The following is a 206857-nucleotide window of genomic DNA, read 5'->3' as shown; positions in this document are numbered from 1 at the left end:
CTGGATTTTCTTTCCTGTTTTTTATTCCCTCTTTGATGTCTTTCCTGGATTTCTGGAGCTGTGAATGAAACACTGAAGGTTCTGCTGTTAATTCCAAGAGGAGAAATTTTCCCTGCTCTCTTGCATCCCATTGCCATGGGATGACACCATGATGGCATCAGTGGCACATTCCTGACAGGGATCATCCCCATTGTTTTGCCATCATCCTGTCCCTCATTCAGCATCCCAAAATTTTGGAGAATTAGCTGGGAAGATCTTTCATTCAGGGGGAAATCTTCCTTTAGGTCTCTCTGTAGAAGCCTTGAAATTATAAATATTAAAATTACCAAGATCATGGAAACTTGTCCTGGGTCCAGCTTTCCAAGTGTTTTCCAGTGGATTTTCACACATCTTCTTCTTGGGCAGTTCCTGATGTCCCTGTAAGGTCATTCCCACCAATCCTTTCCCATCCAGGGATGGGCACTCCAAACCCTCCTGGGCAGCCCCTGCCATGGCCTGAGCCCCCTTTCCATGGGGACATTCCTGCTGGTGTCCAACCTGAACCTCCCTCAGATGTGCTGGAACTGGGAGTGAATTGCTTCCCAAAAATCCTGAGGAGTTTGGGGTTAAACCCCTGGAAAATCTTCTTCTGGAGTTCCTCAATTCACCTGGAGAGCTTTGGCAGGGATGAGGGAGGGGCTGGAGGGTGTGGAGGAGGAACGGAGCTGGGAAAAGCAGCTTTTGCATCCAGAGAATCCTAAAATCACTGAGGCTGGGGAAGATCTCTGGGATCATCGAGTCCAAGCTGTGCCTGATCCCACCAGAGCCCCGAGTGCCGCATCCAGGAATTCCTGGGACACCTCCAGGGGTGGGCACTCCAAACCCTCCTGGGTGGTTTCAATGTCTCACCATGCTTTCCATGGGGAAATGATCCCAAATATCCAATTTAACCCTTCCCTGGAACAACCTCAGGCTGTTCCCTCTCCTCCTGTCCCTGTTCCCTGGCAGCAGATCCCAATTCCCTCTGGCTGCCCGCTCCTGTCCCAGGAGGTCCCCCTGGAGCTCCTTTTCTCCAGGATGAACATTCCCAGCTGAGCTCCAAACTCCTCACAACCTAACACAATCGGAATATCCAGGAGCTGGAATGAGAAGATCCCTTCCAACCCGAACCATGGTGGGATTCTGGGATTCCATGGTGTCCAGATTTACCAGGAAACACCTGGATGTTCCCCTCTGCATGGAGCTCATTCCATGTCCCCCTGGCTATCAGATCCAAGCAGTGGATCCGAGATTCTGGAATTTTTCTGTGTTCCTTGAGGTCCCAATTGCCCTCAGCCCAATCTGAGTGATGGTGTCCAAAGAGTGACGGTGGAAAAGTTGGATAAATTCCAAGCAGAACCCAACGGGATCAGGAAATGGTGTTCATTAATCCATGGGAACAATTAGGAATTAACCTGGGGGTTGTTCTGAGGACTCTGAATGCAGCGGAGTCCCCCAAGCAGAATTCCTGTCTGGAATTCCACCAGCAGCCCATGCCTGGATTCTCCTGTTGCATCTGATCCCATGGAATATTTTTAGCCTTTTCCCAATGTCCCCAAGCCCCCGCTGACAATCTGCACTGCCACCTTGTGTGATTCCGGATTTCACTCCTGCTTCCTTCGGGATCTTCCCTCTCCATTTCTGCTGGATACCCCTCCCTCCTTCCCTCCCAGTCCCAGAATTTTCATTTTTCACCTGATCCCAAAATATTTTCATTATTCCCTAAAAACCCTCCTGCTATTCCCGCTTGTCTCAGCCTCCAGTCAGGGTCTGATCTTATCCCTGCTCCTGCTGGTGGAAAATCCCTTGGAAGTGTGTGGAATGGTTCGGATTTTCAATCCCTTGGAATGGTTCAGATTCCCAAACGTGGATTTTTCCAGGACTGATATTCCAGCTCCTCACTCTCCTGCCACTCTTTTCCCTGGCTCAGGAACCTGGGGAGGATCAGACCCAGCAGGAAAAAGACTGGGAATTTAGGATTCATCCCTGAGCTTCCATTTCCCACTTGCCTGTGGCTGTGCCTGTTCCATCCCCAAATCCAGGTCAGGGAGTTCACCCATGAGTGGTGTGCAAAGAACAGGATCAGATCGTACAGGATGCAGAAACATCCAGAAAAATCCCATCCCGTGGGATTTTCCCTCAAATCACTGCTGCTTTAGGGTGATAAGAGGGTGTGGAAAACCCAAACCCGATCCTGGTTTCTCCTCCCTCCTCCAAGTTAAAAATCTATGCTTTTATTAGCATTTTCCTTTAGTGACATTTGGGACTGGTTTTGGTATCGAAGATTAAGGGGGGAAGGAGAAAAAACAGGGAATTTTGCGTGTCCTGAGGAGCAAATTGTGAGGTTGGAAATTTATTCCCAGGTATCCCAATCGTTCCCCAGAGTGTTCTGACCCTTTCCACAGCTCCTGCCACATCCAGCATCTGGATCCAGGTTGGAGATGACAGGAAAAGGAGACACTTGGACTTTCTCTTTCCTCTTGTCCCCCTGCTATCCACATTTTATCCTTCTTTTCCCACACTAAATCCAACTTTAAACTCCTTGTTACGGCCCAAATCCCTCCCCTGTGAACCCAAAAATCCTCTCCGTGTCCCAAATCTGTACATCTGCCCTCGGGAACTCTGCGATCTTTGATTTTAAATTTAAGTTTTTAAATTTATCCATCCTGCCCCATGGAGCTGCTCGAGGCCCAGATGGGAATTCTGGGATGTTCATGGAACAGTACATTGAAATTATTCTCAAGCAGGGCGTAATTAAGCTCGGACTAACTAAACCTGGCTCACAGTGCTCAGGTTGGACACAATGAAGTCCCACCACAAGAACTGAGTTCAGGTGATCCCAGCAGTGCTGTCAGTGGTCAGAAACACATAATCACAGAATGATTCTGTGCAGGTGCTTTTATTGAAGAGCTCTGGGTGTCAGGGGTACAAACCCAAATCTGACCCTGGCATGGGTTCGGGATGAACATGTTTTTATATTCTATCGTTATATAACTTTCATGTCAATTATTAAACTTATATTGTTCTATTGTGTACATGGATTTCATCCAGGCACGGGCTCCTCGTGGCTCCCCTCAAACTTCTAACACGGTTTCTCACGATTCTTCTTACGATTAAACAATAATTACATTTCATTACTAGACAATCATCACATCTAACAATTGTATCATTTATCATATACGGCTTTAGCTGGTGCAATTTCACATGATCTGGCAAACACAAAGCCCAGCATTTTCAGAGTCTATTTTTAACATTTTTCTAGGGCCCTACCAAGTCTTGCTTCTTTCTAATTCCTCAAATTTTATGATTTTAAAACCTTTTACCGTCAGTGCTTCCCAGTGGGATTTTAGGCAGAGCTGTGTTTGCATCCAATGGGAACTGGTGGATCTGGTGCCATTCCCAGCTGCTCCCCGTCCCCTTTCTGCTGGGATCCAGTGAAGGATCCCAGTTTAGGAAGGACATGGCAACGTTGGGGCCAGCCCAGAGGAGGCCATGGAGCTGATAAAGGGACTGGAGCATCTTCCCTATGGAGCTGGGAGAGCTGGGAATGCTCATCCTGGAGAAGACGAGGATCTGGGGAGAGCTCAGAGCAACTTCCAGCGCTTGAAGGGGCTCCAGGGAAGGTGGAGAGGGAATTTTCCTCAGGAGCTGGAGGAACAGGGCACAGGGACGGGCTCAGGCTGACAGAGAGGGATTTTGGGAAGGAATTCCTCCCTGGGAGGGGCTGGGATGGAATTCCCAGAGAAGCTGAGGCTGCCCCTGGATCCCAAGGCCAGGCTGGATCACCCTGGGACAGTGGGAGGTGTCCCTGCCCATGGCATGGGTGGCACTGGATGGGCTTTAAGATCTTTTCCAACACAAACCATTCTATGATTCTTTTGCAATTCTCTCCTTTAAAGTGTCTTGCTGGGACAAATGAACGCATTTATATTAACAAGACATTTATTTCTTTCAGATTTTTGAATATATGGAAGTAAAAAAAAAAAAAAAAAGTTGTTTTGGTGTGAAGTTGGGGGTATTTTAAAATTTATTGTCCTCTTTTTACCCTCTTGTAATTAAAGAGGGAGGAAATGAAATTAAAAAATGAAAAAGTTAAATCTGTTTTTATAAAGGGTTTAAAAGCAATTTTTAAAAGGGTGCCCGGAGAAGCTGAGGCTGTCCCTGGGTCCCTGGAAGTGCCCAAGGCCAGGCTGGACAGGGCTTAGGGAAATCTGGATAGTGGGAGGTGTCCCTGCCCATCCAGGGGTGGCACTGGATCATCCTTAGAGTCCCATCCAACCCAAACCATTCCATGACTCTGGGATCCGCTTGGATCACCAACTCCTTTCACATCCTGATTTTTGCCTTTGCATCAGGCTCCTGAGAAATCTCTACATTTCCCTTGCAGAGGAGACCAAGAGATGGAAAAATTCCTTCTCCAAACTCTGAGTTCCACTTCCAGACGCAGAACAACCAAGGGGTGTTTTAGGCGCGGTTTATTCCTGATTTTCCTCCTTCAATATTCCTTCATGTTTTATCAAATCCTGACCCTGGGACTGACATCTGGGAACCCTGTCCTGCTGTGTCCCTGCTGTGTCCCAGCCTCTGGAAGTCCATTTTCCCTGCTTTACTCATTAACTCCGTGCCAGCTCTGCCTGATTAAAAATTCCTGCCCCAAGCAGAAAAGTGTGGGACAAAGGGATTGTTTAACCATCCCAAAGGGGGATTGCATGGATGGAACAACAAAAACCTCATCATTTATGCAGGACTGGACTTCCTCTGCAATATCCCCCTGGTTTTCCATTTATTCCGAGCTCTGATCCCGTGGAGCTGGAGAACATCGACCTCTGGCAATGTTAAACTCCAGCACCGGGCTGGAGTTCACAGTGGAATTTTTAGGGAGCATTTTCCTGTCCCTAAGGAATCATTAACGAAGTTCCATGGATAAGAAAAGTCCTGCCACACCAAATCTGTGTGCTGGGTTGTTCCCATGATATCCATGTAATCCTAGACCGGCTTGGGATGGAAGAGAGTTTAACGCCCCCTAATTCCAGCCCTCGTGATCATTTTAGGTTTTGCATTTTGGGGTTGCTGTGCTGGGAGGAAGCCAGGTCTGTGATGATCCATCAAACCCATGCATGCAGGGCAATGAGGATCCCAGAACTCCAGGATGATTTGGGTTGGAAGGGACTTTAAGGATCATCCCATTCCACCCCCTGGATGGGCATGGACACCTGCCACCATCCAAGGGTGCTCCGAGCTCTATCCAAGCTGATCTTGGACAATTCCAGGTCAGACTGGAGGAAAACCCTCCTGGATTTCTCCTTTCAATGTCCCTTAAGGGCTTCTTTAATCCCAAACTCTCCGGTGCAGCTGGGAAGGGATGGAAAGGGGATCCTGGCATTCCTCGTTCCAAGAGGAGACACTGAACCAAGGAAGTGACACTGGCCAGACCTTTCCTGCCTCTTCTGCTCCCCTTCCCCAGACTTTGGCCAAGAGGAATCCATGGAGATTTCCCAGTCATTCCTGGGGATGAGGATGAGGATGAGGATGAGGATGAGGATGAGGATGAGGATGAGGATGAGGATGAGGATGAAGCCTCAGGGCAACAAGGTCGCTGTGACCCCACCCAGCCACTCAACTGTCCCCCCATTCCAGCAGCTCCCTGGGCTGAATCCAGGGAATGCCAAGGGTTTAATGAGGCACAGGAAAAGCCAAAGGTGTTTTCAGAGACCTCCCGTCACCTCTCCATAAATATTTAAATGTTGGAACGCAGTGCCAGCTTTCCCTGGAATTCCTGTCACTGCCGGGACAACAAAACCTCCTCTCAAGCCCATTCCCATCCTGAATCCCCTTTGGAAAATGGAATTATTCCCGAGATGTTTGGTCTGGAAGCAAAGTTCAGGCAAATCTTCATTTCCTCTGTTAATCACAACCAAGCACAGGGAGAACCCAGAAAATTCCCTGCATTTCCACAGAGATCCCAGAAAATTCCCTGCATTTCCACAACTCCCATGTGCAACAAACGGAGTCCCAGCTTGGATTCGAGGATCTCAGAGGTCTTTTCCAACAGAATTGGTTCTGTGGCCCTCTGAAATGCTGGATTTTCTCCGTGGATGAAGCCCCACAGCAGGGGAGGGAGGTTCAGGAGAGTTTGGAATTTGGGCTGGACAATCCCAAAGGATATGAAGGGTGGGCAGGGTCCATCCAGTGGCTCCAAGCTCCCTGCAGGTTCCTCAGGAATCAGCTGCTGGCTCCAAATGCTCATCCTATCTGACTGTGCTTCCATCAGAGAATCCCAGCCCAAACTGAGAATATTCCCACTACATCTCATGGAAAGTTTGGGAAAAGTTCTGTGGAGTCACAAAAAACTTTGGTTTCCATAAGTAAGGGTCATTAAAAAATAACAAAAAAAAATTTATGGGGGAAACCTCAACCTCCTCTGGGGCTCCCAACACAGGAAAGACCTGGAACTGCTGGAAGTTCCTGCCCTGGAATCCAGGGGAGGCCCCGGAGCTGCTTCAGGGCTGGAGCCAGGCTGGAGAGCTGGGAATGTTCATCTGGAGAGGAGAAGCTCCAGGGAGAGCTCAGAGCCCCTGGCAGGGCCTGGAGGGGCTCCAGGAGAGCTGGAGAGGGACTGGGGACAAGGATGGAGGGACAGGACACAGGGAATGGCTCCCAGTGCCAGAGGGCAGGGATGGGTGGGAGATTGGGAATTGGGAATTCCTGGCTGGGATGGAATTCCCAGAGCAGCTGTGGCTGCCCCTGGATCCCTGGAATGTCCAAGACCAGGCTGGAGCACCCTGGGACAGTGGGAGGTGCCCCTGCCCATGGAATGGGATGGGATTGGGATGATCCTTAAGGTCCCTTCCCACCCAAACCATTCTGGGATCCTACGACAGGAATGATGAACTGTGATCATCCCAAATTCCATTTCATTCCCAATCCAAGCTCTCCTTTACATTACAGCAGTGGAATGAAACTCCTGAACTAAACCACCTCTGATGGAGAAGCTGGACACAAAAAACTTAATTTTCTTTTTTAATTCTCAAGGAACAATATCCAACAAACACCCATGGACTCCATAGATCAATAAAGGATATTGGAATGAGCATTCAGGTGGGGGTTTTTTTATAAAAAGCAGGATTTGGGATTTTTAAAGCCGCGTCCCCAAGCGCTCACCAAGGGCAAATCCTGAAGCTGCAGCCATGAGGAAAACAAGGAGAATTCTCCCTGGTTTATTTCCCAACCACAGCAACAGCAGGAGTCGGATTTCACGAGGCTGCGATGACTCTGCAGAGTAAACTTTGGGAAACTTTGGAAAACAACTCCATTGTCGGGAACCACAGGCTGCTGATTGACAGCCAGAGAACAATGGCTTCACACACATCCCCAAAGCCAGCCTTTATTCCCTCTTTTTGACTTCTGGGATTGGCAACACTTGAAAGGCTTGGAATTTTCAACAGCCAGATTTTCAGATCTTTCTCCCTGAAAATCTCATTCTACACCTTTAAGTGATATTTTAATAATATTCCTATAAGTTTAATAATCATATTTCTATAACTTTAATCATATTTGTATAAATTTAATCATCTTTCTATAAATTTAATAATTTCTATAAGTCTAATAATCATATTTCTAAAGGTCTAATTAATAATTATGAATTAGATAATTTAATGTGATTTTTAGGGGTTAAAAATTCCAGTTGGGAAGGGAATAAAATCTGTGTTAGCCATGCTGAAATCACAGCTGATCCACAATAATGACAGCAATTAATTCTCTATTAATTAACGCTAATAATCCAAATATTTACTCAGGAGCAGGACTGGGAGCATCAGGAGTTCCTTGGAACAAATCCTCCCGCTCCCTGTGTCAGCCAAGATTGGCAATGTGGGGTCTGACCCTCTCCACCCAGGGAATTTTATGGATTTGTCCGTTCCCTGCAGATCCCAGATGATGTTTGTGCCACCATTTATCGGTGCCGGGGGGGAACGCCGCGTTCCCGCAGCCTCCTGGCGCAAATATTCCTCTTTTGTCAGCAAGAAAAGGCCGGGATGCCGATGGCTGAGATAAGGACCCGTGCCAGGGATTCTGACGGATCCCGGCTGCGCTCAGCTCCAGGAAAGGAGAAAGATGGGAGGGAAGAGGCTCCTCCAAGTTCAAGTTGCTCTTCGGAGTCGTTATTCCCGCCTGGATTTTGGCCAGGAGCCTCTTATGAGCAGTAAATAAAGAATAAAGCAGCGGCCTCTCCTTAAAAAGGCCGGAGAGCTCAGCTGAGTGTTGGGAGCCTTCTCTGCATCCCGGGATTGTGGTGGTGCTCACAGGGGTCCCAGGATGAGGGAAGAGACAACGAGAATCTTGACTCCATGTTTCAGAAGGCTGATTTATTATTTTATTATATTTATTATATTAAAAGAAAATTATATGTTAAAACTACACTAAAGAAAGAGAAAGGATTTCATCAGAAGGCTTGCAAAGAATGAAAATAAAATCTTGTGACTCTCAGACAGTCCGAGCCAGCTGACTGTGATTGGCCATTAATTAGAAACAACCACATGAGACCAATCCCAGACCCACCTGTTGCATTCCACAGCAGCAGATAATCAATGTTTGCATTTTGTTCCTGAGGCCTCCCAGCTTCTCAGGAGAAAAATCCTGGCAAAAGGATTTATCATAAAATGTGTCCATAACACCGGGATGGAGCAGCTGGATCTGGAATTGTTCAGGAGAGGGGACAATTCCCACCTTCCATAAGATGCTCCTTCCACCCTTTGGATGCCCTGTTTGGGTGTCCTTATCCAGCTTTAATTCCAGGCTCACTGTCCCATCCCAGAGTTTCATCCAGCTGCACTTTGGAGCTTCACCTGTATGGATAAAATGGAAAAGGGGCTGGGCATTGCAGTCCTGCAGGTCCACAAAGACAGGGATATCCACATCCCAAAAAATCCCGGTGCCAACACGGCCATAAAGATTCCCATGCACAGCAGGGATTTAAGGATAAAGGATGGACAAAATCCAGGCAAGGAAATATTTGTATGGAAATTTGTGGTGATGGAATCTCAGCAGAGAGAATCCCAGGATTGCTGAGGCTGGGAAAGATCTCTGGGATCAACGAGTCCAAGCTGTGCCCGATTCCCAACACATCCAGGAATTCCTTGGACACGTCCAGGGATGGGCGCTCCAAACCCTCCTGTGAAATTCCAAGGCCTGAGCACCTTTTCCATGAGAAATCATCCCAAATATCCAATTTAACCCTTCCTTGGAGCAACCTGGGGCCGTTCCCTCTCATCTCATCCCTTGTTCCCTGCGAGCACATTCCAACCCCTCAGCTGCCATGGAATTCTGCGGAGCCAGAAGATCCCTCTGGAGCCCCTTTCCCAGCTCCCTCAGCTGGGAATTTCTCCCAGATCAATCCTGGAGCATCTCCAGGCATCCCTCAGGGTGCTCCTGGTAGAATTGGAGTGCCTGAAATCCAGGGAAAATCACCCCAAAGCCAGACTGGAAATGGAGCTCAGCTCTTATCCTGGAGGAACTGATGGACATCAAATCCCAAAATGGAAAAAGGCTTGGGATCAGCCCATGTGTTTTATTTTTCCTGGATATTTTGCATCTCCTCAGTTAAATCCTTCCTATGGTTTTCCAAGGAAATCATCAGCGCCCATCAGAAGCTCACAATGGATTTGGGATGGAGATTCTCTTCTCCTGTCCCAAAACTTTTTCCCTATCTTCTACAGACAACCAAAATTCCCTTCACATTCATAATTTGAGCAGCCAGGACCGTTCTTTACATTTTTAAAGGAATCTTTGTTTTTCATTTCAATTTCATTCTAATTTTCAGTTTCATTTTTAAAGGAATCATCACAACAGGCATCTCTAAAAGAAGGGGGAAAAAATCATCCGTAAAATAATTAGGAATGACATGGGCAGCTCCTCAGGCTTTACCAATGTTTTTGAAAAGAAAATTAATTTATCCATATATATATGGAAAAACCAATATTTAAAAAATATCCAAATATATTATTTATACTCCTAACTGTTTTTAGGAGTTTTCTTGCCTTTAACAAAAATAAAATGTGAATTTTTGCTCCACAGAATTGAAATTTATTTCAAAAAATGTTCAGGACGAGCACCAAAATATCTTTATAGAGAAAAATGGATGGAATCACTTCCAGCACTGGAAAATTCCCAAAGTTAACTACATTTCCCAGGATTCTGTGGGTTTTGTTTACCTATTAAGCTGTGGGGAATGATGGGAAATTCCATCAATCCCATGGAGAAAAATGGGAACATCTGAATTTTGGAGTCCCTCAGGCTCCACAGCCACGCTGGGATTCTCCATGGGATCCAAACATGATTCCCAATCCCATTTTCCTGAGGAAAAGCTCATTGGTTGTTGCTCATCCTTAAGAATTCAGCAGAGAAATTTCCTTTTTCTTTTCCCTCCCTCCTATCCCAGGGAACAGGAAAATTCCTCAGCACAGGCCTCGTCTCCCTGGAATGATTAAAGGAATGATTAAAGGACAACCCTTCCCTCCCCAGCACTTCAATTTCATCCATTTCTCATCCAAAACACCAGGAATTTTCCCCTGGATCAGCTCAAATATCCCTTTCCTGTGCCACGAGGAGCTCCTGCTCTCCCAAAGAACAAAATTAGAAATCAGGGAGAAAAACCAACCGAGGCAAAGGATCCTCCAGCCCCAAATTAATCCCTGAGTTCTGCTGTTTACTCAGGGAAAGAACACAAGGAATTATTTTTTCTCTCCTCCATTTTTATCCTAGCCCTGAGGAAACCAGAGAAGGGTTTTAAAAATCCCAGACCTTCAGCATTTTCCTTAAATTACGGAGTGGGAGTTGGTGAGGGCACAGCGTGGCTCCTTTTTGTGCTGCTCCTGCATTTTTGGGTGGCTGCAGTTTCGCTGGAATGGTTCAGGCTCGGATTCTGTTTTGTTTTTCTGGTTTCCCTCCTCTTCTGGCCACGTTCCCCAGCAACTTTATCCTTGGATTTGGGGAGCTGGTGGGGACCAGGGCCAAGTTTAGTGAAGAATTCATTGTCTGGGTGATGTCAGGGTTCCAAATCCGCAGCGTGGGCAGCGCCCGCAGCGAGCTCAGGTGCCAAGGGAAGAGGGGAACACCTAAAATGGGAAGGGGATCAGGAGCAGCGCTGGAAAAAGAGGGAATTCCAGATTTTGGGAGAAATATTCTGATTGTTTCTCCAATTATCATTTTGTGGAAGTGCAGCTGCAAAGAAATCTTGGTGTTTGGGGCCTGTCCTGGTGTTGTTCCTGCAGGAACGGCTTGGGCAGGGCTGGCACGGGACATTCCCAGACTCCAGAGAGACAAGTGCCAGGAGAGAAATGGCAGCTTGGGATCTCTATGGGATCCAGGGAAGCTGGGAATGGTTTGGGAATGGCCAAACCTATCATTCCCTGCTCAGGCAGGATCACAGCACAGCTCACCTGGGCCTGGCCTGGGCACTGCACCAAATCCCAGCTTTAGCCAGGTCTGGATCCCTCTTTTCCTTCTCTGTCCAACTGCATCCAAAAATGCAGGGATGGCACCCAGAGCACCCAGAGAGCCCAGCCTGGGTCCTTCCCTGGGAGAGATGGAGAACTTCCCTATGGGAGAGCTGGGAATGTTCCCCAGGAGAGGAGAAGCTCCAGGGAGAGCTCAGAGCCCCTGGCAGGGCCTGGAGGGGCTCCAGGAGAGCTGGAGAGGGACTGGGGACAAGGATGGAGGGACAGGACACAGGGAATGGCTCCCAGTGCCAGAGGGCAGGGATGGGTGGGAGATTGGGAATTGGGAATTCCTGGCTGGGATGGAATTCCCAGAGCAGCTGTGGCTGCCCCTGGATCCCTGGCAGTGCCCAAGGCCAGGCTGGAGCACCCTGGGACAGTGGAGGTGTCCCTGCCATGGCAGGGCTGGCACTGGATGGGCTTTAGGATCTTTCCCAGCCCAAACCATTCCATGATTCCTTGGCAATTCCATCCTTTAAGGTGCCTCCCTGAGCCACATCCCCAAACCAGGAAGGAGAAGCTCTGAAATTCCAGAGTTCCATGGAAATGTCTGTAAGAACCAAAGCCTGGGGAGCTGCTGGGGCTTTTCTGGGAAGATTCTCCCGATTTGTCATATCCAGACAAGGAATTCCTGGCTGGGAGGGTAGGATGGAATTCCCAGAGAAGTTGTGGCTGCCCTTGGATCCATGAGGGTGTGTGAGGCCAGGCTGGAGCAGCCTGGGACAGTGGGAGGTCCCTGCCCATGGCAGGGGTGGGAATGGGATGATCCTTAAGGTCCTTTCCAAACCATTCCAGGATTCCCTGATTCTTCTTTCCCAACAGTTCTCTATTTCCTCTGGGAACACAATCCTGCCTTCCTTGGAGCAGGATGATCCTGAAATCCCAAACTTTCTTTGGGAAAAAAACCCAAACTAAACAATACAAATATTTGCTGAAGCCCCTTCCTTGATGAAGGGAAGGGAAGGGAAGGGAAGGGAAGGGAAGGGAAGGGAAGGGAAGGGAAGGGAAGGGAAGGGAAGGGAAGGGAAGGGAAGGGAAGGGAAGGGAAGGGAAGGGAAGGGAAGGGAAGGGAAGGGAAGGGAAGGGAAGGGAAGGGAAGGGAAGGGAAGGGAAGGGAAGGGAAGGGAAGGGAAGGGAAGGGAAGGGAAGGGAAGGGAAGGGAAGGGAAGGGAAGGGAAGGGAAGGGAAGGGAAGGGAAGGGAAGGGAAGGGAAGGGAAGGGAAGGATCAAGGTTTCTCACACAGAGAAACTCAGAGGAGATAAAGAGAAATTGGATTTCACTTCCAGCCTCCTGAATATCCCTTGGGAGAGCCTCAGATTTCAGTCTGGGACACAAGTTTGGATTTTCCAGCACATTGCCACCCAAACTGGGCTGGGATTGTGCCTCTGGCATTACAGGGATTACGCAGACCTAAAATAGAGGTGGCTTTTTTTGGCTCATTTAAACTAAACTGCTAATTTAGACTAAACTAAACTGCTAATTTAAACTAAACTGCTAATTTAAACTAAACTGTTAGCGTAACACTGAACTGTTAGCTTAACACTAAACTGCTGTCTAGTTTAAACTGAACTGCTAATTTAAACTGAACTGCTAATTCAAACTAAACTGCTAATTCAAACCGCTGCCTAATTTAAACTGAACTGTTAGTTTAAACTAAACTGCTCTCTAATTTAAACTAACCTGCTAATTTAAACTGAACTGCTCATTTAAACTAATTCCATGTCAGAAAAACCCTCATTTGGGGGGGAGATTCCTCAAATTCCCAGCTCCAAACCCCGAATCCCAATGTCCCACACAGATCCCTCCAGCTTCTAATTATGGAAATTATGGAAATTACAGAAATTATGGGCTGTGCAAATGCAGAGTAAGGGAAAAAAGGGGAATGAGGGCTGTGGTTCATCCCAAAGGTGGGGTAAATCCCGGGAAACTCAACCAGCAGTCCTGTCCTTAAACTTCTTCCCACAGCACAGGGTGGATTCCAGATGTTGGGAGAAGATATTCCAGGATTTTTAATTCTGCCTGCTCTGAGAGTCTGGAAATGCTGATTTCAAGGGAATGCTGATTTAATGGGAATGCTGATTTAATGGGAATGCTGATTTTAAGGGAATCCTGATTTAAGGGAATGCTGATTTAATGGGAATGCTGATTTTAAGGGAATCCTGATTTTAAGGGAATGCTGGTTTAATGGGAATGCTGATTTAAAGGGAATGCTGATTTAAAGGGAAATGCCAAATCAAAGGGAATTCCATGGAGAGCAAAGGCCCATCTGCAAAGAGGCAGATGAGCAGGACTGGGCTCTCCACTGAGGTTCCAGCCTGGATTATAAATCCAGGTCTAGAAAAGATGGATCATTTTACTTGGAGGTCACTAAACCACTCAGAATTTAGTTTGAATTTGGGACTGTAACAGAATTCTGATATTATGGACACAAAATCCATAATCCCAGCACCCTGCAGGAGGTTGTGGCACTCACCCCTTGCTCCTGAGAAAAACTGGGAGGAGAATTCCAACTTTATAAGGATCGGCGAGATGTCATGGAGGAAGAATTATGGAGACTCCAACTAAATTGTCCTCTTTGGGTGGGAGAATCCATTCCCAGCTCCAGAGGAATCTGGAGAAGGTGGAGGCTCCCACTGGTGACCCAAATCACCCAGACATGAAGCTGGTTTGAACTGGACATAAAAATGGATTTATTTTGTATTTGTGGGGTAATTTTAGGTAATTTTGGGGTTTTCCAGGTGTTTTCCCAAAGCCACCACAACTCAGTTCCAGGTGTTTTCTTAAATCCTTCAAGGTGAAAGATCTTTTTAGCTAAAAATGGCTGAACTTTAATTAAAGCAAACAGAAAGGGAAGGATAAAGTGGAGATGGACTCACTTAATTCCAGGGCCCAGGAAAATAGGAATCATCCGTTCAATCTTTGGGAATTCCATAATTTGCTGCCTTGGAATAAAATTCACTGAAATCACTGTTGAGTTTGACCTTTTTCTGGCCAAAATTAATTTCTGTGGGGTAGGATCAGCACTCTGTGGGATCACCATCCCAGAAAACATTGAAAGATTACCAAGGGGCAAGAAATTCCATTAAAATAAAAATATTTCCCGGGATATGAGCCAGCTGTAAAAGGGAGCAGCGAAGAGTTAACCTTTGGAGATGTCAAATCCTTGATTCCCAGAAAGGAAACTTCCTGTTCCCAATGACAAAAACCTTTTGCTCCCAGATGAGATCATTGCTGGGAGTTGTAGGGATTGCAGGATAAGGGTTCGTAAGGATTGACATTTATCATTTAAAGTTCTGGGCTGTCACGGACACTTGGGGGCTGGGATAAAAGCTGGGATCTGACTGAGAGGAGCAACACTGAATTACTCACGAGGGCTTCTCCCAGGGCGGGAATTGTCTGTTCCTCCCTGGAATTCGCTGCCCTCTCCTTGATGTGGTTGGAGGGGAGGATTATCCGTAGGAATATTACAAATCCTTGCTGGCTTTAAGGAAAGGAAACATTTACATTGGCCCCATGTCTGGGATAATAAATCCCAAATTCAGCAATCCATTAAAACAATGGCCAGAGGAGCTGGAGGCGGATTTTGGGACGCAATTCCGAGCTCCTGTTGGAGGGAAATGATGGAATAGGAGGGTGGGGAATTCGGGATACTCCTGGTGTTTTTTAAAAGTCATTTTTGGATGGACACAAAGGATTTTCCCTCCCTGTGGGTGGGTGTGGAGTGGTTTCATCAATTCCGTCACCTGCTGAGTCCTAATCCCACAAAACCACAGGGATGAGACCTCCCAAATGGCAGAGCCTCCTTTCCCCTCTTCCACGCTCTTCCCACTGCAGCAGAATAGAATCCCGGAAAAGCCAGAAGAACTGGGAATTCTGATCCCGTGGGATTATGGAATCATGTCCACCAGAATCACTGAGATGAGATCCCAGAATGGCAGAGTTTCCTTCACGCTTTTCCATGTTCTCCCTGCTGCAGCTGGATCCAGGAAAAGCCGGGAACACAGGGAATTCTGATCCTGTGGGATCATGGAATGGTGTCCACCAAAACCACAGGGATGAGACCCCAGAATGGCAGAGCCTCCTTTCCCTCTTCCACAACCTTCCCACAGGAGCTGGATCCAGGAAAAGCCAGGAACACAGGGAATTCTGATCCTGTGGGATCATGGAATGGTGTCCACCAAAACCACAGGGATGGGACCCCAAAATGGCAGAGCCTTCTTTAAGCTTTTCCATGTTCTTCTCACTGCAGCAGGATCCAGGAAAAGCCAGGAGAACAGGGAATGCTGATCCTGTGGGATTATGGAATGGTATCCACCAAAACCACAGGGATGGGACCCCAAAATGACAGAGCCTCTTGTCCCCTCTTCCACGTTCTTCCCACTGCAGCCGGATCCAGGAACACAGGGAATTCCAATCCCGCAGGATCATGGAATGGTGCCCACCCAGCCCAAAGGATTCAAGGAATACACCAGGGAGATTTTGGGCCAGCAGGGAGATCTCCCAAAAATTATGAGGGAAATGGACCTGAGATGGAGGGAGAGGAATCCCAGATTCCCAGCGGGTGATCGGATAAAATCCAGCATGTGCCAAAATTCCCGGCCAAGGGAATCAGGAATTCCAGAGGGGATCCCTTCCCTCCCATCCAGCTGTGGAGAGACAGAAGATGAACCAAGAAATATCCAAACGCTCAAACCGCCCTCAAAACCATCTGAGAGGGGACAGTGGCACTGAAGACTTTTTCCATTGGAATCCTGGCCTTAGGAATGATTTGGGATGAGGCAGGATCGGTTTTCCACCTCCAGCCAGGATTTCAGGCTCCAGTTCGGCCGTGACGGATCTGCTAGATCTTCTCCTGGTCCTTATTTTTAGATCAGCTTGTGCAGTCCTTCCCTCAGGATGAGTCACTTGGAATCAGCTGCTCCAGGAGTTACACAAAAGTTTTATTTTCTCCCAAAATTCTGGCAAGGGACGGAGCTGAGCACTGTCAGCATTCCTGGCTGGAAGTGATAACTCAGCTCCGGCTGCCAGGAGGAAAACTCATCCTGAAAATGCTCCCGGGGGAAGAAAAGAGCTTTAAAAACTCGTGAAGGCTGGAAATAAATGGGGGTTTTCAGCTGATCTGGGGCTCCAGAGATTCCAAAAAATTTCAGCTGATCAGGAGCTCCAGGGACTTCCAAAATTTCAACTAATTAGGCTGAAAGGAGCTCCAGAGATTCCTGAAATTTCAGCTGATCAGGAACTCCAGAGATCCCCAGAATTCCAGATGATCAGAAGCTCCAGAGATTTCCAAAATTTCAGCTAATTAGGCTGACAGGTTCTCCAGAGATTCCCAAAAATTTTAGCTGATCAGGAGCTCCAGGGACTCCCAAAAATTCAGCTAATTGGGCTGACAGGAGCTCCAGAGATTCCAAAAATTTTCAGCTGATCAGGAGCTCCAGGGATTCCCAAACTTCCAGATGATCAGAATCTCCAGGGACTCCCAAAATTTCAGCTAATTGGGCTGACAGGAGCTCGAGAGATTCCCAAAATTTCAGCTAATGTGGCTTACAGGAGCTCCAAGGATTCCCAAAATTTCAGCTGATCAGGAGCTCCAGGGATTCCCAGAATTGATGGTCCTGGGGAAAGAAACCCAAAGCCAGGTTCAGGATAAAATTCTACTTCCAAGTTAAAATCCGTAAGAGATCCAGGAAGGAAACGCTTCCATTCATTATAAAGTGGATAACGGGACTGATAAGGGGCCAGCTCTTATCCCCCCCCGGGAGGGGCCTTATCGAAACAGACCCAAGCCATTGAGGAAAAATTTGGGGAATGTTTTAAATGAGGATTGAGGTTTTCCCAACTCCCTATGGAATGTTGCTGGGATGCTTTGTGAAAGGTTCCTGTCGCACTGCCCTTCTTAAATCGGGCACAGGGACAAAGTCCATGGAATTCAGCAGGATCATGGATTGAAATTGCTGGAATATCAGCCTTTGGATTGGTTCTGCAGCTCTCAGATAGATTTTATGGAGAATTTTTTAATATTATTTTGTATTTATTTTCCTGCTTCCGTAGGAAACCTGCCCTGATTTTGGCATCTTGGAGAGAAAAGAATTCAGGGAATAGAGGGGAAAAAAAGGAAAAAAGGGGGAAAGCCCCCCAGTTCTGTATCCCATTGGAATTTGGCTTTCCAGCTGCTAATTGGATGTGTGAAATTCCTTCTGGAGATAAAAACATCTGCATCTGAGGCATCTCTGTCTCATCTGAGGCTGGGCCTCATTTCCAGCTTCCCAAGAATATCCCTATGGAATTCTTCTCCTGTTTGCAGGTGACGATGCTAAAGAAATGAAGGAATAAATCAGTCCCTGGGATCAGTCGCTTGGATCAGGGATTCCAGGATCCTGCTTCAGCTGGATCAAGTATTTTATCCAAATATCTATATTTATCCAAATATTCCCTTTAAACCAATATCCAGCTGAAAATCCAGATGTTTTGTTCCCTTGATCCCAAGATCCAGCTGGAAATTGGGATGTTTTATTCCCTTGATCCCAATATCCAGCTGGAAATTGGGATGGTTTACTCCTTTTATCCCAATATCCAGCTGGAAACTGGGACATTTTATTCCCTTTATCCCAGTATCCATCCAGAATTTAGCATATTTTATTCCCTTGATCCCAATATCCATCGGAAAATCTGAGGGTTTTATTCCCTTTATCCCAAAATCCAGCTGGAAATTGGGATGGTTTAATCCTTTTATCCCAAGATCCAGCTGGAAACTGGGACATTTTATTCCCTTTATCCCAGTATCCATCTGGAATTTAGCATGTTTTATTCCCCTGATCCCAATATCCATCTGAAAATCCAAGTGTTTTATTCCCTTGATTCCAATTTGAGGCTGGAAATTGGGATGGTTTATTCCCTTTATCCCAACATCCAGCTACAAATCTGAATGTTTTATTCCCTTGATCCCAATATGAGGCTGGAAATTCGGATGGTTTACTCCCCTTATCCCAATATCCAGCTGAAAATCTGAATGTTTTATTCTCTTTATCCCAATATCCAGCTGGAATTTGGGATGTTTTATTCCCTTTAAACCAATATCCAGCTTGACATTGGGGTGGTTTATTCCCTTGATCCCAATACCCAGCTGGAAACTGGGACATTTTATTCCCTTTATCCCAATATCCAGCTGAAATTCCGTATGTTTTATTCCCTTGATCCCAATATCCATCTGAAAATCCAAGTGTTTTATTCCCTTTATCCCAATATGCAGCTGGAAACTGAGATGTTTTATTCCCTTTATGCCAATATCCACCTGGAAATCCCGATGTCCATCAGAAAATGAAAGCAATAAAGAAGGAAGCATCCCATGGGATTTTTCCCTGTTCCCTGTGCAATCCAGGGCCTCCAGGATCCCATTGGGAATCACATCTGGAATTCTCTTTATCACGGGATCATGGAATGGTTTGGATTGGGGGGAATTTTTAAAAATTTTAAGTTCAACCCTTTCCCATGGCAGGGACACCTTCCACTATCCCAGAGTGCTCCAAGCTCCATCCAAGCTGGCCTTGGACAATTCCAGGGATGGGAATTAAGGCTGGAAAAGACTTTTAGGATCACTGAGTCCAACTGCAAATATCCTTGAGAGGCGCCTTGGCCCCACAGGGACTTTTAAGGAATTTTTCTCTGTTTGGATGTGGATGAACAACTCGGACGCTCCCAGGCGCGAACCTCCTGCCCTCTGTGCCTTCTCAATTTCCATGGAAAGAGATAAAAATAACTCCATGGAAAAGCTCCGTGGGCAGGGATGGCCTCGTTTGTCAGGGGTGATTAACGCCATGAATAAATTATCTCCAAGTGCATTAATTAACGTCCTGTTCTTTCCATTCCGAGGGGCATGGATTGAACCTTGGGATTGAGCTCCCAGCCAAAAAAATGGTTAATCCCAAAAAATGGGCACGAGCAGGAGCCAAGGACACAACCTTTGTTTTGCCAACAGATCCAGCAAAACAAGTGTGGGGCAGGAAGAGAAATCCATGGAAGAATTCCCAGCGGGAAAGGAGTTACTCATTTATCCTGAAGGTCGTTTTTGGCACTGGAAGAGGAGTTAAAGATTGACCCAGCCCGAGCTGAGGTTGGAAAACAGGAGGGGAATCCGGGATTGGAGCCTGATCCCAGGCTAAGTGATCCCAAGGCACAGGAACAACTTCCTACATTTTCTACAGGACACTGGGAACACTTGGATAACACCTGGAGCATTCCCAGAGATCTGGAGAGCAGCAGCCTGCCTGCAGCTCCCTGGTGACTCTGGAATCCCAGAATCCCAGAATCCCAATATCTCAGAGTCACAGACCCACAGATTCCAGGAATCTCTGAATCCTAATTCACAGGGTTCCAAAATACCAATATCCCAGAATCCCAATATCCCAGAATCACAGAACCACAGACCCCAGGAATCTCAGAATCCTGGAATCCCAGAATCCACTATCCCAGAATCACAGAATTCCAGTCTCAGAATTCCAGGGTCTCAGAATCTCAGAATCCTGATATCCCAGAATCCTGATATTCCCAGGATCCCAATATCCCAGAATCACAGAACGACAGACTCCAGGAATCTCAGAATCCCAAAATCCCAGAATCCAAATATCCCAGAATCACAGAACAACAAACTCCAGGAATCTCAGAATCCCAGAATCACAGAATTCCAGAGCTCCAGAATCCCAGGATTTCACAATCCCACAATCCAGGAACCACAGAATCCACCATGGGAACAGCTGGAAGGAAGCACAGTAGAACCCAGACTCTGATCCGAGCTCCCTGTTCCAGCAGGACCAGATTTTTCCAGTCCCTCCCGACTTTTCCAGCTGCAATTCCTCACATCTCACTTCCAGAGGATCAGCTCCAGAACCATGTCCCATATTCAGGGCTCTCTGTCCCATATTTCACTGGCAGGGGTAGGAATTGTCCCAAAAATATTTTAAAAAATGGTCCCAAAAATATCAAAATATGGTGAACCTGGAAGTGCTGGTTTATGGCTGGACCCAGTTCTAGAGGTCTTTTCCTCAATAATTTCCTTAATAATTCCCTAATTCCACATTTTTTAATCTAATTTATGGGATAGAAGATACAGAAACCACTTCAAACCCTCGCAGGACTCATGTGGGGATGGCGGCATTCCCAGAAAAGAGCTGAGAAATTGGGAATGTTCTGCTTGGAAAATTCTTTCCTCAGTAATCCATTCCAAAATTATGGAATTTTGAAGTGTGAGGATGAGGAATTGGACAAAGGGCAGAACTTGAATCCCCACAGGAATTTGGGGTGTATTTCATATTCCTGCTGGGAATGGGCTGGATTGGGATCCTGTGGCTGCTCCCGTAGGAATTCCTGCTGGGATATCTCTCTCCTGGATATCCCTTAAAAAACCATTTACAGTTCAATTAAAAAAATTGAAATTTCAGCTGCTTCCCACTCCCCCAAATCCTTTCCAACAAGATTTTTATTTTGAAAGCTGCAAGAAGAGTTAAACTTGAGCCGGGCAAGAGAGCTGAGCCCAGCTCAGCTGTGAAAAGCCAGGCCTAAAATTAAACTCAGGCAATAAATTCCTTTTTAAAGCTGGACTTTGAGCTGAGGCGAGGTAATTCCTAGAGAGGGGCTTTTATTTGGAACTCCATGGGTGGCTTAGAGGGTTTTGATCCATTTTTCTTCTGCTTTATGTTGGAATTCCCTGATTTTGGAAAAGAGCTTTTTCCTGAGGTTTCTGAATACTCAGCAGCGGGAACTGGAATTCTGTCCAAGGATTGAGGGCACGGATCACACCCAGAATCCCCTGGATGTGAGCCCCAGCACCTCCACAGCCTCCCTGCCCTTTCCTGACGGTGCAAACACTCCCATTCCAACAAATATTTCCAGGGATTCGAGTACAGGGATCCTCAAGCACTTCCCAGAATGCCAGGATGAGGACACGGCTGCAGGATTGCAAATTCCCTTGAAGCCAGGCCCAGCCACACCTGGTGTTGGGAAAGCTGCAGCAGGAAAAGTTGCTGGTGTTGACCTGGAAAATCCTGATTTATCTCCTTGTCCAGAGGGGATAGAGGTGGGACTTGTTGGACCTTCCTGTCCGAACGGAATGTTCCGCATCCCGTTATCCGCGAACTTTGCGCTCATCTCAGTCCCACCAAACTTTTCCGAGTGCTGGGAAACTGAAATTTCCTCATTGACTAAAAAACTTGGTAATCTCTGTTCCAGCAGAAGCACACCTGGGATTTTCCGTGGGTTTTATTTTGTTTTGAAATGGGAATATCCAGGTCCGAGCTGCTCCAGGGACGATATTCGCTGATATTCCCTCTGTTTCCCAGCCCTTGCTGAACTGTGAATTCCCAGATTTGTAGCTCCTGGGTGGAAATCTTCACCCAAGAAGGTTTTCCTGGAGCTTTTCCTTTCCAAAATTCAATTTCAGTCCAATCCAGGATCATTGAAATGGAAATTCCCCCATTTCGCTCGTTCATTTTCCTCATTCCTGTAAAAGCTTGAACGCCTCCAAGTGCTTGGAGTGCTTCTTTATTCCCATTTTTTGCAAATCAAAAGGCAAATCCAACATTCCAGGATGTACTTAAATGTTTTCAATTCTTATTTATTCCCATTTTTTGCAAATCAAAATGCAAATCCAATGTGGCAAGCTGAATATAAATGTTTGGAATTCTTCTTTATTCCCATTTCCTACAAATCAAAAGTTCCCATTTCCTACAAATCAAAAGGCAAACCCAATGTTCCAGGATGTATTTAAGTGTTTTCAATTCTTTTTTTCACATTTTTGCAAATCAAAAGGCAAACCCAATGTTCCAGGATGTACTTAAATGTTTTCGATTTTTCTTTATTCCCATTTTTTGCAAATCAAAAGGCAAATCCAAGGCTGCAGGAGGAATGTTTGGAACTCTTCTTTATTCCCATTTTTTGCAAATCAAAAGGCAAACCCAATATTCAAGAATCTACTGATGCGTCCCCACTGCAGCTGATGGAAATTTAAGTTTTAACATTTTCAGTGACTTTCTCAGGGCACAACTTTCATCCAAGAGCTGCCAGGGATTGTGCAGGACCCTGAATTCCATGTGGATTTGCTCATCCCAGAAGGAAAACTCAGATATCACAGACAGCTGGAATTCCATCTTCAGCCTGAACACATCTGGAGACTTTTATTTTAAACACCAATTTTTAAGCTCAGTTTTATCTCTCATTATCAATTTCAGAGCTGTTTAAACCAAAACTTGATCCTTAATTTCCAATTTAATCTCCTCCGAGTGCTTTGGGTTGTCCCAGCACTTCTTGGAGCTCCCCCATCCCAAGCCCCAAATTCAAAGCTGCTGTTCCCAGCCCTAAGGAATAATTACTGGAGTCAGTTTGGGTTCCCCAGAGAGCCAAATACTCAGGGAAAAACTGGAATTTGTCAAACTTCCAACATACTGAAGGAGGAGTTGGACTTTTATTGTCCTTGTGGGTCCCTTCCAAGCCTGGATGTTCTATGGCTCTATGATTCCACATATTTGGAATCTCATTTTTCCCAAAATTCTTCACTTTTCCTGCTGCCCAACAGGTCCCAGAAGACTTTCAGGGAAAGTTTGGAATCCATGGATGCACTGAGCTGCAGATAACTGCAGGAACTCCTTTCTCCCTTCTCCATCTCTCTCCATATTCTCTGAGTAATTCCTAAAAAAATCCCAAATTTACAGGAGTTAAAATTAATTTAATTAATCCCATCCTTGCTTCCCAAGCTCAGAGCAATTCTATGAAGTTCAAGCAGCAACAATTGTCAGTGCTTCCCTCAGATTCCAATTCAAACTTCCATGAAGACAAAGAAGAGCCACATCTGGCCACGAGAAGAATAAAAGCTGTTGATGAAAAAAATCCTTGATTATCTTGGAAATCAAGGAAATCGAGGTCTAGGGATGAGGGTGAAATAAATCAATCGGCACATCCTGCCTGGAAAAAGCAAAAGCTGGGATACACAAGATCTGATCCTGAGCTGGATTCGCATTCCCTGGAAAAATGGGAAAGGAGATGAGGCTTAAATATCCTTCAATGGGGCCTCCACTGCTGACATCCCTCAGCACTCCCTGGAAAAATGGGAAAGGAGATGGAGCTTAAATATCCTTCAAATGGAACAGAGACTGGACAGAGCTAAAGAATAAAGCAGGGATTTATTCAAAGGATCTTCTCCATGGATGCACCTTGGGCAGCACCAGAGCCCAGCCAGGGCTGCACCCAAGATGAACCAAAATGGCCCCAAAATGCACGAGCGCTCCCGGGGTCTCTCCCTGGGATCAGTTCTGCTCCATTTGCACCTTGCAGTTCATTGTCCCATTCCAGCTTTAGCCCAGGCAGTCCCACCCTGCTTGTTTTTCTCTCTCCAGCCCACGGTGTTTGTGCTCTGGGGCTGAGATTTGGATCATTTGTCCTTGGTGCCCAGCTGGAGCAGGAATTGTTTTGTCTCCCTGCTCTGTGCACAGAGCTCACCATGCCTTGATGTGAAGCTCAGACCCACACACTAAAGCAGCACAGAATCTGAAAAATATTAAAAAAACAGAATAAAATATATAAAAAAATAAAAGAACAGAATCTGAAGAATATAAAAGCTAAAATATGAAAGCTAAAATCTGAGGCATCACCAATGCTGACATCCCTCAGCATTCCCTGGATCCCAACCCAGGCACTGTTTTTATTTCCTGCTTTAATTCCTGATCCCGGGATCATTCTGCTGACTCCGGTTTTGTGTGTGGCCAAGAACAGACCCAGCCTAGGGCCTTCGGAAAAAGCTTTAGAGCAGCTGGTTCTGCTTCCAAAAAAATGGGGCAATTAATCCCCAAGGAATAATTGGAATTCAGTTGTAGGCAAGACCAGTGGAGCACTTTAGCCTGGACTACTCAGGCCTGATCTGAGCTTCTCAGGCCTATTTTGGGCTTTTCAGGCCTAGTCTGGGCTTCTCAAGTTTGGTCTGGAATTCTCAGGCCTGTTTTGGGCTACTCAGGGTTGGTCTGGGCTACTCAGGCCTGGTCTGAACTTCTCAGGCCTAGTTTGGGCTACTCAGGCCTGTTTTGGGCTACTCAAGTTTGGTCTGGAATTTTTAGGTCAGGTCTGGGCTACTTAGGCTTGGTCTGATCTTCTCAGGCCTATTTTGGGCTTCTCAGGTCTAGTCTGGGCCTCTCAGGCCTGATCTGAGCTACTCAGGCCTAGTCTGGGCTTCTCAGACCTGATCTGAGCTTCTCTGGCCTATTTTGGGCTTCTCAGACCTGTTTTGGGCTACTCAGGCTTGGTCTGAGCTACTCAGGTCTAGTCTGGGCTTCTCAGACCTGATCTGAGCTTCTCTGGCCTATTTTGGGCTTCTCAGACCTGTTTTGGGCTACTCAGGCTTGGTCTGAGCTACTCAGGTCTAGTCTGGGCTTCTCAGACCTGATCTGAGCTTCTCAGGCCTATTTTGGGCTTCTCAGACCCATTTTGGGCTACTCAGGCTTGGTCTGAACTACTCAGGTCTGGTCTGGGCTACTCAGGCCTGTTTGGGGTTTCTTAGGTCTGCTCTGGGCTTCTCAGCCTGATCTGGGCTACTCAAGTCTGGCCTGAACTTCTCAGATCTGGTCTGGGCTACTTGGGAATGGTCTGGCCATTCTGGCCATCTCCGGGGCTCTGGCCATCTCTGTGCCCAGCAGGATTTTTCCTCTCTCTCCCCGTGTCCCCACACCATTCCCGGCTGTTTTGCTGAGCTTGCAGCTCACTCCGGGTCCGGCTGACCCTGGGCTGGCTCATCCCGAAGGAATTGGAAAATTCTCCCTCTCAGGTGTTCATTACCCACCCCGGGGGAGCTTTGGGTAAATCATCAATTTCCAGCTGGATTTTAACCTCAAGTTTGCTGAGGTTTGGGTCAGTGGGGGTTGATTCTTAAAGAAACCGTTCCACAGGCAGGGAAGGAGAAATCATGGAATTATGGAATGGTTTGGGATGGATGGGACCTCAAATCCCATCCCAGGGTGCTCCAAACCCCAATGTCCAACCTGGCCTTGGACACTTCCACAGATCCAGGGGCAGCCACAGCTGCTCTGGGAATTCCGTGCCAGTGACCAATCTGGAAATATTTTTTAGGGTAATCCCTCAAAAAGTGTTATTAATCAATTTCTGGAAATTAATACATAAAAATATTAATATTAAAATGATGTATAAAAATAATACTCTAAAAAGAATATATTAAATAATAATATATAAAATAATAAGTAAAATAATAAATATATAACCTAACCAATATATCAATTATTAATATAAAAATAATAAATATCTAAAATAATATATGCTATATAATAATATAATATACTAATAATATAATATATTAATAATATAGTATAATAATATATACTATATAATATGTATAGTGATAAATATATAAACTAATTAATGTAAAAATTATTAATATGCAAAATAATGAACATTAATATTAATAATCTATAACAGAATTAATAAGAATAAATAGATTAATAGATAATTTTTTGTAACATTAAAATATAAATATAGAAAAGTAGCCCTTAGCAGAACCATGACTTGGAGGGAAGGAACCCACACAATTAATTCTGGAAAAAGAAATAAACAGTAGGAGCTTTTTATATAATAAAGGGATTTTATTTGCTCTATAAATGGGAATTAAGAGCAATCAGAATTTTGGCTGTGCCGGGATCGTTGGAACAGCACAAAATCTCTGTTTATGTTTTGATAAAGCTGGAGAAACTCGGAAGGGATCAACAATAACTTCAGATTTTGAGCCACCCTTGTTTTGGCAGCCAATTCCCAAACTTGCCCTTGGCAAAGGAAAACAGGACACCAGGAGCAGCGGGACGGCTTCTAATAAAGCCTGGATTAATTAAACTCAGCCTTTGCAGAGTGTGGGCTGAGTGACCAGAGAGCAGCTGAGCCCAGACATCCTCAGCATCCAAACAGAGGCACAATCCTTGTGTTTCCATGGCCTGCTCTGCTCCTTGCCTTTGTTCTGCAGCTGATTTTATCAATTAGGCTGTAATTAATGTGACTAATTAATTAATGCAATTAATTCATGCGGTGCAGGAGGAGCTGCTGAGGTTTGCAGGAACTAAACCCTGCAAGGTGGGCTGACAACATGAGAAGTTTCCCTTCAGTGCTGGGGAAACAAGGAGCTGAACCTTTCCTTCTTCACCTTCCTGGATTTGGTACCTTCAGAACTGACAGGAAATTCCCCAAAGTTGTGCTACCCCAATTCCAATTGTTTTTTAGGATGTCAATCACAAGGATAAAGATGGATAATCCCAAAGGTGATCAGAGGTTTTCTTGTGTCTCAAACACTGAGATTGTTTTTAATCCAGCTGGAATTTTACATTAAAAAAAAACCCAAAACCCTCAAAAAATGAGGAATGTTGGTGACTCTGGCTGGGAAAACGCATCCCAGCCTGGCCCATCCCAATGACCCCGCTGCATGTGGCATGCCTGAGATCCAATCTTGTCCTGGGCTCGTCCAAAGGAATGAGGGGAGAAGGTCCAGGGAGGGAATTCTGCCCCTGTGCCCCCATGCTCAGGTGAGGCCCCACCTGCAGAGCTGCCCCAGCCCTGGATCCAGCACGGGAAGGAGCTGGAGCTGCTGCAGAGAGCCCAGAGGAGGCTCCAGGATGGTCCCAGGGATGGAGCAGCTCTGCTGGGAGAGCTGGGAATGTTCCCCTGGAGGGGAGAAGCTTTGGGGTGAGCTCAGTATGACCTTCTGAAAGATCTGCAGAAAATGTGAAGAGAGAAAATTTCCAAGGGCTGGAGGGACAGGACACAGGGAATGGCTCCCACTGCCAGAGGGCAGGGATGGATGGGAGATTGGGAATTGGGAATTCCTGGCTGGGAGGGTGGGGAGAGGCTGGGATGGAATTCCCAGGGAAGCTGTGGCTGCCCCTGCATCCCTGGGAGTGTTCAAGGCCAGGGATCCCAGAGTGTCCAAGGTGTTCCCACTTGGAGCACCCTGGGATAGTGGGAGGTGTCCCTGCCATGGAATGGGGAAGGGATGATCCCCAGTGAGGTCACCCCATAGCTTCTCTTCTCCAAGCTGAGCATTCCCAACTCTCCCAGCCTTTCAACATCCCTAAATATTACATATAAATAAACTCTCCCCTCCCAGATTTCCAGCTCATGCCAAGGAAATCTGGGATTTCATTTGAGATCCAGGACCTGTGAGCTTCCTACCCACCTGAGATGTTTTGGGCCTTTATATTGCTGAGACCTCAGCGTTTCCCAAATTACCCCAGGCTGACAAATCCTGGGAATTCTCCTGCTGGTGCTGCTGTTCCCACAGCACTCTGGCACTCCAGGACTCTGGGATCTGTTTTCACATGACCTTCCCAGTGAAGATTCCTGGAAATCCAGCTCCAGACAGGTTTGTCTGGGACCTCTGCCACCCTTGAACTCATCGAACCAAGGTGCTGGAGGAGCAGGTTCTTCTTATCACCTCCCCATGTTTGTCCTGCTTAAGTCCTGGAATTCCATCGGAATTGCAGGGGAGGCAGGAGTGGGGTGAGAAGGGCCAAGGGTTGCTGCCATAAAGTCATGTGGGAATTCTGCTCCTGCATTCCAGACAAAGAACAAAACAAATCTAAGGAAAATCACGCTGGAAGGTCTAAACCAGCCCTGTGTTAAGATATCCCAGGAATATTCCACCTTTTTTCCCTCCAGGCTCTGCTTTCCTCTCTTTTCAGCAATCATGGATGAGGTTTTTGTGTTTTTCTGGGATTTTTCCACTAGGAAAGTCACCAAACAATTCATCCCCACTGCCTCTAAGTCGGCAAAAATTCCTTACGTTGATAAAATTAAAGTCTCCGTTTACAAAAGTCAAAAAATTCCAAAGGGAAATCTTTTCCCTGGGAAGATATTTGGGACAAAGTGGTGAAATCACCATTCCTGGAATTTTTTAAAAACCAGTGGATACGGCACTTTGGGTTATGGTGTAGTGGGAATTTGGTTGAAGGTTGGAATTGATGCTCCTGGAGGCCTTCTCCAGCCTTCATGATTCCACGATTGGCCCTAAACCTAGAAAAATCCTACAGGAGAGGGAAAATTATCCAAATATTTCCTTCCAGTTAAGGAGTGTTGACTTTGCAATAATTATCTCAGGAATAATCGGATTTAGGGAATAACTCGGGAAGAAGTGGCACAGACCCAGCCCTGCAGCTCCAGGAAAAGAATGGAATGGAAGCTCTTCCTTCCTGATTCCCAGATATCCACAGGGACGAGAGTGGGATGAAGAGAGAAAATTCCCTTTTCCAGGTTTTTCTGTTTGGTCTTGGGTTAAACATTTCCACACGATCCAAATATTTGCACTTGGGTCCAACACGAGGCTGAAGCTCCTCTCCCAGCTGGATCATGGGCATGGATATTTTATTGGCATTTCTCCACAGCCTATAGAAGTGGGAATTTCCTGCTCGTTCCTGAATTCCCACAGACATTTCCCCCACACTGGCTGGGTCAAGGAATTCGTGGAGTTAAAACCAACCCCAAATCAATGGAATTTGTTTTATTCTGGATGAGTTTTCCTGCTGGTCCAGTAGGATTGTGGTGGCCCAAACATGGATTGGAGGGAGCAGGAATTCAGAATTAATAGGGAATATTCAACATATATTTCTTAATTTGATATCATTTATTTATTTAAATATGTATTTATTACTTTATGTATTTTATTTACTTAAATATGTATTTCTATATTTAATATCTCTTTATTATATGTATTTCCCATCTATATTTATTTAATATATATTTCTTCTTTTAAAATATATTTATTTAAATAATTTATATTTATTTAATTAGGGTATAGTTATATTAATTACGAGGAATCTCGTCCTGGGATATCTATTAGGAAATAAATAATTCAGCTGGGTTTAAATTGGAAATTTGGCTTTCCGTTAAATGTCCATCATGGAATTATTTATAAAAAGGGCTCGTGCTGGGGCTGGAAATCCCTTCAAGGCAAATTTCCATGTTCCTTTTCCTTTTCCCATTGTCCAAATCCTTACTTGCAGTCACGGGAGAGGGATCACTCCAAGCTGGGTATTCCCACCTGAGGATGGATGTGAAACCAAACCTCTGGAGCTCCACCTGCTCCTTGATTTGGGAAAAAGGAATCCAGGTCACGGATTTCCCCTGGACACTCCCCTTCCATCAGGAGAAAAATCATGGGCAGCTTCATTTGAAGTCACCAGGCAAGGATTTATGGGATTTGGGATCAATTCCCAGCTCCATAATTCCAGTTTTTATGATCCCATGCCATCACTCCTTTCTTGGGTGACTCTGTTCACCATCTGGGAACGAGACATTTTTCCTTGACTCATCCATGAAATTCTTGGAGTAGGAGCCATAAATCTTCCCATAAATGCAGCACTGAGTCAAACACATTGTCCTGGCTGAGGAGTGCTGGGATTCCTGCTCAGCTTTCCTGGGATTTTCTCTATCCTTTGGGAATTCTCCTTCTCCTTCTCCTTCTCCTTCTCCTTCTCCTTCTCCTTCTCCTTCTCCTTCTCCTTCTCCTTCTCCTTCTCCTTCTCCTTCTCCTTCTCCTTCTCCTTCTCCTTCTCCTTCTCCTTCTCCTTCTCCTCTCCTTCTCCTTCTCCTCCTTTTCCTTCTCATCCTCACCCTCTCTCCTTCCTCTTCTCCTTTTCTTCTTTCTCTTTTCTTTTTCTTCTTCCTTTCCCTTTCCCTTTCCCTTTCCCTTTCCCTTTCCCTTTCCCTTTCCCTTTCCCTTTCCCTTTCCCTTTCCATTTCCATTTCCCTTTCCCTTTCCCTCTTTATCCCTTGCATCTCTATCCCATAATTTTGGTGACTGATTTTCCATCGCAAGCCTCTCATTTAGGAGTTGTTTATTTTTCCCTCCTGGAATTTTCCCTCCACTCTCCCAATCGATTTTGACGGAATTTACACCAAATATTTACGGGACTTTCATCCTTCTGGGAAATTTATTTAAAATTGAGCAACGGGGTCAAAAGTTCCTGGGGCAGGGACTGGGAGGCCTGGAACGACCAGGGATAAACCACATGGAGAAAAAGAATTCAATTTCCTATTAAAAATAACGGGGATGAATTTGATGGTGTTGATGAGGGAGCTGGGAATGTTCATCCTGGAGAAAAGGAGCTCCAGGGGGACCTCCTGGGACATGAGCGGGCAGCCAGAGGGAATTGGGATCTGCTGCCAGGGAACAGGGACAGGAGGAGAGGGAACGGCCTGAGGTTGTTCCAGGGAAGGGTTAAATTGGGTATTTGGGATAATTTCCCCATGGAAAGCATGGTGAGACATTGAAACCGTCCAGGAGGGTTTGGAGTGCCCACCCCTGGAGGTGTCCCAGGAATTCCTGGATGCGGCACTCGGGGCTCTGGTGGGATCAGGCACAGCTTGGACTCGATGGTCCCAGAGATCTTTCCCAGTTTCAGTGATTTTAGGATTCTCTGGATGCAAGAGCTGCTTTTCCCAGCTCTGTTCCTCCTCCACACCCTCCAGCCCTGCCAAAACTCTCCAGGTGAATTGAGGAACTCCAGGAGAGGATTTTCCTGGGGTTTAACCCCAAACCCCTCAGGATTTTTTTTGGGAAGCAATTCACTCCCAGTTCCAGCACATGTGAGGGAGGTTCAGGTCGAACACCAGCAGGAATTTCTCCATGGAAAGGGGGCTCAGGCCTTGGCAGGGGCTGCCCAGGGAGGTTTGGGGTGCCCATCCCTGCAGGTGTCCCAGGAATTCCTGGATGTGGCACTCGGGGCACAGCTTGGACTCGGTGATCCCAGAGATCTTCCCCAGCCTCAGCAATCCTGGAATTCCATAATTCCAGCCCCACCTGCATCTCTCCTCATCCTCAACATGGAGCTTGATCCATCCATTTTAATCCATGGATTTATTATTTATCTTTTCCCAGTCCTACACATGGAGAGGGATCCCAAAGTCATCCAAAGTCATGCCTGCAAGGATGTTTTGGATGCCAAGATCCAAATTTTTCCCTAGATAAGACCTTGTTTCTGACTACCTGGATGCTGAAATAAAAATTCCTGAGTTGGGAATTTTATTATCATCCCAAATTTCCTTTGTCACCCATTCCTGCTAAAGCAGCACCATTTAAAATTAAGGATTTTACTGGACAAGCTGGAAAACGTTCCTGCAGTGAAAATTCCCGAAATCCTGGCAAAAAACAAATGTTCCAAAGGCTGGGGTGGGTTTTTTTCTTCCTTTCTCCATTTTTTAAAATTCCCATTCTGCTCCTTTATCCTTTTGCTTGGCTGAGTTGTTGGAACGTGCAGGAGCCAACTTCCAACTTTTCCTTAGGCAGCAAAAAATTTTATGGAGTGAAACCATCCCAGATCCCAGAGTATTTTCTGGATGGCCTTTCCACAGTTCATGGGAGTGTGGAAGCACAGAGATCCCTCTAAATTTCCTCTGGAATTTAAGGAAAATCCCAATTCCCAGCTGCCAGGTGTGAAAAAAATGGGAATATGAAAATATATTAAAAGGAAATATCAGAACAATTTAAATTTTTTAAAAATATTTCTATTCATTTAAAAAGAAGGAAAAAATCATTATTTTCTATTAAAGCCTATTTTCATACAAAAAAAAAAATAGGAATTGCAGCTTCTTTTTCATACAAATCCTTAAAAGAGTGGGAAATGTAAAAATAGGTATATAAGAGCAACAGGGAATGCTGAAGAATTTAATTCAATTTTATTAGAATAGAATAAAATAAATAAAATAAAATATATATTAAAATGATAAAATAAATATATAATATAAAATATTTAAATATATGTATTATTAGATATAATAAAATAATAAATCTTTTCCCCCCCAACTCTTGACTTGGAAAATTTGGAAAGTGATGGATACTTGGAACCTCTTGATGCTCCTAAATTTCCACAAATCCATTATAGGAGTTGGTTTGGAGCTTTCCTAAAAAATCTGTGGAGTTTCTTTACTAAAAATAGATTTTTAAGCAATAAATGGGAGAATTCTGTTCAAATAAAACAGTTTGGAGGAGCTGGAGGTTGGATGGAGAGGACATTTAAACTGGAATCATGGATTTTATCCCTGATAAAATGAATCGTGGGAGAATTTAATGCTGCAATTCCCAGAGCCAAGTTCAGACTGATCCCACCAAACCACTGGGAGAGAAAACAGAGGGCTGAGCCTTGATATTTTAATATTTCCAGGATATTCCACCTCTGGGAGCCCTGAATTCCCAGGAAAGCAACCAGTGGGACCCACAGGGACTGTGGATGCTCCATGGGCTTGGAAAACCAGGAGCATTCCCTGCTCACAATTCTGGAATTTCAGAGAGGAGTGAGCTTGGCCAGGGAGGAGTTTTCTACCTGCAAAATCCCTTTTTTCCTAAATTTATTTTGTTTTACCCAGAACTGCTGATCCATCTCGGATGGAAATTCCACCTTCTGGAATCTTCTGGTGATCCTGGAATCACCAGCAGCACTGGTGATGGATAACGAGGGAACAACAGGCTGGGAACTCCTGGGAGTAGAATTCCTCATGACCATGAGAACCCTGGGAACATCCGATGGTTTTCCATGAAACTCCCCAGCCTCCAACCACTCCAAACTCAGCGACCTCCCAGTGCACAGACGTTTCACCAGGTTTTAAAAGCCTGGAATGTTTTTTTTCCTTATCTTATCCCAGTTAGAATCCACACAAACAAAATCCTGCGCAAGGAGCTCCTCAGCTCCAGCACCCGCCAGGGAGGAGCCACCTCCTTCTTTGCTTTGGATTCCTGGAATTTTCAGTGCTGTGTTCCAACCCTTTACTAGGAAAAGTCCCAAATTCCCATTTCCCTGCGGCGTTTTCCATGAAAACAATTTTCCAGGAGCTTTCCCCAAACCAGGACGGAACCCAACAACCCAAAACCACCCAGGGCCGTTCATTCCTTCTCCAGGGCTGATTTTTCCAGGCTGGAGAAGTCGATCTGCCAGGATGAAGGCTGTGGATCCTCCTGGAATGTTTGGGAATGAGACAAAGGTGCCATTCCACGCCCCAGCCCCACAAAGGGACCTCACTGCCCCCAGTAGCCCCGGCAGGTTTGGGGCCATGTTGCTTTTTGATGTAAGGCGAGGTGACTTGGTTTTGAGGAAATGGCACGGCGACTTTAACTCTCCAGGGTCACTCGGGCTAAGAACACACGCGGACACCAGTATGGTGGGCGGTTTAAGACTTTTATTGTCTCGTTTCATCGGGTTTTATACTGGGAAAGTTTTTTCTCTACGTCAGGGGGTCTTACCTTACTGTAATTGGTTAGTAAGGAGTCGAAAGTTACTAATGTTAGGGGGGACTGCATTCTTGGGTGATTTTTTATCACTAGGCGTTAGGGGGAGAGGGATTTTACTGCTTTCCGTGACATCGCGAGATTTTCTGAGTGCCTGACCCTATCTACTACAGGGCCACCACATTTAAACGCTTATCAGAGCTCTGGCGGACTGTGAACTCCCGGGAAAACTGCCCTGGAAGCAGCTCGGGATGGGCCTCACGTGCTCCCCACAGGCTCAGCCCAATGGATAAGCGCGGCTTTATGAGGGCCAGGCAGTAAATCCCGGTTTATGATCCCAAGGAACAGGTTCTGAGCTCAAACGGTAAAAAATGAATCCCGCCCCTCGTCGTCCCCTTATCGGAGTCAGTGGTTGGGGTGGGGGTGATTCCAGCTGCTTCCGTCCTGTGTTTCCTCCCAGATTGGAGCATTCCCAGCTGCTGGGAGCTCATCCTTGTGTCTGGGATTAAAATAATTGGGATTGGTCATCAAAAAAATTGGGATTTGTCATGGAAAAAATGGGATTTGTCATCAAAAAATGGGGATCGCTCATCAAAAAATTGGGATTCCTCATCAAAACCTTAGGATTCATCATCAAAAACTTGGGATTCATCATCAAAAAATTGGGATGCCTCATAAAAAAATTGGGATGCCTCATCAAAAAATTGGGATGCCTCATCAGAAAATTGGGATTGCTCATCAAAAAATTGGGATGCCTCATCAAAAACTTGGGATTCATCATCAAAAAATTGGGATGCCTCATCAAAAAATTGGGATGCCTCATCAGAAAATTGGGACTGCTCATCAAAAAATTGGGATTGATGGTCAAAAAATTGGGATCGATCATCAGAAAATTGGGAATCATCATCAAAAAATTGGGATTGCTTTTGTGGGATTGCTTGTCGAAAAATTGGGATTTCTCATCAGAGAATTGGGATTGCTCATCACAAAATTTGGATTACTCATCATCAGAAAATTGGGATTCATCATCAAAAAATTGGGATCGCTCATCAGAAAATTGGGATTGTTCAGCAAAAATTGGGATTGCCTGTGAAAAAATGGGGATTTCTCACAAAGGAGCAACTGGACACAGCCAAAGTGTGCAAGGTCCCGGCAGCTCCCAGGGCTGCGTTTGGTGGTGCTGGAATGGGGAAAACCAGCCCATCCCAGAAAATCCCATTCCCAGATTCCCAGAGAAGCCTGGAGTCAGATTCCCAGCTCTCTCCAGGCTCCTCCAGCTGTTTGAGCTCCAGGATGATCCAGCTAAGGCTCTGTCCCGCTTTTTTCCATGCCTGATTCCCTGGCAGGCAGGAAAGGGCTCCTTGGCTGGGACCAACCTCGCTCCAGGGATCATCCCCAATCAGAGCTTCTCCCACTGGAAAAATGCTCCCATCCCTGCATCCCTGACTGCCACTGAGGAGTTTGCCCAAATTGTTTTGGTTCCTGACAGTTCCTGAGGGATTTTCCCACTCACCTCTGGAGTTTTTCTGTGGATTCTGGCCAGAGTTTGGGAAAGGGGAAAAAGATAATTTGAGGACAGGGACATCGAGGCAGGGGAGGGGGAAAGGGAAAATAATTTTAAAAAGAGAGAATAAAAGACTTTTTCAATCTGGAGAAAAATGTGGAGGGTCCAGGTGCTCCTTTTTTTATTAGGGTGTGGAGAAATCCCCGGAATGGAGAAACTGGGATGAGCAACAACGGGGAAAGGAAAAACCTCGCAGCTCACAGTGCTGCAAATTCCCAAGAAACTGGATAAATTATTCCAATGAATGGATAAATTCCAGCTGTTTTGGAAGATGGAGCTGGAAAATCAAAGAAGGAAGGAAGCGGGAAGGAAGGAATGATCCACTGGAAGTGCCCAAGGCCAGGTTGGACGGGGCTGGGAGCAGCCTGGGATAGTGGGAGGTGTCTCTGCCCATGGAATGGGATCATCCTTAAGGTCCTTTCTCACCCAAACCATTCCATGATTCTGGAAGATGATCCATGACCTCAAACCTCCCTCAACCCCGTGTTCCTCATGTCCTTCTTCTCCCAGTCCAGACAACAAAAATGCTGGAAAGCAAACACAGCTCTGGGAAGGGTTTTAGGAGTTTGGGTTCTCACTCCAGCTCTGGAAGTTCTCCCGGGCTGCATGAGAAACACACGGGAATTTCCCTCATCCTGTCCCACTTTTGCAGGGAATTCCTGTTCCTGGAGTGTGGAATGCTGCTGGAGAAAGCCAGAGTGAGGAGCAGCGAGGAAATTACAACTGAACCAAAAAGGGGAAATTTTTTCTTGTATTTCAGGCGATTTCCCAATGGTTGGAGCAGTGAGCCAAGGGAAGGGAGAGCAGGGAAGGAATTTTTCAACCTTGGATCTCTTCTCCACCGAGATGAGGAAGTTCTGTTTGCCATGGAATTCTGGAAAGTTTGGAATGGAAGGGAACTTAAGGATTATCCCAATCCACCCCTGCCAGGAGCATCTCCCACTATCCCAGGCTGCTCCAAGCCCCATCCAGCCTGGCCTTGGGCCCTTCCAGGGATCCAGGGGCAGCCACAGCTTCTCTGGGAATTCCATCCCAGTCCTTCTGCAGCCTCCCAGCTGAAGTTTGTCTCTAAATAATAAATTATTTGGGAATTCCTTCCCAAAATCCCATCCATCCCTGCCCTTTGTCGCTTTAGTGACCAGGAGAGGGAGGACAGAAGTTATTTTTATCCAGAATAGAAATTCCAACTCCCACAGGAGGGAAATGTTCCCCCAGCTGGAAATCAGTTTAAAAATCCAGGGAAATGAGAATTTTATCCTTAAACTGCATAAAAATTCCCTCCAATCTGGAGCTGATCCCTAAAAGTGACCATTCCTGGCCCAAACTGCAGCAGTTTAAATGGATCATCCCCCTTTTTTTTTTCTCTCAGGATGCTGATTTCCAACAGTGAAAGCATCCAAACATTTGGAAAGGTTCATTGGAAGCTGTTGCAGAAACATTCCAAGCCCTGCCATTCCCAAGGGGCTCCATAAAACAACAACGTTACAAACGCTCCTTTTATCCCACATTCCTTCCCGCTTCCTTAAATCCCTGCTCATGGATACAATCGGAAAGGGAAGCAAAACAAAAGCGTCTGAATTCCCTCTGAGAGGGATGCAAGGCTGGGACAGGGAATGGAGCTCTCCAGAGGGAAGAATTCCAAGGAAAAACCTCCCACATTTGGCTGCATCATCCCAAACAAAACCAGGATGCGCTGAAGGATTCCCCTTGCCCTCCAAAGAAAATCCCTCTTGGAAGCAGCTTTGGGATGATGGGAGAAGCCAGAATCCTTGGGGCATCCCAAATTCCAGCACCGGGGGCTGGGGCTGCTCCTGGAATAAATCTGAGTTTCCAAGGAAAAGTTTTCTGAATGGAGGGCCGGAATTTCTGCTCCTCGTGACCCTTTGATGTGGGGAAAAGCCGGAGAGGCTCTTGGGGGTCATGTGGATGGGGAGACGCTCACATGGCCCCTCTGGAGCTGGGATGGGATTCCCTGGGATTGCAGGGAAGCTCTCAGCCCTTCCCCAGCTCTTCCCAAACACAAGGAACGGGACAAGCAGGGTGGATCCATCCTCAGCATCTGAGCTCATCCCCAGCAGTGACGGAAACCCACAGGAATGATGCAGGTCTGGGAACCAAACCCTCATTCCCCAGGATCCAGGGGAACAGTGGGGATTGTTCACCCCACCTTGCTCTGAGTGTTTGGGAAAAGGATTCCCTGAGAAATCAATTTGGCAGGACTGGATTTGAAGCTCATCCCACCCAGGCCCTGCAATTCCCATTTTTTCCAGCAGGAAATGGGGGAATTCATCATTCCCTGGCTGCTGGATTGAGCAGGGGGCACTTTGGATCTAAGGAGCCTGAGGAGTGAGTTTGGATTTTTGTGGATAAAAGGGATCCAGAATTTCTCAGTCTTGGAGTCAGGGGGAGATATCCCAGGAGAGCTTTTGGTACCAGGGTGAAACTGGGAAAAATTCCCTTTTTTGCCAGGGTTAAACAGAGGAAAATCCCCTTCTTGTACAAGGATTAAATTGGGAAAATTCCGAGTTTTATGACAGGGTTAAACTGGGAAAACTCCCAGTTTTATACCAGAGTTAAGCTGGGAAAATTTCCCAGGTTTTTTGCCAGGATTAAACTGAGAAAATTTCCCTTGTTGTGGAAGAGTTAAACTGGGAAAATTCCCATGTTCGTGCCAGGATTAAACTGGGAAAATTTTCCATTTTCACCAGGGTTAAACTGGGAAAAAATTCCCCTCTTGTGCAAGCGTTAAGCTGGGGGAAAATTCCCTCCTTATGCCAGGGTTAAATAGGAAGAATTCCCAGTTTAATATTCCCTCCAGTTATGCCAGGGTTAAACTGGGGAAAATTCCCTTCTTGTAGAAGGGTTTAACTGGGAATCATTTCCATCAGTTCAGGGTTATCTCCATTTAATCCCTTGAATATGGGGTAGTAACAAAATAAATGTAAATATGGAAATAATAAAGGAAGTTTAAATAAATAAATTCAAAAGAAATAACTTGTAAAGAAATAAATTTGAAACAGATAAACCATAAATAAAAAATAAAAAATAAATGGTAAGTAAGCAAACAAATAAGCAAATAAATAAATAAATAAATAAAATGTATCTAAATAATAAAATATCTCTAAATTAGAAAATATGTAGAAAACCAAAGAGGATCAGAGGCATCCCTGGATCAAGGCCTGGACACGAGGGCCTGGACATGGACAGAACCTGGATATGGCCATTCCCAAACCATCCCAGATGCCACTTTATTCCCATCCCCTCCTGGCACTGGAATTTCTGGACAAGGCCCCTATAAAATCCTCATTTTTATTATCTGTAAACCCCAGAAATGAGATTTTCCCTCCTTCCCCCTCTCTCCAAGGAAACACCCACCATGGATGTCCTGGAATGCTGCAGGGGAATTTTCCCCTCCTTTTCCCAGGGCCTGTGGATCCCTGTGTCCCTACACCCACAGAGATCCCGGCAATCCCTGGCAGGGATTTCCCCAATGCCAGGCCTCCCTCGGTGGGAAAAGCAGCCAGATCCCACAAAAACCCCGGCAGAGGTGGGAATGGCTGCGCAGAGATTCCCAAATTGCCCTCAAACCTCCCTACTCTCCCTAATGAATAACGTTGGGATGGCTGCTGGAAAAGCAGGTTTGGGATCCAGCTGGAATGGGAATGGGGTGGGATGGGATGGGATGGGATGGGATGGGATGGGATGGGATGGGATGGGATGGGATGGGATGGGATGGGATGGGATGGGATGGGACGGGACGGGATGGGATGGGATGGGATGGGATCCATGGAATGGGATCTATGGGATGGCATGGCATGGCATGGGATGCAATGGGATGCAATGGGATGGGGTGGGATGAGATGGGATGGGATGGGATGGCATTGCATGGCATGGCATGGCATGGCATGGGATCCATGGGATGGGATCTATGGGATGCAATGGATGGGGTGCAATGGGATGGGGTGTGATGGGATGGGATCTATGGGATGCAATGGGATGGGGTGGGATGGGATCCATGGGATGGGATCTATGGGATGCATTGGGATGGGGTGGGATGCAATGGGATGGGGTGTGCTGGGATGGGATCTATGGGATGCAATGGGATGCAGTGGGATGGGATCCATGGGATGGGATCCATGGGATGGGATCTATGGGATGCATTGGGATGGGGTGGGATGGGATGGGATGGGATGGGATGGGATGGGATGGGATCCATGGGATGGGATGGGATGGGATCCATGGGATGGGATCCATGGGATGGGATCCATGGGATGGACTGCAATGGGATGGGGTGCAATGGGACAGGATCTATGGGATGGCATCTATGGGATGCAATGGGATGGGGTGGGATGCAATGGGATGGGGTGTGCTGGGATGGGATCTATGGGATGCAATGGGATGCAGTGGGATGGGATCCATGGGATGGGATCCATGGGATGGGATCCATGGGATGCAATGGGATGCCATGGGATGAATTCAGAACCCCCCCCTTCATTCCCACCCCTCCGCCCTGGATCCTCTGCAATCCCCATGGGGAACTGGGGGCTGCACCCCCGTGTGATCCCCCAGCCCGGGAGATCCTTCGGGATTGCAGGCCGGGGGAAGGCGGGGAAGGAGGCGGAGGAAGAGGAGGAGGCAGAGATCGCACCAAGAGCGGCCCTTTTTTTATCCCTTCCCCTCGCTCCCTCTCACAGGAAGCCCAACTCTACCTTCGCTTGGAAAGAGCCTTTCATAAACCCAGCTCAAGGCTCCCATTCACGGCCATGGAGCTGGGAAAAAAAAAAACGGGAATTAAAAAAAAACCCAACCCGAGCAGCAAGCGGAGAGTTTGGGGTTTCTTTTTTTTTTTTTTTTTCTTTTTTCTTTCGGTCTCTGTCGCTTTTCTTTTTTTTCTTTTTTTTTTTTTTTTTTTTCGGCTCTCCAAAAAATAACCCAGAAATGCTCGCAGCGAAAATTTTGATGTTTTTACCGTCTGCTCCCGGAGAGAGGAGAGATTGGAATTTTTTCGCTCCTCAGCTCAATATCCGCGAGAAAAGCGGGAAATAAAGGGGAGAAAAAGGGTCAAAAAAAACTACAAAAAAGATCCCTCAGAGTTTGATTTTTTAAAGTTGAGTGAGTCAGCCCCGAGCCCGGCGCCTCTCTGTGTTTGCCCGCGTGGTGCATCCCTGGCAGGGTCTGTAACCCTTTCCCAGCCTCGCTTCTCCTCCCAGCGTGGAAAAACGAGCAGGGAACGCCGGATCCCGCCGCAATTCCCAAATAATCCCCCCCGTCCACACTTGGCTCTGTGGGTTGGAATTTTTTATTTTTTTTTTTTCGCAGCGGAGTTTTATGAATGAAAGCTCCCGGCTGAGCTGGGAGTGATATCCCAGCCCTGGAAGTTGGGAATGCTGGAGAAATCCAGGTTGGGAGCAGCGGGATGGGATCGGGGGAGGCTCGGCTTGGGCCAGTCCCGGGAACTCCAAACCCTTTTCCCGGTTTTCAGGGATCCTGGGATCTCCCGGAGAACTCTGCGCCCATGTGGGTGAAAAAAAAAAAAATTCATTCCCAAAATGAAAATAACCCCAAATCCCGAGGATTTCAGGGAATTTCGGAGTGAAGGCAAAGCGCTTTATGCTCCGGGGGGATAAATTAAAAAACAACTCCAAAAGCCCTAAAATAAAGGACGGGAGAGGGGTGGAAGGAGGGGACGGGAATTTCAGCCCCACGTTTGCAATCGGCTTTTCCAAACTGCAGCTCCTTGGAGGCAGAGAGGGAGGGAGAGAGAAGCCCAAAATTCCCGATTTTCCCCCTAAAACCGGAGAATTCCGTGTCTGGCAGAACCAGCTTTGTGGGACAGCCAAGCAGAACCCCCCCCAGTGCCGCCGCTGCTGAGGGAAAACATTCCCAACTTTTGGGGCTTTTGGGGAAATTTTAGGAGGCAGAGAGGAGGAGAGGCAAAAAAAAAAAAGCGCAAAAAAGCCCCAAAAATAAAAGAGACGGAGAGAGCGTGAGCAGGGGAGAGAGTTTGGGGTTTTTTTGTCCCCTCGGCGAGCGAAAAGATAAAATTACTGCGGCTAAAAATAAAGCGGTGGTTAAAGGTTCCCCCTCCCTCTGGCATCTCCCACCCCTTCCAGCCCTCTCCCTGCTCCCTCCCTCCTTCCCTCCCTCCTTCCCTCCCCTCTCCCGCTGCCCTCTCCGTGTTTGCGTTTGACAAAGAAATGATTTGAACTTCCCGGAGCCGCAGCGAGCCGGGATCCCGGGCCCATATGGATGTGATTTCGCAGCCCCGTCCCAGATGATCCGGCGGCACCGGGAGCCGCCGAGCGCCTCCGCCGCCTCTCCCTTCCCCGTCCGCCCATGGGCTCCGCCGCGGGATTTCGGGAGCTGCCCGCCGCTCCAGCCATGAGAAAACGAGGAAAAAACCCGGCGTCTCCCGTCATGTGCCTCTCGGGCTGAAAAGCTGGGGAGCCGGAGGAGCGGAATCCCTTCGGCGGATCCGGGAGGACGGGGAGAAAGCCGCGCCGCTGGAATTCCGAGCTCGCCTCCTCCTCCCGCTTCCCTGCGCGGGGCTGGATGCTGGAAGCAGCCCCTTGGATATGGGATCATATCTGGTGTATCCCAGCCTGGGTTTGATCCTCTGCTGCTCCGTGCTCAGCTCCGTCTACGCGCTGGTGAGTCCCGCTTTTTGGTTTTTTTTTTTTAATTATTTGGTTTTCCTATATTTTTTTCTTTTCCCCGTGTTGTTTTTTTTCCCGGAGGATCCGCGCGGATCCCGCCGCCAGGAGGGATAAACGAGGGGATGAAGGATTGAAAAGCAGTTTGGGGTTGTTGGGATCCGCTGGCGCTGCAGTGAAAATGTCTGTGCTTCCCGGGACTTGGGATGGCTTGGGAAGCTCCGGGCAGGACGTGCGAGCTTTGACAGGGATCTGGGACAGCGGCTGGGGCAGAAATTCTGAATCTGCCTGTGGAGAAAGGACGACTTTGCTTCCTTTTTCATATTTTTCAATTTTTTCCCTTTTAAATTTTTTTATTCTGCTTTTATTTTTTTAATTTCTCTTTCATTTTTTCTCATTTTCTTCTCTTTTTTTCCCTATTCATTTTCCTTTCATTTTTTCCTTTTCATTTTTTCCTTTTCCTTTCCCTTCACTTTTTCTCTTCCCTTTCCCTTCCTCTTTCCCTTCCCTTTTCCCCTCTCCTCCACCTTTTGCTTCCCTTCCTCTTTTCCTTCTTCCTTTCCCTTCTTCCCTTTCCCTTCCCCTTCTCCTTCTTCCTCCTCCCTTTCCCTTCCCTTCCTCTCCACCCCCTCCAAGCCCATTTCATTCCCAATTCTCCTTTCCCTGCAAATCCCAATGAAACCGAGCCTCTCCTTTGGAATTAAATTCAGGGAAAAACAGGAAACTTGTCGGAACCCTTTGCTCCTTGGCCCTTTCCACCCCTTTCTGCACACACCAGGCTGGAAAGCCGGGATAAATCCATCCAAACTGGGAAATGGTGTGAGATTTGCATCTCCAAAAGCTCCAGGAAGCAGGGAGGGGACATTTCCTCGGGAATCAGCCCCTGGATGTGGAGCCAGTGCTGGAATTCCCTGTGACAGGAGCTCTCCTGGCTTTCCCCATCCCTGGGATTCTCCCTCCTGCTCCCATTTCCCAGCGTTTTCCAGGAAGGAGCCAGGACACCCATGGGAAGTGGGGTCTGCTCCCCAGGAGGGATGGAAATGGGATTTGGGATTGGGATTTGGGATCAGGATCATTCTGGCTCCAATCAGGTCCTTCCTGACCCTTCAGGATCCACCAGCCCAGGCCTTATCCCTGGATTTGGCAGTTTGGAATCTTGTGCAGAGCTGGGGGGGTTCCCAGCTTTTCCAGAGGGAGATTTCTCCTCTCTAAATGAGAAGGAGCAGCCCCTTGGAAAACCATCCCTGTCTGAGCCCATCCCTGCTCACTGTGTGCTGAAACCTCCCAAAATCCAAAGAAAATTGGGGAAATCAGGAGAACCTCTTGGAGATTTGATGGGATTCCGGGGATGGATGAGGCTTTTCCCAAAATCCAGGGCTGGATCAGCATCTCCTGGTCCTGCAGCACCTGCTGCCCCCTGCTCCGGAATTCCTGCAATTCTCACTGCTTTGGGACTGGGAAAATCAGGATTGGGAACCAGGCAGGCTGGAGCTGGGGAAATGTCAGGATGCAAAAAAAAACCCGAGCAAGGCTGCATCTCCCATTCCCATTATTCTCATTCCCGTTATTCCCATTCCTGTTCCCATTCCCATTACTCTTGTTCCTGGTCCCATTCCTATTCCTATTCCCATTATTCCCATTCCCATTATTCCTGTTCCAATTCCTGTTCCCATTCCCATTATTCCCAATATTCCCATTATTCCCATTATTCCCATTATTGGCATTCCCATTCCTGTTCTCATTCCCGTTCCCATTATTCCCATTATTCCCATTATTCCTATTCCCATTCCTGTTCTCATTCCTGTTCCCATTATTTCCATTATTCCCATTATTCCCATTATTCCCATTATTCCCATTATTGTCATTCCCATTATTCCCATTATTCCCATTCCTGTTCTCATTCCCATTCCCATTATTCCCATCATTCCCATCATTCCCATCATTCCCATCATTCCCATTATTCCCATTCCTGTTCCCATTCCCATTCCCATTATTCCCATTATTCCCATCATTCCCATCATTCCCATCATTCCCATTATTCCCATTATTGTCATTCCCATTATTCCCATTATTCCCATTATTCCCATTCCCATTCTTGTTCTCAGTCCCGTTCCCATTATTCCCATTATTCCCATTATTCCCATTCCTGTTCCCATTCCCATTACTCTTGTTCCTGTTCCCATTCCTATTCCTATTCCCATTATTCCCATTCCCATTATTCCTGTTCCAATTCCTGTTCCCATTCCCATTATTCCCATTATTGTCATTCCCATTATTCCCATTATTCCCATTCCCATTATTCCCATTCCCATTCCTGTTCTCATTCCCATTATTCCCATTATTCCCATTATTCCCATTATTCCCATTATTCCCATTATTCCCATTCCCATCCCCGGCTCATTCCCCTCTCCCTGTGTCAGCTGCCTGGAATTCACAGTGGGATTTCTTTGGGATCCCCCATCCCAAGAGATCCTTTCCATCCCAAGGGATGAGCTGGGAGGTGCCCCCTGTCCCCAGCACCAGCTCAGGGCCAACTGGACCTGGCAAAAATTGGGAATGAGCTTTTCCCAAATCCCAGAGTGCTGAGAAATCCATGTGATTTCCTGGAAAAGCACAGGAGATTCCCTAGAACCCCTCCTGGACCTGGATTTGCCGATCCCATGGGTCCTTCCCAACTCGGAGTTTTGCTGCTTTCAGGTCCTGCTGCTCCAAACCCTGCTGGGTTTAGTTAGGCCAGGCTCAAATTCCCGTTTTAGACCCTTCCCTTGCTTTTCCAACTGCTCTTGACAGCAGAAGGAATTCCCAGAGTGTTCCCAAATCCATCCTGACAGTCCGGGAGCTGCAGAGATCCCGAGTGTCCCCCCTCAGGCAGGACAATGCCACCCCTTGTCACCCCTGTCCAAGAATCCCCTCAAGACTGGTTTTCACTGGAGTTTTTGCTTCTTTTTCCAGCTAAATGGATTTTTAAAGGGACTTTGGAAAGAGGGAGTGGGATGCAGAGTGGTCAGCGAGGAGAGATTTTATGGATTTATTCTAAATTTTGTTATTATTATTATTATTTATTATGAAATGTGTTATTAATATTTATTATAAATGTTGTTGTTATTATTGGTTATAAAATGCATTGTTGTTGTTGTTGTTATTTATGGAAGGGTCATAAATACATTTGACATTTGGCTCTGAGGGAGCTGCTGCCGTAAATTTTCCCTTTCCTGGGAGCAACAAGGAAAAATCCAAGGATGGATGGGGACGCAGGGATTTAATTCAGGCTCTGGGCCGAGCTTAAATCGCTCCCGAGCTTTTCCCCCGGGCGCAGCAGAGCCAGGCTCAGCTTGGACCGGGAATTCCCGCAGCCAGAGGCGGCTCCGGGGCACAATTCCCGGGGACCGAGCCTTGGGAATGCGGGCCGGGACTGCGGGACCTCGGCAGCTCCGGGATGTGCCGGGGTGGGGCAGAGCCCGGAGTGTCCCAAAGCGGCGCTGCCATCCCCGGAATTCCCCTGGGAGCCGGCGGGGATCGTGCCCAAGGCGCTTTTTGAGGGAATTGTGCTGGAGCAGCGTTGGGAAATCATTTCTGGGATATCCCAGGACTGGGAATAGGATCCGTGGGATATCTCAGGATTGGGATCCGGGTCTGTCTTTGGGATATCCCAGGATTGGGATCTGGATCTCTCAGATATCCCAGGACTGGGAGCTGGATCTCTGGGATATCCCAGGATTGAGAGCTGGATATGGATCCCAGGGATATCCCAGGATTTGGAATAGGATCCGTGGGATATCTCAGGATTGGGATCCGGGTCTGTCTTTGGGATATCCCAGGATTGGGATCTGGATATGGATCCCAGGGATATCCCAGGACTGGGAATAGGATCCGTGGGATATCTCAGGATTGGGATCTGGGTCTGTCTTTGGGATATCCCAGGATTGGGATCTGGATCTCTCAGATATCCCAGGATCGGGAGCTGGAGCTGGATCTCTGGGATATCCCAGGACTGAGAGCTGGATATGGATCCCAGGGATATCCCAGGACTGGGAATAGGATCCGTGGGATATCTCAGGATTGGGATCCGGGTCTGTCTTTGGGATATCCCAGGATTGAGAGCTGGATATGGATCCCAGGGATATCCCAGGACTGGGAGTTGAATCCAAATCCTGGGATATCCCGGGTTTGGGAGCTGGATCTGATCCTTGGGATATCCCAGGATTGGGATCTGGATCCCTGGAATATCCCAAGATATCCCAAGATCTGGATCTCTGGGATATGCCAGGACTGGGATCTGGATCCAAATCCTGAGATATCCTAGGACTGGGAGCTGGGTCTGGTCCCGGGGATATCCCAGGATTAGGAGCTGGATCTGATCTCTGGGATATCCCAGGATGGGGAGCTGGATTTCATCCCTGGAATATCCCAGGATTGGGATCTGGGATATCCCAGGATTGGAATCTGGATTTCATCCCTGAAATATCCCAGGATTGGGATCTGGATTTCATCCCTGGAATATCCCAGGATTGGGATCTGGGATATCTCTGGGATATCCCAGGATTGGGATCTGGATTTCATCCCTGGAATATCCCAGGATTGGGATCTGGGATATCTCTGGGATATCCCAGGATTGGGAGCTGGATCTGGATCCCTCTGCAGCTGCCTTGGCTGTCCCTGCACTCCAAGCAGGGAGGGAAATCCAGCAGCAGGAAAAATCTCAGGGAAGGAGAGAAAAGTCTGGAAATCAGGGCCCTGTTCCCTGAGGCTCAGATCCCTGTGGGGCCAGACTTGGGCAAGGCTCAGTGACAATCCAGAGAAATATTCCCAACGTTTCCCTGGAATGGCCCAATAACACCTGCCTGGCAGCGGGTGGAATTCCGCCTGGATGGAGAGCCTGAAATCCAGCAGGGTGAGGGTGGGAATCTGGGACAATTCTGCTCTTTAGTCCCAGGATTAAGGAGTTAGGACCGGCCTAAGGCAGAGAGCTCTGCAAGGACGGGTTTGTGGCCAAAGGAGCTTTGAAAGTCGGGTCTAACACCAGCAGAGTTTGGGAGAAGGGAAAATGGGGAATGATTTTTATCTGGGAGGTGCTGGCAGAGGGAAAATCCCCCCATGTCCTAAAATGTTGGATTTTAGGATCTGAAAGATCTTTCCAACCTAATCCTGGAATTCACAGAGCCAAAATCTCCAACGTTTTGCTCTTCCAACCCTTTTTATTTTCCCTTTGTTTTCTCCTTTTGCTCAGCCCGGGAGATCCCAGCCCTGATGTCACTGGAGGAGATAATCTGATCAATCAATCCACAAATTAATTATTAATAATTATAAAACAGCAGCTTCCTGCAGGGCTTGGGACCAGAACATCCCAATTTTGGGGAAGCAGCTGCCAGGCTGCAGTGGGCTGAGCTCAGGGAAGCAGATCCATGCGGGAGAAGTGTGGGAAAAGGGACCATTCCCACTTTTCCTTGGTTGCAATCCCAGCCCTGGCTTGTGCAGGGTGTTTGGGTGATGCCAAACTTCCCTCTGCTTCTGGGATGATCCCAAAAATTCCAGTCCTGATCTTTGGGGTTTGGGAATCTTTTCTGGCACACCTGGAGAGAATTCGCCATTCCACATCCATCCCAAGATCACTGCAGGAGATATTCTGATCAATCAATCCACAAATTAATTATTAATAACTATAAAACAGCAGCTTCCTGCAGGGCTTGGGACCAGAACATCCCAATTTTGGGAAGCAGCTGCCAGGCTGCAGTGGGCTGAGCTCAGGGAAGAAAATCTATGTGGGAAAAGGGACCATTCCCAATTTTCCTTGGCTGCCCCGCCCTGCTCAGGGTGTTTGGGTGATGCTGAACTTCCCTCTGCTTTTGGGACAATCCCAAAAATTCCAGTCCTGATCGTTGGGGGATTGGGAATCTTTCCTGGCACAGCTGGAGAGAATTCCCCATTCCACACCCACCCTGATCCCTGGAAGTGCCTGGGAAAGGCTGGATGGGGCTGGGAGCAGCCTGGGATGGGGGAAGACGTCAGGGTTGGAATGGGATCATCCTTGGGATCCTTTCCAAGGAAAAGCGCTCTGGAATTCTGTGCTGTTGAGGCAGGTTTGGATTAAGGAGGTGCTGGATGGGGTTTTCCTCTTGGGCTCACTCCTTGTTGCTCGGATCAATCCCACAGATCTCCAGAAATCGGGAAAAAGGGAAAAGGGAATGGTTTGAAGTTGGGTGGAAGGAAGGAATGATAATGCTCATCATCAGAATTAAACCCATAACAAAAATGTTAAAAATTAAAATAAAATTAAAATAACCATTAAAATAATAATAAATTTTTTAAAAAAATTTTAAAATTAATAAAAATAATAAAATATAACTATATAACTAGAACTAGAACTAGAACTAGAACGTTAGGGTTAAATAAATAGCAAGAATAAAAATAAAAATAAGAAAAATAAGAAAAACAAAATAAAAATAAAAATAAAAATTACATAAATAAAAATTATATAAACTATATAAATAATAAAATAATTAATTAAATAATAGAAATTAAAATAATAAATATTTCTGTATAAAAATCCCACAAATCCCAATCAAGACAGGCCCCAAACAATGAGAAATGCCCTTTCCCAAGCACATTCCCGGGAAGGAGCCCATCCCTGCTCCCAGATTTCCAAGGGATTCTCCCACTATTATTCAGGATCAGCCAAAATCCCCGGGTCTGAACCTCTGATATCCCGGGATCTGAACCTCTGATATCCCCAGCTCTGAACCTCTGATATCTCTGGCTCTGAACCTCTGATATCCCTGGATCTGAACCTCTGATACCCCTGGGTCTGAACCTCTGATATCCCTGGCTCTGAACCTCTGATATCCCTGGGTCTGAACCTCTGATATCCCTGGATCTGAACCTCTGATATCCCTGGATCTGAACCTCTGATATCCCCAGCTCTGAACCTCTGATACCCCTGGCTCTGAACCTCTGATATCCCTGGGTCTGAAATTCCGATATCCCTGGGTCTGAACCTCTGATATCCCTGGATCTGAAACTCTGATATCCCTGGGTCTGAACCTCTGATATCCCTGGGTCTGAACCTCTGATATCCCTGGCTCTGAACCTCTGATATCCCTGGGTCTGAACCTCTGATATCTCCGAATCTGAACCTCTGATATCCCTGGCTCTGAACCTCTGATATCCCTGGCTCTGAACCTCTGATATCCCTGGCTCTGAACCTCTGATATCCCTGGCTCTGAACCTCTGATATCTCCGAATCTGAACCTCTGATATCCCTGGCTCTGAACCTCTGATATCCCTGGGTCTGAACCTCTGATATCCCTGGCTCTGAACCTCTGATATCCCTGGCTCTGAACCTCTGATATCCCTGGATCTGAACCTCTGATATCCCTGGATCTGAACCTCTGATATCCCTGGCTCTGAACCTCTGATATCCCTGGGTCTGAACCTCTGATATCCCTGGGTCTGAACCTCTGATATCTCCGAATCTGAACCTCTGATATCCCTGGGTCTGAACCTCTGATATCCCTGGGTCTGAACCTCCGATATCCCCAGCTCTGAACCTCTGATATCCCTGGGTCTGAACCTCTGATATCCCTGGGTCTGAACCTCTGATATCCCTGGGTCTGAACCTCTGATATCCCTGGATCTGAACCTCTGATATCCCTGGGTCTGAACCTCTGATATCCCTGGGTCTGAACCTCTGATATCTCCGAATCTGAACCTCTGATATCCCTGGGTCTGAACCCCTGATATCCCTGGGTCTGAACCTCTGATATCCCTGGGTCTGAACCTCTGATATCCCTGGGTCTGAACCCCTGATATCCCTGGGTCTGAACTCTCCAGCAGCAAAGGCAAAACCAACAAACCCTGAGGGGGTTAAAGCCCGGCCTGGCAGCTCGGCCCTCACCAGCCAAGAAAATTCCAACAAATCCGCGCTGGATTTGTGGGAGCTGCTGGCCCTGGGAGGAGGAGAAGCAGGAGCAGAGCTGAGAGCCCAGGGTGGCCCTGGGTGCCAGCAGTTGTTGTTTGGTTTGTGCTGTCCCAGAATAGCCCTGAGTGGTTTTTTGGGATCAGCGGGATTATCCTGGCTGGAGCGTGGCTGTGCCTGCAGGGATCCCCCAGGCAGGGACAGCTGGAGCCACCAGGGCCACCCCCTGTCCCTCCCAGAGCTCTGCCCGGGATAAGGATTCCCTCTGGAGGATTCCCATCCTTTGGAGAATTCCCTCCATCCAACCCAGCTGGAATCAGGCCCTGCTTGCAGAGGGGTTTGGGACCCAAAGGTCGCTTTGGTCACCCTGAAATCCCAGTTTTTATGGGGTTTTATTGCGTTTTGTAGGAGTTTATGTATTGTTTATTGTATGAGGCTTTATTGGCTCCTTTTATGGCTGTGGGGTAAAGGGGAAAACTGTCCTGGCACTGACATCCCATCTCATCCCCATCCCATGGATCCCATCCCATCCCATCCCATCCCCCTCCCATGAATCCCATGGATCCCATCTCATCCCATCCTATCAATTCCATGCCATGCCATGCCATGCCATGCCATGCCATCCCATCCCATCCCATCCCATCCCATCCCATCCCATCCCATCCCATCCCATCCCATCCCATCCCATCACATCCCATCCCATCCCATCACATCCCATCTAAGGGATTCCATTCCATCCCATGGATCCCATCCCACTCATCCCATCCCATCCCATCCCCATCCCATCCCATGGATCCCATCCCACCCAATCCCATCCCATCCCATGGATCCCATCCCATCCCATCCCATCCCATCCCATCCCATCCCATCCCATTTCCAAGAGCAAACCATCCCCCAAACCCCAAGGTGTTTGTATCCTTTCCACTGTAACAATCCCAAGGGTTCAAACTTCTCCCAGAAAAACTCATCCAAAGGAATCTTGGCCTCTGGGAAATGATCCCAAGATCCGTGTCTGGGGCAGGGAAGGGGTCAGGAACTGCTGACTCAGCAGCTCAGGCTCCTTATCTGGTTTTCCACTCGGCTGCCTCGGTGCCGATCCGGGCTCCCGATGTTATCTCGGCTCCCTCCCCCACTCTCTGAGAATTCCCAGGGGTTTCTCCAGCCCCAGTTGGATCTGGAAGGGCAGGATTGGATGTTTGAGTGCCCTTAGGAAACCTTCTCTTCCCTTCCCTGAATTTTGGCCGGGGACTGAAATGGGATTTGGGGTTTTGGGGGTTTTGGGGGCTTTTTAAATTTAATTTTTTACATGTTTTAACAAAATACCCAAAATTCAGCTCGAGCTTTTCATGGATTTGGGGATGAGCACTTTGTGGGGATTTCCCAGCTAGAAGAGGACAAATGATCAATGAACTGTGATTTGTGGGATTTGGGGAATCTCTGCCACTTTCAGGTGATTTTCCTGCTCATTCCAGAGGGGATGGATAAGGGGGCCTTTAAATGTCCCTTCCAACCCAGATTATTCCACAATTCCACGATTTAATCACTTTATTGCCTGGATTTATCCACCTGGCTGTGAGGATTGCAGCATTCCAGAAGATCCCTGGGCTCATTTCCTGCAGGAAACCTGGGAATGGGGCTGGGAGCAGACCTGGAGCAGGATATCACTCACCTCTGCCTGGAAAGGCTGGAATTGCTGGATCTGGGCACTCCCTTTGAGCCTGGATTTTTTCCCATTCCTTTCACCATCCCCGTGCTCCATTTCCATCGGGATCAGACCCTGCTCCAGCATTTCTGTCCCTGGCTTTGGCCCTTTTGTCGCAGTCCTGGGGACAAAGAATCAACGTTTCTGCCCTGGAAGGGCCACGGAGCTGAATCCTGCCTGATCCATGTGGGACACAAAATTTCCCAAAGGAAAAGCTGCTCCTGGCTCATCCTCAGCTTCACCCCCCACAGCCCCATTACTTCTTTTTCCAGAACCCCAAAACTTGGGAATGGTCTGGAGCACAGTTTAGGGATACAGCAGGAGCTGCATCTCCAAGGAATGCTCAGTTGTAGGAAATCATGGAGCCATTAATTAATTAATTAATTAATTGGTCTTCTGAATTAAAGCACCTTAAAAGAGCTGAGGACTAATTTGCTTTCACAGAACCCCAGAATTCCAGGATGGAGTGGCTCGGAAGGGACCTTAAAGTTCACCCCACTATTCAGTTGTCTCTTATTTTTCAAAGACACAAATCAAATTCCAAAATTCCCTGAAAGCTCTGGACTGATTTCCATGGTCTTTAATTGCCTGAAGTCACCCTGACTTCCTTCTCTGATCCCAATCCATGTCTCCTCTTGGACAAGGAGGAATCCAGGTGGCTTTGGGACTTTGAGCAAGGACGCGAGCTCCTTGTCCCGGGTTTATTCCGAGACTCGGATCAATATCCATTAGAAACAGCTTTTATTTTGTGGGTTGCAACTCGACTCCGCTCAATAAAAATACAGGAAAGTGATCCCTAAAATAAAAGCGGGAGGGAGCTGATAGAGGTGGCGCTTCCAGGGGATGATACACGGATCTATAATGGCTTTAAACCGGGAAAGGTGAGGGATGGATGGGATATTGGGAAGGAATTCCTGGCTGGGAGGGTGGGGAGGGAGTGGGATGGAATTCCCAGAGCAGCTGGGGCTGCCCCTGGATCCCGGGAAGTGCCCAAGGCCAGGCTGGACAGGGCTTGGAGCAGCCTGGGATAATGGGAGGTGTCCCTGCTCATGGAATGGGGTGGAATGGGATGATCCCATAAAATTATTCCAATTTTAGGGTCCCCTCCAGTCCAAACCATTCCAGGCTGATTTTCCTGTGTGCTGATTCCCCAGGACTGTTGATCCAAGATAGCCCTTGGATTGGGATAGGCCAGGACTGGCTTTTCCTTGGGGTGTTTTTTCCTTGGCTGTACAAACCCAGGGAATTTGGTACAAAACTGGGATGTGTTTGTGTATCCAAGAGAGTGCAAGGGTGTCCCTGCAGGGCTCGGGATGGGAAGGAGAGAGCAGGGTCAGATGGGAAGGAAAGGAATTCTGCAAACGGAGAGATCCCCGATGGATGGGAAGGGAGAGAATTCTCCCAATGGAAAGAGGGTGGTGGGAAAGGAGAGGATTGTCCCAAAGGAGAAAGGGTAGTGGGGAGAGGATTCTCCAAATGGAGAGATCTGAGTTGGATGGGAAGGGAAAAGATTCTCCTGGTGGAGAGATCCAAGCTGGACGGAAAAGGAGAGGGTGATGGGAAGAGAGAGGATTCTCCAAATGAAGATATTCCAGATGGATGGAAAGTGATTCTCCCAATGGAGAGATCCAAGCTGGATGGAAAAGGAGAGGATTCTTCCAATGGAGAGAGAGTGGTGAGGACCAGATTCTCCAAATTAAGAGATCCAAGTTGGAGTTCTCCAAATAGAAGAGAGGGTGATGGGAAGGGAAAGGATTCTCCATATGGAGAGATCCCAGTTGGATGGGAAGAGAGAGGATTCTCCAGATGGAGAGATCCCAGTTGGATGGGAAGGAAGAGCATTCTCCCAAAGGAGAGAGGGTGGCGGAGAGGGGATTTTCCAAATGGAGGTCTCCAAGTTGGAGTTCTCCAAATAGAGAGAGGGCGATGGGAAGGGAAAGGATTCTCCCAATGGAGAGACCTCAGTTGGATGAGAAGGGAGAGGATTCTCCAGATGGAGAGATCCAAGCTGGATGGAAAAGGAGAGGATTCCTCCAATGGAAAGAGGGTGGTGGGAAGGGAGAGGATTGTCCCAATGGAGAGATCCCATTTGGATGGGAAAAGAGAGGATTCTCCCAAAGATGAGAGGATGATGGGAAGGGAAAGGATTCTCCCAATGGAGAGATTCGAGTTGGATGGAAAGAGAGAGGATTCTCCAGATGGAGAGACCTGAGCTGGATGGGAATTGAGAGGATTCTCCCAATGGAGAGATCCCAGTTGGATGGGAAGGGAGAGGGTGATGGAAGGAAGAGGATTCTCTCAATGGAGACATTCGAGTTGGATGGGAAGGGAGAGGATTTTCCCAATGGACAGATCCCAGTTTTCCAGCAACATCTCCAAGCCCTGGTGATCTCCAGCAGCTCCTGTGGTGCCTCCCTGCCCTGGGCAATGAAACTTCCCTGAAATGATTCCAAGCAGAGCCATGTGGGGGCTCAGCAAGGCAGGAATGTCCCTCCTGACCCCGGGAAGGAGGATGGACACACTGGAATTGTGGATTTCCCAAACCACAGGACAGGGCTGGATCCTGTTCTGGATATGGAGCTGCCAACTCTTCTTGGAAATTTGGGCAAAGTGGGTTTCAGTATTTAAAGCCGATTGGTCGGGAAATTATTTTTTCCTGATTTTGCCTCAGTGTCAGCAAAGCCCCTGTGATCAATAAATTTAATTTTAATCTCCTTTTCATGGATTTTGGAGGTTTGGATGCAGGAAATCAGTGCCCTGTTCTGTGTATTCCCAATTTTCTGTGCCACCACCAAGCCAGAGGTGCCTCAGGCTGCGGGAAAAGCAGCAGAGTTCCCGTGTTTGGGATCCACGGAGGAGCTGGGGCTGTGCCAGGGAATAGGATCGCAGGGAGAATCTCCATGTGGGATCATGCAGGCTCCCGCCAGCTCCCCTGACTCAGCACCCTCAGGGTGATAAGGGCTCTGATAAGGGTCTGATAAGGACAACAAAGCCCCAGGGTGACCCGTCTGTCACCCCCGGATGGCTGAGGAGAGGCCACAGCAGGGACATTCCCATGTCCCTTCTTCCCAGTTTTTCCTATCCCTGCTCCCATGAGGGGAATCCCCCATTGTCCCATCCCCCTGTCACTCCAGCAGATATTGGGAATTCCCACCTAGAAGACGACAAATAATTCATTAACTGCCATTTGTAGGATTTTGGGGAATCTCTGCCACTTTTAGGTGATTTTCCTGCTCATTCCAGAGGGGATGGATAAGGGGGCCTTTAAATGTCCCTTCCAACACAGATTATTCCACAATTCCATGGTTTAATCACTTTATTGCCTGGATTTATCCACCTGGCTGTGAGGATTGCAGCATTCCAGGAGATCCCTGGGCTCATTTCCTGCAGGAAACCTGGGAATGGGGCTGGAGCAGACCTGGAGTGGGACATTCCTCACCTCTGCCTGGAAAGGCCGGGATTGCTGCATCTGGGAACTCCCTTTGAGCCTGGATTTTTTCCTTTCCCTTTTCCCTTTTTCCTTTCCTTTCCCTTTTCCCTTTCCTTTCCCATTTCCCCTTTTTCCTTTTCCCTTTTTCCTTTTCCCCTTTTCCTTTTCCCTTTTCCTTTCCTTTCCTTTCCTTTCCTTTCCTTTCCTTTCCTTTCCTTTCCTTTCCTTTCCTTTCCTTTCCTTTCCTTCCTTTCCTTTCCTTTCCTTTCCTTTCCTTTCCTTTCCTTTCCTTTCCTTTCCTTTCCTTTCTCCTTTCCCTTTCCCTTTCCCTTTCCCTTTCCCTTTCCCTTTCCCTTTTTCCCTTTCCCCTTTCCCCTTTCCCCTTCTCTGGATTTGGTTTCTTCCAATGGGTCACAGCCAAGTTTTCTCTCTTCAGGGATTTTTCCTTCTCCATCCCATAATCTCCTGTGGAAAAAACCAATCCAGCTTTTCTCCTCTCCTGTGCCTTGTCCCAGGGCTTCCCTCAGCTCCAGGAGCAGCATCTCCACTTCTTTCCCAGAAAAAAAAGAGGAGAGGAGGGAATTCCAGAGCTGCCTGGATGGAGGAGGAGATGAGGGAATGCTGGAATTGAGCAGCTGGAGTGAGGAGATGAGGGAATGTGGGGGGCTGATCAGCTGAATTTGGGGAAACACAGAGATCCTAGAGCTGGTCAGATGGATTTGGGGAACACAGGGATCCTAGAGCTGATCAGCTGGATTTGGGGAACACAGGGAGCCCAGAGCTGGTCAGCTGGATTTGGGATATGAGGGGGAGCCCAGAGCTGGTCAGCTGGATTTGGGATATGAGGGGATCCCAGAGCTGATCAGCTGGATTTGGGATATGAGGGGAGCCCAGAGCTGGTCAGATGGATTTGGGGAATATGAGGGGAAACCAGAGCTGAATCAGCTGGATTTGGGATATGAGGGGATCCCAGAGCTCATCAGCTGGATTTGGGAGATGAGGGGATGCTGGAGCTGCCTGGCTGGATTCGGGAGAAGAGGGAGATCCTGGAGGTGATTGTCTGGGGCTGGGATACGAGAAATGTCCTCGAGCTGGGATATGGCGGACACCTTGGAAGTGCCCTGTGGAGCTGGGATGTGATGGATATCCTGGAGCTGGGATGTGAGGGATGTCCTGGAGCTGGGATGTGAGGGAACCCTGGATGTCCCACTGGAGCTGGGATATGAGGGAACCCTGGAAGTGTCTCTGGAGCTGGGATCTGAGGGAACGCTGGATGTGCTCTCTGGAGCTGGGATCTGCGGGATGTCCTGGATGTGCCCCTGGATCTGGGATAAGAGGGATGTCCTGGAGGTGGCATATGAGAAATGTCCTGGAGCTGGGATATGAGGGAACCCTGGATGTGCCCTCTGAAGCTGGGGTGTGAGGGAACCCTGAATGTGCCCTCTGAAGCTGGGGTGTGAGGGATGTCCTGGAGCTGGGATAACGTGAGGGATGTCCCGGCTGTGCCTCTGCAGCAGGAGCACGTGGTGGCCGCGGTGCCCCGCACAGAGCTCTCCTTGTCCTGAACATCCCAATCCCATTCCTGCTCTGCTCCCGGGCACTGCTGGCAGGCTCCCGCCCGATTTTTTTGGGAACAGAAGGGCCCTTCCCAAGGAAAGGGAGACAGAGGGGTCTGCAGGGAGCAGAGGGAGGGGAGGGGGGTGTCCCGTCTCTGCCGGGGGGGGTTTGTGAATCGGGACATTAAGCAGCATTCCAGGGATCGGGATGGGGTTGGATACCTGTGGTTTGAGGCATTGCTGGAGCCAGAACACCAAACTCTGCTCCTGGAGTGGGAGCTGCGGCATTCCGGGAGGAATCCAGCCAGGAAAGGGTTAAAGAGGGGAAAAAACAAAACTAAGTGAGAGGGGAGGGAAAGGAAAGGAAAAGGAAAGGGGAAAGGAAAGGGAAAAGGAAGGGGGAAAAGGGAAATGGAAAGGGAAAGGGAAAAGGAAAAAGGAAAAAGGAAATTTTCCATGGATTTCCCAGCTCTTCTCCAGGATTCTGGGAGGACTCCCTGGTTTTTAACCTGCTTGTTTGAGCCTTTTTCCTTGATTTCTTTTCCTTTTTGTTCCCTTATTCTGGCACTTTTGAAAATTCATCCCCAGCTTCTTCCTGCTGCCAGGACAGGTAAATTTTAGTTGGGAATTTTTGTATCTCTCCATAAATAACTCTGGAAATCAAGGCTGCGGGAAAACCACCCCTAAAACACGGCAGAGAAAGGAATGAGAGCCCACAATCCTGACATTCCCATGTCCTTAAAGGGGAAAGGAGTAAGGAAATCCCATTATCTCCTCCCTGTGCATCCTTCAGCAATTCCCCCCTCTGGAAGCAGTTCACAAAGCAGATATCCAAAGATCTGGGGGGAATTCCTAGAATTAAAATCTCTTTTGTGGTTGTTGTTTTTAATTTCTTTCACCTTATCCCTTTGGTCACTGTGGGGTAGAGGGAAGTGCCAGGGCAAATTAGAAAGTTCAAACAAATCCACATTTTCATTCCTGTGTGCAGGAGCGGGATTCTCCTGGAATGAGTTGGGTTTGTTGGGTGTTTTTGGGGACAGTTTGGGGTTTTGTTGCATTTGTGGTGATGAGAGTGGGAAGATTTGGATGTCAGAGTTTTTGTGGGATTTTTTCCTAAAAACCCTCGGATTTGGGGAAATGCACCTTTGGAGAGAGCAGGAGCTGCAGTTTGGGTGTGAATTAAATTTCAAAAGATTCCAAAAATGGGTCCTGAAGGGGATAAAGGAGGCAGTCCCAGTCAGAACTACAGAGCTGAAAGGAATCAGAAAATCCTGGAATGGTTTGGGTTGGAAGGACCTTGACGCTCATCCCATTCCCGAGGGCAGGGACACCTCCCACTGTCCCAGGCTGCTCCAAGCCCCATTGTCCAACCTGGCCTTGGGCCACTTCCAGGGATCCAGGGAAGCCACAGCTTCTCTGGGAATTCCATCCCAGCCAGGAGTTCCTTGTCTGGATATGACAAATCGGGAGAATCTTCCCAGAAAAGCCCCAGCAGCTCCCCAGGCCTTTGGTTCACCTTTGGTCCTACAGACATTTCCATGGAACTCTGGAATTTCAGAGCTTCTCCTCCCTGGTTTGGGGATGTGGCCCAGTGAGGCACCTTAAAGGATGGAATTGCCAAGGAATCATGGAATGGTTTGGGCTGGGAAAAGATCCTAAAGCCCATCCATAGCAAAGGACATCTCCCACTGTCCCAGGGTGCTCCAGGCCTGGCCTTGGACATTCCAGGGATCCAGGGCAGCCACAGCTGCTCTGGGAATTCCATCCCAGCCCCTCCCCACCCTCCCATCCAGGAATTCCTAATTCCCAAATCCCACCTCTCCTTGTTGTCCCTCGGAGCTTTTTAGGGATTGCAGAGACCATCCTGCCCTAAATGAGCCCAGCCATTCCAAGGAGCTGTGTGAAGCATCTCCCAGCAGGACAATTAGGATAATTAGGGCAATTAGGATAATTAGGAAGCTGCTTTCTCCTCCAGGTGCTCCTGGTTCCTCCTGGCTGGAATATTTCCCAGGCAGAGATTCCTTTTGCCCTGCTCCCAGCTCACCCCATGGGAAGGAGATAGATTCCCTGGGATGTCCAGCTGTCTCCTGGGCTCCGTGGTGGGAATTTGTCCCACGGAGCTCCTGGGGAGGGATCCAGCTCTTTCCATGAAGGCACTGAAGGCTCCATTCATTCCTTGGCCTTCCCAGAGTCATCCAGGGTGCCCAAAAAAACCTTCCCAGGGAAGGCAGAGCTGGCTGGGCAACCAGAGGAAGCCGTGGAGCATCAGGCAGCACTCGACACCTCGCTCCCAGCAGCCTCTGGAAAAGCAGGAGCCGGGATTGTCCCGCCTGTGGTCGGGGAGCAGGGCAGCCCCTGGAAAGGGAGCAGCACCCTCACAAGCAGGCCTGTCTCTCTCTGTTGACTGAGCTGGGACAGCTCCGGATTTGGTGGAATTTTGCTCCAAGATTTCCAATTCCCGCTCCAAATGTGCAGTGATTCCAGTTTTATCCCAATAGAAATCCCTCTGAAACTGCAGCAAGCGTGGGAATTTTATCCTTCCTTTCTCTCCTGAATATTGGACTCCAGATTTAACGGGGTCTTACCAACCTTGGTGATTCCATGAGATCAAATGTCCAAAATGCTTTTGGTGGGGAAAAAACCCCATCCAGAATCCAGAATTTATCTGGTTGTAAATGAAATTCAAAGAGCTGAAGGAAAACACTCAATTGAGCAGAAAAAATCATGGCACATCCCTGTCGTCTCCATGCATTTTCATGGAATGCTGGAGAGTGGTTGGCCCAATCTCCAGCCTGAACTTCAGGAATATTCTCAGAAACACCCTGGAAGCACAAATGAAAATCTGCTGCCTCCCTGGGATTGAGCTCAGCTCCATTGGCCACGGGGAGATTGGAGAAAGATGGGTAAAAATTCCTAGATCCATCACTAATAGACACAGGTCATGAGACAAGGTCCACATCTCCCAAAAAAAAATTATGGATAAAGGCTGAAAGCCTCCATGATGGATACAGGCTGAAATTCCACAGTTAATCCCCAATATTCCCTTCAGACCACCAGAATCTGACACCTCCAACCTTTAGCTCCAAATCCCAGTGGTTACTCCAGTTATGGAGGGCAATTTGGGATCAGTTGTGGATCATGGCATGGGAGGCAGCAGGAGGTGACCCACAGGAGAACAGGGATAAGAATATTTCATCTCACTTGATCCAACTTTTATAAATTGTTTTTTCCTATGGTGTTCCAGAGTTCTCATCCCATGGGATTTTGTGTGTCCTGCTGCCCATTCCTGCTTTTCTCTGAGATCCATGGAAACACCCTGGGCTGGATGTTCAACCTTTGGATGGCTCCACCTCAGCCCTTCCTTCCTTCCTTCCTTCCTTCCTTCCTTCCTTCCTTCCTTCCTTCCTTCCTTCCTTCCTTCCTTCCTTCCTTCCTTCCTTCCTTCCTTCCTTCCTTCCTTCCTTCCTTCCTTCCTTCCTTCCTTCCTTCCTTCCTTCCTTCCTTCCTTCCTTCCTTCCTTCCTTCCTCCTTCCTTCCTTCCTTCCTTCCTTCCGCCACTTCCGCCACTTTCCGCCACTTCCGCCACTTCCGCCACTTCCGCCACTTCCGCCACTTCCGCCACTTCCTTCCGCCACTTCCTTCCGCCACTTCCTTCCTTCCTTCCGCCACTTCCTTCCGCCACTTCCTTCCGCCACTTCCTTCCTTCCTTCCGCCACTTCCTTCCTTCCTTCCTTCCTTCCTTCCTTCCTTCCTTCCTTCCTTCCTTCCTTCCTTCCTTCCTTCCTTCCTTCCTTCCTTCCTTCCTTCCTTCCTTCCTTCCTTCCTTCCTTCCTTCCTTCCTTCCTTCCTTCCTTCCTTCCTTCCTTCCTTCCTTCCTTCCTTCCTTCCTTCCTTCCTTCCTTCCTTCCTTCCTTCCGCCACTTCCTTCCTTCCTTCCGCCACTTCCTTCCTTCCTTCCGCCACTTCCTTCCTTCCGCCACTTCCTTCCTTCCGCCACTTCCTTCCTTCCTTCCGCCACTTCCTTCCGCCACTTCCGCCACTTCCGCCACTTCCGCCACTTCCGCCACTTCCTTCCTTCCGCCACTTCCTTCCTTCCTTTTCCTTCCTTCCTTCCCTTCCTTCCTTCCTTCCTTCCTTCCTTCCTTCCTTCCTTCCTTCCTTCCTTCCTTCCTTCCGCCACTTCCGCCACTTCCGCCACTTCCCGCCACTTCCGCCACTTCCGGCCACTTCCGCCCACTTTCCTTCCGCCACTTCCTTCCGCCACTTCCTTCCGCCCCTTCCTTCCGCCACTTCCTTCCGCCACTTCCTTCCTTCCTTCCTTCCTTCCTTCCTTCCTTCCTTCCTTCCTTCCTTCCTTCCTTCCTTCCTTCCTTCCTTCCTTCCTTCCTTCCTTCCTTCCTTCCTTCCTTCCTTCCTTCCTTCCTTCCTTCCTTCCTTCTTCCTTCCTTCCTTCCTTCCTTCCTTCCTTCCTTCCTTCCTTCCTTCCGCCACTTCCTTCCTTCCTTCCTCTTGGTTTAGGAAGCATCCAGAGATTCCCTGAAATCTGAGGGAACTCTCCCCAAAACAACTTCCCAGCCAATTGCTGGCCCCCAAGCCAGGAGCTCCTCCCAGGACAGAGATGTTTTCTGTGGATTTGTGGGAATTCAGTGGCTCAGGGCAGGAATGATTTCCAGCGGGGAAGGATCCTCTGTGGATCCAGAGGTGTGGGATTCAGGGAATGCTGAGATCCAGCTGCCAAATCCTCCTCACTTCCTACAATTCCCTAAAATCAGCTGTGATCAGGTGGGGCTTGGTCCTTTCCTCCAAAAAATCAGTGATGGAAAAAGAGGAAAAAGCCTCCAGCTGTGCCAGATCGGATATTTGTGGACCTGGAATGCCAGTCCTGGTCCGAGGCTTTGACAGCAGCAGAGACACAGCGGGAATCTGAGGGAAAAACAAGGATAGGGCTGGAATTCCCTGGGGAGAACTCCGTGTCCCTGGGCTGGATGGAGCCTGGCCAGGGAAGCTTTCTGCTCCCTGCAAACGAGCCAGGATGGGAAGGAGGGGGAGAAAGGAATCCCAGCTAATGGATTTGAGGGATCATTAGGGCAGGAACCGGGCCCGGCAGTTCCGCAGCCGCTCGAAAATTCCCATTTTCCCTTTCCCCCTGCACCAGAGTGCTCCTGGATATTGTTTCAGGCTGAGCAGGAAAAGCCGAGCTTGGGGTTGTTTTCTCTCCTGGTTCTCCTTATTTCCCATGGAAAACCCGTGGAATATTGAGGAGCCCAGGTCCCAGTTCCTTTTTGGATCCACCATCCCTCCCTCCAGCAGCCTTTGGATGGAATATCCCACCCCAAAATCCCCATTTTCCCTCTCCTCCTGCACCAGAGTGCTCCTGGATATTGCTTCAGGCTGAGCAGGGAAAGCTGGGTTTGGGGTTTGTTTTATCCCAAATTCTCTCCTGGTTCTCCTTATTTCCCATGGAAAACCTGTGAATCTGGGGAATGTTCAGAAGTGCCAAGTCCCAATTCCTTTTGGATCCACCATCCCTCCCTCCAGCAGCCTTTGGATGGAATATCCCTCCCAAATATCCCCATTTTCCCTCTCCACCTGGCCCAAACACTCTCCTGGATACTGTTCCACACTCCTGGTCAGCTGAGCAGGGAAAGCTGAGTTTGGGTTTTGTTTTACCCCAGATTCTCTCCTGGTTCTCCTTATTTCCCATGGAAAGCCTGTGAACTTGTGGAATATTTAGGAAAGGCAGCTCCCAGTTCCCTTTGGATCCAACACCCCTCCTTCCAGCAGCCTTTGGATCGAATACCCCTCCCCAAAAATCCCCATTTTCCTTCTCCTCCCGCACCAGAGTCCTCCTGGATACTGTTTCAGGCTGAGCAGGAAAAGCTGGGTTTGGGTTTTGTTTTAACCCAAATTCTCTCCTGGTTCTCCTTATTTCCCATGGAAAACCTGTGAATATTTGGGAAAACTTGGGGAATATTTGGGAGAGGCAGCTCCCGGTTCCCTTTGGGTCCAACATGCCCCCCTCAGGCCATGGCTGAAGATTCCATCCCTGTATTTCTTTCCCATGAACCCCTTCATGACCAGAGGTAGGGAAGAATTGTTGGAGAAACCCCTCCAGACCTTTAAACCTCCCAGAGAACATGGAGGCATCCAAAAATCCCAGATCCTTCGGGTTTTCCACCTTGGATTCCAAGGCGAGGCCTTGCTCCTTTCCTTCCATTCGGAGCATCAGGGGAATTTTTACTGTTGGTGCAGGCTTGGAGAATCCCGGGATTTTTTTTGGCTGCTATCAATTCCTTGTGGCCAAGGTCACCCGGCTGTGTCCTGAGGTGGCCCTGGAGCACCAGGATCTCGTGACCCATGATCCGGGAGAAAGGAGACAGGGAGATGTCTGGGCTGGAGGAGATCAAGGGGACACATGATCCCAATTCCCAACACATGAAAGGAGAGGGAAAAACCCTTCCTCAATCCCTCGGGGATTGGCTGCGATGGCCTCAGATTGCTGGGAAGGAAACTGGGTGAAAAGTCAGAAGATTCCTGGGAGGATGGTGGGGCTGGAATATTGGGAAGGGAGGGATTGGTTCTCACGGGGGGGGGGGGGGGGGGGTCTCAGCTCCAGAACCTCATCAAAGTAATTAAAGCAGAGCTGATGCTGGGTTTAATTAGGAAAACGGGCTCAGTGCTTCCCACAGATCCGCGTTTCCAACAGCTCAGCAGTGCCAGGATTATCCCAAAGGATAACCCAAAACCCTCCCAGCCCAGTTCTACCTCCTGCCCAAGGGAAGTTCCCAGAAAAGGAGGATGAAGGATGTTCCTGGAGAAAAGGAGCTTGGGAAGGACCTTCTGGATCTCCACAGCTCCCTGCCAGGAGGGGACAGCCAGGGGAAATTGGGATCTGGGAACGGGGAACAGGCACAGGAGGAGAGGGAACGGCCTCAGGGGAAGGTTCAGGTGGGATAGTGGGAAAATTCCTTCCTGGAATTGGCTGTCCAGCCCTGGCCCAGCTGTCCAGGGCAGTGCTGGAGCCCCCATTCCTGCAGGGATTTACAAGCCATGGATGTGGCACTTGGGGACAGGGTCAGGGGTGGCCTTGGCAGAGCTGGGCTCGATCCAGGGGCTTTTCCCACCTCAGTAATTCTGGGATTTGAAGGAAAAGCGAGCAGCATCTCCCAAACAATTCCTTCTGCTCTGAGGAAAGAGAGCAGGGCACAACCCTGGATGAACCACAGGGTGTTCTCCAGAGGCCGGCGATGATGAGGGTGGGATGAGCTGATGTCTCCATCCCAAAAGGACAACCCTCAAGCACAGGGAAGCGCTGGAGAAAGGATCTCCTGGAATGAGACATTTTGTGGGATTCTCTGAGTGTTCCTGGCTGGAAGGAGACCCCGGGGCTGTCAACAAATCCTCCCTTTCCCGAGCGGAACAAAAGCGCTTCCCCTGCAGCCCGGCTGCTTTTCCTTTGTTTTGTAACTCCCGGAGTTTTAACCATGGAATTGCACTCTCCAGAGCAGGGATTGCAAATTCCCAGCCCGGAGCTGCCAGGACATTCCAAGGGTGCAGAGGACACCCCTCAGTGACCCGAGGAAGGTGCAATCCCTGGAGCACATTCCCGATATTCCCAGCCCCACGTGTGAGGCTTGGCTCATCCCAGAGGGTTTTTCATGGGAATGACCGAGCTCCAGCTGCTTTCCATCACCAGAGCCCTGCAAAGCACTTAATGCAGGCCAGGCAGAGCTTTCCCTGGAAAATTCCCGGGGTTTTCCGTATTTCTGGGATTTTGAGGATGCTTAGATTTGCTTCAGCTTCTGGTTTTCCAGGTAGGAACAGCTAGGCTCTGCTCCCAAGGAATGGGGGCAGGGTAATAGGGAACATCCTCAACTTGTGCCAGGACAGGGGGAGATTGGATAACAGGGAAAAGTTTTCCCAAAAGGAATATCCAGGCCTGGCACAGGCTGTCCGTGGAAGTGGAGGAATACTGATCCCAGCAGGATTTAAAAGTGTGGATGTGGGATTTGGGGGCATGGGGTGGTGGCCTTGGCAGTGCTGGACTCCATGATCCCATGGGATCATCCAACAGAAATGATCCTGGGATTCCATAGTGTCACAGAGAGAACAAGAATGTGGGAATGTGGGAATGTGGGAATGTGGGAATGTGGGAATGTGGGAATGTGGGAGCAGGGACCTGGCTCCGCCTCTGGTGGTGATCATTTTCCATGAGGAAATCTGGGAATTCCATGAGGATATCCAGGAATTCCATGAGGAAATCTGTGTTCTCTGAGTCCAGAGCTGATTTCCAGGTGGTTGATCCGTATTTTCCAGGCATCCACATGGATGTGCAGACTGGATTCCACAATGTCCCAGCAGAGCACAGGAATACGGGAATTGGGAGCACGGACAGAGCTGGGACCTGGCTCAGCCTCTGGTTCTGCTCATTTTCCATGAGGAATTCTGGAAATTCCTTTAGCAATTCTGGAAATTTCAAGAGGAATTATGGAAATTCCAAGAGAAATTCTGGACATTTCATTAGGAATTCTGGAAATTCCAAGAGGAATTCTGGAATTTTCATTAGGAATTCTGGAAATTCCAAGAGGAATTCTGGAAATTCCAAGAGAAATCCTGGAAATTCATTAGGAGTTCTGGAAATTTCAAGAGGAATTCTGTGTCCTCTGTCTCTGGACCTGATTTCCAGGTGGTTGATCCGTATTTTCCAGACATCTCCATGGATGTGCAGGCCCTGTGAAGGTGCTGCAATTCCAGAGCCCCAAAGGCCAGGATTTCCTGACAACTCTGGGCCATTTCCACTGCGATAAATCTGGAATCTCCTGAATGGGAATCTCCAGAGGGAGAACCTAAACTGGTGCCAGTTCTGCTCCCTCAGTCACCAGCATTTTTTGGGAATATCCCCAGTTATGGATCAGGATGATCCTGTGCTCCAAAGTGAAACCAAGGGATTCTTCCAACCCAATTGAGGCTCCCACTCCTCTTTCCCTCTTTTTAATGGATATTATTTCTCCTTCCTGCCCTTCTATCCAGGAAATGTTGGGATGCTGCTTTTCCTGGAATTCCCAGGAGCCAGAGCTGATCCATTTTCAATTCCATTTCCTTCCCTTCTCCAGCAGATTTCTCTCATAGTGCAAATCACCTAAAAGAGGCAAAAGGCTGGAAAGAGGCAGGTGGGAATTCTAATTCCCAGAAATTGGGGAATAAAGGAAGGCTGAACTGTAGATTTCTGTTAAATTGTGGGGGGAAAAAAGGGAGAATTCTTTTCCTGTAAAAGGTCTTTTTAGGGAATGATGAGGTATTTATTGTTAGGGAATTCAGGAGATATTTCTTTTCAGGGGATTATGAGGTATTTATTTTAAGGAATGTAGGAGATATTCATTTTTAGGGAATTTGTGGGCTATTTATGAGGAGCATTGATCGGCCTTGTGGGGTATTCCAAGGGAGCAGAGGGAAGTGGAGGGAATGCCACAATTCCAGGAAGATGCTCCAGTTCCCTGCTGAAATCCCCATCCCAAGCCTGGGGGAAAAGTTTTCCTTGAACAGAAATCTTCCCACAGGAACCTTAATCCACAAATCCATCACCCAAATCCCTGGAAGTGTCCTAGGAAAGGCTGGAGCACCTGGGATAGGGGAAGGAATTAAATTGTTATTTCATCATTTAATTAATGCTGAATTAAATTATCTTTAAGCTCCCTTCCCACCCCAACCCCTCCATGATTCCATGAATATCCAGCTTTATTGAACACTTCCAGGGACAGTCATTCCATCATTTCCCTGGGCAGCTTTTCCAAGGCTTTGCTCTGTCGGGGAAGAAGGAAATCCCACAGTTTTCACAGCAGCAGCCCCAAAACATCCAGAAAATGCCACAATTCCCAGCCCTGCTCCATGAAATATTCCAAATATTTCTGCTCCTCTCTGTAGGTGGCCAAGAGCTCTGGAAACAAATCCTGGGTCAAGGATAATGGAAAACTTCCTTTCCAAATCCAAACCAAAGTTCAGGGATTTCCTGACCAAGGCGTTATTTTCCCACGGAATTCAGGACCCGAGTGGGATTTTTTTGGTGGTTTTTTCCTGAATCTGTTCCCATAAAACTTTAGCATCCACAGGGTTTTACACCCTGAAGTTTTCCAGCTTTCCCGGAATTCCTGCAGAGCTGGAATTGCCCAGGCAGGCTGGTGGGATGAGCTGGGGGAAGCTGATTCCTGGGTTTCCCAGGGGAGCCTTGGGCATCCCAGTTCCTTTTCCCAAAGGAGTTGTTGTGCTCAGAATTCCATGTGGGATCAGGACACATCCTGCCGGATCAGGGATGATCATTTGGAGCTCTGGTTTTCCCCTGCTGTGCCTTTCACTTCCCAGACTCAACATCCCAAATTTTTTTCCTTTGGAATAAAGAACTGAGGCGAGCTAAAAACCTGGATACCTCGGGATAACTCAGGAGCAGGGAATCCACAAACCTTCCTTTGGTTCTTCAGGATTTGTACAAAGGGAAATATCCCGGCGACGGTTTGGGGCTGGACACGACAAGATCACCACAGCAGGAACGGGAATATGCGGGAATTTTCCATGGGAATTTTCCATAGGAATTTTCTGTGGGAATTTTCCATGGGAAGAGGGCTCAGGGATCAGCTGTGGAGGAGCCAATCTCTCCCTAGAGCTGATCCTTGATTCAGCCTTTTCCATGGAATCTGGAGGGATGGGACATTTCCCTGGGGCTCTGAGCTCACCCTGCCACGCAATCCCATTCCCATTTCCCAGATTTCTGGGATTCAACAGAGCAATCCCACCCCAGGGTGTCCCAGCCATAGCTGGGGTTTCCCACAGGATTCTCCCAGATATCAGAGGGTCCCAGAACCCGGGATTTGGAGAGGGAAAAGGGAGGGAAAGGGAGGGAAAGGCATCAGTCCGGGGGTCCTTTGCTGTCCCCAAAGCGGCGTCCCAGGATCCCAAATCCCAGGATCCCAAATCCCTTTCCCTGCCCTTCTCCTGGAAAGGTTCAGAATTCCCTGGAAAGGCGCTCCCGGTGGAGGCTGTTCCAGAGCATCCAGAGCGGGATTCCCGATCCCGAGCTCGGGAACGGAGCCTGGCGGGGAAGCGGCTCCGCGGGCTCGGGACCCTGCCAGGACAAAGAGCGGCGCTCGGGATTCCCGGCAATTCCACACCGGGAATTCCACACCGGGAATGCGCTCCTGCCTCGCCGGGAGGGACAGAGGGAGGGGGGCAGGAAGGGAAGCACCGCCCGCTCCCTGCGCCGATCCCAAATCCCCGTGCTCCATCCCAAATCCCGGTGCTCCCATCCCAAATACCCGGTGCTCAAATCCCAGATCCCGGTGCTCAAATCTCAAATCCCGGTGCTCACATCCCAAATCCCCAGTGTTCATATTCCAAATCCCCGGTGCTCACATCCTAAATCCTGGTGTTCATATCCCAAATCCCCGGTGCTCACATCCCAAATCCCGGTGCTGACATCCCAAATCCCCAGTGTTCATATCCCGAATCCCCGATGTTCATATCCCGAATCCTCAGTGCTCACATCCCAAGTTCCCAGTGCTCCCATCCCAAATCCTCAGTGTTCCCATCCCAAATCCTGGTGCTCACATTCAAAATCCTGGTGCTCATATCCCAAATGCCTGGTGCTGCCATCCCAAATCCCCCTTGCCCCCATCCCAAACCGTGGTGTTCATATCCCAAATGCCAGAGCTCCCATCCCAAATCCCCCTTGCCCCCATCCCAAATCCTGGTGTTCATATCCCAAATCCCGGTGCTCACGCAGCCCTTGCTCCCAGAATTTTGGTCAGAATGGGAGGATGCAAATTCCCAGGGAAATGCTGGTGAAACACCGTCAGGACTGGAAGTTTTCCGGGCATCTGCTCAGGAGAAACACTGGAAAGGGGAACGAGAAGGAAGGAAAAGGGCAGGAATGTTTTCCAAAGCCTTTCAACTGTGTCCCCTCCGGAGCAGCGTCATTCCCGTTCCCAGATCATCCCGGGAAGTTTCTCTCCATTCCCTGCACTGTACACCCATCCTGGGAAGGATGTTTTCCATGGAAAAGGATTTCTAGGAATTCCTTTACAGACAGCTCCTCCCTGCTCCCCCATTCCCCGTTCCCAGCCTCTCCAAGCATCCCAGTGCCCAGAAAATCCAGCTTGGAGCCAGAGCCGGGTCTGTCCCGGCTTTTGCACTATTTGGGATTGGCCGTAGATGGCAGCAAATGTCTCGGAGCTTCCCGCTGAGCTGGCCGCAGCAGGGAAAATCCCTGCATCCCGGAAAATCCCTGCATCCCAGAAAATCCCTGCATCCCGGAAAATCCCTGCATCCCGGAAAATCCCTGCATCCCGGAAAATCCCTGCATCCCGGAAAATCCCTGCATCCCGGAAAATCCCTGCATCCCCCTGCTGTCTCTTCTCCAGAGGGAGAGGGATTGCGGCCGCTCCTATCCCGGGATCTCCGGAGCATCCCTGGTACCACCGGCAGCCACTCCAGGCTCCTCAGCTCCTGGACACCGGGATGAACCGGGGGATGTGGAGGGAGATCCCTGGGAATGGTCCTGGAGCTGACCCGGGGGGGACTGCCCTGCAGGGACAGCGTGAGGAGCAGCAGTTTCAGACTGGGAAATGGGAGATTTATGGGGGATATTGGGGAGGAATTCCTGGCTGGGAATGGTGGAATTCCCAGAGCAGCTGTGGCTGCCCCTGGATCCCAGGCAGTGCCCAAGGCCAGGCTGGACACTGGGGCTTGGATCACCCTGGGACAGTGGGAGTGTTGCTGGAACAAGATGAGCTTTAAGGTCTCTTCCAACTCAAACCAGCTCAGATTCTGTGACTCCATGAAAAGTCTGCCCAGCTCAAGGTCCTAATTCCACAGAGGATATTCCCAAGTGTTTGGGAAGAGGAATAATAGAATTGTTGGGAGTGATCCTTCCCCTTCTCCTGCCCCTGCTGTCATTTCAGGCCCCCATCTCCAGGGATTTCAGGAAGGCTCCCAGTGTTTCCCAGCCATCCTTCTGTTCTGGGATCATTTACCAGGAGCTCCCTGGATCCTGTTTCCAGAGTGGAGCCACGTTCCAAGTTCCATGGAATCCTGGAATGGTTTGGGATGGAAGCACTCTAAAACCCACCCATTCCATCCCCGTGCCATGGGCAGGGACAGCTCCCACCATCCCAGGCTGCTCCAGGCCCCATCCTAGCAGGGAATCCAACACATTCCCAATCCCTTCTCCACCGGGGAGAGCCAGCCCTGCTGCTCCTCACTTTGCCTTGGCTTTCCCAAATCCCTGCATTCTCCTCCTCCAGCTCTTTGTCGTGCATTCCCTCAGCCAGGCTCAGCCCCTGGCTCTTCTCCAGAGCCTGGAATGCTGATTCCTGCCCGGTCCTCTCTCCTTTCATTTTCCTCTCAGGAGCAGAACCACCCGGGGAGGGGAGAGATGGGATGAGCAGGAGTCTGGATTCCCCCATACACTTCCCTCTGGAATTCCAGACCAGGAGCGTTGCAGTTCCATAGGTTTTGTCCCACAATTAGCAAGGTCTCTGTAATTAGCCCAGAGCAGGAATGCTGTGGTTCCATAGGTTTTGTCCCACAATTAGCAGGGTCTCTGTAATTAGCCCAGAGCAGGAATGCTGTGGTTCCATAGGTTTTGTCCCACAATTAGCAAGGTCCCTGAAATTAGCCCAGAGCAGGAATGCTGTGGTTCCATAGGTTTTGTCCCACAATTAGCAAGGTCTCTGTAATTAGTCCAGAGCAGGAACGCTGCGGTTCCATAGGTTTTGTCCCACAATTAGCAGGGTCTCTGTAATTAGTCCAGAGCAGGAATGCTGTGGTTCCATAGGTTTTGTCCCACAATTAGCAGGGTCTCTGTAATTAGTCCAGAGCAGGAACGCTGTGGTTTCATAGGTTTTGTCCCGCAATTAATTTAATTTTCCCATAATTTTCTCTCTGTAATTAGCCCAAGATAGACAGAGCTGGCAAGGAAACTCCTCATCAGCCTAATTCCAAACTGTTGTAAAACCAGGGGATGGGAAAGGGACAGCGTCCATTTGTTTCCAATTGGTAAAAGTGCAGGGTTGGGATCCTTTGCCTTCCTGGGACATTGGGATACTCCGGAGTCAGGCGTGGAGTCAAACCCAGTCCTGAACTTTCCTGGCTTATTTGGCTGCTCCCTTTCTTTATTTACCTCTTTCCCCATTCCATATCTCGTCCCGATCTGGATTCCCAAATCTCCTCCATTCCAGCCACAGGTCTGGTTTTATTCCAGGAGTTTGCAGTTGGAAAATGCTCCCATTCATCCCATGAATCTGTGTCAGAGGAGAGATTCTGGTCCCTAAATGTTCCTAAATGTTTTCCTGAGCTGCAAAGGATCTGCTAAACTTTGAACTCATCAATTTCCCATCTTTATGGCTCTGTTTCCCTCTTCCAGTTTTCTTCATCCCTGCTTTCCTCTCCCACCAAAATTTTTGTTCTCACCTTATTTCTTGTGGAGATGTTCCTGCGTCTCAGGGACTGGATAATCCCTCCCACTGCCTGGGGCTGCTCTGGGATGGGGTGGCATGGGATGGGATGGGGTGGGATGGCATGGGATGGGATGGGATCCATGGGATGGGATGGGAGCAGGGAGTTCATTGTGCCCCTGCCTGGGCACTGCTGGGGTCACACCTCGAGGGCTGTGCCCAGCTCTGGCCCCTCAGCTTGGGAAGGACCTGGGGACACTGAGCACATCCAGAGGGGCTGGGAACACAAACCCTGTGAGGAGCCCCTGAGGGAGCTGGGGGTGCTCAGCCTGGAGAAAAGGAGACTCAGGGCTGCCCCCATCACTCTGTGCAGCTCCTGAAAGGTGCCTGTGCTCAGCTGGGGCTGGGCTCTGTCTGCAGCAGCACTGACACACCCAGAGCACACAGCCTCGAGCTGCACCAAGGGAAATACAGGTTGGATAGCAGGGAAAAGTGATAAAAGAGTGATAAAAATCTGGAATGGCTGTCCGGGGAGGTGGTGCAGTGCCCATCCCTGGGTGTGTTTAACACAGCCTGGATGTGGCACTGGGTGCCAGGGGTGAGCTGGGCTGTTGGGGCTGGGTTGGACTCGATGACCTTGATGGTCTCTTCCAGCCTGGTCATTCTATGAATTCTGTGAAATTCTGGGATGATTGCCTCTGGGATCCCTGTCTGGAGATGGAATTGTGGCTTCCAAAGGTGTGTTCTCCCTCTTTCCCAAGAAAACCACTCAGAGATTGTCTCAGCCTGGGACTTTTTGCTCCAGGGTAGCTCTGAGCCCCCTGTGCTGCCCAAGCCTTGGACAAAGCTCCGAGGTTCTGCAGCTCCAGATGATGCTGTTCCTTCAAAGCTCAGGGATCAGCTTTGGGCTGGAATTCCTCTGGCTCCACAGGAAACATTCCCAGGATCCAGCTAGACCCTCCCTCACTGTTCTCTCCTGGCACAGGGGAGCCAAAGGGAGCCTTTGGAATAAAATCCCACCAGGGCAGCTCAATCCTGGTGTTCCAAGCTCCAAATCCCTGCCAGGTCCAACATTCCAAGTTCTCTGAACCTTTGGAGCTCCCCAGGAGGTGCTGTGGGGGCACAGGGAAGGGCTGGCATTCCAAACAGCACAGGGGGATGGCACTGGGGAATCCTCTCCTTCAGAAACCTCTGGAAAAGGTGTGGAAAAGTAGGATCTGGGCCTGGCAGGGGTGCAGAGGGAGCAGTTGGATTTATTTGGGACACAAGAGAGGCTGGGAAGATGTTTTGGTTTATTCCTGTCACGAGAAAAGCCAAACCCAAAATGTGTGGATGCCTCTGGAGTGTCCTTGAGGATTCCTCTCTAATCCAGGCAGGAATTCCAGGCTGAACTGGCCAGGAATGATTTTGTCATTGTTTTTCTAGAAATTCTGGATTTTGACCCCAAATTCCAGCAGAAAGATGAAGAGGAAAGTTCACACCTGCCCTTAGAGAGAAATCCATCAGGATTTGTAGAATCCCAGAATGATTTGGGTTGGAAGGGACCTTAATGAAATAAATCCAATTTCTTTAGGGAATTAAGTTTAAAAAACGCCAGTTTTGGACTGATTAAAGACTCCTCAGGATTCTGGTTTTTATTGAGGAATTCCACCCCATTCCAAGGGCAGAGACACCTCCCACTATCCCAGGCTGCTCCAAACCCCGTCCAGCCTGGCTTTGATCAATCCCAGGGATCAGACGGCCACAGCTTCTCAAGTCCAGCTCAAATCCAGCTTTTCCCAGCAGCCGGTGTGGGCTTTTCCAAGAGGAGCCGTGGCTTGGCCTGGGCTGACTCATCCCACAGAGCCCATCCCTGCCCTTCGTGGTGAGCAGGGGCTGCCACAAACTCTGCTCCCGATTCCGTGCCGTGGGAGGTGAGGTGAGATCAGAGCAGCCGGAGCTGTGGCCGGGGTGTTTGGAAAGGAAACCAAGCCCCTGGATCTCCATGGCTTGGGATTAAAGCCCAAATCCCAATTTACTCCAGAATATTGTGTTCCCAACCAGGAAATCCTGCCTGGTTCCTCAGGGCATTGCAGCCCATGGATGTGCTGCACACCATGATCCAAAATTCCCCCCACATCCCCAGAACTCCAGAATTGCTTTTCTGCCATTTCCAATTGTCCAGAAACTCTTCCCAAGTGCCTCAGCATTTCTCCCGGCATAGGGAGCTGCTCCTTGGCCACAGGAATCCCCCCCAGATTGGCTGATCCTATGAAACCAAGCCCCTGGATCTCCATGGCTTGGGATTAAAGCCCAAATCCCAATTTACTACAGAATATTGTGTTCCTAACCGGGAAATCCTGCCTGGTTCCTCGGGGCGTTGCAGCACACGTCCCCACCTCCTGTGGATGTGCTGCGCACCATGATCCAAAATTCCCCCCACATCCCCAGAACTCCAGAATTGCTTTTCTGCCATTTCCAACTGTCCAGAAACTCTTCCCAAGTGCCTCAGCATTTCTCCCGGCACAGGGAGCTGCTCCTTGGCCACAGGAATTCCCCCCAGAAGGGCTGAAGCCATGAGAAGCCATGATCTCCTGGCTGTGAACCTCCAAAAGAAGCCCAAATCCATCAGCATGGATTGAATCCCATCAGATTCAGTGTGGGGAAGCAAAGTGCTCTTGGATCCCTGCCTAGAGGGAATGCTGCTGGTCAGTTTTCCATCTGAATTCCCACTGGAATTCCATCTGAATTGGGATTGATCCATTGGAACTTCCATCTGAATTCCCATTGGTAGGGATCAGTTTGTGCCTGGAGTGGGTGAAGCGGTGGAGGGGCTTCCCTCAGGTCTGCTGTGAACCCACCAAGACCCTGATCCAGCTCCTGTGTCCCGGGAAACCTGAGCTCCCTCCCCTCCCGCCTTTTCCTTTCATCCCTCCTCCATCTGCTTCCCTAAGCCTGGCTTAGAGGCAGGCTCAGGACTAAAGCCCGGCTTTGGGTGCTGTCTGGGGCTGAGTTAACAGAAGTGGTTTTCCCTTTGCAGCTCTTTGTCTCGGGGTCACCAGCTCCAGGTGCCAGAGGCCACATTTCCCCTTCTCCTTCCCAATCCCTCTCTCCATGCTCGCTGCTTCCAGTGGGGATTTGTCGCCCACTGGGAACAGCTGCTGTGGGAGTCAGGAGGCCACCACTGCAGGCCACCACTGTCCCATGGCGGTGACAGGGGACAGCAGTGGGGATTCTCCCAGGGAAAACAGGCCCAGGCTCAGCTGAACCCAGCTGGGCTTTTCCAGCCCCATTCCTGGCTCCAAAGGGGCCAAACTTCACATTTTAGGAGGTGCGGAAGAAACTCAACCATAAAAATGTGCGGTGTAGCATCCCTCCCTCTCCTCCATCCGTGTTTATTTTCCAACCTCTGACTCCTGAATAAAAACCAAAATCCTGAGGAGTCTTTAATCAGTCCAAAATTGGAGTTTTTTAAATTGAACTCTCTAGGGAAATTTGATTTATTTCATTTTCTGTTAGTGCACACCTGGGGTTGGACATGGATCACCAGCAGAGTCCCTTCCAACCCTGACCATGCCACGATCTTCCCTTGCGACTCCAACTTTCCAAAAGATTGGAATCTGTTGGAAAACTTGGAACCAATCTGATTTTTAGCTGAGCTGTTGAAGCTGGTCAGAGTCTGGAAAATCCCCCAGGAGTGAGGGGAGAGAAATGGAACCGTCGATGACCTTGAGAGCTTAAAGTTCAAACCTGCCCTGGGTTTTATTACCCAGCGAGGCATCCAGAGTCCAGGCTGGGATAAACTGGGATTCCCTGCATCCATTGTTTACTCACGGATTTGCTGGTGTGAACTATTCCTGGATACAAAACTCCAGACGGAATTCCCGCTGTTATTCCAGAACAAAGCCCATTTCTCACAGATGAGATCCCCAGCTTTTTCAGGAGGCATCCAATCTTTTTTTTTTCTTTGGATGGAGAGGAGTCTGTGCTAAATTTAAGGCCCAGACAGGAGTAAATTCATCAGCCCAAAGTCACGGGCCTGGGCGTGCCCCGAAATTCCCGGTGGTGCTCCGAGCGTTTCTAACCGCGGCACCGGTAACGCGATATCCGCACGTGCCGAGAGCGGCTCCGTCAGGATATTCCTGGACACAAACCCTGGATTGTGGCTGTGGGATTCAGGGCTGGGGTCTCAGTGAGGGATCCTTCCCCAGCTGACGTCAGCGGGGCGGCTCGATTTCCACCGGCCGAAATTCCGGGTCTTTCTGCAGTGTCTCGGAGGGGCTGGGATGAATGCTGGGAGGATTTGCGCCATTCCCGCTGTGGTAGGGATTGGAAAATAGCACTGAGGGCTGGGAAAGAAAAATGCAGCCCTGCATTTCCCAGCTCCGGGATGAGGAGCACAAAGGGAAGATGCCAATGGATGTTGGGTTTTTACAAGCCCCAGGTTCTCTTGGGTTTGGATAACTCCAAACCAGACCTGGGAACGGGAGGGTTAAATATCCTTTTTCCCTTGGTTTTAAGGAGAGTGCACTGAGATTGGATTTGGGAAGGAATTCCTGGCTGGGAGGGTGGTGAGGAGCTGGGATGAAATTCCCAGAGAAGCTGTGGCTGCCCCTGGATCCCTGGAAGTGTCCAAGACAAGGTTGGACAAGGCTTGGATCGCCCTGGGATAGTGGAAGGTGTCCCTGCCCATGGAATGGGATGGGAATGGGTGATCCTTAAGTTCCCTTCCATCCCAAACCGCTCCCTGATTGATTCCCCGATGTGGGACAGCCAGCCCAAGTTCAGCCAGGCCTGAGGTGCCTAAATCAGGCTCAGCTTGTTCTGGGAATGACCAACGGATTGAGGGACACCTCCAGATCTGCAGTGGGAAGTGGCCGGAAGGATTCTCCTCCTAGTGATGGGACAACCCTGGGGAGAAATCCCATTGTCAGGGTGTCCCTGATGTCTGGGAAAAGCAGGATGACCCAGGCTCAGCAGTGACCAGGAAAGGCCAGCAGGACCAGGTGGCCTCAGCTTCGGTGTCAGAGCTGGGATAGTCCGGCCTAAAGTCCAAACAACACGGACAGAGGTGGAAAGTTGGGATCACAGGATGTTGTGGATGGCCAGTGCAGGGAGGGGGACAAGGTGACCCCAAAATTGTGGGGCGGCCACCTGGGGCTGGCTGGGAAGGTTCAGCTCAGGGAATCAGCACTTAAGCCTGACCCAGGGAGAACAAGGACTTAGGCTGGTGGAGACAACTTAAATGCATCTTGTTTTCCAGAAAAAAAAATAGGGAATGGCCTTTTCCAGCACACACCCAGAGCTCCTGGCAGCATCTTTACAGCTGTGTCCAAAAATCCCAATCAGGAATAGTCACAATTAAGAATATTCCCTGAGGGCAGAACTGGGAGATTTTCAGAGCCATAAAAACTCATTTCTTTTGCCTCTGAGTTCCAGAGTTTTCCTTCTCTTGTTTTCTGATGGAAAATCCCAGTTTACCTGCAGTGGAAAAGTGCAGGAGGCACCTGCCCAGCTCAGGTTTCCTTTCCCAGTATTTCCACGTGATCCTGGTCCCAGAGTCACAGAATTCCAGATTGATTTGAGTTGGAAGGGACCTTGAACACCATCTCCAACCCCATGGGCAGGGAACCTTCCACCATCCCAAGCTGATCCAAGCCTCATCCTTGAACACTTCCATGAATGGGGCATCCCTTGAGTCCTGCTCCACTCTCACCTTCCCACAGCTCCCCAACATCCCCGTGATTCCAATGGAATATTTTCCCCTCTGTTTCTTGTTGACAGCCAGGTGGAGCCTTCAAAGCAGGATGTGAGCACTGTTTGTTGGAATCCCTGCACCGACCTCATCCCAAAAAAAGTCTGTTTTCATCCAGACAAAAACTCATTACTTGTTTTACAGGCTTGTGGATGGGCACTGGCCTTGTTTTGGAATCCAAGGGGAATTTCTGGAAAAGCTTCCAGCTGGGACGGTGAAACGCAGGGAGATATTTTTAGTGTGGGGTTGTTGGGGTTTCTTTTCCTTCCCATAAATCATGAGGATCTGCCTCCCTCTGTCCGTGCTGAAAAGGTCACGGGTAGCCGGGAATTTTGGCTGTGCTGGAGGGATCAGCACACCCTTCATCCTGGAAAAGGTGATGGAATCTCAAGTGGGGGGTCCCCACCACTTGCAGGAGAAGCTGGTGATTAATAAGTGGCTTTTTTAGGGAAAGCAGCAGCAGCAGGAAATAAATCCCAGCCCCAGCCAGGTGATCCATGATTCCCCACCACAAAGCTCTGGCTCCGGCAGAGAGCGCTTGGAAGGAAAACTCCGTTGCAACACTTTTAAGGAGGCCGTGGCTTATCAGGAACATCTGTCCCTGCCTAAGCCCGGCTGTTGACTTTATAAAGCCCGAGTTAAAAGGGCAAAGCCAGGGATTGGCATGGGGAGCAGCAGTTCTGGGCAGAGGAGGGTGCAGAGGAGCGGGAGGAAGGCTCGAGCCCCTTTGGGTGGCGCAGCCGCTCCCTGTGAGCTCATCCCAGGCTCCCTTTACGGCCTCCCAGGGAAAAGAGGCACTTTTAGGGAATGATTTAAGGAATGATTCATGGCCCTGTTTACGTGTCTGGGTTAGGAGGAGATAAATCACTCCTGGCATTGCAGGCACCGCTGGCTCCAACAAACGAAACACCGCCTGGATCCGCTCGGGATTTCACTCGGGATCAAACTGCTCCGGCCTCCGGCGGTGCATGGCCCCGGCCCAGCAGAGAGCAGGGATGGGGTTTATGCCGTGCCCAGGAATGATCTGGGATGAAGGAATGGGGCAGCCCATGGGTCTGGGTGCTGCCCCACAGCCAGAGGGGTTCCCCAGCCATAACTCAGGAATATAAATCCCAGATATTTGGAGCAGATCGGGGCCGGCACAGCCCCAGGTGCCCGGTTCCAGTGGGATCTGCACGGATCAGGCAGATCCTCCCAAAATGGGATTTTAAAAAGGCTTTTGGCCACATGGACTTGTCTATTTTATGCAGTTCCAAACACAATTGCAAATGGGAAGGCAAGTGTGGACGGGATAGAGGAATGGGGCAGCCCATGGGTCTGGGTGCTGCTCCACAGCCAGAGGGGTTCCCCAGGTGTAACTCATCCCCTCAGGAATACAAATCCCAGATATTTTGAGCAGATCCAGGCTGGGATGGATACAGCCCCAGGTGCCCAGTTCCAGTGGGATCTGCACAGATCAGCCACATCCTCCAAAAATGGGATTTTAAAAAGGTTTTGGGCCCTGTGGACTTGTCCATTTTATACAGTTCCAAACACAGTTGCAAATGGGAAGGCAAGTGGAGAAGATGAAGGAATGGGGCAGCCCACGGGTCTGGGTGCTGCTCCACAACCAGAGAGGTTCCCAGCCTTAACTCAGAAATATAAATCCCAGATATTTTGAGCAGATCGGGGCTGGCACGTACACGGCCCCAGGTGCCCATTTCCAGTGGGATCTGCACAGATCAGCCAGATCCCTCGAAAATGGGATTTTTAAAAGGCTTTTGGCCCTGTGGACTTGTCTGGTCTGTTTTATATGGTTACAAACAGAGTTGCAACTGGGAAGGCAAATGTGGAGGGGATAGAGGAAGGGTTAGGTGGGATATTGGGAAGGAATTCCTGGCTAGGAGGGTGGGAAGAAGCTGGATTGGAATTCCCAGAGAAGTTGTGGCTGCCCTTGGATCCCTTTAAGTGTCCAAGGTTGGACACTGGGGCTTGGTGCAACCTGGGATAGTGGAAGGTGCCCATGGAAGGGGTGGAATGGGATCATCCTTAAGGTCCTTTCCAGCCCAAACCATTCCCTGATCCCATGATTAAGCAGTACGATGTGTTATTTCCTCTGATAATCTCCCTCACCCCACTCGTTTATTCCATGTTTTTCATGGAGGTCTGTCTGAGCCTGGTTTCCCCTGTGTTTGTGGACAGTCTGGGCCAGCAGTGTCCCCTGGAATTTGGGCTACTGATGGATCGAGGGGGTGCTGAGTCACAGAGCAAAGCCATCGCCGCCTGCAGCCTCTGTCTCACAGGGACTCATCCAGGGGGGATTTTCCACTCAAATCCAACAGGGAGGCAAAAATAAGAAACCTTCAGGGATTGACCAGACTGGGGAATTTGTTATTCCAAGAGAGGGATGGAAACCAGGAGCTGGAGTCAGAGGGGGAATCTGAAGAGACAGGAAGTGTCCGAGGTCAGGTTGGACATTGGGGACATCGGGACAGTGGGAATTGTCCCTGCCCGTGGTAGGGGTGGCACTGGATGATCCCTGAAGTCCCTTCCAACCCAAACCGTCCCATGCTGGTGCTGGATGTTTGGATTCTCCAATGCAAACCCACAGCCCCTCTCCCAAATGTGATTCCCAGGATTCCTGTCCTGGATAAGATCCAGAGCCGAGATCCTTCCCGTGGCTGCAGCGATGCTCTGACCTCAGCCAAGAGCAGCCTCTGTGACACCAGCCTTGCTGGGGTGACATCCAGGCCAGGAGAGACCCCCTCCCACTCTGGAAATCCTCCTTTTCCTGCCCTGACCTCCAGATCTCCAGGATATGGAGCTCAGTGGTGGAAATGGACCGGCACAGCCCCACCCCACCGCAGCAGCTCCCATCCTGAGGGACACTTCCACTCTGGAACGTGTCCCTGGCGTCTCCTGGGACGTGCCCTCATTCCTGGTGGTGCTGCCCACACGGATGACGATCCCGAGGGAGCAGCTGTTGGCACCGGGATCTCTCTGAGGTTTCCCTGCTCCCGCCTGTGGCTCCTGGCACGAGCGGAGCAGCGGGAACGTGGCCCGGAGCTGCCCCATGGCAGCCTTGGCACGGCGTTCCCAGGGCACGGATCCCGCCTCTCCCGCGGACGTGACCTGGCAGGAGTCAATCCCAAACCCCTGCTGGGGCAGCGGGGAGGGAGGTGGGATTGACCATTCCGGCAGGAATATCTCGGGATCGTCCCCCAAGCCCCCTGAGCAACATCAAGGATGGCAAAGGGAGAGTTTCGCTTCCAGCTCGATTTCTCCCGATGGGAGGGAAGAAGGGAGGGCTGCTGCAGGTCTGTGCCTCTGGAGAAGGGAATTGCTGGGATTAGGGTGCAGCTGGATGTCTGAACAAATGCTCCAGGGAACGGAGCAGGTTATCCTGACCTGAAGGATTTGTGCTATCCCAGGTTTCCAAGCTGCAGCAGGGAAGTCGTGCCAAGGTTTTGCCTCTCTCCCAAAATCCCTGGGCTGCCTGAGGCCACGGAGGGATCCTGTGTGGATTCCCTGTCGGGGCTGCTGGAAGGCAAGGGGTTGGTGTTTTGGAAGGAGGAAAAAACAGGGAAATGAGAAAAAAAATTTAAAAAAGGGAATAAAAAGAATCAATCCCAGCACGGGCTGGTGCAGCTGCATTGGGGTTTCAGTCAAACCTTGGGATAATTCACCCATGGGAAGGCTGGAATTTGGTAGCTGGAGCTCTTTTCCCATTCCTGGTGCAAGCAGAGCTCTCTCCAATCCCAGGGGAAGAGAAATTCCTGCGTGTCCAGCTCATTGCTCCCAAATCCATCTTCTTCTCTCCTCCTCCTGAGGCACGGGGCCAAAAAGTTTGGTATAGTCCAAAGGGATAAGGCAGGGAAAGGGGAGAAACCTTGCTGGGCCTGTGGGAAACTGAGGCAGGATCTGCTTTTCACATTCCCAGACGGAATTCCTTAGGGAGCGTGGGATCACAGAGGTGTGCAGGGTCGGAATGTCTGGAGTTCAGTGAGACAAGACCACTCAGAAGTCCCAGGTGAATCCTGAGGATGTTTTGTCTCTTGAGGGATATTCCAGGTTTTTACCTGGAGCAGGGAGGTGCAGGACCACAGGTGATCCCAAATCCTGGCTCTGCTTCTTCAGAAGACTTGGAGTCACCTCCATAGGTCCCTTTTGGTTTGAAAATTTGGGCTTGAGGAGGACGAGGACTTCTCCAGGATGACCAGGATGAGATTCCTGGGAATGTCTGAGACATTTTGGTTGGGATCAATCATTCCTGAAGGGTGGAATGCCATGGGTGTTGTTGATGATCCAGGAATAAAATTCCAACCTCTGCTGATCCCTCTGCACCAGCTCCATGCTCCGATCTCTGGGAAGGACATCTCTGCTCAGGCAGCCTGAAAGGAAGTTATGGGAGTTTTCTCCTTGCTTGGAAGATGATTTTTCCATAGCTCAGCCTCTCAGGTCCCACCTCATTTGCTCCAGGGGTGGAAAGCAGGAAAATTGACAAATGTTGTCCCCAAATTCCTGTTCCTGGAAAGGCACCACAAATCTCAGTTCTCAGCTCAGTGGCATGAGCTGATGGCAAATCGTGGATTCCCAGTCCCTGAAGTGCCCAAGGCCAGGTTGGACAGGGCTTGGAGCACCCTGGGATAGTGGGAAATGTCCTTGCCCAGGGAATGGGATGATACTTAAGGTCCCTTCCTCTTGGGGTCTCTATCTGCTCACAGTGACCCCAAGATGTGTCAGAAAGTCTCTTTTCCCAGCCCGGTGCTCAAAGCAGGAGTCAGAACTCTTCATTTCTCGGTCTCAAGGTTGTTTTTTGTTCCTTATCTGTAAAATTCTTTCTCCTGTCCAGCCAAGGTCCGTTGAGCAGGACAGTCCAGGCACTCTGCCTGCCCTGGGCAGTGTTATATTTTCATACTAAAAACTACATGTACAATATTTACCATTACTTCCCAATCCCTATCACCTGTGTTAGACAGTGAGCTTCTACTCTAAACCAATCCCAAAGTGCCACCATCACAGCAGAAGATGGAGGCCAAGAAGAAGGAGGAGAAAGGCTGGATATGCCCAGATCCCTCCATCTTGCCCCCTGAATCTCCATTCTAAAAACTCAAAAAAATGTATTTTTCCACCCCGTGACAAACTGATTATAATTCTACTTAGACTGTTGTGGCTTGCAGATCTTCACACAAGGTTGGTAATTTGCTCCATGGGTGATAATCAAACCCACAGGTGTTCTGGGCTCTGTGCCAGGGTCCCTGAGCCCCCTGGCAGGGGTTCAGGCAATCCAGGACAGCCAGAGGGATGTCCTGAATTCCGACACCTTCCAACCAAACCATTCCAGAACTGCAACGTTTTCCCTTTTCCCTTCTTTTTCCTGCCCTCCCTTTCCCCTTCCCAGCAATTCCCTGCTGCTCTCCCAGCAGGTCCCAGCATTCCCTGCCCTCAATCCCAACAACTCTCTTTGCCTGCTGCCAGGGAGGTGGCACAGAAAAGACCCCATTCTTCCCCAGAATGAGCCCCATAAATGAGGATGACCGGGATCTCCCCAGGGACATTTGGGGTTTGCTTTCATGGCTCAGACATCAGCCAGGGAATGGAAATTCCAGAGAACACCCTCATCCTACCCCACGGGCTCCAGAGGGGCGAGGAGAGGGTGGAAAGAGGATCCAAATGGATTTTACAACCTCGGGATAAAGTTGTTGTGTCCCTCTTCCCTTTGGCATTTCTGTTTTCTCTGGACAAGGAGGGAAAATCGACATTCCCAGATCTTTCCTCCACAAGGAACTTTTATTTCCCGGCAAAACCAAGCGCTGGGAAGAGAGAAGGGGATGGTTGAGCAAGAGGAGCAGGTGGGATTTGATTGGAAAACCGGGAAGCCCAGGGAGGAGCCTCCATCCCTTCCAGGTGCTCCTGGGATTTTGGGAGCAAAGGGAAAAACAACCCTCAGGATAAAACTATTCCTTGGGTAAACTGAGTGCCAAGGAACTCAGTGCAGGAATTTCTGCTGAATAAATTTAGGGAAAGCTGATTTAAAGGGATTTGCTGGCAGCTTTTAAAGGGATTAAGTCTGCAGGGACAGGATAACCTCGACCTCTTCCTCCAGAACAGCTGGATTTGGGAGCTGGACCCTGCTGGGACAATTTCTGCCTTCCCTTGGATGCTCCCAGAGCTCCCATCAGCAAAAATTCCTCCTCAAAAATCTTCTCAGTGCTCCTGAGTGGCCAATTAATGGGAAAAAAAAATGGGGTGGGGGGAAAAGAAATCCCAAAAAAGGCTGATCCAATTTATTTCAGGTGCTGGTTTGAGGATGGAATAAATTCCAGCTGCTCTGGGCAGGAAAATACGATAGGAGGAGTTCTGAGGGAATAACTCAGGTTGGTAAATCCCATCCTGGATATTCCCAGTTTTTCACCAGGGCAGGGATTATCAGGGAAAATAATTATCCTGTATTTATTCCTTTCTGTTGGATAAAGGGTTTTACCAGGATGAGAGGTTTTTTTGGGGATAAAAAGGTGAAGGCACATGGGAATTTGATAAAAGAGAAGGGAATTGTTGAATATGGAAATCTTGAGGAGGTTTTGGCTCTGGAACTCACTGGGATGAAAAATTCCCAGTACTTTTTATCTCCTTTTACATTGTCCTGAGCAGAATGTGCAGGGAGTTCATGGAACAAACAGAGCAAATTCTAGATTTTAATGTGGATTTTGGGATTCTCAGCGTTGCACAGGTGATCTTAAAAAGTGAGGAAATTCATGAATACTTATGGAAATATCCCTTTTTTGGCCAATTTTCCACCCCAGCCCATATCCAGGAGGTGCCAGTTAAGGAAAAGAGGCGACACTTGAGGGCTGTCACCTCCCAGCTTTGGGGCAGTTTAGGACATTCCTGCCCCCAGAATTTCCACCCAGGCTCCAGATTTTCCCAGCTCCTGCTGGATTTGGGCTTTGCTCTCTCCATATCCTACAGATATCTCATCCTGGGACCTCCATCCCTGTTTTACTCCCATCCACAGGGATCCAAACCCTCTGCAAACCAGCGTCTGCTTCATTCCCAGCACTTCCCACCCATTCCCAAACCTTGGGTACTCCTGGAAGTGAAGCCTGGGAATCTCCAGATTCCCAAAAATTGCCACAAATGGTTTAAGCAAGGCTGTTCCCCAGCATTTTTTTGGATCAGGTGTTGGGATTGTTTTCCAAGAGAAAGCTTTGCCCAGCCTGAGCCAAGCCTGCCTTGGATCAGGAATTTATCACAAGGAAAATATTCCCATGGATTCCTTTCACTTTGGATAGCTGGGATTTAATTTTGCCTTAAAATCAGGAGATCCGGGGCTGAAAAATCCAAGGAAAATCAGGAAAATATGATGTTCAGCAGGTGAAATTCCTCCAGCAGCTGGAAAATCCAAAGGTTCTCCAGGTTTTTGAGCTCTGGGTGTTTGTGCTGTCCCTTGATCCCGAATCTGAGGATTCCAGGGTTGGATAATCCCCAATCCCTGGGGATCTTTCAGCCCCATGGAGGCACTGAAATGTCCCCACAAGGGGCTGGGACAGAGGGAATGCCAAGTCCCGAACTCCCAGCTCCCAGCCTGGTTTTCCCTGGACGTTTAATGGGATTTATCCAGCACCATTTCACAGTTTTCCCAAAATCTTTGAGAACTGATGTGTTCAAACACCAGGATTCAGTGAAAATCTCTGGTTTAATCCATAAATTTATTTGCATTCACATTTCCACCCCTTCGGCCAAGGAGAAACCCACAAAGTCAGGTTGTAAATTTTTTTTATCATTTATCATCATAAGATTTGTTTTTTATCATTTAAACCATTTTTAGGGAGGAGAGGAGGGAATGTGGGGTCAGTTTTGGTGGATTTTTTTTAAGGATAGGTCAGGTTTAGGAAATTAAACCTGAGCTGAGCTCAGAACTCTGTCTCTGCCCAGCTCCGGGAGACTTTCCCCTTTTATTTCTGGGAATAAAAACGTGTTTTCTGTGCATCCCTCCAAGCACAGCCAGAGCAGCCGAGGGCTGAGCGTGCTTGGGATGAATCCCTTGGAATTCCTGAGGTCCCATCCCTCTAAACCCATCCTAACTCCTCCAGCTCTGGCGGAATCGCTCCGGCTTTGTACAGCCCCGAGCGCCAGCGGGAGCTGACCCCGAGCTTTTCTGTTCCCAATCCAAGCAGAAATGAGGGATGGTGCCTCAAATGTGGACAGGCCAAACATCTGGGAAGGGCTGGAACCGTTCCCGTTAACGTGGACGCGGTTTGGAAGCGGCTCCCGCTTGGGAAGGGTTTTCAGCCTGGATTTGTTCCAAGGACACCAAAACCCAACTCCTGTTTTACTCCCGGCCCCTTATCAGATTTAACTCCACAGCTGCGTGTCCGCTGCCCCCGTTGCTCTCCCTGGGAGCCCGCTGGGAAATGGAATCCTGGTTTATTTGGGAGCTGGGATTCATTAACCCTCGTTATGTCGTTTGGAGGGAGTTTGTGTCGGGAGTTAGTTGGCCCTCAGCTGGTTCCTGTTACTGGCTTGGCAAAGGGGATGCACTGGATAGGAGAAAAAAACCTGGATTTGGGATGGGGATGGTTTGAGGAGTGCAGGGAATCATGGAAGGGGTTGGTTGGGAGGGATTTTAAGGATTATCCCAATCCCATCCGATTCCATGGGTAGGGACACCTCCTGCTGTCCAGGGTGCTCCAAACTGGCCTTGGACACTTCCATGCCACAGCTGCTCTGGGAATTCCATCCCAGCCAGGAATTCCCAATTCCCAATCTCCCATCCATCCCTGCCCTCGGGCACTGGCAGCCATTCCCTGTGTCCTGTCCCTCCATCCTTGTCCCCAGTCCCTCTCCAGCTCTCCTGGAGCCCCTCCAGGCCCTGCCAGGGGCTCTGAGCTCTCCCTGGAGCACAGGGAGGGGAGATGCTGTCAGCTCCCAGCTCTCCCTGGATCAGATCCCTCCACACATTCTGGGATTCAGGCAGGATTTTATGGAGCCTGACACCTGTGGATGAAATCTCCGTGCAGAGGAAGAAGCAGCATGGGAGGTTGTAGTTCCTAAGAGGAGAGGGGTCCTTGGCATGAAATTATTTACGAGGAATGTTTTCCTCCTGGAGAGCAGCCTCATCCCTGCAGTCTGGGATGCTCCATCCCAAAATTGCTGCTTCCACGTGTGAGTGAGCATGATGGGATCAGCCCCAGCCTGAGCTTCCTCTGCCACCTCCATGGATGGTAATTCCATGGGGGAGCTGCTCCTTGGGACACGGCTGCAGAGCAAACCGGGATTCTCAGGGCCAGGCTGAGGAAATGATGGGTGCAGAGGAGGGTTTGGAACTGGAGTTTGACCTCTCTGTCCCCTCCCTGCAGGTGGATGCCGACGATGTCATCACCAAGGAGGAGCAGATCTTCCTCCTGCTGAAGGCCAAGGCCAAGTGCGAGCGCCACCTGAAAGCCAAGGTGCCCAAGGTGCACGGTGAGTGCTCCCAAATTCTGGGGCTGGAGCCACCCCTGCTCCTCCCAGCCGTTCCCCTCAGCCCCACACACTGGGAGCAGGGAGGGAAGGAGGCGCTTGCAGCATCCCAGCAAATCAATTTTTCAGGATAGTCCATGGGGAGGAGGTTTGGAAAGCAAAGCTGTCCCAGACTTGCTCTGCTCTAGAACTCCAAACACCGAGAGTCCAGGAGGATGCAGACGTTGTGGAATTCTAGCCCTGGTTGTTATATCCAGTGCACAGGAGAGAGCACCAACCATCAATGCTCCTGGGATCACAGAATTCCAGAATGAGTTGGGTTGGGAGGAACCTTAAATATCCCGTTCCACCCCTCTGGAATGGGCAGGGCCACCTCCCACTGTCCCAGGGTGATCCAACCTGGCCTGGGACACTGCCAGGGATCCAGGGGCAGCCACAGCTGCTCTGGGAATTCCATCCCAGCCAGGAATTCCCAATTCCCAATCTCCCATCCATCCCAGCCCTCTGGCACTGGGAGCCGTTCCCTGTGTCCTGTCCCTCCATCCCTTGTCCCCAGTCCCTCTCCAGCTCTCCTGGAGCCCCTCCAGGCCCTGCCAGGGGCTCTGAGCTCTCCCTGGAGCTTCTCCTCTCCAGGGGAACATTCCCAGCTCTCCAGCCTGGCTCCAGCCCTGCAGCAGCTCTGGGGTCTCCTCTGGACTTGTTCCAGAGGAAATCCACTATTCCAAATCCCAAAAATCCTTTGCAACCAGTGATAGGGAAAACAAAACATCGCTCCAATACCTTTCTCCTTCCCCACTCTCTCTCTCTCTCTCGGAAGGGCCCGAGCTCAGCTGAGCCTCTTCCTTCCCCTTCCTTTCTATTTTGGGCTGGAAAATCACTCCCAGCTGTGGGATTGAGGGGGAGGAGGAAGGAGGGCACTCTCTGATGTGGGGAGCAAAGCCCTCACTCCCCGCTGGCTCCTTCCCTCACATTCCCAAGTGTTAATTCCTGAGAGACCCTTCAGTCCCCGGGGTGGGTGTCCTGTCCCACTTCCCTCCATTTCCCAAGCAAATGGGACAAGCCACGATGTCCCTGCACCTCCGTTCTCCCCTCAGGGAATGCTGTGGGAAAGGTCCCCAAATCCAGCTTCACCACCTGCCCTCCCGGTGCCTTTAGAAACGCCAGCAAGGGCCATAAAATCCCAGCTTTCCTTTGATTCCCAGCCTCCTGTTTTCCATCAGGAAACCTCAAGCCACATCCTCTGCTGCTCCTTTGTCCCCTCACCCCGTGCCCAATTAACACCTCGTTAATGAGCACATGTGCGAAGGCATTTCCTGCTGGTGTCTCTGCCCACCTGGTCTTGCTCCCGCGCCCCTTTTCCAGCTTTTCTGAGGCAGCATTTGGGATCCATCCCCCTTCCCTGTGGGCAGGGATGGGGTTGACAGCTGGATTTTGGGCTCTTTCCCAATGGCAGAGCAAAGGGAGCAGATCCCAGGTGTAGAGAAAAGCAAGGCAATCCTTCCCAATAATATTTCTGGGTTTCACATTCTCTGAAACTCAGAGAAAGGAAAAACAATTCTTATTATTTGCTGTGCCTGTGTTTGTGCCAAAGTAGAATGCAATATGGAAATTGTTGGTGTTTTGGTTCCTTGGCCTATCAGGGCCAGGTGTGTAACCCCACATTTCTCTTCACAGAGAAAAGCAAGGCACAATTCTTCCCAAGAATATTTCTGTGTTTCACATTCTCTGAACCTCAGAGAAAGGAAAAACAATATTTATCTCATTTTCTGTGTCTGTGTTTGTGCCAAAGCAGAATGCAATGTGGAGATTTTTCACCCACAGTGACGGTGGTTTGGTTCCTGGGCCTGTCAGGGCCTGGTGTATAGCCCCATGTTTCTCTTCACAGAGAAAAGCAAGGCACAATTCTCCCCAAGAATATTCTTATCTCATTTGCTGTGCCTGTGTTGTGCCAAAGCAGGATGCAATGTGGAGATTGTTTACCCACAGTGATGGTGGTTTGGTTCCTTGGCCTGTCAGGGCCAGGTGTGAAACCCCACGTTTCTCTACACAGAGAAAAGCAAGGCATAATTCTTCTCAAAAATATTTCTGGGTTTCACATTCTCTGAACTTCAGAGAAAGGAAAAATAATATTTATCTCATTTTCTGTGCCTGTGTTGTGCCAAAGTAGGATGCAATATTGAGATTGTTCACCCAGAGTGATGGTGGTTTGTTGCCTTGGCCTGTCAGGGCCAGGTGTGTAACCCCACATTTCTCTTCACAGAGAAAAGCAAGGCACAATTCTTCCCAAGAATATTTCTGTGTTTCACATTCTCTGAACCTCAGAGAAAGGAAAAACAATATTTATCTCATTTTCTGTGTCTGTGTTTGTGCCAAAGCAGAATGCAATGTGGAGATTGTTCACCCACAGTGACGGTGGTTTGGTTCCTGGGCCTGTCAGGGCCTGGTGTATAGCCCCATGTTTCTCTTCACAGAGAAAAGCAAGGCACAATTCTCCCCAAGAATATTCTTATCTCATTTGCTGTGCCTGTGTTGTGCCAAAGCAGGATGCAATGTGGAGATTGTTTACCCACAGTGATCGTGTTTTGGTTCCTTGGCCTGTCAGGGCCAGGTGTGTAACCCCACGTTTCTCTGCACAGAGGAAAGCAAGGCATAATTCTTCTCAAGAATATTTCTGGGTTTCACATTCTCTGAACCTCAGAGAAAGGAAAAGCAATATTTATCTCATTTGCTGTGCCTATGTTGGTGCAAAAGCAGAATGTGGAGATTGTTCACCCACAATGATGGTGGTTTGGTTCCTTGGCCTGTCAGGGCTAGGTGTGTAGCCCCACATTTTTCTTCACAGGTGTGTAGCCCCACATTTCTCTTCACAGAGAAAAGCAAGGCACAATTCTTCCCAAGAATATTCTTCTCTCATTTTCTGTGCCTGTGTTTGTGCCAAAGTAGAATGCAATACGGAGATTGTTCACCCACAGTGATGGTGGTTTGGTTCCTTGGCCTATCAGGGCCAGCTCTGTGTGTGTGTGTGTGTGTCTGTCAGGACTGAGGGTGACAGTCACGAGATTCTGGGCCATGTGTGCAGAGTTCAGTGCTTGGCAGATTCAGTTTAGATGTAATGTAACATAGTGTAATATAATATAGAATAATATAGTATAATAAAGTAATTAATTAGCCTTCTGATATCAGTTGAGGTCTCCTCATCATTCTCTTCCCTCGTTGGAGGTTCCCTGCAAAATTCCACACCCATGGATTTGGAGATCCCATTATTTTGGTGCTGGTTGGAGACCTGGGTCTGGGACTGGGACAGAAAACTTCCAATATCCAGTGGTTTAATCCCATGGACACAAATCCTGCCCCTGGAAAAAGCTGTCCTGAGCTCCTCAGACCTCCTGCTCCATCCTCTACAGCAAATCCAATCCCAAATAGTCCAAGAGGAGGAATCACCTGGATTTCAAGGCTTTGGAGGCTTCACCCATTAGCAGAGGAGAACTAGATTCAATTAATCTGCACTAATCCAAAGGCAGAATGAATTCCCACTCAACCTTTCACAAGGAATGTTTTTTTAGGATTTAGCACCCCAGAAATCCCCTCTGGGAGTTCCCAAACAAAGCAGCGGTTTGCCAAACTGCCCTTGAGATGGTTTAAGGAGTTTGTGGTCCCAACAAAGAGTTTTCCAATTTGGAAAAGTTCTTCCCACTTTTCAGAGGAGCTGGCATCCACAGATTTTGGGATTTCAGATGCCTTTGGACACAGGGAAAGCAGTTGGGTCCAGTGCTTTCCTCCTTGGATGATCCAGAATTTGGGATGTGGTGTCTGTTTTGGGACATCCAGATCCTCATCCAGAGGGAGGACCTCATCCCATTACCTCTTCCCTCACTGCAGATCCCAAAGAAAATTCTGGGAAAGGCAACAATCTTCACAGTTATGATGCTCCAGCTCCTATCCACAGATAAGATTTAAAAGGAAAAATCTCTGAGGAAAAGTACGGTTGATTTGGAGCAAAATAAATCCTGGATGTGGTTTCTAGTTGATCTATGGTCAAATCCGTGCTGGGTTTGTCATTCCAAAGGGAAAAGGACAGGCCCACCAAGAGGCAGCAGTTTTGGGGAGATCCTCAGGAAAATACATCCCACAGTTATCCAAGGATGGGATTTCTCCAGCCTTTCTTAGGGAGTTGTTTGTGGTCAGGGATAAGATCCACGTTCAGCTCTACTGGAAGGGATCTGCCTGGAGAGCCAGAATCCCTCTGGGATCATCCTGGAGCAGCTCCAATTGAGGGCCAGCCCTGCCGACAGCCCAGCGGTGTCGGATGTTTGGGAAAGGAGAAAGTTTCCACTTAAAATTCCTGACCCAACTTGAGGGGGATCTCTCCTGGGAAGATCCTCACCACAAGGGTCACAGGAAAAGACTCTTTGACCCCACTCCAGAAAGCAGGAGCATATCCTGGCTGGCAGGGTTGATATTCCAAAGAAAAATCCTGGAGAACAAAAATATTTAAACCCTCTAAACTTTCAGACTTTCTTCAGCCACTGTTTGTGTGTAAAAACTCCAAATCCCCTTTTTTTCACCCCCTAAAAAGGTTAAAATTCCATTTTATGGGAGGATGAGGTCCCTCCTCTTCTCCTGGAGGGCTCACAGGGATCCTCTGGCCCCTGGCCACCTCCCAGGTGTCTCTGAGCCCTGGCTCCTGATCCCTGTGGCTCCCACATGGATCTGTGCCATGGGGAGCCGAGGCTGAGCTGCTCCAGGAGCTTCCAAAGAGCCCCGGCAGGATTCATGCGTCATCTCCACCTTTGGCTGAGGCACTGAGGGCTGGAGACCCAAAATACGAAACCAAAAAAAACCCAAAACCCTTCCCCCACAAGCATTTGGTTTCCTCCTTTTCTCTTTTTTTTCCCCCCTCACCCTCCCCCTTTTTCCCTTAAATTTAGTCTCCAGATGAAAGCCTTTGGGAAAGAACAGGAAACCCGAAAATTTCTCTTCTCCCGACACAAATATTCCATCCCAGCCCTGGTGGGCAGCTGATGCCACCCCAAAGTTAAACCTGGAAGGGGATGAAGTGAAACTCCCAGCCCTGAGCCATCAGACCTGACTTTTTTTTTTAATCCATGAATTAAAAGCTTGTCTTTCCCTGGTTTGGAAAAGGAGATGGGACATTTTGTGGGGAAAGAAGAGGGAGTTTTGCACAACCCTGTCATTAGCAAAGGCCATGGCCAACCCTTTCTCTGGGCCCGAGGTGTTGCAGCTCCAAACTGGGTTGTTTTTTTAATAAATAAACCTATTTTCCCAGGAAAGGTGTTATTTTTAGTTGGGGATCTGGGTCTGTTTACCTGGGTTGTGCATCCCAGTTTGGTTTCACTGTCCCGAAAGGACCTAGAGCTGATTCCAGGCTCTCGCTGGCCTTGAGGAACCCCAAAATCTGCTCCTGGTTTCTTCTCCAGAGGGTCCAGCACCATTCCCTGACGCCAGAAGCTCCCAGAGGCTGGGAGAAGGCACCTCAGAAATTAAGGGAGACAGAGGCAGCCTAAGCCCTAAACACCCCAGCCCTCCATAAATCCATAATTTCTCCAGTTATTTCCATCTTCTCCCAGTTCCTGTTCTCAGTCCTTGCAGATGTGGCCCAAATTCCACAAAAAAAAACCAAACCATCCTTTGTGAGCATATTCCCAGCACAGTTTTAGCCTGGAAAAGCTGTCACTGCCCCAGTGGGCACCAGCTGGGGAGTCAGCATGAACCAAGAGAACTCCTAGGATGGAATTATGGACCAGGAGAGCTTCTAGGATGGAATTATGGTCCAGGAGAGCTTCTAGGATGGAATTATGGAACCTGAGAGCTTCTAGGATAGAATTATGGATTGGGAGAGCTTCTAGGATGGAATTATGGATTGGGAGAGCTTCTAGGAAGGAATTATGGACTGGGAGAGTGTCTAGGATAGAATTATTGACCAGGAGATCTTCTAGGATGGAATTATGGACCAGGAGAGTGTCTAGGATATAATTACTGACCAGGAGAGCTTCTAGGATGGAATTATTAACTGGGAGATCTTCCAGGATGGAATTACCAACAGGGAGACCTTCTAGGTTGGAATTATGGATCAGCAGAGCTTCTAGGACAGAATCATGGACCAGGAGATGGAATTATGGACCAGGAGAATTTCTAGGATGTAATTATAGACCAGGAAAGATTCTAGGATGGAATTATGGACCAGGAGATCTTCTTGGATGGATATGTGGGCCAGGAGAACTTCTAGGATAGAATTATGGGCAGGGAAAATTTCTAGGATGGAATTATGCACTGGGAGAGTTTCTAGCATAGAATTATGGACCGAGAGACCTTTGAGGATGAAATCACAGACCAGACCATTCTCCTGGAGTGTGAGGGAGTTCAGAGTCATTGATATGAACTGTGATGGACTTGAAGGAGCTGAACCTGGGATGCAGCCTCTTCCTGCAAAGTTATATGGGCCTAGAGCTCCCAGTCCTACTGAGGAATGTCCACAGAGTGCCTAAACAGGGTTTGGAAGACATGGCAGGGACAAATCTTGGGAATTACAAGAGGCACCAGTTGTCTGTGGTTTAGATTTGTAAAGGAACACAGAGAAAGGGTGGAAAACATTCCAAAGGGTGGCTGAACTCTAATGCTAATTATCAACCTTGTTTCAATGATTGAGATGGTATCTTGGATGGTATTTTTCCCTCTCAGAGAAAGGCTGGAGGGGTTTGGAAGGACTGGATGTGCTGGAATGAGGAAAGAAGGGGATGTGCCAGCAGTGGCAGGTCGGGAGTTCCCGATGGGATGTTGGAGGTTGAGTTTCTGCTCCTGGATTGGGAAGCTGAGGGGTGGATGGGCAGAGTCCAGGAGGTGTCTCCAGAGCTGGGTCATGGAATTGTCTGGTGGCTGTGACGTGGAACAGCTCCTGGCCCCTGTGTCCATCCCCTCCAATGTCTGTGTCCTCCAGGGCTGAGCATGGAAGGGGTGTTTGTTCTGTCCATGAGACGCTGGGTGAAGAGCAGCAAAGGTCTTTGAGCAGTGACAGACAGAAGCTGCCTCTGCCCATGGCCATGGAACTTCTGGAGTGGGTCCAATGGAGCTGAGCAAGGGCCTGGAGCATCTGGGTGCCCAGGAAAGGCTGAGGGAGCTGGGGCTGCTCAGCCTGGAGAGGAGCCCCAGTGAGAGGGGCCCTCAGCCCTGGGTGTCCCCGAGTGTCCCTGGCTGTCCCTGGGTGCAAGGAGGGGCAGAGCAGGGCCAGGCTCTGCTCCGGGGACCCAGCTGTGACACCAGGGCCACGGGCAGGGACTGATCCCAGGAATTCTCCCGGCACAGGAGGCAGAACTTCTGCCCTGGGCAGTGCCCAGCCCTGAGCACAGAGCAGAGAGGCTGTGGGATCTCCCTCACCGGGGATATCCCAGACCTGTCAGGTTGTAATCCTGAGCCCTGTGCTCTGGGATGGCCCTGCTGGAGCAGCTGATCCACTGTGGTCCCTTCCAGCCTGGTTCTGCTGGATCAGTGAGGATCCCACTCCTCACATCCTTCCATTCTGTCCAAACAATGGGATCCGCACACAGCTGGGTCACACAGCTGGGTCACACCCCCCCCTCCTCCAACCACACCCCCTATAGACAAAGACAGCCCCAAAAACAGCCCCTCATCCCCCCTTGCCCTCACAGCCAGGTTTGAAATCCATCTGCAAACCCCCAGACTTAATTCCTGCCCCTCCAAGCCCCCATTCCTATCTCTTCCTATCCCCAAATGATTTTTCCCCCTTCCTATCCTAAAACAATTCATTCCCCTTCCTATCCCAAAACAATTCCTTCCCCTTCCTATCCTAAAACAATTCCTTCCCCTTTCCTAGCCCCAAATGATTTTTCCCCCTTCCTATCCCAATACAATTTTCCTTCTTCCTATCCCAAAACAATTCCTCCCTTCTTCCTATCCCAAAATGATTCCTCCCCCTTCCTTTCCCAAATGATTTTTTCCCCCTTCCTATCCCAAAACAACTCCTTTTCCTTTCCTATCCCCAAATGATTGCCCCCCTTCCTCTCCCAAAACAGTTCCTTCCCCTTCCAAACTCAAAATTATTTTTCCCCTTCCTATCCCAAAACAATTCCTCCCCCTTCCCATCCCAAAATGACCTCTCCCCCTTCCCATCCCCAAACACTGCCTCATTTTTTTTGGTGGCTCCTCCCCGCCTGCTTGCAGTGCCCCAAATGTCCTTCCCGTGCTGGAGTGACCACAATCACACGGCCCATTCCAGCCGTGGTCTCCGGGGGCCGATTGATATTCCGTGCCCCTGGATAAACACCTCCAGCCCGTGTTTGCGTTTGTGCAGCTGCCAAGGAGCCTGGCAGATGGTTTGGATGCCTTCTCCACATGCAGAGTGTCCCGTTCCTGCTGGAACAGGGACTGAGGCTGGGGGAAAGGGAAGGGAAACGGGGGATGGGATAGGAGCAGGAAGGAGGGAATGACTCTCCATGCACCCTGAGCAGGGATGGCCCAAATCTGCTCCTGCTTTTCTCTCTCCTACCAAAGCAGTTTCTGGGATTCTGGGATTCTGACTTGGCTCAAGTGGGGGAGCAAAGTCAGGGAGCGAAATAAGGGATGCATTTGGGACAGCCCCTTCCCAAAGTGTTTCTGGGATTGGCCTTCCTGCCTTCCAGAGGGAAATCCTGCAGCAATGACATCCAAGAGTGTTTTTGCTTGTTCCCATCTTGGAATGACTTCAGCTTCCACGCCCAACCTTCAACAGGAAAGGATTGATCCAAGAGATCCCAACCTTCAACAGGAAAGGACTGATCCAAGAGATATCCTGGTGGACAAGAGACAATGGGATCCTGGAGGGATCCCTTGTTTCCCTTCAGATCTCATTTCTTCAGGAATGTCATCCAAGAGCGTTCTTGCTTGTTCTCATCTTGAAATTACTTCAACTTCCAAGCCCTGAGATTGCAACTTTCAGCAGGAAAGGATTGATCCAAGAGATGTCCTGGTGGTGGACAAGAACCAGTGGGATCCTGGAGGGATCCCTTGTTTCCCTTCAGATCTCATTTCTTCAGGAATGTCATCAAGGAGAGTTTTTGTTTGTTCCCATCTTGTATTGACTGCAACTTCCGTGTGCTTCAAGGGGGAGGAACTGATCCAAGAGAAGTCCTGGTGGGCAAGAGCCAATGGGATCCTGGAGGGATCTCATGTTTCCCTTCAGGACTCATTTCTCCAGCAGTGAAGTGGTCAGTGATGTCCTCAAATCATGAGGAATTCCAGCGCCATTCCTTCCCACCTTCCATGTCTCCATCCCTGAGAAACACAGCTCTGGATTTGGAAGAGGCAAATCCCTGAGGGATAAACAGGATTGTCCCTTCAGCATTGCCTGGACAATGGATACACACCCAAAACACTCTGGGATGTGGGATATGTGTGAGATTTCCCTGTTTTCTTAACAGCTAATGAATTCCTTTGGACTTCCATCATCCCTGAATCCTACTATTTCTTCCGAGGAAAGAAATGTGTGACTTTTCCAACTCCATGTCCTGAACTTCATAAATTCAAACTGGATAAATTCAAACAGCACAATGGAACCCTCAAACTCAGTTTCACCAAAATTCCAAGAGGTTTTCAATAAGCTTTTCCAACTGGATGCTCTGGAATTCTCTGTGCTTTGGAATATTGTTACCAGGGTCTCGGGAGGGACTGATTTATCATTAACAGGCCAAGCTTCCCCAATTTTCTGCTTTCTTCTTGGAATTCAGCCTGGATCTCCTTGGAGAAATGACCAGGCGAAAAGGAAAACAAAGGGAGAAGCCAAGTTGTTGATACTGTGAATGTTTTTATAAATTCAGGGAAAAAAATGTTTGGAGGAGCTTTTTGGGCAAACAAATAGAAAGGAATGGCTTGTTTGGATTCCAACACAATGGGAAATATGGGAGTTTCCTTTCCTATTTTATCAGAGGTTCATTGGATGATTTGGGTTTGGGAGGGGCCCCTAAAGATTATCCCATTCCACGCCTGCCATGGCAGGGACAGCTCCCACTATCCCAGCGTGATCCAAGCCCTGTCCAACCTGGCCTTGGACACTTCCAGAGATCCAGGAGCATCCACGAATTCTCTGGAAAGGCTGTTCCAGTGTTCCACCATTATATAAAAATTATTAAAAATTACAGGTTTTATATAAAAGATATTTTAAAATTCATTATAAAAATTATTTAAATTATACATTTTTATAATTGTCATTTTAAAAATTTCTTCCTTGTAGTTAGTGGGAATTAACCCTCCTGTGGTTTAAACCCATTCCCCCTTGTGTTCCCAGGAGGTCTCCTTAGATGGGGGGACTGGAGGGATTTGGGATAGGAGAGGAGGATGGTGAGGCTCCTCTCCAGGACACGGAGGGGCCAATCAGCTTTTGGCTGTGTTGAACCCCAGGAATGTGGATCCAACAATCCCAAAGTGCAGCCACTCCTGATATCAGTCCACATTTCCATTTGAAAAAGGTTTTCCAAGAGTTTCAGTCAATGTAGGACCTCCTCCAATCATTCCAGGAGCTCCAGCAGATCCTGGCTTGACCTGTGGATGTTCCTCAGCAGGTTTCCCTATCTACAATCCCTGTTCCTGACCCAAAGCCTCTCTCCTTCCCCCGTGGCTCCCAGGATTTTCAGGGAACAGCTCTGTTATCCTGAATTTTAGGGCAGTGTCCCGGTGGCAGCTCCCAAATTTCCACCCGCCCTTCCCTCAGCTCATCATCCATCACCGGGGAATTCCAGGAAGGAAACCATCACTGGGATGTTTTGTCCCTCCTCCACATTTTCCTGGAATGGCTTTTCCAAGCAAGGAAGCCAGAGATGATGGAGACGAGGGGGAAGAGATTTCTCTGGAGGGGTTCAGGTCTTGGTAACAGAGACGGATCCTTCTGTTGGGAAGCTCAGATACTTCCCGAATTTTGAGTCCCACTGGATTCTTATCAGCACTTAATGCTCAGGATGACTCAGGATAATTCTTTGATGACTCAGGATTAAATCATTTAAGGAATCATTTCCATGCAGAGGTCACAATTTTAAATGCAGCAATCATCTTTTTGACTATTTCTAGGGCAGATCTTGGCTCCCCAAATCATCCCCCCATAAAGCAGCATTCCAGAGATGTCCCACCACTGTTCCCTTCAGCTTTTGGGGAGGATTTGTGGGCTCAAAGTACCCAAAAATCAATGATTGTGTAGTTTGTTATCAGTTTTCCATGTTTCCAGCACAAGGAGGATGCACCCACCACGAAATTTAGCACTTTCTTCTTTTCTGGCCACATATTTTGGTGGGATGAGAAATGAAACCTCTTAAAAGTGACATTGCCCTTTGCAATTTGTGAAGATTTTGGAAAAATGGGAGATTTTCCCTCTCAGAGCACTTTTGGAGGACTGTTTTTCTCTCAGAGTTGTTTCTCCACTGTGTTTCTTTTAATGTTTACTCAAATTGATTTATTTTGTCATAAGAACTGATTTTATTTTAGGCAAGAGCACTTTGAGGGCTCCATTAAATCTTTATTTACTTTCTTGTCTGCAGAAAAGACGTCAAGGACATCAACATTTTGTCCTGAGCCAAATTTTGTGGGGCCCTGTGTTGTTTTTTGTTTTTTTTCCTTTGTCTTTTGTACCTTCCAGAGAACTGAGAAATAAATCAACTCTTTTTTTCCCAGTGTAAATTATCCTGCAAATAATGAGCCAGAGGGAAGGGTTTTCCCAGTTTTCATGAATAGGAAATGTATTTTTCTCCTCCTAAGAAGCAGAGAAAATGGAATAAATTATTTCTCTCTTTTTTTTATCACGAGGGTGTTGAGGAGTTTTTGCTCCTGACCCACACTCCCAGCTGATGATTTAGAAGAAAGGCTGCGTTTTGTCTGGTCCTTTTCATCCACACTAAATCAGAGATAAGAAATCAGCTGCTAAACAATGAGATTTTCAGTGTTTTTCACATCCTAAAAACCACCAAACTGAATTAATCCGTGTCGGCTCTGAGCCTGGACCAGCCAAAGGGCTTTGAGGCAATCCTGATTTTCCTTTAATCTTGGGGAATCACGTTGGTGAGGAAGGATGAATTCCTCCGTGGTGGGAAGCTTTGATATCCATGGATGAGATCTTGGCCCTGTTTGGATTTCCACAAATTTGGATTTTATTGGCGAGTTCCATGAGGAATTTTCGGCAGATAAGATCAGGTGGTTGTCACCATCATATTTTCTGAAAAATCTCTTTGCCCAGGACTTGGCTCCTGGGAAGCTGGGAAGCCTCAGAGAAAAATGAAAACAATAATTCTCTGATTTGCTTCTCCTGTGTTTTGCTGCTTTGGAATGTGGTTTGGACATTGTTTAGCAACAGGTGATTGTTAGATTGGTTTCATGTGAGTTGTTTTTACTCTTTGGCCAATCAGGGCCAAGCTGTGTCAGGACTCTGGAAGGAGTCACAAGTTTTTATGAGTATCTTTTAGCCTTCTGTCTGTATCCTTTCTGTATTCTTTAGTTTAGTAATCTTTAATATAATATAGATCATAAAACAATAAATTAGCCTTCTAAGAGCATGGAGTCAAATTCACCATTCCTCCTTTCGACAGGGTCTCAGAAAATACCACAGGTGGTTCCTGTTCCTTTTGCTTCCCAGGTGTCTCCTGTGTCCTGCGTCGATAACCTCGTGCCTGAAGGCAGACACAACTCTGGGAGCAGATTTGGGCCAGATCTGCCACTTTGAGCATTTCATTCTCAATATTGCACTGCAGCTGGAATTCCATGGGTGGGTGCAGTTACCCAGCCCAAAGCGGAGGAGTTCCCTGAGAACAGGAGCTGGGAGTAAGAGATGCCTTGGGGGGCTGTGGAGCCCTTCAGAAGGATCTGGACATGTTGGGGAGATGGGCAGGGAGGAAATTTCTGGAATTCAGCAAGGGCAAGAGCAGGTCCTGGATCTGGGGAGATCATCCCAGTCCACCCCTGCCATGGCAGGGACACCTCCATGGGACTGCTCCAACCTGGCCTTGGACACTTCCAGGGATCCAGAGGCAGCTCTGGGAATTCCATCCCAGCCCCTCCCCAACCTCCCAGCCAGGAATTCCTTTCCAATATCCCATCTAAATCTACTTCCTCCAGCTCAAAGCCATTCCCTGTGTCCTGTCCCTCCATCCCTTGTCCCCAGTCCCTCTCCAGCTCTCCTGGAGCCCCTCCAGGCCCTGCAAAGGGCTCTGAGCTCTCCCTGGAGCTTCTCCTCTCCACATAAACATTCCCAGATCTCCCAACTTGGCTCCAGAGCAGAAGGGCTCCAGCCCTGGGAGAAACTTCTCTGGAGTTGCCTCCTCTGGATCTCTCCAGCAATTCCACATCATTCCGATCCTGGCGATCCCAGAGCTGGACACAGTTTGTACTTGTGGAATAAAACTTGGGATAATTCACACCTTCTAGAGCCACACTCTGAGAAGGAGCTGGCAATATTCCTAGGACAGATTTCCCAATGGAATGCCAGCGCTGGTTCTTCACAGAGAGCCCCCAAAGCAGGGGGGCCCCTGTGGGATCTCAGCACCTCAGGACTGATGTGCAGAGTGACCGAGACCACCCTTGGGGGGCTCGGGAGTCCTGGAATGTTGCCAGAAGTGTCTGGTGGCTGGACTTTGATCCTGCACAGGAGACGACACCTGTATGAGGATGGGAGGATTTCACTGGGTGAATGGTGAAGGGATAAGTTCATTAGAGTGAAACACAGGGTTTAGGATTTCTGTACAGGGGGGTCTAAAGAAGTAAGATGGAGGAATTGGGGCGTGTCCTGTCCTTCTTCTTCTTCTTCTTGGCCCCCATCTTCTGTGGTGATGTTGGCACTTTGGGATTGATTATTACTAAAAGTGCACTGGTCAATAAGGGTAAAAGGTATTGGGGAAAAATGATAAGTATTGTATACGTAATTTCGAGTATAAAGATAAGTGACCGCCCCGGGGGCTCTCAGTGTGCTCATGGCTGGCTGCTGTGCAGACCTCTGTTGGGCTGAAGAGAAAATCTTTTAGATAAACAACTAATAAACACCGAGACCGAGAAAAACCCTGAAGCCTCTTCTCGTCCTTTGAAGCACAGGCTGTCCAAGGCCACCCCGGGCCTTTCCAGGTCTTTGAAACAGCCGAGAAACCGGCAGGCCCCGGTGTCCCCTCCGCAGGTGTGGTGACTCCTCTTTGTCCCCGTTCTCGCCCACAGATGGATTCTGCCTTCCGGAGTGGGACGGCATCGTGTGCTGGCCCGAGGGCGTGCCCGGCAAGGTGGTGGCCATGCCCTGCCCCGAGTACATCTACGACTTCAACCACAAAGGTGAGCGTGGAGCCCAGCACAGGAAATTCCAAATTCCCATCCCACCGTGCATTGGGTGTTACCCCATCCCAGCAGGCATTTTATCACAAGCACACTGATATCAGCTATTTCAATGAGCGTGATTAGCAAGAGAAATAAAAATTATGTCTTTATAACAAAGTTCCTTTAACACCACACACGTAAAATCCATTTCAGTATTTGTGAAAAGCCAATATGATAATATATGCAGCCTATAAGAGGCTCCACCTGGGGATGAATTTCCTGCCATTTTCCCACTCATTCCATGTCTCCTCTCTCTCAGCAGGGATGAATTTGGGATGAATTTCTTGTTGTTTTCCTGCTCATTCCATGTCTCCTCTTTCACTCGGCAGGGATGAATTTGGGGTGAATTTGGGATGAATTTCCTACCGTTTTCCCTCTGATTCCATGTCTCCTCTCTCTTGGCAGGGATGAATTTGGGATGAATTTCCTGCTGTTTTCCCACTCATTCCGTGACTCCTCTCTCTCAGGGCAGGAATGAATTTGGGATGAATTTCCTGCCATTTTCCTTCTCATTCCATGTCTCCTCTCTCTCAGCAGGGGTGAATTTGGGATGAATTTCCTGCCATTTTTCCACTAATTTGTGATTAATTTCCTACCATTTTCCCACTCATTCCATGTCTCCTCTCTCTCAGCAGGGATGAATTTGGGATGAATTTCCTGCCATTTTCCCGCTCATTCCATGTCTCCTCTCTCTTGGCAGGGATGAATTTGGGATGAATTTCCTGCCATTTTCCCGCTCATTCCATGTCTCCTTTCTCTCTGGGCAGGGATGAATTTAGGATGAATTTAGGATGAATTTCCTGTTCTTTTCCTGCTCATTCCATATCTCCTCTCTCTCAGCAGGGATGAGTTTGGGATGAATTTCCTGCCGTTTTCCCACTCATTCCATGTCTCCTCTCTCTCTGGGCAGGGATGAATTTGGGGTGAATTTGGGACGAATTTGGGATGAATTTCCTGCCGTTTTCCCGCTCATTCCGTGTCTCCTCTCTCTCAGCAGGGATGAATTTGGGGTGAATTTGGGACGAGTTCGGGATGAATTTGGGATGAGTTTGGGATGAATTTGGGATGAATTTCCTGCCATTTTCCCACTCATTCCATGTCTCCTCTCTCTCTCTCGGCAGGCCACGCTTATCGCCGGTGTGACCTGAACGGGAGCTGGGAGCTGGTCCCAGGCAACAACCGCACCTGGGCCAACTACAGCGAGTGCGCCAAGTTCCTCACCAACGAGACGAGGGAAAGGGTAGGCATTCCCATTCCTGCACACAGCAGCAATTCCTGGCCTCACGCCGGGCCAACCCGCGGACCTCTGTCTCATTTAAAACCCCAGATGAGCTCCAGCTCATCTTCCTCCTCTTGGAAACCCGTCCAGAGCTTGCCAAAGCCACATCGTGCTTTGATGGGCAATGATTTGATTGGAAAATTGTCCTCAAATGCAGAAAAGTTTCCTGCAGCTGCCATGGTCCCATTCCTGAAGGGATCTTGGGGAAAATTGGAGCGGTCTCGGGGACGCTCAGAAGTGGTTGGAGGTTGTTCCATGGCATTGAGACTCCCTCTGCCACAGCAGGAAATCATTTTGCTGCCAGGTTGTTATCAAAAATTCCAATGTTTTTGTGGCTGTCTCTGGGAGGGAATGTCCAAACACATGTGGAATCAAACCCGGAGCAACTGGTTGGGAGAGCTGGGAGTGTCCAGCCTGCAGAGGAGAAGCTCCAGGGAGAGCTCAGAGCCCCTGGCAGGGCCAGGAGGGGCTCCAGGAGAGCTGGAGAGGGACTGGGGACAAGGATGGAGAGACAGGACACAGGGAATGGCTTTGAGCTGAAAGTAGATGTAGATGGGATATTGGGAAAGAATTCCTGGCTGAGGAGGGGGGAGGCCCTGGCACAGGGTGCCCAGAGCAGCTGTGGCTGCCCCTGGATCCCTCAAGTGTCCAAGGCCAGGTTGGAGCAGCCTGGGACAGTGGGAGGTGCCCCTGGCCATGGCAGGGAGTGGGAATGGGATAATCTTTAAGGTCCCTTCCCACCCATATCTAACTGGTGTTCCATGATCTTGAATTAATTCTGGTGTAGTCAAAATTTGGAAACAGTGACAACACTCCAAAGTTATAAAAGGGTTTAAAATATGGCGAGGGTCTGGAGTGCTCCTGGAAAAAAAATTAATAATTCCGTGAACCATAAATTTACAAAAATTCAGATAATGATAAAATAGCAGCTGCCAGAAATTTCCTTCTTCCCCGTGAGCCAGCCTGGGGCTGTGTAATGCTGGAAGTCTGGAAGGAATTCCGTGCTAAGGTGACAGCAAAGCTGTCCCTGGTGTCCCTTGGGAGGCTGTGACCTCCTTGTCCCACAGAGAATGACGTTCCCACCCACACGCACCTGTAATTCCCAAAGAATTTACCCAAACCCTCTGGTTTTCCAGTGGCTCTTGGAAGAGTCCCCTTGGACACGGGGCATGGCATCAGGAACTGATCAGCTGCAGGGAGGATTATCCCAGACAGCTGAGATAAGGATCTAACCACAGCTTCCTTGAGGATCATCCAGGGCCCCTCTGGGACAATGTTCTTAATTTTAAATTTAACCACAGAGTAGGGCTTTTTGGAATCAGGGTTGGTTTTGTTTAGGTTTTGTTTGGTTTTTTAGTTTGGCCTTTTTTTTTGTTGGTTGGTTGGTTTTTGTTTTGGTTTGGTTTTGTTTTTGGGGAGTTTTTTGTTGCTTTTTGTTGTTGTTGCTTTTTTCTCCTTAAGAGTGAAGCAACTCATGGATGCAATGATTTAGGAAAATAAGGAAATGAGGGAAAGGAGGAAATGAGTTCTTGGAGCTGCTGAGTGTTTTCTCTCATGTGGACAAGGAGCAGAAGGTTGTGTCCCTGGGTGCTGCTCCAGCCATTCCAGCAAAGGCCTGGATGATGTTCCCTTCTAGAACCAGTTTGGTGGGATTTTCCCAGTTCATAGTGGAAAGAACTCTTTCAGCCCCAGAGTTTTCTGGGAAGGTCCTGAAGCAGGTGTTGGGGTCATGGAGCACCTAGATCAGTGCACAAACTTTTGAATTCTCTGAAATCATCTCCCCCATCCCACACCCTGGGGTGAGAATGGTCCAGATGATTTCCAAGATTTCCCCTAGGGAGAGGACATCCTTCCTTTTAAACTTCCCACTGTCAGAACTTGTCAGGGTGACTTGCTAAAGGAAGGGCACAAAGAACAACAGAGTTGCACATTTTTATTTTTATTTTCACCTCAAGGAAGAAATGGAGACTTTCCACCTCCAGGGTGATTTAAAAGGCTGAAAGCAAAATCTCCTGTGGTGGGTTGGATGTGCCTGACTTTGTCTGTGTCCCCTGAGTGGTCACGGGGTGAGGAGTCTTTGCTTCTTTTTCTGCCAAGGTTGGGATTAAATGTGTGAGATGGTGTTTCTTGTTGGGACTCAGATGTTTATCAGTTCTTATCTCTGTCACAGTCTCACAAACCCTGAGTTCTGCAGCACTTCACTCTCACAAACTAAAAATGGAGCCCCATCTCTCTCTGCAAGGCCTTTGAAGGATCAACTGTCCAATTAAGAAATGACACCTCAATTATTTTCACTTTTAACCCAATAACCAACCACCCATGGCTGCAACGGGGACTTTTTATTCAATTACACAAAACCACCCAAACCCATGGGAGAGAAGGAGAAGAAAGTGAAAAAGAAGGAGAAGGAGAAGGTGAAGAAGAAGAAGCAGGTGAAAAAGAAGGTGAAAAAGAAGGTGAAAAAGAAGGTGAAGAAGAAGAGGAAAAAAAAGAAGAAGAAGAAGAAGAAGAAGGTGAAGAAGAGAAGAAGAAGAAGAAGGTGAAGAAGAAGAAGAAGAAGAAGAAGAAGAAGAAGAAGAAGAAGAAGAAGAAGAAGAAGAAGGTGAAGAAGAAGAGAAGGAGAAGAAGAAAGAGAAGGTGAAGAAGAAGGTGTAGAAGGAGACGAACCTCCACTCTAAAACCTCCATCTTGCTTTATATCCATTACTCTATTCTAAACCCTTAAACTCTGAGTTTCCCACCCTGTGGTATCACACACTTCTATCCAAACTCCACACCCACAATCCCAGTTCTGTCATTCAATTTTGGAAGCTTCTCCACGGCCTCAGGTCAATGCAGTGTTCTCTTGGGGGTCAGTGCCTGGCAGCACAGAAATCTGAAATCCTCAGTACCCAGGGTTCCAACAACAGGGATGTCACAGCACAGGGCACTCAGGCTGTGCTTCCCAGCAGAGACATTTACAGGAGGTGTCACCTCGTTTTTATTCTCAACCTCCTGGAAAATTACTGCTCCTCATCAGCTTTCCCTTAAGGAGCTGTTTTACTAACCCATCCCAAAATCTCAATCCTCATTATCCTGTAGCCAAAGCTGAGGCATCTTCTGCCAGGAATTTTCTGTTATAGATACAAAGGTGAATAGAATAATATTTATTATTAAGACAAATTAAACCATCATCACTGTTCAGATTAAATGACCAGGCTGGTCTTACTTGAAGTGATGCTTACCCAGGGCAAAGAACACAGAAAAAATTTATGTTTCTGCCAGCTTTTAAATCGTCTCTTGATCAACAAATGCTTTTTAATTATATCTATTTATCTTTTTTTATTCTTATTATCATTAACTTTATATTTGCAAGAGCTCTCTTCCTCACCTCATTGATTCTGTGCCTTGTCACAGAGTTCCCTGATTTTATCGCAGAGGTGGCTGAATTATTGTGACAGTCCAATTACTGTGAATGATTGTGACATTCCACTGCAGGTCTCTTGGGCCTTGGGCTATGAAAACCACTCTGGAAATAAAAGAGGAGGAAAAAAATGTTCTTTTCCCCTCAGTGTGCTGATGCCTTTACTCACAGAGAGCGCAGCCCTGGGATTAATAAACCTTCCTTTGATATCTCTTTTTCATGGAGTAGATTTTCAACAACATCTCTTTATTAATTTTAACATTATTATTATTAAACTTGTATTTGCAAGAGGTCTTTTCCTCAGCCCTGCCCTCAGTGATTCTGTGCCTTGTCATGGAATTCCCTGATTTTATCACAGAGGTGGCTGAATTCTGGTGACAAATGAAGCACTATCTGTGCATCCTCTGCAGGTCTCTTGGGCCTTGGAGTATGAAAAACCACTCTGGAAATAAAAGAGAGGGGGAAAAAAAGTGGTTTTCCCATCAGTGTGCTGATGCCCTTACTCACAGTGAGCACACAAGGCCTCTTGTCACACTTAAATGTGACACTGCAGCCCTGGCATTATTAAACCTTCCTTTGATATCTCTTTTTCATGGAGCAGATTTCCAACAACATCTCTTTATTAATTTTAATATTATTATTATTATTGGTTTGCTGTCTTTTTTTTTTTTTTTTAATTAGCCTTGTATTTGCAAGAGGTCTTTTCCTCAGTCCTGCCCTGCCCTCATAGCGATTCTGTGCCTTGTCATGAAATTCCCTGATTTTACCACAGAGGTGGCTGAATTCTGGTGACAAATGAAGCACTATCTGTGCATACTTTGCAGGTCTCTTGAGCCTTGGGCTATGAAAACCACTCTGGAAATAAAAGAGAGGGGAAAAAATGTGCTTTTTCCCTCAGTGTTCTGATTCCTTTAGTCACAGAGAGCACACAAGGCCTCTTGTCACACTTAAATGTGGCTCTGCAGCCCTGGGATTAATAAATCTTCCTTTGATATCTTTTTTTTAATGGAGTAGATTTTCAACAACATCTCTTTATTAATTTTAATATTATTATTATTAGTCTTGTATTTGCAAGAGGTCTTTTCCTCAGCCCTGCCCTCAGTGATTCTGTGCCTTGTCATGAAATTCCGTGATTTTATCACAGAGGTGGCTGAATTCTGGTGACAAATGAAGCACTATCTGTGCATACTTTGCAGGTCTCTTGGGCCTTGGGCTATGAAAACCACTCTGGAAATAAAAGAGAGGGGAAAAAATGTACTTTTTCCCTCAGTGTTCTGATGCCTTTACTCACAGAGAGCACACAAGGCCTCTTGTCACACTTAAATGTTTCTCTGCAGCCCTGGGATTAATAAACCTTCCTTTGATATCTCTTTTTCATGGGGCAAATATGTCCAGAGATGTCAGAACAGGGGAATTTGGCCACATTGAGCCGTTGTCTTGAGCGAGAGATGGTTTTCTATTATTATTTCCCTCCCTGGGGAGCAGCATCTTTGCGTCACCACCAACAGCTGCATTTACCCAAGGTTTTGCCAGGAGATCGTGTCTGACTCCAAGCAGATGCAACCAGAGGGAATTTTAAGAAACTGAGCTTTTAGAAAAAAAAAAAAAAAAAAAAAAAAAGAAAACCAACTGTCTGTGGCTATAAATATGTGGATTTGCTGGCTATCTCTGGAAATAGGCCTGAACCTATAGATAGCTGGAGATATCCACACCTAAATAAACACCACGTGCGTGCACACATCTCCAGCCAGGGATGTTTGTTTAGGTGGGGAGTTTTCCCATTTTAGCCATGCTGGGATAATTTTTGGCCAAATCAGCAAACAGAGGGCTCCAGAGCAAGCTGGTGTCCTGCCCCGAATAAATGGGGATTATTTCACACAGAGCAGCTCGGAAACCGCTCTCTGCAAAGAGCAAAGTGTGTTAAAGCCATCAGAGCCTGCAGAATTAACAGCTCGTAACTGCCCGGGGAGCAACAGCTCCTGGGCTGCTTCCTCGGGGAAAATCACCACTGCAGAATGGGAACTGACAGCCCTGGAGGCTGAATCCTCCTTCAGCCAGGTGGGATGAAGCAATCCAGGGAAGTGTTTCCTCAAATTCCTTCCAGATAATATTAAAGAGGGAGGGAACAATCAGCTGGAAGTGTCCAAGGCCAGGTTGGACAAGGCTTGGAGGAGCCTGGGATAGTGGGGGGTGTCCCTGCCATGGCAAGGGTGGCACTGGGTGGTCTTGTCCCTTATGGCAGGGACAATTCCCACTGTCCCAGGCTGCTCCAAGCCCTGTCCAAGCTGGCCTTGGACACTGCCAGTGATCCAGGGGCAGTCACAGCTGCTCTGGGAATTCCATTCTCATGCCTCCCCACCCTCCCAGCCAGGAATTCCTTCCCAATATCCCATCTGAATCAATTATCTTTCAATTTGAACCCAATCCCCTCATCCTGTCCCTCCATCCCTTGTCCCCAGTCCCTCTCCAGCTCTCCTGGAGCCCCTCCCGGCCCTGCCAGGGGCTCTGAGCTCTCCCTGGAGTTTCTCCTCTCCAGGTGAACATTTCCAGCTCTCCCAGCCTGGCTCCAGAGCAGAGGGGCTCCAGCCCTGGAGCAACTCTGTGACCTCCTCTGGATTTGCTTCAGCGGCTCATATTTATTGTGGATTTGTTCTGTTCCCACACTCATCCCTAAGCACCCCTTTCCTGGCCATGAAGGAGACGAGGAGCAGAGTTAAAAGGACCTTTGGCCTGGCCCTTCTCCTTTGTTCCCTCAATTCCCCTATAACCAGGAGGGAGCGTGACCTGTATTCCTGGAGCTCCTCAATCTCTGGATAAAATGCAGCACAAATGATGAGTGATGAACCTCAGGCAGGTTTTTAGCCATTTCTCCCAGAATTCTCACATTCTCACAGAATGTGGCTCCCTTACCTTCCACACATCCAGCCAATAGCAGCAGGATCATTTTTCAGGGCCCTTTTTCCAACAGCGGCAGCAGCAATGGCATGTTTGGGTCAAAACCCAGGAATTTCCCCTAATTCCCATCTCCCCCAAAAGAACAGGGATGCCAAACACAGCTGGTTTTAGAGCAGGTCCAACCCATCCTCTTTCCAAGGGTGAGCTGAAGGGTGAATGGGATCTCCACCTCCCGAAATGCCAGGAAAGGGGAGTCGGAGCCAGCAACTTGGGAGGTTGGCTCAGCTTGGGAACCACCACCAGCAGGATGGGCCATGCTCAGATCCAACCCCAATCCTGTCTTCGTTTGCTCCTGCTCGTCTGTAGCGTGAGGGTTTGACGGCTTCCCGGGAACTCGGAGGGGCCTGGAGAATCCGTCCCCTTCCAAACACAATGGGAAGGGCCCAGCGTGTTGCAGGGCTGCTTTATCTAAACCCCATTGTTCCTAGCAGCAGTCCTGGAGCTCTCTGGGGTCCTGGGAAAAGCAAACAACTTTGTGGAGCCTCAAAGTGACGGCACAGGAACGGGTTCGGATTGTTTTGTCCCCAATTTCCACAAAGGAATGTCAGCAAAGTGTCAGGCGTTTGCAGCAGGACACGGGCAGAGGTTTTAAAGTCTGTGGAGGAATCAAAAAAATTATCTGGGAGATGTTTTGTTCATAATTTCAATTAACCCCGAGGTGCCATCCTCATTCCATGCCTATGGATTTGGTCTGGTGCATTCCTGGAAACAGAATCCGAGAATCCTGGAATGGTTTGGGTTGGAAAGGAGCTTAAAGATTATTTTTATGGACATGCATGTCTAAATTGGGGTGTCTGAAAGTAAATGGGAGTGTCTGAAGCTAAATTGGGGGTCTTTTGTGGGAGCTGATCCCAGACTGGGAGGATTTAAGGGCCTGGAATCTCTGGAACAGAGTCCTGTGGGAACGGGGTCAAAAACACTCAAAGTTTTCCCGGAGGCTTTGGAAATCAGTGCCTTTTGTGAATATCCCATTTTGTTACTATCCCATTTTGTGACTATCCCATTTTGTGAATATCCCATTTATCTTTTTATTCAGTCCCATTTTCCTGTCTACAAAAATACAAGAAAAACAAGGACAGAGATTTTCTGGCTTTGTTTATCGCTCAAAGCAGCAAACCCCCCATTCCAAACGTGTCCTTAACGACACCTGAATCAGCAGCTGAGAGAAATTTTGCAGAAATTCCATCTGGGAAATCCTTATTTATGCTTCCCTGTGCTGCTGATCCCGCCCTTCACAGCCTTCGCATTCCTCAAAAAACACTGGATCCCTCCCAGCTTCGCAGCTTGAGTCCTAAAGGGGAATAAAAAGGATGAAAGGAAAAGTTTGGATAGAGGGCACAGCTCCATGAAACTCAGGACAGGATTTGCCACCAGAAAATTCCTCCTCTGTCTGGTTTTCCTTTTCCTTTTGCACACATGGCAAGAGTTGAAAGAGTGGAGGGTTCCTGCAGGAATCTAATTCATAGAATCCTGGAATCCTGAATTGATTGGGGTTGGAAGAGACCTTGAATTCCAGCCAGTTCCAACTCTGTGTCATGGGCAGGGACACCTCCACCAGCCCAGGTTGCTCAAAGCCCTGAATATTCTGATTATATTACAATTAAATTGAATCACACCAGTTTAGTTGCCAAAAGTTATAGACCAGGATATTGTGGCAAGGCCAGGTTTGGCCTCTTCCAACAAGGGATGACCAGGGATGGTCAGTCTCTCCTCAGGGTGGACTTCCAGGAGAGTTCCAGGGAACTTGCTGGAGTGATGGATCTCCAGGTTGTGTCCATGGCTTGGCCATCGTGGCCTTTGCAGTTTTCTGGGAATTATTTAACTTCCCATCCATCTCAGGTCCCTAAGGACACTCCTCAGATGTGGAGATCATTCAGCTGGCAGATCATTCAATATTTTCCTACCTGGAGGATCTTTCCTGGTTGTTTGTTGTGGTTTTCATGGAGCTGGGACCTCCTTTGGGATACATGGAACTCCTTTGGAGATTTTGTCCCCTCGTGGGTAAACCCAGGGAGGAAAAGCTCCTGAGAACTCCAAGTGAGGGGGAAGTGGAATTGGAGAACCTGAAATTTTTGCTCTAAAGGGTTTCCCTTTGAATGCTCCAAGGATCTGAGCACCCCCTCCAAGAAATCTCATTTCCCAAGGGTTTTCCAGAGTGACTCCAGGTGGGATTTGGGGCACCTCCTCCTCCAAGGAGGGCTCCAGGAGAGGCTTTCTGTGCCTTGGCTCTTGGTGCTCAACCTCCTTTCAAAGAGAGGCCCTGTGGTCAATCAGGGCACTCAACTTTCCAAGACCTCCTGCCAATCCAGAGGCTCTTCCCAAGGACATTCCCGCCCATAGGAAGGTGGATCTTCCCAGTGAAATTTCTGAATGGGGCTCAGGGATGTTTTGTTAAGGCCTCACAACTTTTGTTTTGCTGAAAATTCCAACCTTGGAGTGAGATTATTATTACTATTATTATTAATTATTATTATTTCATTTGTTACTATGGAGGCAAACGTTTTCCAGCTCCAGGAGGATTCCAGCTTGGCAGCAGGAAAATCACACCAGGATATTTTTCCCTGAAAGCTTTGAAATCTCTTCTTCTTGGCTTTTCAGGGCCTGCTGCCTGCACAGACAGATCTATAAAAATCTATAAAAATATCCCATAAATACGCACAGACACACTCAGTAAATTAATATTGGCAAGGGCTTCGCTCCTCCAGCGCAAACCGCAGAGAAACATTCCCAAATCTGCGGATTCTGATGTAATAGGGCTGAGGTTTGGCATTCCAGGACAGCGTTCCAAGCCTCAAATCCCAATCAGAGCTGTCATTCAGAGCCCAGCATTCCTGACGTTACTGCAGCCCCGTGGGCAGGTCGAAGGGAATGAGGAGAAAGATGCTGAATTGGTTGGGTTTTTTGGGATTTTTTGCTAAAATCAGTCTGGGAAAGGCAGGGCAGGCTGGAATGGGGGCAGGCATTTTAACCCTTTCCAGGAATCCCTGAGCTCAGCTGCAGGATCAAGGAAAATATCCCGATATTTAATGGAAACCTCAGCCTTTCAAGGCCAGCTTTGGAAAATAACAACCTAAAACTTCCTAAATGATTAATTATTAAGAACTCTTCTGTGACAGAGCCTTTTCCAATGGGATTTTGGCAAGCTCAGGTTGTGTCTGGATTGGATAACCACAGGCAGAGGCTGCTTGGGATTTAAAAAAGGGAAAAATAAACGCAGGTGATTTTTTTTCCTCCTATCCCATAGCCAAAGTATTTCCTTCCTCTGTTTTCTGGTGTGGGTTACGCTCCCCCAGCCTGCACATCAGTCATCCAGCAATGGCTAAATTGTGCAATTCCAGCACAATTCCCAGCTCAGCAGGCATTTTGTCCAGGTGAAAATTCCCAAGTGGTCCCTGGACAGGGCCAGGAGTTTGTAAAGCGCTTTGGGTTCCTTTGGGATGAAAACTCTGAGAAATTCCCAGGCAAGGGATTAACCCCACTCCATCGTTAATGCCTTGCAAAATTCCCTGTTGAGCAGGCATTTTGTCCAGGTGAAAATTCCCAAGTGATCCCTGAACTGGGCCAGGAATTTGTAAAGCATTTCAGGTTCCTTTGGGATGAAAATGTCGCAAAATTCCCAGGTATGGGATTAACCCCACTCCATCATTAATTCCTTCCAAATTGCCAGCTGAGCAGGCATTTTGTCCACGTGAAAATTCCCAAGTGATCCCTGAATTGGGCCAGGAGTTTGTTGGTTTGTTGGAACCACTTTGGGTTCCTTTGGGATGAAAATGCCGCGAAACGCCCAGGTATGGGATTAACCCCACTCCATCATGAATCCCTTGAGAAAATCCCAGCTCCCCATCTCAAGGAACACAAACCCCATTTCCCAAACTGCCAAAAGAGGTGGGATTCCCGAAGGATCTGGGCTCTGTGTGCTGCCAGGGTTGTGTGGTGCAGGAGGGCTGCGTTCCCCATGTGACGCTGTTTTCTCCATCGTTTCTGCTGCAGGAGGTCTTTGATCGCCTCTATTTGATTTATACTGTTGGATACTCCATCTCCCTGGGATCCCTCACAGTTGCTGTCCTTATCCTGGGATACTTCAGGTAGGCGGCTCTGTTTTTACCTAAGCGACACCGGAGAAGCCGCGAGTTTTTCCGGAAGGACAAAAATTGGGGTGGTGCAGTTCAGGAAGCCACCAGTGGTTGGTGGCATCTGTGATTTGGGCTGTTTTAGGGTATCCCAGGGCAAACTTCCTGGGGGATGGTGGGTGGGATTTTGGAATTCCTTCTGCTTCCCTCTGTTGGAGTTTTCCAGGCCCTCTTTGTAGTAAATGGGAGGAGGAGCATCTCCAGGAATCCCTTGGAATACTGTCCAGGATTTTCTGTCCCTGTCATCTCTGCAGCTGACTGGCTTAGCTTTAGAAGGCTGATTTGCAGAGAAATAAGATTCTCTGAGGGAAATCCCACTCTAAGTCCGAATGTTTGTGAAGGATAAACCAGTTGAAAGAGATGGAAAACTCCAAGGCTGATTCCTCCAATCTCCTCACACTGCTGCTCTTCCCAGGGATCCAAAAATGACCCTCCTGACTCCATTGTGTCCCCTCCCTTCCCACCAGCCCTTTGAAGGGATTTAGACCCCCAAATGCCACTTTGAACCCTCATTATCCATTCCTCACTCCACTGTTGCAGCTTCCATCCCTGGAAGTGTCCAAGGCCAGGCTGGACAGGGCTTGGAGCAGCCTGGGATAGTGGAAGGTGCTGGGGTAGGAATAGGATATTTAAGGTCACTTCCAGCCCAAACCATTCTGGGATTCTTGCGGGCACAAACAGCATGGGATGGGAGGGATGAAAGGTGTCACCCATATCCAGGGATTTGTCCTTTGGGAATGTTCTATCTGGTGACCCCATAGAGCAGGGTGACCCCAAACCCTGAGCCCCAGATTTGCTTCTCTTTGGTGTCTGTTCATGTCTTCTCCTAAAAAAACAGCAGGGCCTGGACAAGAGCTGGTGGGGACCAAAACAGCCACGTGGTGTCTGCAGAGGGATTTGGGGAGCTTGAGCCAAGCCCTGGACACGGAACACCGGGAATGAAATGTGTGGCTTTGGGCTCTGAAAGTGCTCAGAGCTCTCAGCAGATAGCAAAACGTGTCAGGGGGGTTTGCTTGGACAGCAAATCCCAAATCCATGACAAACCCAATCCGAAGGGCACCGCAGACCCCATCCCAACACCACACTCCTGTTCTCCCAACCTTTTCCCTCCACTTCACTTCCCACTGGACACTGGCAAGGTTGTTAAAATATTCCATGTCCACGTGTGCAAGAGAATTCCTGTTTTTTCTTTATCCATATCTTTATCCCACTTCATTTCCAGCCCAGACCACCTGGGAAACTGTGCAGGAGCATCTTTATCCCAAGGATCAGAGCAGCAGCAGGGATCAAGCCAGATTTTATCCTCAATAATCCAGAGATTCATTGACTTCCTTTCAAATGCAGGGAACAAAGCCAATCCTCATTCAATAAACCTCATCAGTTCCACTTGGTGTAATTTGGATTATAAAAGCGCAGAGAACAGCTGGTGTTGTTATCATAACATCCTGCAAAAGGGATAAAACCGCAGCCTCTAATTAGTGCAGATTATTGGGATTTAAGAGGAATATAAATCCATTCATAAATTCAGGCATGGCGCCAGAGCTCCAGAGGACAGAGGTCAGTTCCTTCTTCCCAAAATCCTGATTCCTGATTCCACAATACACCTCTTCCTCCTGGTTCTGACCCATTCACCTCTCACCATCCCCAAAAAAGCTTTTCCTCCAAAAAGGACCTTAAAGCGCTTTACAACTGGGATTTGTGGGGTCACTGCTGCCATTGCTGTGGAGCCCACAGACTGCTCCAAAGGATGACATTTACACCAGGAAAACAGGGACAACAGCCCAGCACACCCGAGTTACTGTTGGAGTTGCTCCTAAATTGAGCTGAACAAAAAAATTAATGGTTTACAGGAAGCTCTGTGAGGTTTCCAGTGGCCCCTAGTTCTGGAGCCTCTGGAATCCAAGGGCAGGAGTGGATTGGATAGCGGGAATGGCTTCCCACTGCCACAGGGCAGGGTTAGAGAAGATTTTAGGAAGGAATTCCTGGCTGGGAGGGTGGAGAGACCCTGGCACAGGGTGCCCAGAGAAGCTGTGGCTGCCCCTGGATCCCTGGAAGTGTCAGGGTTGGAAGTGCCAGGTTGGACGGGGCTTGAAGCAGTCTGGCTCAGTGGGAGCTGTCCCTGCCCATGGCAGGGGGTGGGATTGGATGGGCTTGAAGTCCCATCCATCCCAAAGCATTCCATGATTCCCTGAAGCCCCTGGAGAAGGTACTAATCCACTTCCCAACCCCATGGGAGAGCAGGGAGCCGTGACCATCACTCTGCTCCCCATGAGGTGCCAGTGGGAGGAACTGGGGCTCTGCAGGGCCAGAAGGGGCCATGGCTCCATCCAACAGCTGGATTGAACTTCCCAATCCTTCTTCTCCTCTTCCAGACGTTTGCACTGCACTAGGAACTACATCCACATGCACCTGTTTGTGTCCTTCATGCTGAGGGCCGTCAGCATCTTCGTGAAGGACGCGGTCCTGTACTCCGGGTCAGCCCTGGAGGAGATGGAGCGCATCTCCGAGGAGGACTTGAAATCCATCACGGAAGCACCTCCAGCGGATAAATCGCAGTTTGTGAGTATTCCCAGAGCAGTGGTTTTCCAGGATTCGTGTCTTTGTCCTCTCTGTTCAACACTTACCCCCTTTTGGAGAGTTTTCCACCCTACTCATCTTTCACAGCCTCTTCCCGTCCTTTCCCATTCTCAGTCCATTGGTTCAGAGGGATTCCCAATTCCTGAGCTAAGGAAAAGCTGTTCCCATGGCAGTCAAGGTTGATGGTTTGATTCCCATCTACATTCCCCTGATGCCTCCTGGAGTTTATGGCTGTGGAAGCATTCCTGACCATCCCAGCACGAGGAACATCCAGCCTGGCTCACAACATTTCCACAGATGGGGAACGACTTTTCTCCCTCCCATGTGGAAAAAAAGACATTTTGGAAGGGAAAATGGGGGAGGATGGTCACAGAAAGAGTGGTGCTCATCTAAAAAGAGGAGGTGGTGCCTATGAGAGGGACCTCAGACAGAATTATTGAGTTGGAGTTGGAAAAGAATTCCAAGGTCATCCAACCTTGGAATTGCTGGTGGGTCCGCAATCCCAGCATTGTCCCCGGTCCAGAGCACTGAGTGCCACATCCAGGAATTCCTTGGACAACTCCAGTGATGGCAACTCCAAACCTCCCTGGCAGCCTCTTCTGAGGCCTGAGCAACCTTTCCATGTGGAAATTCCTGCTGCTGTCCAACCTGAACCTCAGGCTCCATTTATGGTTGGTTGAGTCAATGCAGTCAACCCAGGCAGACAAGTCAACATCCCAAAATAAAAATGGAAGTGAGGTCAGTTGGACTCTTCTCCAAAATTCCATGGGGATTTCACTCCATAAAAATCTCTGATGGCAAGATCTGCATTCTCCATGTGCTTGGAGAGATGAAGCCCATCCTCAATTTCCCACATCCTGAAGGTCTTGGCTCTACTTGTCGTTGGTCCCATCATGGATTTCCCATGGAAACCCAGGAGTTTGTAAAGCGCTTTGGGTTCCTTTGGGATGAAGATGCTGTGAAACTCCCAGGCATGGGATGAACCCCACTCCATCATTAATCCCTTGCCAAATTCCCAGCTGAGCAGGCATTTCGTCCTGGTGAAAATTCCCAAGTGATCTCTGAACTGGGCCAGGAGTTTGTTGGTTTTTTGGAACCACTTTGGGTTCCTTTGGGATGAAAATGCCACCAAACTCCCAGGTATGGTATTAAGCACACTCCATCATGAATCCCTTGAGAAAATCCCAGCTCCTCACCTCAGGGAACACAACCCCTGCTTCCCAAGCTGCCAAAAAGATGGGATTCCCAAAGGATCTGGGCTCTGCATGTTGCCCAGATCCTTCTCACCTTCTCACTTCCCACAGCTCCCTGCCAGGAGGGGACAACCAGGGGGATCGGGCTCTGCTCTCAGGGAACAGGGACAGGAGGAGAGGGAACGGCCTCAGGCTGGGCCAGGGCAGGCTCAGGTGGACACCAGCCGGAATTTCCCCATGGAAAGGGTGCTCAGGCCTTGGAAACCACCCAGGGAGGTTTGAAGTCCCCACCCCTGGAGGTGTCCAAGGAATTCCTGGATGTGGCACTTGGCACTCTGGTGGGGATCAGGCACAGCTTGGACTCGATGGTCATGGAGGTCTTTTCCAACCTCAAGGATTCTGGGATCAACTTCCTGCCTGTGGATTTGCCTGGCTTCTCAAATATTTCCCAGCTTGTGCTACAACCAGGAACCAGCAACACCCTGTGAAAAATCAGAGGGTTTGGGAATGTCCCACTGGGCATCTGAGTGTCCCAACTGGAACTTTGTCATTGTGTTCCTTTCCCACCCCGGACATCTGTGTCATTAATTTACAGAGTCTCGCTCAACACGCTCCAAAACTCTCCTTTTTTTTTGGAAAGAACACAAAATGTTTCACTGCATTGTTTGGTGTTTCTCCTCTTGCTGGGCTCATTATAAGGAATAATTAGGATAATCTATGGCATTCTTTGGATATTAGTATTTAATGGCATTTCCCACTCTTTGGAATTGCAAGGCAAACAAGCAATGAAGGCGACAATTAATGGATTTCTTTTGTTTCCAAGCAAACTGGGAACTTTGCAATTAGTGCTTCACATTCCTGCATGTGGTAATAGATATTAAAAAAAAAATAGAAAATGTCATTAAACCTAGATGGGGATTTTTAATAAATATTAAAATATTAATTAATTTAGGGAATTTTTTAATTAATCTATTTTAACTCCCTCTGTGTATGAAAGAAAATGAGTGTCATGTGTGCATGTCTTATAAATATGCAAATATATGTATAAGTGTATATATTGATGGACAAAAAATTAGCAAAAGAGCTGTGCCAGGATTAAAAAAAATCTTTTTTTATTTCCAAGATATTACTATTGGCATTTTCTGTCAGTCCTTTTCATTCCTCTTAAAGGAAGGGACAGCACAAAGATGGACAAGGGACGTGGCAGCCACAGAATTCCTGGAAAATCCAATTTCCCAGACTCCAAGGATATCCACATTGACAAGATCTGGCTTTGCACTGGTTAATCCCAAAGTGGCACCAATATTTTGCAGCCTGTCTCTACTGGAGCTGAGAAATTGGGAAGAAGGGTAGCTTTGTCCAAAGGAAGTGTTGGGCCACAGTCAAGGCTTTGCTCCCAAAAAATTAAAGGATTTCAGCTCAGCGTGGAGCAAGAGCTCAGCTTAGGACTCCATTTATCTCCACAATGTCCTGGAAGTCTCTCCCAGATCTCCCACCTTGCAGCTCAGGTGGGACACCTTGGGGTATCCAGGGAAAATCCTCCAGGTCCTGTTTGCTCTTGGAACACCTGGCTCCAAAGGCAGCAGGAGCCTTCTCAACAGTTCCCTGTTGTTGGGGACAGACAAACAGACCTGGAGGATCCTGGTGTGGACATCCATGACAGGATGGAGAGGGTGACTCCATCCCACCTTGGTCTCTCCATGAGCTGAGGAAAGAGTTGTAATTCCAAGTGCTGTGACTTCAGCAGGACACCCAGACTGGGACAGGTGGGCCAAGGCCCCTTGGTCTCCAACATGGACAAGGAACATGGGGAAACGATGAAACACGGGGAAAGATGAAACACTGGGAAAAGATGAAACACTGGGAAAGATGAACCCTAACTGCTCTAGGAAGTGTGTGAGCCCCTCATCACCAGGTTGGGAGAGAGCAGGATCAGGCCATCATCTTTTTCTCTACTCGCCTGCTGTAGGAAAAAACATCTTTGGCTCGGGATTTTTTTCCCAACAGTTCATCTTTCCCGCTCTTCCACAGATTTTCCAAGTCACAAAAACCCTGAAACAGATTTTTCTGATTTATTTCCTTTCTCCACCTTGTTCCCCACCTCAATGTGTTTGCGCAGCACAAGAATTTCACCCTGTGTTCCTTCTCTGTCCTTCTGTGGTCGCTGCAGGTGGGCTGTAAAGTAGCTGTCACCTTCTTCCTCTACTTCCTGGCTACCAATTACTACTGGATCCTGGTGGAAGGGCTCTATCTCCACAGCCTCATCTTCATGGCATTTTTCTCAGAGAAGAAATATCTCTGGGGATTCACATTATTTGGCTGGGGTAAGTCATGGCTGCTCCTGGAAGAGCCTCTTGGAGGTGGTTCCTGAAGGAAACCGTGGATGCACAGAAATATGGGAGAGGGGATAGAGGCAGGATGAGCAGCTCCTGTAAGGACAGGCTTTCCATCCTGGGATGTGATAATTTTTTTGTGGGGAGTTTTGAATAAGTTAGAGATGGGACTTCTGAGTTTTAAAATACAGGACTTTAAAAAAAATCACAAGGCCTTTAATTATAAGACTTTTTAAGGAGCAATTGATTAATAAAACAGTATTAATAAAAATATTTATATTTAAAACCTAATATTTTAATATTTTTACTTATATTACAGTATAAATTTCTTAGTTAATTATATTATATTACACAAACTTATAAGACTAAATTCTAATCTTTTTGTTTACTTCTATAACTACTTTTATTTTTTCTATATCTTAAACTCCAAAACTCCAAACTTTATTTTATTTAGTTTAATGTGTCTTTACTTTAAACTATAAATCTACATTTTTATTTTTAATACCTAAATTTAAAAGCTTTTTCCCGAGTCTTAAATCAAATCCCACGTTTAACTCTAAACTTTGACTTACAAATTCAAAATTCTAAGAATTCCTGATATTTCTAATTCCAACACTGGGAAGCTTTTATCATTCTGGAATTGTGGTGTTACCATTCCGGAATCGTGGTGTTACCATTCTGGAATTGTGGCGTTACCATTCTGGAATTGTGGTGTTACCATTCCGGAATCGTGGTGTTACCATTCTGGAATTGTGGCGTTACCATTCTGGAATTGTGGCGTTATCATTCTGGAATTGTGGTGTTATCATTCTGGAATTGTGGTGCTACCATTCTGGAATTGGAGTGTTACCATTCTGGAATTGTGGCGTTATCATTCTGGAATTTTGGTGTTACCATTCTGGAATTGTGGTGTTACCATTCTGGAATTGTGGTGTTATCATTCTGGAATTGTGGCGTTACCATTCTGGAATTGTGGTGTTATCATTCTGGAATTGTGGTGTTACCATTCTGGAATTGTGGTGTTACCATTCTGGAATTGGAGTGTTATCATTCTGGAATTGTGGCGTTATCATTCTGGAATTGTGGTGTTATCATTCTGGAATTGCGGTGTTACCATTCTGGAATTGTGGTGTTACCATTCTGGAATTGTGGCGTTATCATTCTGGAATTGGGATGTTCTTACTGTGGCTCTTCCAGGCTCTCCAGAAGGATCAGCCCAGGCTTGGAGAGGCAGCACAAAGAGCCAGGGAATCCCAGGATGGGATGGGGTTGGAAGGGACCTCAATTCCCATCCAGTGCCACCCCTGCCATGGGCAGGGACACCTCCCGTTATCCCAGGTTGCTCCAAGCCCCAGTGTCCAACCTGGCCTTGGACACTTCCAGGGATCCAGGAGCAGCCCCAAATCTCTGGTAGTACCTCACCACCCCCACGTTTTCCCACCCTTCCAGGGCAGGAAATGTGAAGGCTAAATTTGGGATGAGACAGGCAATTTCAGGGATTTATCCCCACCTCTTCCCAGGATCTCCTGCTGAGAAACCAGTGCTGAGCTGGAGGGGCAGAAATCTGTGGGAGATTTTGAGCATCTGCTCCCAATGAGAGCCCCAAGCTCTGATTTCCTCCCTCAAACCTCAGCTGGTTCAAATCCTTGAGGTCTCCTGAGCCTTGGAACACCACTGGAAACCTGCAATTTGTGGGGAAGAGTTTTTTATTTTCCTTTTCTTTCAACTTGGGCATCTTTTCCCTGAGTAACGAGAAAGGGGCGGGATGTGGGTGCAGGGAAGGGGCTCATTAGGAGAAGACATTTTGGGCACGCACATTTCAGAGGAGAATGGGATTTCTGTTCACTCCTGGCTTTAATTTTGGCTTCCCAGGAGTTACGAGGTGCTGGGACAATAAAACAACTGCCCGCAGTTGTCTCGGAGCCTGGAGGTTGGGAGGAGAACAGGGAATGTTTCCGATGATCCTTGAGGATAATGGGGTGTGGGTTTAAACAGGAATTAGCAGGAAAACCTGTCCAGGGGTCTCCAGGGGGGCTGTGGTTACCTGGCACAGCCCCACTTCCCAAATTCCATATCCCAAATCCACCTGGCCACATCCTGACTGCATTTTTAGGACAAGGTTGAGGTGTGCACCCCTACACCCCCATTCCAAAATGAGACTTTTATGGAAAAAAGTTGGTGGCTGTCCCTCATGGTGGAACTCAGAGCAAGGCAGGGAACCCAGAACTGAGTTCATGAAGGATTGCAGATTTTTGGGATTCAATACTCCAGGGAAGGGCTCTCTCCAGCCTTTCTCCTTCCCCAAATGAGGAAGAAGCTGCTCCCAAATCTCCTATTCAGCTGCTCCATAGGTCAGAAACTGCTGGTGCTGACAGATGATAAAGATGGGAAGTGTAAATGTAGAAATATTCCAAAGTGGGAATCCATCTCTCAGGAAAAGCCTGGTCCTGGACAGCTGGAAAAATTCTGGGAAAATCAAAAAATTGAGAGATATTTGATGGGGTTTGGAGCAACCTGGGACAGTGGAAGTTGTCCCTGCCCTTGGCAGGGGGTGGAATGAGATGGGATTTAAGGTCCCTTGTCACCCAGATCATTCTGGGATTTTATTTTGGGGATTTGGCATTTCTTATCTCAGCTGCTGAAGGCCGGAGAGGGCTCTGGATGGCACCTCTTTGCTAAAGCAAATGAACAAAACCCCAACTAAATTAAATTAGAAAAGAGAAATAAACTCATCTTCCTCCAAACCTTCAGGCTCTGTAAAAATTCCCTCTCAAAAAAATAACATTAAACTGCAAAGAGCAGATCTAAAGAAGCAATTCCCCAGAGGGAATTCGGGAGGAGAGGGAAGCAGCTGGAAAATAATGCCACGTGTTTAACAAGCAAAACCAAAGGGGAAAACGTCGGGACAGGCAGGGATTGCTCTCGTTAGCTCTCCCAAGCTCTGCCAGGGAATAATCATTTTATCGGAGCGACCACAGGGCTGGAGTCACACCTGTCACAACAGCCAGCATCCCTGGGCTCCCAGGAGCCTGAGGCTGCCCCGTGGAAATTCCTCTGGAATGAGAACACACGATCCCGCCGGGGGCAGTCGGGATTGCTTTGTTTGGATTGGGATGATAATGTCCACACAGGCACCCGCTCAGGCGGATTGTTTGGATAATTTTTGGGCACTGGAAAGGGCAAACCAATCCAGGAGCCACTGGAGACAGTGGGAAAATTCCAGTTCCCTGCAGCGGGCACTGGATCCTGCCCACACCGCAGCAATGAGTGACGGGGAATCGGGGATAAATAGTTACCCCACAGAAAAGACAGACTTGCCCCCAACACTGGAATATCCTGGCAATAATCAACACTGAATTTGTCCTGCCTGGAAATCTCCAAGGTGGAAACAGGGAGCAAAAATCGCCCTGAAACATTTTATTTCTGGGAAAAGCAGGACAAAGAGCAATTCTTTGATGTCATCTCCGTGGATTTCTGTCCAGTATTTTCAATCCACATCCTCACTGGCACAAGCTCCATCAAAGTCCTCAACTCCCTTCTTCCAAGGGAGACCCTGCTGATGGAAAGGAACTCGTTCCATGCCAGCACCCATCCAAAATAAATAAATAATGACATTATGGGCAACAATAAATCCCTTGGGAGACTCCCAGCTCCCTGCAGCTGTTTTTTGAAGGAAGTTTAGGAACCATGACCAATAGCCAGGAAACCCAAGCTGATTCCATTGGCGTTTTCCCTTCACACCACGTTAATTCCCACACACACGGCTGGGCTGCCCTGGATTTCAGCAAATTGGGGATTGCAGGGACACCTGGAAAAGATAAAAAGGATGGTGGGAGGTCCCCCAAAAATCTGTGATGATGAGCCCTGCGTGTTTATCCAAGCAGGAATAATCCTGCCCTGAAAAATATGTACCAAGCAGGACCGGAGGCCTTAAAAGTATTCTTGTTATTCCCATTAAACATCAGGAAAAAGGGACACAGAGGGACTCATAAAACACAGGCATTGTTCCTCAGAGAAGCTTTTAAATCCCAGGGAATTGAGACCAGAATTCCCAGACCTACACAAGGTCTTTATTCCCAAACTCCCTTCCAGAGTCGCTCCCTCACTCCACATGCATGAAACCCATTTTTCCAGCTGCTGGGAGACACAGACACAGGAAAAGCCCTCGAGGGGGTGGGGTGGGGTGGCCAGCAGAGCTTTCCCATTTTCCGGCTGCTGGGGAGATTCCTGACTTTATAGCACCTGCATTGTACACACTGTGTGTGTGGCTGGAAATGCACAGCGCATACAATGTGGATTCTGTACAAGTCGCTCACGGCACGGCCGGGGCTGGGCTGGAGGCAGGGAGCACATCCATCCATGTGTCCATGTATCCATGTATCCGTGCATCCATCCATCCATCCATCCATCCATCCATCCATCCATCCATCCATCCATCATCCATCCATCCATCCATCCATCATCCATCCATCCACCTATCCATCCATCCATCCCTCCATTCATCCATCCATCCATCCATCCATCATCCATCCATCCATCCTTTCATCCATCCATCCATTCATCCATCCATCATCCATCCATCCATCCGTCCATCCATCCGTCCATCCATCCTTCATCCATCCTTCATCCATCCATCCATCCATCCATCCATCCATCCATTCATCCATCCATCATCCATCCATCATCCATCCATCCATCCGTCCGTCCATCCGTCCATCCGTCCATCCATCCTTCATCCATTCATCCATCCATCCATCCATCCATCCATCCATCCATCCATCCATCCATCATCCATCCATCATCCATCCATCCATCCATCCATCCGTCCATCCATCCATCATCCATCCATCCATCCATCCATCCATCCATCCATCCATCCTTCATCCATCCATCCATCCATCCATCCATCCTTCATCCATCCTTCATCCATCCATCCATCCATCCATCCATCCATCCATCCTTCATCCATCCATCCATCCATCCATCATCCATCCATCATCCATCCATCCATCCATCCATCCATCCGTCCATCCATCATCCATCCATCCATCCATCCATCCATCCATCCTTCATCCATCCATCCATCCATCCATCCATCATCCATCCATCATCCATCCATCCATCCATCCATCCATCCATCCATCCATCCGTCCATCCATCCTTCATCCATCCATCCATCCATCCATCCATCCTTCATCCATCCATCCATCCATCCATCATCCATCCTTCATCCATCCATCCATCCATCCATCCATCATCCATCCATCATCCATCCATCTATCCATCCATCCATCCATCATCCATCCATCCATCCATCCATCCATCCATCCATCATCCATCCATCCATCCATCCATCCATCCATCCATCCATCCATCATCCATCCATCCATCCATCCATCATCCATCCATCCATCCATTCATCCATCCATCATCCATCCATCATCCATCCATCCATCCATCCATCCATCATCCATCCATCTATCCATCCATCCATCCATCCATCCATCCATCCATCCATCCATCCATCTATCCATCCATCCATCCATCCATCCATCCATCCATCCATCCATCCATCATCCATCCATCCATCATCCATCCATCCATCCATCCGTCCGTCCATCCATTCATCCATCCATCCATCCATCCATCCATCACCCATCCATCATCCATCCATCCATCCATCCGTCCATCATCCATCCATCATCCATCCATCCATCCATCCATCCATCCATCCATCCATCATCCATCCATCCATCCATCCATCCATCCATCCATCCATCCATCATCCATCCATCCATCCATCCATCCATCATCCATCCATCATCCATCCATCTATCCATCCATCCATCCATCCATCATCCATCCATCATCCATCCATCCATCCATCCATCCATCCATCCATCCATCCATCATCCATCCATCCATCTATCCATCCATCCATCCATCCATCCATCCATCCATCCATCCATCATCCATCCATCATCCATCCATCCGTCCATCATCCATCCATCATCCATCCATCCATCTATCCATCCATCCATCCATCCATCCATCCATCCATCCATCCATCCATCCATCATCCATCCATCCATCCATCCGTCCGTCCATCCATTCATCCATCCATCCATCCATCCATCCATCACCCATCCATCACCCATCCATCCATCCATCCGTCCATCATCCATCCATCATCCATCCATCCATCCATCCATCCATCCATCCATCCATCCATCCATCCATCATCCATCCATCCATCCATCCATCCATCCATCCATCATCCATCCATCCATCCATCCATCATCCATCCATCTATCCATCCATCCATCCATCCATCCATCCATCCATCCATCCATCCATCCATCCATCATCCATCCATCCATCCATCCATCCATCATCCATCCATCATCCATCCATCTATCCATCCATCCATCATCCATCCATCCATCCGTCCATCATCCATCCATCATCCATCCATCCATCCATCCATGCACATGTTGGGATTTTTAGGGATAACTGTTCTCCCCTGGGTATTTTATTGTTGTTTGGGAGCTCCAAGTTGGCGCAGGATTAGCAAGAATGGGAATTGTGTCTCTTCTGAAGCTCAGGACAGGCAAGAGAGGAACAGATTCCTATCAAGTATATCCAAATCTCCAAAAAAATCCATCCTTCAGACTTAGAGCTTCACTGTAGTGGGAATATCCAATATTCCATGGGCAGCCTTCCAACATGGCAGCTCCTCAGTGGATATAAACTGAAAGAACACCAAAAACATTCAATCCATTTAAACCTTGGATGATTTTCCAAAGCCTGGAATGGGTGGATGACAGGGAGGAGGAAAGAGCTGGAGCCTGTCACCCTCCCTGAGCCCTCACTTCCCTCTCTCCAAGTTCCCAGTGCGACAGGTCAAGGATTTTCTTCCCAGTACCAGCAGCACAGGGAATTGTGGAGCGGGGTGAATTCCTTATAAATGTGGCTTTGTGGGAGCGCTGGGCCTGAGTGAGGCTCTGTGTTTAATTATTTATGCTTTCTTATATTACCTCGGCATTCCCAGCTCCCAGCCTGGATAAGGGCCCCGTTGTCCCTGGGTTTGGGATGCAGCCGTCCCTGCTCCACACCCCGTGGTCAGGAAAACCTTTAAGCACCCTAATGAGACTTAAGTGCATGCTGAAGGTTAAGCCTGGGCTTATCCCCGAGCCCCAGCGAGCTTAGACTGGGAACAGCCTCTTCACAGTCCCCGCTGATAAATGTCGCCTTTATTTATTTTTTAATAATTTTTTTCTCCACCTGAAAGGGGTCATTCTTCCCAAATTTGTGGAAGCTACTGTGGATTGGATCCTGCTTTTTAAGGGAAGCCAGTAGGGGACTCGGTTGTACAAATAACTGGACCCTAAAGAAAAATAAATACAAGGTTGCCTTTGGATATTGGGGATTTTTTTTTTCCACGTTTCATAGGGAAAAGATGATGGCCTGGGGGTAGCTGTGCTGAAATCAGGATGGTTCCTTTGGGAATGAGCCTTTGGCTGGATATTTTGGAAGCATAATCCTAAATTTTAGCATTTCTCTGCTTCATGCAGCAGCTCTCTCGTATTTAACAGAGCTTCCAATCCATCCAGGGATTTTCTGGGAGAAACTGTCGGAGCCTGACTCCTGCTGTACCTTTCCTTGATGTGAAGGAAGGGAGGAAATATCTTGGAGAAGGTGTGCTGCATAAAACCATTGGAATCATGGAATAGTTTGGGTTGGATGGGGTCATGAGGATCATCCCATTCCACCTTCTACCATGGCAGGGACACCTCCCACTGTCCCAGGGTGCTCCAAGCCTCAGTGTCCAGCCTGGCCTTGGGCACTGCCAGGGATCCGGGGCAGCCACAGCTGCTCTGGGAATTCCATCCCAGCCAGGAATTCCCAATTCCCAGTCTCCCATCCATCCCTGCCCTCTGGCAGTGGGAGCCATTCCCTGTGTCCTGTCCCTCCATCCCTGTCCCCAGTCCCTCTCCAGCTCTCCTGGAGCCCCTCCAGGCCCTGCCAGGGGCTCTGAGCTCTCCCTGGAGCTTCTCCTCTCCAGATGAACATTCCCAGCTCTCCAGCCTGGCTCCAGAGCAGAGCCATGGGATCACCCATGGGATGAGTTGGCCAAACTCACCCATGGGATGAGTTTCAGCCTTTCAGGTTCCAGCGCTCTGAGGCCTCAGAGAGTATCGAGTCCAACCATTCCCAGCACTGCCAATGCCACCCCTGACCATGTCCACAAGTGCCACATCCACAGCGATTTAAATCCCTTCAGGGATGGGGACTCCCCCCTGCCCTGGGCAGTCCCAATGTGTAACAGCCCCTCTGGGGGAAGGAATTTTCCAAATTTCCAACCCAAACCTCCCCTGGCCCAGCCTGAGGCCGCTCCCTCTCCTCCTGTCCCTGTTCCCTGGAGCAGAGCCTGACCCCCCAGCTGTCCCCTCCTGTCAGGAGCTGTTCAGAGCCACAAGGTCCCTCCTGAGCCTCCTTCACTCCAGGCTGAGCCCCTTTCCAACTCCCTCAGGAGCTTTCCAGCCCCTTCCCAGCTCCCTCAGGAATTCTCCAGACCCTTCCCAACTCCTTTTCATTCCCTGGACACGCTCCAGCCCCTCAATGTCTTTGCTGTGAGCCCCCCAAACTGAACCAGTTCAGCTCTCAGATGTGAAAGCTCAGCCTCAATCATGCCTGAATAATTAAAAGCTGCTCCTCCCACCTTCCCCTAACCCACTCCACCTGGAATTTTGGCGCCGGAGCCCTCGGTGCCCACTGACCTCGTGTCCCCTGTGTTCTCTTGCAGGACTCCCTGCTGTGTTTGTCACAGTGTGGGCCAGCGTCAGAGCCACTCTGGCCGACACAGAGTAAGTCCCACTGGGTTTCCTTCTTTCCCTCTTACGTTCAGAGTTTTGTGGGTTTATGGGTGAATTCAAAAGGAAAAAGAACCAGGCAAAGCTGGAATTCTACTCTGACGTCATTAACTTTTGGAGGAGGTTGGTGGATGGAAGGGAAGGATAATTTTTCCTTTCGCTTTGCAGGATCCAATAAATGGGAATGCCTGCAGTTGTTATCCCTGGGAATAAGGGGGCTGTGTCGCAGCTGGGCAGGGACAAGACAGGGACCCTTAAAATCCTGAATAGCAGGAATGAATTTGGGACACAGCAGCTGCAGCCCAGTCAGGGAGGCTTGGTCATGGTGGGATGGTAGAACTGTAACTCCTCCATGGATTTTACAATCCCAGGATGGTTTGGGTTGGAAGGGACCTTAAAGCTCATCCCATTCCACCCCTGCCATGGGCAGGAACTCCTTCCACTGTCCCAGGCTGCTCCAAGCCCTGTCCAACCTGGCCTTTCCCCCAGAACTCACAGGCTTGACCGCACAGGCGTTTCCATGATCCCAGGATCCTCCCTCTGAGGGTCCCTGGGCATTCCCAAATGGCTCTGCCTGGGAAGGCACTGCTTTCCAAGGGAGATTTCAGCTCCAGGCTTGGGCGGGTGGACCAGCAGAGCTGCTGAAGGGTGACACATCTGTGACACCAGATGACATCTGTGTCATCCTCACAGAGGTTCCAGGGAGCTCTGGTGGTTTCCAGCCTCGCCTTCCCTGAGGAGCTGGCCTGGGAAAACTGCCAGTGCCACGTGGGGGTTACCTGGATCAGATAAGGAAAAGCTGTGGCATTCCTGCCTCCAGGGATGGAGAGAATTCCAACAGAATTATTAACACTGAGTCAGCTTTTCCAGTGGCTGCTGGAAACTCCTGGGAGCAAATGGAGCCCATCCCTCCTTGGCAGATAGAGGATTGCATCCCAATATCCCAACATCCCAATATCCCGACATCCCAACATCCACATCACCAGCTGGCCCTCCCAGTCCTCACTGGGAACAAGGACTGAAGGTGGATGGAGATTAAAGATTTTGGGGGATTTTGGTTGACAGAAACCCTCAGGAAGTGAATGTGGAACCCCAGCATTGTCCCCATCACCACCTGTCCCCATGGGAAGTTGTGCAGGTTTATTCCAAGGGGGAATCATGGAATGGTGGGGTTGGAAAAGACATTTAAAAGTCACCTAATCCAACCCCCTGCCATGAGCAGGGACACTCCCAGGACTGAAGAGGCCTACAGGGAAACTGAAGAGGGATTATTCTTCAGGAACTGGAGGGACAGGACACAGGGAATGGCCTCCCACTGCCTGAGGTCAAGGATAAACGGGATATTGGGAAAAATTCTTCCCTATGAGGGTGGGGAAGCCCTGGCACAGGTCACCCAGAGAAGCTGTGGCTGCCTCATCTTTGGAAATGTCCAAGGCCAGGTTGGACAGGGCTTGGAGCAACCTCTCTCCCATGGCAGGGATTTAGAATTAAATCATCTTTAAGGTCCCTTCCAACCTAACCCATTCCAGGATTCTGTGATCCCACATCAGTTCAGCCTCTCCTGTGTTCATAAAACCTGGATTTCTTTTAATGGAGGAATTTTTTTTCTGGTGAGGAAGTGAAGAAGTGGAAAAGGATCCATTCCTGCCCTGAAGGGATGAATCTGGATGGGTGTGGAAAGAACTGGAAAGAACTTCACCCTCTGGAGAGCAGAGCCATCCCAACCATGGGAATATTCTCATTTTTCAGTACCATTACAGCAGGAAAAGGGATATCCCCAAGCCTCACTGAGTGCAGGCAGGGTTAGAGCAAGGTTTTGGAGGAACTCATCCTTCCAAGGGGATTTTTCCAACGGAACTCTGGAGTCCCTTGCTCTTCCAGTGCTTTCCTGACAGGATGTCCATCTCTCCTCAGGTGTTGGGACTTGAGTGCTGGCAATTTAAAGTGGATTATTCAGGTGCCCATCCTGGCAGCTATCGTGGTGAGTATGGGATGGGTGAGGGGCTGGGAGGCCTTTGGGTCCTTGGGAAGAGCTGATCCAGGGTTTCCTACTCCTGTTATCAAAAATCCTGCCCTATAATAGTCCCTACATGTCCACTTTGAGGGGTTTTTGTCCTGCCTGTAATTTTGCAAGTTGAATATGGCAGAAGGGTTTGTGAGTGACTTCAAGGAGAGAAAAACCCCACATTTTCAGGGCTAAGACCCTAAAATCATAAATGAAACCAACATTCAAGGCAATATTTCCAACCCAGATGATCCTGGGAACTCTCAGGGATCACAACACATTCTTACCAGGCATCTCCAGTGGGAAGAGATGGAATTTGGGGTCTGTGCCTGGACCAAAGCTTTTCCCAGTCACGTTTCTGGGTCATCCCATCATTTCTGAGCTGGTAAAAGCTTGAGAAGCCTGAGGTGGGAAGGGAAATGAAACCAGCCCAGCTTTGATTGGATCTTTATTCACTGAGGGTGGATTATTCCAACCCCCACCCAGGAGCCAGAGGGGAAAGGAAGGATCCAAGTGACATTATCCCATCATCCCAGAGGAGCTCTCCAGAGCTGGAGAGGGTGTTATAAGATTTAATTATCTGCACCAGGTGAATTCAATTGTGTCCTAATTAATTAATTCATTAATTACCCTCATCCCCCTACCCTCTTTAATTGGGGTTCTCCATTGCTCAGTCTCCTGGTGAAATCCATGTCAAAGAGCTCATGCACTACCCCAAATCCCACCTCCCTTTCCACTCATCCACGAGTGGAGCCAACAGGAATCTCTCCATGGTTCAGAGGGTTTGGAATCAGGCTCTTCCCCCTGCCTCCTAAATCAGGAGGCCTTGGAAGATGCTCAGTGTGGGTGAGAAGAGCACCAGACACACAAAGAGCAGGAAATTTTCCGAGGTGGATGCGCTCATCTGTGCCATTAGGTGAGATTTTTGGGGTTTGGGGTGGGGCTGGATTTCATCCCTTCCGTGGAAATTCTCCACCTGGCTCCAGCAATTCCTTGGAAGGAACGAGACCACATCTTTGGAAATGAACAAGAGGCTGGAGAAGAAAGTCCAGATGGTTCAATTACATTAATTCCAGCGACTCCATCGCATTTCATTTAAAGGCCAATTAGCAGAGGAGAAAGAGCCCAGTTGAGGCTCATCCTTGGAAAAATAAGGTTTCTCCAGGAGGCTGTGCCTGTGCCCTGGCAATTTGCAAATCCAGCTGTTTATTATGCAAAAATATTCCATGGGTTGTGTCTGTTTAATTTCTGTGGGTTCGTATTGTTCACTTGGCTGCTTCTGCCATTCCCACGTTGCTGGACTAAGTCCTGCATTTTCTGGATGAGATTTTGGAGGCTGAGGGGTTTAAAATCTCTCCACTTTCTGCTAATTTGCATGTGATTCTTTTGTCTGGATTTCTTTTCAAATTTAGCACATTTGGGGAAATCAGAGGAGTTTCCCTCCTGGGTTTGATAATGTTGGACGTAATTAATTTTGCCGACAAATGCAGAACAAAATCCCACTTTGGAGCCTTTAAAGCTGGAAAAACACCTAGAGAGGCATAAATTCTGCTTGCTTTTTCCCTTTCAGATGGTTTCCAAGGAATTAAATGCCCCCAGGCTCTGTCCTTTCCTGCCTGTCAGTCTGTCCATTCCTCCTTTATAATTCCTGTGCCAATCAGGAAATTTCAGCCAAATGGAACTCAGGGAATGGGGTTGCAGGCATGTAAAATTCCCACAAACCTCATGAAAACAGGGAAATGGATGTGGGAGAGAATTTTCACTCATATCCCAGTGGCGGAAAGGGTGTGGCACAACCTTCCCTGCTTTTTTTATGGAGAGCAGTTCCAAACGAGCTCGCACCTCTTCAAAGGAGGAGGAGTCCAACCACAGCAGACAAAGCCATGGCAAACCAGCCCCTGCTTGCTCAGCAACTCAGGGAATTCCTGGTTTTCCCAAGGAGGATAACTGACCATGGGAACGACTCTCCAATGGTTGTGGTGGGATCTCTGTTGTGGAAATGCTGGAATATGGACCTGCTCTGGCTCCAGCCAAAATGAATCCAAGGAGGTCTCCTTGGTGATCCAGCTTGAGGTTCACGATGGTCTCTCCCTAAAACTCCAAGCTGGTGTGTGATGTGGTAATTCTGTGTCTCAAAATGCTGGAGGTTCCAGAGCAATCCGTAGGCATTATCCAACAACATGGATCTGCTCACTGAGGTTACGGGATGGTCCTGCCTGTACCCTCTCCATAATCCCATGGAAGGGTTTGGCTGGGCCAGCAGCTGGTGGAATCCAGGGAAACCAGCTCTGAAGAGCCCTACAAAGATGGGAATCTCCCCAGTGCCAACCCATCTTTCCTCTCCGTGAGTTGTTGCCAATAAATTTTCCTCAGTGCGTTCCTCTAGGACAAGCCTGGAATCACAGAGTCACAAAGGTTGGAAATGTTCTCCCAGGTCAAGTCCAACCATTCCCCAGCACCACCATGGTCACCACTAACCCTTGTCCCCAGGTGCCACATCCACATGGGATTCCACCACTTCCCGGGATGGGGATTCCACCTCTTCCTGGGGCAGCCTGTTCCAAGGCACCACTGGAATTATCTTGTTGAACCCACGAGTTGGGTTCACGGATGTGTCTCCCTGAAAGGCAGTCGATGATATTCCCTGACTGTCCTTGCCTGTTCCATTCTAAAGACTTCCCAGAGGAATCTCGGCAATGGGAATATGGGAGAAATCCAAGAGTTTCATTGCCCTTCTTCATTCTTGAGCTGTCATCTCCAGTTACCTCCACTCTGTGTCTTTCACCATGGTGCCTTGGGCTTGTTCCTCTTTCCTTTTGCACACGGAAATGTGGGATGACATCCTAAGAGTGCTCCTGGTATCCCGAGGGGATCTCAATCCCAGCTGGGCTGTAAAGACAAATAAAACCTCATTTTGGCCTCCTCCAGGAGCCTGCTGGGGGATGTTTCCATGTTAGATGCCCACACCTTGTGAGCCGTTCCATATTCTCCCTGAAGGTTAAAAACCTTGGGATCATTCCTGGAGCACTCATCCCTTCCACAGGAGGAGCTTCCTCCCCAATCCCAGCCCCTGCCTCACCTGGGGGAAACACCAACCAAACAACTCCACCATTTTCATCAAAATTTTTAACAGCTCTCATTTCTTTATTGTTTGTTTTCTTTCCCCTGCAGGTAAATTTTATTCTCTTTATCAATATTATCAGAGTCCTAGCAACCAAGCTCCGAGAGACGAATGCAGGGAGGTGCGACTCGAGACAACAGTACAGGTGAGTGTCACCTGCCCTGTCCCCTTTCTGGGACGGGACAAAGTCCTTGGCTGTGGAGAAAGCCCAGGGTGACACTGGTGTCACCTAAAATAAGTCCAAAAGTTTGTTGTCTTCCAAGTGTGGTAATACAGAATGAACCAGAGCAATTTAAAACTCTCCTAAACCTTTCAAATCCAGCCTGCTGGAGGTTAGGGAGGAATTCCAGCTCTTCAGCCAGTTTTTGAACCCAAAGTGCAAAAATAAAACATTGTTTGTGCTGTTGAGGGCTGTAAAACTTGTATCAGTTTATTTGCTTATTTTTATTCCCCTCTTGTGCTTTGTTAAGCTCGGCCTATTGGTTAAACCTGCCCTTGAGCGGGTGTTCTCAGTGCCTTGGCTGAACTGAAAAAAAGATTCCAATTTGGTTTCGTTTTTTGTTTGGTTTGCCTTTGTTCTGCCAGCTCGTCTCCCTTGATAATTCGGGTTATTTGTAGCATGGTCAAACATTGGACGGAAAATTCAGATTGCTGGGACACCACGGCCGCTTGAGAGCTCCCAGGGCTTCTCAGGGTCTCCTGGACTGCCCAAGAGGACACTTGGGAAGGGGGGAGAGCGGAACGGTTTGGGATGTAAACCATGAGCTCATCGCTCCCACCTCTCTCTCCAAACACACATTTGAGGCAGGAGGGGGATTTGGCAGGAAAACACCTCCCAGTTCTCCTCGCTGCCCTGTCAGGGCTCTGATTTATCCATTTATTTACTTCTCCCCGGCCGAAGCTTTGCCATTAATTATGGTTTGGATGGGGCCTGCTCCTTTTAAAGTGTTAGATTCCCCAAAGGGTGGTTTGCAGGACAGAGGCGGTGCCGGCCCCTTCTGGGAGCCGTCCCTGCCCTTCCCCATCCCGGCTGCACTCGGGCACTTGCTGGAACTCTTGGCACGAGGTCTAATCCCTCAATTAATGGCGCTTCCAGGCAAAGCTGATTCCCTCCGGAGCCAGCCCAGCCAAATTCTCAGGGTTGTGGGGTTGTGGTGCCTCCGTGGAGTCCCCAGCACCGATCCTGTGCTGAGGTGGAGCTTCTCCCTGGAAAAAGGAGCTTTTCCAAGGGATGCCGAAGCCCAAGGCACCTCCTAGGAGTGTCCACCCTGCTCTGTCCTCCTCCCCTGGATTTCTGGAGTAATTCTACTCCTAACTCACCTCCCTCTGCTCCAGATTTGCTGAATTTGAAGGCAACCCCGACAAGGGAAGAGATGAGAATCTTGACTCTGTGTTTCAGGAGGCTGATTTATTATTTTATTATATATATTATATTAAAAGAAAACGAAAACTATACTAAAAGAACAGAGGAAAGGAAAGGAAAGGAAAGGAAAGGAAAGGAAAGGAAAGGAAAGGAAAGGAAAGGAAAGGAAAGGAAAGGAAAGGAAAGGAAAGGAAAGGAAAGGAAAGGAAAGGAAAGGAAAGGAAAGGAAAGGAAAGGAAAGGAAAGGAAAGGAAAGGAAAGGAAAGGAAAGGAAAGGAAAGGAAAGGAAAGGAAAAGGAAAGGAAAGGAAAGGAAAGGAAAGGAAAGGAAAGGAAAGGAAAGGAAAGGAAAGGAAAGGGGTAAAAGGAAAGATAAAATCTTGTGACTGCTCACAAGCCTCGACACAGGTGGCTGTCATTGGTCATCAAGTAAAAGCAATTGAAATGCTGAGTAAACAATTCTCCAAATCATATTCCAAAGCAGCAAAACATGGGGAAGCCAAAGCTTTTCAGCTTCTCAAGAGAAAAGATCCTAACAAAAGGATTTTTCATAAAATATGTCCGTGACACAGATCTGTTCTTTGCACAGGAGCCACTGAGCCAGGGTGGATTTTCCTGCCTTGCCTCAATGGAGTGGTTGAGGTTGGAAAAGAGCTCTGGGAGTCAATTCTGCACCTCCTGCCCAACAGTGGCAGCCACTGTGGGTCGTGTAGGACCATGGGAAGATGGAGAACCATTAGGGATAAGGGGATTTATTGGATTTGGTGGATTTCAGTCGGAGCCTGAGGGCTGGAATTGCAGCACAAATTCCTTTCCTCCCTTTCCGCCTCCCCCCCATGATCCTGACCCAAGCCTGGAGCTGGTCTGAGGCTGGAAAAGCCACCTCAGTGTTGTCACCTCCAGCATCACACAGGGACAAGTTGAGGGTTGGACTGGCCCGTGCTGGAGCATGGACCAGCAGCCTGGAATTCCATGTGGAATTCCACAGCACCTGTGTAGACATCCCATATCCGAGGGGACGAGGAGAAAACCACGAGCAGCTTGTGCCTAGTGACAAACCTGGCTGGGCTGGTGATGCTGGGGAGGTTTATCCATGCAATAATTCCTTTTCTTTTTTCCCCTTTTCTTTTTCCCCTTTTCTTTTTCCCCTTTTCTTTCCCTTTATTTCCCCCTTTCATTTCCTCTTTCCTTTCCCCCTTTCCTTTCCCCCTTTCCTTTTCCCCTTTCCTTTCCCACTTTCCTTTCATTTTCCCCTTTTTCCCCCTTCTTTCTCCCCCTTTTTTTCCCCCTTTTTTTCCCTTTCCTCCCCTTTTTTTTTCCCTTTTTTTTTTTTTCCCTGCAGGAAGCTGCTGAAATCTACCCTTGTCCTTATGCCTCTGTTTGGCGTTCACTATATTGTTTTCATGGCTATGCCATACACAGACGTGTCAGGGATTCTTTGGCAAGTTCAAATGCACTATGAAATGCTGTTCAACTCTTTCCAGGTACTGGAACTCTGGGAAAAAAATGGGAATTTCAGCGGGGAGAGGAGGGAAATGTGGGTGCAAGGCTGCCTTTGGAAGCAGGGCTGGGTTTACAGTACGCTAGAAGGAATTCATGAGAGGATTTGAAAATATTTGAGCCTCAAATCTGTTTTCTGCTTGAAAAAACACAACAAGAAAATGGGAAATTTGTCCAGCAAAAAATGTTCTTCCCAATTCTTCCTAATGCACCCCATGATGCCGTTGGCCTCTTGTCCCCCAGGACACTCTGCTGGCTCCTGGTCCACCAGGAGCTCCATCCACGGGGAATTTTCTGTTTCCCTCTCCTGCCCCACTGAACAACCCCACATTTCTCACACACAGAAGGTTTTGAATGTCCCCAATCCCAGAGAGGCCTGGGGGTGCTGGGCAGAAAAGAGACCCAAATTTCCCTAAATTCCCATTAATTTGTTGTTTCTTCCACCTTCCAGGGATTTTTTGTTGCCATCATATACTGTTTTTGCAATGGAGAGGTGAGTCGTGAACATCTTTATCCCCTCCCTCCTTGGGTTAATTCCACACCCAGGTGGATGCACATCAGCACATCCTCATTTTTCTACAACAAACATCTTTATTTTGCAGTCCAAAGTCTCTCAGTCCACATAAAAAATTCAAATCTTCATTTTTTTTTCTGGTGGAAAACCCCCAGGTCAGCATGGCACCAATAAATGAGCTACTGGAAGCAGCTAATGGAGAAAAAATGTGGAATTTTTAATTTCCTAGCACAATTGCTGCTTAGTGCTGCTTCATTTCAAATTGGGAAGAAAACCAGATTGATAGAGTCACTGATTAACAAAAAAAAAAAAAAAAAATCTGGATTTTTCTGGTGTCTTTTGTCCTTTTTATCTATTTCCAGAATGATATACTTTATTTTCCTCATTTCCATTAATTCCCTTTATTGCTGCTAATTAAGAAAGTGGATGGTCAGCATCTGCACCCCAGGGAGGAATTCCATGGACTGGGATAAAATGGAATGTATGGATTTTAAAGAGAATTTATGACCTAAATTTATGTATTTTAGGGGGCATTTATAACCTGAATTTATAGACTTTAAGGGGAAATAAAACTAAAAAAATCACTGTTTGTGTTCTGCAGACAAAACAAGGATAAAATCTAAGGGGAATTGATCTCACCCTAAATTTAGCGACCTACTTTAGACCCAGTCTGAAATTCCCATTCTGGGGAAATTTCTCAGGATTCAGGTGCCTCTCAAGGTGGTTTTCCCACTGACACTTGATTTTTATGGGACATTGAGACAATTCCCTCCTGGATGTGCTGATCTCCATCCCTCAGCCCTTGGGCAGAGCTATCCCACATTTTCAGCCAGATGTTTTCAGCCATTCCAGCTTCCCACTGTGCAATACTTCATTTGGAAAGGGAAGACTTAATGTGAATTTATTATTTATTTAATGTGAATTCATTATTTATTTAATGTGCATTTCTTCCAATTTCATGGAATCACAGAATCTCCTGATTTGGAAGGGGCCCATAAGGACTGTGAAATTCCAAGTCCCCACAAAGTTTCCCACCCATTCTATTTATGGACACCACATTTTTCTGGCATTTTTCTTCCCCCACTCATGGGAGTTTTTCCCCCTTCCTTTTTTTTTTTTTTTTAATGTGGATTTATTATTTATTTAATATGAATTTATTATTTATTTCATGTGCATTTATTATTTCTTTAATGTGAATTTATTATTTATTTAGTGCAAATTTATTCCAATTTCATGGAATCACTGAATCTCCTGATTTGGAAGGGGCCCATAAAGCCCATGACAACTCCAGGTCCCCACAGTGTTTCCTACCCATTTCATCTATGAACACCACATTTTTCTGGCATTTTTCTTCTCCCACTCATGGGGGTTTTTCTGCCTCCTTTTTTTTTTAATGTGGATTCATTATTTACTTAATGTGAATTTACTGTTTATTTACTGTGCATTTATTCCAATTTCATGGAATCACAGAATCTCCTGATTTGGAAGGGGCCCATAAAGACCATGAAATTCCAAGTCCCCACAGAGTTTCCTACCCATTCTGTTTATGAACCTCACATTTTTCTGGCATTTTTCTTCTCCCACTCATGGGAGTTTTTCCCCCTTCCTTTTTTTTTTTTAAATGTGGATTTATCATTTATTTAATATGAATGTATTATTTATTTCATGTGCATTTATTATTTATTTAATGTGAATTTATTATTTATTTAGTGCAAATTTATTCCAATTTCATGGAATCACAGACTCTCCTGATTTGGAAGGGGCCCATAAAGACCATGAAATTCCAAGTCCCCACAGAGTTTCCCACCCATTCTGTTTATGGACATCACATTTGTCTGGCATTTTTCTTCTCCCACTCGTGGGGGTTTTTCCCTTCTATTTTTTTTTATGTGAATTTGTTATTTATTTCATGTGCATTTATTATTTATTTAATGTGCATTTATTCCAATTTTATGGAATCACAGAATCTCCTGACTTGGAAGGGACCCATAAGGACCGTGAAATTCCAAGTCCCCACAGAGTTGCCAGCCATTCTGTTTATGAACATCACATTTTTCTGGCATTTTTCTTCTCCCACTCATGGTTTTTGTTTTTCCTCCTTTTTTCCCCTCAGGTCCAAGCAGAAATAAAGAAGTCATGGAGCAGGTGGACTTTAGCACTTGACTTTAAAAGGAAAGCCCGGAGTGGGAGCACAACCTACAGTTATGGACCAATGGTTTCCCACACCAGCATCACAAATGTAGCCACCAGAGGGGCGCTTGCCCTCCACCTCAACACGAGACTTATTCCAGGGACCCTCAACGGCCACAGGAATTTGCCAGGTTATGTGAAAAATGGCTCCATTTCAGAGAACTCCATGCCTTCCTCCGGCCCGGAGCAGTACAACAAGGATGAGGAATACCTGAACGGCTCCGGGCTCTACGATGGAGACAGACCCACGGTCCTGGTGGAAGAGGAGAGAGAGACAGTGATGTAAAGACAGCAGGAGGAAAGGAAAAATGCAGCCAAAGGATGGAAAAAAAAAAATGGTTCCTGGAGAGCATTTAGTGGGAAAAGACCATCAGGCCATGCAGCGGATTCCGAGGGTTTCCATGCAGCTCCTCTGCTCTGTGGAATGAGAGATTAAGTTATTTGGGGAAACAAAAAAAAAAAAAAAAAAACCAGAAAGCGAACCACCAGCGTGGCCAGTGGGTGATGCCATCCGTGAATTCCGTGATCCACGTTCTCCTGCTGATAACAGAGCTCTCCAGACCTGCTGGACACTGGAGACCAGGGCTGCAAAGCCCTGCGTGGTCCTTGGATCCCTCGGGGAGCGTGGGCGGCCGAGGAGGACGGGAGCGTCCCCCAGGAAAGCAGGAGGCGTGCAGGGAGGGTGCAGGGCCATCGTCCTGGCAGGGGACAAGCCACCCTGGGGGGCAGTGCCTTGGGTTTGGTTTGTTCTCTGCCTGTGGATCTGCCTGGTGACACACACAGGGCTGGGAAAGGCCCCTCCATCCGTCGGTCAAAGGTTGTGTTGGGTACAACCATCCCCATGTTCTTCTTCCCTTGGGAATTCTCACTCCTTGCCAAAATGCTTCTCCGGGGTGGGGAGGGTTAACAGCTCATGGAGGCAGGCAGGGATTGTCCTCCCCTTTCCCTGAGTCCTGGGGCAAGGCAGGAACTGGTACAATTTTAGGGTTGGATGTGGTGATCGGCATGTGTGGCATTCCTGCTCTTCCAGAGGGGCAGGTGGAGAGGGAACCACCGAGGGCACGGAATTTGCACATCCCAGAGGGGTGATTGTGGCTAAAATCAGCTCCCGGGGTGGATCCCTCGGCCCTGCCTTTTTGTGGGTGCTCCTGGAAAGCAGCTTCCATCCTTTCTTAAAACTCGGGATTGTTCCTCACTCTGCTCTCTGGATGTCCTGTTTGTGGAATTCTGGAATGGTTTGGGTTGGATGGAACTTTAAAGGTCACCTTGTTCCACCCCCTGCCATGGCAGTGACACTTCCCACTGTCCCAGGTTGCTCCAAGCCCTGTCCAGCCTGGCCTTGGACTCTTCCAGGGATGTGGAATCTGTGGATGTGGATCCACAGTTTCTCTGGAAAATTAATCCAAACCCTAATGGGGAAAAAGACTCCACCAGCTGCTCTTCTGAGGGCTAATTAAGGTTTCATTTCCTCAGAGTCTGAAGGAAGTCAGGAAGAGCAGGTGGGATCCTGACCTTGTGTCCCCCAAACTCGGTAGCCTAAATGGTTTTTAATTTCAGATTCAGATGTTTCTCAGATTACCTCTGACCAAAGCCCAGAGGAATCCAGGGAAAAGTCTCCTCCCTCTGACATGTCCAAGGTTTGGATTCAGACCTGGTGGGGAATGTGGTGGCTGTGAGGTCCTGACAGGAGCTGGAGCTCCTCTCCATCCTCACAGGATCCCAGAATCCCTGAGGTTGGAAAAGCCCTCAAGTTCGAGCTGTGCCCAATCCCATCAGAGCACCAAGTGCCACATCCAGGAATTCCTGGGACACCTCCAGGGGTGGGGGCTCCAAACCTCCCTGGGCAGCTCCTTCCAAGGCCTGAGCACCCTTTCCATGAGGAAATTCCTGCTGCTGTCCACCCCGAGCCTGCCCTGGCCCAGCCTGAGGCTGTTCCCTCTTGTCCTGAACAGAAATCTTTGACAGCCAATATTTATTCATGATGTTCTTCTCTTGTTTCACCTCATCAAAAGAAGTCAGACCTCATCATAATCATTTCCCACCAAATAAGAGTTATCAAAATAACAACTTTTCAAAAATCAAATCATTTTCCTGCTCTCTTCTTCTACCCCTCCTGATTTTCTGGCTCAAAGATATTTCTAAGTTATAATTTTACTGCTGGAACAAAGCAAAAATACCAAAAAACCCCAAGCAGTGACTCACTCTTTGCTTGTGTTTATTACTCAAGATTGAGAACATTTGACAATCCCTCAGAAATTCAAGGAATCAGCAAAAGCCATAAATTTATTTATAAACAAACATAACCCCCGCTCCTAAAATGCAGATCTCACTGAGATGAATTCAACACTGGATTATTTAGGATTAACATAAATCAAACCTCTTTTTAAATGTAGATGAAAATTACAGGCACTAGGGCTGTGCAGGGGGAAGAAATATTTTTCAAAATGCTTTGAATTGCAAATCGTAGGTAGATTTTTCTTTCCTGGATGTTTCTGTGCGTGAGCAGCATCCATGTAAAAATTGGGATAATGCTGACACCAAAACAGAGGGAAAACTGCCACTAAGGCCCAGCAGGATCTGTTTGTCACAGTGTGCTCCCATCATTCCTGGGCTGATCCCAAACTCCTGATTGAGCTTATGGATCAGAATCTGTTATCTGGAGATCCAGGGTCATCCCTCCTGGATTTTAATGAGGAAGAACCAGAGCTGGGATGTGTGGAAAGAGAGAAGAAGCCCTAATTTTGGGTTGGGATTTGCTCTGGGAGGACAAATGGAAAGATGCTGTTGGAGCTTAGCCAGAGCCTTTGGATCCAGAGCAGGCTCCAGGAGTTCAGGACATTTCCCAAGGAGTTTGTCCCCACCCAAAGGTCTGAGTCCCCCTGGGATGACAGTTCCTCCCCTGTGGGATTTTCCTGTGGAAACGCAGCCCCAAAGGCCACGGGAAACAGAAACCTTGGAGGGGAGGATTCATTGGTTCAGGATTCACCCACTGCCCTCCACAAATCCTGCAGGAACGACAGGGCTTGTGCCCATCCCAGTCCAGATCCAACAGGGGATTGTGGAGCAGAGGGAGCAGATGGAGCTGGAGTGTTATTGTGTTTGTGGGGTGCCCCGTGGCAGGGAGGAATGATGGATCTGACTCCATGTTCTCAGAAGGCTAATTTATTATTTTATGATCTATATTATATTAAAGAATGCTATACCAAACTATACTAAAAAATAGAGAAAGGATACAGACAGAAGGCTAAAAAGATAATAATGAAAACTCGTGATTCTTTCCAGAGTCCCAACACAGCTTGGGCCTGATTGGTTAATGAGTCAAAAAAATTCACAAGAATCCAATGGAACAATCACCTGTGGGTAAACAATCTCCAAACACATTCCAAAGCAGCAAAACACAGGAGAAGCAAATCAAATAATTATTGTTTTCCTTTTTCTCTGAGGCTTCTCAGCTTCCCAGGAGAAAAATCCTGGGCAAAGAGATTTTCCCTAAAAATATGAATGTGACAGGGTGTAGCAAAACGTGATATGGGATTGTTGTCATGGAATCGTTGTCATGGATTCCTTTGTCATGGATCCGTTGTCACAGAATCATTGTCACGGAATTGTTGTCATGGAATCATCCCAGAATGAGCTGGGTTGGAAAGGACCTTAAAGCCCATCTCATTCCATGGGCAGGAAGATCTTCCACTATCCCTGGTTGCTCCAAGCCCTGTCCAACCTGGGAAAACAGGGGAAGAAACTTCCCCAAGGAAGAGGAAAATATTCAAAAGAGCTGTTCCCTGGTTTTCCTTGGTTTTCCCTCCTCCTTTGTGTCAGATCTGTGCCCGTGTTTCTCTCATCCTAGAAAACATCTGGCAATACTCCATGGAGTATTTCCATGGAGCCTCTCACTTCCCCCAGCCAAGCTGTGCATTGCAGTGTCCCAGCTGGAATCTCCCTGGAATCTTTTGGATCATCATCCTCTTCTCCAGAGCCACACGTTGGGCTTGGACAGGGAATCTCAGCCCTGGCAGGTTCCTCTATTGTTCCTCTTCTATTCCCATCCACAGCAGCAGAGTTCTCCTTGGGATTCCTTGCTCCACGATCCCGCTCTTTTCTGGGATTTGACAGCTGTTTAATCTTCCTTTTATTTCTTTGGGATGACTTTTGGCAGCAGTTTCACCATTCCTGCTTCTCCTGGATAAGGGCAGACAATTGTTTTTCTGCCTCCTCCATTCCCCTTGGTCCGGGTTCAGATGAGATCATGTCTTGTCCTACCCCTCATCATTCCTCAGCTCTGCTCCTTGTCTTCTTCTGGAGCCAAAAAAGTTCACAAAGATCTCCCAAAATCGAATTTTTTCAGCCAGGGATTGGCTTTGTTTATCTGTTTATGGGCAATCAGCTGGAGGTCAGGGAACATCCACAGCGCTGGGAAGAATTTTCCACTTTATAAACCGTAAAAATCCACAGAGAGGGAAGATCTCCAAAGTTTTTATTCCTCTTGGTTGTCTTGACGAACTCGGTGGCCGAAAGGGTTTTTAATTTCAGATTCAGATGTTTCAAAAAGTTAAGAAACCTCATTTATAAGTTGAGATCCTTTTTCTCACGTGTCCTCCTTGGTGATTCCATGTTCTCCCTGAGGTTTTTGTGCCCTCCTTGATGTTTCCATGTCCTACTTGATGTCTCCAGGTCCTCCTTGATGTTTTCAGCTCCTCCTTGGTGTTCCCAGTGTTTCCATGTCTTTCTTGAAGTTTTCATGTCCTTCTTGGTGATTCCAGGTCCTCCTTGGCATTTCCATGTCCTCCTCAGTGTTCCCAGCTCCTCCTTGGTGTTCTCAGGTTCTCCTCAGTTCTTCCATGTCCTCCTCATTGTTTCCAGTTCCTCCCGGGTGATTCCATCTCCTCCTCAATGTTTCCATGTCCTCCTCAATGTTTCCAGGTCCTCCTCGGTGTTCCCAGATCCTCCTTGGTGTCCCCAGATCCTCCTCAGTGTCCCCAACTCCTCCTTGGTGATTCCAGGTCCTCCTTGGTGTTTTCATGTCCTCCTTGGTGTTCCCAGGTCCTCCTCTGTTTCCAGGTCCTCCTTGGTGATTCCAGGTCCTCCTCAGTGTTTCCAGGTCCTCCTTTATGTTTCCAGGTCCTCCTTGATGATTCCAGGTCCTCCTTGGTTTTCCCAGGTCCTCCTTGGTGTTTCCAAGTCCTCCTCGATGTTTCCACGTCCTCCTTGGTGTTCCCAGTTCCTCCTTGGCCATTTAAAGCTCAGAGACACCAAACAAACTTTGCTGAGACACAAATCCTTCAGCTGTGCTTCCGTTGGTGATTAACTCCAAACTAATTTGCTGTCAAGGCTTTTAACGGCCCTTGATGAATCTCCTAATCCTGGTTTTCCTTCCCTCAGTGCTGACAGGAATCCTCACTGGCTGCTTTTTGCTCTGTAGGAGGTTTGGGACGGTTTGGAGCCGGGATTTTCTTCTGGGAGTCTTTTTCCCACACTTCAATTCTTTTTATTCCAAACTGTCCCTCCAAAACAACCCCAAAATCTTATTTAAATAACTTAATTCAGCATTTAATGTCTTCTTTTAACTGGGTGCAGATTTGGCTGGAGGAAAGGGTTTATGGTTCAAAGCCAATCTCAGCTGGCAGTTCCCAAACCAGTCCAGAGCTTTGGGATGGGAATGGGATTTCCTTGGATCACCTTGGATCACTCACTGTACTCATCACACCTGGGGCAGAGTTCATGTATCCTGAGGTGGGAGATGACTCCCAAAGAGTCCCAAATCTTGGTGGATTTATGGGAAAATGGCACAGAGAGGAGGGGAAACACTCATTGTGTTTGTGCCCCACTCCAGGAGGATTTCAAACAACAAAATAGAAATCTTAAGCTATTTTTGTTTATTTTCCGGGGTCCTGCTGAGAGCTCTGCTGGGCTCTGGACAGTGTCTGGAATTCTGGCTTCTCCCAATTCTCTGTGCTGGATGAAACCTCCCCAGTGGGTGGGCAGAGATGTTCTGAGCTGGACTCCAGGGCAGGACCGCTGGAAGCAGCTCCAAGGTGGATTTGAGATTCCTTGGCATGAGGCAGGAGCTGCTCATCTGAAGGGAATTGGGGTAACTCAGAGCAGGGAAAAGGCAGAACAGCTCTGGAGCTAAAGCACAGCTTGGGACTCGTGTCCAATTTGCAGAATGGATTTCAAAGCCAGTTTCCAACTGCAGCTCCAGAAATGCTCTGCTGAGAATTACAGACCAGGATTAGGGTTTGGATTAAATCCAAGGACAGCTGATGATCAGCTGGACATAAAACAATCCCATTTATCTGTTCCTTTCCTTTCCTTTCCTTTCCTTTCCTTTCCTTTCCTTTCCTTTCCTTTCCTTTCCTTTCCTTTCCTTTCCTTTCCTTTCCTTTCCTTTCCTTTCCTTTCCTTTCCTTTCCTTTCCTTTCCTTTCCTTTCCTTTCCTTTCCTTTCCTTTCCTTTCCTTTCCTTTCCTTTCCTTTCCTTTCCTTTCCTCCTTCCCAACCTTTCATATGTGAACTCAGATCCTCCAAATTTCCCCACTGTTTTCCTCAAGGATCTCAGTGTTCCAGAGTTCCCAGAAATATTTCCAGCATGTCCAGGGATTTGGGATGAGAACTGATCCAATATTAAATTTGAGTTTCACCTTCTCATCTTCTCACATCCCAAAATCTGCCCCCAGAGAGGCATTTCCAGGGCTGGAAATCAGCTGAGGGATTGGCAAGGCCAGGAATGAGTGAAAATTTCTGGAAAACTCACCCAATTAATCAGGAGTTACTCCAATAAATCTGAATTCTTTCCATACAGACAGATCTGATGGGGTAAATTAGTGCCTAATTAGGATTTCTTCTAATTGGAGGAATAATAAGAGAGCAAAAGGGGGAAGGTGGGCTGTGATAAAGTCAGTACAACTTCCTCTTCATCTTCATCCTCACTGCCACTTTTCCTTCTATTTTTTCACTGGAAAACTTGGTAAATTAGAACAAACTCAGCTTGAGAACATGGAATTTTGACCCATTTCTCCTGGGTCCCAGAGAGAAACTTCTCCCTTTGACTGGAGCAATGGTTTTCCTGGTACATTAACAAAGGAATTCAATGGAATTTAACTATTTCCTCAGATTGGGGTTAATGATTCTGGGGGTTAATTGGTGGGGTGTGCAAAACCGGAGGTGCTGGCACAGTTTGGGACAAAATCCTGTTCCCAGGAAAATCAGCCCCAAGGTGTCTGTTGATTTCCATGGAATGGCCTTCACCTATAAATTCTAAAAGGGGAATTATTCAAATAAATTTCCTGTTCCCAAAACTTTGATTGGCACTGAGCTTTCAGGGTGTCTTTACCCTTTAGATCCAGAATCCAGAAGGATGCCTGACATCCAGAGGCAGGAGAAGGTCTGAGGGGAAGATTCCTCTCCTAAAGTTCTTCATTTTCTCTTGGTATCAGCTTGCCCATGTGGAGATTCAGGATGTGGGAGACACTTGGCTGGAAATACCTGGGATTGAAATGTTTGGGATGAAGGGATCAGCATGTGCCTGGTTTCCAAAATGCCCAGGGTTGCATCCTCTAAAATAGGGACACAAATCCACTGGAAAAGCAGCTAAAGCCCAGCTTAACTAAAAGTGGCCCAAGCAGGCTCAGGTGCCTGAAGAGGAGACAAAATCATGAGAAGCAGCATCGATTTAAAACAGAGCTTTATGAGACTTGAGCCAGCCTAAAGATAGAGCTGAGCTTTTCTTGCCAGGCCAATCTTTTACCTCATCCTCTATCTAAACAAATCCTTCTTCCTTGAGAGCTGCAGGAAAGGAGCAATCAGAGAATCCCAGGATGGGTTTAGGTTGAAAAGGAGCTTTAAAACCACCGAATTCCAATTCCATAGAATTATCCCATGTTCTCCAAGCTATGCCCCACAAGGCCTTGGACAAGAAGCCATCTGTTGTTAAAGGTGGGATCCTTGGCAGGCCAGGATGGATGAGGTGGAACTGGTGGGACAGGAGGGGTGGGAGAAGAGGAAGGAGAGGCACAGCCGAGCACCAAACCCATCCCACATTCCAAATCCTTGATGGAGCTCTTCCCATCGGGATCCATGAGGAGACAAACCTGCTGCTGAAGCCCTTTGCAGCTTCAGGGTGACCCAGCCCTGGTGGCCACCACAAATCACAGGGTCTGGGCTTTGGGAAATGGGGTTTTTCCAGAATATTGGCTCCTTTTTCCACCCGGAGCAGGAGGGAGAGGAGCAGGGGGGTGTTTGTCCCTCTGCAACACTGAAGTGGGTTTCAAGACCTTGTTCCCCTCCAGAAGAGGGGCAAACCCCAAAAAAACCTGCAGGAAAAAGGTGTGATTATTGCAGGGGCTTTGCCATGTGTGTGTCTCCAGGCAGGAATTTGGTTTACATTCCTCCACTTCTGCTTTCTGCATGGACCAAAGTAACGAGCGGGAAAAGGCAAACCACAGGTGTATGTAAAAGGGAATTCCAATAAAAAAGAAACCTTTATTGATTCTCATGGAATCTTTCTGCCGTGTCTTTTCCTGTCTCTTGGACTCAGAACCTCAAAAATCCTGTCGGGAAGGCTTGGATGGGTGTGGGTTAATTATTCCTCTGGGCTCATGAGGAAGAAGCTCCATGGGATCCTCCAGTTCATTAAGGACACAGAAAGTTTGGAATGAGTTCCTCTGGGAATCCTTCAGGAAAATCTCACATTGGGTGTCTTCAAAACCACCTCATGCTTGTGATTTCCAGGAGCCCTGGGAACAACCCTGGCCAGCTCCCATCTGTGCTTCCAGGAGCTCTGGAGATGTAATTCCACCTCTGACGTCCTTATCCTTATACCTGGTTTGGCTCCTTCCATCAGAGAATCCCAGAAGGGTTTGGGTTGGAAGGGATGGTCCAGTGCCACCCCCTGCCACGGACAGGGACACCTTCCACTATCCCAGGCTTCTCCCAGCCCTGTCCAACCTGGATATAGAAGGGCTCCAATCTCACTGAAATAAAATTCACCACCAAACCGGGCCTGGTGAAGTTTTGGATTCTTTGGATTCCCACTTTGTTTTGGGATCCAGGAGGGAAGGGCTGCAGGATCACTGAATTCCAGGGAGGGTTTGATGGCACTGAGCAACCAAAGCAGTGGGAGTGACATTCCATGAAGCACTGCCTCAGTTTCCCTGGGGTTGTATTTCACATTTAAAGAGGAGCAGCCTCTGCTCGTGCCCTGTTCCAGCCTCTGTGTGGGGCAGAGCTCCAGGGGATCCATGAGGTGCCCCCAATCCCAGAGGATATCTGGGAGCTTCCTTCAAAATGCAGGGCTCTGTGCTGTGGGAGGGACAAAAGGGACATTGGGCCAGTTCAGCTTTTCCCACTCTTTTCTGTTTATTCCTCCATTTCTCCTGAATTCTCCAGCCGAGATTTAGGGCCATGCTCAGGGAGATGCTATGCAGACTTTTATCCAGGGAAACTTAAGGAAAATTATGTGGGAAAGGCTCGATCTTAACATGAGGTGAAGGAAAGGCTCAGATTTACTGAACTGAGCCTTCCAAGAAATTGTTTTCCCCAGGGTTGGTTCATGGAAATGGGTCTGGAGTGATCCCGCTGCGATCCAATACAGCCAGGACTGGGAGAAGGGTTTTTAACTAAATAAGGGAAGATTCAGACTGGATAAAAAGGGTTTTTAACAAAATAAGGGAAAATTCACACTGGATAAAAGGGTTTTAACTAAATAAGGGAATATTCAGACTGGATAAAAGGGTTTTTAACTAAATAAGGGAAGATTCAGACTGGATAAAAGGGTTTTTAACTAATAAGGGAAGATTCAGACTGGATAAAAGGTGTTTTAACTAAATAAGGGAAGATTCAGACTGGATAAAAGGAAGATAATTTTAAGATGAAGGTGGGGAAGGGCTGGGATGGAATTCCCAGAGAAGCTGTGGCTGCCCACGGATCCCAGGTAGTGTCCAAGGTCAGGCTGGACATAAACCATCGATAATTTTTCCCCTGAGAAACAGGAATTTCAGTTTGAAACAGGGGTTTCAAACAGATTTTTCAGCAGCTCCAAATCTCTGCAGCTCTCTCTCGAAGAACAAAACCTTTGGAAAACATTTTCCATCTCTCTTGGCTCCAGGGAACGCCACAGGGATTAACAAGTAATATCAGCTCTGCTGAAGGGCCTTCATCTGCTCCTGGAAAAGAGGGAACATCCAGGCAGCCCCTGGAAAAGAGGGAACATCCAAGCAGCCAAACTTGGAGCAAGAAAATGAAATTCAGTCCAAGCAAAGTCTGTTTGGAACCAACAGCCCTTGGAGAGGGGAAGGGTCGAGGTGTGCCAGAGCGCTGACAAGCAGCTGGGCTCCACATGCAGCACTGCTCAGGCCTCCTGCAGGAATCCTGCTGGATGCAGGGATGGGGAACGGCTTCCCTGGAGCAGCAGGTGGATCACACAGCACAAAGCACAAAGTTCCGAGCTGGTTTGTGAGGGAGGGATGAGGGGCTTCAGCCAGGGGTGAACTGAGGCCGTGGATGCAGCCAACCAGGCCATTCCATGAGTCCATCCAGAGTCTATCCCTAAATTCCAGCACCCAAACAGCTCGTGCAATATTCCTTGGATGTATTTGATCCTGTCTGGGAGATGGCAAAGCAGCGAAATCACTGTGGTAAAGGAGGAACCTGAAATTTTTATTTTGAAAGGCCTTGTTTGACCTGGAGCTCTCATTCCCAGTGGACGCAGTTCCTGTGAGTTTGGGGAGGATATGAGAGGGATGGAGAACCTTTCCCATGAGGAAAGGCTGGGAGAATTGGGAATGTTCAGCCTGGAGAGGAGAAGCTTTGGGGTGACCTCATTGTGCCCTTTCAGGACCTGAAGGAGACACCAGAAATATGGAGAGATAAAATTTCCAATGGATGGAAGGACAGGACACAGGGAATAGCTTAAAACTGGAGGGGAGTAGCTTTAGATGGGATCTTGGGAAGGAATCCTTCCCTGGGAACGTGGGGAGGCCCTGGCACAGGTTCCCAGAGAAGCTGCAGCTGCCCCTTGAGGACTGGAAATTTCATTTGGATTTTGAAGGAAATCCACCCTCCTTGGGAACAACCACAGGACTCCACAAGCAGAATCCTGAATTTTCCAAAATTCTCATGGACAAGCTGCAGTAAGTTCAGAGGAATCTGCAAGGCCTGAAGGGCAGCAAGAGTTATTTGAGGGAGTGACTGGCGAGGAAAAGCCAAAGGGAAAGAAGACACGAGACCAATCCCGAGGGATCCATCCCATCCAAAACAATTCTTGTTGTTTGTTATTGTGCACATTCCCTTTGTCAGCTCCTATCTGCCAGCAGGATCCAAAGCAAAAACAACTTTGGTGCATTCTGAATAATTTTCCTTGACAAAAACAGCTGAGGGATGTTGGGAACTGAGTCTAGGGTTTCAGGCAAAAAAATTCCAATGTTAAAGAGCTGGAATGCTGCCAAGGGAATGCTGAAAATCCCTCTTGCCCCCAGTCCCACTGTTAATCCCAACAATGTTTGGAGGTTTTGACTTCTCTCGGGTTTGTCTCTTCCCTGCCTTGTCCGTTCATTCTCCCTCCAACCCTTTCCTGACCTTGGTGTGGGATTGGGGTAAAGAAACTTCCATAAATCTCCATGTGCATCCAAGATCTTGAGAAACGGGAGCCCTGGGGAGGGTCCCGAACACGAGGGGGTTTTATGAGATGGGAAAATTGCAAAAAAGGATTGGTTCAGAGAAAAGGACTTGGGATTTTTGCAGTCAAAACTGGAATGTGCTGAAAATCCAGGATGGTTCCCAATAAAGGTTTGTTTCCAATAATTTCATGGTGTGCTATAAAAATCAGGATATGATATAATAATAATAATCATCATCATCATCGTCATCATCAGGATATAATAATAATATTAATCAGGATATAATAATAATATTAATAATAATCATAAATATGTTATTATTATTCCTTGTTTAAGTTTGACATCAAGGTCTCCATGCCTCTAAATGACTGAAATTCTGGGAATGTCAGCTCTGGAATTGACTCCCAAATTTTAATCAGACTGGATTCTCTTATTGTCCCCAAACTCAAGGCAATGGAGGCATGGGGGGACATTGAGGGACAGTGACATCACCGAGGTGAAATTTGGGTATTAAATGATCCCATTTCTTTTAAATCCCACAAATCCACAAGAGGCTGTTTGGAGAATTTTATTACAGAGACAAAACTGGTTTTTATTCTCTGCCCAGACAACTCTTTTACAACAGGTAATAAACAACCTTATTTTTATCTTTTGATTGGATTATCCTCTGGATCAAATCCAATTCCAAGGGCAGCTCCCGTCTCCAAACATCTTTGATTAGTTTATGCTGTCTGAAATTATTCATTTCCTCAATAAAGTCCTTTTCCCTAGTAAATTCCTTATATTTAATACATCTCCAGCTTCATTGGCCCTGTCCAGGGCAAGAGAAGCTTTTCCATCCCCCAGAATCAGGAGATTCCATGGAATCTCTCTCTGCACCAAAGTGAGGAGGTTTTGTTCTCATTCTCAGGGCTTTGGACACCCAAAAAATTCCAGCCAGCTCAAAACATTTCCCTTTGTGCTTTTCCCTGTCCTTGCCTTGTTTATATCCAGCCCAATCCACAGGGGAGATTCCCAAGAACCCAGAAGATGTTAAAGGCCTAAATCCATATAAAATCCTATAGAAACTGATGCCTTGCATCCCTGAATTTTCCCTGGAAAATGTTACTGATGGCACTTTCCAAATTCCCATTCTCCTCATCACACCAACTCCCCAAGGCATTTATGGGAGCACCAAGTGCCCTTATGGGAACATCCACCTGGACACCTTTAACAGATGAATTAAAGCCAATCCATGTTTCTTTTGTTCTCGCATCCCAGGCAGGAATTGAACCCTGGAAAATTCCCTTGAATTGGAGGGAATTAAAGGTTAAAGATGCTTTCTTCCCTGAAAATCTGGGAGATTTTTGGTGCCACCACCAAGGGAGGAACCCCAGCTGAGAGACCAGGAGTGAACCTGGCCACAGCAGAAGGGTGGGAATCACCACATCTCCAGAATGGGAAAGACATGGATCTGCTGGAGCAGGTACAGAGGAGGTCCAGGATTTCTCCAAGGGTGGAAGATGCTCTAGAGCCAGGCTGGAGAGCTGGGAATGTTCCCCAGGAGAGGAGAAGCTCCAGGGAGAGCTCAGAGCCCCTGGCAGGGCCTGAAGGGCTCCAGGAGAGCTGGAGAGGGACTGGGGACAAGGATGGAGGGACAGGACACAGGGAATGGCTCCCAGTGCCAGAGGGCAGGGATGGATGGGAGATTGGGAATTGGGAATTCCTGGCTGGGATGGGATTCCCAGAGCAGCCGTGGCTGCCCCTGGATCTCTGGCAGTGCCCAAGGCCAGGCTGGATCACCCTGGGACAGTGGAAGTTGTCCCTGCTCATGGAATGATCCTTATGAACCCTTCCAACCCAAATTACTCTGGGATGCTGAGATATTCCCTTCATATTCTGGATGTTGCAATATTCATAGTGTTTTAATCACTGTTTTAATCCAAAATTTCTGATTTTCTCAGCAAAACTCTCCACAATCAGCCCATGGAAAAGCAGAGCAGGTTCAGCACTCCTGCAGGAAGCTCATCAACATCCCAGCTGATCCCAGCCAGGAATAACACTCTGATTTGTCCCAAAAGAGGGGAAATTCTAATTCCCATTCCATTCTAAAATATTTCCTGGCCAAAACAAAGAGAAGGAATTCCAGGGCTCTGCTCAGTTGGGGAGCTGTCAAAAAAATGAAAAAGAAAAATATTCCAAGCCAATTAAAAGCCAATTAATGGTAATTTGCTCATATCACTAAGCAAACCCTGCTGAGCTCTGGGGATAATATTCCAGGAGAAGCCAGGGAGTGGGGATGTGAAGAGATTCCCTCTCCTTTGTCTGAAGCTCCTGAATTTTTCATTACTCTGCAGGAGGAGAGATCCCAGGGACGTGTCCCTGGCTTCACCTTGCCTGACACCATTCCTTCAGTAGGAAGCAAAGGAAAAGGGGATGTTTCTCCAGGGTGGTTTGTATCCCACTGGGATGAATCCTGGGCTTGAATTTTCCCTTCAGACAGATCCAGAAAGCAGGAAGTTCTGCCTTCCCTAGAGCCAGAGGATCCCAGGTATATCATCCCTCTTCATCCTCTCTATGAGTGTGTCATATCCATATCCCTGGACTGATATCCAGTGATTGATATCCAGTGATTGATATCCATTAATCAATATCTATGGATTGATATCCCTGGATTGATATCCATGGATTGATATCTATGGATTGCTGTTCCTGGGTTGATATCTATTGATTGATATCCATGGATTCATATCCCTAGATTGATATCCCTGGATTGATGTTCATGGATTCATATCCCTAGATTGATATCCCTGGATTGATATGTATGGATTGATATCCATGGATTGATATCCCAGCTCCAGGCTGAGCTCTTCCACCTCAGCCCATCTATTTTCCCCACAGCTGGTTCTTCACAGCAGGAAAATATTATTTTTCAGTGGAATGATTGTCCTTTTTTTTTTTGTTGTTGTTTTCCCTGTCTTGAGGCTCCAGGCAGAATCAGGATTCTCCATGTTCTCCCCACAAGCTGTGAAACCAGGGAAAAAAGACACCCCTGTTCCCAGGAATGCCAAGCTCCTGCAGCACCAGTGAAAACCCAATTATTTTAATTAGGAATGTGATAATTAATAACCACCAGTTTTTCTGCTGACAATCCTTTACTCCAACAACTCCTGCAAATCCATGAATTTTCACTCCTAAATTTAGCATTCCAGGGCCCCTTCCATGGCGACAAATTCCATGAAGCGCCCCCAGGCACGTTCCCTGATTTAATCAGGAGATTAACTACACTCAGCCCTTGGCCTGGGCTCAAGATTAATCCCCCTCAGCCCTTGGTGTGCTGCTTCCCTGACAGTTCCTTCTGGAGATGCTGCCAGAGGCTGGAGGAGCAGCAGCTCTTCCTAAAAACATTTGTTCCACCCCCGGCACGGAGCACCCAGCAGGAATCTCGGGATGTAAGACCAGCAGCCAGCTCTGGATGCTCCCTCTCCATGGAAAAACAGCATCCAGACAAAAGGGAATGGCTCCCAAGGAAGAGCAGGGCTCTAATGCACTCACCGAGTAATTACAGTGACAAAGCCGTGCCCCGAGCTGGGAATTCTCCTCCCTGGAATAACGAGGAGAGAGGAGTTGGGGCCTTTTTGTGGATCTTCACTGCTCCCTCTCCATGTGGGCTTTGGGACCTGCACAGAGCTCCCCACAAGGAAAGAAACCACATCCAGGAAAATCTCTCCCACTTCTTCATGCAGATCCAAAAAAGCCCAACCTCCAGGACAGGGAAAAAGGGCACTGTAGGAGCATCAGGGGTAGGACAGTCGGGACGGATGGAGACGAGAGATCTCTGAAGCCAGATCAGGAAGTTGGGGTTATTGCACAGGGCCTGGGTGCAGGGGGCTTTTGGGATTTGGGGTTATTGCACAGGGCCTGGGTGCAGGGCCCTGCTGGGGTTTGGGGTTTATTGCACAGGGCCTGGGTGCAGGGCCCTGCTGGGATTTGGGGTTTATTGCACAGGGCCTGGGTGCAGGGCCCTGCTGGGATTTGGGGTTTATTGCACAGGGCCTGGGTGCAGGGCCCTGCTGGGATTTGGGGTTTATTGCACAGGGCCTGGGTGCAGGGGCCTTTTGGAATTTGGGGTTTATTGCAAAGGGCCTGGGTGCAGGGCCCTGCTGGGGTTTGGGGTTTATTGCACAGGGCCTGGGTGCAGGGCCCTGCTGGGATTTGGGGTTTATTGCACAGGGCCTGGGTGCAGGGCCCTGCTGGGAGCTGCAGCCACAGCTCAGAGCAGGCCTGAGAGAAGGGAGGGGGAGAGAGGATGAGAGGGTGAGAGAGCTAAGAGGCAAGAAGTAAGAGAGCAAATTTCCCATTACAATACAATAAATCATTTTCTGTGTCGAATATTCGCATTCCCACTAACCAATGTAGTACAGTATACAAATCCTACAGCATTTCCATACAGCCTATAAGAATCACTACATTACTGTCCTGTGTTACGTTTTAAACCCTACAAACTCCTCTTTGGGCCCTTCTGCCAAGCTGGCAGGGTCTGGTCTGACCCTTGGACCTGTCTGCAAGCAGAGGGTGTTGTTTTATCAAAAGGAGATTACCTTCAGCTGGCCACACCATTGTTTTCCAGTTGTTCAGTAACTGAGGGATCTCAAAGCTTGCTTTCATCTCAATCTCACATATAGTTTCTATATTCTCAAAATCTTTTGCCAGGCAATCATATTTATAAGGCTTTCCTGTTTCATCTTCCCCAACAGGACAGAAAGAGGGAATTGTGAGGGTCCCTTTGGAATCTCACCTCCAGAGTCGTCACCTCCTTCAGTTTTCCATTTTTTCCTTTGCAAATCTTACACAGATTAATTTCCTCCCCTTGGATAATGCTCTAAGCATCCCTCTGGGTTGACGGTCTCAATTTGGGAAGCAGAGTGTTGTTAATCCAGGGAGAGCAATTCCTCTGCCTTAAATCCCCTCTGGACTCACCACCCCTGGGGATTGCCATTTCCCATGGAATGCTAAAACAACACATCTAGGTGAAGAGATCTTGTGACACACTTGTAAAAACTCCCCAGAGAGTAATTCAGGGTGGGAATCAGAGAATCCTGGAATTTTTCTGTTGGGAAGGACCCCAAAACCCATCCCATTCCAAGGGCAGGGTCACCTCCAACTGTCCCAGGCTGCTCCAAGTGTCTAACCTGGCTTTGGGCACTGCCAGGGATCTGGGGACAGCCACAGCTTCCCTGGGAATTCCATCCCAGGGCCTCAAACCATTCTGGGATGATTCCATGATCCAAGCAGGGCCACCCAGTAAGGTCCCAGCTGCTCCCTCAGCCCTGCCATTCATGGAATTTCATCCCATGTCCCTTTTTAGGGAGCCAGCCATGGATCACTGCTCTGGATCCACAGTTTGTGTTGTGAGGGTTAGGTCAGCCAGTGCCAGGAATCTTCATTCCTGGAAAAGTGGGAAAAGTGTTCTTTCCTGCCTTTTTCCTCTTTTCTGCCTGACTGGATTTGCCAGATCCCTTTCCAGGGCTCCTCACCAAAGCCAGGCCCACTTAAGCTCAGCTCTAATTTAAGCAGGGAAGATCTTTCCAGCTCCTTCCAGCCTGGATCCCAGCACACTCCAGTCCTCCCTCTGGCTCTCTTCTTGTTCCCTTTCCCTCCTTTTCCCTGTGCTCTCCACAGAAAGGATGGAACATCAGCTCCTCCCCTGTTTACAGCTCCAGCGACTCCGCGCCATGCTTCTCCCTGGCAAAACTGACACCATTCCATGAAAAATAAAAAAATAAAAATAAACAAACCCCTCAGCCCAGCATGTTCTTCTGAAACAGGACAAAAAGTCCAAACCCTGTCCTTGGAGGCAGAGGAGCACAAACACACAGCAGAGGAGGTCAGCGCTGATGCTGGAATTCCCCCTCCTGCTCCTGAAGAGCAGCATTGTCCTCGAATCCACCGGGAATGGCCGCGGAGCTGGGGCACGAGCCGGGATCAGCTGGGAGGAATTAGAGGCAGGAAAAGCTGCTCAGAGTTCCCACAGAGCTCCCGAGGCTCCAGGCAGCAGCCCCAGCTCCAGAGCTCAGCGCGTGCTCCAGCCCAGGAGCTCGGGACGTTTCATTCCCGACTCTTTGTTATATGTACACAATATAATATTGGCTTTTTGCAAGTATTGACGTGGGTTTTATATGTGGGTTGTTAAAGTAGCTTTGCTATAAAGATATTGGGGTTTTTCTGCTGTTAATTAAGCTTGGACACAGCAGTGAAATAGCTGATATGTGTTATAGATAGATGTTATAATGTTGGCTTTTTGCAAATATTGACATGGATTCTACGTGTGTGGTGTTAAAGGAACTTTGTTATAAAGACATAGTTTTTAATTCTGTTGTTGATTAAGCTTAGTGAAATAGCTGATATAGGTATGAGTTATAGATAGATATTATACTACTGGGTTTTTGTAAATATTGAAATGGATTTTACATGTGTGATGTTAAAGGAACTTTGTTATAAAGATATAGATTTTATTTCTGTTGTTGGTTAGGCTTGGACATAGCCGTGAAATAGCTGCTACGTATTAGAGATACATATTATAATATTGGCTTTTTGCAAATATTGACATGGATTCTACATGTGGGATGTTAAAGTAGCCTTGCTATGAAGATATTGTTTTTATTTCTGCTGTTAATTAAGCTTGGATATAGCACTGAAATAGCTGATATGTGTTATAGATAAACATTATAATATTGGCTTTTTGCAAATATTGACATGGATTTTATATTTGTGCTTAAAACAAAAGACATATGTATATCTCTTGTTATAAAGATACAGTTTTTATTTCTCTTGTTAATAAGTTTGGACATAGCAGTGAAATAGCTGATATGAGTTATACATACACATTATAATATTGGCTTTTTGCAAATATTGACATGGATTTTACATGTGGGATATTAAAGTAACTTGGCTATAAAGATATAGTTTTTATTTTTCTTGTTAATTAAGCTTAGACATAGTGAAATAGCTGATAAGCCATATTATAATATAGGCTTTTCACAAATATTAAATTAAATCTTATTAAATAAATATTAAATATTAATTATGGATTAAATATGTGTGGTGTTAAAGGGACTTTGTTATAAAGATGCAGTTTTTAATTCTGTTCTTGATTAAGCTCAGTGAAACAGCTGATATAAGTATGTGTTATAGATACACATTAGAATATTGGTTTTTTGCAAATATTAAAATGGATTTTACATGTGTGGTGTTAAAGGAACTTTGTTATAAAAGTACAGATTTTATTTCTCTTGTTAATTAAGCTTGGACATAGCAGTGAAATAGCTGATATGTGTTATAGATACGTGTTATAATATTGGCTTTTTGCAAATATTGAAATGGATTTTCTATGTGTAGTGTTAAAGGAACTTTGTTATAAAGATATAGATTTTATTTCTGCTGTTATTTAAGATTAGTGAAATAGCTGATAAGTAAGCTTGTGTTAAAATGCCCGCTAAAATGTTTAAATGTTTGAAATGTTAAAATAAGTGTGCTTGTGTTACAATGCCTGCTGGGATGGGGTAACACCCAATGCACACAGGAGGAGCACACCTGGACACATCTGCCAGCCATCAGCACTCACCCTCTGAAGGCAGAGTGGGCCAAGGCCCAAAAGCTGAAGATGATGGTAAAAAAGGACTAAACCCAAGGAATGTGCATGCTCTAAAAAGGTGAACCCAAGAAGAAGCCGTGCTAAAAACTTCTTGGAACATGTAAAGTAGTTTGGGGGAAGTTTGCTGTGCATAAAGGTCTATGAATATGCAAATGGCTGATGTAATTAAAAGGTAATTAAGGGGTGTCCCCAAAGATAACAGGGTGCTCTTGGCTGATGCCATAACAACCTTTGCTCTATGTTCTGTGTCTCCCATTGTCCTTTATTAAACTTTTTCCATTTTCACAGGAGTGTTTTTCACACTCAGCATTCCTGGGAGCATTTCCCAGCCCTGACCCTGCAGGGACACTCCCAAACCTGCCCTGGGCCTCTTTCCTTCTTCCCAGTTATGTCCAAGGAGCTCCGTGTCCAGCCTGGCACAGCATTCCCGGTTCCCACTGCTCTCCAGTTGGGATGTCTCCAGTGAGTCCTGCTCTGCGCCGGTGGCTTCCAACTGCCCACGGGGACTCACATCCCTGGAGGTGGCACTTGGGGACACGGATCCATGGTGGCCTTGGCAGTGCTGGGCTCGATGATGCCAGAGATCTTTTCCAGCCTCAGTGATCCCACAGCCTCTCCTTGCCCCCAACACAATTCCCAGGGTGGGATGGGAGCACCCAGAGCTCCCAGCAGCACCCAAGGGTCTGGATGGATCCGGATGGGAGCTGTGGGACACAGGAGGAGACTCCTTGGCCAAGCCCAGAATCAGGGAGCATTCCCACATTTCCTTCAGGAGCTGAATTCCCACCTTTCCTTCACCTCCTGCATTCCCACCTTTCCTTCAGGAACTGCATTCCCACCTTTCTTCAGGAGCCGCATTCCCACCTTTCCTTTACCTACTGCATTCCCACTTTTCCTTCACCTCCTGCATTCCCACCTTTCTTTCACCTCCTCCATTCCCACCTTTTTTCAGGAGCTGCATTCCCCCCTTTCCTTCACCTCCTGCATTCCCACATTTTCCTTCAGGAGCTGCATTCCCACATCTTCTGGGAGCTGCATTCCCACATTTTCCTTCAGCTCCTGCATTCCCTGCTTTCCTTCACCTCCTGCATTCCCACTTTTCCTTCAGGAGCTGCATTCCCAGCTTTCCTTCAGGAGCTGCATTCCCACCTTTCTTTCACCTCCTGCATTCCCACCTTTCCTTCACCTCCTGCATTCCCACATTTCCTTCAGGAACTACATTCCCACATCTTCCTTTAGTTCCTGCATTCCCACCTTCCTTCAAGAGCTGCGCTCCCACCTTTCCTTCACGAGTTGCATTCCCATCTTTTCCTTCAGCTCCTACATTCCCACCTTTCCTTCAGCTCCTGCATTCCCACTTTTCCTTCATCTCCTGCATTCCCACCTTTTCCTTCAGGTGTAACTCAAATTCATGGAATTTGGTTCCTGTGTTGAGCAGGAACAGGATGGAAACTGGAAGTTTTCCACAGGCAGGGTCGAGGGCTGGGATCCTGGTTTATAAAAAAGGGGATTTGAAACAGAAAGAAAGGGGTGCAATCCAAGGAACTCAGTCCAAAACTGTCCCTGGATTTATTTAACTGCAAAATCATGGAACAGTTCAGTGTTGGAATCTGCTCCTGGATCATTCCCAGATAAAAGGACTGGGAATGGGTAAGGCCAAGGCAAACTCATGGAATCATTTGGGATGGAAAACAAAGTCCCACTCCCTTTATCCCCTTTTTATGCATCCAGAGGAAAATCCCTGGAGATGTCAGAGCCTGGGGCCAGCTGCTGTTCCTGTGAGGAATTTCACAGATCCCAGGATTTACACCAGAATAACAACGGGGTTTGTGTGGATCCAGGGATTTATTTATTTCCCTATTTCTGTCCCATCTAGGAGTGAGAAGGTAGGAGGGAATTCCTGGGCTGGTTTTAAAGGAGGCTCTGTGGAGACTTTAGGAATTCCCACCCCTCTGGAAAAGAAAACAGGCTGAAAATTCCCTCCAAATATTCCAACAAACAAACGAGCAAACAAACAGGGGTTGTTTTTTGGGAGCAAACGGTTCTGGAATGAAGGGAATGAGATCACAACCCCGCTCCCAGTTTGGTTTTGTGGGATTTTTTAGGAAAATGGAATATCCAGACTGGGAAAGGAGCAGCTCAATTTTTAGGGAGAATTTTGGCTGGGGGAAACGGACAAGGAAGAGCTGGAGGAGTTTCACCCAGGATTTGGGATTGGAAGAAAAATCAGGAAATTTCCTGAGCTGGAAGGACCTACAAGGATTATCCCCCCACCCCTGTCCCCAGCAATCCCACTCTGTGCTTTGGAGCACTGTCCAAACCCTCCCTGAGCTTGGGAATTCCCCTTTGGGAATGTGCCATTCCCTGGGGAGCCTGTCTAGTGCATCTGGGGAAGAACCTTTTCCTGATATCCAACCTAAAACTTCCAAAGAATAAAGGCCCACAATTCCCTAAACCTTACAACTACACAGCTAAAAATCCAGAATTGCAATTCTCAAAACCCTAAATATCCAGAATTGCCATTCCCAAACCCCTACAACTATACAACTAAAAATCCTGAATTGTCATTCCCAAAAACCTACAAATACACAACTAAAAATCCTGAATAGCAATACCCAAAACCCTTACAATTGCACAACTAAAAATCCAGAACTGCAGTTCTCAAAAACCTACAAAAACACAACTAAAAATCCAGAATTGCAATTCCCAATACCCCTACAAGTATACAACAAAAAATCCATAATTACAATTCCCAAAAACCTATAAGTACACAAGTAAAAATCCAGAATTGCAATTCCCAAAAACTCTACAAATACACAACAAAAAATCATAATTCAGGGAATTTGGAGGCTTCCTGTGCCTCTTCCCAGTAGCACAAAGTAAGGAAAGAGTGGGAAAAGAAAGGAATTGCTGGGAGTTTGCAAACTGAGTTTTTTTTCTCTTCCCGCATCCTAAATTTGGTGGAAGTAGAACAGAATTCCTTGGCTCCGCCACTGTTCTGGCCAGTTTAGGTTTTTTTTTTTTTAAATATGAAACCCAAACCCAATTATTACCTCCTTCCCTGGGCTCTCCAGAAGAAATCCCAGCCCTGCTCTGTCCCAGGAATGGGAAACCTGTGGATCATCAGGTAAACGTGAGGAACCTCTATCCCAGATATTCTCCAGGCAGAACAATTCCAGATCCCTCCATCATCCCCTGCTCCAGCCTCCAGCCATCCTGGTGTCCCTTCACTGGGCTCCCTCCAGAGTTTCCATGGATTTCCTCTCCTGGGAAGCCCCAAAGTGGACAGTGCTGGTGTCCATAATCCCCCCCATTCTTTTCCATAAATCCCTTTTCCAGCTCACAACCGAGCTGCGGGGTTGGGATCCCAAATAATGGAATTACTCCTTCCAATCCTTTTCCTCAGCAGTTTTTCATTTTTTAATCCTCAGTAATTCCCCCCTTTGTCTTTCCCTTTTCCAAGCCCTGTCTTGCACTTTTCCCTCTCCCCAAGTCCCTCATCTGTGTTCCATGTGCAACAGCCCTTGGAAATCCTGCAATTCCACTAAAATATTTAGGGATGGAGCGAGGGCAGCCAGCTGGAAATCCTCTCAAGCGTTGGAGTGTTGAAACCAGCTCATTCCCTGCTCCAGACCGGGACTTCCCTCCTTTATCCCTGGTTTTAATGCTCCCTGGTCCCAGATAAGATTTTTTTGGGATACCCTGCACAGAAAGGGCGCTTCAGCCTTCCCAGGAATATCCACTCGTGGATCCAAACCCAGCTGCCTCTCAGATCTCCAGCTGGTGGTGGCAGGGCCATAAAAGTGCCTCTGAAAGGGGCCGTTTTTATGGGATTCCTTTGGGAATTCCCTCGAGGTGTCCTGGAATCCATCCCCACACGGAACACACCCGGGGGGTTGTTCCCAGCGCCCCGGCCAGATGGGACACACATTTCGGGAATCCAGATTTAAAAGCTCCATGGAATTCCTTTGTTTGTTTTCTTCCCAGAGTGGAGAGATAATTTAATAACCCAGCCCTTAATTAGTACCACAATTAACGAGATTTAGGAGCTGCAGCATGAGGACGTTCCCTGCAGCTCCTACAATCCCTTTCAAGTCCCGTTGCTTCATCCCGGCCTTGGAAATTCCCAGGGCTCTGCTCCCCGAGCTGCACGAAGCCTCTGGAGCAGGTCCCACCCATCCCAGAGGGTCTCCAGGCTGGAATTTGGCACTCCTGGCTTTATTCTCCATCAGTGGGGAGAGCCTGGAGTGGAGGTGTGGGCACGGACACAACTGGGACAGCAAGGTGCCCAGAAAAATCCTCTGAGGATTTTTCCTGGAATCTTGGAGGGGCAAATCCAGCTCAGGGCAGGACAGAGAGACCCTGAACTGGGACAGGGCAGAACTTCTGTGGGGAATCCCAGTGGGACTGGAATTTAATTCACATTTCCCACCATTTCCATCCCAAGAGCGTGGGTTGGGTTGGCATGGCCAGGCTTTGGGAGTGAGGGGAAATCCCCGGGCAGAGACAGCTCCCATTATCCCAGGTTGGGCAGAATTCCATCCAACGTGGCCTTGGGCACTGCCAGGGATCCAGGGGCAGCCACAGCTGCTCTGGGGACCTGTGCCAGCGCCACCCCACCTTCACAGCCAGGAATTCCTTCCCAATGTCCCATCCAACCCCGCTGCTTTTCAGTTTGGATCCATTCCCCCTCATCCTGGCATTCCAGGTTCTTGGAAAAAGTCCCTCTCCATCTTTCTCGTATCTCCCTTCAGGTTCTGGAAGGCTGCAAAAAAGAATCCTGGAATGGTTTGGGCTGGAAAAGACCTCAGAATCCATCCAGTGCCACCCTGCCATGGCAAGGACACCTCCCACTGTCCCAGGCTGCTCCAACCTGGCCTTGGGCACTGCCAGGGATGGGACAACCCCAATTCCTCTGGGAAATCCATTCTAGGGTTTTACCACCCTCATTGGAACCTTTCTTCGTTATCTCAAGTTAAATCCTCACTGTTTAATTTAACCCCTCCACCCTCACTATCTCAAATTAAATCCCCCCTCTTTAATTTAACCCCTCACCCTCTCTCCTTTCCTTGTCCTTTCTGTCCTTCAGCCCCTGACATAAAAGGCCACAGAAATTCCATCTTTTCCAGGCCCATTTGGATATTTAAATGACCTCAGGACATCTTATTTTAACTCCTGCTACCTTTGCATGGACAGCAGAAGTGATACCTGGAATTCTGCTGGAATTCAAGACATCCCTTGTTGTCTGTTAAATTGAATTCCAAGGATCTGGTTTTGATATAAAATGGGATAAATCCTGGTCCCTCCTGCCTCATTTGCTCCAGAGGATCATCCAGAGCCACCCCTGCCATGGCAGGGACACCTCCCACTGTCCCAGGGTGCTCCAACCTGGCCCTGGGCACTGCCAGGGATCCAGGGGCAGCCACAGCTGCTCTGGCAATTCCATCCCAGCCAGGAATTCCCAATTCCCAATCTCCCATCCATCCCTGCCCTCTGGCACTGGGAGCCATTCCCTGTGTCCTGTCCCTCCATCCTTGTCCCCAGTCCCTCTCCAGCTCTCCTGGAGCCCTCCAGGCCCTGCCAGGAGCTCCAAATCCTCTCTCCTCCAGGCTGGAATGCTCCTGGGTGGGATTCACCTGCAGCTCCAGCCTGTCCCACTCTGCATCCCAGTGGAACAGAGGCAGAGGAGCTGCTGGGTGGTCCCTGCTGCAGGACACGGGATCCCAGGGGTGGAAAAGCTGCTGAGCTTTGGGAAAGCAGAGCCTGCAGGAAGCTGCTGAGGCCTCTGTGGTGAGCACACACAGATGGCAGCTGGATGAGATTTATTCCTGCGGTGGGAATGATTAGGATCAGGGGGAAAAGCCACAGCTCACACGGCTTATTCAAGGAGGAGGGAAGGACCAGCACAGCACATCCCCTGCAGAATTCCAGGGAAAATTCCAGGCACCTTTCTGCCAGGGATAAGGAAGGTGAAGTGCAGGTGCCAGGCAGGATTGGATTGCAGCTCTCCAGCCTCTCCCTCACACCTGGGCCTGGAGCTCCAAACCTCAGCAATATCCCAAATTCCAAAATGGCCCGAAAATGCACGAGTGCTCCCAAATGGAGCAGAACTTGGATCAGTTCTGCTCCATTTGCACCTTGCAGTTCATTGTCCCATTCCAGCTTTAGCCCAGGCAGTCCCACCCTGCTTGTTTTTCTCTCTCCAGCCCACGGTGTTTGTGCTCTGGGGCTGAGATTTGGATCATTTGTCCTTGGTGCCCAGCTGGAGCAGGAATTGTTTTGTCTCCCTGCTCTGTGCACAGAGCTCACCATGCCCTGATGTGGAGCTCAGACCCACACACTAAAGCAGCACAGAATCTGAAAATATAAAAGCTAAACCTGAGGTACCACCATAATTCCCAGGATTTATTTTTTTATTATTTTTTTGTCCTTCCCCTGTGCTCCCTGTCTTCCCTCCATGATCCATCCCTGTTTCCATATCCAGCTGAGAAATGAGAGGAGCCTGTTTGGTTTAGGGATTTGCCATCAGTGTCACATCATGGGACAGCCGGGAATGCCACGGAGGGAGAGGGCACATCCCAAATTCCCTCCTCCTTCATTTCCCTCCGCCTGGGAGCCACCCATGTGGATTTTAAGGCTCCGCTCTTCGAGATGTCAGGCCCCTGTTCCGTAGGAATGTTGCTCCCTCTCACACTCTCACAAAGGGAAATAATTGAAACCGAGGAGGGAAGAAAAAAAAAAAAAAAAAAAAAAAAAAGGGGAAGAAAGACTGGAGGGAGAGCTCCGGAGACTCCCAGGGATTCTCTGGAAAACAGGCAGCCCCCTCCAGGCCTGGATTGCATCCCGGCCTCGGGAGCAGGGCTGGGAGGCTGCCACCCAACAGGACAGCGCGCTGGGACTGCAGAGCTTTGTGCTGGAATTCCAGGCTGCATCCCAAGCCACGGGGACGGGGAAGCCTCGGGATGAGGGGCATCAGCAGCCCGTGCTGGTGCTGATGCAACGCAGGGAAATCCTTGGGCTGCTCAGCAGCTCCTTCATCCCACTCCGAGCCCATGGATATGGGATGGTGTCAGGATATCCCATACCCCATATCTCCTATATCCCATACCCCATATCCCATATTCTAAACCCCATATCCCATTCCCCATATCCCATATCCCATAACCCATATCCCAAATCCCACATCCCGTACCCCATATCCCGTACCCCACATCCCATATCCCACACCCCACACCCCATATCCCATAACCCATATCCCACACCCCACACCCCATATCCCATAACCCATATCCCAAATCCCACATCCCATACCCCATATCCCATACCCCACATCCCATAGCCCATATCCCATATCCCACATCTCACATCCCATATGCCGTATCCCCTACTCCACATCCCATACTCCATACTCCCATACTCCATATCCCATACCCCATTTCCCATATCCCATATATCCCATATCCCATACCCCATATTCTATATATCCCAAATCCCATATACCCCATATCCCAAATCCCACATACCCCATATCCCATATCCCATATACTCCATATCCCATATATCCCGTATCCCATATATCCCATATATCCCATACTCCGTATCCCATACCCTATATATCCCATATATCTCATATATCCCATACCCTATATATCCCATACCCCATATCCTATATCCTATATCCTATATCCTATATCCCATATCCCATATCCCATACCATATATACCATACCCCATATCCCATATCCCATATATTCCATACCCCATATCCCATATTTCATATCGCATATCCCATATCCCATAACACATAAGCCATATCCCGTAACCCATATCCCAATCCCATATATCCCATACCCCATAGCCCATATCCCAAGGTGACCACTTTGGGGCAATAATCCCGGTTTAATTCCAGCTTGGAGTCCTTGATGGATTCTCTCAGCTCTCCCGTCCTCTCCAAACAGGAGAGGTGCTGGAAACCCTACTCTGCTCACAGTGTCAGTGATAAACATCCCCCATTCCTGATAATCCTTTATCTGGAAAAGATGGATACCCCAGCCAAGGAGAGCTGGGCCGTTTATTTGAAGATTTAATCTCTTTCCTCATGGACAACCTGTCAGAGCATCCAAACACCTCTGTTATCCAGGGAATAACGAGGAGAGCATGACTCACGGCCACAGAGAGATTTTTTTTATTTTATTCAGGACATTTTCCAGCATTTATCCTGTTTTATCTGGAATTATTGACTTCCCCCGTCAGCCCTGCCCTTGCTGTGAGTGGCCTGGGATTTTCAGACTCTGATGAGATTCCAGGGAGTGTCCATTAAATCCTCACAGCCAATTAAGGCTCTGTCCTGCCATGATTGGGTAAATATTGGGGTGGAAAAAAAATTTGGATTTGAATTTTTTGTAGTCCCAAGTTGAGATTGTTGGGATTTGAATCTCAAATTGTTGTGAATTGAGGGTTTTCTACCACACTGTGACCTTTTAATCCCAGAATCATGGAATGGTTTGGGTGGGAAGGGATTCTAAGGATCATTCCATTCCACCCCCTTCACACCTTCCAGACAGCTCCAAGCCCCAGTGACCAACCTGGCCTTGGGCACTTCCAGGGATCGAGGGGCAGCCACAGCCTCACCTCCATTTGATGGAAAGGGAGGAGGTGAAATCCCAAATCCCAGATCTTTATGTCCAGATTATTCCTGAAAATATTTTTTTTGTCAGAGTCCCTGTTCCCTTCCATGAGAAACATTCCCTAAAAGTTGTGGATTTTTTTTCTGTTCCCTCTCCAAGGAGTTGGCTCATTTCCAGCCTAAATGTTCTCCTAAGGGGTTCTGCCTCCAAATTCCAGTTCTGCCTCCCTTTGGATCACGGCCTCATCCTTAGGATCAGCTGTTTGCTCCCATGGATTTCCCAGCACCATTTCTCCATGGGCCCATGTAGGAATATCAAGGGCATTTTGCTCTTTTTTGGATCTGGTGACCCCTAGGGAGGTGTTTTCCCTACTCCAGAACTTGATGGAAGCCACCAAAACTCTAGGATCACCCCCTAGAAGCAATCCAGCCTCCTGGCAGCGGGAATTCCTCCCAGGCATGGAATGTACGAGGCATAAATATTTTCACAGCTCCAAACATTGAGCGACTCCAACAGGAAGAGCCCACGGGATCTCCTGAGCAGATCCAAACAAGTGGAAAATCAACTTCTTAGGGGGAAAAATGTCAAAGGAAAGGATGGGAGAGCTGAGCCTGGAAAAACAGATCCCAAAAAACCATGGAAGAGTCAGGGCAGAGCACACCAAGATATGACAGGGAGGGGAGGAGCTTTTCCAACACAAGATGTTCCCTATTCATGGAAGTGACGGGTGTGAAATCATCCCATCAGTGCCTGGGAACTGGATTTTTCCCAATCTCCACAGGTTCAAGGCATTAATTCTTGGAGAGTCCTTGTTTTTTCCTTGTTTTTCCTGGTGAGGGCACCTTGGAACGTGCCCACATGTAAGGGATGCCCCAACACCCATCGGCATCCAGCCCTTGGCTTAGGAATTCTTGGCCCTCCTGCCTCTTCCATTGGGAATTCCAGGTCCCTCACCCGCTGCACAAGATTTTTCTCTGCCTGCCCCAGGAATCTTGGAAACCAAACCTAAACACCAGGAAAATGGTGGTGTTTCATCCTTGCAGCGACTCCCTCATTTTTAGCAGGAATAAGAACAGCAGCTCCTGGGGATAGTCTGGGGCAGGAATCACCTCATAACCAGAGAGCTGCAGACAGCTGGATTGTCTGTTTGCTATTAATCCCTGATTTTGTGTTTTCCCCGGAAGGGTGGGGGTAGGAATGCTGTGTTTACCAGCCCTGCTCACCTCCCACATTCCCCACGCTTCCCAGTGCAGTCAAACCCCTCCATCAGGTGCCTGTTCCCATGTTCCAGACCCTCAACAGGGAAGGAAGCACCTCAGACCCTCCAGGTGCCACCTTGGGCACACCTAGCTGGTGCCATCTCCGGTGTTCCCTTGCCAGGGAGATCCTGGATGTGCCCCCATTCCAGCTGGAATTATGTGGGATGAAGCAGATCCCAGGAGCTGCCTCCCTCCTTCCCACGGCTCCAGTGCCTGGAGCCTCCCTGGATTCACGAGGAAAGATGAGCTCATGAGAAAATCCATGTCAGGGTCCATAGCCTGGGATCCCTCTTTGCCAGAGGGCGGGATGGAGGTGCTGCCCCCGGAGGTGTGGGATGAGGGAGAGGAACAAAGGCTGGGAATTGTTGGCCGCTCTCCCTTTCCCTCGGTGTTCGCCAAGAATTCCGCTCCTTCCGGACAGGGACACACAAAGGGTGCAGGGTGTCGGTGACATCCTCACCCCTCCCGGCTCTGGATCCATCCCAACCCTTCCACACCCACCGGAGCGAGGTCAGGGAGCCCTCAGGGGAGCAGGAGGTTCACACAGCGGTCAGGAGAACATTCCGAGGGCAGCCGGCTGCTCCGGGCGTGCTAAACCAGGGAGTCATGGAATCATTGGGGCTGGGAAAGCCCTCCAAGATCATGGACTCCAACTCCCGGCTGCTCCGGGCGTGCTAAACCAGGGAGTCATGGAATCATTGGGGCTGGGAAAGCTCTCCAAGATCATGGACTCCAACTCCCGGCTGCTCCGGGCGTGCTAAACCAGGGAGTCATGGAATCGTTGGGGCTGGGAAAGCTCTCCAAGATCATGGACTCCAACTCCCGGCTGCTCCGGGCGTGCTAAACCAGGGAGTCATGGAATCGTTGGGGCTGGGAAAGCTCTCCAAGATCATGGACTCCAACTCCCGGCTGCTCTGGGTGTGCTAAACCAGGGAGTCATGGAATCACTGGGGCTGGGAAAGCTCTCCAAGATCATGGACTCCACCATTCCCCAGCCCTGGGGCCACCACTGAATCCTGTCCCCAAGTGCTACATCCACACAGCTTTAAAATCCCTCCAGGGATGGGGCTCCACTGTCAGAATTCAGGACATCCCTCTGGCTGTCCTGGAATGCCAAAATCCCTGCCAGGGGGCTCAGAGACCCTGGCACAGAGACCAAGACCCCTGTGACTTTGATTATGACCCATGGAGCAGATTTCCAACCTTAGATGAAGATCTGCAAGCCACGACAGCTTAAGTAGAATGATAGTGAAGTTATCACGGGGTGAAAAATAGATTTTTTGGGGTTTTAGAATGGGGGTTCAGGGGACAAGATGGAGGAATCTGGGTGTTTCCAGCCTTTCTCCTTCTTCTTGGCCTCCATCTTCTGCTGTGATGGTGGCACTTTTGGATTGGTTTAGAGTAGAAGCTCACTGTCTAACACAGGTGATAGGTATTGGGAAGTTATTGTAAATATTGTACACGTAGTTTTTAGTATAAAAAGATAACACCGCCCCAGGGGCAGGCAGAGTGCCTCTGACTGTCCTGATGAATGGACCTTGGCATACCAGGAGAAAGAATTTTGTAGATAAGGAACGATAAACAACCTTGAGAACGAGAAATGAAGAGCTCTGAGTCCTTCTTCGAGCACTGGGCTGGGAAAAGAGATTTTCTAACTCGTCTGGGGTCACTGTGAGCAGCAGAGATCCCGAGACTCCACCACTGCCCTGGGAATGCTGGTCAGGGAAAGGAGGGAAATATTGCATGGAAAACAATTTTTGTGGAACACAAACCTCTGGATCTGACTGAAGGTAACGCCCCATAGGTACCCATGGGGATTTCATTTTATTGTCACAAATTTTAGTTTGGATTGGAACCAAACATCCATCGTTGCAGGGAATAAAGCTCCCTGCATGTTCAGTCCAGGGGGGGATTCAAGCAACACCTGGACATCATCCTTCCAGGAATGTTATCATGGAATGGTTTTGATTGGAAGGGACATCAAAGCCCATCCAGTGCCACCCCTGCCATGGCAGGGACACCTTCCATTGTCCCAGGCTGCTCCAGGCCCCAGTGTCCAACCTGGCCTTGGGCACTGCCAGGGATCCAGGGGCAGCCACAGCTGCTCTGGGAATTCCATCCCAGCCAGGAATTCCCAATTCCCAATCTCCCACCCATCCCTGCCCTCTGGCACTGGGAGCCATTCCCTGTGTCCTGTCCCTCCATCCTTGTCCCCAGTCCCTCTCCAGCTCTCCTGGATGTTCCCTTTGGGCCATTTCCCAATTTCCACCCTGAGCCTGCCCTGGCCCAGCCTGGGGCCGTTCCCTCTGCTCCTGTCCCTGTTCCCTGGGATAAGATCCCAAATCCCCCCGGCTGTCCCCTCCTGGCAGGAGCTGTGCAGAGCCACAAGGTCCCCCCTGATCCCCCTTTTCTCCAGGCTCAGCCCCTTCCCAGCTCCCTCAGGGATTCTCCAGCCCCTTCCCAGCTCCATTCCCTTCCCTGGACACCCTCCAGCCCCTCATAACAAACCCTGCAGCAGCACCAGGAGGATCCAGGTGAGACAGGAGAAGAATTTTCGTCATTCCAAGTCCCAAGATGCTCCAGCCCCTCAGGAAAGCAGAGGAATGGCATCACAATGCCAGATTCCTTCTGGCTGATCCCAAGATAAAGTTGGGGACAAAGGGAATCAACTCCCTGAGCCGGGATGACTCAGGAAAGTGCTGAGTAAAAATATTACAGAATTTAAAATTGATTTTAGGGAGAGTGGTTGTCACGTTGGACGGCACTGATCCAGCATAGCCAGGAACTCCAAGCTTTGTTTAATCCATGGAGTGGCCCACAGGAAAATTTGAAGCAGGGGAGAGACCCCGCAGCTGAGGCATGGGGTGGGAAAATCCCACACAACCCGGGAATTGCTGTTCCTTTGCCTTCCACAAATGGTAGACTTTGCCCAAGAAGAATTCCACCAGCAGTGGTTGCCATGAAAAAAAAATTTAAAAAAAAATTAAAAAAAAATTAAAATTTAACTCAAAGCAGGCACAAATTTCTGTTGCCTTTTTTTATTGATTGTGTCATTCCATGATGATCCAGAAATACATTCCATGATCCAGAAATACATTCCATGATCTGGAAATACATGGAAGGCATGGAAATACATGGAAGTCCAGGGCAAGCTTTAATCAGTGAGATAGTTTCTTTTATTACACAAAAATCGGGTAAACTTTCCTGGATGGGAATGTTTCCACCTCCATACAGATCCATGGAATAATAATTAAAAAAAAAAAAAAGTAAAAAAATATAATGGAACTTATTTTTTCAGTCAGAATTGGCTTTTGCTTCTCCAAAAGACTTCACAAGTGAAATCTCATCAGCACAGCTGGAAACCAGAAAAAATTAGGGAAAAAGCAGGGGAAAAAGAGAGAGCCTGAGTGACAAGCTGAAATATTCCAGCCTCTTTCCAAGAGGAACGTTCCATCCCTGTTTGAAGGAGCTCCAGTCAGGTCTGCTCCTCCCTCCTCCATGTGTTCCCTGTGGAATCAGAGCCGTGCCAGAGCTCCTCGGCTCCCAACATCTGCTCCCAGCTGCGTCAAGGAGCTGCTCAGACTCATCCTCCCAGAAACCATCCCTGCCTTCTCCTGGCTCCAAGCGGTGCCAGCTGTGGAGCAGAGCCGGTGGCAGAGGCACAGGACAGGGAGGAGAAGCTCTGATGTCCCACACAACCTTGGAATCTGTGGAGATCCAGAGAGGCAGAGCAGGTGAGGTCTTGTTGACTCACTGGAGTTCTCCTAGGGAATAATTTGTCCAGGGATGATGTTCCAGTCTTCTCAGATCTTCCTTTTTTGGTAACTCCGTATTTTTGGAAGATACAACGACTGGGATGTGAATTTTGCATTTCCTTCACTATCAAATAAGCCTAAATGGGAAAAGGTGAGGTTTTGATGGGATATTGGGAAGGAATTCCTGGCTGTGAGGGTGGGGAAGGACTGGAATGGAATTCCCAGAGCAGCTGTGGATCCCTGGCAGTGTCCAAGGCCAGGCTGGACAGGACTTGGAGTGTTTGGACCAGTGGAAGTGGACAAATCCCAGCTCAGAACTGGAGAACATCAGGATCATCCCAGGATGGATCCAGCTCCAAATGTCTCCAGGTCAGACGATGATTGCACAATTCCCACAGAAACAAGCAGGAAATCATGGAATCAGTTTGGATTTATCAATTTATCACAGATTTATCAATTTTGGATGAGATCATCATCGATTAAGTTCCAATAAAACTTCCCAGAGGGGCTGGAAACATCCAGAACATCCGTCTTGTCCACATCCAGCTTTAGCACAGACGGATCCTCCCGTTTTCCATGAATCCACAGGCCCAGCAGTGCAGGAAGAAGCCAGGAGGACTCAGGAAAAGCATCCCGTGCTCAGCCTGCTCTGTGGTGTAGACATTCCTCCCCTCTGGCATTTGGGAGCAGGAGGGGGCGTCGAGACAGGGAAAGCAATCCCAAACCCCGCTCCAGCATGCCGGGATCTCACGCAGGAGCCCGTCAGCAGCGCGGGTTATCGCTCCCCCTCACTCACTCACTCATCACCTCCCACCCCTGCCAGCAGCGCGGCTCCACGCAGGGAACACATCTTGCCTCCACATTTTTTGGTTGGAATCAGGGAACGGCACATCCAGCCCAGATGCGCCTCCAGAAATTGAAATCCGCTGCGGTCGGGGGGTTCTGCTCCCCATCCTCTCACAGCCTGGGCCCGTGGGCAGATCCAAGTTCCTGGCCTTACTTTAGGATTTGGGTGGAAGCAGATCCAAGGTCAAACGCATCCAGAAGGGTCCAGAGATGTGTTTTCCCCATTCCAACAATTCCTCATGCTTGGCGAAGGCAGCTGGCAAGGTCATTCCCACAGATGGTGCAGGAGCAATCCCATCCCAAATCCTGGGCCTTAAAAAGAGGGATAAGGATGAGTGGGAATCACATCCACGTCCCGGGGGTGCAGGGATTGGGATGGACCTTCCAGCCTTGTCCCATTTACTTTTCCAGCTGGTCCTTTGCCTGCATCCAAATCCAAGCAGGAAAAACCAACCAAAGGAGCCCCAGGTTACAAACACTGCTGGCAACTCTTGGGAAAGCTCCACTGGGAATATTTCAAGTTCCTTTTCCACTTGTGGTGGGTTTTTTTGGGGGGTTTTTTTTGTTTTGTTTTGTTTTGGTTTTTTTTTTTGTTTTTTTGGTTGGTTTTTTTGGTTTTTGGTGATTTTTTTGTTGTTGTTGTTGTGTGTTTCCTTTGCTTTCAGTTGGAAGATCCCACCTGGATTTTTGGGTTCATCCCATTTTCTGCCAGAGCTTGTCCACAGGACTTCAGACAAGACTTTGAGCCCTTTTTTTTTTTTTAATTACAGGTACCTAAAAAAGTGAATTTTCAGAATTTAGAGATTTCCAGCCGGACTTTTTTGATTTCTCCTTTGGGTGAGTGGATAAAGAAATCCCTTTGGACAGTTAAGGTCTAAAAGAAGAGCCCACAGAGGGTATGGATGGTGAGAAAGGGCTCCTCCAGGAATCCCAGGAATGTGACCCCCATTCCATGGTCAGGAGAAGCGTTCCCATGGGATGAGTGCCCTCATGAGTGGGGTTTGGCGCCTGATCCAAGCAGGGATAATCCTGGAATGCAGCTCAGGGAGGAGGAGAGGCTTGGAGATGGTCCCAAAGCATCTCCCTGACCTCTGGTCCTGCCAGGCCATGGAGGATCCCAGCCAAGGAATCCCTGGGATAGGGAGGAGCTGCTCTCTTCCAGCTTTGGCTGGAGGATGAACCTGCTCAGGCTTCAGAGACAATTTTATTCCCTCAATAAACCACATCCCAAGTGCCACATCCACAAACCTCCTGAGCTTCCAGGGACGCTGATCAGGAGGGAGGCAGCAACCCCAGGAATTCCAGGGAATTTTCCCCGGGATGCGGGTGCAGTGGGATGAACGAGCTGCTGTCACTCCACGTTCCTTGGCAGGGTTAAAAAAACCAGCTGAGGGATTTTCCAAGTGAAACCTGAGCTGGATCCCAAACTTAATCCCGAAATTAACAGGGTATTGCATGATGTCACTCCCAACAGCCCTTTTCCTGGATGAGACAGAGGCTCCAAATCCAGGTCTGCACGTGGAATCTCGGTGAGGAATCACCTGTTATTCCTTGGCTCTCTTTTCCTCGCCTCCATTCCGGAAGCTTTTGCCTATAAACATCCAGGTGGCCACCAACAAGCTGTGAAGATTTCGTTTATAAAGGTGTGAGGGGTAATCCATGGGAGGAGGCTGGAAAAACAGATGTGGGAAATTATTTCCAGGCTCACTTTCGCTGTTGGATGCCAAAAAAATGAGCCAAAAAAAGTCATTTAAGGGTGCTGGAGTGAGGGATCACCAGGGACCACACTGGGAATGAACCTGTGTCCTTGGGAAGCACAAATTCCAGTCATCTACTCCTGGATTTTCCTCCATGTTGTTGGAAGCACAAATTCCACTCCTGGATTTTCCTCCATGCTGTTGGAAGCACAAATTCCACTCCTGGATTTTCCTCCATGCTGTTGGAAGTGCTGCACACACAGTTTGGGAAGCTCTGGCTCTGCTCAGCCTGGACAGAAGGTTGGGACTTCCTTGGCCACATCTCTTTAGGGGGTCTGGGGTCCTGGATGTCCTCAGCTGGAATGACACATCCTCGGAATGGGAGCCTAATGTGGAACAGCACCTGGAAAATGGACTGGGAGGAAAGAAAGAGGTAGAAAAATCCAGAGATTTGCAGCAAGGTGGCAAAGTTTGGGAAGGAGGGATGATCTTCCCACCAGTTTTGCTTCTGCAGGATTCCCATCTTGGAATTTAAATTAAATTAAATTAAATTAAATTAAATTAAATTAATCCCTGCCAGTGATCCCAATGGGTCCCTTCCAGCTCAGCAGATTCCAGGATTCCACGGTTCCATTTTGATGCTCACAGCATGGTGGTCGCACTCTCAGCACCCACTGGAAGTTCTTCTTCACCTGCACAGAATTCCACAACGTGCCTGGGAATTGCCTGGATGAGCAGGACTGATTTAGGTGAGGTATTTAGAAGGAATTCCTCAGGGGACTGGAATAAATTTGCCAAGGCCAGGCTGGACAGGGCTTGGAGCACCCTGGGACAGTGGGAGGTGTCCCTGCCCATGGAATGGGGTTGCACTGGATGATCCTTAAGGTCCCTTCCAATCCAAACCATTCCAAGTTCCCAGGAGCCAGAGGGTTTGACAGGAATGGGGAGTTCTGGGAGGTTCCAGGAATGTCTTCTCCTTCAGGAACAGTGGGTTGGCCCTTTTGGAATTTCAGTTTATGTTGTGGGAGCGTCCGGAATCCCACAGCAAAAGGAGGAGGTGGAAGGGAAAGGGAAGCTCCTGGCATTGGCCCATGGGAAGGGTTTTCCTCCTCTCTGTAGAGATTCCAGAATTAAAGTCCAGAGAAGGATTGAGCTCTTTCCTAGCTGGATCATGAATCTAAACCACCTTTAAGGGTCTCTTCCAAGTCAAACCATTCCAGGCTTTCGGGAGGAGCTGGAACTTTGGAAGGAGGATGAGGAATCAGGAACGTCCCGCTCTCACCGGGAATAGGATTCACTTCCTTCTCCCTTTGGTACCAACCAGCCAAGGGTTCCATTGTGCAAAATTCCAAGGAAATACAACAAACCCAACAGCTGGAGGCCAACTGGGATCATTCCTGCAGCATTTTTTAGCTCCAGGTCGAGACCTTTCCCATTCCTGTGCTGCTCCGGACGCACGAGGGATGATTCCATTGTCCCATTCCATATTTACGGAGCCCTGGCCCCCAGCCAAGGAAGCACAGCTGTGCCTGATCCCAAAATACCCCTCTGGCAGCTCCCACTGGATTTTGGGATGGCTCCATGGCTTTGAACCCAAACAGAGATGCCCAGGAAGGGAGCAAAGCCTCGCAGAAAGCCGGAATTCCCGCGTGGAATGGCGGAAAAGGAGCCAACAGATGTTGCAAAATGTTTTAGGGAATCACACGGGGCTGGAAATAAAAGAGACCTCTGGGGTTTTGTCTTCTCCTGACCATGGGAGAAGTCGGAGTTTGCACAAATCTGCACCAGGAAAATAATTTATAAAAAAAAACAGAGGCGGCTCCAGAGGGTGTGGAAGCAGAAGAGGAATTTCAGACACGTTCCAAGCAGCTCTTCCTGCACCTTTTTCGTAGCAATGGGAAATAATCCTCTGGAAACAAGGCAGGTTGTCCCAAAAAATGGGGGAAAATGGGGCCTTTGGGCGTCGTTTTTCATTTCCTCTGAGTCCTTTAGAAAATGCAGCTGCTGGGAGAGAAATGAGGCTGTTAAAATCAAGGATTTTACAGTCAGACTCACCGGATAACCTGGAATTTATATTCCCCAGCCTGGATCATAAATATAAGATAAAAAAATCTGGATTACCTGCTCTATTCGCTTTGCTGGGAATTCTTTTTTCCCCCAGGCGCAGTGAGTTTGATTCAGTCTGTGCAAAACAATTCCAATTATAAATAAAGGCTGTGCTGACTCTCTCCCTGGAGCTGCTCTCCCTCAGAGCTTATTCCCAGGAAGGAAGGAAGGAAGGAAGGAAGGAAGGAAGGAAGGAAGGAAGGAAGGAAGGAAGGAAGGAAGGAAGGAAGGAAGGAAGGAAGGAAGGAAGGAAGGAAGGAAGGAAGGAAGGAAGGAAGGAAGGAAGGAAGGAAGGAAGGAAGGAAGGAAGGAAGGAAGGAAGGAAGGAAGGAAGGAAGGAAGGAAGGAAGGAAGGAAGGAAGGAAGGAAGGAAGGAAGGAAGGAAGGAAGGAAGGAAGGAAGGAAGGAAGGAAGGAAGGAAGGAAGGAAGGAAGGAAGGAAGGAAGGAAGGAAGGAAGGAAGGAAGGAAGGAAGGAAGGAAGGAAGGAAGGAAGGAAGGAAGGAAGGAAGGAAGGAATTAGAGTCAAGTGAAAAATGGGAGGAAAGGAAGAGGTTGAAAAATCCAGGGATTTTCACCAAGGTGGCTTCTGCAGGATTCAGGTTTAATTCCTGGCTCAGAATTGAAGTTAAATTAAATTTAATTAATTAAATCTGGCAGCAACAGAACAATCCTTCAATCCCTTCAACTGAATCCTTCAGTTCCTTCAATTTTAGTGTTGATCCTTTGTTTACAATTCCTGAAACTTTCCAAGGAATGAATGGAAGTATCAGAGCTTGCTCAGCCCCTGAAGTGGCTGAAAATGTCCTTGGAACTGGTCTAGGAGGAATCTTACACGGAAAAAGAAGGAGTTGAACTGGGGAAATGCACAAGAATCCTTGGATTGGGATGGTTGTGGGACTCCCCTGATTATGGGACTCGTGGACTTTTTATATCCCAATCAATGGAGAGAAAAACTGAGACTCCACCCAAGCTTGGAAGGAGAGGATTTGGGGTTGGAAATCTCCATGAAAAAATGGCAGCTGGAGAAGGACTTGAGATAAGTTCTTGGAGAAACCAAACTCTCCCAGGGTGCTGTGGTTGGTGCAGCTCCCCTTGGGGAAGTCCAAATGCTGCAAAAAAAAAAGCTGGAATATCCTGTAAAACAAAGCCGGCTTGGAATGTCCCATCTCAAGAGCAGTCTGTCCCAAAAAACCCCAAATCTCTTGGGAGCAGAGGAGGTGAAATCTCCTTTTTGGTGGACTTTGTTGCGTTGGGATTTTTGGGTTTTTTGGTTCTTGGTTTTTGAGGGTTTGTTTTGTTTGGGGTTTGTTTGGGGTGTTTTGGGGGGTGGGGGGGGGTTGCTTGTTTTTGTTTGGGTTTTGGGGTTTTTTGTTTGTTTCTTTGTATTTCTTTGTGGAGTTTTTTGGGGGATGGTTGTTGTTTCTTGTTTGTTGGGTTTTTTGGGTTGGTTTTTTATTTGTTTCTTTCGTGTTTGTTGGGGGTTGAGGGTTTTTTTGTTTATTTTTTTGCTGATTTTAGTTTGGGGCTATTTGTTTGTTTCTTTGTATTTGTTTGTTTGTTGGAGTTTTTGGGGGAGTTGTTTTTTGTTTGTTGGTTTTTGTGTTGTTTTTGTTTGTTTGTTTGTTTTGGGCTTGTTTGGTGGGGGGTTTTGAGGGTTTTTTGTTGTTGTTTCTTTTTGCTTGTTTTGGTTTGGGGTTTTTTGTTTGTTTCTTTGTTTGTTTGGGCTTTTTTTGTTGGGGGCCATTGTTTTTTGGGTTTTGTTTGTTATTTTTTGGGGATTTTTTGTGAGGTCCCACCGATCCCAGAGACAAAGCAGCAGCAAAGAAACCTCTCCCAGCACAGCTATTCCCAATCCCTGCTTCCCAAACAGCATCCAGGGCTCTGCCAGAGCCACCTCAGCCCTTTTAGGATTTCTGGGCGCATCCTCGCGCTGAGGGTTCTGGATTTGCAGCACATCTGGCTCCTGGAGGGGCTGGGGAAATCGCGGAGCTGCTGCTGGAGGGGGAGCACCAGGGGCTGGTGAGATTCCAGGGTCAGATTCCAGGCTGAGCCCGGGATCGAATTCCAGGCTGGGAATCGAAGCCGGGGCTCCTCTGTCCATCCCCAGCCCGGCTCAGGTTACAAACTCCGGGCAGGAAAATTGATCTCCCGTCCTGCTGCATTAACCCTTGAGGTGCCCCGGCAGTGCTGGGGCAGGGAGAAGGCTGAGGTCAGGAAGGTGGACACGGAAATCACGGAGAAAATGAGAATTTCTTGGACCTCCTGAATTCCCAGGAAGCCAAGGCAGCTCCTTCTCTGCTGGGATTTTGTGCTGGGGGATCCTTGAAATCTCAGCTCTCAAAATTTCTTGTCTGGGCGGATGTTCCAGCCTTTGCTCCCCGTGATTCTCCCCACTACTCTTCATTTTTCCAGACTTTGCTCCCTTGTTTCTCCCTTTCCCCCTTTATCTTTCCTTTTCTTTCTTTCTTTCTTTCTTTCTTTCTTTCTTTCTTTCTTTCTTTCTTTCTTTCTTTCTTTCTTTCTTTCTTTCTTTCTTTCTTTCTTTCTTTCTTTCTTTCTTTCTTTCTTTCTTTCTTTCTTTCTTTCTTTCCTCTCTTTCTCTCTCTTTCCATCTTTCTTTCTCTTTCTTTTCTTTTCTTTTCTTTTCTTTTCTTTTCTTTTCTTTTCTTTTCTTTTCTTTTCTTTTCTTTTCTTTCTCTCTTTCTCTCTCTCTTTCCCTCTTTCTCTCTATTTTATTTTATTTTATTTTATTTTATTTTATTTTATTTTATTTTATTTTATTTTATTTTATTTTATTTTATTTTATTTTATTTTATTTTATTTTATTTTATTTTATTTTAATTTAATTTATTTCTCTCCTCTTTCTTTCTTTCTTTCTTTCTTTCTTTCTTTCTTTCTTTCTTTCTTTCTTTCTTTCTTTCTTTCTTTCTTTCTTTCTTTCTTTCTTTCTTTCTTTCTTTCTTTCTTTCTTTCTGAGTTTCTCCCTTTCCCCTTGGTTTCTCATGCCTTTGCTCCCTGAATTTCTCCCTTTTCTCCCCCTGTTTTTCCTTTCCCTGTGTTTCTCTCCCTGCCACGAGTCACAATTCTGACCCTGCTGGGCGTTGGAAAAGGAGACACTTGGATATCAGGACTTTCCAGGATAAATCCTTTTTTATTTATCTGGAATAAACCTTCCCTATGCCTGAGAAACACCTTTCCTGCAGGGATTACAATAATTTAATTTAAAATAATAATTTAAATAACAATTAAATAATTTAAATAACAAAAATTAAATAAAATTGAATAATGGAATCCAAATAATAAAATAATAATTTAAATAATTTAACTACAATAATTTACAGAGATTTCAATAATTTACCTTTCCCAGGCAGGCCACAGTGTCTTTGCCATCCCAGATCCCAGAGGGATCAGCCTGAAATCTCCCAGTCCCAAATAAAAGTGGGTCTGGTGTTTTTCCACCTCCTCCTTTCAGCTCTGATTCCCAGCAGGAAACTGAAACCTTTGTCCCTCACTGTCCTCCCAGTTGCTTCAAAATTTATCTGAGGCAGATTTTCCCCTTTTTTGCAAAAAATAAGGAATATTTTTATAAGAATTAGAGGATTTAAAAGGTTTATCCCTGAACTCTGTCCTATATTCAGGGAGAAGAGACATGCATGGAGTCTGGAGGGAGCAATCATTTCATCCAGAGCCATAAATTACCCCAGAGGAAGCTCTGACAAATAATTGAGTCCCTTTCACTGCAGAAGGGGAGAAAATAAGATTTTGGAATCAGGCTGGGATGGATTTTTTATAATAAACCCTGGATGTGATGGAAAAGCAGCCCCCAAGGTGAATGAACAACAAATTCCCTGCCTGTTAACTTTGGTTCCCACTCCCTGCTGCTTCCCATCCTTTCTCCTCATTTTCAAAGGGATTAAAATAATCCATTTATTTAGGGATTTTTACTTAGGGATTTTTTTAATTAGGGTCAAAGATGGAGTTCCTGTTATCAGCTGGTTTTATACCAGGTCCTTATCAGAACTGATAAGGGTTAAGTGCTCTGAGGGGTTTTATGTTTTTATGACTAATGAAGAAATTCTCTTTCCCAATAAATTGTAGATCCCTAAATGCACAGGACATGGTGGGAATAGCTGGGATTCTGGGGCACTCACTAGAGGTAGGTTTTGGGTTTGGAGTAGGGAAGGGCCATGGGAACACTGGAATAAACTGGAATAAACTGGAAATAAGCACTGGGATAAACTGGAAGATGTGAAAGGATTCAGGAGAAATCCAGCCCAGCTCTGCTGGGGGAAGCTGCCCCCGTTGGAAAGTGATAAACAACAGCTGGAACTTGGGAACCTCAGCTGAGTGATGGAACCCTGGAATGGCTGGTGTTGGAAGGGAACTTAGGGATCATCCCTTTCCATGGGGGATGCCAGATTTTGGCTTCTTTTTCTATCTCTGTCGAGGTGGGGATTGGAGGCACTCGAGACAAGAGTTCACATTAAGACTCAGGTGTTTGCTTTTTGTTATCAATGTCACAGTCTCTCAGCTCAGTGAATTCTGCAGTTCTTCACCAATGAGGCACAAAATGGCCAAATATCTTTCCGTAAAAGGCCTTTTAAGGATAAACTGCCCAGTTAAGAAATGACACCTCAATTATTTTCACTTTTAACCCAATAACCAACCACCCATGGCTGCAATGGGGACTTTTTATCGAATTACACAAAACCACCCAAACCCATGGAGGAGAAGGAGAAGGAGGAGGAGGAGAAGGAGAAGGAGAAGGAGAAGGAGAAGGAGAAGGAGAAGGAGAAGGAGAAGGAGAAGGAGAAGGAGAAGGAGAAGGAGAAGGAGAAGGAGAAGGAGAAGGAGAAGGAGAAGGAGAAGAAAAAGGAGAAGAAAAAGGAGAAGAAAAAGGAGAAGAAAAAGAAGAAGAAAAGGGAGAAGAAAAGGGAGAAGAAAAGGGAGAAGAAAAAGGAGAAAAAGGAAAAGGAAAAGGAAGGGAAGGGAAGGAGGATAAGGAGGTGAAGGTGAAGGTCAAGGTGGAGAAAAAGATGAAGAAAAAGGACCAACCTCTGCCCCAAAACCTCCATCTGGCTTTATATCCATTACTATATTCTAAACCCTTAAACTCTGAGTTTCCCACCCTGTGATATCACACACTTCTATCCAAACTCCACACCCACAATCCTAGTTCTGTCATTCCATTCTGGAAGCTTCTCCAGGGCCTCAGGTCAGTGCAGTGTTCTCTTGGGGGTCAGTGCCTGGCAGCACAGAAATCTGAAATTCTCAGCCATTCTCCCAGCCCATTACTCATATCCCGAGAAGATTCCAAACGAAGAGCAAGGACTGTGGTTCCTCACCCACCAATACCAGGAAAATGTGGCTGACGAGGGAAACTGAGGCAGCTGGAAAAAATGGACGCAGGTGATTCAAACACCACCTGAGGGGAAGATGGACCAGTGGAAAACCCTGTCAGGTTCCCACGGTGACTGACAGTGTCCAGAACATTCCTTTGAAATCTAAATCCGTAGTTAGGGAATGACAGGAGGATGAAATCCCAGCTTCAATCAATCCTTGAAAATTCCCACATTCTCAGGGACCATCTCTGATAAAAATGCTGGATTGGAGCATAAGGGCGTTGCAGGCAACACCTGGAGCAGCAAATTTATTGGACTTGTGGTATTGATTTACTGAAATTTCCCAGAGAGGCTGTGGCTGCCCCTGGATCCCTGGAAGTGCCCAAGGTTGGACAGGGCTTGGAGCACCTTGGGACAGTGGGAGGTGTCCCTGCCCATGGCAAGGGTGGCGCTGGATGGGCCTAAAATTCCTTCCAACTCAAAGCATTCCATGGATTTTCTCCTGCAGGAATGCTGCTGCCCAAAGAGCAGAGCACGGCCTTCTCCTCATGGGATTTGATCCATGCAGAAGAAGAAGATCCCTTTACATCCTCACCTGGGAAGTCCTGATGGCCCCAGACCATCTCCAAGGAGAGTGGGAATGAGGGCCAAGGCTTTGGCCAGGAATGATGTGGGATTTGTGGGGAGCAGGCAGTGGAAAAGGCGATTGGAGGAAGAGGAATCTCGTTAAGGAGTCCAGAGCCACCAATGGAAGGAGACGGGAATGCTGAAAAAAATAAAAAATGGAGGGGAAAAATAATCAAAAGGCCCAAACATTGCTGGGTTTGGTGGAGAAACTGCACACAAAGAGAGCCTTTCTGGGAGAGAAAGACAAAGCGCTACCTTTGCTGGAATTCAGGGATACAGACGTCTCTTTTTGGGAATTGTTTACACCTGGACACCAGGGAGGGAACGGAACAGCCAAAAAAGACTGAGGGAACGTTGAAAAAATCCGCGTCGGGCCTGTGGGTTTTGTTTTATATGATTTGTTTATTTAAATGGGTTTTTTTCCCGATGAAGCAGCCACTGTTTGAAGAGCTGGAGCGTGGTGGGATCAAGGAACATTTTTAGGTCAGTGGTAGCTCTATTTATCATTTTTAAGACAAATTTGATTATCCTGATGGGAATTCAGGTCTTCAGGGAAAGCTGCCCAGTTGTCATATTAATCATTGCTTTTAGTGTTTTCCTTAGGCTTTGGGGTTTGGGTTTAATAGGGAATATTCATTTTTTTTCCCCTTTTAATTTAGCTTTCAGTAGCCCCGGGGCTTTGGCCTGGGAACCTTTGCAGAGTGTTTTTCCTTCAGTTCCAGCCGTGGGATTCTGGGAAGGCTGTTCACTCCTAACGCAGCCCTTGCTGCAGGTCCATCCCTCCTTCCACTGCTGGGGAACTGGGATTCAGGGAATTCTTTCTTGGAAGAAGAAGAAATAAAGAAAAAAATGTCAGAGCACAAATAAACATTTATATTTCCATTACTATGGAACACATCGTGCTTTTGTCTTTCCAATGGTTTTATGGGACACTCTTCCTGGCTTTTTCTATTATCATGGAATCATGGAATGGTTTGGGTGGGAAGGGACAGTAAAGCCCATCCAGTGCCACCCACTGCCATGGGCAGGGACACCTTCCACTGTCCCAGGGTGCTCCAACCTGGCCTTGGACACTTCCAGGGGGGACTGGGATTGGATTGAGGGAGGAGGAGAGTGGAGGACACCAAAACCTCAGCCTGACCCAGTAAATCCCAGTGTTCCATGCAGACACTGGGATAAATGAAACCTTTGGAAAAGGGGATCACCATTTTTGGAGGCGTTGGGTCCTCCCCAACAGCAAAGGAGTTTGGTTTGGGGATGTTTCTGGTTTGGGAATCTCCACGGAGTGGAAAACCAGGAGAGGAAAATCCAGCTGCAGCAGCAGGACCGACCGGCAGTGCCGCCGCTCCCGCTCCCTGAAATGAGAACAGGAAAAGAGTCAGGAAAACAGTCCGTAAAACTTAACTAGTGGCCATATTTAAGAGAAATTAGAGGAAATGGCCCCACATCCTGTGGAATTCACCTTTGCCAAAGTCTGCAAAGCCCAGTCCCAGGGCCGGATTTAGAAAGGGAGCGGAGGCTTTGACGGCCAAAAACGTAGGGAGGGAAAAACGCTCCATGGCCACAAGAGTGAGGCTTCTGTTTGGGCTGGGATGGCTGGAAGCGTGGCCGGGACACGGGGCAGGAATGCCCCAGGTATTCCATGGAAATGTCTCCGTTACGATTCCAGACATGGAAATGTCATCAGTGCTGCAATTACAGCCCCAAGGGCACCCTGTGGGAAACACATCCAAGGTTTTAGAGGCAAAATCCATCACCCCTCGGCTAAAGCTGCCTAAAGCTAAACTTGAAACAACCCAAATTTTAAGCTCAGCCCAGTTCACTTTGCAGGAGGTCATGGGGAAGAAATTTAGGAATTTTTTTACCCCTATGGAATGAAATGGCTCCACAAGGGATGGAGTGGGAACATCAACTCGTGGTTGCAGCACATCCCACAACAGTTTTGGGTGCTGCTCCTAATTTCCTACATGTTTTCCATCAATTCTCATCATGGTCCAGGTGCTGCCATGTCTGATGGTTTCCACCGCGAGCAAAGGTTCGAATTCAGCTCCTGCAGAATGGTGCTGGATTCAGTCCAGGAGCTGCAGGAACTTGGGAGGCAGCAAAACCATAAATTGAGGCAAACAGCAAGCCAGAATTCCCAGTGTCCTCTTCCAAGTGTCCCTCCCAGCTTTTGGACCTGCCTCATCACCACTTCAGCCCTCCCTTCCCTCACTCGAGATTAAACCCATGGGAAACACATTGCAGACATATAAAGAGTTTTAGACTCAATGTTAGGAATTTTTTTTCATGGAAAAGGGGGTAAATCATTGGAACAGACTGCTCAGGGCAGTGGTGGAATCATCACCCCTGGAAATGTTCCAAAAAGTGTGGATGTGGCACTCAAGGACACACTTTAATGGTGAACATGGTGGCAGTGCTGGGTTGGTGGTTGGACTTGATTTTAAAGGGCTTTTCCAACCTTAGCAATTCTATAATTCCATGATTTTCTGTCAGTGGTATGCACAGGCCATTTTTCATGGCTTGCATGAAATCTGAAGGCAATCTTCCCTGCTTCCTTTTTTCCCTCTTATCCCTCTTCCTGTCTTCCATTCTTTCCTTCTTCCCCTCTTCCATTCTTCCTTTCTTCCCTATTTCCTTTCTGCACTTCTTCCCTTTTTTCTCTCTTCTTCCCTTCTTCCCCTCTTCCATCTTTTCCTTCTTCCTTTGCTTCCCTTCTTCCCCTCTTCCATTCTTTCCTTTCTTTCCTTTTTCCCTTCTGCACTTCCCTTTTTTCCTTCTTTTTCCCTTCTTCCCCTCTTCCATTCTTTCCTTCTTCCCTTCTCCAGAGGTTCTCCTCATGCAAACAGAACTTTTACACTTCCCAAAGTCCCTGTGACTCCCAGGAAAATCCCCATTAATTGGGATAAGAGGTGATGTCCATAAGGGACATCACTGAAAAAATTCAAGGAAACTTGGATTGCTAAATCCATGGAAACATCCTGCACTCAGTTCTTCCTGATGTTCCGAGCAGGACCATGAGGATGGTGAGCAGGGAAAATCAGACCCCAGTTGGGGAAGGATTGTCCCTCTTCATCCCATGAAAATGAGGATTTATAAGAGGCGTAGAAATGTCTGAATAATCCCAGTGGTGCAGATGGAGTGGCTGCTCTTTGCCTCTTCCAGAACAAGCCATTATCCCTATTTTTAGGGAGGGAAAACTCATTTGGGATGGAGTTCTCAGTGGTAGACTTGGAATGACAGCAGGACAGAATTGCTGAGGCTGGAAAAGCCCTCCAAGATCGAGTCCAACCCTTCCCCACCACTGACCACGTTCCCAAGCGTCCCATCCACAGGGATATCAAATCCCTCCAGGAATGGGGACTCTTACTGGATTCCCACAGTCAGCACCAGCCTGGAATTTGACTCACCCCACATCCCAGACCTGATCCCTCTCACCCAGCACCGGGATCAGGAGATAAAAGCTGGATCTCTTGGGCTGTTCCACACAGATTTCCAAGCAAACCTTTGTGACTCTGCTTGCAGGATCCACATCGGAGCAGGGACAGAGATTATCCAACCATGGAAAACATTCCCATTTCCAGGATATAAAATGCCATTCAGACTGAGATCTGGTCATTTATAAATGAGTTCTTCCAGTGATGAAGCAGAGGCTTCTCCCATGGTCCAGGTCCTGCTCAGATCTCCCTCAGGTGAAGTTTAAATGATCCATGTGTGTCATTCCCAAAATCCCTGGAGAACTGATTGCCTGTGCTGGCGTGATCCACGTCTGATACCCAGGTTATTTTTATGAGTCCCATGCTCACGGGAGTGAGATCCGAAATTGAAATGTCATCTGCTATTTGATCCTGATTCCCAACTTTCTGACATCTCTTTTCCCCTTAATATATTCCAGATGACTATGAAAACCCCAGGAAAACATCCGCACTTTATTCAATAAACTGAAGAGGATTTGTTATTTTCATTTTCCTAAGGGCTGAGGGAGCCCTTTGGGCAATATTTCTCCGTGTTTTCCTTCCAAATTGCTGACACTTTGTTGGTATCAAGACGTCCAGATGCCTTTTTTCCCCTCCCTGCCAGGACTCCTCGCTCCGTGGCGTTGATGTGTATATGAACTCCAGAATTCCCTGGATTTTACAGCTCCCGTGGTGTAGTGGTGTTGGATTTCATAAATCGCGCATCACCTCGGCTCGAGTTCCTGGATTTTAGAGTGATTCACAGTCCCAGGAGCAGGAGTTCAGCAGGATCTGGGAAGATGCTGACAGGACCACTCAGAGCCTGAGCCCCACTGAGGTTGTTCCCGAATTATCTGGGGAATGTCCTGTCGTGCTGGAGATGAGATCCAGCAGGAATGTGCACCTGGAATGTCCTCACAGCACCGGGAGGCTGAGAAAGTGCAGTTGCTGCGCTCGAGCTGGACCAGAGGAGTTTTGGCTGCATTTTGGGAAAATTTCTTCCTGGAAAGAGCTGTCCAGTCCAGGGCAGCAATGGAAGCCTCATTCCTGGAGGGATTTACATCCATGCGGAGGTGGCACTTGGGGACATGGTCAGTGGTGGCCTTGGCAGTGCTGGGGACAGTTGGATTTGATATTGGGGATCTTTCCCAGACTTAAGGATTCTGTGATTCTATCAAGGATCCAGAGAGCTCCATGCTAAAAGAGGGGAGGTGGATCCTGGTTGGTGCTCCCAGCCTGGATCTTGGGAATGGCCCCTGAGCATCCTGAGAGCCCCAGTCCGAGGCGCTGCCATGGAGAACATCTGGATGCTCACATTGGGAAAGGAGGAACCTTTATCATCTCATCCCAAAGCTGATCCCTGCCTCACAGCCAGAGGGGATCACACAGGGATCCCCTTCCCAAATGTGGGATGGGACCCCCTCCAGCTCTCCCAGCTCTTCCCAAGGGGCTGAGCTGGCACTCAGAGCTCGTCACCTTCCCACTGCTCCTCCCCAGCACCCAAAGGCACCAACTGAAAGGAGAGAAGGCTGAGCAAAGGAAGCAAAAGAATCCTGGGGTGATTCTGATCCTCAGAGAATCCCAAAGGAAAAAATAAAGTTGGAAGGGAGATAGCAATAAAAAAGAATAATTATGATGATAATGATCAGGATAATGATAATGATAGTGATAATGATGGTGATAATGACAATAAAGCATTTCTTTAGTCCCTGTGTGGTTGTTTTTAAAGCACAACCAAACCAACCATCAAAGACTTGCAGGGCCAGTTTTCTTTTGAAAAGAAAACTCAAAGGCACAGAAATACAGAAGCAAAAGATTTCAATGGCAAATCCTGGAAATTCATTCTGACAGAGGACTCTCCTGGAGTGTCCCTGTTATCCAAGCAATGACAAAAGAGTAATAAGGGAAGAGGTATCACATGAAGAGTCCGAGTACAAGGGATGGAGGGACAGGACACAGGGAATGGCTCCCAGTGCCAGAGGGCAGGGATGGGTGGGAGATTGGGAATTGGGAATTCCTGCCTGGGAGGGTGGAAAGGTCTGGGATGGAATTCCCAGAGCAGATCCCTGGCAGTGCCCAAGGCCAGGCTGGTCATGGGGGCTTGGAGCACAGTGGAAGGTGTCCCTGCCATGGCAGAGTGGGACTGGGATGATCCCTAAATTCCCTTCCAACCCCAACCATTCCATCTATAAACCCACCCATCCCACTCAAGACCTCTGACTTCTTACAGCTGAGCGTCTGCCAATGAAACCCAAGAAAAATGACTCAAAAGTTGGGCCAGAATCAGAAAAAAAAACTGTTTGAAGCTCACGAGTCCCTGTCATCCTGAACATTACAAGAAACAGAGATCAGCTTGGTTTCATTCCTCTGACAGCAGGAATTTTTTCCGAATGGATGAGTTTTAAGCAGCTGTCACAAGCCCAAATTAGCTCCCAATGCGTGATCCGTAGAAGTGGGCAGATAAATCACCCAGGAATGCCAGCCACGCTCTCAATGGGAAGAGAAATGGATCCGCAGTGTTTTTTCAGGGATGAGCTCTGCAGTTTGGTGAGAGGAGGTGTCGACAAAAAAAAACACTGCCTTGACAGCTCCGGAAATGAATTGTTCCTTTTCCAGTCACCAAAACTCAGCTGAGGTTTTGTTTCCCTTCATAAACTCCTTCATTCACCCCAAAAAGTCTCTGCCAACCGGGGAAATGTTGTGCAGAGCCCAAGTCCTGCCTGAATTTGAAAGAAACCCAAAATTAGAATCATTTACAATGTTCTGGAAGGAATCCCACGGAGCAAAGTGAAAAGAAAAGAATTTGTGAATGGGATTCTGCTGCTTTTAGGAGCACGGAGCTGATGGGAGGATGGAATGCTGTGGATCTCCTCCTGCTCCTCAGTTACTCCGGGATGGAGGTGAGGTGGGGATGGGATGAGAGGTTCCAGTTTTGGTTGCCTCAGGATCCCTTCCAAGGCCTCTCCCAGTTGGCAGACTGGGCTGAGGGAGGGTTTGGTCTCCCTGAGCAGGTGAGTCACAGCCACAGAAATCCCTATGGCCAAATTCACTCCTGGCCGTGTTTGTTCCTGTCTCGGCAGGAGAAGAAGTGGAAATATTGGATTTTTCCACCCCAAAATTTCTGCCAAGACATCAGAGATTTAAGGGGAAAAGCAGAATTACCTGGATCAGCCTGACCTCCAGGTGGGAGGGAGGGGTCTCACACTTCCCAAATCCCAGGAGTTGTTGATTCCTGCAAGGACAAGATGGATCAGGTTGAGCTGGTTTGTCTTTTTGTCATTGTCACTCCAGCCGTGAATCCTGAGCTCCCATCCAGGGAAGAGGCCACAGTCCATCCCTGATGGGATCATGGAGCCAGGGCCCATCCAAGAGAACATGGGATGAGCCGTGGAAGTGACAGCTCCAGAAGGGATCCGTGCAAATGGACCCAAAAAATTTATCCCAGAAAGGATTTAGAAAGGGAAAAGGGAATTTTGAGAGAACAGCGTTTTATGCAAGTCTGTTTGGACAGGAAATCCCTGGTGTTTGTGGATAACGGGAAATATCCAGGAAATCCCAGGATTGTCCCAGTCCCAGGACTGTCCCTGTGTTGGGATGAGATATCTGTCACTGCCACTGTTGGAGGCCAATCCAAGCAGAGCTCCAGAGCTTTGGTTCTGATATTCCCAAATATCTGGGCCAACGATCAAATCCATGCCTGGTCACTTCACTGCGCTGCGGTCATGGAAATTTAGTGAGGAGTGGGTAAAACTCCGAGTCGTGGAATGGTTTGGGTGGGAAGGGATCCTAAGGACCATCCCATTTCATGGCCAAGGACAATTCCCACTGTCCCAGGCTGCTCCAAGCCCCATCCAGCCTGGCCTTGGGCAATTCCAGAGATCCAGGGGCAGCCACAGCTGCTCTGGGCACCTGTGCTGGTGTTTGATGACCTTCCTCCTTATCTACACGTCTTATCAGCTGTCCAGGAATTTTCCAGAGCTCCACCTCAGATGGAGCATCGAGCCAAGGAGTTGGTGGTCATGGTTCCCAAACGTGGATCTCAAAGTGCTTTATTTAGATTTGGGATCCACCTCCAAACCTTTGGGGGCATGAAACGAGGAACAGTCACTTGGCAAAGGTCCAGAAACTCCCTCAGGATTCCTGTGGAATCATCAGTGGTTCCTAAGAGAGACCAAATTAAGGCTGGACCTAATTAAACACAGTCACAGAATCTTAAATTCATGGAGTGGTGGGGTTGGAAGGACCTTTGGGATCATCTGCTCCCGATCCCTCTGCCATGGGCAGAAATCCCATTATCCAACCAGGCTGGAGCAGGGCCTGGGGTCCTGCAGGAAGGGAGAGGTCACAGCAATGGAACATCCATGATTCCCAATCCAAGGCCTAGAGTGCTGCTGGCATACCCTCCAGCCATGGCAGCATCTCCTTGGGCACTTTTCTGGCCCAAAATAGTCTGGAAAGTGAGGAACAGGGAAGGGCTTTGCTCATCTTCCACTGATTTATGGCAAGGACATCAGGGCCGTGTGGAATTCCCTGTCATTCCTGCAGGGAAATCGCTCCTGGCAGGGAGATTCCCTACAAAGGCACCAACATCCCTGTGCTTCCCATTCCTTCCTGCCGGCACGAATTGCAGGGAACGGGAGAGGGCACGAGTTTTGGAGCACCTGAACCCTGAGATTTGGTGTCCCGCTCCAGCAGGATCCCTCTGCTCATCCCGGGGCCCGAGCAAACAGAGCTCCTCAATCCCGACTGGGAATGCAGGCGGAGGAGGGAAAGCTGAAGGAAAATAAATAATTTCTGGCTGCTCTGAATCAAAGCCTGTTACAATCAAAACAGTTCCCCGCTGCAGCAGGGCCCTGGGGCCTCGTTCCCAAAAATTATGTGTGTGCTGGAAGCCACAGGGAAAAACTCTCTGACAGAGGAGACCTTCCTGCTGTCCGAGGGAGGCAGGGAATGCTTTCAATCCAACGTCTCTGTCCAGGCTCTCCCGGAGCTTGTGCAGCCTCTTTGTGCAGAGCCCAAGGCAGAGGGGGTTAATCCTGCAGCTCCTGCCCCTGGGAATGCCCAGAGGGAAAAACGGGAAAGGAAATGAGGATTTGGGGGCTAAATTGAAATGGGAAGTGGACAAGAGAGCATTGAAAGAGGTTGGAGGGGAAAACCCTCGGCACAAATGGCAGCAAGGAGCCCTGAGCCTGGTTTTGTATGAGGGTGTCACTGATTTCATGGGAAATATTCCTGATTTGCAGGAATTATTCCCGATTTTCAATTGTATGTGGAAAAACACACAAGAATGCTGCAGTTAAAATGGGAATTCAGAAATCTCGTTGTGAGGGATCTCATGAGGCTGAACAAGGGCAAGGTCCTGGATCCACGTGGAAGCAACCCCAAGCACAAACTGGGGTTGCGTGGAGAATGTGTGGAGAACCCTGCAGGGAAGGATTTGGGATGTTCATGGATGAGGGGCCAGGCCAGAGATCCCCCCCTGCCCCAGGGATGATCCCAAGGGTGGGACACAGGATTAGGGAGGGGATTCTGAGACCCCACCTGCAGAGCTGCCCCAGATCCAACAGCACAGGGAGCTGGAGCTGCTGCAGGGCTGGAGCCAGGCTGGAGAGCTGGGAATGCTCATCTGGAGAGGAGAAGCTCCAGGGAGAGCTCAGAGCCCCTGGCAGGGCCTGAAGGGGCTCCAGGAGAGCTGGAGAGGGACTGGGGACAAGGATGGAGGGACAGGACACAGGGAATGGCTCCCAGTGCCAGAGGGCAGGGATGGATGGGAGATTGGGAATTGGGAATTCCTGGCTGGGCTGGGATTGCCAGAGCAGCTGTGGCTGCCCCTGGATCCCTGGCAGTGCCCAAGGCCAGGCTGGAGCACCCTGGGACAGTGGAGGTGTCCGTGCCATGGCAGGGGTGGAATGGGATCATCCTTAAATCCCTCCCAACCCAAACCATCCTGGAATTCTGTGAAAGGAAGAAATTTCTGGGATTACACCCCTGAGCCACTGATTCGTGCTGAATATCCAGACCTTTCCCTCTTTCCAAGATAGAGGATGGAAGCTCCACTTTTCCTCCGAGCCCTTCCGCAGCTCCAGGTTCTTCCCCCATCCCGGAGTACCAAAGTGCCACCAGAGCTCGTCACAGGGAGGGCACTTGAAGCAAGGCCTGGATCCTGCTGCTCCAGAGGATGCCAAGAGCAGATCCCGCCCCACCGAAATCCAGGCTGTGGGGAATCCAGGTGAAAAATCACCAACAGGATAAAGCCGCAATTTTCCTGATGCCAGAGAACACCAAGTGCAGCCGGCGCTCCAGAAATTCCAGCTGAACTTCCTTGGCACCTTGGATTTCCTGAGAGGATGGAGAGGAGAGAAAACAGGGGTCAAACTCAGCCACTTGGGATCCCCATTTCCCTTTTGTCCCTCTCATTGTTCCTCTATGAAGACAGAATTCCTTTCATTCTGGATATATTCCAGGTCCTTTTTGTGGATACAGAGTTTGCTCTCCCTCCACGACCTGTTGGATTGGGCAGTTCTTGTGTTTTTTAACCCCAAAAAGAGATGGGAATTCATTCAGATCCCACATTCTGATGGAGACATGACTAAAAGCAGAGAATTGGGATCCAAGGATATGCAGAGGTGCCTTCCAAGCCCACTGACTCTGATTTTCCAGCACAAATCCATAAAAAAAGGGCAGAATCCCTCCAGAAAAAAAAAATAAATAAAGTGACCAAACCTCGTTTTCTGTTGGATTCTCCAGCAACAAGGACACTCCGAGGGAGTGGGAATTGAATGAAAGGAGAAGCTGGGAACAAGGGAGGTGGGAACTGGGGCTGAGTAACCTCGGAGCAGTTACAATGGATCCTTGTCCTGCCGCTGGAATGTGGCCAGGAGGTGCTGAACAAGGAACTGCTCATTCCCTTGGTGGCAGATAGGATTTCATGGCTTGGTTTTATGGGATGTGGCCATAAATCCATGGATTCTGCACGCCTGCAACGGGCTGGGCTCCTGCTTGTTCTTCACTGGCTTAAAACAACTGGTGCAGGGTGAGGAACCAGCTGTGGGCAGATGTGGCACCTTCCAGAGAAGAGACAAACTCCAAGGATGATCCAGCATGGAATTCTCACAGGACAGAGCTTTCCATGGATTGCAGAGAAACCCTGGAGCTGTTCTTGATTAAAATGATGAGCTGGATTATAAAAAGGACAAGGAATCTGGGCCAGCTTTGCCTCAAGCCCATCCTGAAAAATCCAGCTTGTCCTGCCTTGCCCAGGCCTGAGAGCAGAGGAAATTCCTTGGAAAACAAGGAAGGAAATGGGATTTTTCAGCTTGTAAAATTCCAATAATAAAAAAAAAAAAAAATTACAATTAAAAATAAAAATAAAAATAAAATATAAATAAATTTATAAATATAAATATAAAATAAAAATAAAAATAAAGTAAAACTAAAAATAAAATTAAAAATAACAATAACAATAAAATAAAAATAAAAATAAAAATAAAAATAAAAATAAAAATAAAAATAAAAATAAAAATAAAAATAAAAATAAAAATAAAAATAAAAATAAAAATAAAAGTAATGACAACTGGGGATTGCTATGGAGGATTCAGGTCCTTTGAAATGCCCAGCACTGATTTTCCTGGGATCTCCAAGCTTGGCAGAAATCCTGTTAGGAGAGGTTGGAAAAAGAGAACATATTGCGATGAAACAGCATTCCCACCTGGAAAGACTTTGGGATTGGTGTTAGGAATAATTGTGAGGCAATTCCCCACAGCTCCTAAATCCAGTCAGAGCTTGAGGTGACTTACAGAGCTGCCGATCCAGCTTTTCCCTGAAACTCAGGGATTTGGGGCAGTTCCTGCAAGAGATGGATAAAAGGGGTGGGCTGGAGTCCATCCCAGTTTCCCCAAGGTTTATGGATACTGCTGAGGAAAAGAATGGGCAGAGAGGAGCCTGGATTGGGATGGGGACACCAGAGGGCTCCTGTGGGTCCTTGGAACTGGATTTAAGAAGGAATTGAGGGGGAAGTGATCCCAGAGCACAAAAGTTGGGTCCATGACTTTTGAGGGGTTTTCCTTATTTTTTATCATGGATAACTTGGCCACTTGAGGATGAAATGACACAAATCCAGTGGGAATCTGCTCTGGAAGTCAAAGGAATGGTCAGAGAGGCCCAGGGCTCCCAAGCCTTGCCTGGTGTCCCCTCACCAAGCTCAGCTTTCATTCCCTGCCTTTCTTCCCTTTTCCCCACTCAGTTTACAGTGGATTGTAGGAACACAGCCCCCATCCTTTTGGAGCCCCCTCCTGCCAGCTGGAATTCCAGGGAGGCAGAGAAATCCTTCCAAGAATGTCCTGGAAGGTGAGACGTGGTTATACACGACCCCATTATTCCAAAAACAACCATTCCCTGCCAGTGGGATGGGGCCAAAATGTTGGATTTGGGGTTTCCCCAGGATTTCCAGGATACCTGGGCCACCCTGGGCCTTCAGCTCCAGCAAATCCCAGATTTTCTCCTTGCCAAACTGGGCTGGCACAAAAACACCCAGAGCTCCACATCCTTTTGTCCTGAAGGAATCATTCCTGGCAGAGGTTTGTGGAGCTCTGCCTTCCCTTTCCTGCTTTTCCAAATGAAATTCAATCTCCAGGCTCCCGTGATGTGATCGGGATGGAGGTGGTTCCCAACGTTCAGTTCAGGATAGGATTCTGGAGCTGAGCCTAAAGGCAGGAAAAGCCACAATAAAAATTCCAATGAGCAGTTTTACCGAGCTTGGGGCAAACCCAGGGATTTTAGGGAAAACCTCTGGGTGTTCCTGCAGCTTCCCAGCCACCAGGCACAGCCACATTTTTCCATGGGATTGGGAAGGGCAAAATGTCCTCCAGGAGCTTTAAAGCCTCCACAGGGCAGGAGGATGAACCTTTCCTTGCATTTCCCAGCTCCACACTCATCCCAGAAAGTTGGGAAGTTAAACTTTATAGTCAGGGATGATCCTTGGATTCTTCCCACTCTCCTCACCGGGAGTTTCCTTGGCATCCCTCTGCTTTTCCTTCCATGTCTGCACCTCTGGAAAAGGGATTTAAATAAGTCTGACAATGGGATTTTATCCAGCAGGAGCTGAAGATCCACTTTGAGGAAAATCCAAGTGGTTTCCCTCAGAGTTTCTTGGGAACACTCCATGTGCTGGCAGTCTGTGACTCCACTGGAATTTGTTTTGTGCTACCTGCGTAAAATGAGTGCTGCACAATCCTGGAATTCCAGAATGTGGGTTGGGAGGGATCTGAAGGATGATCCCATTCCCACCCCTGCCATGGGCAGGGACATCTCCCACTGTCCCAGGGTGATCCAACCTGGCCTTGGACGCTTCCAGACACTTCCAGCTTCTCTGGGAATTCCATCCCAGCCCCTCCCCACCCTCCCAGCCAGGAATTCCCAATTCCCAATCTCCCACCCATCCCTGCCCTCGGGCACTGGGAGCCATTCCCTGTGTCCTGTCCCTCCATCCTTGTCCCCAGTCCCTCTCCAGCCCTGAGTTTTCCCTGGATCCTTCTCTTCTCCAGGTCGAACATTTCCAATTCTCCTACTGAATGACTCCACCATCAAAATCCTGGCTCTGGTTTTCCTTAACTTCCATCGTCAGGAACAGGAATTTCTGGGGGAAACAAAGGTTTGATCCAACTGTGGGATTGTGAGGATGGGAATGGGATCGGTCCTGGAGGAAAATTGGTTTTATTGGGAATTCTCAGTTTTTTGGCCAAGGAAGTCTCTTCCCAACTGGGGGCTGCACCCTCAGCCCAAACCCAGAGTGAGAATTCCCAAAATTAGGAGGGGAAAGGTGAAACTGGGAAATTCAAAAATTCTGTTGGGAATTATCAAAATTCTTGGCTGTCAAAACACCCAATGAAAAAAAAAAGAAACAATTAAAGAAAACCTCCCCAAAATTCCCAAACTGGAGCCAAACCAAGGTAACAGCAACAACTTTCCTTCTCCCCTTGAGTCTCATTTTTTGGGACAAGGATGGATAAAATCCCTCTTTTCCTTGGAATGGCTTTCCCGAGCTTTGGGGAGCTCCTGCTAAGTTGAATCCCTACTGTGGTTTGGATGATGGGTCATAAAAACCCTCAGGAGAGATCAAAAACACAACAAAACCCCACAAATGTCTGGTTTTCCCAAAAAACCCTGCCCAGGACATTCCCTGCTCCGAGGGGAAGTGAGGCAGGGAAAAGAATTCCGTCTTTTCCAGAAGGTTTCCCAAGGTTTTTGGGAAGGGGCTGAAGGTTGAAGGGATCTGAGCTCCAGCCCTGGGATGCTCCACAGGAAGGGCAGAGATGCCCTCTCATGGGGGATCATGGAATTATCCCTCTGAAATCCCCTTTTCCCAGATTTTAAAGGCTGCTGTGTCCATGGAAGTGGGAATCCATATTTCCCAGCTCTCCTTTTAGGGTTTTGGGAAGGAAAAGCCACCCTGGAGCATCATTGTCCAGTCAAAAGCTAAAAACTGCAAATCCCAGTTTTCCTCTCAATCTTTTTGCTGGGAAAGCCTCTTTGGAAGGAAAAGTAAGGGAAATGTTGAGCCTATGGAATGATAAAGGTCTTCAGAGGGATGGGAATTGTCCTTTAATAAATCATGGAATGAATCCTGAGGGTGCCACCCACCCCAGGAAAGGGTGATCCCAAATGTGGAATATCTGATCCCAATGAAATGAGGGGAAATTTTCCATGGGGATGGAAACAGTGGGAAGTGTGAGTTTCATTCTGCTGCTTGAGATTAGGACACGCTCCACAGAGGAAGAATTTTATACCCAAAATATTTGGGATATTAAACCACACAAAGGGGATTCATGGTCTGGGAGGTTTTGGCTTCCCAAAAATTCCTCTAGGCTGGGAGGAATATGAGGAATAGGGACACAGGAATAGGAGAATTCCAGAGTTAGGGCCTTCATGGCTCCAGACTGCTTGGAAAGGATTGGATCTAAGCAGGGATAGATGGGATATTGGAAAGGGAGGGTGGGGAGGGACTGGAATGGATTTCCTGGAGAAGCTGGGGATTATTAACAGATTAATGTTTAATGATGGATTAATAAGGAATAATAGGAAAGAAATGGAACAACATGGAGGAAAAACTTGGAAGAAAAAAATTCAGCTTGGGCTTGGATGGAGGATTAGGAAAAGTTTTTGCTCAGCGGCTGAATCCCAGAATCCTGGAATGGTTTGGGATGGAAGGGGCTGAAAGTTCATCCCATTCCCACCTCCCACTGTCCCAGGCTGCTCCAAGTCCTGTCCAGCCTGGCCTTGGGCACTGCCAGGGATGCAGGGGCAGCCACAGCTGCTCTGGGAATTCCATCCCAGCCAGGAATTCCCCATTCCCAATCTCCCATCCATCCCTGCCCTCTGGCACTGGGAGCCATTCCCTGTGTCCTGTCCCTCCATCCTTGTCCCCAGTCCCTCTCCAGCTCTCCTGGAGCCCCTCCAGGCCCTGCCAGGGGCTCTGAGCTCTCCCTCTGTGCTCCTGGCTGAAGGGACAAGGAAAGGGACAATCCTGAAGGGATTTTGGAGGGTTTTGGACAGTCTATCCCTTTTCCTATCCCCATTCCTATCCCTATTCCCATTCCTCTGGATTTTGCCTTGCTCATTCCCTGGGCTCCCCACCTTTCTGGGATCATCCCTTCCCAGCTTTTCCGTGTTTGTTCCCTCCTTGCTGTATCCCAGACCAGATTCCCACTGGGATCTCTTCCTGACCCAATTCCAGCACTCCAAGGCCTCTTCCCATCCCCTCCCACATGGAAAAGTCTCTTTGTGGGGAGCTCCAGGAAAAAGGAGGGATCCTTGGAGCAGAAGGTCTGTGAGGGTTTTTCCCTCTCTCATTCCAAGTGGTGCTCTCCCTCCATCCCAGGCTTGGAAATCCATCTTTTCCCTCTGCTCCAGGGATGGGAAGGAGCTCCTGGAGAACTTTCTCCATAGGCAAAGCATTGAGAATTCCAACTTAACGAGGAGATTTTACAGGCTTCCAAACATTCCCTGGCTCCAGGCTCTGCCCCTGTGGTGGATCCCAAGGCTTCCATGGGGGAATTGTGATTTTGGAAAATTCCATTTGAAAGATCCCAAGGGAATTTATTAAGACTTCCTGTAAAAGGACAGGGAGTTTAATACAGAAGGGAAAAAAAAAAAAAAAAAAAAGAACAGGAATTTTGATTTCCACCAGAACAGGGCTTGACTTCATAAATGAAATTCCCTCATGGTCTCCCCCATCCTGTTCCCATCTCATTTTCCCCCCTCCTCATCCCATAAAACAGAGCCTGGGATCAATGGCCCGTGTGTATGGAAATAAAGAGGAATCCTGTCGTTCCCAGGTTTTTCTGTGGGATGGGTCACGGAGCTGGGGCAGGGACGGAACTGCTGGGAAAGGCACAAACCCTGGGCTGGCTGGAATGGGGAATGTTTCCCTTCCAACCAAACTTTTCTGGAATTCTCTGGAGAACAACTGAAACATTCCCAAAATCCAGTGTGCATTTCCTCACTTACATCATTTGTTTCCTCTTTTAGTTTCCATTTTGTGTTGGGATTTCTCACTCTCAGAGGGAACCATTGGAGAGGGAGCAAACCCTCATTCCATAGGGAAGGGAATCCAGCCAGAGGCGTTTCCCTCCATCCCAGCCCACCCCAACAACTGGTGACCAGTTTCCCTGGTGGATCTGATGGAATCCCAGCATTGTGCCAAGCAGTTCTACCCAAATAAATTAATTTACCTCCTCGAATCAATTCTCACAGTAAATCCCACCTTTCTACAGCCGGGAATTTCCCCCCAACACTTCAATTCCCTCATCCCTGGATTCCAACAAGATCAGGATCCGACCTTCCCTTTTCCCAAGCAGCTCCTCAGTAATGTTGGAGTTCTGGCACCTCCTCCTTGGCTGCTCCCAGAGCTCACTCCAATATTTGGGAATCGTGTTTCACTCCATATTAATGCCTGAAATTTTATTATCCCAGGATCATAAAAGCCCAGCTGCTGATGGCGGCCCCAGCCTCGGTTATTTCACCCTGCTGAATTCCTGGGATGGAATCCAGAGTTTCTCCATCACCGTGTGCAGAGAGCCCTCTGCAGATGGCTGGATAAATCCATCCATGCACAGGAAATATCCCAAGGAATATTTCCTCCTGCAGGAAAACCTCTGGGAAAGCAGCATGGCTGGACACCAGGATCTGGGATCAGCCAGATCAGCCTTCAAGAACGAGTTTCTTTTATTCAGGACGTGGAATTCCCCCTTTTCCTGACCTTTTTCCTGCTCTTGTGGAGGAGGAGAGACCTGACAAGGCTTAGGAGCAAGAAGCAATCAAATCCAGGATTTCCTGAGCTTTTTCCTCATTTTTGGCTGAGGATGCATCAGAATTTGGTGAAATTCTCCCATCATTCCCTTCTGTTCTCCCTAAAATGTTGGTAAGACATGGAATCATAAAATCCTGGAATGGTTTGGAAGGGACCTTAAGGATGATCCCACTCCATCCACGGCAGGAACACCTCCCACTGTCCCTGGCTGCTCCAAGCCCCATCCAGTGGCCTTGGACACTTCCAGGGATCCAGGAGCAGCCACAGCTTCTCTGCGAATTCCATCCCAGGGTCTCCCCACCCTCCCAGCCTGGAATTCCTTCCCAAAACCTCATCCAAGCCCCAGGAGAACAGCCCCTGGTTTGGGGCAGGGATCAGAATTTCCTGGGATTGCAATCCTGGGAGCAGGGAACCGCAGCCCTTTTCCCTTTTCCCTCCACCGAAGTGTTAATTCCCAATAAAACCCTTGATCCAGAGCTACTGGAATTCCTGCCTCTGCTAATGAATTAATTAAACTAATTGCCCATGGGGTTGGTGCAGTGGTGGCTGGGACAGAGCAGAACAGCAGCACATTGAGGGAGAAGCCTCTGGAAGTGCCGGGCACCATCTGGGATTTCCAAGGATACCTGGGGATGGATTAAGGAGCCCAAAATTCCCTTTCCACCTAAATTATTCCACTGAAATTATTCTCCAATTGACTCCCGAGCACCATCCAATGAGGGGCATCCAGAGATCCTGGGTCTTGGGTCATCCCAAATTTCTTGAGCCTTGGGACACTTCCCTGTCACTGGATGTGAGCCCGGGAATTGAGAAAGGCTGGAATTTCAGAGGTGTGGAGCAGGAAGAGCTGATGGAGGTAAGGAGAGGATCTTGGAAGGGACAGGAACAGTGGGGATGGTGGGACAAAGCTCCAACCAGGAGCAGGAAGGGAGCAAGGAAGCCACGAGTGGAAAAAAATCAGAGGTTTCCTTGTGGAAAGATATCCAGAATATTGGAGAGCGTTTTCCTGAAGTCTGGGAACAGCCTGAGCACATCCCACCCATTTGGAAAAGTAAATAATGGAAAAGCCACCATTCCTAAAAATCTCCCAGGATGGGGGAGAGGGATAGCAGAGCAGGGGCCAGGGGATCCAGCTGGATTTCTCCTGGTGGCATGTGGCATCTCCAGGAGCAGCAGGACCTCGTCATGGAGCAGCTCCTCCCCATCAGCCTTTGGGGGGAAAAGGAATTCCCTGCTCTCCTGGTGAAAATTTGGGAAGTTCTGGGCTTGATGGTGCACCAAAGGATTCGGGATTGTTTGGGCTGGAGTAGGAGAGGACCATGGAACGGGATGATCCTGAAGACCCCTTCCAACCCAACCCACTCCATAATTTGATGATGATTATGGAACAGGACACTCTGCCTTGGAATTCTGGTGTAGCCAGGGCCAAGGTGGTCCTGAAAGCCCCTTCCAACCCAAACTATTGCATGATTTGATGATGATTATGGAAAAAGGACACTCTGCCTTGGAATTCTGGTGTAGCCAGGACTGAGGTGATCCTGAAGGTCCCTTCCAACCCAAACCACTCCATGATTTGATGATGATGAGGTGATTATCATCATTATGGAAAAAAGACACTCTGCCTTGGAATTCTGGAGTAGCCAGGACTGAGGTGATCCTGAAGGTCCCTTCCAATCCAAACCTCCATGATTCGATGATGATGATGATTTGATGATGGTGATGATGATTATGGAATGGGACACTCTGCCTTGGAATTCTGGAGTAGCCAGGACCAAGGTGGTCCTGAAGGTCTCTTCCAACCCAAACACTCCATGATTTGATGATGATTATGGAACGGGACACTCTGCCTTGGAATTGTGGTGTAGCCAGCACCGAGGTGGAACAGAACTCGCTCCAGGACATTCCCAACTCCCATCTTCTCGTTGGATGAAGAATAAACTCCAACAAAACCCGAGCACATCCCGGCCCCTCATCCCACCCTGCTTTACAGCTCCGTGGGGAATCCAGGGATAAAGCTTCTGTCCATCCCCGCACAATCCCTGCCTGGAATCTTGTGCTTTTCCAGCACACACAGCAGGGATGTGGGGAGGCGGCGGACGGGGCTGGAATAAATCAAGGAGAGCAGCAGGAGGGGCCCGGCATGCGGCTGGAATTAGCGGAGAGGGGAATTGTAAACAACTGGGAAACGTGCCTGAAATTAATTTTTAGGACCTAATGGGATTTTGCTTGGAGCGGAGTCAAGAATGAAAAGCTTTCCGTGGCAGAAAGAGGCACTTTGCATAAATTTGCATCCTGACGTCGGCTGGCTCTTGCCGGGAGCGCGCGTGCGTCCCTGCACCGCTGCAAGAGGGATTTGGGAATTGCTTTGGTCGTTACCCACAGCTCCTCTCAAGGAGTTTTCATGGGAATAGACCCTCAAAAGCCGGGATTCCTGGGCTCTGGAATGCCGTGGGATGGAAGAGTGGGAAAGGGAAGGACAAGTCACCTTGGTGGTGTCATGTATGAACTGGGGGGAATTTTTAATTCCATAGGAGCTGTCTGGGAAATGTGACTCCCCAGGAAGGGTTGGATCCTGCAGAAGAAGGGATGAGGTGTTTTGGGAAGGGAAATGATCACAGAATAGGATCAGGGAATGGTTTGGGACGGAAGGGACCTTCAGGATCATCCCATTCCACCCCTGCCATGGGCAGGGACGCCTTCCACTGTCCCAGGCTGCTCCAAGCCCCATCCAACCCAAACCATTCAGGTCCCTTCCAACACAAACCACTCTGGAATTCCATCATCCCATAATCCCATGAACAATCACAGCAGGAAATTCCTGTCAACTACCCAAAACCCTCAGTTTTCCTTGATGCTCATCCCGGCTGATTTTGAGGAAAAACCCAGGAATTAAATCATTCCCTATTGGTTAAGCTGCACTTTAATTTGCAATTATATTCGTTTACCTCCCATCCCACTTTGTGCTCTGCTTGGACATGGGATCCACGTGGATCTGGATCAAACTCACTAAAGTCAGTGGAAGTTTTTCCCTGATTTCCAAAGGATCTGGCTCTGCCTCTTTATCCCTTTACAGAGAGATGCCTGGCTGGAATCTTGATCTCCAAAATGCCAACAGGGATTAAAGAAGCGTCAAGAAGGTTAAAATTCCTTTGCCTTATTATTCCCACAGAATAAGGAGGGATTTCCATCCTCAGTGGAGGCAATAAAATCATCCCCACTGGATCATTGGGAGGTGGGAATGTTCAAACACGACCTCCTGCCAAATTTGAAGGTTCTTCATCAACCGAAATCAACGGTCCTTCATCAACCAAACTTGAAGATCCTTCATCAACCAAACTCAAAGATCCTTCATCAACCAAAATCAAAGATCCTTCATCAACCAAATTCAAAGGTCCTTCATCCGCCCAATTCAAAGGTCCTTCATCCGCCCAAATCAAAGGTCTTTCATCAACCAAACTCCTCCTGATTTCCACAAGTTTTAGTCATCAAAGGGATAAAGGAGAGCAGAATCCTCATGGGATTGAGGTGTGGAGTTACCTCCCAGAAGGACCTTCAGAAGAACCTTCCAGACCCTTTTAACACAACCCCGCTGCCCAAATACCTGTCCCAATTTTCCAGCTGGGAGAACATGGAAAGAGAAGCTTTTCCTGCTAGTTCAGGCCTCCCCCAGACTTTCAGGCATTTCCATTAATAAACTTTCCAGGCACATCCCGACCCCAGCTCCAACGGGGACCTACTGGGAAGCTTTTCTCTTTCCTGACTCCGAGTGCTGACAGGCCTGGGAAGAGCCTTCTCCTTGCATCTCCAGCTGCCAGGGTGTTTTGGCGCTCCCAGCTTTTGTTCCACGCAGAGACACGGACAGCTCCTGAAGAAATTCCACACTTCAGCTGTTCCTCAGCTTTCTGAAGGACACAATCCCAGTAGCTCCAGTGCCCCCGGGAAGCGTTTTTGGAAAACATCAAGCCAGGATGGCTCTGCCAAGTGCTCCCAGGGCAAGAACCACCCTCAGCTTCCCAAACATCCATAATTCTCCATTAAACGCAGAGGAACGCCAAGTCCTTCCCTCTTTTCTCTTCATGTCATTATTTTTGGGAACAATAGGTCACAATCCCGCAGCCGGGCAGCTGGAAGGGAAACACTCCCGGGGAAAAACCTTTCCTGGTGCTACCTGGGTGGGATGAGCACATCCAGCTTCCACTTTTCCTCAATCCTTCAGATTCCCCAAAAATCCTTAATCAAGGCACGGATTTGCTATTTTTAGTTACATTTACGATCTCCAAACACCTCCGAGATGTTTTGTTCCTTCCAGCTCCATCCACCACAGATGGAGCCCAGGAAGAGCCGTGGGAGGTTGGGCTCTTGTTGAAAATTCCTTTTTATTGGACGTTTTCTGCTCTCTAACAATCACGTCATAAATTCAGCAGGACTTTTATGGGAACTCCCAAGGTGTTTTTATTTCAAATATCATAATACAAGGGGGGGAAAAAAATCCTACAGAGCTGGAAGCAGCTCCTGGTTTTCTTGTTTTTACAGGGATTTTAACAGGAAGAACTGTTCTGAAGCAGTGGCAAAAACTCTTCAGGAACAGCCTCGCTGGGCCAAGGAAAGGGGTTCTGTAGTAAAGTTGGAATTTTCTGCTGGAAAAGAATATCCAGGGGTGGGATTCTGCCCCTCTGCCCCTCAGGTGAGACCCCACTGCGGAGCTGCCCCAGATCCAGCAGCACAAGGACCTGGAGCTGCTTCAGGGCTGGAGCCAGGCTGGGAGAGCTGGGAATGTTCATCTGGAGAGGAGAAGCTCCAGGGAGAGCTCAGAGCCCCTGGCAGGGCCTGGAGGGGCTCCAGGAGAGCTGGAGAGGGACTGGGGACAAGGATGGAGGGACAGGACACAGGGAATGGCTCCCAGTGCCAGAGGGCAGGGATGGATGGGAGATTGGGAATTCCTGGCTGGGATGGAATTCCCAGAGCAGCTGTGGCTGCCCCTGGATCCCTGGAATGTCCAAGGCCAGGCTGGAGCAGCCTGGGACAGTGGGAGGTGTCCCTGCCATGGCAGGGGTGGCACTGGGTGGGCTTTAAGGTCCCTTCCCACCCAAACCATTCCATGATTCCATGACCTTGCCGTGGTCTCAGGGACATGAGCTCCACACTCACCATCCATTAGTGATGGACACGGGATGAGCAGAGGAGAGGATGAAAGGATCCTGCTCCAGCTGTCCCAGCTCCCAGTGACGACTTCCTCTGAATTTCCATGGAGTGCCAGAGGCAGAAAAGCAGCTGGAAGTGGGACATGGGCACCAGGAGCAGCTCTCCTTCCAGGAATTGCCTTTGGATGTGACAGACTCTGATCCCAGCAGGAATGTGCTCCTCCCTGCCCAGGGCTCATTGCTGTTCCCGGGAATTCAGAGCAGGTGCAGGAGCAAATCCCATGGGCTGTGTCCAGCAGAGGCTGCACCTCGTGCTCCAAAACCCAAAGTTTCCATTCTTCCCGCCACAGGCACAGGAAAACTTCCCAAGGCAATTCCTGCAACGTTGGCTGGAAGAGTTGAACAACCAACAAACGGGGCAGGAGGATAAAAGGACGGCAAAATCCTGGGAAAATTTCCCTGAGTGGAAATTCATTGGAGTCATTGGCCAGGCCCCAGGATAGCTCTGTAGGGGGGTGTCATCCCTTTGGAAGGTACCAAAGAGTTCCAAGAGCTGCCCTTCCCCACCCCCTCCCAATGTGTGGATTCCCAATTCCCACATCTGAGCATCCTGTGCCGTAGGAAACATCCCACGGGATCCCTCCACTCTCCCCCTGCCATTGCCACGGGTCTGCCAGAGCTCCCAAACCCCATCCATCAACCATCCCAGAGAGGCCCTTGGAACCTGCCAAGCATTTTCCAAGCATCCCAAATGTTTAAGGAAAAAAGCTGTTCCCAACAGCTCTGCTCGGACATTCCAAAGGAAAAAAAAAAATCCCAGGATCCTGCTTTGGAAGCCTGGAGAGTCAGGCCAGCAGCCCAGCAGAGGGGTTGGTGATCCAGCAATGGTCCCAAAATCCCCTGGAGCTGGAAGAGGCAGCACAAACCCTCGGCTCGGGCAGAGTCCAGCCGGGAATGCCACAAAAGGAATTTCAGCAGCTGTCAGAAACTGGGAATTCCTTTCATGTCCCTGCAGCAGATGGACACTTGAAAGCCAGACCTTGGCCGTGGGTGTGACCGCTCCAAAACCACGGCCTGCAGGGCCGAGGGCTCGGGATGAAGGCTCCTCTCCATCATCCCAGCAGGTTGGAGAGTCCCAACCAGTGCGGCACTCCGGGGCCGCTCCTGCTTCGTGTCACGGAGCCGTCAGAGGCTCCTCCACATTCCAGCCCACCCTGGTGCCTTTCATCCCGGCCAAGAGCATCCCAGGGCCTGGTTTTTATGGGACAGAGGGATGTCAGAACTTGCAAGGCCGGAGCGTGGAGAGCACAGGAGGGAATCCAGTGAAAAGAGGCAGGAGGTGGCATTTCCAAGGAGGGCGGAAAGAAACATCCCAGTTTTTAAAAGGCCAGAATGCTGGCGGGGGATAATCCAGAGGGAATGGCCAGGAGGATTCTGAGGGATGGGTTTGACCCTGGTGTCAGTGTGGGGCTGTGTTGGTGTTCTCCACATTTCCCCCATAAAAGGCAGCGACATCGGGCTCCAAACCAGCCAAAGGAAAACGGGTTTTCCTATGGATGAAGGAATCCCTGATTTTCCTGTTCCTCACCAGAACCCCAGCACCACACCAGGATCCCTGTCCCATTCCAGAGTCATTGTCCTATGCCAGGATTCCTGTCCCGCATTGGGATTCTTGTGCCATGCTGGGATCCCTGTCCCACTCTATGATCCCAGTCCCATGCCAAGATCTCTCCTGTACATTCCCATGCCAGGATCCCTGTTCCACACTGAAATCCCAGTCCCACTCCATGATCCCAGTCCCATACTGGGATCCCTGTCCCATATTGGGATCCCTGTTCCACACTGAAATCCCAGTCCCACTCCATGATCCCAGTCCCATATTGGGATCCCTGTCCCATATTGGGATCCCTGTTCCACACTGAATTCCCAGTCCCATTCCGTGACCCCTGCCCTGTGCTTGGCACCCCAGTCCCATTCCAAGATCTGTGTCCCATGCCAGGATCCCACTCCCATCCTTGGATCCCTGCCCCATGCAGGGATCCCAATCCTATACCAGGACACCATTCCCACACCAGGATCCCAATCCCATGCTGAGATCCCATTCCCACACCAGGATCCCAATCCCGTGCTGAGATCCCATTCCCACACCAGGATCCCATTTCCTCACCAGGATCCCAATCCTACGCTGAGATCCCATTCCCAGACCAGGATCCCATTTCCTCACCAGGATCCCACATCTATCCAGGGCTCTGGGATTGATCCCGGCTTAATTTCAGCCTGGAAAAAAAAAAAAAGCCGAAAATACACGAGAAGGAGAAAATTCAGGACATTTCATTTGAGGTTTGTCCTAAACAAAAACGTTGGGATTTTTCATTTCTGAGTCAGATTTTCTGGGAGAGCTGAAAGTGAAAATTATCCCTTCAGGAACTGGGAAAAGCTGTGCCTGGAACTGGAGCCAGGTTAAAGGGAATTTTTTTCCTTGAAAGTTAATGAGGGAAAATTCTTCTGCTTCCCACCTTTGGGAAGGGAAGGGAAGGGAAGGGAAGGGAAGGGAAGGGAAGGGAAGGGAAGGGAAGGGAAGGGAAGGGAAGGGAAGGGAAGGGAAGGGAAGGGAAGGGAAGGGAAACTCCAGCTGGCAGCATCCCAGTCAGGGGTGCAAAGCCTGGCTTCATCCAGATTCCAGCTGCTGGGAACAGCTGGACACAGCTCAGTTCTGTGCATGGAGATCTGCTGACATCTACAGGGCGTTCCAGAGATTCCATGGCTCCATGGAATCAGGGAATTCCAGAACAATTTGGGCTGCAAGCAAACTTAAGGATCATCCCATCCATCCCAGTTCCATGGGCAGGGACACCTCCCACTATCCCAAGGATCCAGGGACATCCACAGCATTCCCTGATGGAACCTTCCCACTGCTTTTCCAGAAATATTTTGCCCCAGGACAAGGGTGAGGGGCACTTGGATGTCTCCCATCCAAGGAAAAATAGGGAAAACCACCAAAAACACCCTACAGGGAGATGGCTGGACACCAGCCCAGGTGTTTTCCTACCAGAGAATCCAGAGGGAATCCACAGGCACATCCCAACACCGAGCCTGGCCCAGGTGGGTGCAGCTGTCCCACTGCTCCATGGAATGTCCCTGTTGTCCCCACACACTTGGGAATGGCCCCTCCACGGGGAGAGGATGGAGCAGGAATGGCTGCAAACACCGGGAACAGGAAAGCCAAGGAGTGGGAAGGAAGCTGGGAATGGAGGAGGAATCAGGGAATTTCCCAGCTGCTCTTTGCTCCCAGGCACCCTCTGGAAGCAGGAATGGGGCTCTGGCAGGTGGGAGAGCATGGAGCAGATCCTGGCACAGGAACAAGGATCCATCACCCTGGGAATGATCCACCAGCACAAAAGCAGCAGGATGTGGGAACTAACAGGAACAACTCCTCTTATCCCAGCTGGAATCTTTTGTTGGCACCAGATGTTTCCCCTTGGGATAAAACCTCT

General features: G+C 48.3%; 1 protein-coding gene across 1 annotated transcript; it reads left to right on the top strand.

Moving 5' to 3' along the window:
• The first annotated feature begins 41489 nt into the window (after positions 1 to 41489).
• PTH1R (parathyroid hormone 1 receptor) lies at positions 41490 to 146453 on the top strand. The gene is made up of 13 exons (XM_063167821.1): positions 41490 to 41965; positions 86082 to 86187; positions 100372 to 100482; positions 101646 to 101764; positions 112151 to 112245; positions 114663 to 114849; positions 118231 to 118384; positions 127200 to 127260; positions 129181 to 129247; positions 132443 to 132537; positions 135097 to 135238; positions 135706 to 135747; positions 137882 to 146453. Exons 1-13 carry the CDS (start codon positions 41891 to 41893, stop codon positions 138242 to 138244), a joined length of 1617 nt encoding a protein of 538 aa, XP_063023891.1. The 5' UTR covers positions 41490 to 41890; the 3' UTR covers positions 138245 to 146453.
• The last annotated feature ends 60404 nt before the right edge of the window (positions 146454 to 206857 follow it).

This window comes from Melospiza melodia, chromosome 1 (assembly GCF_035770615.1).
Source record: "Melospiza melodia melodia isolate bMelMel2 chromosome 1, bMelMel2.pri, whole genome shotgun sequence".
Taxonomy (NCBI): domain Eukaryota; kingdom Metazoa; phylum Chordata; class Aves; order Passeriformes; family Passerellidae; genus Melospiza; species Melospiza melodia.
This window is presented reverse-complemented; position numbering and strand designations above follow the sequence as displayed.

What these genes read in the sequence shown, in the direction of transcription:
- PTH1R (XM_063167821.1), top strand. Translation starts at nt 41,891, where the DNA reads ATGGGATCATATCTGGTGTATCCCAGCCTGGGTTTGATCCTCTGCTGC. An exon ending in TCAGCTCCGTCTACGCGCTG is followed by an intron (nt 41,966 to 86,081) that starts GTGAGTCCCGCT and finishes CCCTCCCTGCAG; the next exon opens with GTGGATGCCGACGATGTCAT. An exon ending in TGCTGTTCAACTCTTTCCAG is followed by an intron (nt 135,239 to 135,705) that starts GTACTGGAACTC and finishes TCCACCTTCCAG; the next exon opens with GGATTTTTTGTTGCCATCAT.